Genomic DNA, 256,537 nt, shown 5'->3' on the forward strand with positions numbered 1-256,537 from the left:
CTACTTCCCTTTTAGCTGTTGTTGACCTTAAAATACGTATTTGCTATTTTCATCTGTATTTTACATTTTCATCTGTATCCTACTTTTGGGAGGGTGTGTAATTCCTTGTCATCTGCAGTAAGCCTGTGGTGTCTCATTCTCTGCTGGGACCGAGTCTGCTCCCTCTCGGTGTCCCTGCCAGGCTGTTCCTGCCTGGTCACTGCTATTTCCTCTCCTTTTTTGCCCTGGGGCTGTAGCTGGGCTCACACAGGTTGGTGTCTCACCTGTAGCTTTCACATCCACGTTGACAGGTGAAATCCTGTGTTAAACCAGGACTCTGGAGCTGTGGAGAACCTTGGGTACTTCAAACCCCATTTGGTGTTTCTGCCAGCACAGGCCACCTGCCCCGTGGATCTGGGGGAAGAGAGGCTGAGCCCCACAAGCCCTGCTGGAGCTCTGTGTCCATCCACCTGTCTGCAGTGTTTCCAGAGCACCTGGAGCAGCCCAAGCTCCGGGTCCTGGCTCTGGGCCGAGCCCCTCGCTGGGCTGTGGGTGGCTGGGCCCTGGTGGGCAGGCAAAGTGCTGTCGGAACAAAACTGAATTGAAGTGATTCTTTTCCTCTCCCCTTGGCCTGCGAGGAAATCTTTTTCCATTTACTATAAAACATGGTCCTTAATAGTGCTGAAGTGTTCTACATATTTTAAATAAACATGAGTGGATTTGAGCCCAGGAGGACATGAAAGAATGCAGCATTTGCGGGGTACCGGCCCGGCACACATGTCAGCAATTTGGCTGCCTTGTGTACTTTGGCTTTTAAAAAAGCATTTAAAAGTAAACAAATGAAGGAAAATCTGGCAGCTGGATTTCAAAGTAAATTGCTTTCAGCTGATATACCCTGTTTCCAGCTTGCTTGGGTAGTATCAAGCCATACACATCCAGCAAGAAGAGCGAGCGGCCAAGGAGAAGAGCGGGGGCGGGAGAGAGAACAAAAGCAGGGAAGTTCTGTGGATTTAATTCTTCCATTTCCTTCCTTTGCACCAAACCCTCCCTGCCTGTCAGTGCCCTCTCATCAGCCAGGCAGGTTCATACTTCAGACAGCAAACTGTGCTCCATCTTCCCCTGGGCCCTGTTCTGCCAGGTCCTACCTCCCTTCCACCATGTCTGGAGCAGGAATGGGATGGTGTGGGGTGGGATGGGAGTAGCATCCATAGAATGCTGCTCAGCTGTGACCTGTAGTGCTGCTTGAGCTGCTCTATCGAACCTTGATCCCAGCCACTGCCCCACCAAGCACGGGGTCAGACCAGCAGGATGAATCTGTCCATGAGGGGTTTGGGAAGTGCGGGCTGGGATGCTGCTCCCTTGGGACTGCCAGGCTGGGGGGGCAGCACTGCTCTGACAGTGGAGGGAAGCAGAGGTGGAAGTGACAGAGATAACCAGAGATAACAGAGTCATTAGAGGAGCAGGGCTGTGGGGAGGCCCCGCTCCTGCGGAAGGGCCTCGAGTGTCCCTGAAGGAGGAGATTCAGCAAATGCTGACAGATGACAGTGAGGTCCCGGGCTGGACAAAAGGGGAGGTTGCTGAGGTCACACTTCAGTTCAGCTTTGGGCTCCTTCTGCTTTGACTTGCATTTCCTCAAGTTTATAAAACTTTCCACGGGTTGGTTCAGTGGAAAGGGCAGAGGAAACTGGTGGGTCTGGAATCCCGGTGGTGCGGGGCCAGGGCAGGGCTGCTCCGAACCCTCCGGCAGCCCCTGTATGCACTGCACTCCTTGCTGGGGCTGTGAGCTGGGGCGAGCCCCCAGGTGTCCCCAAGCCGAGCACAGACACTGAGGTGACTGTGGCGCAGGTGTGGTGGCCCCAGGGACAGTGTGGAGGTGGGACCTGCTGTGCCTGCACAAGGAGCTGTGGCATTTGTCCAGTCCCTTGGGGACTGCAGCCATGCCACAGGCGATGCCAGGCTGGCAGGTGATGCCAGGGTCAGGTGATGCCACGCTGGCAGCGTGCCCCTGGTGCTGCAGTCCCCCTGGGGCACCCAGGAGCCTGTATGATGCTCCGTGCAAAGCAGCAATTATTTAGTGTGTGCCCCTCTAATGGCTCTTCTCCTCCCTGGAGCTCAGCACATGGGCTCCCTTTCCCAGTTTAGGACTAACTCCAGGCTCCTGGCAGTGCAGAGGTGCTGCCAGCTGGAACCTGCAGGGCAGAGCCTTGGGGTGGGCAATGTGGGAGCTGGAGGCAGCTGGGGCTCAGCCTCTGTCCTTGGCCTGTGCTGCCAGCAGGGCTGACAGTGCCCATGTTCCAGCATGGCTCCCATTATCCCTTGGCACAGCCTGACCCTGGCACCTCTGCTGGGAGCTGGCAGTGCCCACGTGCACCTGCCAGCACCAACGAGCTCACCGGCGTTTTCTTGTCCCTCATTAACTTGATGGAAAGTCATTTTTTGGGTCCTCTCCCCACTGCCACCCCCTGGATGAGGATGGGCATGGGAATGCCCAATGTGCCCATGACCCTCCCACCCCAGGTGCACAAACTCCCAGCCCACCTCCCACCAGGCCAAGGAGCAGGAGGCCCTTCCCAGCAGCTCGTTTATGGCTGATTCCATAAAGCTGGGAGGGAAAAGGGCCTTCCCCTGTGTGGAGCACGTGGAGCCTCCCTGCCTGCAGCTCTGGTGAGTGCTGTGGGTGCTGGGTTTTGGTGGGGCAGGTTGTGCTGTGGGTGCTGGGTTTTGGTGGGGCAGGTTGTGCTGTGGGTCAGGCTGTGTCACACACCAATGTGACTGTGACAAGTCCTGCCAGGAGCCCTTGTTGGGCATCTCAGGTGCTGTTGGGAAGAGCTTGTGCCTGTGCATGAGCTCTGTCCCTGGGATGTGCCAGGTGGCTGCAGCTGGAGTGGGAAGGTAAAACCCACTGGTGTCCAAGTGCTCATAACCCAGAATTTCCTGGTGACCTGTCGTGTGCCCATCTCCTCCCCTGCGGGATGGGCAAAAGGCTTTAAGGCTCTGTGGAAGAGACAAGTTGCTCCTATGAACCAAGAAATTAAGGAAGGAGGAGAACTGAGCCTGCTGCTGTCCCTGACTGTGGGCAGCACTGCCAGACCCTGCCCTTCTGGGTCCCCAAGCCCCTGGGGCACAGGGACCCCTGGTCCCATAGCCTGTCCCTGCCCATTCCCGGCTCTCTCCACAGGCCGCGGGCTCGGCGTGCGAGGCCAGGCTGTGTCTGCTGTTTCCTTATAATTTAAAAGCCTTCCTCACATTAATCTTTTTATTTTTATTTTGACAAATGTATGTTTCCAGGAAGTTGCTGAGGTCAAAGCAGCATCTGTTGCTCGTTATTTTGGGGGATGCAGAGGGTCTTTGTGAGGGTTTCCAAAGCAACAAGGAATTAAGTGGTTTGTAAAGCGGAGAGGAGGAATGAGGAGCAGGCTGGGGCTTCCCGAAAGGCGGCTGAAGATGCTGATGAAAATCAGATCAACTCGGCTCTATTTTCTTGGAAACTTGATCTATTTTTCTTGTACAACTGTCAGCCTGACTCCTGTATTCCAAGTGCTTGGCCACTGCCAGCTCCACGTTTCAGCGCTGGGATTAGCGTGGCCCCGGTCAGACTCACTTTCCCCGGCTCGTGCCGGGTGCTGTGGGAAGGGAGTGGAGCCTTTGGGAGTGGCAGTGTGTGTCCCCTGGGATGGCCCTGACTGGGGACACAGGCCAGAGACCCCTGGGACGGGCACCAGGCCACTGTCCCCTGCCCCAGGGCTGTCCCTCACCCCCCAAACTCACACCGTGAATAGCCCAGTGCACCCCACAGGGGGCCTGTAGCCAAAAGTGCTTTTTCTTTCAAAACAAGCTGAGGAGAGTCTGGTGCCAAGGCGAGGGCTGCAAGGAGCCCAGGAGATTTATCGCTGAGGAAATACTTTCTCCAGCGAGGACTGACGGCCGCAGCAGGAACAATGGGAGATTCGCAACGTGAACAAAGCTGATTTCGTTCTTCTTTTTATCAATGCTTTTTCCTTGCGGATCCTCCCTTCCTGGAAGTGGGAGATGCAGCTTCCCCCGCGCGCCGGCCGTGTAATCAGCAGGAATGGCCATATCCTGGCTGGGAAGCGAGCTGTGAAACGCTGTCGCCCGCAGTGATTTATGAGCCTGTGGCAGCGGCCAGCGGCAGGGCTGGCCCGGGGACAAGGTGCCAGGGCGCGTGCAATATCCACGTATTCTTTCTGCTCCTCGCCGCGTCCCCGGGGAGCCGCCGGAGGAAGTTAATGGATTAGACACACACGTTCCACTTGATTTTTATTTTTTATTGCCGTGTCTTTCCAAATGCCTTTAGCAGATGTACGAGCACAATGGAGTCGGGCGATGAGCATCCCGGCCGGGCGGGCAGCAGGGCAGCAGCCAGGCTGGAAAGGTCAATGGGGAGAGTGCCTGCGTGGGGACACCGGGACAGCCTGTCCTGCCGGGTACCGTCCTGCCCCAGCAGGGCCGTGTAAGGGACAGCAGCTCCTCCACAGCCAGTGCTGACCAACAGCCCTTTGGCCACAGGGCCATGGCCATGGCAGAGGCAGCCAGAGCCTGGAGCTGGGATGCCCTTCCCTGGGGCTCACGCCTCTGGAAGTGGATCCACCGCCACGCTCACACTTCTGCCACATTATGCAATCTTCACCCGATACTGGGAATATGAAATAATTATTCCAAGTGATCAGATTTTAATTATGCAACACAGAAGATGATTATTGTACACCAAATTGGTGCCGAGTGCTTAGTTATGTATATGCCAAATTTAGTCTATACTATTATACCCAGTGGGTGGCCGTAGACAATCAGGAAGTAATTAGTTTTGCTGGAGGTTGTTCGCCTGCCTGGTTCGCTGTGCTGTCTGGGGAGCGTCTTGCTGCGCTCCGTGAATACCGCGGGCTCCGGGTTCAATACCGTCTTTTTGTGACAAGCTAATAAGCTGTCTGCATGGCGGCCTGTAATTAGCGCTGTCGATATTCATTTGGAAACCGAGACCGCGCTGAGCGGCTCCGCCGACGGCGCTTCCCTTTGTCGTGGCTCTGGGCTGGTCCCCCCGCACCGCCCGGGAGGGGATGGGGATTGGAGACAGGGATGGGGATGGGATGGATGGGGATTGGAGATGGATGGGGATGCAGGCAGGGGCCAGAGGCGCTCACAGCACCCTCGGGTCCCCGCTGAGGAGAGCACCGGCCATGAGGGTGCTGAGCCCCAGAGATCAACACCTGCCCTTCACCCACTCCTGTGTCACCCCAGCCCTCCCATGAGGGAGCTGCCACTGGCCCCAGGTGTGTGATGTCCCCAGGGCTCTGTCCTGGAAGGCTGAGCTGGTGTGGAGTGTCAGGGGGATGGGGACGTGGAGGGGGCTTGGCCACCCTGTCCCCAGAGTCGTGGGCACTCGGGGAGCCCTGAGCATCACTGGGGTGTGCTGAGGTGCTGCATGTTTGCACCTTTCCAGGCAGCCTGGTCCTGTGGGATCTGGGCTCTTCTGCAGAGGTCTCACATGCAGAATTCCTGAAGGGCCTGGGGCTACATGAGCTGGGAGATCACTGGAGCATCACTCCCCTGAGTAGTGTTTGCAGCTGGTCAGTGCTGTGGGGACACGAGGAACCGTCCACTTCTGTTGGAATGGTCTGGATCTGCTGGGTGGGAATTGTCTGAAGTATGGAGCAACTTTTACCTCTGTTACACAAAGGAAACTTTCCTCCTCTTTCTGTCGGAGATGCTCACTCCATTGAGATGATTGGCATACTGGAGAGCTGAGAAACTAAATTGTTTATACACTAATGAATAGAAGCTTGATTGCAAGATCCTGTTTGGAAAATTATAGTGCTGAATTGAAGCCGTACAATTACATCCAAAATGCTGCATATTCATTTCATCTGCTTTGCATAGAGATTAACAAGCGAGCCCTAAAGCAGACTCTGAAATTAAAGCTAACACCAGATTTAGTCACAGGTTACAAACTAAATGGCATTGTTTGATGGATATGAATCTTTACCACCTGCCTGCCTGATGATTGCTAGCAGCTTAGCAGACAGCAAAGGAAAAAGTTTCTTCCCATGAAGGAAGCATAATAAGGCTCTGGGCTGGAAGTGCCCCCTCCCCACGCAGGCAGCCCCCCAGCAGATGTCTGCAGTGGGCCTGGGGAAGGGGCTCCCTGCTCCCCACTCTGCCATGCTGGAGGCTGCACCCACTCCATGGAGGGATGGAGAGTGGCCCTGAGACCCCACAGAGGTGCTGGGTGCCTTCATTTGGGCCTCCTGTCCTGCACGGGGGAACAATCTCATAGATTTGCCCCTTCTGGAGTCTCTGTGTGAACTGCCCCTGGATTTCCTTCCTCACCTTGCAAGGCTCAGGGGTCTCTTGCGCATTCTGGCTGCAGGCAGCCCTTGGGGTCCCAGTGCTCTGGAATGCCACTGGTGCCATCCCATCCAGCTTTGCCATCTGCATTCTACCACCCTCCATCCTCTGTGCTGTGGCCAGCATTTATTTCAGCAGTAGAAATAGGACCAGGAAAGAGCAAAAGGAGTGTGTGGGGAGCAGGGCCCTGCCTGGTGGTGCCCATCCTGGCAGGGGCTGCTCAGGGAGCAGCTCAGGGGCTCAGCAGCTATTTCCAGCAGGAATCTTTCCTCTTTGGGAATACCTGGAAGTTCCCAGTCCACCCCACAGGCTCAGGACCCCCTGTGCACAGGCCCCACGGGGCAGAGACACAGCACTGGCTCTGCAAATCTGTTTATTTTTTTCTTTAAAAGTCCATTACCAAACCGCAGTGTCCTATGGAGGGGCTGGGCTGTCACTACTGCACTACAGGACAGCCCAGCCGAGCTTTACAACCCCCAGCCCGGTCCCAGCCCCGTCCTGGCTCTGTCACTGCCATGGCTGGCTCTGGGTGCATGTCCTGTCACCCCCTCTCCCTGCAGGAGCAGCACCATGCCAGGGACAGGCAGCACGGCTGCTCCAAGTCTCCATTTCTGTTTCACACTTCCCAACTGGACTCTCTGACACTTTCCCAACACCCTCAGACAAACAACCAAGGTGGATGAGTATCACCCCCCTTCTTCCTTAAACCTGAACTCCTCCCAGGACACTCACATTTCTGAGACCAAACCCAACCACACCATTACACCCTACAATCAGCACAAGGAGCAGCCTCCTGCTGCAGCCACCAGCAGCTCAGGGGGCAGGGGAGGGCTCTCTGCCCTGACCCCAAGACATGGGGTGCACCCTTCCTTAGGGGGTCACCCCCTGCTGCAGGCTCCCACGGCCAGCCCTGCACCCATCAGTGGCCTCAGAGTGGGGCCCAGCCTGTGTGGGCAGTGGGTGCTGGGGAGTGGGAAAAGGCACCTATGGAGGCAGTGGTGGCTTCACTGCATGGGGACACAGTGGTGGGGCTGCTGTCCCCAAAGCAGGGCTGGGCACAGCGTGGGGCTGGTGGACACTGGCAGCTCTGGAGAGTCCCAGTGTGGTGGCAGTCTGGGACACACCCTGGGAGCTGGGCAGGAGAGTGACACCGTGGCTGTGCTGTGTGGCCCTGCTCAGGCTGCCACGCGTGGCAACCGATGAACAGAACAGTCTCTTGTCCCACAGCCCTGCCCAGGGCTTCCAGCCTGCAGCTCCCTGGGAATTCTCTGCTGTGAGCATCCCTGGCTGTGAGCAGGGACACGATGGCAGTGTGACAGCAGTGTGAGCTGGTGCCGACTGAGGCAGGGCTGGCCAGTCCCCTCCTGTGGGGTGGCCTCTAGGGACAGGAAAGGGACCTGTCTCGTAGCCTGGGCACAGGGACCCCCAGTCCCACTGCAGGGTTGTGGATGGAGCTGCTGGGACTGCCAGCCACCAGCTACCACCTCCTGTGGCCCCACTAAGAGGGGACTCTGCTGGGCCCCACAGCAGTGTCCAGCTCATCTTCAGAGAAGCTGATGTGCAAGCAGGTGTCATCCGCAGGGGAGAAGGGCAGTGAGCTGTCCGTGGGGCTGCCCAGGGCCAATAACTCCTTGGCCAGGGTCTCGCTGGCTGCTGGGTCATGGATGCTGGCCAAGGGGGACATTGGCCCACTGTCTCCAGTCCTGTCCTTGCCCAGAGAGCGCTGGCAGGTCCCAGCAGGGCCGGGCTCCGTGCTGGAGGCAGCGCTCCGTGCCGGAGTCCTTGCCTCAGGGTCCAAGAGGGTGAGGGAGCTGGCAGTGATGCTGGTGAGGCTGGAGATGCTGGCACTGGGTAGGCTCAGGTGGGCAGTGCTCTCAGGCTTCACCTCCACTTCCAAGCTTGGGGAGGTCTTGCTTGACCTTTTGCGGAGGATGGGTGGTGGTGGGTTCAGCTTGGGAATGGGCGGCTGCCGCCTGCAGGGGGGAAGCAGAGAGAGGAGGTGATGGGTGAGTACATCCCTGCGGCACTCAGGGTGTTCCTGCTGCAGCTGGCAGCAGCCACAGGTGGCAGGGGTGGCACACTCTACCTGTCCTCATCCCCTCTGGCCATGTCCTCCGCCTTCTGCCGGCTGCCCCCGTTGGGCAGAGCGAAGTCTCCGACCTCGGAGCCCTCCACGCGCCGGCTGAGCCCCTCCTGCCCCTCCAGACACTCGTCCCCCTCCTTGCTGCCGCAGCGGTGGCTGCCCCTGTCCAGGCTGACGAGGTTGAGGTAGGAGTCCCTGGGGCCCAGGGAGGGCAGCGAGCCGGGGGCCACCGGGCTGCCCAGGATGCTGGCAGGGGTGGAGGTGGATGGCAGGTGGACATCCAGGCTGTAGTGGTTCTTCAGGTTCAGGGAGAGGGACTGGGCCAGGGACAGGTTATGCAAGGAGTGGTCAGCTGTAAGAGATGGACAAGGGGCATGTGGCATCTCCAAAGCAACTGCTCCCCTGCACTGTGAATGCCCCAGACCCCCAGAGCCTGCTGGGATGGTACTGGGAGCACTCCAGTTGTTTCCTGTCACTGCAAGGAATGCAGTGATTGTCCAGAGGGATGGAGCTGGGGGCATGCCAGCACCCAAACTACCCCAGTGAGTGTGTCACTATCCTCACCCGGCTGCCGATGCTCATCCCGGTGCTCCTCCCGGGCCTCCAGCACTGTGAGCTGCCGCACCAGCAGCGAGACGTGCTGCAGCAGGTCGCGGTTGGTCAGCAGGAGCTGCCGCACCCGGGCCTGCGCCTCGATCCGCGCCGCTGTCTCGGCCGCCAGTTGGTCCTTCAGCAGCTGCACCTGCGAGACGGGACGGGAGATGCGAACGGGGTCGTGATTCGGACGGGACGGTGCGGGGCCGGGCGGTGCGGGACGGCAGGAGCAGCACCGGGAGCGCCCGGGACCGGCGGCGCCACAGCGCCCCCTGCCGGCCCCGCCGCGCCACCCCCGAGCGGGCCCCCCGAGCCGGTCCGGCCGCGGGCGGGGATGCGGCGGCACCCCGGAGGTGTGCGGGGTGTCCCGGTGTCCCCCCTGTCCCGGGGGTGTGCGGGGTGTCCCGCTGTCCCCCCTGTCCCGGGGGTGTGCGGGGTGTCCCGCTGTCCCCCCGGTAACGAGAAACGTGGAAGGGATGTGCCCAGACGGGAGGCACCGGGCTCCCCGGTCTGATGCTGGACTGGGGGTGGGATGGTTTCCAAAAACGGGATGAGATGGGGTGAAACGGGAGCTGGGGGCTCTACCGGGCCCGGCAACACTCCCAGAGCAGCTCGGGGCTGTGTGAGCAGCCAGCTCCGTGGCTGGGGGAGCTCAGCTGTGCTGCAAGCGATGCTGCACGTGGCGCTAAAAGCAATGCTGCGAGCTGGGCTGCAAGCGATGCTGTGAGTGCTGCCGAGAGCTGTGCGACCGGGAACGCTGCCAGCACTGCTGCCGGGGCCCGGCCCGCTCCCACCTGCCCCGCCAGCCTGGCCCAGGGGGAGGAGAAGGGCTGGTGCCACCTGAGGGGAGGGCAGGACGTGTACCTGGGCCACAGCCACCTGCGTCTGCTGCTGCTGCTGGAGGAGCTGCTGCTGGAGCAGCTGGAGGCAGTGCTGGGAGGCCAGCGGGGTGATGGAGGCCGAGGAGCAGGGGCTGCCCGGGCTGAGCAGCTGCTGGGAGCTGGCCAGGTGGAGGGAGCAGTTTTCGGCATCCTGGGCACAAAGAAATGGGCAGGTGAGCGGATTGACTGGCTCAGGCTGGCGTTTGGATTTTGGTTCCCCACAGGGCTGACCCAGCGCAGCAGAGGAGCCCCTGTGCTTGGGGCACCCAGGGGGTGCTGAGGGGCAGCCCTGGGCTGTCGGCTCTGCACATCTGTGGGATCCCCAGTGTTTCAGAGAGGCTCCTTCCTGAGAGCTGGCAGGGCTGCCTTGGCTGTGCCTGGGGAGGGCGGGTCCCCAGGGCTCCCGGGAAGGAGACAGCAGGGAGTGACCCAAACACCCCACACCTTTCCGTGCTGTGGCTGCCCGGGCTGGGCGGTGTCCTGCTGCCTGGAGCATTTGCAGTGCCAGCAGCCACTGCCCTTCCTGCTGCTGCCCTCCCCTGCTCGGGCAGTGCCAGAGGAATGCACAGGAAAGCCCAGCCTTTCCAGGCACGCAGACGAATCCCATGGATTCGGGGAGTGCCTGTCACTGCAGCTGTTTCCAGGCAGCCCTGTGAGCGTTACTGTTGTGTGAGCTGAAGCAATGCCATTCAGGCCTCCGGGAAGGGCTCCCAGAGCTCTGTGGAGCACCCATTCATTAAGGTGGAGCTGCTGCTGGAGCTGAACGTGCCGTGGTGCCTGCGCTGCCAGGGCTGGGCCTCCTGGGGACGTTGCTCCCTGGGCCTGGGGCACGAGGGCAGCCAGGGATCCCTGCCAGGGCAGGCAAACAAGCAACTGCTGCAGAGCAGCACTGAGGGCACAGAAATCCAGCCTGGGTGGGGCAAGAAGCCTGCTCAGCCATGCACTGCAGCCCCCACCCCGGCCCTGGACACGGCCTGGCTGCAGGTGAACTGGGAGCTGAACGGCCTGTCCTGAGCAGGGTGCCAGCAGGGAGGGCTGCAATGGGGTCTCCATGGAAGCACCTCCAAATGAAGCCATGATACAGTGACCCTGAGCAGAGGGCCCTCAGCAGCAGCAGAGCACATGAACCATTCTCCAGCCCACCCCCCATTACCTGGCCGTTCTTTTCCTTTCCAGGTTTCAGCATGCCAAGGTCTCCCCTGGCACCTGGCAGCTCTCTGGGTCCCCTCTCGGACACACAGATGCCCCCAGTATCGATGCCAACCTCGTCCACATCCGTGATCTTGGAGCCCTTTATCTGGTGAACTTCAAACAAGATGGACACGTGAATGTGAGCCTCCCTTCCCTGCCAGGGCCCCACGCAGGGCTGGCAGCTGGGGGGAGCTCAGGGACAAGGGCCAGGACTTGCTCCGAGTCTCAGCATGCTGTGCAGGGGCAGGAGGGAGGGATGGGTTGGCCGAGGAGCTGCAGACCCTCAGCCTGCTGAATGAGGGGGCTCAGCCTGCCCCTCCCCAGTGCTCAGTAGGAGTGGGCAGGCAGGGCAGATTCCCCACGCTCCCCATCCCAAGGGGCCCAAAGCTCTTGCCCATGAAGGAGGTGCCACCTGCGTGTCCCCACCCCAAAGCATCCCCACACCGCTGCCTTAGGGGTGGGCATGCCCAGTCCCTCGGGGCCCTGACTCACCTTCCAGCGTCTGCTCCTCGGCCGATTTGTCGCTGGCACCGTCGGCCTGCCCGTCGGCGTTCTGCAGGGCGTGCTGCAGGCTCAGCTTGTGGCACACCTCGAAGGCCTGTCCCACGGTGCGCACCACGCGCATGGCCTGGCTCTGCGGACAGCCAGAGCCGTGTGCTGGGTGCTGCCACCGCCGCCCCGGGGGAACCGCGAGCATCCCCTGGGTCCCACCCACAGGAACCGCCAGCATCCCCTGCCTCCCACCCGTACTCTCCTCCCAGGCTGGGTGCTCCAGCAGTGCCCCCTGTTCCCCACTCTGGGTCTGGGGGCTCCTGTCCTTGTGTGGAATGCGCCGGTGCCCGGGCTGGGCAGGAGGGGACAAGCACCAGGTACGCTGTTTTGGGGACACCCAGCACCGGCACTGCCTTGGTCACTGGCAGGGCCCTGCACCCTCTGACCCCACAGAGATGTGGGTGCATCCCCTGGAGCATCCTTACTTTCTTCTTGGATTTGAAGACGTTACACCTGAAGGAATTGTTTGCGCCGTCCCGTGCGATGTAACTGAATATTTTCAGGTCTTGCGAGTCATGAGAGACGTAGAAAATTCTGGGTGGGAGAGAGACAAAGGGGATTAATTGAGCACCATGGGGAGTCTCTGCCCTCCAGACCACCTCTGCCCCTGTGTGTCCCCAGGATGGTTTGCAGCCCCTAGGATTGGAGGAACGAGGCAGTGCTGCTTGCAATTTTCAAGGCAGGAGATGATGGATTTAGAGAGAGTTTCAGGCTTGATGGAAAACCTTCTGGTTTCTGAAGTAGGGAAAAGCTTTTTAAAGATCCTGTGGGAAAGTGAAAAAATCTATAGTCTTGGAAAGTGAGTGGCTATTTTTAGTGCCATGAATTAACCCCTGCCCAGGCTGCAGCGAGGCAGAACTGCCTGCAGGGTGGTGGCTGTGCTGCCCCTGGGGACACAGAGGGTCCCTCCTTGGCAGTGGGCAGGTGGCACAGCACAAAGCCTCTCCCAGGGATGCTGAGTGCACTCCAAGGATTCCTCTCTCTGCTGCTCAGGCTGACTCTCCTCCTTGTACTGCAAAACATTTTGAAGATTTTTATATATATTTGATTTAATTAGGTGAAAATGTGACAAGTGAGCTCAGCTCTGAATAGAGAAGAAACCAAAGGGATTCTTGAAATGATTTTTTTTCTTCTGCTCTTTCTGTCACTGGAATTTTTTGGGTGTTGAACTTGCAGTTAGAGCAATTACTGCCAATGTACCACATCTTGTAGTAATCTTTAAAGAAAGCCAGAGGTGAGAAGTGGGCACAGATCAGCACATCCTCTGTTCCTTATCTCCTCACTAAGGGCTCTGATCCCAAAATCCAGTGTTGGGGATCCCAGTTCTCGGGACTGTGGGCTCGGTGCTTCCCACAGCCTGGAGCACCCTGTGCTCTAAACCCATCCTCAGGCCATGCACCACCCCTGGGGTCGCTTCCCATCCCCAGGGGCTCCTGAGGCACCAGGTTTATGTTCAGGGTAAACCTCTGGGTGGGGCTTGTGGCCTCTGGAATAGCTCCATATCCCATGGAAAGTCAGTGTTTTCTTGCCACGTCTCTAAGGGTTAATTCCCAGTGAGCACTTACACCTTAGAGTAAGGCCCTGCTTCAGAGGCACAGGGAGAGCCATGCTCTGAAGGAACACCATGGGCAGCCTGTCTTCAGAGGCAGAATCAGAGAGAAATGCAGGTTGGAGCATCTCCAGGGTCACCCAGTCTAACCCTGCTCAAAGCAGAGCCAGCTTCAAAGGCAGATCAGTCCATCTCCCTCTCCAAAAGGTATGAAAAGGATTCTCCAGCAGCAGTAACTCTGTACCCTTGTTAATTTTAGATGCTCCTTTGGACAGCCTTGGTGGAGGGGTCTCAGCAGGTGGGAGGAGGGCACGGATCCCCCAGGGCTGAGGGGCCCTCCCTGGTTGAATCCCCTGCCATGTACCTGTACACAGGATCGTGCATCACCACCATCTTACTCTCGTCCCAGGTCCACTCCTTTCTCTGTAAGCAGACACAAAATTACAGTAAATCAGGTGAAACTCCAGCAAACTGAGGGGCAGGAAACCCAGGGAACAGTGCTTTTGTCCCAAGCCACAATCCAGGCTGCAGTGTGATTAGATGAGCCATGGCTGTTTCAACAATATCTCAGATAAAAATAGATTTTTTCTTTTTTGATCGTTTATCATATCTGATCACAGCCTTCAGGGCTGAAAATGGTCCCTAAGATTAATTTATAACATCAAATATGCAGAAGAGCTACATGCTTTGGGGAAGAAGGCTTGGAGCTGGGGCTGAGGAGATCTGGATTCAGTGACTTGGTGGAAAGGACAGTGGGGCAAAGAGCCAAGGGGTGCTCAGACCAGGAAAAAGCCTTCTGGTATTAGCAAGAGAAAGAAAAAATGTATCCCATGGGAGATACATTTTTTGGATAGAAAAAAAATCCTCTTCCCCAGGGAATTTCTATTCTCTTTCCAGCAAGGTGTTGTTATTAGTAGGATGGAAACTGGAGTGTTTTCTTGTGCAAAGCCTGGGTGTTTTTTGGGAGAAGGCCAGTTCTGGTGAGCAGTGTGGGTGCCCTGGGCTGGAGCAGGGTGAGATGTGTGGGTGCCCTGGGCTGTTGTTATTAGTAGGATGGAAACTGGAGTGTTTTCTTGTGCAGATCCTGGGTGGTTTTTAGGGGAAGGCCAGTTCTGGTGAGCAGTGTGAGTACCCTGGGCTGGAGCAGCCTCACCTTCTGCTTCTTGCGCAGGATCACCTTCACCCCGTCCACGGACACGATGATGCTCACCTTCTTCTTCTTAATGTTCTTGGCTTTGAATTCGTACTGGGGGAACAGAAACCCGAGTTTGAGAGAGTCCTGGGGGTACCTGGGACAGTGTGTGGTGGTCAGTGTGTGACAGGAAAATGTCAGGTGTTGGTTTCATCCCCGCTGCTGAGGGAGGTGGGAATTTGTTTTATTCTGCTGAGAAAAAACATTTTGGGAAGGACTTGGTGCAGTGGCTGGGATGCCAGGCAGGATCCTGGCTCTGTCAGGAGCATCCCCTGGGAGAGGACAAGTGGAGTTCAATCCTCTGGACACACCCAGGCTGTTAATTTGGATCTGGGAAGAGTTTCCCAACGCATTGGCCATGCCTGGTCCAGCAGGACTCTGCTCCAGAGGGGTGATGGGGACAAAGCCCAAGCAGTGACATCTCCGGTGCCCTTGTGTGTCAGCCCTGCGCTGCACGGGGAATACAGAATCACTCAGGAGCTGCAGGGAGGGCCAGATGGGCGGCAGTAACGCAATTATACCTCAGTCATTTGCATAATCACATTAACCTCTGTGGGATCAGGATCTCTGGAGAAAAACCCTGCAGGTGTCTGCAGCCTGAGCTCACCTCCATTTGTGTTAAAAATTAAACACTGACTTTTAAATGCTGCTTTAGCTGACAGTTAGAAGTATGGCAGAGCCCTTACTCTGGAGACCTTTGTTTACAGCACTCATCCTTCCTGCCCCCATTTTAAGCACCATTTTTAGCTTCCAAACACAGCATTTTGATACTCCATATTTCTTGCAGTCCCTGTTTGAAATCCACCACTTTGTCACGTTGCTTTGGCAAATCAATGCAGATTCTGATTCGTGGATGTGGAGGAAAAGGCAATGCCAAGCAGCCTGAAATCTACCTAGGCCTTGTAATTAGACATTTAATTAGAACTCTGATTTCTTTACACAGCTGGGGACATGCAGGGAGCAAGTGAGATGTTAATGGAGCCCAGGCACCTCTTTTGGGATGCTGGAGCTGGAGGAGTGTGTGTGGCTCTGTCACCCAAGCTCTGCAGAGAAGATAAACATCTCCCCCACTCCTCAGCACCCATTGTGAGCCACGCCAGCCTTACAGACAGAAAATTGGGTGGCTTTCATGTTGATCAGGCTTTTGATGCTGCTCATTGAATTCTTAGCACTCTGCAAGGTTTATGGTATCAGACAGACCCCGGATTAAACCACAGCCTTTTGATCTCCCCATGAATTATTACTTTCAGACAAGCTCTTTAAAAATCTATCTCTGGCGCTCTTGCGTGTGAAGCTGGAACTAAATTAGCTGTACCCGTTTTTTATTTATGGGGAGGAGTGAGAGGAAGGGTGAGGTGCTGAGAGCATCCTGCAGGCTGCTGGGGCCCAGGGGATGCAGCAGGGTCTGGGGTCAGGCAGATGGACCCGCCAGGCTCAGCACCTGAGAGGGCTCCCCACCCTCTGCCCCTCTGCCCAGGCCCCAGCCCAGCTGCTGCCCCTCCCCTGTGCTCACCAAACTGTTTGTCCTTGTCTGCTCCATGAATGTCAATAAACCCGGGATAGACTGTTCTGCCCGCTAAAGAGCTGTTTATCTTTCTTTATACACAAATGGCTGGGAAAATACTAGCTGTGCTTTCCAAGAAAGAGCAATACAGTGTATTTTCCCATTGTAGCAACAGGGGTGCAATTACATTCAAACAAGGCTCTTTACTCAAAGGCTTTAAGCAAAGTCCAAGCCTGGATTTTGCAGAGATGCTTTTTCTTTCTCTCTTGGACAGAAAGGAACAATCGGGAGCAGCAGCAGTGAATCTGTGGGTGCTGCCAGGAGTGATGGCAAGGCTCTGAACCCAGGGAACTCCAGCCAGCTCCCGCCCCAGCCTGGCTCTGTGCAGGGCTCCAGCCCCAGGCAGAGCTGGGCAGCACCACAGGCTGGATGTGGCCTCAGTGAGGAAGGAGTTTGTTATCCCTTCTCTTCTCTCCATGGAGCCCATGGCCACTGCTGCAGCCCTGCTGGAGCTCACAGCCATGGCCGGACCCAGCTTGGCCTGAAAACAGTTACAGCTCATTGGGGCCTCACATCTTATCTAAAGGGTGAAAGCCCTCGAGCAGCACAAGCTGCAGGATGTCCCATGTCCCAGCAGAGGAGGCAGGAGCACAGCTGGGTGAGAGCCCCCAGAGGAGGGCACAGCCCCACGCTCACATTGCACCAGCTCACCTTGGGCTCTCTGCATCTCCCCACAGAAGACGCAGGTGGAACACAGCTTCAGTCATTTAATTGCTTCCTATCAAGCAGGAATCAGTATTTTAATGAACTGATTTATGTAAGGGCAGGAAAGCACATGGGAAAAGGCACTCTGAGGCAGCTGACTTTCTCCTGTAGAATGTTCAGGCATAACCCACCCTTTATCCTGGCACAAGGCTCCAGGCTGACCTGTCACTGCTGTCACAGCACAGACCAGTCACTGATTTTCTTCTTACTATTGAATTGATGGGATTTTCCCCCCAGATTCATCAAGGTTACTGACAAATCCAAACCCACACAGCAACATTTCTCTCTGCTGCCTTCCACAATTCAATCTTTACTCTCCTGTTGTTTGTGCTGTCCTCTGGGGAAAGGCTTTCTGGATGCTAAAGGATCTGGAGTTGCCCCTACAAGTGGCAATACAGCAGCCTGGCAGCTTTCTTAACTATGGAGACCAGATGGGGCATTTTATAAAAAAATGCAGGTCAAACTAGGGTAATTAATTTCAATTATTTTAGCAGCGTCATTAATTCTATATCTGCTGTGTTTGACCTGGAAAACTTTCCACTTCTGCTCTTAAATCCCTGTGTTCAAGACTTTGCCTTTCCTACGGTCCCACACACTGCTGGCATGAAATATTAACTTACCCATGAGCTAAAGACTGTATGACTAGAAATGTTAATGGTGCCGTGTGATGCATATTTCATTGGATAATTCCACCCAAGCAGATATAAATTACACATGCAGTTACCAGCTTCCATCTGCTGATGAAACCTGGGCTAATGCACATTGGAAATCATGTGCAGTTTCCAGCACTAGGAACAACCTGCATGAATACAGTTATTCAAGGAAGCAATTCTTAATGTGATTAATTACTGAAGGTATCAGGGCCTTCATTATGCAAATGAAAACTGTCATAAAATAGAGAGTTTGCAGGTCTTGGAGGCAGTCTTTGCTTCCAAAAAATGCATCTTCTTCATTAAGGAGCAGCAAGGCCAGAACATGCTCCTGGCCATGGTTCAAATGGCGTTTTAAGCTGTATTAAGGGAAATCAAAGCAGAGGCTCTGCAGGTTTTTGAAGCTGGAGAATGTCAATGCCCCCAGTCACAGCTGGGTATGGCCTTATTTGCATGCCCATAGGAAGATGCCACAGGCTTGGAAACCAGTGACTTCTCCCTGTGGCTGTAAATTCCCCAGCCAGCCCTCAGGCTGCTGTCCTGCCCTGGCCTCCCTGGGCCCACCCCGGCCTGGCAGCTGCAGGATCGATGTGTCCATAAACAACCCCAACAATGGCCTGTCCCAGCCCCTTCCCCAGGCTTCCCTTCCCGAGGACACAGGGAGCATGGCAATGAGGAGAGGGAATGAGCTCAGCTCTGCCCCCCGACTGACCGGCTCCAGGCAGGGACCCCAGCCCTGCTCCCTTCCCTTCCCTTCCCTTCCCTTCCCTTCCCTTCCCTTTCCTTCCTTCCTCCTTCCCTTCCCTTCCCTTCCCTTCCCTTCCTCCTTCCCTCTTCTTCCTTCCTTCCCTTCCCTTCCCTTCCCTTCCCTTCCCTTCCCTTCCCTTCCCTTCCCTTCCCCTGGTTCTATACGAGTCCCATTTCAGGATTTGAAGCCATGATGAATCCAAGTATTTCCAGCTGAGGAATGTAATTAATTTCAGACCAGCTGACCCAAACGGGGTGAGGACAGGCTGTTATCTGGGCTGCTGCTTGAACTACCCATGCTTGGAGAGCTGCCCTTGGAGAGCTCCGGATCTCTCCGAGCCATCGGGGCTGCCCTGGGGCTGCCAGACCAGCAGCGTCCGTCCCCTCGGAGCACAGGCTGCTGTCTGTCCGTGCTGATCCCACCCTCCCGAGGTCCCTGCCGGCCCCGGCTGCGCTGCCCTCCCTGGGCTCTGTCTGGGAGCCTTTCCCCGTGTGTCCCTCGGCAATCAGGGCCGGGGAGCGCTGAGCCCCCGTGGCCGGGGCTGCGCTGAATGGGCCGGGCATTGCCCGGGCTGTGCTGCAGTAGCTCGGCAACACGGACACAAAAGCCACGCAGGAAGCAGCGGGGACCAGGAGTGCACCTCCTGCCCAGTGGAAAAATGAGAATTTATGATCCTTGGAAACATAAAACTGCTCACTGGAAAGCAGAAACCGAACAGGGAGTACAATAGGCAAGGAGAATGCTGGCAATGGACTCCAAGTCTTTTTTTCTCATTTAAATGAGCTCCTTCCACCCTCCAGCAAGCTCTCAGTAGATGCTGCAGACTGCTCCCCAAGCTATGATGGGCTGCTGGGTTTCTGGGAGTCCCTGGAAGGGCAGCAAGGAAATGTGGCCCCAGTCCATCCCAAAGGGTCCCTGGCTGACCTGGGGCAGGGGCAGTGAGGATGCTGCTCTGCTGCAGCAGTGCAGGCTGATCACGTCAGGGGCAGAAGGAGAAGAGCTGCATTTTGTCCAGGTCTCCTCTGACACCTGAGGAATCCAGAGCATTCTGATGGACACGGCAATACAGACCTTCCTCTTCATCCCCCTTCTCCTCATTTCCAACAGATCTCATCCTTGGGAGGCCCCAGACTGCTGAAATCTCAGCCAGCCCTTCAGGATAACTCAATCTCTCCACCCCAAGGTGACATGGCAGAGGACCTGGCTGGAGCTGTCTGTGCCAGTCAGAAGGATGTGGAGGAAAAAGCGGAGTTACACCCATGGGGTGAGTGGGGCTCCTGCAGGTGCTGGAGCTGGTGGGAGCCCAGGGCTAGCAGTGGCTCTTTAATTAGTCTGAAAAACCACAGACCGTCCTAGAACAAAGCTTCCTCGCCTGCTCTTAAGAAAGGGTGGGACAAAGGCAGCCCTTTCATGGCCTCTCCCTGTGGAAGAGATAGTGCAATACTGCTGAGCTCCATCCTGAGAGGCACAAGCAGCCTCACAGCCCAGCACAAGGTGACATCATCTGGCCTTTGGTGCCTCTCTGACAAAAGCCCCTTTGTGTGTCTGTCACTTCCAGGAGCTCCCTGCTGTCCCCAGGTTTAATAGGGAGCTTTCCCACACAGTTCTTGTCTTGCCAGGGCAGGCCAAGCCCAGCTCATGGGGAAGCTGGGTTTATTTTCCTCCCTACCTCTATTCACTTTGCAGGAGGAAACAAATTACCTTTTCCATCTGCAGTGCCTTGGATGATTAATTAGCAGCAGTAATGAAGCAGTGTCTTGGGACCCCACCCCAACAGGGGCATGAAAATGTCCCTACCTGAAAAAGCTGCTAGGTTACTGCAGATAAAAAGTGCTAATTTCATTAGAAGCAGGTCAGATTTACCTGAAATAACCCTGAGAAGTGAAACTGCAATTAAACACTGCAATATCTTCAAGTAATTCCATATTCCCCTACAAACATCTGTGTCACCCTGCAGAGAGGGGCCTGGTTTAGTGCACGTTTCATATCCTAGCTGCCCTCCAGTCTGGTATGTAGGACAGGAGGCAAGTTAGGAGATGGGATTGCTTTAAACCTTGTCCATCAAGGTTCACACAACAAAGCCCTGAAGAGCAGGAGCCAGGACTCTGCAGCAAGCTCAGAGCTCCATGAAAAAGCCCCCGACCCCCTGCATGGCTGTGGGAAGGTAACAGAGTATTTTCTCTGTCTGTTCCTCACTCACAAAGCAAGGATATTAATTTTCCACTCCATTCATTCAGTTGTTCTGGTTACAGCCAGCCCTGCCAAGTGACAGCCACCCAGCACCTCGCTGGCAGGGCCAGGCCAGCAGACACTGCTTGTGCAGACAGGAGCAACTGAGGATTTCTGCTGCCTGCTCCAGAATTCCTGCTGCACTTTCAGTCCCTGCCCAGCCCTCTCCATGGGCCTGCAGGCCACGGCAGGGGAGATGCTCCTGGCTCAATTCCTGCTGCTTTGGCTGGGCTGTGCAGAGAGGGAAAAGAGGAGCTGCTGGCCTCAGAGGCAGGAGATGGGGCAGGGGTGGTAGCAGGGCTGCTCTGCTCTGTCTCTGCAAGTTGGTGTTTATTGCTTGTTTGGAGAGAGAAAAAAAGGCCAATTTTGCTCATGTGTGGTTTTTCAGAGGTGTGTTTGTGATGCTGCTCTTCAGGAGAGCAGAGCATTGCTCAGAGCAGTTTGTGGCCAGGCAGGGCCTGCAGGGTGTGGGGCAGGGGCTTCATGAGGGTCCTGGCAGGGACTCACTGGACAGCACAGACATGGGGAGAAAACCTGATCCCACTGCCATGTACAGGCTCTGACTAAGGCAGATACTGGGATTTTGGGCCTCTAAATAATGCAAGACTTAGTGTTTATGTAAGGATGCTATTTTAGTGCAGGTAGTCCAAGGGAAGGGGGATGGCAATCCAGAGGGAAAGGCAGCCAGAGCAGGCTGGGATGAGGGCAGGGATGGGGAGGGAATGTCAGTGCTCCTGAGAGCTGGGGCAGGCAGGGGGGTTCAGAGGAAGAGGCAGAGAGTGCCCCCGTGTTCAGCCTGATAACCAAACCAAGGCAGCCCCAACAGGGCCAGCTGTGACCTGCTGGGGTCTGCATTTCCTGCTCTGCAGCCTCCTCCCAAAAGCCTTGGTGCCTTCAGGGAGCTCAGCATGTGCTCCCAGGGTGGGTACCTATCCAGAGGAGAAGGAGCAATCTGGTTTGCTGTTGAGAATCTGGAGGAGCCACATCTGCATGACCAACACCTGCTGTGTGTGACTGCTGCGGGGAGGGAACATCTCCTGCCTTCCACACTTGCTATCACACCCCATATGCATCCTGGGTGCTGTCCTCCAGCTCTGTGGCTTCCCACTTCTCCTAGGGAAATTAGCATTTCCTTTGCATACCCACAGCGGAGTCAGGAAGCTGGACTTGGCACCTTTATCTTTGAGCAAGCAGAATCCAAGCTAGAAGGAGGACTTGATCTCCATTTGCATTCAGAAGCAGCACTTGAAGACAAACTGGAGCAGAATGACAATGGGGGGATGCTGGGTGCAGACCAGGCCTCAGGGCTCCTCTGCTAGGTGCAATCCATCTTTGTTCTCCTAAGAGCTCTTTGGTAGCTCAAGCCCTGGGTGCAGCTGAACCTTTCTACCCCTCAGTGCCATGAACAGCCTTGCTATGTGCTGCTTTGAGAACCCAGGGACAGAAATAATCTGCTTTATTGCCAGGCAAGGAGACCTTTTCTCTGTAGCTGTTCATACTATCGATCTCCAGCAGTTCCACGTGAGCAAACATTTCTTACAGAAGCCCAGTGACTCAGAGCTGACCTCCAGGTGTGCACTAAAGGAGGAGCAGCACCCACATGTGCAGCCCTGAGCAGAGCCAGGCACAGCTCCCACACTGCTTCTCTCAAGTGGGCCTTGCTTAGAAATTACTGAGTGCTAATAAAACTGCAGCTCCTGAATTTAAGGGGAAGTCTCTGGGTTCTCCTCAAATTGTCCATGAAACTTCACTCCAATTTGGAAACAAGACTGCTACTGTAGAGAAAGAGAATTCAAGTCTAATTGTGTCATTTCCAAAACTCCAGAATATTAAGCAGTTCAAGGACTCTATTAGCCTCAGGGGAGCTACTGAGATTAGTGAATCATGATGAGGGAAAAGCCTGGGTTTAGATATGGAAATTATGGAAAAAGAGGGTTTTATGCTCTCAGTGTTTATTGTCACTGAAGTCTTGTCACCAAAGCTGTACCAGAACATCACAGGCTCCTTTCTCCCTGCAGTGCTGTTCCTGTGTCCCTGGGCTTGCAGTGGGGTCAGCAGGAGGTGTGGAGTGTGGACATCAAAGCATCCTGCCCTGCTCACACAGGTCAGTGATTAACCCAGACAGAGCCCACAGCTCCTGCCACCAGCTGGGATCCCAGGAACTGAGACAAGCAGGAGGCCAGCACTGCCCTGGGGGCAACAACATGAAAATGGGAAACGTGCCTGGGATGGAGGTTTGTGCCCTGAAATCATTAACAGAGCAGCACAGGCTGCAGCAGGACTGAGCAGGTCCATGGAGCTGGGGATCACTGACCCCTGAGTGCTCCGTGAGTGGCTCTGCAGCAGGGCAAGCACACTCAGCAGCAGGCAGGTGGCATTTGAGCCTGAAGGGTACCTGTGTGTGCCTTGCACCCTCCTGAGGCAGCTGTGACTGCCTCATCCTCACCACACTGCACCTGGCCTGGACATATCCCTCTGCTCTTCTTCATCTGACAAAAATCATCTGATTTGTAGGAGGAAAAGCCTGGAGCTCAGAGGGTTTGGTGGGACTCCAGGGAGTGCACTGGCCCTGGCTGTGCAGGAACAGGTGATGTGGGGCCCTGGCCTGGGATGCTCCTTCAGTGCCACATCCTGCCCTCCAGCACAGCCACCCAGGCAGGATCTCTGCAGCAGCAGGGACAGAAGGATGGAGGAAGTGGGAAGTGACTCAGGTGTCCTGAAAGCTGTCAGGCAGCTGCCAATTAGTTCAAATAACCCATCTGGTCCAGGGAAAAGACATTTAAATAATGCCTAATCACTGCTGCAGGAAAGAAAGAAAACCATTCCATAATGCCTTTAAAAAATCCCTGCTCCCTCATCAAAGCATCCTTCCTTCCAGGGAGCCATTCAAGACTTTTATGCTTTAGATTTATCACACTGTTATTTGGTCAAAACATGAAGTAGCTTGTCAAAGTACTGTGTAAAGTAGCACAGATTCTGTCTGTCCTCAGGCCTCATTCATACAGAGCACAAGCAGATTGAAGAAAGCAAGCATAGCACCAAGCCATTGTTAGCAAATGTTATTTTCCTGGGCTGGATTTGCCTTTGTGGTCCCAGTCCCTCGGGGTCCCTCTCCTCAGAGCACTGAGCAGGGGAGTACAAAGGGCCCTGCATGTGACAAAATCAAGGCAGCCCCCACAGGGGCACCACTGCTGTGCCCTGGCTGCCTCCTGTGACCAGCACAGGCTCCCCCTGAGAACAGAGGCTCAGCCAAAGCATCAGGATTACAGGATGACTTTTTTCAGATTTTTCTCTGCACAGAGAGAGACTCAAGGGACAGATTTACATGTTTGTATCTTCATGGGTTATTCTGTTCTGTTCCTGAAACACATCACCCTGCTCTGGTGGAAACCCAGCCCTGCACAGGGAGGGTCTGCTCAGCCCAGGGGCAGCCCCAGCTCTGTGCCCCTGCAGCTGCCACTCACTTTGAGGCAGCTCCTTGTTACCAAGCCAATCCAATGTGCTCTCTGCACTCTGGTTACCTTCTCAATTACATTTTTTTCAGGCACCAACAAAGAAGCAGCTTTGAGTTGTGGCTGAGTGTTCTTCACCAGAATGTAATTTGAAAGCCATTATATTTCATCTCTGTAATACTCTACAACCAGTAACATAATTGGTGAAAAAGTCTCTTTATTTCAAACTAGATAAAAGCTTTGCAGAGATCTCATACGGTGATATTTTAGCTAGGGAAATTAAATGCTTCAGTAATATAATGATAATACTGTTAAAGCCACTTTATTTTACAATTAAAAGGTACCTGCTTCATTGCCAAGATTCAGCATCAGACAAAAAGCTCTGTCTTGTTCTATTTAGCACTAACATTTTAATTTAGCTTTTATCCATTTAAATGCTGCTTTTATTAGCCTTCAACTAAACTCCAATCCACCATGACTCTTATGCAGAACAGAATTAATGTGCCTGACTGGTTCCACCCCCTCGCTGGAGAAGCCAGGGGGTTCTGAGGGCTCTGAGGAAGGCACAAAGGTCACTGTTGCCTGGAGATGACACAATTCACTGCTGATCCCTGCACCCATCTGTCATCAGCCCTGCACTCTGAACAGGGTGGGGGAACTGAAGCATCTCAGTCACCAGCCACTCCTCAAAACTGGGTCATGAAATGTGGCTACCAAAAATGCCCTCAGCTGCCTTCTGGCACAGTGGCCTGTGCTCACAGCTTGACCAGTCCCACTCGTTTCAGCTCACAGGTTAAGTGACAGAAGGTAACTAATTATTCTGTGGCAGGAAGTCCAGAGGTGGTTTAGGGTTGGAGATGGGCAGGGTGGAAATCTGCAGCAGTTTCTAAGTCAGTGGGGCAGCTCCATTGTATGGTGAGACCTCCAAGCAGTGAGCAGAAGGTTGTTGGACTCTTGTGTAATCTCAGAGGTGTTTTTTCCTCTCCTCCCACTCAAGACACACAGAGCATAGTCAGTTCTCCAGCACACCACACAATGCTGCCTAGAAACACTGTGCACCATGCCACTGCAGAAACAGCTCATTAAGAGCTTCTTCCCTTTTTTTTTAACATAATACAAACAGCAGAAAATGGGTAAAACAAGCTTGGGTTTGTCTGAGACAAGGCAGACTCAATTTTTCTAGAAAGCCAGCTTCATTTTAATTACTCTTTTGCGAGGCTAGGAAAGCATGGAGCACACCAGAGCCTGTCCAGGTGACCAGGGAACACCTGGAGAGAGCCCCAAGGAGCTGCACCTGCAGGGCCCACCCTGCCTGGGGCTCATGGCAAGGGAGCTCAGGGAGAGCTTGTCCAGCTGGTGTTGGGGCTACCTGGGGCTGCAGAACTCAGGGCAGGGTGGGAGCAGGGCCTGGGAGGCTGCAGCTCCTGCAGTCACACTGAAGCCACTTGTTTTGCCTGGAGAAATGGATTCCTGCCAGACACTCTGCCAGAGGGCTCAGCTCCTTCAGCCTCCTGTGCTGCATGCAGGTAAGACCCACAATGTGTCTGCCATCCCTCAGGGTAAGGTGGCATCCCTGTCATGCTTTATCTTCCTAAAGAGCAGGACACAGACTGGGAGCCAAACCCGGGGCCATTTGCAGTGTGGAGCAGCAGAATGCTCTGCAGCAGAGCTGTGCAGTGGCTGGGGTGGTTTCAGGGCTGCCTGCCCTGGGCAGGAGCAGGAGGAGCTTCCTGCAAAGGCTCAGGGAGCCTCAGAGCACATGGTGGGACTCCTGGCTCCTGGGAAGCCCAGCCTGATCCCATCCCTGTGCAGGAGACTCTGCTAGAGATGCAACAAACAGGAAAACAAACTAATGAGGCATTAGGGCTAAACTTAGCTGCAATTAACATTTAATTACTATCCTGAAAACACTTGCTGTATTTTGCCAGGGCCTGGAAAGGTAAACCCAATTAGCTTAATCTTGTGTGGTAGGAACCTTAAAGTGGTTGAGATGCTTGGTCTCGTGGATGGGACCCTGAGAGTAACTGGTGTTCCTGGGGCTGAGCAGCCCTGTGGGCTGATCATGTACTGCCTGTGGAAAGCTGCAGAGCCTTTCTCAGACCTCTGCTTTGGAGAGGAGTCAGAGCTGACACCAGACATGCTGCAGAAGGTGCCACAGCAAGTTTGTACATGCTTGTGTGTATTGGTTTGGCTGCCACAGCCCTCTCCTGGAGGCCATGGGCTGTGTCTAACACTCAGCAGGGTAAACAACACTTGCAGGGTTCTCCAGAGAGGCAAGGAAGGGATCCTGCTCCCTTGGAGCACTCTCTGGGGTGAATACAATGTCTTAGTGTGGGGGAGAAGGAGGAAGAGATGCCTGTGTTTCACACCCTAACCTTGTCAGAGCTGTCACTGTTTGTCCTCCTGTCAATGAAAGGGAGGTGCATGGTGTTCTGAGAACTAAAGAAAGGTCCACCCCAGCAGTCTGAGGCTGCTCAAGTATTTTAAGATACTAGGCTTGTGTCTGCCACAGCCCAGGGCTATCATTAGCTGAGCTCTGGATGCTCTTCCAAAGAGGCTGAAAGGGAAAACCCTCCAGGAACTGCAGCAGAACAAACTCCAAACTCCCATCCAAAAACAACAGCTCCTGGCGTGCAGCTACACAGCTCTGTACCCCGGGGCAAGTGCTCAGCAGTTTGCACTTCCATACTTGAGTCTGTGCCTCAGCTACAGCTGACCAAACACCTTCCTTACAGAGGGAGAGGCTGCAGAGACTCACCAAGAAACCCACTGGGAGTTCAGCTTCTCTCTTTTTATAGTTCTGATCACAACTCCAGCTCAGATTAACACGAAGCTGGAAGGAGAACAGCTCTGAGCACAATAACCCAGGAAGGGCTTACAGGCAGGATATGTCAGAGGAATCCATGCAGCAGGTTCTGGGTGAACTTCTGCCTGCCTGAGGGAGCTGTGCTCTAGAACAGTCTCATGGACAGGCCCATGAAACATCTCTATCTCTGAAACCTGTCACACAGTAATAAATTAAACTGAGAGGGCTGAAGGCAATCTTCCTGCCCTCTGCCATCTGTCCACCTGGTTCCCCTCCTTCTGTAGGAAGAGCAGATAAATCCCACCCATATTTGCTCCTGGACTGTTGGAATTTGCAGCCTGGCAGGGCTTTAAGTCAGAGGTGCTGTGTGAGCCAGCCCAGCTCTGGGGCTGGGGGCTCTGCAGTGCACAGGCAGGTTCCCTGCAGCTGTCACTGCTCCCCCTGCTTCACACTCTGTGCAGCAGGACTGTGACTTACTCATCTGATTTAAATTGCTGTCATGTCACACTTCAACACCACCAGTTGATGCCTGGCAGTCAGTCTGACTTAGTGTGGCTGGATTGCACCTCCTCACTCAAGTTCTGTGTGGAGAAACTGCAAAGAGCTGAGGCTCTGCTCAAAGATGGATGCAGCAAGAATGATCAGGATAAGAGGGAGGCTGAAGTGAGAACCCAGTTCTCATTCCAAGGAGAGCTCAGGCATTTCTCATGTATCCTGCACTGAGGTTTATAAATGCTTCTGTTTCTCTGGCACACTGGCCTCTGGGGAAAAAGGCTTCTCAATTAAATTAAGCCCCAGAAATGTGGAGGTAACAGAAGACACATTGCTCTGGATGCCTGCCCGTTTGCTCATCCTGGTGTTTGGATAGGCACAGCACCAGCTGGCTGTTCCCTTATGGAATGATTAAATAATCCAACATCTGGCTCCTTTCTCAGTGTCAATACCTGCACAGGTCCAAGCTAAACCTCCCAACAGAATGGAATTTGTAGGCTCCAGAGATCCTCAAGTGCAGATTCCAGGGAAACTGATTCTGTGCCTTGAAGGTGGACAAACAGAGTGTCTTGGGGAATTGCTGGCAGCAGGCTGGCAGTGGGGGTGACAGCTTTGTCACTCACTCCTGCTGTGTCCTGGTACAGCTCAGCACCCAAAATAGCAGCAGTAGGCCTGCTCAGCTGGCTGTGAAGTGCTGGACTGAAGGTAGAGGTGCTGTGGGAAGGGAAGAGAACAGCTGACCTTCACTTCTGCTCAGTGCTGGCTCTGGGGAATGCATGCAGGACGTGTGGTGATGTTAACCCTGCACCTGAAGCCATCCATTCCCTGGCTAAGATTCTCCAAGCAACCTCAGCAGCTTCAAGGAAGTGTTTTGTGTTTTACAAAACCCATCTTCACATTAGCTACCGCTTGAATTGTGAGGAGGAAAGATCTTGATTTGTACATGAACTCCCTGGAGTGCTGAGAAGGCTGCAATGCCTGCAGAGGAGGAATCCACTGCAGCAGAAGGCAGCTCCTCCAGCACGCTGACAGAGCACAGGAGCTGCCAGACACCCAGAGCGGGACGGCCTGGGGCAGCTGAGGCAGCAGGTGCTGCTCCCTGGGAGGTGGGGAACACCTGCCCGGGGTGTGGGAGCTCTGAGGGGAACGGGAGTCCTGTGCCTGTCAGGGTACAGTGCATTTATCCAAGCTGCAAACTCGTTTCATCACCTCCCCTGCCAGGGCAAGAGCTAGAGGGATTAGCTTGAACTCTGATCATATAATAACAACATGGCAGCTGTAGGCAGCTAATAATCCACTGGGAGGATTAGCAAACTTAAAGTTGTCTAGCTCTGCATAATGGGAAGCTAAGAACAGCAGCTTCCCTGTTCTACCTACTGCATTTGCATTCTCTCCAGTGGAAGCATAGAACATGATGAGACAAGGCTTTCCAGCCTGTTATGAAATGGGATCTAATGTGTGACTAATGGAGTATTGCTGGCAATGCTACAAGCATCCATTCAGCCCAGAGTATGGGTTTAAGCTTTACTAGAGACTGCACCTCAAATACCTACTGCCAAAGAGCAGGTCACGATTTCAGCAGGCTGATGCTAAAATTTGTTATTTGAGGCTGTCTGGGAGTAATGTCCTGAAGTCTGCAGGCACAGAGCTCTGTTTACACAGGGAGAATCCCATTGATCCAGAATCCTGGTATCATTCATGTGTGACTGGCTAAAGAGCCCAGTACAAAGCCCAGAACATCCAAGGAGCAGACTCATCACCTGCTGCTGCTCTCCTCAGGACCCTCTCAGGACATCTGGAGCCCTCAGCAGCTGGAGGCTTTTCCCCCAAGGCAGTTTTGGCACTTGTATCAATTTACTGATGAGTAACCAGAGCAAGCAGCTCTGACACAGCCTGGGAAAGAGAGCTGTGACTCCTCATCCTCTCCCTGCTCACTCTGGAGCAGCACAAGCAGTGAGTACGAGCCCTCCTGAGCCGTGGGCTGGCTCCAGCAGCACCAGGATGGCTCCCACTCCTCCCATGGCACAGGGAATGCTCTGCTGGGGCTTGTACTGCTCAACTCTCCTCTTCTGCTCCAGTGGAGAATTCCAGTGGAACACTGCAGTGCACAAAGGATGAAAGCTTCACCACGGCATGCCCCTGCCAGCACTTGGCAGGGCTGTGGGACCTTACTCACTCTTGCACTGCAGACAGGCACTGGCACTCACAATAACATAGGAACAAAATACTCATTTCCCCCAAGAGCTTCTTCCACTGTTTCCTCCCAGTTGTAACTGGTGCTGCTGAGAGTCCATGGGAAAAAACTCTGGTACAGACAAGGCCTCTGCATGCAAATGAACGCTACATAAATAACCCCCATCTTCCCTCAGTTCCTAGGTTGGGTACTCTGTGCACCAGAATTCTCTTCAAAGACCTCCCAGTTCATTCTTTATGCTCTAATTAAGGATCAGTGCCAATTAACTATCTTCAATAGAGGAGCATCTTCCGCTCAGCAGCCAGGAAGTGTCTGAATAAGATCCTGCTGCACAATGTGCACATGAAAAGGGAAGCCCTCCCTTTTTGGAATGGGCTTCCAAGATTAAAAACTCAGTATAGATTACTGCACGCCTACTTTAAAAGTCCTGTGTGACAAGATTAAGTGACGGCACCCAGGAATGCAGAATGGGTTTTTCACATGTTTCTTGTGGTACTCAAGGATGCTATTGCATGCCAAGGCTCTGAGCTAGGTACACTGTGGCCATAGCAGGTGTGAAAACAGAATGTGACACTTTATTTTGAGTGATATTAAAATACTGTTTGCTTTTTCTTACAAGGGTGTCATAGATCAGCAGAAGTGAAGTGTCAAATCTGATGATAAATATTGATTGAGATGAAAAATTGCCAATAATTATGCCAGCACCTGAACTGCCCTGGTAGTCCTCACCTATTGCTTTTACTTCCTACAGATATTCACCTGTTCCATAAATAACCAGGCAATTTAGACTGCTGCTGAACTGTGTTCTGAGCAAGAGCTGTGCTAATAGTCTGAGCAGGCAAAGGGAGGGGAATGTCATTTCTAAGCTTGGCTGGAGATGAATACATCAGCTCCCCAGCCAGTTACAGGCTAAGTTTAAAAAACACTATTCTAAGGGAAAATTAGATGGTTAAACACTGTGGGGGAAGGGGGGAAATAGGATAATCCCTTCAAAGCTTTAAATGGAAGATTCTCAAACTTGCTTCAGCTGATGTGAGACATATGAACAGCCTCAGAATTAAGACCCCTGCAACATTTCAGCCAGACACAACAGCTGCACTGCCTTTTGGGGGAGATGCACTTGAACTGGTTATACACGAGGCAGATGTAAGCCACCCAACCCTGCTAATCACAGCTAAATCTGGGGACCATTCACAGGCTGCTCTGCAGAGTAAAGGGGCAGAGCAGGAAGAGAGCAGCCTTGGTGATGAGAAACAGGAACTGTAAAACTGTACTGGAGCATGGGGAAAGCAGCAAATTATTCTAGGAGCAGCAGAATCCACAAAGTCTAGTCAGATGGGATTTACATCAATCACACCTGTCAGGGCATTGATATTTCAATATATAACACAATATATTTGGAACTGTCAAGGAACTCAAGTGCTTTGGTGAAGCACATTGTGTCCAGCTTATTTTTCACACACACAGAATTCCAAACAGGCTAAATAAATCTCTTAGGTTCAAGGAGAAGCCCCATGGCTGCTCAGCACAGGAGAGGGGGTTACATTTGAGTTTTGATAACAGATCCCTTTGCAGAGAGCACAGGATGGGCCTATGCTAAGATGCCTTGAGAATTTCTGGAGAAGCTTGTTGCAAACCTGACTGGGCTGAGATTTGAGCTCCAGATAGGAAGGGCTGGAGGGGATGTGGAAGGTAGATTACAACCAAGTCACTGTGGGGAGTGCAAGCTTTAACCCTGCGTGGGCTCAGCTGCCCTGAACTCACCCGGATCCTCCTCATGGCTGCCACGATCTCCACGCGGCTGTTGGGCCTGGGCACGTCCAAGCTCCCGATGTACTGAAAGAGACAGCGAGACATGGCTGGGCTGAAATGCACAGCTTCCTGTGGGGGCTTCCTCAAAACAGACTGCATTCCTCGTCTATTTACTGCCTCCTTGCTCGGGCTCCTTTGAGCCAGGACAGGATGGGAGTATCTGCTGGAGATAATGTTACCAAGTTGGGGATTTCTGAGATTGGGGGATTTCTGAGGCTCTGACCTCATTCAGGTTCTGGATTGCCTTTACCAGTGCTCTGCAGGGTGATGTCTGCTGCTAACTCAGTCATGATCTTGTGTGTCTGAAAATGGGACTGTCTATCCTTTGTTCCTCCTTACTACACCTGCTCAAAGCTGAAAGCACACAAGAGCTGTAAAGCTTCCAGGATGTGCAACAATCACCTTTCCTGGAACAGCCTTGTGATTCTAGCTTAAGTTTTCAGTCTGGACCATGCTAACTCTTGATACTGCTGTCCCTGCTTGGTTGGACCAGCTCAGCTGTCTGCAGAATCCTGGCAAACCCACCCAAATCTGTGTCCTACAACCCTGCTTGGGGGAGCTGCAGCCCTAACCAAACTGTCTGGGGTTGGGTGTCTGCATTCCAGTGTCTGTGCCAGTCCTAGCAGGGTCCCTTACTGGGTCTGGGACATGGCAGAGGGCAGGATCCCATCCCCTCCAGCTCTAGCCCTGCACCACAGCTCAGCTCCTCGAGCTGGCTGCCTGTTCTCCTGACAGGAATGGCACACACAGTCCGTGCTCACAGGGCATCATGGAACACCCAGGGGCAGCTTCCTGCTGCTGCATTTGTCCCTCCTGTGCCAAAGCAGAACCTGCTCCTGCACCCCTTGGCAGGCGGCAGCAGCTGCTGCCCAGTGGCACACGGTGATGGCACATGGTGGTGGTACTGGTGGTGGCACACAGTGATAGCACACGATGGTGGCACATGGTGGTGGCACACATGGCACAGCATGGCTGCACAGGAGTGCCCTGTGCTGCCAAGGGGAGGAGGCACAGAGCTGCCAGCTCAGCCTTGGCAGTGAGGAAATGTGTGGTGTCCTGGACACTCACACTGCGTGGGGAGAGCAAAGGCTGCTGATGCTGTGCAGTGCTGTGGCTCAGCTCTGAGGAAGCCCTGCAGGCCCAGGGCACATTGGGCAGGACAGGGGAATGTCACAGAGTGAGAGGGTGATGACAGCATGGGCTGGGAGCAGCCCTGGCACTGAGGGCAGCTGCTGGATTTGGTGCTGCTGGGGCCCAGAGGGGTCCATCAGCTCCCCCAGGGGAACACAGCCCATCTCTGCTGTCAGTGCTGGGGACTGAGGGCAGTTCACAGAGTTTAGTGACCCTCCCAGGAGCATTGGTTCATGAACTTGTCTGGATTTTAGTGTGTGGTTACAAACTGTTGGTTTTTTGGAAGTTGTTCCCTTGTGGAGAGGAAAAGGAGCAGCTAAAAGGAGGCCCCTGCAAACATTCAGGGTGATATTATATATATGAGCAGGGACAAAATAATTCCCCAGAACAGCCCCATAGGTGTTGCTGTCACTGACAGCTCTGGATTTATTTCTCCACTGTTCTGCTTGCAGATTGCAATGGGTTTTATCTTGTAAAATGTCTGCTTAAAAGGGCTTTCAGAGATGAGCTCTCCTGGCTCAGTCTTTAGTGCTCTTTCTCCTGCTTTGAAATAAACACCACAAGCAATCTGAAAGGTCATCTGGCTTTGCTGCTGCTTCTGTAAATGCCTTTGCAAAATGGCATTTTTAAGAGCAGTTAAGTTCATCTATAGCCTTTGGTAAACCACAGGAGAACCAAGCTCAGAGCAGGAGAGCTGGAGGGCAGCAGGGAGGGGAGCAGCAGAGCCAGGGCTTCCCTGCGGGCTGCTGGGGAGGGCAGAGCTGTGCTCTGTGATCTGTGGCCTCTGTGGTGTGCACATCTCCTTCCCTGCTCTGCTGGCTGTCAGGACAGTCGCTGGGAATCCAGATGAGCTCCTTGCAGCTGGCTGGCCTTTGTCTGCAGTGGGGAACAGCCATGCTCCTAAGGACAAATTCATTGGGGCAGGAGGACAGATGGGATGCTGAGCTGGAGGAGATTCTTTCAAACTCCCTGCTCTGGTCTGGCTGCAGAGTTTGGGTACCTGTGCTCCCACACAGAGCCATGAAACTCATGAAACAGCACACAGAGCTCTGCTCAAACAAGCAGCTCCCAGTACTGACCTCCTGAAGATGACAGGGGGAGGAAGGCAGTTTGGAATGCAGAGATTAGAGAGGGAGTGTGGTCAGTAGGACTGCCTGCTGCCAGACACCTGCAGCCAGCTGCAGCCTTGTCATTGTCAGCGTGGCAGCTGACTGATGTGCCCACAATGAGCAGCATAATTGGAAGAGACAGACTGTAAAGCAGAACTGAGCAAGCATGTTACTAAGGTAATGCAAACCCCATCCCAGACCCACACATCCTAACAGGGTGTTACCCACTCGCCAGCTCTGGATGTCTGGAGCTGTCAATCTGAAAAGCCAGTTTCACTCACTTAAAGGTACAGTTGCTACCCATCTTTTAAAAATCAAATTAAGAATTTTTCTTCTCCTCAGCACAGTCTGCAGCACAGCAAATGCTAATTTAAATAGAGAAATCACAGATTAAATGTTTTCTTCCCTAAGGAAGATAAATTTTTTAAAATACATGATTAGCTGTCTATTCAGATTCATCCTGTATCCTGCTTAAATCTTACAGCTCTTTCAGCAGGAAAACCAAGAGGCACAAAATCCGTATTTCAAAGCTTTATTGGAATGTATATGCCCCTTCTTTCCAGCTCAGGAGACAGCAGGCGTGAATTCCATTTCTAATCTGTGTTAGGCCACCTGCAAAGAGGGGAAGGGAGCCTGTGAGTTGCTCCAGCAAAATGCAATTCTTCTTGTCAGCTGAATTATAAACCCGTTCCCCATGCTGTCTACAGAATGCCAATTCCAATGGAGTCACTTTCTGAGAGTGCTGCTGTGCTGCCAGGCTGTTATTCACGATCAATACAGAATTTCTGATAATATCAGTATTTCTTTCTGATGCCTGAAGGCTGCAGACCTTGTCTGGTCCAGCTTTTCATGCAGGGAAGGGGTCAGGTGTAGTAAGGCGCTATTATGTGAGCAGCCCAGAGCAGCCTGCTGGTTTCCAGGGGAATGGGGAGCTGTGACCCCGCCGCGGCAGGACAGGACAGGCACCGGATCGGGCAGGGATGAGCACCCGGGACAGCATCCACCGTGCTGTCAAGAGGGGTCATTCCAGAGCAGCTCCCAAATGCAGCACCAAGGCAGCGTCTAAGGATTACACAGCTGCAAAAACACCAGGAAAAGAGCAAGAACCTGTTTGATTGTGCTCATTAAACGCAAGGCTTTCATAGCTGATCGCTGTTTTCTTTAGACTCCCTCAGCGTGGCCCAGGGGCACTTGCAGAGCTGAAGAGCAGCCGTGGCAGGGCTGGGGGGGCACGGCTGGGCAGCACCGAGCGCAGCCCGCGGGGACCCGAGCCCGCAGGGACCCGCAGCGCCCTCTCTGCAGCGGCCGGAGCGGGGGCACCTCCGGGCTCGGCTGCCAGGGCCCCGGGGCTGCTCGGGGTGCGGCCGGCGGGGCCCGCGGTGCTCCCCGGCCCGGCGGCTGCGGGGGGAGCGCGCCCGGGGCTCACCTTGGCCTGGAAGTGGATGCCGTGCTGGAAGGCCTCCTCGTTGTGCAGCGGGACGCGGGAGTCGCAGCCATCGTCCACCAGGTTGTACCGGTTCTTCACCGGCATGGCGGCGGGCGGGCGGCCGCCTCAGCCCGCGGCTCCGCCGGGCATCGCGGCCGGCAGCGCCCGCCCCGCCGAGCCCCGGGCGCCGTGCGGGGCTGCGGGCGCCAGAGCCCGGCCGCGTTTTGAATGAGCGTCCGCGGGAGCGAGCGGGGCCCCGGCCCCGGCGCGGCGCCATTGGCCCGAAGTTCCCTCATGTGATGCGGGGGGCGGTGGAGCCGCCCGGCCCTGCCCGGCCGCCCCGCCCCGGCCCCGCCGCCGGCACCGGCTGCAGCGCCCGCGATGCTCCGCCGGACGGACGCGAGGGTGATGAGGGGTCTGCGGCATCTCGGTTACGGGGGAACGCTGCGGGAGCTGGGCCTGGTTAGCCTGGAGAAGACTGAGAGGGGATCCCATCAAATCTCCTTACAAATCTCTCCAAGGGCTGTTCTGAATGAGTGGTGACTTACGTTATGTGTGTCTCATGTCAATATCGCTTACAGCTCTGTTAGAAATGAGCACATGCCCTCTCAGAATCCTGACGCGCAGTCGGTACCCACTGTGTCCCTCAGTATCCTGTGATACCCTCAGGATTTGTGGCGCCCCGTCTGCTCACGGTGTTTTTCCTCGCAGTCTCGGTGATGAGGCACTGCCAGGCCCAGGTGAGCCCTGCGGATGCCACCCTGGGACACCTGGCACCCCTGAGTGTGACATTCCTCAGCGGGCACCAGCACAGGGAAGGGATGAGGTGTGCCCAGCTGTGATGGCAAGGCCCAGGGTTTGTCTTCTGACTCTTAGTACAGGGATGATCAGAAATGTGAATTGTGTAGAATTCAAAGTGTGGAGGGTTACGTGTGCCAGTGGATCTCATCTGTGTTCCCTCAAATTAATTTTTGAGTCTTAAAAGTAACTCCCAGCCAGGTGTTTGAATGCATTTGGACACCACCTTTTATGTGGCTTTTGCATTAGCAAGAAAGAAAAGTTTGACCACAGGCAGACAGTGCACAGTTCCCAGTATCCATCTCAGGGGCATGATCACCCTGAGCTTCTGGGCATTTCTGAGTACTTGTAAGTCAGTGGGAGATGGGCAAGAGCCAAGAATCCAGAAACTTCTAATTAAGAGAGGGAGAAAAACCTCAAGGAATTAATATTGGTTCACAGACTGTGACCCTACATGTTCAAATATTTTGAGGTATTAGCAGCTCTTCCTGGGGAGGGTTCTGTGGTCAGCCTTCTGTCTTTGTGAAGTTTTTCTGTTTCCAGACAGACTTCTTTTCTTCCAATCTATAGCACTGCATTATCTTCTCATTTAAATATTCACAAGTTTATGCTAATCCCACTTTCATACAGCATAACTCAATGTGGGTTTTGTCAGTTGTTTTCTGTCCAAGATGCTCCCCTAGATACACATCTTGCCTGCAGATGCATCGGTTTAGTTCTTTGTTGGGGATTTTTTGTGTGGTCTGTGCTCATGTTTAGTGTGTACTTAGAACATTTCATGGCACTTTTCTTATCTTGTGCATATCTTGATCAAAAACATATTTGTCGACCTGAATGAATAACCTAGGTTTTGTGTGAAAATGACCTTGGACTGATTGAGCAACGTTCAGGTCTTTGGTTCTCCTAAGCCCAAGGAGGAGGAGATGCCACCCAGTCAGGCTGTGCTCATGCTTCCTTTGATGCTAACGCCAGCAAAGCTCAACTCATATGGGGAAAAACCTAACACAGCCACCGGTGAGTGTCTACATTGATTCTGCAATACTGCATTTCAGGCATGCAGGAACCTGCCATCCTGCTGAGCTGCTCAAAGCTTCTCCTCATTACCCTCCCATTGCCACAAGAACATTCCTATATACGTGGGAGCATATGGACTTCACTTGGGATAGTTAAATTTTTAAATCTCATAGAAAGACCAGGATGAAATAACAAGAATGGTCTTTTTAATTCCATTCTGGTGCTCTCCAGTATCCCGCAGATTATAAAATCCTTTTGGTAGAAGGAAAGAAATATCTCATGGGAATCCTGAGAAAAAGAAGGCAACTGTTATTTAATAAAGCTTGCAGTGCCAGTTTCTGTTAGATCACAATTGAATGGAGGTGTTTAATACTCCCTGTTCATGAACTTCTGTGAACTTTTCATAGGGCTTAAATCTCCTGATGTTAATGGTTTGGATCTGTGTTTGAGAATTGAGTTTGAAGGCTGCTAAACTTAAAAAGCCGTTAATTTTCTAGTTTGTTTTTTGGGCAAAGAAAATTCTTTGACTCCACTGGAAGTAAGAAAGCTGTATGCCTTTTCTTCTGGACAATGAAACTGGGCAAATATGTGGAATGAAGCCTTTACACGGGACATCGTCACGGATTTAGTATAAACAAACCCTGAGTAGCACTGAACAGTTGGCCAAACCTCATGGTGGGTGTTTGCATCACATGGAGGTGCTGAGAGAGTTATTCCTTTGATGTGCAAAGCACTCACAGAAAGTCCTGATTCTCTGAACACAGTAGGAGTGAAGCCCCAAGACAGCTTCTTGGCTCGGAGCTGTGTTTGTGCAGGGACCAGGTTTGTATCAGCTTTCTTTCTTGGGCACAGGCTCCCAAGATTTCCTTCCTTCTCTTTCTCTCCCATGGGTGCACATTCCTGCCTGCCCCAGGACTCTGCATGAAGCCCCTCTTCTTACATAGCTTCATCTTTGGAGGAGCCCTTGAACGTGGTGTAAATGGGTGGTGGGTGTTGCATGCAGGGTGTTCTTTAATCAGCCCCTTGGTTGGTTTGTAGGGAAGGGAGCTCTTGCTCCTGTCTGATCATGTCAGATTTTTCCAAAGCCACCTTCACAGATAAAGGATCTGGCCTTGATGCCATGGAATTTTCCTCCTTTCTGCTAACCCTTTTAAGCACTTACTTCTGCACAGCAGAGTTGCAGAGATTTTGAATGACAAATAAGATGTGACATAGGAAGAGCAAACAGACAGACATCCAGTAATGGCAGACAAAACCTCTTTTACAGGAGAGCCCTTCCATATCACACATAAGAGCTATGAGGTCTGTCTGTGGTTACTGTCCTAGGAGATCTGGGTTTGTCATACCACTTTAATATTATAATTAACATTATTAATATGTACTTGTGCTGGTGCAATTTTTACAGCACAGTCTCCAGTGTACTAACACACCAGCAGACTTCCTAGAAAAGCGGCTGTGGGATGAAATGTGGGGGCAAGAACAGATAAACCAGCTGCTGTTGACTAAGTTGTGTGATGTTACCCCCTGATGCATTGGGGATTTCAAGAATACCGAGAAAACTCCCGAACAAAATCTTTGAGTCTGCTGAGCTGCCCCATGAAGGGAACTCAGAGGTGACATGTGGCACTATGGTTTCAGCCCCCTCAGCCAGTGTCCTGGGTGTCTCTGCGAGCACAGGGGCTGCTTGGTGAGATGGTTACAGCGGGTTTGTGTTGCTCAAGAGGCAGCAGAAGCTCCGTGTCGGGGCACAGCACGGCCAGGCAATGTGCCTGTCAGGCTGCAAGCCTCGTTCATGCATGGCCAGCTCCAAAAGGCTGTGCAGCAGGACTTGGCAACCAAAAATGTCATCTACAATTATGCATATTTTCATCATCTTCTATCATGCAAATCCCCCCACCCCAAATATGCAGCAAATGTTTTGTTTGCATATGTAGGTCAACCACAAATCTTCTGTGGTCGAACATAAACATGGGCAGCACAGAGTGATGTATGTGGATTTAAATCCAGGCTGAAGCATAAGCCCACCACGGACCTTTTCCAAGTGGAGTCTGTTTGCTAGATTCATTTTCTTCTGACTTTTCATTTTATAGAACATTGCTTTCTCATGGATTTGTGAAAGAACGACTGACAGGAGATACCATCATTGCAAAAGGAACTATTAACTTAGACACAGATGGATAGTTCTTCATGAGTAAGTTTTTTTTTTTTTAACAATAGCTTAAGGAATGTGTTCTTTTTCAAAAGGGTACATTGAAGTATTTCTGCAAATTTGCATTTGGCAGGAGGCCAGTTTTATATGATATTTTTAAAAAGATGGTATGTTCTTTTTGCAAATTACATGCTACTTTGTTTTTCTTATCTTGGCTGTCTTTAAAAGAGAAAAGTATAGAAAAGAATACAGTTATTGACCTTATGATGCTACATAAAAGCTAAAAATGTTGATCCCAACTTGGAAACAAAAATGCTTACTTAGAAGAAGGGAAATATATTAGTAAAGAAAAATGTTACTTGTTAACCTCATAAGCCTGACATGTTCACATGCCCAACTCAAGAATTCCATATACCACAGGCTGGCAGTGCAGTCCCTCAGTGTGAGCTGCTGGGATCGGCATGGTGGCATGATGGAAAACTGTTCAGGTTGCTGCATCTGTAAAAATGCTTTGTTCCTGGATTCCTCCTGGGACCTGGCACTTACCTGTGCACACACAGACACCAGGTAAGTGATGATTTTGGGTAAATGAGAGTGAAGTTGTTAGTCTGAGAGATGAGTGTCCAATCAAACAGGATCCTTCCCCACTCCCTTTAAATTAGGCCAGCACCTCTGCTGTCTTTGGTATCCTGAATTTAATTAATGAGAGCATAGGGAGATTACAGTTCTCCTGGATGGAATCCACATGCTTGTTCACTTATTATCACAAGATATAACAGTCTGTTCTTATCAACAACTCCCTCTGAGCAAGGGTCTCAGAAACAGCCTTGTGTTTAGGGGCACCCCATAACTAAATTTCCCCTCTCCTCACAGGGGACAGGTGATCTCAAGTTTCCCATTTCTCTCCTGCTGCTAGACCCAGCGTGCTGTATTCAGCAGGATTCTCCTCCTGCCTTACCCTGTGCCTCCTTGCTGCCCACCTTGCTGTCCCTGAGTGCCACGTGCAGCCTGACCCCACGCTGCACACTGCAGCCCGTCCCTGTTTATCCCAACAGGAAATTGAGGTTTTATCCACACCACACAGGCAAACCAGGTATGGGATTTATTACAGCTTCTCTGGTAGAGGAACAGCTAGTCTGTTATTAGCCTGTAAGAAATGTGGATATATGATAATCAGATATAAAAATATTTCCCCTTTGCAATAATTTTGTTTGGTATTTCCCATGCTCCAATGTCTCTTAATGCTTTGGCCCATCTTAACTCTATCCCTGGCTTTCTTTCAGCACTGCTGACATTGGTGAGGATAAATTTCTGTGTTAAAAATATTCATCTGGGAGCCTGGCAGTAAAATAAGAGACAGTCAGAGTCAGGTCACCACTTTAAATCACGCTCTAACATCTCTGAATTGCTTTTCTTACATCGGAATTTTTATGCCAATGTTGAACATAAGCAAAATATTAATTTTTCTTTCCGATTTGTACTTGCCCATGGAAGAGGTTTGGAATGAGATCATCTTTAAGGTTCCTCCCAGCCCAAACCTTTCTGTGATCTGGTGGTGGTGGTGAAACCAAGGATGTGCCTTCAGTGATGGACATGGAAAGGACACCACCCAGCCAGCTCGTCCTGCCAACATTACCAGCCCCTCTGAGCTCCTGCTGGAACATGGAAACGCTCCCAAGTTTTTAATTAAACACTGCCACAGCTATAAAAAAAGAATGTACATCTTTTAATAGCAACATGAGAGCGCCCAAGAGCGAGCTACCTGACCTCAGCCTTCCTGGTCCCTTCGCGTTCAAGACACCACTCTCTTTAATTAATTAATTTGTTTATTCGTTGCCTGCAAGGGTAAATGATGGAAGACTGGTGAGGCACTAAAAAAATAAGCATCTTGACACGACCTTGTTTTTTTATCTCGCAGCTAACTGGCAGTGCCAACTTTTTCTGCATTTATTTAAATTTTGCTGTAGGTTAAATAATTTTTGCTGAGATCCTGTTTCAGTCCTGTTCCAGATCACGACTCTGGTGATCGCTCCTTGACACAGAACCCCGATTATTCCCGTTTTTCCCCCAAACTCGGCTCCGGGCCGGATTTCCCAGGGCGCAGCGCCACCGCCTGCCCGCAGCCCCGCGTTGATGAGCCCGGGTTGTGCTCCTGCAGCCGCCTCACGGACACGTTCTGCATTTCACCGCCTCACGGCCGTACCGTGAGGGTTACTGTGCCACAGAGTCAGTTCTGGACTGCTTTGGGTGGGAAGGGACGTTAAAGTTTATATAGTTCCAACCCCCTGCCCTAGGCAGGGAACCTTCCAGCTTGCTCAGGTTGGTCACGGAGCTGCTGTTAAGGTTATTAATTCCATTGCTGTGATCCAGAAACCGTTTTCCTATTTTCCTGCCGTGCCTAAGAGAGCTCAAACTCCGCAGATGGGCTGTCCCAGCACCGATGCAGCTGCACCTGAAGGGTCCATGGGAACACCCTTTGGGAGAGGCAGCGCTTTGTAACGGCGGCCCGAGCCCCGTCTCACACGAGAAGCTTTCGGGCGCACGGTAAGGATCGGACCAAGTGTCGGAGCCGCCCGGGCGGTTCGGTGGCGATGGGCACGGCGGGCACCGGGCCCGCCCCGCAGCCCGGCCTGAGGCGGCGCTCGCCCGCTTCCAACATGGCGGCACCGCCCGCCCCGGAGGCCATTTCGGGCTGCGCGGGGCGGGGCCTGTGCCCGGTCCCAAAATGGCGGGGGCGGCGTCAGCGCCTCACGGCGGCGGGGCGGGGCCAGCGGGTCACCGGCCGCGCCGCTGCCATGGCAACGGGCGGGGAGCGGGGGCGGGCTGGAACCGGCGGGGATGGAGCCGGCCGGGCTGGGGACGGGGGCAGAGGGGATACAACCGGCGGGGACGGAGACAGGGACGGGAACAGAGGGGAAACAACCGGCGAGGATGGGGACAGAGACAATGGAGCCGGCCGGGCTGGGGACAGGGACAGAGGGGACAGAACTGACGGGGACAGAGGGGATACAACCGGCGGGGATGGGGACGGAGGGGATAGGACAGGCGGGCATGGGGGCAGAGGCAGCAGAGCCGGCCGGGCTGGAACCGGCCGGGCTGCGGACGGCGGGGACGGGGACAGAGGGGATAGAATCGGCGGGGAAGGGGACGGAGGGAATAGAGCTGGCCGGGCTGGAACTGGCCGGGTTGGGGATAGCGGAAATGGAGCCGGCCGGGCTGGAACCGGCGGAGATGGAGCCGGCCCGCGAGGCGGAGGAGCCCCCGGGGTCCCCGGCCCTGCCCGCTGAGGCCCCGCAGGGCGGCCCGCCCGCCGCGGCGCTCTCGGGGGAAGGGGCGCTGCCCGGCCGGGAACGGGAGCGGGAGCGGGGCCGGCGCGGGGCCGGAGCGCCGGGCTCGGCCGGGCGGGCGGCGCGGGGCAGGGCCCGGCGGGCCCCGGGCCGCCGCAGCGGGACCGAGAGCGCCCGGCGGCCCGGGGTCACGGTGGACAGCTCCAAGGCCAAGACCTCCCTGGAGGCGCTGAAAATCAGCCTGCGGCAGCTCCGCTGGAAGGAGGTGAGCGCTCACCCTGCGGGGCCGCGTCCCCATCCCTGCCCTGCTCCGGCCTAGCGCCGGTCCTGCCCACTCTGCCCTCCCTTGTGTCGGGTCTGCCCCCGGCAAAGCCTTCCTCCATTCTCCACCTCCTCCTCCTCCCGTGCCTCCCGAGGGCTGCTGCAGCCGGGGGTCTCCCGGCTGTGCCCCACGACCTTCGGGCTATTTCTGCCCAGATGCCGAGGCCGGAGCTGATTTGGTTCATGATCACGATTGGCACGGCCAGTTATGCAAGCCAGAACAGGGGTAATCGGGTATTGCATTCCGAGGTTAAACTGATCGGGGAAAGGGCAAGAAGGAGCCCCGCTCCCCGGGGAAGCGTTTGACGCGTGTGTGGATTTGCATTTCTTCCCTCCCGCCTCCCTCAGGGCTGGGGCAGCGCGGGAAGCTCCGGCCCGGCACCGCCGCTGCCCCTGTGTCCGAGGCGTGTCGGTCAGCACGGTGTATGAATGCTGATAACACACACATAACGGCTTTAGCCCGCTAATTTACTTTATGTAGAGCAGCTCTAGCTGGTTTTTTTCTCCTGCTGCTCGAGTCATGTGTTTTCTCATTGCTTTGTGAGGATTTCTGTGACTGCCAGTATGTGCTGAACTGGAATCAGGACAGTAGGGGAGCTGGCACAGAACTGATGCTTTGCAACTCCTTATTTAAATCCTGGAGAGATTTCTTAGATGTATCTTACTATAGATGGTGAATTGTTCTCCAGCTGTAAAGATTTTCTTTACCTAACAGCTTTATAAATGGCTTTATTGAAATTGAGATGGCTTCTAGGAGCTTTGTGAGGAACTTGTGTAAGAAAAAGGGTATTTGTAATTCATTTGTAAGAGCGAAGTTGGAGGGAAAAGGAAGAATAAAACCTGAGGATGAGCTGTTTCTCACGTGCAGAGCTAGGACAGAGCTGTGTGATCTCTGACCTGCAGCTACTCCGCTTTACAAAGCTGCCTGTGGGATTCCCACTGACAAGATGATATTTTTGTCCACCTGATGCCTATTTAGCAAAATCCATACAGACTTGGGGTAAACAGTATATTCTGTGCTGTTCCTAACCTCAGAGTTAAATACTGCAAATTTATTTTCTGGAGGACTGAGTGGCAGTAAATGTTTTCCATGTTTATTCCTAATGTCCTGCATACCTAATCCCACAAGGATATGTGTGCTCCGTGTCAGGAGGAGTAGTGCTTTCTCCTCTCTGACTTCATAAAATTCTATTTCAGTATTTTTGTTATTTAAATCCAATGGCAGGATTTCAAAACCGCTTTGCACCAGCGCCCCAGTTCTCAACTCCTGCTTGTACAGCAAAATAGTAACAACATACCAGGGGCCTGAAATTCAAACCTGCTGCATTTACCTCTGGTAGCCCTCAGTGCACCTGTGGGGTGTCTGTCAGCAGCCTTGCTCCATGTTTTATGCAGTGACATGCAGAGCAGGGGCACTTCACGCTTAATTTCTTTGTTTTTAGGGTTGAGTTTTATGTTCTGAGGGCGGGGAGCCATTCCAGCCAGGGTTTCTGGATCACTAATATCAGTTAGCCTTGCAGATTGTGCTGGGAATGAGCCACACTTAGTGGTAATTTTGTCTTTATAGTTTCCTGAGGCTTCACTGTTTTGCATTTGTCTTGCACTTGATAGCCTTTCCTACTAATTGACTTGTTTCACAAGCTCCTGTTCCTCTCATGAATCTCTGTGCTGCATTAATCAGCTTTTTCCTTCCTGCTTTGCATCTCCCAGCAGCAATTGCTGCTGCCTTTACTTCATCTCTCTTTGTTCCCTGTCTCCCTCCATATCCTCTCTCCTCCGTCTCTTCCTTGGGTCAATATTTTTCATTTAGTTTGTTGCTTCCTCCTCTGGCCACTTTGTCTCTTAATAAAGAAGAGGCCTAATATGGAATTTTGTGCTGCTTGACTGCACCATCTGGGTGATAACTCATTCCCAGTAAACAACTCACTGTCGTGTATTGCTGGGTATCTTCAGCTTATAAATAGGTTAATAAGATCTGGGCAAGGATTGAAGAGAAAAATTAACAAAATTGAGAAGATAGGAAGGAAAGATAGGAAGGAAAACTCTTTATTCAAGCCACATGTGATTCTGGAAGCTCTCCCTTTCAGACATTTAGAGAAATAGCAGTAAAATCCTTTTTCAGACCTCAGTCAGGGATGGCCAGAGCCTTGGAGCTGCTTGCACTGTTACAGCAGGACCAGCAGAGGGAACACGGGTGTTGCTTCCAGGATCCCTGAAAATATTGCAAAAAAAAGGTCCTGGAAGTAGTCATGAAATGCATGTATTTTAAACAGTGATGTGTCAGGGACTGCTGTTCTACTGTTACCCTTTGTATAATACTTTTGATCCTTTTTCCTCCCTGTTTTTACATTTTCCTATTCTTGCTTTTGTTTCATTTCTGCTGTTTGCTGCTGGGTGTGTTGGCTGGAATATTTTGTTGGGAGAAGACAATATAATGTGCTTTTTCAAGTAGGCACCTTTTGATCCATAACTTTTTCTGTCTAATGTATAGCATTCTTACAGTGTCACATATCCATGTTTTATTGTTTTATTATCATTAGTGAACTGACACATGGTAAATGTCATTATAAGACACACAAAAAAGGGAAGAATAAACATTGGTGACATATTCTGTGGCATTGATATGTGGGGAAGAGGTGAAGGAGTGCAAGGCAGCAAACTGACTATTGAGATTCTGTTCTCAGAAGCAAAAGACAGAAAAAAAAATCCTTTTTTTTTTTTTTTCCAGCTGAGGGAATTTTGAGTAAATGAAGCCCTGAGGTTTGCTGGGCTGTGTGGGTGGACCTTCCCAGAAGCATTGCAGAGCTCCCCTGTGTGTGCCAGCTCCTGTGCCAGGCTGGACATCTGATGCAGCGTGTCACATCCTTTAAATGAACATGATATGCCAAATGAAATAATGGGCACAAATTGAGCTTGCATGCCGAGTTTATTCATCTCTTAATAAATTATTTCTTCAGCAAGCTTTCAATTACCAGGAAAATGGAAGAAGCAGATGTCCCAGGCATCAAATATCCCAGCGCCGAGCGTTCCATTTGTCTCGCTGTTTGGAGAGTTTCAGGTTTTGTGCTGGGAAAAGCTGAGGGGAAAACGAGTCATTTAACCTGTCATTAAACATGATGGAACAGACTGATGGGACCTGTGAGACAATTTAAATTATTGGCTTCTAATCCAAAGGTAGAAATGACCTGTCAGACAGATTTGACTGGGATGGATTATTAATCACGTCAAACCTGTGGAAACAACTCTCTTCTCTTTATGGCTCCTTGTTTATTCTTTTCTGACAAATGTTGCCCAAATCTGACTAAAAAAGATTTAAAGGATTTTAAAAAAGGATGGCTCCAGCCTCTTCCTTTTTCAGCCTCTGTCCCACAGCAGGAGCTGGGAATGTGCTGCAAAGGCCTCTCCCCCATTATAAGATTAATTAATATCTGGCACTGCCAGAGGCACCAAACAACCAAACTTGGCTCCTCTCCAAACACCACTCTTATGTAAAGTGAGGTGCAGAGGTTACAGAATCCAGCCCAGCTCATTCAGGAGGTGACTTTGATCCCATTGTTGGATAAATCCAGATAATCTTGATTTCTCAGGAGCAGGGCCCTCGCTGTGCTGTCCCAAATTTCCAGCAAGGGGGTGCAGTGCTTCCATCTTCCTGTCCAGAGCTGCTCACTCCTCATCTGTTGTGAAATGATTTCTGTGCAGTGTTTGTAGAGAGCTTTGATATCCTCTGTAGATGAAAGGTGTTATATAAATGCAAATTTTGTTCCTTTCATTTCAATTTCTTTTAATAAATAAATAAATTGTTCAGGTGTTAGTGGGAAGGGCACTCTGAGACCGAATGCTGCATCTGTATTCTGGATATACCTGTGGAGACAGGTTAAGGCCACTGATTGTCTTTCAGAGCCCAACAGAATTAATTTTCACTTGTACAAAAACAGATCTTGCAGGCTGAATAATAATGAAATAAGTGCAGAATCCACTGGTTCTTGTTAAATTGGGTTTCTCATCCCTGCAAGTAAGGAAACAGAAAGGATGCATTGCTCAATTAGCATTTTAAATTAATTTTTCAAGGCTATTTACTGAGGAAACTGAAATTTTAATTAAAGTAGCAAATAAAGTAATGCACTCAAAAGGTTTATGCAATTCTTTTTTCTGTCATGCTCAAAGAAAAATGATCCACTGCGTAGAGAAATATTTTAAAATAAGAAAAATTACATATCAAGTAAAGAACAAGAAGTTTCTGCAAAAGACTGTGGTTCTTTCAATAAGTAAATGGCACTGGGTGCTGAGGGTGGTAGATATTTAATGCAAATGTGTCCTAAAATGCTAAATATAGCAGATTTATTTGAAAAATATGCAGCCTAGTAATAGAAGCTATTCCTGTGACTGTATTCCATATGGTAGTTAAATGGCATCTTCATGGAGCTGCAGATAAAATGGGGATTTTTGGATTGATAAATGGGGCCGTGTCAAAGAGAATGAGCGTGAAAAAGAAGAGCACCTTCTTTACACAAAACTAATTGGGATTTTATAAACCACTTTACTACTATTAGAAACTTGCTCTCAGGAATTGGCAGTGCTGCTTCTGAGCTCTTCAGGCTGCTTAAAAAAGGTGATCTATTTGATAATAGAAAACAAACTGCAGTTTGCCAATTTATGGTGAAATGTTGCCTGAATGGGAAGAGAACCTGGAATATTTAATATTGTTGAAATAATCCCCTTAGTTCTTGATAGTGGGAATATATATGCTCAACAAATGATTAATTGAATTGCAAGCTTTTATTTTAATTACAGGCTATTAGTACCAGAAAGGAATTAATGGTGCAGAAATTAATACTTATAACTGGATATATATGAATGAATAATACACTTAAATATCCTGTTTTGAGTGTCCACTTTGGTTGATCAGAAGCTCAGGGGTTCTCACTGCAGCCATGCCTCAGCCATTTGGGTTTGGTTTTTAAAAACCTCTCTTGGTTTGTTCACTTTAAAGTCTTTGAGCTGATCCAAATGTTCTCAGTTTTGCAACCAACATACAGAGCTTGTTTTCTTTTGGCAGTCAGAAGACAGTTCGTGAGGGGTTTATGCTTAAATGAGAGTTTAAAGCAGACAGGAATGAGGAGAAATTCCCAGATTGCTCAAACCTGGTCTCTGCTCTCTCCTGCAGTTTCCGTTTGGCCGCCGCCTCCCGTGTGACATCTACTGGCACGGGGTGTCATTCCACGACAGCAACATCTTCTCAGGGCAGGTCAACAAGTTCCCAGGTACTCCACTTCTCTTTCTGCTTCAACAAATGCTTTAAACACAGCCTTATGGGACCTAGTTCTGTGTTTTACTGGTTTTTCATGTGAACTATCTGCCTAATCAGCTGACAGTATATTTGGCATATTACTGGGTCTGGTGAGGGGGTGAGAATATCACAGTGGGTGTCTTAAACAATTTCTGAACTGAAATTTGTTTTGGAGAGAAAGTGGTTTTGTTGAGAAGAATGCTTCATACACGTGAAGTTAGGAAAAAGCAGAGTGTTAGGCTATAATTTTAGTGAAGTATGCAATTACTGACTGTTATCAGGCACTGATAACAGGGCTGTATCTTTGGATTTGGTTTTGATTCAAAGTGGAAAGAATCTGTTTTGTTTCATACTCTGCCTTATCTCAGGGAGAAGCTCGAAGCAGAATTCCTTAAATGGATTTTTTAATATTGAAGAGTTCATGTCAGTCCTCATCTTATGATGACTCTTCTATTTTTTTAAGCTCCTTTTTTTCTCATTTAATCCCTGTTGAGATCTCTCTAAATAAGAGCTAAGAGCTTAGGTATTGACTTATCTAAGCCCTTTACTTCAGATTTATGGCTGCTGTTAGTGTGCTGTGAGCATAAGAACCTCAGCTATTGAACTCCAGGCTTTATTTACCCTGACTTTCTCCTGCCTGAGGGAAGTTCCCACTCAGGTGTAGGATGGTGGTGTTGTTTTCTGATGGTTTAAATCCCTGTTAGATGAATGTTACCTGTCTGTGTTTTGGCTTCTACCTGGTGAACAAGTGGCTGCACAGGAATCAAACCAGAGCCCTTCTGAACTAGACCTGATTTTCCAGGAATGTTGTGCTAATTTCATGCAGGATTTTACCAGAAACTTTTCCATAAAAATAGCTTTTTAGCCGTGTTCCCAATGGACATAAGACTTCAGCAAATGTTGGTTTGGCTGTTCACAAAATAACCTGTTTGTGATGCAGATACTTAAATAACTACAAAGTAAACCAAAGTGGTTGATTACGTTTAAGTTACATTTGTACCTATCCCTGGAATGATAGATTAGAAAAATAATTTTGGATTATGGCAAAGGCACTAGTAAGTATTTGACTAAAGCTGTCTTTAATTCTGAGCTATATTTTTGAGAATTATTTTTTTCTAATATTATACAGAAACACATGCAATAGTAACTATGGCAGGGCAATGCCACAATTATTGTGTCAGATTTAAATCTCAAAAGATGTTCAGCTTTATTGACAGCAATGACCAGAGTGCCTTCCCAGCAGGTGAGTAATGACTGACACTGAAATGATTCATTTGTTGGGAGGAGGCTGCAGTGAGGGGTTTTGTAACTCTGTTCCTTTTCCAGGCATGACAGAGACGGTTCGGAAGATCACCCTGAGCCGGGCCATGAGAACCATGCGGGATCTGTTTCCCCTGGAGTACAACTTCTACCCTCGCTCCTGGATCCTGCCCGAGGAGCTGCCTCTCTTTGTGGCTGAGGTACACAACTGACTCAGAATACTGGCACTGGTGGATGTTGTATCCATGGCATTCTTTGGTCTTCTATACTCACCAGATTATTTAAAATCACACCTGGGCACGTGGATGGCATCTTTTCCAGTCATGGTCTGGATGTCTAGATGTTAGCTTTGTTTGTTATGTTCTGGAATAAACTTCAAATCTCTTGCTCTGCTGTGCCAGGAGAGGTATCTGAAAGTTGAACCTTGAAGCATCAGCCCTTTCCCTGTATTTTCTGCTGGCCTAAGGAGGTTCCAGTACAGTGTGGTGCTTCACCAGGTTCATTGTCACTGAAATAATTTTAATCCACTTGGCCTGTTGTACCCAAACCCTTCTGAAGAGCATTTTGCTTTGTTCATTGTTAAATACACTCACACCATCTCATGTCAAACTGCTCTTTTGTTTAAATATTCAGAATGTAATAAAATGCCATTATTTTTCAGCTTTTTTTTTTTTTTTGAAAAAGAGTCATGCTGTGTGTTGCTGTTTGGTTCAGTTTTTACAAATATCTTTAAATATTCTATGTGTTTGTTTAACCCTGTCTGACTTGCCCAGGGTATTCTTGCATCCTAGAGTGTGCTGTGTTTGGAAATAGGAGAGAAAAGAGGTCTGGGATTTAATTTGCTAAACTGGGTGCAACCTTTTGGCTAATTACTATATCCATAATCCAGTTGAATTCATTAACATATTTTAATAGCTACTCTTCAGGTGGGCTGGGTCACTGCTGTGGCACTGCTGTAAGGCCAGGCTGTAAAAGGAGTGCAAACAACCCCAGCAGTTTAGCAAGGGCAGGGAGATGGGTGCACAGGACTGGGAGGCAGAGACTGGGGAGGGTGCAGGGGGGCTGGGATGAGGCAGAGGATGAGGAGGGTGTAGGGGGGCTGGGATGAGCCTTTTGGGAGCTCAGGCAGTGCGGGCCAGGCTGAGCTGCAGGTGACACTGAGCTGCAGGTGACACTGTGCTGCAGGTGACACTGTGCTGCAGGTGACACTGAGCTGCAGGTGACACCGAGCTGCAGGTGACACTGTGCTGCAGGTGACACTGAGCTGCAGGTGACACTGGGCTGCAGGTGACACTGTGCTCCAGGTGACACTGAGCTGCCGGTGACACTGTGCTCCAGGTGACACTGGGCTGTAGGTGACACTGAGCTGCAGGTGACACTGAGCTGCAGGTGACACTGGGCTGCAGGTGACACTGTGCTCCAGGTGACACTGAGCTGCAGGTGACACTGTGCTCCAGGTGACACTGGGCTGCAGGTGACACCGAGCTGCAGGTGACACTGTGCTCCAGGTGACACTGGGCTCCAGGTGACACTGTGCTGCAGGTGACACTGAGCTGCAGGTGACACTGTGCGTGACACTGGCTGCAGGTGGACACGAGCTGCAGGTGACACTGAGCTGTCGGTGACACTGGGCTGCAGGTGACACTGTGCTCCAGGTGACACTGTGCTGCTGGTGACACCGAGCTGCAGGTGACACTGAGCTCAGCTGCCGGTGACACTGTGCTGCTGGTGACACTGTGCTGCTGGTGACACTGTGCTGCCGGTGACACTGAGCTGCAGGTGACACTGTGCTCCAGGTGACACTGTGCTCAGCTGCCGGTGACACTGAGCTGCAGGTGACACTGAGCTGCAGGTGACACTGGGCTCCAGGTGACACTGAGCTGCAGGTGACACTGTGCTGCAGGTGACACCGAGCTGCAGGTGACACCGAGCTGCAGGTGACACCGAGCTGCAGGTGACACCGAGCTGCAGGTGACACTGTGCTGCCGGTGACACTGAGCTGCCGATGACACCGTGCTCAGCTGTGAGCTGGCACCAGGTGGCACTGCGCGTTAACGCTGCTCTGCTCCCGCTCTGCACACGCTGCCGCCTGTGTTCCAAGAGGAACAGATGTCCACTAACACACTCCTAGGAGTTTCCTTTGCATATGTTCTTCCATCTGTGTTGGAGAAAAGCATAGTTCTTGTTATCAAACATTATATTTTATGTTGTAAGAGTTTATGTTCTACTTAACACAAGTTTGGAGTGTAACCCCTCCAGAACAAGAAAAAATACAACCCAAAACATTCCAAACCCCTTGTGAACCATAAAACGTTCAGAGCACTTTCCACTTGCAGTTTGGTGAGTTCTCAGCAGGAGTTCTCCAGTCTTTTCTGTTGTTTATTTGTTCATATGTGGTTTTGTTTGCTTTGCAACCCTAATGCTGCCAAAACCGTCAGCTCCCTGAGCCTGCATTTCAGCTTGTTCACAGCAGGCAGGTGGGGGGAGCTTTGGTGGTGCCTGCATGTCAGACATGTCCCTGAGGAGCTGGAGCACTCTGGAATATGTTAATTATCAAAAGTCAGATTGGGTCAGTGCAGGTGTAGGTCAGACACGAGAAGATGGTTTGGTGCTGTTTGTAGTGCAGGATTTTGTTGCAAAGGGCTGGATGAGAAATGAGCACCTGTGAGATTTTGCCTGTAACAGAAATGATTATTGAAAGAAGAAACTCGATGAGAATTGAAATCTTGCTGCCTCTCCTGATGCACTACAGCATTTCAAAACCATTTATTTTCAAATATCCTTATTGTCCTTCACTTCTGTAGTCATGATAGTGAACTTTTTCATACAAATCTATTAATAATGAAATCAAATGCTGTCAGCTCTCCCCTATACCTAGATTCAGGTAGAAAACACTACAGGTAATCTAATATTAATCTTGTGTGCTTTTGAAAGCCAGTAATTGAGAAAACTGCACTGGAGTTGTGGTGGATGAGCTTCATACTGGAAATACCAACAAAAAGGAGTTCCCTTAGTGTCATTTGTATTGAAATGAGATGGTGATAGGTGTTTTCATCAACCGCTTAAAATTTCATTTTACTAAATAAATATCTATTTAGCTATTCTCAATATTCACCAATTTCTTATTTTCTGAAATGTTTTGTACTAACGTGCCACTGTAACAAAAGATGAATTACAGATAAATCTCTCAGGTGCTGCAGTCATTGCTCCTTCCCCAGCAGGGAAGAATCTGTTGGAATGGGTGTGCTAAGGACTTACTTCTAACATGAAATCCCAATTTCTGAAGAGTAATTAGCTTGGGATTCAAACCAGGACTGTGATTGTTCTCATACTTCCTTCTTTGTGTTGTCTGTGAGGATGATGAATAGGCCAGTGTGATTAATTTTTAATAAGAATCTAATTTGGATGGTCTCATTTCCAGCACAGCATATTTTTGGTGGTTTAATCAGGTTTTCAGCTTTTGGATACCTCTTAGGCATAGGCATGAATATTCCAGTCTTTGTGCTGTCAGATCTTATAGCCCATTATATGCATTTTTTCCAGAATACTATATTCATTCAGCCTGTGTTTCCTTGTGAAAGCCAAACCTGCAGATTTTCACCAACCCTTCTCTTGCTTTTTTAAAGATAATTTCCTTCTGTCAAGCAAAGGACACAGAAATATCTCATTTCATATAAACTCATTTTCCTACATGACTGAATTTTCTAAGTCTGGACAAGCCCCCTCATAATGAGAATTTGAAAGAATATAGTTGAGGGGATTGTGGAGAATTTGAAGACGACTGTTGGGAATTTCCTTGAAGATCAAGAAACCATCTGTTTTCTTCAAGACAGTAAATCTGCTGAAAAACAGACTGAGACTGACTCTGGATTACTACTCCCCCTTTGCCTACCAGCCTCTCTTTATCTGCCATGTGTAGGTTTTGATGGACTAGAAAGCCTGAATAATATCCAGGACTTTTAGTCCATTTTAAAAATGGAATAGAATATGATGGAGAAAATTATTTGCTTGTTATTTTAAGAGAAGAGCGATCTCAGAAACCAGTGATTGTTAGAATGCAATATTTTGAAAGGCAGGTTCTTTTTCATCTTCAGCAATAGTCCCTGGGAGCATCATCTCTTTTGGAAAGCATCATCTCTTTTGGAAAGCATCATCTCTTTTGGAAAGGAGCAGAGCAGACGCAGCCTGAGGGGGGAGCAGCAGATGTGGGACTGGGGGCAGATTCCTCCTCCCGGTGCCACAGAGGTCCTTCACTATTTTCTGCCCTGGGAGGGCACAGTTGGCACTCTGTGTGTTCAGCAGGAGTCCCAGGGGCTGTGTTTGCTCACATTAACCAGGTGTCTCTCCGTGGTGCTGACTTCAACAACAGTGAGCCAGAGAGCTCCTCTGCTCTGCAGGGTAATGTCACATCAGGGGAAGATTATTCTATAGTGCTAAAAAGACTAGGACATAAATCCTGCTTTCCTTCTTTGCTCATCTAGGCCTGCTGATCTACTTGGACCTATTTATCCACATGCCATTTATGTAAGACTGACCTCCACTGAGGCATTTATCCCTCAGAGTGACCTATTTTGCAGAAGGATCTTTCACTGAGTCAGTGTGACACCTGTCCCTGAGAAAAATCCTAGTCTGGATAATGGAGCTTGAATTCCTGCTGCAGCTGGTAGGAAGGCTTTTAGCAGTGTGACTCTGAGTGAAATAAATAACTGGGTGGGGTGGAGCCAGGAGTCCTTGAGGCCTTGGGAATGTCACTGCTGACAGGGCTGGGCCCCTCCTGGGTCAGCACTGATGGTACAGCAGAGGTTGCTGCTCTCACAGTGATCTCACCATGCTCAGCCTTTCCTGTGGGCTGATTTTTTTCCTCTTTCACTCTCCAGGGCAGATGGTGGCAACTGATTTGTTCTTTCTTTGTTAGCTTTTGTCCTCAGGCTTCTCAAATCTCCAGTTGTTGGTGAGCCACAGGGTAGACCCAGATCTGTGGCTGGGCTCAGCACGGGCCTGGCTGCAGGGAGAGCAGCTGCAGGTGGGGCCCTAAAACGTGGGAGTGCAAGAAAGGAGTGGTCAGTGCTGGGACATCCCTCTGCTTTGGGAGGAAGAGGTTTTGAGTGCTTTATTGTCCTGAATCCCACCAGTAGCTGGTATACCTGCTAGCCTGCATCCTGCATTTCTTCAGCTGCTTTCTTTTGTTAGGGCTCCCCTTTCTTTCTCAATTTCATTTCTGATTGAGGCATCCCCATGTGTGCAGTTCTGACTTTTGCTGTACAAGTAATAAATAACCTAGAATTTATTTAGGTAGTGGGAAATACACATGTAACACGAAAGCTCTGATGTTCAGCAGATGTGTCAGTGACATGGTTGTACCTGTGCATGGTTCAGCATTCCCCAGTTTTATTAACAATGAGTATGTGATGGTGGAAAAAGGTATTGTTAGTGACAAATTTTTACTTCAGTTTTCCTTCAGGTAGTATTTGCATTCATACCTCAATACTAAGGCACCTTTCCTGAAGTTAATGATTGTCTTTGTCAGTAGTTGTTCAAAATGCAGCATGAAAGTTTAACTTTGCAGTTTCATATACATTAGTGACTACTAAGATGGATCTCATGAAATATACCCCATTTCCTTCTGTAAATTGGAACAGAACATTAAAAAGAAGTTCCTGAAATGATTTATACAGTGACTTGTTAAATAAAATTACCTTTTTATCTGTACTAGTGATTCCCTACTCGTGCTTTTTTGTTTCTCCTTGTGCTTGTCAGCACTGTTCATCTTCTGCCTTTTCTGCATGCTGTTTACTACTCTGGTGATGTATCCATGCTATTTTTATTTATTTTTGTTGCCTGGCTTTCACAGGCCCAGCCCTTCTTGCCTTGCCCAGTTAGTGCCTCTGACTGCAATGCTTTTCCTTCTAGGTTCGTACGATGAAAGACAGCAATCCATCCTGGAAGCCCACTTTCATTGTAAAGCCTGATGGAGGCTGCCAGGGGGATGGAATCTACCTCATCAAGGACCCAAGTGACATCAGGCTGACAGGGAGCATCCAGAGCAGGCCAGCTGTGGTGCAGGAGTACATCTGCAAACCTCTGCTCGTGGACAAGCTGAAGTTTGATATTCGCCTCTATGTCCTGCTGAAGTCCTTAGAACCCTTAGAGATTTATATAGCCAAAGATGGACTTTCTAGGTTTTGTACAGAGCCCTATCAAGAACCCACTCTCAAAAATTTGCACCAGGTTTTTATGCACTTAACCAACTATTCACTAAATATCCATAGTGGCAATTTCATCCATTCTGCCAGTGCAAACACTGGCAGCAAGAGGACTTTTTCAAGCATTCTCTGCAGACTGTCTTCCAGAGGAGCTGATGTCAAAAAGCTCTGGTCAGATATAATTTCATTGGTGATTAAAACAATTATTGCACTGACACCAGAACTGAAAGTTTACTATCAGTCTGACATACCAGCAGGAAAGCCTGGGCCAACTTGCTTCCAGGTAAGTTGGAATTTCTGCCAGGAATGCAGTTACTTCTGTGCATAGATTAATTTTGTGGGTGGTTAATGCCTTTTCTGTAGGGTTTCTCTAGTTCTGGTGCTGCTCACTGGTGGGAGCTCAGAGCTCCTCACCCAAGTCAAACCTCAATCTCCTGACCTGTGTTACTGCCAGCCCTAAGCAGATACAGAGGATTTTCAATGGCTGTAGTTTGTTAGTGACAGTTGTCACTCCAGATTCCATCTTCTACATGTTAGAAGTGAAGCTTTGCAGGTTCCTAACACAGTTTTGATCCTGGCAATTTCCAGACCCCCTCATCATGGGTGCCAAGATCCATGTTGGCTGATGCAGCATTCAGGGATGGGGTGCTGTGAAAGGAGCCATTGCCATGGGAGCCAAGTGGCTTCTGGAGTTATTCAGCACTGGAGAGTTTCTCAGTTATTTCTTTTCTGCCCCTCAAACGTTTATTCCTCCTCAGTGTTGCCATATGGACAAACACTGCATTCTGCAGAACACCCTGGGTAGAAGTGAAGTGACATATTGCTTGTTATGCACAGATTTTAGGGTTTGACATTCTCCTGATGAAAGACTTGAAGCCTGTGTTACTGGAAGTAAATGCAAACCCCAGCATGAGAATAGAACATGAGCAAGAGGTAAGAGTTCTCAATGGGATACTGGAAGGAAATTGCTTAGGTTGGGTTTTCTGGGCTTTTTTCCTTGTTTGAAAGATGAAAGCTGTCTGCTAATATGAAACCTCCAAGGTTCTCTGTAATTTTCTGCTTTGAAATCATTGCTAATCTTATACATAGGAAATATGACTTATTGGAATTGTGAAAGCCCTCCATCATCTCTGTCATAAATGCATTTATTCATCATCTCCTGCAGTCGTTAATTGTGTTTAGGGGATTGTTAATAATCTTTTTCATGTTTGTATACATAATACAAATGATAACATCAGCAACAATCTTTTTTATAATATTTCAGTTTACTAGAGGAATTTGTTGTAACATCATACTGAAAATGTGCAGGTATTTGTGCATCCTTGAAGAAGTATTTTGTAATCCATCATGGTGTATTTAAAATATAGATGAAGCACATGGAATTTCAGCACATGTGGAATAAATCACCCTTAGTTCTGTAGTGAATAACTGTGTCCCTCTGTGATGTAAAGCTTTCTCCTGGAGTGTTTGAAAATGTCCCAAGCCCTGTTGATGAGAAAGTGAAAGTTGCTGTCATCAGGGACACTCTGCGGCTGGTGGACCCTCAGAAAAAGAAGAGGAAGGATACTCAGTAAGTCTGCTGATTTTCCCTGCTTTTGCATCAGTGCCTTGCAATAAATAGAAAAATGAGATTGTTTTTCCCTGAGAAGGTCCACAAGCTGGTAGTAAATGAGGATATACCATTTTCCCTGGAACATCTTACTCTCAACTGGTGCAAACAGTTTAGAAACTCAGATTTATTTATTTACGCTTCTACTTGAGGCCTCTTTTTTTTATTCAAAATAGTAATTTATGAGACATAAATTTGTGTATTAATTTGCTTGAAAGTCACAAATTACTCTGAATGAGTTGCCCCATTGGAGCTGAAAAGTATGAATATTGTATTTAAAAATTGCTTCCTTAATCTGTGATAATAAACAGAGTTAAATCTATGATCAAGAAATGAGAAGAACTGGCTGCAGCAGCTTGCACAGGAATGCCTGTGGTGGGATCAGGCTGAGAGAAATCATATCTTTTTTTTTATTAAACACTTCATTTTAAGCAGCTCTTGAAGACATGAAAGGGTGATTTTTTTCTCTTATTTTTTTCCCTAGAAATTCTTGCTCATAGGTCTGCCTCCATGCTAAAGTATCCATTTTGCTCTTCTCTTGGCACTTAGTAGTGACTTGAAATGTTATTCACATTCTATAATGATTTTAAGTGCAAATTTGCTGTCCTTTTGTAGACAGAGGCCCATGAACAAGACATGACTGATAATACTAACAGGTTCTGTATTACTGCAATATTATTATGAGATCAAACTCTTCCTTCAAAGGCAGTGCCACACAGAGAAGTTGCTGTGGTCAGTGTACAGAACGTTTTGCAAAGCAGTTTATACTCTGTGTTGCCTGTACTTAACCTCTACCCTTAAAGATTACTTCAGTGCATGGAGCTGAAAAAGATCATTTTTTAACCTGTAATTATGTAACTAGTCATGGTGGTTTTTTCTGCTGAAGTTATGTCAGGCATTCATTAACTTCATATTAGATATGGAAAAAAGGCAAGTGATAATTACAAATAAATTGCTAGAGGACGCCGGTGTGTGGGGAAGGCTCATTCAGCTGAGGATTCTTCTCTGATACATTTAGAGTGCTAAATAATTCCTAACAGGAATTAATTTTTTTTACTGAACTGAGACAGTGTCTGCAACTTCCTGACCAAAACTTGGCCAAGTATTGACAGAAAAAAACCCAGAAAGAATTGCTGTTCTGACAGCTAACCAGCAGCAAGCCTCACAGACTCAAATTTGGATGCTAATTAAGTAAAGGGCATTAATCTCAGTAAGGTTTTAGCAATATATATAACATAGACTTTGAACACACAGGGGAAATACTGCGAAGTCTGAGCTGCATCTCAGGTAAATATTCTGCTGTGGAGAATTTGATTTCCTTCTAATTATCTCCCAGATTAAAATAAATGAGGCATCTAAATGAAAGTGAGTTTTAGAAGTCATCCTGAAGTACTTCATTATCAGGAAGGATTAATAGCTCAGAATTTTTTTTAGTTTAATTTTTCCTCATCTTCATGGTGTTTTGATATTAGTTTCCTCCTTCCTATCATGTGATGTATAATATTGGAAAAAAAAGTTAAGCTGGATAGGATCAGTTTATCATTCCACACATATTTCTTAATTTTTCCAACACAACTCCAATCTTTACATGCAGGGATTGGTAGTAACCATCTTGGCACTGCCAGCAATTAGTGACTGAAAATCTGCATTGATACATGTTCAAATCACAGTAATTAAATATACATGGTGACTTTTCTTCCACAGCAGAAATTACCTTTTCCTAGTTTTAAGTCACTTATGTGGAACTCAAGTTTCTCTCATCATTAAGAAATGAAAATATTTAATAAAATCTCGTGGCAGGCACTGATGTTTGCTCTGTCTGCGTGGCAGTGCTGTCCTCATGGATTTTAAGGCTTGAGCAGATGATGGCAAACATCCAGGCCATTGACATGGAGCTAACCCAGTGATTTGTGTGACTGACACTTGTCTGAGGCTTGTGTGGTAATTATTAAACTTGCTCTGGATTCACTCCTTACACCAGAGGTGCTGCTCACAGCCTGCTGAAGGTGGGAGAAGGCTTCAGCTAAAGGAAATTTGCACAATTAAGTGAATGGTCTAATGACACCGAACAACATGTAAAGTAAATCAACGTTACTTATGTAAACAGCAGTTTAATTAAGATAATCACTGATGCAAATCATTGTGTATGTTGTGCCTCCAACAGAAAATCCATTTCTAAAGGCTTTGCAAACTTCTATTTTTCTGTGCCTAATTTGGAATCTTGATAGTAGTAAAAAGGTTTTAGTTTCACTGTTTGCTTAATTATTAGCAATTTATTCTTCCTCAAATAGCAGTAGATTGGAGGAGCAGAAAGGAGTCTCAGTCTCATGTAAATGCTGTGTATTCTCCACTGGATGTCAGATGTTGGGAGGTATAAAGGCAAGCTGGCAGGATCATTTGGAGCAGGAGTGCTCAGCATGTTGTAGGAGGAACATTTATATCATCCCAAAAGTGCTAATGACCTGCTTTCCTGTCCTGTCAAAAATATTTATGCCCTGGTTTATTAATGCTAATTAATCCAGCAATAAGGGCTCCTTTGTATTTCGGTTGCTGTTGTTTACTCTGTGTCCTAGTGTGATCTCTTGCATTTCCATGCCTGGTTTCTTACATATTTCAAGACAGAAAAGAACCATTTTATTCTTTTGATAAAGAAATCATAGCACTATGGCATATGTGTCATTAGAAATATGAGTTTATTTCTCATGGAATAAAATCTGCTTTTTCTCTGCTAGAGATGATGAAGGTGCAGCCCCTAAGTAATATAATGACTTTTATTCAGCTCTGAAATAGCCATTGACAGAAGAAAGAATTGAAACACTTTGGAAATGAAATGTAATTTAATCTATGGCTGTTACAAAAACAATCAATTCCTTGTGCCCTCCAAATGGAATGCTTTGGTTTATTACCTAGCACGCCCTTGCTGTTTCATTGCTAGTTTATCTTTCCTTGGGTGCTTTCTCTGTACATGCCACTGCAGTGCTTTTTTTCCATTTGAAACCAGCCTTGAAATTTATTTGTGATGTTCTGATTTTTTTTTCTCCCTTCTTTTTAAAAGATGTCAGGTACAATTCTCTTCTCTGGGTCCTGTGGCTCTAGAAAATGTCAAATATGATTAACTAATTTCCTGAGCAGGAAGAAGCCCAATGTGGTTGCTCTCACATTTTTGCAAGATCAGCATGCAAACACTGGCTAATGTCACCCTGTTCTGTGAGCACCCTGTAAATATTAATGTCTGTCAGACTGACTTTTTTATTTTATTCTTTTGGTGTTAGGAAGAAATTCAGTCAAAACAAGGTTTTGTAGAAATTGCTACACAAAAGATCTTCCTCTTTTCTTGCTCAAAACAGGGTGGTTCATTTTTTCCACTGTGTTGATTACACAACTTTAGCTCTTGAAATGATTCCTTTCCATGATAGAGGAAAAAGTGAATAGTTTCTAGGAGGAGAATGGGATCTGTGTTTAATGAAAACATGAATTAATTTCTGGTCATTCTTTTGGATGTTCCAAAGGCGTTTTCCAAATCCTAATGCTGTTTTTAATTTCTTGATGTTTAGGAGCAATTTTGTACTTTCTTAAGGAAAGTCAGGAAATCACCTGTTCAGATGCATTCCATTCATTTTCCAGATATTTTTCTTCAGTTTCATAACCTCCCCTGATGTTAGAGTCATGTTTAATGGAAAAATGAAAATACACTGCAGAGATGTCTCGAGAGTGTGATTAGCCCAGATAGTGTTGGTGATAAAGTCATTCTTGCCGTTTATTACTGTGTTTATCTCACTGTCTGCCTTGTAGGGCTGTGACTGGGTGACAGGGGTGGCTGCAGAGGGTCAGAGGCTCAGAGCACAGACATGTGGAGAGCCTGGGGTGGCTGCAGCTCTCACTGATCAGCAAATAATGGCTGCTCCTCAGGCTGCCTGTACTGCAGCTTCCTCTGCTGCTGTGAGCAGCTGCGTTCTGCTCCTCAGGGATTCATCACTCAGGGCTGTCAGTGCCTTCTGCATTATGTGGGGTGAGTTTAGTGCCTATCAAAATAAGCATGTAATAAACCCAGCTATGGAAATATCACTGTTTGGGTTTCCATTTGCTAATTGACTTTATGGGCTGACTGCCAGAGCTTTGGGTTGATTCCTGCATCCTGCAAGTCTGCTCAGGTTTGCAGCTATTCAGATGCCTCTCAAGCACCACCTCTTCACTCCAGCCTTCTTTCTGCCTGAGACTGTATCAACTCATATGTGTGGCTTTCTTGAGATTGATCTTCCTCCTCTGGTTCATTTTGGAGGCTGACACAATTCTTTTCTCCATCAGTCAAGATGACCCAGCGTTCATACTGAGGCTCATTCTGCCAAAGCCCTTTGGAAGCACATTGAATTAGCCCCTTTCTCTTTCCTACAGGGCTTTCTGGTTCAGTCCTTCATCAGGCAATCTGCCAGCTCCACTATCAATTCGTGTCTGTTACATTAGCCCAGGCAGCTTTTGATGACTTAGACATGTGAGGGAGACTTTTAAATGTGATGTTTGTCAATGTTCCTTCAGTTCAGATTACTGAAATGTTAACTCGGTTTTTCTGTAGTTGAGAGTATTTATTTCTACTGCTATTTCTCATCCTGCTCAAAGAACTTGCCTCAATGACTCTCTTCAGTTTTGTGAAGCAGATGTTGTGCTATCTTGATCCTTGCTCTCTGTTCTTGCTTTTCCAATTATTTATCTGCTACATCCTTAAGAGCATTTAACCTTTCTCCCATTGATTAGGACAGGCCCTATTGGAAATTCTATGAACTACAGTGTGAGATGTCCCTCCATAAAGGGAAGGATCTGCTAGTGCTTGACTGACAGAACAGTTCTACATTGGTTTTAAGAGCCACTTATGTTGTACTACATCAACAAAAAATACACAGTGCAGAACATTGGCAAATAATTTGAATGTGCTGTGGCAGAAGTCCCAGCACAGAAAAGATAATTAAATGTGATGACAGATCTTTTAATTTCTAAGTGGCTATAATCTGAAATATAATCTGAAATGTTTTAATTGACTAAAAATGGGTAATAATGGGTAATAATATTTCTTTTTAAATAGCTAAAACCACCTCCCTTGCATAGATACAGATTAATTTATGATTATTCCTATTTTAGCCTTCACCAGTGCAAAAAGTGCTGTTATTCCCAGTCCAGTGTTGCAAGCAGGGCTGTGTTTGCTCACACACTGAATTCCAAGCACTCACATCCTGACTGGACAGGCTGTACTTTAACTTGCACATAAAGAGGGAATTCGGGCTCATCCTGAATCTCTTGCAATGAGCCCGTGTTGAGGGACAGCTGGAAGTGCTTCCAATGTACTCAGCAAGTGAGAGGATGACAGGCCCAGCTCATTTGGAAATTTTAATGGACAAGAACTGATATGGGCTGCAGGACTTGAAAAGGTTTCATTTTCAGCACTGTGGAATTAATTGGCCCAGGCCTGTGGTGTGCTTTAGCAGTAATTGGTGTGTGCAGTGCCCCTGGCTCTGGGGTGAGCCCAGCTCTGGGGCTGAGCTATCAAATTGGGACTGGAGACTACTTTGGCCAATTAGACTTGAATCACAGTGTTTTGAGATGCAGCTAATCTAATTAGTTTTTTATTGACATCTCCTTTCTTTTTTCTCTCTTGAGAACAGAAGAGGAAGGAATGGAGATAAGCTAAGGAATGTGACCTGTGTCTCCATAAAACCTGAACTTTCCCAACATTTGAATGTATCAAAACATGCTCTAGCAATTACATCTCTTAGATATTCACACCATATTACATTTTGACTTGATCATTAAGGAGGGTTTTTTTTTTTTTGCTTTTTCCTCTCTGCAATGATCCTTACATAAAAAGAAAGCCTTTGTGATAAAGTACAGAGAAAAGGAAAATTATGTCACTTTCCTCAAGTTTTTGTAGTGCAGCCACAGGATTGCTGTAATGTGCAAGGTTTGCCCAAAAAGAAGGAAGGTCAGAGTAAAGGGTGGCTGCTTCATCTCCTTCCACATGGCATCAAAATGAACGTGGAGGCAGCAGGTCTGAATACATCTTTGGGTTCAGTAATTTGATTAGAGATTGTCAGTGAGTCCTGGTGCTAGGGGAGCCTGGTTTGAGGCAGGTTGAGATGCACTTTGTGTCCCTCAGCACTGTCCCAGCAGCTCTGGCTGTCTGAGCCTCCTTCCCAAACTGCCACGTGGATCTTGGAGCTGCTCTGCTGCCTGCTCCTGCTTTGGCTGAATTCTAACAAATGAAGCTGCTTTGGGTTGCTTTGCTTTGTTTTTTAAACCATGAATTCAGCAGGACTGCAGAGCATCCCTGGGAGCTGTGCTGCATGCAATGTTTGCTGTATCCAGGCATTGCTGAGGGGCAGCTTCAGCTGGAACCAGTGAAAATTCAGGTTAAATATGACCAGAGATGTGCTTCAGTTACATTGGGGAGGATATAAAACAAAAGCAATTCTGACTTTATTCATCAACTACTGAAGTGTTTACTGCGGTGTTTGGTGGAGTCAGCCTTCTGCTGGAAGGGACCTTAGAGATCATCCCTATAATTTCCTCTTTAGTTTTCAATACAAGAAAGCTGTTGTAGTTTGAAGTTAAAACCACTTTTTTTCCCCCTCTCTTAAAGCTAAAGGCAACATCTGTGTGTGCCTTCCCTGTCCAGGGGGGTTCACTGAATTTTTGTGTTCACACAGGGAAGGGCATTAATAGGTAGGTTTGAGTACAAAGTGTTTTTTCCTGACACTTCAATATGTTAATCATTTGAGCTGAGTTTCTGCTATCAGCAAAATCATCTTCACCTCTAGGTAGCCTGTAGCTTGCTAACATAATCTAGTTTTTGGGTGGTATTTTTTACAGGAGCAGTGATTCAGCTGCACTCTCGACTGTAGAGTTTTTTCCTGGCTTTTGTATATGCACAATTTCCATTACTAATCTTCAGTTAAATGCTTCTTGAATGAAATTTAATTTTCAGAATATTAGCTTAATTGCTTTGTCTAAAATGAAAGAAATATGTGTATTTAATTTGACATTTTTTCCCTTTTACCTTCTGGAGTGTTTGGGCTGCACAGAAACAACTTTGCCTTTAAATCAATTTTCCCAGTTGCTCTGTAATGTAAACTCCAATAACTTCTAATTTTCTGTAATCTCTCTTATACTGAATTGCTTCCCACCAGATAATTTTCATGGCATAAGTGTACAGGTATATCCCACAAACAGAAATTGTAGTTACACAGTGTGTATTTATGTCTGTATGTACAGCAGGGCTATGTGTGTATGGTATAAAAATGTCTCATTTCTTACCTATCTCCTGGATATCTTTACAATCTCTGTGTTATGTGTAACTAAAACTGCAACCAGCTGTGAGAGTTTTGTATAAAATATCTGGGGGAGCCTTGAATGCCTTGTTCTGGTCTGCAGGTCCTCCTGTGACTCCTGAGTCGTGGCGTGTACTCTGTGTTCTCTCAGCAATGGCACAAGCCATGAACAAATTGATTTCAAAAATCAGATTTCATGCAGCCTGGAAGATGTTAGAACCAATTGATCAGGCAAGGGCAGGCTGAGGTGCATCACCTCACCAGGGAAGGAACAAAGAGGGAGTCCTGGGCCCCAGCACAGGCTCAGAGAGGTAACAGTGAATGGAATAAATGGATGTGCACACACAGATTATAGCCCTGAACACCACTGCAAAGTCCTTACATGCAGTGCCTTGTAAGCATTAGAATTTAAAATAACATGGATACAAATGACAGCTGAAATACCTGTCTTTTTTCCTTTGAAAGTACTGTGATTTCTTAGGAAAAAGTTGAAAATTTTATCTTTTTCTGGCAAGGTGTTTACATTTCAAGACATTTTTCCCTGTTATAATTATGTGATAAATGCAAGCATTTATTTTTGCTAACATTTGGTTTTCAATAGACATGGAAAGAGAAGTGAAGGAAAAATGGAGACTATTTCACAGGTTTTTTTGCAGGAGGTTTATTATTCTCATTCACTTCAGGCCATAAGAAAATTCAGTGTCTCGGGCACTGCACATGATGAGTGAATATTGGATCATAAACATATTTGAGAACTGTTTGCTTATTGCCCTGTTCATACTCAAATAATGGTGAGGGAGTGCAAAGCAGGTTTTTAAGGGACAGCAATATTAAGTGCTTGGATTTTGGTTTGACTTAAGCAGAGGCATTGAGCAGAAAAATAACATTTTCCCTCTTACAGATATCCTTCAGGTGTCAGTTCTGCAGGATCCTGGTTTTATTACATCAATCACAAGCAGCTTAAGGCTTCCAAAAACATAGTCACAGACAGATGTTGAGCCTGTCTGGGGATTAGAAATATCCTCTTCCATTAAGTATAAATTAACTTAATCACCAGGTATGAAAGATAAGCAGCATAAACATCATTCCCTGAAGCTTTCATTAAAATTAAAATTCTATTTAAAACTAGGCTTGTAGTTTCTATGACTTGATCCCCCTTCAAAGAGATTATATCTGCTGTAAATTTTACAGTGACAGAGTGACAGAAATTAATGTATTGGGGGCAGTGATGTTCTCTATAATTTAGCTTCTGCTGCAAGTCATCTTTCAGCAAGAGAGATGATTGGCTTATTTTTAAGTAATAATTGGTCTCTAGTCTCTGAAACACTGAGAAAGCAATAAAACTGCCTAGCACCCAGTGGCCACAAAATGAAAGCATGAAGTCACATGGCTTAATAGCAGTGTAATCATCAGGAGTGTTATTTTGTGTATGAGAATTCACCTGCTTTAATAGGAGGATTAAGGCTGATAAAATGCAATTGCAGTGCTGCTTTCTGCTCCCTTGGCTGGCAGGGTAAAGCTCCTTTTCTGTCCCAGCATAAGCACAACTGCTTTCTAAGAATAATTTCCACATGGGAAGAAATATCCTGGGGTTTTATTTTTTTTTTCTGTTCTAATGTAAGACACTTGGTGGTCTAATTTCAGTGTACTCCCAGGCTTTACAGCTGCTTTGCCTTTGCTCTATCCTGCATTATTATTTCTCAGGCACACTTTTCTAAAGAAACAAAAGAAACTCTGGAGAAATAATGAGGCACATAAGTACCTTGAAAGCAAATAGTGAACACAAATAAATCTACTAGGAATAATAACAGCTACCTCCACAGAAAATAAAGTATTGGGGACTATATTTAATGATCTTTGTTCTGTAATAATTTTTGCTGCAGTGGAACAAAGTCTTTGGGTGCAGGATTTGCATTGCTTATCCATTATTTCATTACAGTAATGCCATATTTTCTGCTGCACTCATAGCTGACAGGTAATAACATAAGCATTCACTGCTTGTGTTACATTAAGAGTAATAAATCTGTAGTGAATACAGAATGATACCACCATTATTCTTAAGAGGAGAAAGTTGGAAGTAAAGAATCTCAATTAATAATTAGGAAATAGCTGGGTTTTTTCAGCACCTGAGACTCCTCAGATGCATTTCTCCTTTAATTATTTAAACTATGAATTAGGGAGGGCTATAGAGATCAAACCACAGCTCTAGACTTCTCTGCATATGAAATGGAAATGTCAGTAATGTTCTCATCCCTGGCTTTGTGTCCCTGGTGCGGAGCAGAGCAGGATCCCTGCCAAGTTTCTACATCTTGGAAACACTCATTAACACTGTGTGAAGGCAGCAAACTTTCCAGTCTTCTGTTTTCTGCCAAAAGCTATTTAATCTTTAATGAGAAGTGTTTATTTTTATAATAAATCCATCAGTCTGAAGAGGCAGTGAACCATCCTTCTCAGAAAGGGGGCTGATGGCTGTGGCAGACAAACAGCACTCCGGGGACAGAGCAGAGAGCCCAGAGCTGCTGGGATGGCTGCTGGCAGCCTGCAGGGGCTTGGCCTTCTCTTTTCCAACAGTCTCATCCATTACTTTGGGTTCCTTACTCCAGTGGCAAAGCTGTGGAGTACATTTTACCCGTGGATTCACCTAAAATGCGTTTGCCAGCTCTCCAAAAGCAGCAGCGTGCTCTGTGCCCTTCACCCTTCTGCAGGGACACCTCTGTCAGGCCTGGGGGCTGCAGGTGAGCTTCAAAATCTGACTGAGGTGATTTACCCAATTTATTTCTGTAAAAAACTGGGGTTTTTTCTCTCAGAGAGAGATGGAAATTGTGCTTTCAGCATTTTCTGCTTCCCAGAGACAGGACAGCTGCTGTGTTTTCAAAATGTATTTGGTGTGATCAGAAGTTCGCTGTGTGCCAACACTGTGGTGATTATCAGTCCTCATGTTTGATTGATTCTGCTCTTTGAAATATGGACTCTTTACTGGGGCTGCTCTGCCTGCCTCAAAGCATTCTCCAAAGTGTTGAATGAACTCTATATAAGAGCCATAATTATTTCACCATAATGTCAAAAATCTCTTACTCTGTGGGTTTAACATTCTTTTAATACTTCTATCTTTGTGCAACTATATTATTATTATTTTGAAAGGTGGAAATTCTTGTGCTATTGATGTTTTTTCACTTTGCCAGAGGGTGAAGAGGGGATGAATATTCATTTTCTACAAATGGCACTCAGAGTGGCCAGAACAAAACAAAAGCTGATTACTCACACAACATGCAGGCAAACCATGAAACTGCTTGCTATGACATCCTGGGAGTGCTGGAAGTCTCTGTTAATAAAATAATGGGATTAGTTCATAAAAGCAAATTCATGAATGGTTGATAATGCAGAGACAGTGCTCTGGCTTGGCCTTAGTTTCCTAAATGATTTATTTCTGTGAATGAGCACACAAATAGATTTCCTTCCTACACGCTCCAGGTACAAACACTTACCTGTTCTGTGGGAGGTCCATATTCTGTGGTGATAAATGGGTGGATGGATACATTTGTCATGCAAAATATCCTCTGCTTTTAACTATGTTAACATAGTCCTTGCTTGGAGAATAGAGGCTCAGCTGAGGGAATAATTATAGCTTCAGAATCCAGAACATAGTATTTTCTTTTATTAGGTAAGCAGTTGTAAGCTGATACCGAAATTGCTTAATTTATACTTCTAGCAATGCCCTAAATGTAAAATACATCAAGTAAGCATTCTTAGAAATATTAATATTGTGATTCTTACCTCATTTTACTCTGAATTTTGACAGCTAAATTTTATATCCAAGTGTACAAAATGCTGCAAATTTTGAAGCCTTTAATTAGTAGTTGCAAATTTGTTTGTCCCTTAGCAACTTGTATTTGCATAAAGATTAAGGCTGGTCAGAAAGAAAGGAATAAAACATAGATGGAGGAAACATTAATAAATTAGTAATCATGTATAAAAGATAAGTAGTCTTAGATATCATTTCCATAAGCTTTATTAAAATTTAAATTTTTTTAAAGCTGCACTACAGTTGATCTTTTCTAAAGAGTGATCTTTCATAAGCTGCAGAATTAGAGAAACGAATGTATTGAGGTCAGACATTAGTATGTAAATGAAGCTTTGCTTTTTTCTGTGTGGCAACAGAAGCATTACCTTATATTTGACCTTTCATTCATTTGCCTGACTCAGCTGTGTCAGTCAAAACAATTAATTCTAATTTAGAGAGTGGGGCTCAGCTCTGTTCTCCTCCCCTGGCCTGTTGGAAATCCCACGGCAGAGGAGCAAACGGAGGGAAGCTGGGCAGGGTTCTCTGGAGATGGGGAATCCCTGGTCCCTTCCCCAGAGCCCCAGTGCAGCCCTCAGTGAGTCCCTGAGGCTGGCACGCCCAGCCCTGGCACAGGCTGAGGTGTCCCTGTGGCAGGGGCAGGGTGGGCTGAGCTCTGAGGTGTCCCCGTGGCAGGGTGGGCTGAGCTCAGGTCCCTCCCAGGCTGAGCTCTGAGCTCCCTCCAGGGTTGAGATGCCCCCATGGCAGGGGCAGGATGGGCTGAGCTCTGAGGTGTCCCTGTAGCAGGGGCAGGATGGGCTGTGCTCAGGTCCCTCTCAGGTTGAGGTGTCCCTGTGGCAGGATGGGCTCTGAGCTCCCTCTCAGGCTGAGGTGTCCCTGTGGCAGGATGGGCTCTGAGCTCCCTCCCAGGCTGAGGTGTCCCTGCGGCAGGATGAGCTCTGAGCTCCCTCTCAGGCTGAGGTGTCCCTGTGGCAGGATGAGCTCTGAGCTCCCTCCCAGGCTGAGGTGTCCCCGTGGCAGGATGGGCTGAGCTCTGAGCTCTGAGCTCCCTCCCAGGCTGAGGTGTCCCTGTAGCAGGATGAGCTCTGAGCTCCCTCTCAGGCTGTGGTGTCCCTGTAGCAGGATGGGCTCTGAGCTCCCTCCCAGGCTGAGGTGTCCCTGTAGCAGGATGAGCTGAGCTCTGAGCTCCTTCCCAGGCTGAGGTGTCCCTGTAGCAGGATGAGCTGAGCTCTGAGCTCCTTCCCAGGCTGAGGTGTCCCTGTAGCAGGATGAGCTGAGCTCTGAGCTCCTTCCCAGGCTGAGGTGTCCCTGTAGCAGGATGGGCTCTGAGCTCCCTCCCAGGCTGAGGTGTCCCCGTGGCAGGATGGGCTGAGCTCTGAGCTCCCTCCCAGGCTGAGGTGTCCCTGTAGCAGGATGAGCTGAGCTCTGAGCTCCTTCCCAGGCTGAGGTGTCCCTGTAGCAGGATGAGCTGAGCTCTGAGCTCCTTCCCAGGCTGAGGTGTCCCCGTGGCAGGATGGGCTGAGCTCTGAGCTCCCTCCCAGGCTGAGGTGTCCCCGTGGCAGGATGGGCTGAGCTCTGAGCTCTGAGCTCCCTCTCAGGCTGAGGTGTCCCCGTGGCAGGATGAGCTCAGCTCCCTCCCATGCTGACCCCTGTGTGTTGTGCAGGTGCCAGAGCCCCGAGCAGGCCCCGGGAGGCAGCGAGGAGCCGCCGGACGCCGCCCCCAGCCCCGAGGCCGCGCTGCCCTCGCTGTGCCTCAAGCAGGTGTTCCCCAAGTACGCCAGGCACTTCAGCTACCTGCGCCTCGTGGACAGGGTGGCCGCGCTGTTCATCCGCTTCCTCGGCGTCAAAGGGACCACCAAGCTGGGCCCAACGGGGTTCCGCACCTTCATAAGGTCAGTGGGGAAGGTGGCCCTGGCAGGGGCACCCTCAGCTTGCAGGCTGGGTGATGCCTTCCAACGTGGAGCCAGTGCCTGCTCCGTTCTCAGATACATTTCATCAGTCCCAGCTCCTGGAATAGCTGACCTATGAGTGTGTGTCTGGGAGGAAGTTGGGTCTTCATTTGACAGCAGATCAGTGATACTTTGGCAGATACAATTTGCCATCTTCATCAGCATGTCACGTTCCCAGTAAATGGTGGAAATATCATTGTGAGGAAGTGACAACTGAAATTGGGTCACTTGATGTGATTCTGTCGGCTGTGGGGGCACTGCTGGCCGCCCCAGGCTGCAGGAAGGATTCCCAAATGCCAGTTCCTGATGCACCGTGCAGGGAGGATTTGCATTGTGAAATTGCACCTTGCAATGTCAAGGAACTCAATTTATTTTTTCACATACTTTTTATTTGGGAGGGTTTTTTCATTGTTTTTTATGGCTATATCTGTTCTAGTCATGGTACAAATGCCTCATTTTCTGTCTTTCATTGACTATGACAAAAGAAATGAGCAGCAGCAGCAGATGTACTCTTAAAGCACAGATCCTGTTTCTATGCAGATGCATTTAGCATTCAGGAATGAATATAAAACAACTTGGTTTATACAAATGATGATATATAGAAAATGTCTGAAGGCATCTGCTCTATCCACAGACCAGCACAGGATTGCATCCAGTTCTGTATTTTTTGTAGTTTTATCCAGCCTTATTTTGGCACTTGTCAGAGGAACACAGAATAAATGCCAACATTTTCTTTCAAGAATATTCAGATAAATTGCCATAGCTCAATGAAACAGCATTTTCAGTTTCTTAATGCATGTTAAATTAAACTTTTTAATACTGGCAGATATTTTTGTTTATTTTCTCCCAGAGCATCTATGCCAGCTTTAAGGCCCTTTTTTGAAGAGCTGTCACTGCTGTTCATTTCAGAAGGGAGGTCAGGTTTCTGTGTGTTGTATCACTTTTCAGGAAAAAAATGGTACATGAGTGGGATTTCGTGTGTGGGCAGGTGCTTGCAAAGACTGTCCACCCAAATTCTGGCTCATCAAAATCTGTTTTCCTTTTATGTTTTATTCATTCTATAGAAGTAGCTAAAAGGGAAATGCTGGCTGTTTCTAGTCCTTGCTTGGATGCTGCCTGAGAGGTTTTGGGCTATCTAGGAAGGCCTTACTCTATTTTAAGGGAGCTCTGTTGAGGTTACTAAAGAGTGAGATTTACTTCAATTGGCCGAGTTTGAGGTGGGTTTTTAAAATTTTTTTTTGTTTCTTTTCTGGCAAGAAATTTTGGCCAGCTCTTTGGCACGGGCAGTGGTGGCAGCCAGGCTGCCAGACATCTGGAAATGCTGGAAATGGGGCTGTTCCAGGGCTGATCAGCACCACACTGCACACTGGGACACACAAAGTGCCAGCCCTGCACCAGAGCTGCACCCAGGGCTGCTCTCCACACAGGTTCCACTCCATGAGGGGAAAATGCTGTCGGTGTTCAGGCATGGAGGAGCAAGGCTGTGCCTGGAAGCTTCCTCCAGCCCTTTCCAAACAGGATCAGGCAAACAAATAAAAGGGTATTTCTCTGTGCAAACCCTGCCTCGTGCAGATAGTCTGTGCAGATTTGTGGTACCAATTAATTCCATCTCTTACAGCCTCAGAGTACTGGCAATACCCTGGGAGAAAGCTCTGTGTAACAGTCAGGTCATATTTTTAATTGAAATATTCTGGGTTTGGGCCTGTTCCATTCAGATAGGAGCATTTAATGAATGCTGGTTTGTTTGCTCTCTGCTGTGTGTGTTTTATTACACTGAGCACGTTACAGTGGCTCTGTACACATGACATGGGTAAACTTTCCTCCTGCAGGTTGCCCTTGCAGAATTTTTCCTAACTTGGGAGTTCAGATGTAATAAAAATCTCATCTTTATTTTGTTTCTTTTTAACAGAAACTGCAAACTGAGTAACAGCAATTTTTCAATGGCTGCTGTAGATATCCTATATATTGATATCACAAGGAGGTGGAACAGCATGGGCATTGACCACAAGGAATCAGGTAGCCCAGGTTTGTATTCAAAAACTATGAAATCTGACTTTTGGGGTTATTTTTTTCAATTTTAGTTGCTCAGGTACACCTCAAACATTGATAGAAATGGGAAGAAGCCATGTACACCTGAGGCATGCACATACACAACCAATTCTCCTGGTTGGTGCTGTGGCAGTTACCCTTCAGGGCAGTATTACTTTAGGTACGTAAGGATCACCTCAATTTCACAGCTATATAAAATCTGAGCATTTGCATTTAGCATTTCAGGGTGGATATAAATCACTTACGTGGTTGGCTGGTAGAATTTCACCAGGAAAAATAACAGATTTGCAACTGAATTTTCAGGCTTTCAAAAACGAAGAGATTTGTGTATGGTGTCAATGAACCAGATGCTTTTTAGGTGTTCAAACTGCCCACCTGTTTCTGTTGGCTTCATGTTCAGCCCACTCCCAGCTGTAACCAAGACAAGCATGATTCTGTTGTTCTAGAACAGCTTCTAACTTTTCCCATAATATGCTTCACACGAGTGTCACTTCTGGGGAGAAAGTGTGTGTGTTACCAGAGGTGCTTTCCCTGCCTGCAGCTCACCGTGACTGATAAAATAATTTACTGAGCTGGCAGCTGCTGCTTTCAGATAACTCAACAATTCCTTTGCAAGCTGCTCTGTAGCCAAGATCGTAAACGACCCCAGCTGCAGCCTTGGTTGAGAGAAATTATACTTCAGAATGTAATTGTCATATTTTGAAAAGGTGCCTTTCCTACAGCATCAATAAGCCAACACAGTTAAAAACCCAAACCTTTCAATATCTCGTCCTAAAATAATCTTCTTAAGTGTATGTTCAAACTGGGAGAGCTTGTGGCATTCTGCACAACCAATTGGGGTCTGGCTTCTTAATTAAGAATTTGGGTAGGTATTACATCAAGGTTTTAAATACAATAATTAGTGTTAATACTCAGCTCCTCTTCCCCTTGGCTCTGGTAATGTGCTATTAGTGAGATGTGATCGAACAGCAGCTGAAGAGTCTCCCCTGCAGTACAGGGGCTTCTGCAGGGGACTGTTGTGTGGGAAGGGGTAGAGCAGTTCTATTATAGCAGGGACATTTTTTGGCACTGCACTCTTCAGCTGTTTGTTTTTCATTCAGCTGAAACAACTATTGTGGAGTTGCTGGGTATGACTTCACCTTCAAAAGGGTTTGTACCTGGTACAGGCTGTGTAGGAGGGACGTAGTGCTTCAAACAAACTCATATCTTGCTAAGGTGATACTTGGTAATGGGGTTACCTTCCTAGTGCTACAGACTGAAATAACACTCTGGTGTGAACTTTTGGGTCAGATCTGTCTCTAAAAGACTCCATTCAGCTGCTGACAAAAACTTGTTTTTCTCTCCAGCTGGATTGTTTTCCTTGATGCTCAGTATGTTACTGTGTGTCTCATTTGGTTTCAACTTAATAATTTTGGCAGCAGAAATCAAGGCTAATATTACATCAGTTTAATGGTGTGATATCCTAAAATGGGTTCTTGCTGTACCACTTTGCCTCTGGATTGCAGGCTGAGGTCTGCAAAGCCAGAATCTGCCTCAGCGATAGGGAATGTCACCCATCTGTAACCCAGCCTGGGGCTTAGCCTGCCCTGAAACACCCAATGAGTGTGACACAAATAAAACCTTGGCTTTTGGTCTTTGAAGGACAATCTCTTTGCTTTCTGAGCATTCCAGATTGCTGCCATTTAAATGAAAAGATGTGAACGAGCAGGATTGTTTGCGTTCACACCCATCGCACACTCACTGGGCCCTGCTGCCACAACAAACCAGAGACAGTATTATCCCTGAGGAATAATAGAAATGCTGCACTCCAGCCTCCCGTGAGCACCTTTTCCTTGCAGGAATGTGTCTGCAAGCCTTTGTGGAAGCTTTCTTCTGCCTGGCCCAGAAGAAGTACAAGGCGCTGCCGCTGCACAAGCAGGTGCTGTCGCTGCTGGAGCTGTGCGAGTGCCGCCTGGCCGCGCTGCACGGGAAGCGCCTGGTGTGGGGCTGCGGGCTGGCCCAGCCCCGCGGGGCGCTGCGGGCGGCGGGCACCGCGCCGGGCCCCGGCCCCGCCCGGCCCCACGGCCCCCCGGTGCTGCGGCTGCAGAAATCATCGCACCAGCTACGGGCGCTCATGTGCCGCGACAGGACCGGCAGTTAATCCCCGGCCAGGCACGGGTACCGCTGGAGGAGAGACTGGCGATGGAATCCCTCCATTTCAGAGTGACGATTATTTATTTTCAGCTGTATTTTTTATTTATGCTTTTCAAAAAGTCTACTGCAACCTCCCGTTTTCAAATAATGACTCTGGCAATGACTATTTCCTCACCTCTCTGTGGGATTTACTGTGCACATCCCGTGACAAACTGCATTCATCCTGAGTGTGGAAAAGGACCAACCCACACGGGATGATAACCAGCATCATGGGATTGCCTGCACTGACTGAGGAATTACATTGCTTTTTGTGCACAGGACATGTCACAGCAACCAAGGAAGGAACTGCAGTCACAAATACCGGACTGGAGAACTGAAATCTGAAACTGCACTTGTGGTCAGACTTCAGGCCTTGACTCTCTTCTTTCCATGGCTTGGACTGTAGGTGTTGGAATAAATACAGATTTGGTCAATATCTATGTACTTATTTTTTAAAGTCAGTCTTAAAGCACTGAAATAATATTTTGGCTTCTACTTCTTTGTACAGGTCTTTGCCATGACAAGTACTGTTAGTTTTTTAAAGAAGAACTAAAACTATTTATCCTTTTGCTTCCACAGAACCAATAAGCTCACACTTATTCACAGAAAGAGATTTACTTTCTTAAGTCAAATTTGGTGAATCAAGTGGTGGTTTTGTCTTCAGGGATTCAGCACTGCTTCTGCAGAAAGCTGTACAGTGTAAAGGCCTAAGAGGTCATCTAAATTCCAGTGGAACCAACCTTGTCACTGACTTTAGCCTAAACTAATTGTATTCTAGGTTTGCTAATTTTTTGTCTTTTGCATGCTTGTTACCCTCTTGGGACCTGCAGTAACATCTAGAGCAGATCTTCTTTGTGTCTTTGCTCATATTCTTAATTTTTTCCTTAAATAACCGTGTGACTCTGTACGAATTAGATCTAAGGATGTTGTGTCAGAACTGCTGGGCTGTACTGCTGGAATTGGACAGAGGGGTTTGATTATCCAGGAAATGAACCATGACTTCCATGATCTCACACTTCTTGTGAGGGCTAAGCAGAACTTGAGACTGGCTGGAAGGACAGGAATAACTTGGAACTTCAGGGGTGTTGAGTGAAATTCTTTATTGCAATAATGAATGGCTACATCTGAGCTTGATTTTCCTCCTTTGTTCTGCTCTTTTAATGTTAATGACTTGGCTTATGTTTTAGTGTCCTCCATGGTATCAGAAGTGGCAAAGCTGTAAGATGGGCACTGAGCTTTGGGTTGGAGAACATTCCCTGAGCTCCATGTCAAAATGTTCCAGTGGCTGGTGCCCCCAAAATATGTCACTGAGGGGGAGTCCACCTGTTTCAAGTCAGGGACTAAATGCACACATGGTGCATCAAGTGAGTTTTCACTTCAGGGAATGTTTGTAGAGCTTTTTCCTGATTTCAGTTTTAAGCAGCATGTGTTTTTCCCAACTGGCAATAGCAGCATGGCAATGCAATGCAGGAGTCAGGCTGAGCCCACACAAAACTAGTCCCCAGCATGTGTTAATCTCAGATGTGGGCATCCCTTCTCCTTACCTTTTTCTGTAACACAAATAAAATAGTAGTAGATGATCTTTTTTAGTTCCACAGCCAGACTTTGAAATTTTATGTATTGTACATAAGAGGACAATTGTAGACTAACTAATGCCACTGCCCTCAGCCTTGTTCAAATGTCATAAAGATTATTGCAGTATGAAGATAAAATGCAGAACTCCAAAGTCTGGCACCTGTCAGAACAAATGAAGCTGAAAGGGTCATTTTTTTCACACTTTCATTGTAATATATTTGAAGACATTCACAGGTTGAAAAATGGTTACTTCTCCTTTTGTGACATCTGACATTTGTCTTGCGATTGGCAGTGTGTTACTGGAAAATAGCTTACAGTTCCTCTCATCTCATGATTGATGTCCTGTAAAGACAGAGTTACAGAGGAGTCGGATTTGAAATGCTATGACTGCGAATGCCTTTCCCTGCACCTTTGAAGTACTACGATGTGTGGCCTGAAATATCCCGGTTTTGCAATTGTAGAGCTCACCCTGATATCAGTGGAATAAATTAACTATTGTATATTGAACACTGATAAGATCTCTCTCTCTATGGGAGACCTTTATACTCTCTGGATCTAATAGAGGTTTTTATAGCTCGTGCATCCACAGGCTGATGCTGCATGCTCTATTCATCTCCCACTTCAAATATGAAAGGTCCCTTGTAGAATAGTCAAAATATTCAATTATCTGCCTCTAGTAATCCACTGTTCATGTATTTATATAATTGGAAAATTGAATGCTATATTATTCTCGGGGGGGGGAAGGGAATAAACCAGGAATGTACTTTAGAGATTTAATGGCAGTCACATTTCTCTTCCCTCCTGTCTAATTCAATTTCCTCTGAATATTATTTAGCATCCAATTGCACAGAGCCTTCAAGTTACCAGTCTGTGCCCATGCAAATGACCAGAGACACTTTATCCAGGATATGAATGCTAATGCACTGATAATCTGTTAATCCTGAGGTACCTCTCTAGCTACAGAAACAATACAGGAAAGGCATTGGATTTTTAACAGCACTTTTGTATATGTTCTCTTCAGAGAATACCACAGCACTGCACTCATGATTCTATTTATGGCATATATGATATGAATATTGTATACCAGTGAAATCTTTCTTGTTATCAGACACACCGGGTCTGATATCCTTGAGTAGAAATCAGAATAAAACAACATCTAACAAAAATTTGAGGCAAGTGAGTCCAGAATTTCAACCCTCTTCCCTGCAGGCTTTTGTGCAGCCTGAATGTGCCCAGACTGGCTCAGTGGTTCCTTGTTGCATTTGTTTTTACTCTGCATCGGGCTGCTGCAGGTAAGGCACCTACAATCTGCTCTGGACACTCCTTGTCCCCTGTCCCGCACCCCGTCCCTGCCGAGCGTTCTGGAGCTGGGCACAGACCCCACACCTGTGGCCCCTTCCTTACAAGGACGGGCGGGGCAGGTGCTCGCTGATTACAGAGTTAATGAGCAGCTGGGAGAGCCCAGCGCAGCTGTACCCGGCGGGTGCCCTCAGCGCGGGCAGGGCCTGCCGGGTACGGGCTGTGCCCTCAGGAGGGCACGGCCCCCGCCCCGGGACGGTGACGGCGTTCGGAGCCCCGGCGATGAGGAGGGGATCTCGTCCCGCTCCAGCCCGAGCCTGGCGGGGTAGGTGCACTCCTCCTTGGGCTGGGTGCTCGGTCAGGCGGGGATTTTGGGGTGACCGGGGCGTGGTTCCTGTGCTACTTTTATGTGGGAGTCCCCGAAGGCTGTGCTGGGGTTGTCGGAAAATGAAGGCCGGCCAGCCCCGCTCTGCTCGGCCCTTCTGCAGGGACGGGATGGGGTCCGGGGCCTGGGTTTCACGGAGCAGAACCGTGGGGTGACTCCTCGGTCAGATCCTCTCGATGGAGCCCCATGGGCTTCCGGGAGAGCCCTGCGCAGGAAAATGCCCCCGGGAGGATCCCGGGCGCGGGCACAGCCCGGCGCTTCCAGAACCTTCCTGGCGGCGGGGCCGTGTGGGAAGGGGCGGCCGGGTCCGTGGAGCCCTGGCGGTTGTCGGTGCACGCCCGGGGTGAAGTGGGGTATTTCCGTAGCAATGTCCAGGGTTTCCCCTCATTGTGCTGGACTGAGGCCTGTCAGTGCCGGTGGTGGTGAGCGTGAAGGAGCTGGTACGTGCTTTGCTTTGTGCTGTGTTCCACCTCCCGTCTCTGTCCTTGCAGAGGTTGATTGGAACCTTCTGGAACAGGGAGCACTACATGGCATAGCTCGGTGTGGGGGAATCTCATCATACTCTGTGCCATGGGCAAGGACACTTTCCCCTATCCCAGGTTTCTCCAAGCCCTGTCCAGCCTGGCCTTGGGCACTACCAGGGATCCAGGGGCAGCCACAGCTTCTCTGGGCACCCGGTGCCAGGGCCTGCCCACCCTGCCAGGGAGGAATTTCCTCTGCTGTCTCAGAGGTTCTGCTGCCTCTGCAGACACCTGGCTGTGCCTCGCAGGGGTCCCACAGCTCCTTGTGGCCACCTGAGCAAGAACAACCTGCTCCAAGCAAAAGCTGAGCACTTGATTGTCGCAGGTACTGACTCTGCTCATGGAGCTGCCCCTCCTTTGGCCACACTGACGGGCACTGCAGCCACCCCTCAGCCTGAGAGAGCACGCTGGCTCTGTCCCTTTGCCTGCTGCAGATGTCCTGGGTGGACGAGAGATGGTGTTTGGGCTCCAAATTCCTGCTGAAATAGCAGTGAGGTGTCTACATCTGCCCAGCTACGCTCCACTTGTCTCGTTCTGCCCTCTGGTTGTTCCTCCATAAGGGGAAATTGATAAAGTATTTATTTCTCTCTGGCTGTTTCCATCTGTACTGCCTGGAGAGCATCCTCCAGCTCGCTTGGTTTGTTCCAGCAGGATGAGTGAGGTCCCGAGCTCCCGCTATCCCTTCCCAACCGCACGCAGCCCAGCTCGTGCTTTTCTCTCTGATTATTTCTGCCTTACTTACCTTCACTTCACCTTAAGCACACACACAAAAAATCATCAGCGCTACCCAGATAAATCCATCTGGTCTCTGTCTCAGCCTCATTTAACCTCCCATTGAAGAGATTGTATCACATGGTATTCAGCTGGAACCTATTACCTTGCATGCCCAAGCATATCACATTGAATTACCCTGGCCCACAGGCCTGCGGTGTTTGCTAATAGCTAATGGCTGCTTTTAACTTAGAGGTGATTTATCGGAGCGCGTTTCCATTCGCGGTGCACCGGGGGGTGTGGCAGTGTGTTAAGCGGAGCTCAGCGAGGAGCGCGGGCGGCTCCGCGGCATGGCCGGGGGCAGCCTGGCCTCGCACCTCCGCCAGCTGCTGACGCCTCCCGGAACTGCCGTTCCTCAGCCTGCCCCAGATGCAGCCGGTGTCAGGGAGCGGGAGTGAGTGCTCCTGGCAGCAAGGGATGCGGGATGGCACGGTGCTCTGCCTGCCTGTTGGCACCAGCCTGAGTGCCAGGGGGCATGTGGCACATCGGTGTGCTCAGGAACGGCCCCCACACCATGTCCCCTGCCCTCTGCCTCAACTGCCTCTGTGGGAGACGATGTTTTTTTGGAGTTCTGATAGCAGAATTAGGTTCACTTGTGTCATTGCTGAGTTTACTGCAGGTGTAGTGTGAAAGTGGTATGAAATTGCAGTAAAAGACAAAATTGAAAGCCTGTTGTGGTGATGTGATGCAATTTTCCCTCTGCCTTTGCCTCATCAGTGGAAATACAAAAGCCCTTCTGCAGGTCAGGTTCAGATCCATTGGTGAACAAAGAGGAAAAAGGGAGAATGAGAGTTTTGGGGGCAAACTAGCTCCCTGGTGTGTGGTTTGCTGAGCCTCATGTTTGTCCTCCCATCAGCCCAGGTCCCCCAGCACACAGCTCTTCTCACTCAGGGGGTGAGGATGGGCTGTGGCTTTCAGGAGGAAGAACAGTTAGTGACTGTAATAAATCAAAGTCAGTCAACTTGGGAGCTCTGTTATTCAGGCTTCACTCCTTGATGATGTAGCACAAAAATCAAATGGTTGAGGTTATTCAATTATGGCTCATGCCACCAATGGGGAAAGCTGATCATGTATGGGGCCTGCATCAATGTCATTTATGTGCTGAGGGGCTGTGCTGGCTGTCAGGTTGCAAATGGCAGAAATCCTACAGGTGTCCAAATCCTCCTCTCTCTTCCTCTCACTTAATAACCAGGTAACACGATCCACTGTCTGACTAAGATCAATAATAGCACAGGGCACATTGTGACAAGCTGGGAAACATTTTTCCTGAGTGTCTCAGGACCCTGCAGGTGCTGCGGTGAGGGTGGGGAAGGAGGTGCTGCCTGGCACGGGACACAAACCATCTCCATCCTGGCTGGCTGTGGGCGGCACTGCCGGCCCTTTCTGCAGGATGTGGACGAGCGTGGGCAGTCAATAGACATGGATAAAATGAAGTTGTGAACAGCAGCAGGAGCTAAAATAGCAACATCAATAGCAGTTTCCAGATAATGATCTAATTAGCACAAACAACAAGTTTCCACTAATGACTCTTGTTCTTCCAGCTCCTTCCTTTCTGCTCTCCTGTCGTTATTGACTCTCCGGCAGGGAGCGGCTGCGCTCCCGTCTCTGGGGCCAAGGCTTTGGAGGTTTGTTTACTGCCTGGCTTTGAATTACTTCTCCAGAGGATGTTTGCTCAGGAGCCTGGGCTGCTGTGTGTGGGATGGCTGCACGCAGAAGGTGGTGGGGGCGGAAGGAAAATCAGCTGTTTGGCTTTGGTAGCTTTTGGGAGGCCTTGGGAAAGTTGTGCTCCTACTGCACGTCCCTGTTGTGAAAATAAGGATGCTGACGTTCACCCACTGCAGTGGAGTGGGAGCTGACTGCTTGTGAAGGGCTTGGGAAGCTGTGAGGGAAAGATGCTTGTCAGGAGCAGAGCAGAGACTGTTACTGGAGGAGCCAACACAAGCTGTTCCTGTCCTTCCCTCACTAGGTACGAGCCTCATCTCTGCACCTCCCTGCCTTCCTCCCACTGACAAAGCAAACAGGCTCTTCTGTGCTCCTGCAGCCCCAGCTTGGCAAGTATTGGCTTAATGCTGGCCCTTCCTCAGCTGTCAGTGGCCACTGCTCTGGCTGTCACTGTCCTCAGTTGTGGTGGGCAGGATTCCTGTGTTTTGAAGATGCCCAGTTCTGACATCTCCCTGCTGCCAGTTGCTGCTGGATTTAGCTGGGACAATGGGGTGGGAGCACCTCAGCCTTGCCGGGGGTGCTGCCAGGGCTGTGCTGGAGGTGCTGCCTGGCACCGGGAGCAGCTCATGGGCCGGTGACTCTCACTGGACTCAGAACAAACCCTGTACTTTAAGGGTGCAATTACTGGAACATCATTATTGCTGATGAGTCTTGTGCTAAAATGACTCTCCAGATTAAAAACCTCAAGCAAACACATCTGCACTCCTCGGCCTCCCAGCCCCGTGCTCCCGCGGCTGCTCTGGCTGCTGATGTGCAGTTCCAGTCTCCCTCTCCCAGCCCTGCCCGTCTGCCGGGGCCCACGGGAGCGGCTGCAGCCGGGCTGTGGAGCCGCAGATGCTGAGAGCTGTCAGGAGCACAGAGACGTTCTGGGTGGTTTTGGCTGAGAATTCAGCTCTGCTCTAATGAAGCCCAACAGCCGCTAAGGAGGTTTTATTCAAGTCAAGGTGGTTTTGACTAATCCCTCCTTGCAGCGTTCTCAGAGGTTCTGTGTGTTTCCAGGGCTGCATTTTTCTTTCTCTCAGCCTTCAAAACCAACTGTGTTGAGGGGGATGGCAGAGCCCTGGGAGAGGATTTTGGCTTCCCTCCCTGGGCAGGGGCCGGTTCCTGACAGGAACAGGAGGAGCCCAGCGCCCAGCCCGGCTCCAGCCCTGTGAGCACAGGAACAGCCACAGGTGCTCTCCACATCCCCACTCATTTCGATGCAGCCAGCCTGACTTCCACCTCTCCCGGAGGAGCTAATTAGGATTATGTTAATGAGGCAGAGGTGCTGATGCTGCCCAGGGTTTTAATGACTTTCCTCCAAGTTTTCTTTTACTGGAGGCAGAAGGGTGGTTTGTAAGGACTGGTGGGGACAGGAGCAGGCCTGGCTGTCACACCCCCCAAGCAAGTGAAGGGAAAGTGGTGGAGTCAGGGCTAAAATTCTACTGGGAGCAAATTTCAGTGATCTCTTTGGGGAGGCAGATAAGACAGGTTTGTGTGTGCATGTGGCATGTGCCAGGATGCTCTAAAAGCTGGAAATGACTGAGTAGAGGTGCTGGAGCACTTATGTAAAATATCTAAATAAATCTTTAATATTTCTAATTGCAAATGTACATAAATTGCACAGCCACATCATTTCTTTGAACACCAACAACTTTCTCTGTACATTATTACATAGTTTAAAAGGAGCTGAAGGAGATTCAGCAAACACTTCCACTTTGCATTTTTGTTTTTTAAACATACTTACAAAAAAAGATTTGTTTTTCTTTATAAGAGGATATAAAACATAGCGACTGCTTATCAGGAACAAGTATCAGCCTAAGCAGATATACAGAGAGAGGTATATCTTAAGACACAGTGATGTATGATAAAGGAATATGTGAACATGGAGGCTGCACTCTGGGGTACTGGAAGCTGATGCAGAGCCACATGGCATTTACAGCAATGTCACAGCTCAGGTGATCTGTGAAAGTCAATGCTTGAATGTGACACCCTTTTCAGAAGCATGGTTGTTTCTGCATGTTGTGCAACGCCCTCAGGATTGGATTTGGTTTGGACAGCCCGTGAGCTGCATGTTGTCATGCTGCTCTTGTCCTCCTGCTCCTCCATGGGTGATTTTCCCCAAGGGAGAAGGAGAAGGCAGCAGTTTGTCTGTGTGGGGTCAGAGCAGGGCAGGTGGCACTGGCTGAGCCTTCTGGCTGAGCAGTCTCCCCTGAAACAGCCCTGAGGCTCAGGGAGAGGCTGGGGATGGCAGGGACTGTCCCTTCCTGTGGCCACTGAAGGGAGCTCCTGGTGGCCCTGAGGCCGTGGCTCTGCCCCACACCAGCTCCCAGTCCTGGCCAGCCTGGACTGCTTTGAACAGAAACCTTTGGGAGGAAGTGACCCCAGCAGCCACTGCAGGTGGGAAGGACGGAGTGTCCACCTAGGAACAGTGGCACAGAACGTGTTCCCTTTGGATTTTGTTTTGTACTGTCCAGGCAGAGCTGTGTGGGGGACAGGGCAGGGACTGTGGGGGAGCTGCTGGACCCACTGGTCACAGGCTGCTGCCAGAAAGGCCTCGGCCCAGGGCTGCTCCCCCTGCCCTGGGAGTGCTGGGTAAATGAGCCCCTTTCAGATCAGACCCCTGGGCCACAGCCTGTGGCTGTCCTGGCTGAGCACATCAATGCATCTGCCATCTGGGACTGGAAATCCTCTCCTTGTCCATCACAGAACAGACCTCAGCACATTTTCTGTTACCTCTGGGTGTGGACATTAGGAACAGGAAAAAGCTTATGAGCTATCTAAGCTTTGGGAATGATTGATTCCTTGCTGATTGCTTTCCTAGGAGAGCCTGTGACACCTCACTGAGGTCCAGCAAGTCCCTTTGCCCTTTAGGAGTATTCATAGTAGCAGAACCTGTGTCCTGCAACCTTGCAGCAACCTCTGGGACTGGCTCCCAGACCAGAGGGTTCCACGTGTTCTCACAGTGCAATCAGTGCTTTACAGCTGCGAAAGCAGAAAACAAAACCAACCAGACTCAAATGACAATGCAAAGTGACACCGGACTCTTTGGATGGCGGCAGGATTTGCTTAAACTGGTGCAGAAGGGGCTGGTGACTACACTGTAGCATTATTAGTTGGCATGGGGAAGGACTGGGGTCCCTCCCATCTTTTGACACTGAAGCCACAATCCCTGTTCCAGATGATGATACTTACAGTCCACAGAGACCTTGGGATACCGCTCAGTCTCCTTCATCCCCCTTCACACAAACCCGCTCATTTTTTCAGGAGCGTTCGCTACAGTTTAACAAAACCCCAAATCAAAACTCTAAAAACAGAATCTTTGAGGTGGGCCCACCACAAATCTGGATCCATGGCTTTGCTCCCTTCCCTCAGATCCCCGAGGGAGGAGGCTGGAATCAGAACATGGGTCTGGATCCGGATTTGGCAGCCCGAGCCCACCTCTCCAACACAGCAGTGAGATACAGCCAAATCCCGACCGAATAAGCAGCACCAGGAGTAAGTTACTATATACAACTGTTAGTGAGATAGATACGGTACAGTAAACACTGAGAACATTTACAAAAAAAATATTAAGACTTGTATTAAGATAAAAATTGGAGTGTTTTTGCTTTGTTTACACTTTGACGAGTTTGCACTAGAACAGCCTCTCACTGTAGAAAGCGCAAGAACCAGGAAGGAAATGGAGCCGCTCACGAAACCTTGGGGACAGTGTGGTTTGCTCTGGTGCTGCAGCACCTCTCGGGATCCAGGTATTGCTATGCCAGGTACCAGCTCCGAGGCCATGGCAGGGAACACGCGGGGCTCCTGCACTCACACACGCACACACACAGAGAAATGTACAGCTTATAAATAACAGAAACACAAACTGAAGGACAGAACTGAGCCTGGGCCTGAACACCTGCCCCCAGACCTTTTTAGGGGAGAGTCATGGTTAGGTCCAGTTGTTGACAGTTGCAGAAAAAGGAAATAGGGAAAAACAGGGGGGAATCTCTACTGTAACGAGACTTCATCCTGATTTAAATTTCTTTTTGTACTGGCTCTGGAAACTAAGCATCAACTCCAGAAAGTGTTGGCACTGGAACTTTTAAGATTTTAATAACTGGCTGTGGAAGGATTTAAGCATTCCTGCTATTTCAGCAGAGCAATGTGTTCAGTAATTTGCAAGTTTGAGGGCAACCAGGAGTTTGTGACAGATCAGGGTGGGGAGGGAGCAGTGCCTTGGCTTGTGGTTGAGGAGAAGATTAAGATGTACTGTGCTTAGCTTCAGCACTAAACAATTGGCTTGTGGGTGTTTCTTTTTCCAGCTCTTACGGAGAGCACTGACTGCATCCCAAAATTACTTCCAAGTATGAATGGAAACGTCGCTGGTGGGGCGCCCGCCCCATGCCCTGTTAGCGTTTCCATTCCTCTATGTCACTTCTGTCTTGAAAAACTCCAGTCTCTCGCAACACAAATACTTAGAATTCAAAACAATCAGCTCTAAACAGGCATCTTAGGGCAAAAGCATTTAAAATAGTCTTTTTTGCAGGGTTCTTATGTATTTGACTCTGAGACAGTGGCAGGTGTGAATCTATGTACCAAACGGTTCACAGTACCCTGTATATTCCTAACCTGTCTGGGTCTTTCTCCAGTTGTAACCTTGTCGGATTTGTGAGGTTCTTCAAAGCCATCTGTGCTAGTCTCCAAAATTCAAAGGTGACTGTACTTGCCATAAGTACTGAGTTATGACATTGCTCTGAGGAGCTCCGTTTGGGGTCTGCTGTGTGCTGCACCCCTCGGCAGGTGCTGGCGGGGTGTGGAGACCTCAGTGCAACACGTTCGCTCCTCCTGGGCTTGGCCCAGGGCTTCCAGGGGCCAGAAAAACGTGTAGGAAAAAGAGCATCTTAAATTTTGCAAACGATTGCATGAGGAAGAATGCTGTTAAGGAGCCTTATGGCTGCGGGGCAGCACGGCAATGCAGAGCTTACTGGCAAAGTGTCCTGCTCAGGCAGCCTGGGAAGTGTGAGGCTGGAGACGGTACCTAAGCAGAGCAGAGCTCAGGGAACGTCCTAGTCCCTTGGGCTGTACATTTACACATGGCAGGAGGAGCTAGGACAGGCGTTGAGCAGTGTGTTAACCTTTAGAGGGAGCATAGGCAGATGTCCTGTACACTGTACACTGTCCGTGTCTCAGAGAAACCTGCGGCTCTCGGTACGAGGGACCTGCTCTGAGAGTGGGACTTGTGAAGGGCTAACTGCAAGAAGCACAAACCCACGAGCACCCCGTGGCGGCAGGTCAGCGGCACAGCCCCCCTGAAGGGGCGCCCAGCTGAGCTCAGCGTGTCTGTGCCGGAGCTGGGAAAGTCTAATCCTGGCTTATGCCTGCACAGTGCTCCTGACAAGGGGCCTTTCGGTGGTGGCTGCTGTTCTTGGTGGTTACTCCCTTATGACCATGTTTTACATTCTTCAAGCCGGTTAATTTCCATGCAGTGCTCATTCCCAATTTAAAGAGGACAGTATTCCAGAAAATGGGATCTTTTTTTTTCTAATGCATACTGTGAAAGAAAAGAAATACAATTACCGATCTTCATGGTTCTTCAGGGCTTTTTCTTGTTTCTTTGTCTGTTTTTCTCCCCAGAAACAGTAAAACTCTCAGCACAGAGCATTCCATCCCCACAATGAACCCTTGATCAAGCAGGAAGCTGCCACTCCACGTAGCCCCCTCGCTCCCCCTCTACCGCAACAGGCACCAGCAAATCCAGCCCCTGTCCCTCAATCACAGCTCAGGGACCAAGCTCAGGCAACATTCACTTTATTCTGTGGCAGGAAGTGTGCGTGGGACAATGCCTGGGGCTATTGCTTACAAAACTCTTCCCCTTTATTTGTGAGAGAGCAGAAGCTGTCCAAAGGAATCGAGTTGCCATTCACCAGGTGCCAGCTCCTCCCTCCACTCCTGTGCCACATCCTTGGCCTTGCTCTGTGCCCCTGGGCTGCCCAGGGACCCCCAGCAGCACCAGTCCTGCCCCCCTGCCACGGGGGCTCCCCACACAGCCCCCCTTTGGCCACCACACCGCCTGACCTTCCATCTGCACTGTGCTCCCTGGATGGGCGGAGTTAATCAAACACTAATTAGCTGCATAAATGCCCTGTGGATGCTGTGAAAGTCAGCAGCCTCACTAGAGCCCCCAGGAAGGATGCTGGGCTCGGCTGGGGTTCACTTTGGGAGGGCTGTGCTCGGGGAGAGTCACAGGAGGAGCGGGCCAGGCCTTGCTGCCGCCCCTCGGACGCTACATCCAGCAGCACACTGGAACTGGACCTACTGGGCCCCTGCCTGCTGCAGGCTCTGCCCAGCTCCCTTTACTTCGCTTACTGCATGACAAGGACGTTACTCCTTGCTGGGAGGGGTGAGGCATATCCTTTGGGCAGTTTAGAAGGAAAAGGTTACTTTTGTTTGAACATTAAACACTGACTCAAATCCACCAGTGACAGCGATTCTCAGATATATGTTATTTCCTTATGCCACTCATCTCACACTCGACATTCCCGTCCCTCAAAGTGCTGGCAGGACATCTCCCAGCAGGGTCAGTCGGCGCCGTCCGCAGTAAGGAGCTGGTGCTCGGGGAGCAGCCGTTCTCTGAAGCCGCGGCTCACGCCTGCTGCGCACGGTCCCTCCGGCCAGGCCTCTCCTGCGGCAGCGCCCTCCGCGCGTTAACAATTACTGCTGTTTCTGAATTCTCCATTCTCTGTAATCTGCAATTTAGTTGGGTTTGTGGGGGAGATCCCATTACGTGTCTGCATGCTGTACCTCTCTTTCAGCTGAGTGAGGGCACTCATTAGCCGTGCGTTGGCAGCATCCAGGGAAGCAATGCGTTTCTCCTGCAAGCAAACGGCAGAGGGCACGGTCAGTGGGAAGGAACGAGCCCTGTCCCTCTGGGATGTCGGCCCAGGACAGTGACCCCGAGGCCTTTTGGACCAGGACCTTTCTCTTTGGCATTCCTGGGGGCGGAGGGGAGGTTTAAGTGCTACACAGCACTTTTTGAAATCTGCAGGGCTACAAATATCCCCTGCCTGTGCAATGTGAGCTACATTTATTTCAGCATCTTGATGAAAATGGAGGTAACGCAGTTGCTCTAATTATTCAGTTATACACTGTACTGTTTGTTCTAACTCAGCTGTTACAAAATATGGTAGGATTCCATTTCTAAACCCAAACTCTCCCAAGATAGTATTCCTGTCAGTATTTAATTAGTATAAATTAATAGTTTAAATGACTTGTAGCCTCCCAGGCTGTCTTTGATGGCAGCTCTCACTGATTACAGCATTGTAAGGATGAGAGCAAGAGCTTCCAAGTTGCAGCCTGATTCTACCCCTCCTGTTCTTTGTGACACTGAACAAATGTCATCTTCCTATGACTGCCACGAGCAGAAGAACAGAACCAGCTCAGGGACACAGCAGTTGCTTGTGTGTAACTCTGAGTGCAGCAATGAACACGTCCAACACATGTACAGCCTGAGGTGACCGAAAGAGAAGAGCAGAGAGCGTGCAGGGGCAGAGCCTCACATGTACCCCACAAGGTGCAGGGGACAGGGGGAGGTCCCAGAGCTGCTGGGAGGCTGCAGGTACCACCACTGGCACCTTAGGGACACCCAGGTTCTGCTCGGTTCTGCTGGAGTGTGGAACAGAACAGGATGGATGATTTAGCAGCTTTGAACAAATTCCTCCCCAGAAAAGCTGGGTTTTTTTTACAAAATTACTACTGTCTTCTTTTTAATTAGCTCTACAGTGAATTAGTCCCAAGCAGCGATCAATAGGGTTGTTAAGTGTAAGGCCAGAATATACTATCACTTCCAAGCCACAAGCTGTAGGGAGGCCTGGTTGGTGAGGACATGGTGTCTCTGTTAGACAACCTAAAAGATTATGGGCTGTATTTTTATATTCTCTTTTCCAAGCACAGTGTTTTGCATCCATCATGTGATGCTCCTCTTCCACTGTTACTGATTGCAGTACCTGAGCTTCCCAATCCTGCAAATCACAATCCAAAGGCTTGGCTGTGGGCAGGCTGTGTGTTCCTTGTGTCCAGGTTCTGATGACCCAGGCATTACTGGGACATGAAGCACCAAGCAATGCTCCAGGGGATGGGATCCTTTCACTAAGTTGTGGGCATGGTCCCTCCCCGGACTGCCACCCCACGCCCTCTGTGCCACGCTCCACGGCTGCACACAGCTGTGACAGCCACCGTGTCCTCAGCAGCCTTTGGCACGGGGCACTCACCTGTGCATCAATGATCTTCTGCTTGGAATCCACAGCAGCCTGCATTTCAGCGTGGTCCTTCTTTAACTCCTCCTCAACCGACATCAGTCTGGGAGCCGAGCACACAAGGAAAAATTACATTGGCTGGGCTCTGCTAAACCCAGGTATTACACTCACACTCTGCCTTCTCTTATCCACAAACCAAGCTTTTTTTCTTGACTCTCACTCTTCCCAGGAGCTCCTTCTAGCAGGGAGCCCCAAAGCTGAAGTGACAGCACAGCAAAGGCTGACCCAGTGGTGAGGGCTGACTGAAAGGACTAAGTGGGCTTGGCTCAGGTAAAGGTGAAACCTGCTGCACTGAAACAGCCCTGGACCAGTGTAAACCACTTCCCACTGGGTGGGAGAAAGGGATTTAGAGTTACAGGTAAGAGATGGTGATGAGAGCCATAGCTATATGAACAGAACAAGCCTGCCAGAGCCTCCAAACTCTCCCCTCCTGAAGTTCTGCCTTTGTGCATCAGGAAAACATCGGGGTTCTCCTTGTCCCAGGTAACACTGAGGGGAAAACCCATATGTGAAACCTGCCTGCACCTCCAAAGAATCCTGACTCTCCTGAGAAGGGGTGAGCTCTAATGCCAGCCAGGCTGCCCTGCCCTACTGCCATCCCCAGCACTCCATCTCCCTGTACCTGCTGATGATGCCCTTCATCTGGATCTCCTTATCCTCCTGCTGCCTCCGGAGCCGCTCCTCGCTCTCCTCCAGCCTGGCCTGGTACTCCAGCACCAGCTTCTGCGTGGTCTCCTCCTGGCATTTGAAGCGAGTCTCATATTCCTCCAGCTTCTTGTTGGAGATGCGGAGCTTGTCCTGCAGCACCACCAGGTCCTGCTGGTACTGAGGGCGCAGGGACAGACACAGGAGGAGAGAACACACGTGGCACGTTACCTCGTAGGGTCTGCCCTGGCCAGGCTTTCCCCCAAGCCCGCTCAGCCCCTGTCCGTGTATCAGACTAGAGCTGCAAACCCGTATCAGACACCCCGCTCGCCGACACCTCCTCTTCCGTCTCGTCCGCGGCGCCGGGGGCGATGCCGGGTCCGCGGGGCGGGCAGCTCGCTGGCAGGTGCACAGAGTGGGCAGTTAGCAGAGTCTGGCATTTCACAGGGGAAATGCAGGTTAGAGCGGGCCTGGCAAAGGCGGCGGCAGCTTCTCACACTGCCAGCGCGGGGCTCGCACAGGCAGGGAGGCTGCAGCGCGGGGTTTGGGGTTCACGCAGGAGCTCTTCAGTCTGCAGCAATAAACGGGGGGGCTTTGGGCTGGGTGCCAGGCACGAGGGGCAGTGACAAATGCAGGACACTGCGGTCTCAGCACCCTTCATCGAGCCGAGGGCACCGTGCTGGCTGAGCAGGGCACAGAGCACTGCTCCCTTCTGGGGCCCAGCATTTAACTCAGACATCAAACCAGGGTTCAGTCCAAGAAGAGCTGCTGCATGAAGCCAAGACCCCACAGTTGTACTGTTCATTTGGGTGAAGCTATAAATCAGCAGCAGAATTACATAAAGCAATTAAAAATATTAAGAGCTTTTGAACTCGGTAAAACTGGGTTCAGCTATTGCGGCAGCACAGCATTCAGTAAACTTGCTTTGCTAAAGGAAAATCCAGTGAGTGTGTGCACAAGAAAACTGCTTTAATTTCAAAAAATTATTTGGACATAGTCTTTTAAAAAAGCATCTCAACTGCAATAACTTTAGAATAATTAACATGCAGCTGATAATGTAGCACGTTGCTTTTAAATCAGATACAGAAAAAAGGCTTCGATCTGAGTCATGAAGGCTGTTAAAGCTCCAATTAATGAACTGAGAGAAGTGCACTCTGTTGTGTCTTGACTTGGCCTTTCCCCTTTGGCCATCATAGCTGGGTAGGCCCTGCAATGATGGGCTGGGTCATGTCCCAGCTCTGAGAGTCCTCCTGGACTGTGGGACTCCAGAGCAGCCCTAGGGAGAGGGGAGGGCAGCCAGGCTGCTGCTGGGGACTGACCAGCACCCCACTCAAAAATAACTGCAAATACTTTTACAGCACTGCACTGCAAAAATAACTGCAGCTCCAGAGGATTGAAAACTTAGCAAGCTGATGGTTTCCTGAACTGCAAAAGTACTGGAGCGAGGTGGTTTTCCTTTAGCAAAGCTCTTACTGCAGCACAGCAACGGCAGGGCTTGCACATGGAACCTGAAGCAATGAGGGAACAAAGCTGCACAGTAGCACTAAAGTCAGACAGCAGGGAGTTGCTTGAACAGGAAAGATTAAATACCTACCCTAGCCTTAAAATAGGAGCAGCGTAAGTGAGCTCAGAGGAGAGCAGGAGAGGCCTCAGAGCCCGAAGGAGTCGCTCCTGTCTCTAGAACACTTGTCTCATTCTCAGTTACCATTCGGGTCTTACAGTGATGGGGAGAGAGGTTATGCTAATGGTGATCTTGAATGTCAGTGACTGATGGGACAGCAGAGTAAGGGAAGATGCTGCATGGCAATGAGACAGCCTGGGGGGGCTCCTGCTGGGCTTGGGGCAGGCACTGGGGATGCTGCAGTGCCATCAGAGTTTGTAACGCCACCACTGTGCCCAGGCAGCATGGGCGGAACCCACAAAACTGCCCTGATCTTCCTGGGGCAGCTGGGAGCTGCTGCCTTGGACCTCCTGGCTCCTACACCACCTGCCCTCAGCATTTTCCTGGGGTTTAAGAGGTGACAGCCCCCAAATGACACAGCACAGCAGAATGAGCACAGGAAGGCTACTGGAACGAAGCCAGAGACACGTCTGTGCTGGGAAACAGAGTAAGGGCTGAGGGAGGGATGATGTCTGCAGTGCTGGTGTGATAGAAGAGAAGCACATTGAGGAAACATCCCAAATGCTCTTGATGCTCAACTGCCACAATCCTGGCAGAGCCAGGCTGCTGAGAAAGAACCCTGCAGAAGCAGCAATTAGCAAAGATGGGATTTTCCCAGATTCTGACTGTTGGATCCTCATTTTTATCCCTCTTTTTCATCCTTGCCAGGCCTACTTTGTCACTTCCCAGCTTTTCCCACCCCAGACTTGCCCAGGAAGGAGGGGAAGGGAGCAGCACCCCTCTGCTTCAGAGGCACAGAGCCTCTGTGTGCCCAGGGGCCAAGACTGAATACTCTGCACGTGGCTTCCTGGCAGACCCCTGGACTGGCCAGGTCCTGATGTGTGTGACACTGCCATAACCTTGTGGAAGTGCCACAAAGTCACCCCAGGCACCAGTGCTGTCTCTGAGACCAAAATTTGGACTTAATTTTAGGTCTGTGAACAGCTTTTTGACATGGAAGCTGCTTCCTGCTCCATGTTCCTGCTGTGAGGCAGGAGGCTGCCTGTGCCTTACTCCATGTCTGTTACAGGTGTGCTAAATCCCTTTTTTAATCTTTCTTCCCAGCAGCTGGGTGACTTGGAATGGGGAGAGTGAGAGGCACTGGCTGGCTGCAGAATTTGTTTTAGGGCAGCATCAGCACTCGATTCCTGGCTCCTGTGTTTCTTACTTGCTTTCATCAGAAGGTGACTCCAGTCACTGAGGGTGTGAAAGCCTCCCAAACGTTCCCCACAAGTTCCCTGGGAGGCCGAGTAGGACAGGGAGCAACCTGGCCCCTCTGCTGCACAGGGACCTGCACACAGCCCACCTTCTCCCCAGGGTGCTCAGGGGATAACATTCAAGGAAATCCTCTCTCTATTCAGAAACTTGTTTCAATCCAATCAGGTTTTACCTTTTCTGCTTGGCTGAGCTCGTCCTTATTCCTGAGCTTATCCCTGTGCTTGGAATCTGGGTCAATGCTTTCATCTTCTAAAAACTGCATGTTCATATTCAAAAGCCAAGCAGCAGTGCGGTCCAGGGCATTGGGGTTCACAGGAGAAGGGGCCTACAATGAAACAATGATACAACCATGACAAAAGAAAAACCTGTAACACAAATGGTCATGAAGCTGGAGAGAGAGTTTCCTTCCAAGCAGACCCTCTCCCATGCTGCTCAGACAGCAACGAGCCAGGCTGAGCTACCAGAGCAGCTGGGGCTGGAGCAGGAACAACTCCTGTTCTGCAGATGGACATTATTTTGGGTCAAGCAGTGGAACCTGCTCCAAGTCATGGCCCCGGTGTCTGAGCAGATCCTGCAGGTGAGCAGAGTGGCTAGATGTGGTATTTTCACTCCATGAGCAAAGTTCTGTCAAATCTTCATCTTGTTATGAGCCATCTTTGCTTCCATGGATTTCATAAAACAAGATCTGAAAACTGAAACTCTCCTTATGACTGTGCAGGTGCCTTCTTGGAGAAGAAAAGTTTCTTTTCAGCCAAGGCTGCACTGAGGATGCTGAAGAGGTCTGAATGCTCAGTATCACTTACTTGTGATGTTCCATGGTCAGTGAGCTACAGCCACGTCTGCTGCTTTCAGTCCTGGCCTGGGCAGGGACTGCCAGTGCCACTGCCTAAATATTTTCCAACCACAACACAAGGAAGTCACTCTTCAGCTATTTTCCTTCCATCCTGCCTTGTTATAAGCTGCAGTAAACAGTGAGATGAACACATGGGATCTGCATGCCTTGGTCATTCAAGTTAATGACTTGAGAATTCAAGTTAACAAATCAGAAATGTCAGAAACCTTCTCCATCGTTCCAGCCTCTGGATCTAGAAACCCAGTCACTGTAGGGCAGCAGAACAGGAGGTTCTGTGTCAGAAGGAGTGGGGAATGGTTTCATTTCCTCATTGGGGTCAGGGGCTTTCCCATGCCATCTTCCAGTCTGGTCTTCTACCTCCAGAATTATGACTGAGAAGCATCAGACTTGGCTCATGAGCATTGGTGGCTACATCTTCATGCTGCCAATATGCAAATAAAACGTGCAGAGTGAGGGTGGGAGAGGCATTCTGAGACTTTCAAGTCTGAAGAAAAGCTTTGTGAAGACCACAGGTGTGGGTGGAGGAATCTTCTGTGAAGAGAACCTGGCCAGAGCCTTCTGATGGCCACCTGGAGAATTCTTGTTTTTCTGGGAGAAACCCTGCTACATCCAGGCCTCTGTTCCTTGCACAGCTCTGTGCCCTCTGTCCCTAATGAGCATTGATTGTGTCACACAGAGGCTGCTGCTGCTAATGCCGGCGCTTACGGATCGATACCGGAATCACAGAGCGGCCCCAGATGGGAGCATGAACAACCTTCCATGGGCAGCACTGACCAGGCTCCACAGCTGCTGTGTGAGAGAGGCACACACAGCAACACTGAGGGCTGGAGAAGGGTCTGAGCTAACTCAGGGTCTGGGTGCAGTGGGCTCTTGCTGCTTGTCCAGTCTCTGTGTTTGCTTTTCTTTAAAAACTCTTCTTTAGGCACAGAGCTCTTACTGTGATTATGTTCTGTAGGGCTGGTTTTGAAATGTAGAGTGAATAAATGAGCACTATAAAAACCATTTGTCCATGGCAGGACATCCACAGGGCCTTAGGCCTGTGACCTACTGCCTTCCATTTTACCTCCACGGACAGTGGGGTGGAATTCTGTGCAGCCCAGCACATGGTCTGGGACTGGGATCCCAGCAGGAACATCGCTCTGGGCTCCTTCCTCCCTGCTCCTACGGGAGGGTCTCACAGAGCAAACAGGAATGTGCAGGAGTGCCCTGGATCCCTGGGATGGGAGCAGCAGCAGGGAGGCTCTCAGGTACAGGAGATCAGGGTCTGTTCCGAGCCTGGGGGATGGCACAGGGTTGGCTATGGCATGGGATGAGAGCCTGGGCATGGACAGGCAAAGCAGTGACAAGATGGTAGCGCAGGACAGCGGCGTGGCTGCCATTGCCCTCGAGCCTCTGCCACCTACCACCATCATGCTCCAGTGTGCCACGAGGCAGAGGGACACCGGGAGTGGACGCTGCTGTGTTCCTGTCCCTGAAGGGCCTCTGTCTCGGCCAGAGGTGCCAGAGCCGAGGTACGTCCCCACATGTGATGCCACTATGGGGTTGGCACTGATGTGGCAGTTCAGAGCCACATCCCCTCCCATGGCAGCAATCTCCATGGGCTAACCCCACCTGGCCCCTTCAGTGCCAGGGCCTGGACAGCCCGAACTCACCTGTTTGTGCATGGTGCGCTGCTTCATCTCGGGGCTGTCACCCTTGGAGGAGGAGGACTGCTGCCGGAGCCGCGCCCCGCTGCCAGGCCAGTCGGGCGATGAGGACATCATGCTGCCGCTGGAAGGTCGCTGGTACTGCACCGTGTTCAGCAGGGAGGGCGGCGTGCGGCCGCGGCTGACGGGCGGCGGCGGCGGGGGCGGCTGGTCGATGCGGCGCTGCGGCCCCGCGCTGTTCTGCCGCGGCATCGTGGGCTGGCCGCCCTTCTCGGTCAGCGACAGCTGCCGCCGCGCCAGCTCCCCCGGCCGGCGCGAGAAGTCCTCGCTGGCGGCGGGGCCGGCGAAGCCGTGCTTGTTGGCCGTCAGCTCCTCGCTGTTGCTGTGGGAGCTGAGCGAGCTGTGGCACTCGGAGCCGGAGTCGCCCAGGCCGCGGGGGGACAGCGGCAGCCCGGCGGCCATCTGGTACACGGGGTTCTGGAAGGACAGCGGCGCCAGCAGCTGCGGCCGGCCGGGCGCGCTCTCGCCGCTCGGCGTGGTGGGGGTCTGGCCCACCCGGCGCACGGTGGCCATGCCCGTCACGCTGTTCTGCTGAGTCCGTGTGCTCCAAACGCCCTGCAACTGCCCCAGGGACGACTGACTGTCATTGAGCGAGTCGGCTGTGCCGGGCGCGTTGGCCCCGCTGTCCAAGAGCCGATTGTCCTGCAAGTCCACCATGGACAAACTCTTGCTGCCATTAGACATCTGCACGTCGGGCTCATTGGCCTCTGAGTAACTGGAGCTTCGGGCAGGCGAGGGCTGGGCCCCAGCAGACCTTGTGACAAAAAACAAGTCCTTGTTTTCAGGGGTTGGAGATGGTAACCGTGTGAAATCTATCAGACTGCGGGGAAGTCAGTGCGTAAGAAGAGGAGAGGAAAACAAAACAAAAAAGAAGAGTTGTGAATGCTGCACCGGAGCAGGAAAACGAAATCACTCAGAAATCAGGGTGGCGCAGCTGTGTGGGACAGGGATGGGGACAGAGACAGGACCCAGCCCTGGCAGGAGCAGGGACAGGGCTGGCTCAGCCAGGGACAGCGTGAGGAGTGGGGAGGGTGCTGTGGAGCCCCGGGCTGGCCTGGGAACGGGCAGGTGAGGGCAGGTGAGTGAGGGCAGTGTGTGCACGCAGGGCACTGCACTGTCATGAGGCTCAGGGACACTCCTGGGGGCTGCTCTGCTCTGGGTCAGTGTGTGGCACCCTTCCTGCTCCCAAAGGAGGCTGTCTCCATGCCAGTTCATGTGCCTGCTCTGTACCTGGGCAGCAAGCTCCTGCGGGCACACTGGCAAGGATCTGGACAGCACAGAACACTGTAGGAGCCAGGTCCACACCAGGCCTCCCAGGTCAGTGAGTGCTCACACAGCAGAGCTAAAGCCTGGCAGCTGAAGGTTATCCCCCCACTCCTGCTGCAATGCACATTCATGCAATATTGATTTCTTGGGGATAGGAAGAAAGAGCTTTGCAGTAGCTTCATGTGAATATTCTGCTGATCAAAGATGGTGCATTGTAAGCAAGTATTGGAGGGGAAGCATATTGTCAGAGATCCTCCATAGCATTGGATTTAAATAATTGCACCTCATGCTGGGAGGCACTAGAGATGAAAGCTCTGATTAGAGCAAGTCCAGTGCCATTGCTGCCTTTCATTCCTAATTAAACTGTTAAATATTATGCAGTTTCCACTTACAAACTATTTTACTAGCACAGGCTTTCCGTTTGTGTGGGCTCCATTTCATTTTCCACAAACAGAAATATTAGAGGTTTGCAAAAGCCTCATCCTCCCCATGAATGAAGCTCCTTACTTAATCAGGCCAGAAAGTATGTGGGTGACTGTGTGTGTGAATCACCGCTGAGCAGTGAACTACATCCAGCACCGCTTCTGCAATGGGAGAGCCTGGTCAGTGGATCAGCTGCACCCTGTCCTGCCTGTCCCGCGTGTCCCTGTGTGTGGCCAGGCCCCGCTGGTCTCTTACCCAGATAAGTCATTCTCTATGACCATTTTCTGCAGCCCTGCAGAGATGCTGTTGCCAGCACTGGGTGTGGAGGCGGCGTGCTCGGCCGTGACCGACACCTGCACGCAGGCCGGGTTACTGAGCGCGGCGTTGACGTCCCGCAGGATCCGGGGCAGAGGCCCCAGTTTGGTGGCAGTGCCCTGGGCAGAAAGAGAGAACAATTACCACCACCATCTTGTGCTTTTTGCTAGAGAGCTATGGGCTTTGCCAGTTGCTGGAGAGTCTCTTCAGAGAATCACATGAACACCATTTTCTCCATCATTTCCCATCCCCAAAGCTGCCCCTGCCATCCCCTGGATACCTGCTCCAGCTGGGAAATGACTTCCCAGAGTAGTGAGTGCAATGTGGACAGTTCCCGGCCCAGGTCAATGTAGCCCTCAAAGCCAGCTGTGTTTGAGATGGTTTCAGGATTGGAAATCTCCAGGAGAAATCTCTGCATGTTAGTCCATTCATGTTCCAGGAACTGATTCATAAAGGACATGTATTCCTCTTTGCTGCCAAACCTATTGAGAGAGCAACACAGATTTCAGCTAAATCAGGAAAAAAACTGCAGTCCTTGGAAAGGGGAGGTACAACACAGCTAAGAACCTTCCTCTGCCACCTCAACCCTTCCAAGCCTTTGGGATCCCTGGGCTGTGAGCAGGCACCTGGGACACCTCACTGACCGTGGAACCAAAATTAACCCCAGCCTGATCCAACTAAGCCCTCATCAGTGTGGGATCTGCACATCAGGAACAAAGGTGAAAGCAGGAGAAACAAAGGAGTTCTTGGTAACCCAGTGTCTGACTGCTGGGTCAGGGCACAGCCTCCAGAAACAGGACCTGTCACTGGAAATCAAGATGCTGTCACAGCAATCACCCTCAGCTGACTGGAGCCCAGTGACAGATGGGGGCAGGAATCCTGCACTCTCCAGCAATGCCAGCACAACTGCTCTGGGATCACCCTGGAGAGCCACCCCTGCAAGCTGGGCCAGCCCCATTGTCCCCTCAGGCTTCTTGCCACCTCCTTCTGCCCTCCAAGCTCTTCACCCTCAGCATTTTGTCTGATTTAGAGCACAACAGGGAGGGCCTCGTGCTTGGACTGTCCTGGCAGCAGCTGGTGCTGTGCCAGCGGTTCCATGGGACAGGCCTGGCCCAGTGCCATGCACAGGACAGCTTGGCTTGATCACTTCAGCTTGACTAATGTCAGCTTAGTTAAAGAGCCTTTCCTGCAAAGTGCTGGAAACATGAAAACCCTTTAGTTAGGGATTGGTCAGGAATACAGAGAATTTCTGTCATCTAGTGTAACACACTTGTACATCTCCTGCCGGTGTCCGCAGGCGCGCCTGTGCGTCGCTGACTGTGAGTGTGAGCACTAAGCCAGTTTCCAGATCTAAGGAGCTTTAGATAGAAACTGTCCATTCATGTTTCAGAAAGCTCATCATTTTGTTATCAGAGCTCAGGATAAGTAGCTCAGAGCTACAGCCAGTGGAAAGATTTTCAGAAATCTCTCGCTTTGTTTCCATCAAACCAATGGGCTTAGTTAGAAATTGATGGTGTCTCTGTTTTCAGCCCTTCCCAGTTCAATCAGCTGCATTTTAATAGCAGGGAAGGTCCCAGAGCTCAAAGGAGGGATGGAACAGTTCCTGAGCCGAGCACATCACTGCTGCTGATCAGGTTCTGGTCCTGCATCTGCAGGATATCATAGGACAAAGTCCCCACTGCCACCCCCGCTGCTTGTCCACGTGGTCAAAACAGCCTGTTTTCCTGCTCATAAAACATGTCCTGTTTTGGAAACTTGAATGATCTCCCTGACCTGACAGCGAGGGAACAAGTCCCAGAGAGATGTGGGGAAAAAGCCAACAGGAAGCAAACAGGCCCTTTCCAGCGAGGAGGAGTGGCCAAGCGTGGGACTCTGTGCTGGCGCCGTGGCTCTGCCCACGCAGCCGGAGTCTGTCCCTCCCCAGCCCTGCCCTGCCCACAGCCTGGCTTACTTGGCAAAGTTGGCGAGGTTCTGGGTGACCTTGGCGATGAGGGTCAGGGTGCGCGCGGTGCGGTCGTCGGGGTACTCCTGGAGCAGGCTGAACAGGGACGGGGACATGATGGCCGGGCACAGGAAGCGCAGGAACAGCGAGGCGCTGATCAGCCGCTCGCTGATGTCGGGCCGGCCTCGGTTGCTGCACTCCTGTCTCCACGAGGCAAAAACTTCTTTGAGCTCTCTTGGGAAGACGCTGAAATGACACAAGGACAGGCAGTGTCTGTCAGGGCTGGAGTGTCAGGAGTCTGAAACCACCTAGGGGAAAAAGCAAAGCTGCTTTGTAAAGTTGTGAGAGAAGCAGCTTCTCTTGGACCTGATGCTGGATGCCAAGATCCCAGAAAACTGGGGAGACTGGGATATGAAACAAACTGTGCACAGAAGCTCTTCAGCACTCAGTGGCTGTGCCATGGGGTACTCTGAGCTGGAGGAAGCTTAGCCAGCAAGGAGAGCATCGCCTGAAGGATCACCAGCAGCACTGGAATCTCTGGCACAGCTGGAGCTTGCAGGGGGGCTGTGTAAACTGTAATACTCCTGTTCAAGCACCTGGATCAAATCCCACTGTGCCTAGTACAAACACAGAGCCCCAGCGGAGTTACTCCAGCCTTGTAGCTGCACAGACCTCAGCCTGCCTTTCCCGGATGCCAGAATTCCCTGGGGGCCAGCAGACGCTCACTGCAGCAGCCCTTATCTCTGGAGAGCTGCTGCCTGTTCCTGCTCGGCCCTCCCCAGCTCCCTGCTCCCACCTCATCCTGTTCCCAGCATGTGTTATTTATTCAGCTGGAGACTCCCACCCACAAGCAGGCTGGCACTGGGCTGGCCACTGGTCCCAGTGTCCCTGGCACACAGATCCCAGTGCCCTGGCCAGGAACCGCCATCCTTGTGTCACACCCAGAGCTGTTCCCTGACAGTGGGGGTACCACAGCAACTGAGGGGGGGTCAGGCTCCATTCCAGGCCATCTGACCTTCTGACACAGCGATGACACTCCATGCAAGTGCCTGGAAAATGCTGCCATCCTGTTCAGCTTCTGCTCTGTGCTGCATTCACACTTTCACCCCCATGAGCTTTTTTACCCTGAGCTCTACAAATAACATTAGCCAGTGTCTTTGGCTGGATTAATTCTATTCTGTCTTTGGCTTGATCCACACAATTGGACAAAACCCTTTCACTTCATGGTATTTGCCCAGAAACAGGAGAATCCTTTAAGCAATTTGAGGCTTGAATGATCAGGACAGGTTGTGCAGTGACTGGAGAGCAACCCCTGAGATGCAGCACCCGCACGTTCCCGTCACAGGCTGAGCCCTGGAAGTTTGATTGTGTCACAGCGGATGGAACCCGGATCGTTGGCTTTATGTGACAAACGGGCCCGTAATTCATTACCCAACTTCCCAGTAACGAGCTTCCACATGCTGAAATTCTGCTTACACTGAAACTTTCCAGATGTCCAAATTATGTCATAATTATAACAATTTTCGGTTATTGTGAACCTCTTTCCTCTCCCTGACTCTCTGCACAGATGAGCACACACTCTCCAGTGCTCTATTTAAAGCGGGATCGTTGGCTCTTGGGATACCTTGGCCAATCCCAACACTCATCAGCCCAATTAATCCCCAGGAACCGCTGAGCTCAAAGGACTCGGGGGGAACCACTCAGAGCAGCAGCTCAGCTGCTCCAGCCCTCCTTGGAAAGGCAGCATGAGAGGAACAAACTTCCTGTGCTCTCCTGACTTTCCCTGGGTCACTTTTCAAGCCTATTTTTAGAGTGACCTTTGAGTGCTGCTTTGGATATCTTTAGGAAGACATTCATTCAAGCCATTATGATCCACTGCTGACTAAAAGTGGTGAATCCCTCCTGGGAGAGCAGGTAAATACCATTCCTCAGTCAGAGTTATTAATTGGCCAAGGATAAGGAATGGGATACCTGCAAAGAACCTGCCCTTTGTGTACCTGTGGTAGATAATGGCAGCCTGAGCAAGCCTCTTGCTCCTTGCTCTCCCCCTGAGCAGGATCAGTTCCCTTCCTGGCTTCCAGGAGAGCACACTCAATATCTTGGGAGATTATTTATAATAAGTTTTCTGACCTCAACACAATGGTTAGGAGAGGAGAGAAAACAAGAAATCCTTGTTATCAAAGACCTCCTTCCTCCAATATTATCCCTTGTTGATGCTTTGCAACAACAGTGTTGCTACTAAATACATTAATAAAAACTAAGCCCAGATTTTAAGCAGAAAGGCTGAAAATCCAGCAGTGAGACAAAAATGCTCCTTCTCTCATGATAAGGACCAAAGACTGGGTATGCTAGCAAAAAGCAGAAATAAATTATTTCATTCTCCAAGTAAAGAAAGTCCCAAGTCCATCTTTTTCCCCTTTGAGGTCACCTCTGCAGGCAGCAGCTGTCACAGACCCAGGCACTCCTGGCTCCCAGCACAGCAGTGCCAAACAGGCACCTCCTCAGGATCCAGTGCCTCTCACCAGCCCACGTGGGAGATTCGGGCCTGTCCCAACCAGTAGCAAGAACCTTCACCCTGAGAACAAACAAGTGGGAAATGCCTCCAGCTGCATACCAGGCCTTGGGCCAAGGAGGCAAAGGGCTCCCATCGCCCAGCAACCGCCCAGGGCTGGCAGAGATGGGTTAACCCAGAGGAATGTGGGGCGCTGAGCCAAGCAGGGAGAACAGCATCCTCCTCCAGCTCCAGCACTGCAACCAGAGAACATCTGCCCCACAAAAGCTGCCTGTGCTGGGGCAGCTCCTCACAGGTGCCACAGCCCCTGCCTGCTGCAGCATTTCCGAGCTTTGCCGGATGCTCCTGGAGGTGAGATCTGTCAGTCTCCTCCAGACTGACTTGGTCCATGGGTGGAAGATCCAGGACATGCATCTCTGCCTTTTATTCCAGAATTTCATACACATTTGGCATCAAGCACCTCTGAATCAATCTCACTTGGTGCTCCTTGCCTCCACTGCCCTGTCCCTGTGCCCCAGTGACCCTGGCACCTCTGAAAAGAAGGGTGCCAGAGAGGCTGGGAGGGTGCCACATGCCCAGAGCAGACAGTCCAGACTCTGGCAGCTCCCCCTGCACAGCTCTGCCAGAGCCACAGAAGGTCCCAGCTCCTGCAGACACAGCCCTCCAGGGGAGGGATACCCACCAGTAGGAGTTGATGATCTTGCAGAAGGCCAGCTCACAGCACATCTTCAGGTTGCCCTGATGTTCGGGGAGGTCCGAAGATGAACATTTGCTGGGATCCACCTCACAATTTTCATCTGATTCATACAGTGCCTTGATGAACTCCCCTGTAAAACAGTTGGTGATGGGTTTGGAGACATGACAAGTGCAGCCTTCAAGCAGCTCCATTCCTAAGCCCCAGTGCCCGAGCAGCCCCTGGCAGCCCATCACACTGGGGGAAGATGAGAGGAACACAAGAGCAGGTGGTGCCCTGCAGCTCCCTGGCTCTCCATGTCTCCCAGAGGGCCCAGGAGAGCCCAGCACAGCTCACCCAGCACATCCCATCCCTGTTCCCAGCTGGCAGAGCTGTGCCTGTGCCTCTGGGGTATTGCATCAGGCTGCACTGCCCAGCACCTGCCTGGCCCCCCAGACACTCCCTGGGGCTAATCCAGGAGGAAGGATGCTGGCAGGCCCTGTAATTATTGGTAGCACAGCCTGCTACTGCAGCCTGTGCCCTGGTGCTGACAAACCACTGTGATTCACAGGAGAAAGAGGTAATTAAAGGAAAGAAACAAATTACTTGGCTTATTTTGAGCTGAACATCACATAAAATGAAATTAAAATATTTCTTTGAGTCTTCCTGTGCTCCTCTTTGCTGCCTGGCTGCTCCTCCTCACCCTTGCAGAGGCTCACACTGAGCTGCTCCATCAGCTTCTGCTCTTGTGCCACCTTTCACCACAGGGTACCTGGGCACAGCCCCTGCACTCAGGGTTGGGGGCTCAGTCCTTCCTCCCAGCAGTGACAGGGATGAGGAGGCAGCATTTAGCTTGGGTGACGTTCTGGGAGAATGGTTTGCTTTGGTTTTCTTCTAATTCCCAACTGTCTTGGATTTTCCCATTCTGTTTTTTCCCCACTCCAATCTGCATTCCTTCCCTATTGCCAAAACAAATTTTAATTACATACTGGAGAGCCTCTCCAGAGTATTTTCAGCTCTGCCAGGGAGCTCTGGAGCGGCTCTGCTCGCCTGCAGGTGATGCCTGCTGTTCCTCCCCGGCCCCATCACCCGCTCCATGGTTCCAAGGACAGTGCCATGCTGCCCTGGGGCACCTTGTGACATGCAGGTCACTCATCTCCCGGGGACAAGGTCACTCAGAACCTGCACCCCACAGGGAGCAGGAACCCCGGGCTCCTCCTGCCCGAGATGGAACTGGCCTGGCAGCACTGAGCCCCCAAAAAGGAATATTTCAAAATTCTCTGATATCATTAATCTCCTGGCTTTTGAGAATTTTTATGAGTAATCTCCTTACAGACTTGCCTTCAACCAGAAAGCATTACAAGGCAGAAATAAGTAATATTTCTTTTGCTATTCTTGTGGGCTCTCTGCCTGAATTTGCTCAACTATTTCCCTTTTCTCAAGATTTTCATTATTATTATTATTCTCTTAATAAAGTATTTATGCTTCTCTGCTCCTTGCTAAAATTATACAAATCCACTAGCAGGAACCCAACATGCTGAAAAATTAACACCTCAATAGAAACTCTGTTCATCCTGCCCTGGGATGTGGATCCAGTGGAAGCTCACAGAGCTTCCAAGGCAGCCTCTCCCCATCCTCGTGCTGTGTTCCCTGCATGCAGCAATTCCTTCCTGACCTGCCCAGAAGCAGAAGCTTCTAATTATTTTCATTTGCATCAAGAGAAGTATTTTTGGAGCCATAAACAGCCAGCACTTGGAAAAAGAAACCACCAGGAGGGTTCCCAGTGCTGGATGCCCTGGGAGGCATCACTGTGGCTGGGGAGATCTCATCTGACTCGGGAGCGCTGCAGGAGCCGGGCACGAATCTGCTGGGGGAGATTCAATCAGCCCCTGAGAGCCAGGGCTGAGACAGGAGCTGGCAGGCAGCAGAGTCCCTTCAGCAGCCACTGCTGATCTGCTCTGAAAGCACATGAAGGTGCCAGCTCTGCAGTCACCTTCACCTGGCACGGGGCGCTGCCCACTGCGGCCACGGCCGTGCCCAGGCTCGGCCCTGCTGCCAGGGAAACCTTCAGCAGGGAAACGCTGAGGGCTCTGATGGCCATCAGGGCTCAGCTGACACCCCCACCATGCACCTGGAGAACCTCTCTGTACGTACCTAAGGCATCTTGTAAGTATTTCTGCCCCACCAGCTTCAGGTATTCTTCAATTGCTTTGGTGGCCAGTGTGTTCTCCCTGAAAATGAGATGCTCATTCTCACCACAGCGATCAACTTCAGACATCATCAGGTCAGTCAAGAAATCCTGGAAAGCAAAGCCCATGGTGGGTCACCACGCACTGACATTGGTTCCACAGAGCTGCAGCTCCCCAGCCCTGACAGGTCCCACCTCTGTGAGCCACCCGAGGGACTGGAGGTGCTGCAGGTGGTCCTGTGTGAACACTCTGCCTCACCACCTGCCCAAACTTCCTCAGAGACGAGGAGAAATGAACCTCTGGAGAGCCTCAACTCTTGCACCCCAACAGTGACTCATCCCAGACCCGCAGCTGCCTCTCCATCGGTGCTGCTCTTTGGCTGTTCTTGTGTCAGCCTCACATTCTGTGGGCAAAACCTCTTCTCCCCTGTTAAACATGGCTGTGTTTGGTGTCCAACTGCACTGGCTGCAAACCAGGGCCATGCTCCAATGTCGTGAGTTGTGCCCAGTTAATGGCTGAGACACAGCCTTAGATATGCACTGAGATACTCAAATTTCCCATTTCCTCCCTATTCATGGAGATAAACAGCATTGGCACTGCCCATTTTGGGCACATTCTTGGTCTGGTGTGCACACAACCAAATCCATGGGATGTGATAATGCCCTGTGCTGCAGAGCAGTGGAAGGGATGAGCAGGAGCAGCCTCTGACAGCTGCCCCTGCATCAGTCTGGCCTCAACTGCAATTGCAGAGGAAAATCAGCATTTCAGAGTGAGCTCCAGATCTGCTTCAGCCACAGCATTCACCGAGCAGGGCTCAGGGGCTCCTGGGCACGCACTGATGTGAGTGTGCTGCAGCCAGGCCTGATCCAGGAGGGATGCCAGGCACCTGCTAATGCTGATCCATGCTCCCTGCACTGCTCATGGACAGAGCAGCTCTGCCTGTGACCACGGACAGAGGCCACTGGCACTGTGCAAATCACCCACGTTAACCCTCTGACTGCCTCCCGTGCAGGAGACAGAGAAATGATCACACACATTCATTCACCTCCACAACCAAGGGCACCTTCTTCAACTCCTTTCCATTAAAACAGCATCACCTGCTCAGTAATAACCTTCCCTAAGAAATTCTTCACTTCCCCTGAGGGTCACAGCCCGTTCCTGGCAGGGGCAGCAGGAGCACCCCAGGCTGCCACAGTGTCCCAGGTCCCGTCCCTGATGTCCCCAGGCACAGCAGAGCTGCCATGGTCCAGCCTGCTCCAACCCACACTGGGGAGAGGGGACATCAGGTCCTACTCCCTGCCAGTGTCTGGATGGGAGCTTTGCACCAGATACAACTTGCTCTGTTTCATTTTTCACATGGACATCTCAGCATTGAAAGTTTAATCAAGGTTCAACAAACAGCTTTCCCTGAATCCAGGAGGCCCAAATAATTTAATCCACAGACCCTCCATCACTGTGCTCCTGTCCCAGGCAAAGGCAAACCCTGGGGCAGGCAGGCACAGCCCTGTGTCAGAGCACAAGGAGGGGATGAGACATCCCTGCAGTTCCCAAGGATCCACTGCTCCCACCTTCCACAACACTCTGACTGGCACCAACACACTGCCCTGACCTTCCCCAAGACCCTCCAAAAAAGCCAGAGGAGGAGCTTTGGGCTAAAAAAAACCCAAACACTTCCATTATTTCTTTAGCCAGAAGATGCCCTTCCTCAAATCCTGCTACGTCTGCAGTGCTCCGGCAGCTGCAGAGGCAAAAATCCCTCCTGGAAGCAAAGCACGTGCCTCCCTCTGCTATTTTCTCTCATTTTGCCCTTTTTATCAGCCAAGCTGGAATGAAACTTTAAACCCTGCTCAAATCCCGTTAGCTGCTATCTGGGTAACTCTATCACCTTTATCTTCCCGGGGCTCTCCCAGGGTACGTTTCAATTCCAAGCCACCGCTCAGGCTGACACAAGGTGCTGATTCTTAATTAGCAGCCGCTGACCTTGGCTTTGCTTGATTCTCTTTCCTGTCACTTTCCCAACATACTAATTATCTCAGGAACACTGAGTTTTACAGCGTCTCTTAGCCAAGTGTTTGCTTTTCCCCTCTTGTCAGCTGAGCACTGCCTGCTGAGTCCTGCAAACCCAGGGCCAAGTGGGAGCCACAGTTAATGTGAATTTGGGTGACTTGGGCTGATCTACACAATTCAGTAGAATATAAAACAAGGCAAGATTCCATGGCAGGACTCATCACAAAGCCAGAAAAGATCTCCTGGAAATCTCTGCTGCTGTTTTTATTCCCTGTGGAGCATCTGCAGCTCAGCAGCTGGGAAAAGGACCCCTTGTCTCCAAAGTGGAAAGGAAAGCTGCTGAAGTCCCAGAGAATTCCATTATGGCACAGCACCCAAAGCTGAGCAGTAACACTGCAGAATGTGGCCTTGCAAGTGAGCAGGGAAGGAGGGGGCAGCCAGGAGAGCCAGCAGCATCCCAGGGGTCAGGATCCTCCCTGTCCCTGCAGCTCTGGGCTGCAGAGCCATCCAGCCAGGCTGCAGGAGCTGCCCTGGCAAGTGTGGGGGTCAGAATTGCCCCAGGCAGCACCCCTGGGTGAGCTCCTCTGCAGGGACAGCTCTGGGCAGTCCATGAGCCCTGGCAAGGGTCCCTTCCCATGGCTGCCACCCCTGGCAGCCACTGGCCACACCTTCACTTCTTCCCTCCACGGAAAAGCCACACCGGCTCTGGATCACACTTCTGCTCTCTCTGCCCTAAGTGCTCCAGCAGCCAGCACTCAGAAGACACAAATGGAATGCAAATACTTGTGGAATCCCTCCGGGGGCCTCACTCACCCACATACAAGGTCCTGAATAAAATGCAATAACTAAAGCCAATAAAACTCCCTGTTTCTGAGCAGCAGAGATCAGCAGGGGGTTGTTTTCAGTTAGGGCCCCTGGCAATGGAAGAAAATAAGATGCTTTATTTCATTACATCAGAGTCGAGAGGGGAAGGAAGAGGTCTACAGTCAAAATTAAGGGCTGTGACAGTGTTCTTCAGGCTTGTTCCCATGTTTATTTTAAGGCTTTTTGCTTCAGACTGGACGGATCTGAACCTGTGCGACCCCAGTCGCTGCACATATGCTGATAGAGAAGAGCAATTCATAAATAAATAAATTCAGAGCATGACAGCACAAGGCTGCACTGGTCTCCACTTTGCACATAAACCACCCTGTGCTATTCCAAGGCAGCTCCTCCCTGGCAGGGCTGTGGTGGGAGCAGGAGCACGGCCAAGGGAGCCAACAAGCAACACAAGTCTTGCAGGACGTGTCCTGTCCAAATGCAGGAAGGATTCTGCACTTTGCCAGCCCAGCTCTCCGGGATGTGTCCAGAGCTGGAGCACACGGGGTGCCAGGGGCTGAGGGGCCCCAGGGCCCTGCACTGCCCGGGGTGCTCACACCCCTGGGATGGAGCTCATCACCCTGCTGTTGGCACTGACTGATGGGCAGATTGACTCGGAAATAATAAGGTTCTCCAAATCACAAGCCTGATTAATAGGATTGACTTAACCTTAAGAGGATTGAATTGATAAAGGTAATAAGATTATTGCTTATTTCAAAGACTAGCTCAGAGTCCAGCTGGGCCCTTATGCAAAGGTGAAAAGCAGCAGCGGCCGTAGGGCTGCAGGTTTCAGGTGCAGGAGCACTGGGACACACCCAGGGGGAGGGAGCTGCGGTGCAGGAGGCTGAGCAGGAGGGAAAGGAGAGCACAGAGGGGCAGCAGCTGCGTCCTGGTCCTGGCCAGATGCTGTGAAACCAAGGAGCCCAGCCCCAAGTTCTCGACTCTTCCATCACACAGCTCCTCTGAGGATCTGCTCCAGACACTTCTCTGCCAGGAAACAGCCCCGGAACTCATCCCATGGCACTTTTGGCCTTTTCTAATTCTCCTTGGGAAAAGGTGAATGGCAACGTGAGGGTTAACTCACAGCAATCCATGTCCATCACCTTGCTCAGGGAAATAAGCAAACCTGAGGGATACAACAGGAACACAAACACACTGAGTGACCTCTCACGTCCCTGTGTGGAGTTCAGGTCCCAGAGCCCTGACCCAGCCCAGAACGTGGGGTTCCAGCAGATGCACACGGGGGGAGCAGCTCCATCTGCTCAGCTGAGGCACATCCTCGCAGCACAAACAAACAGGGACACATGTTTATTCCTCACTCCATTCCCAGCACCATAAATATTTATTTCCAGTGAGCAGCTGGTTAGTTAGAGCTTTGTCTAATGCTGGGTTTGATCTACCAGTGCTCTGGACAAGAGAAGTTTTTTGTATATTTATGGTCATGAACTGAGCTCTGGGAGCTCTAAGACAGCCCTGAAACAAATCTAAGCATGGAAATATTCCGGAAGCATCCGAAGTCCTTTGGGAAGGATGCAGTCACCTACCCACAACCACATCACAGGGGCCACACCAAGCCCTGTAAGGCAGAACTGAGCACTCCTGGTAACTCCAACCCTGGCAGAACTGCTTTATGACTTTTTGTCTGAGAGCTGCAGAACGTGAAAACTGCTGGGCATCTCAACATCTTTACAGGGAACAAACACTGCATCAGTGCTCTCACCAGGAAGGTTTTGAAAACAGGTAACAAGTGAAGGACTGAGCTGAGAGGCCCCATCTCTGCTTCAACCACCAAATATCCTCTTTCAGCCTTTCTTGCCATAAGAGAAAGGGGACATCTGTGTGTGCCAAGAGCTGATGGATGCCTGTCAGATTTTCCAGCGGGCTGGGGCAGCTCCCTCCCCCCTGAGTGGCTGCACTCAGAACCTTATCAGAACCTTATCAAAACCTCTTCCCCTCCCCTCCACCCACTGCCCTGGCAGCTGCTCAGGGCTTTCCAGGCTGCCCCGTGCACACCAACCCGGCACTGCAGGCATGAAGTTCTTCCCTTTCCCACACAGAGATCAAGGGAAGCACGGACTTTGACTCCAGAGGGGACTCTCCTTTCATGCTCCCCTTTTTAAGCTACTGTGATACAGCTACAGCCCAGCAAGAAGCAGAGATTTAGGGAAAAAATTCAGCTACAGCCCTTGTGCCCCTTCCACCTGCAGCCCCGGGTGTTCCTGACCCCTGGCAGGTTTAGCAGCTCCAGGTAACCACACCTGGCGGGCAGGGGTCCCTCGGTGGCCGTGGGTAGGGACAGGGGTGGCTGGAGGGAGCTGGCTGTGGCTGGCACGTGGCACCATCACACCATCACACACCTCGGCCCCATCCCGGCCTCATTAAGGGATTACCCCCTATTTACAGCAAATCGCTGCAGGAAAACAGGGCCCGAAACAGCCCAACAGCAATTAGCTGCTAACGAGTCTCCCAAGATAATCTGCTGGACACTTGTGGCACAGTCTGGCATTGCTGCTTCAGCCAGGACAGCAGCCAGGAGCCACAGAACCCCTGTATCAGAGACACCAACCAGCGGCTGCCGATGGCACGGCCGCGGGCAGGGGTTTGAGGGCTCACTGGGAAGGCTCCTGGTGATGCACAAGGATGAGGAACCACCCCCAGCCCGGGCAATTGCCCAGAGTCACCAGGAGACAGAGGCTGGAGAAGGGGGGTCCCTGCCTGCTGTCCCTCCCTCAGGGGTCAGGGTGCTGGGGCAGCCCCGGGAGCTCTCCTGAGGGGTACTGGGGTGCACTCACATCCCCCAGGCAGGCTGAGGGCGTGCTTTCTTCTCTCATTCATTATTTTTCTACCTTTCTGCTGCTTTTCCCTCTCCCTGCTAGTCCAGCCCAGGCTGCAGCACCTGGTTCCCATGCTCCAGTAACTCCTGTTGCTCTGACAGCTCCCCAAACCCGGCGCTAATGCTGATGGCAGATGACAGGCAGCGAAAGCAGAAGCTCCATTTTAGGGGAAAAGTCATCAAGTCTGTTTACTGTTTGCCGTGTCCCCTGTGTAAAGCCTCTGGGATCTCGAGCACTGATGCAGACACATGTCTGGAAACACACTTGCTCCCTCTGGAGCCTCTCCAGCACTGAGAGGCAGAGGAAAAAGGTTGGAGCAGTGACAGCCACTCTCAGCCATGCCCACACATGATCCATGGTGATTAAGACTGGGATGACACTTGAAGCCTTTTGCAAGAACCGTGTAAACTGTGGACAGGGTCTTGCATGGCAGTGTTAGTCCCACAAAGCTCTGGCATTAGAGCTGCAGGAGCCACAGTGAGGGGCAGCAGAGCTCCTGGTGCCAGCACAAGGCAGGGCTGTGCCCAGGAACCACGGGCTGGCAGCTCCGGAGCCCTGAGCAGAGACACCAAGCTCAGCTCTTGTGCAGCCACAGCCTTGCTCCCCACAGGTCCCTCCCTGCACTCCTGGGATCAGGAGGCTTTAGCAGGGCTATTTTCTCTGCTGCTGCAGCAGCAGGCCCCCAGCTCCCAATCCTCTCAGCGAGCTTTGCCTGCCTTGAACCAGATCAGGAAGCCAAGGCACTTCTCTGTCTGACAGATGGTAACTCAGCCTAATCCACAGGCCCGGCAGCTGCCAAGGAAGCAGAGCCCTGTGACTGCCCCTCAGGTGAGGACTCACCACGGCTCCTCAGCATGAGAAAGCTCTGGACATCCTGCCCTTCCCCAGCTCTCCCCTGCACAGTGCAGGGAGGTGGTCACAGTGATGCTTTAACTCCTGCAGCCCCAACATGGGCACTGCCCCCTGTGGCTGTGCCAGGCCACAGGGATGGAGGATGCCCTGCAGTGGGGTCACTCCCTGCCCCGTGTGCTGGGCATCCCAGCTCTGCCCACCCTGCCTGCTCCCTCACAGCTCACAGCCAGCAGTAACTCCCACTCTCTGCCTGCTTCTTCCCCAGACCTGGCAGAGCACTCCCAGCCAGGAAGGAGCTCAAAGTGATCCACAAAGGCTGAACTTCCACCATGTGCAAGGTGGTGCCATCAACCTCCAATGAGCACTGCTGTGGGAGCACCCCTGGACTCACTTCCAAAAGCAGTAGGGCAGAAGACCAAGAGCAGATGCAGAGACAAACATGCCTGCAGGCACTTTGGCCTGGAATTCTGGAGAGGCTGCTCCCTCCTGTTCAGCTGCACTGTGCAGGGTGCTCAGCACAGAGGGAGCAGAGCATGGAACCCAGAACACCCAGCACACACAGGCTGCACAGCTCAGGCCAGCACTGCTTACATTCCAGCCTGGAAAATTGCCTTCTTGCTTACTTTCACAACTGTGCCTGTTTATACAGAGAGAGCCTGGCCCCTGAGCCTCCAGAAGGAGAAGAGTGAAGCAAAGTGGCTCAGTTGGTGTCTCGTGGTCCCACCAACCTCTCTGCTAATTAAGCAACTCGTGCTGTGTGTGCTACCAACTGGTTTGCAATCAAAAGGAAAACAGAGCCCATTAACGATGGCCCAAAGCCCAACTGAGGAGTTTTCCCAACCCCACCCCAGAGTCTGCTCTGACAGTGCCAGAGGGGACACTGCAGGTGGCAGAAGGGACACCACAGGTGGCAGGGGGTCCTACCTTGGCCTTGCCCGTGCTCTGCAGGATGTGCACCAGCGCTGACGCCATCTCCTCCTTGTTCTTGACGCTCAGCGAGGGCTCCAGCACCGAGCACAGCACCATGTAGTTGTTGGTGATGTACTCAGCAAACTCCTTGTACATCTCCATGGGGAGGATGCTCATGCTCTGGTAGCGGGATTTGATGCGGATCATGGGCCCTGGGGCCTTGCCCTTGCCGGGGTTGGGGCTCACCACTGGGTACCATTTCTCCACAAACTGCCGGCCCGTCACCGAGCTCACAGGGATGTTCACCTGCCCGATGAAGTTGGTCTTGTCCTTCTTCTTCTTCTTGTCAGTCTCTTTGTATAAGTGCACAGTAATGTTTTTGAGCGATGGGAGGTTATTAAATTCAAAGTGCTCCCCCCAAAAGACATTATCAGTTTTCAATTTACAGGTAGTTCGTGCATAAAGAACGTCATCCAGGCATAATTCACACAGGTACTTTTTCTTAGCTGGCAGGTCCTTGGCTTCAATAATCCATAACTTTAACATATTCTCTACCCTTCTGCTGTTGTCCTGAAAAAAAGATGCAAAGAAAAAAAGGTCAATAAAAAACCCCACAAAGCCAACAACAACAAAACTGGAGATATGAATTAATTATTTCGGATGTGCTAAATGAGCGGAGGCTTAATTACACTTTATTTTAAGGAAATACTGGCTCTCAAGAATTTGCATAATAACACTACTTATGTTAATTTTCCAAAATATCATCGTGCTCTCCATGTCTGTTGGTGCCAATTAATATAAGGAACAAGGAAGATAAAACCCCTCCAAATCATAAATGTACCATTTCCCATTCCCTGCCAAGAGGGCCTCTGAAGAATCTGAAAGAACCTCACTGGTCCTGAATGGATTGTGCAAAGCAGAAGCTGTTACAGGTATCTCACAGCCTCCTCTTTTCTCAGTATAGACTGAGTTCATGATATTTCCTGTAACACAGCAACACAAGGGACCTGAATGCACACCCAGGGATCGCCTCATCCACCTGGGAATGCCACCACCAAAGGCAGGGGAAAAGCTGTTTGTAAAACCTCACCGTATTTTAGGGCAGAAGTCCAGAGCACCCAAGTTAAACACTGAGAGGAATCATGGGAGAGGGCATCCCATGGGAGAATCAAGACAATTCAGAGACAGAAATCTGCCTTGGGTATCTTTAAACAGTAACAGAGCCAAGAATACTGTGGATCTTTCAGAGCTCCCTCGTGATGCTGAGCTCATCCTGGAAGAACATCCAGGGGTATTTGCTGCAGGAGTGACTCCAAAGATAAAGCACTGGCAGCTGCAGCACTGCTGGGATTCTGCAAACCCTGGTTAGTTTGGAAACCCCTCACTGAAGCAGCAGCCACGGCTTACTCTGCTCAGCCCAGGAGTCTGGGCAGGAACATTTCTGCTGCAAGTCCACAATGGGGTACTGTAGGTTCAGGAAGTACACACAGGAACTGCACAAGAACACTGAATTCCTGACAGAAATATCAAGCTGGACACTGAGAGTGCATTGTCTGTGAACTCAAACAAAGATGGAAAGTTCAGCCATCAGTTACTGCAGGTTTTGAGCTGATGGAAACACTTCCAAATGGATTTCCACTCCACACTGCACCTTGAAGCCACAGTGACAGCCCAGCCCCAGCTTGCATTCCCAGGAGTTCTCTCATGCTAAGTGTGACCACACAAACCTTACACAGCCCCCTCAGGTCAGGATCACCAGGAAAAGCCCTGGGAAAGTCCTGGAGCAACTGAACTTCCCTAGAGCAACATGCTGCCAGAGGCAGGAGGCCACCTCTCCCCTCCACTGCTCACACTGATGTTACAGGAAATCTTTTATTCTGACATTTGGCACTGTGCTGGGAACAACAAACCCTGAGACTGAGGGCCCTTCAGAACCCAGCAGGCCTGGACTGAATCAGTGTGCACAGCCAGGAGTTCACAGGATCCCATCATTTGTGTTTCTCTGACCAGCAGAAGAAGACTTGGTTGAAATCATCAGCTGTGGAATCCTGCATTAATCCTGACCAATCTTTGCAGCGAACTCCAGCACTTCAGGGAAGAAGCAGCTGTACATTTTATTTTAGGATGTATTTAGTCTTAGGGGGCCATAAAAATGCATATTGGGTATCCCTGTGCTCTAGTGAAGAGAAGGATTTGTTCCTGTAAACCCCAGGAGAAGACTTTGCACCTCAACTGGCTGCAGAAGGGAAAGCTGCATTCCACTGCCACCTCTGCAAATGGACACCTGAGCTCCCCAGCACTGAGGCAGGAGCTGTGCCAGGAGCTGACACGTGAACTCCTCACTCTTCAGCCTGGTGGCTGCTGGCAGCTCCCTGACATCTGTCCCAAGGCTGCTGGGAGGTGACAGCCCCATGGAAGTGGCAAGGACCATCAGTAACAGCAGCACTGAAGATTCATCTGATCTGATCAATTCTTAGCAAGAGCTGAGGCAGCATGTGCTGAGAAGAGAGGGGAAGGAATAACTGGCGCTTGTCTGTAAATATCATTGTGGAAGAAAGCAATATGGAAAAAGGCTGACCCCGAGCTCCACTCACTCACTCCAATGACAATAATCCCCTGCTGCTCCCATGCACTGGGCTATAGAATGCAATAACTGGGAGCTGAAGCAGAGCAGAGGCAGCTCCTGCCAGCCCTACCTTGTTGGGGTGCACGGCGCGCCGCAGGTTCTCCATCCATTTATCTCGCTCCGCCGCCGAACGACACGAGAAGCATTTGCTTCCTGATGAAGTCGTCACCTACAGGGAAAGGAACAGGATTATGTCTTGACCAGCACACTGCAGAGTGTGGCTGGGGAGAGAGGGGGCTTAGGGAAGATCCTACTGGATTTTATTTTTTTTTTTAAGTGAACAGCTTTACCCAAGCATGAAGCAACAGCCCCTAAGGCTGGTGGAAAAACAGGACAACTCTGTGTGTCACAGAAATAATCATAGAAGCAAACTCCAATTACTTCTCCTCTTCCACACCAGAAAACACTAGATAATGGGCCCCATGCATGTGATGCTTTAAACCACCAAGTTCCACAACCGAGGGAGTGCAAATCCTCAGATGAACTAAAGATAAATTGGAACTCTGAGTGGTTCCTTGGCATTCCTCCAGGCTCAGCCCAAAGCCTGTGACAGTAACAACCCATTCCTTGTTCCCAGCAGAACACTGGTTCAAAAAGCCAGCTTTCCCACCTTCCCCCTTGGTGTCCTGAGGCTCCTGGAGCCCTTGCTGTGAAGACCATGGGGACAGGTCTGCAGAGCCCCTCCTGGCCATGGCACAGCCTGTGCCCGCTCATGGCCCAGCTGGGGCACTCCGAGCTCACAGCACCCACCCCAGCTGGGCAGAACCAGGGGGGCTTCCCACCCTGACATGGCTGGAAGTGCTGCTGAGCCCTCCTCTCACCTCTCATGCTTCCAGGTCAAGGGATTTTCTGCAGTATTTTTGTGACTTTCTCTGGCCACTGTGAGTTCATAGCCAGGGTTTGAGAAACACACTCACAGCAGTGACATTTCCAGTGGTGCAAGTGCCCCTCATTCCTCATCACACTCCTGCTGTCCCAGGGAAACTCAATCCTGCCGAGCCCATGGAGGCACCACTGTCTGGCATGGAATGACAGGCACCACATCTCCTTCCTGTGCCCCCATGTCAGACTTCCCTGGCACCAAAGCCAACAGCTCCCTGCAGCTGCTCCTCACACACAGACACTCCCCAAGCTGCCACCTCCTCCCCTCAGGCTGGTCCTGACCACCAGGAACGTGGCTCCAGCCCTCTGCCCTCTGCATTTCCCTTGCCCAGCAATATTCACCATGTACAGCTCTGCTGGGAGGCTGAATGGACCTGGCTGCTACTTTAAATAACTCCCCTCTGAGCTTCATTTCCGCCAGTCTCAACCTGCAGAGTTATTTGTGAGTGCTTTATCATCTCCCAGTGTTTGTGTTTACACACTGTGCACTGGGTTATCAGCTTCTGGGAGACACAATCTCCTTTAATTTCATGTATCTCCCAGAAGCCCAACCTGTTCTTACAGCAGAGCTGGCACTTGCTAAGATTTGTCATTAGCAAACCTCAGTGATAAGTTGAGCACATCCCTTCCTTTGAACACAGACCAGGGCAGAATGAGGAGAGGCTGTTCTGTCTTTACACAAAAACGCAAAGAATCCTCCAAGCCTTGATATTCCAGAGGCTTTCTCCCTCAGAGTGACATTCTCCCAGTCCTTGCACACTTTAATATTCTGCCTGTAAAATACATCCAGCTGAGCACAAGCTCTCCTGGAGCTCCAAGAACAGACTCCATACCAGCAGGCCCAGCAGTGTCATCTTTGCAGCCTCCTTTTACCCTCCAGAGCATTTCCAGCTCCTTCAGAATCTCCCATGACAAACCCCCTGCCTCATCTCCTCTCCACTGCTGCTGATGCTCCTTCAGTCTCCATCCCTGAGCCTTCCCAACAGAGCTCTGCTGGCACACAGGACTGTCACTGCATTTTATTGCCACACTTAGGTAAACACATGCATTACCATGGCCAAATTCCTTATTCTATTTTAAACCAATTATAAATTAATCTTTCAAAACCTAAAAAAACTGTAACTGTCATACTGAAGTGAGAGAAGGGGAAAATTGTGTGTCTTGGTCTGACGGGAGCTGAAGATCACATCTACCATGTGTGACCAAAAATGTAATTTCCCCCAGATTTGTAATCAGATCCCAGCTTTGAGTTCTGACTTAAATATCATATGGCATTAATGATCTTTATGAGATGTTAATTAACTTTATAAAGAGAGTATTCTGGTCTCATCAAGATTTTGGATATGCTGGAATGCTGTTAATGTACAGGACAAACTCAATTAATAAAACTCATTAATTCCTGAAATGTTACTTTTCCTATTCATTATCCCCAGTCCTTGGATGGACAATCTGCCCAGATAAAATCTTGTCTTTTTAAGACAGTGCTGAGGTGCAGGGTGGCTTCCCTTGAGGGGCCATGCATGGAGTGCCAGGGGATGCTGGCGGAGCACTGAGGGTGCCTCACTCCTGGCCAGGGGATTTTCCAGGGCTCTCTGAGGGCTCAGCTGCTCCAGGCATCCCAAGGCCACGCGAGCAATGGCCAACGTTTGCACAGCTGGATCAAATCTACTGCTGCTAAATTTAGCTCCACTAAATTCTCCCTTGCTGAGGCAAGGCCAGGATGAGGCAACAGGCTCAGCTGCATTGGAGCAAGCACAGTTTGTCTTTCCCTCAGCTGTGTCCTGGGACAGCTCAGGAATGACCATGCAAGGGGACAGGGCTTTGATCTGCCAAGACCTAAGAGAGCCCCTCAGCCCTCATGGCCCTGCCTGGCCCAGGAGCCCCAAAATCCAGGGCCAGGAACAGGCTCTGGGAGCCCCTACCCTGCCTGAGATGCCCACTGTATATTTAGCACACGCAGCACGTGCAGTGGCACGGGATGATTTGCTGACTGAGGAGTCTTGCAAGGAGAAAGAAGATGATGCTGAGTAATTTAAAAAAAAAAAAAAAATCAATGAAGGAAACAAGTAAATACCGACTGCCAAGTACTCAGCAAGTGAGAAAAAAGCAAGTTTCACAAAACTAAGTAAGCAGAAAAAGCCAAATGCAGCCTGTGGAAAAGCCCTGCCCTGGTGCTGACTGTGCTCCCTGGCAGAGCTGAGGGGAGCAGGGCTGAGCACGTCTGAATGCAGCGTGGTGGGGACAGAAGGGAGGAACAATTCCCTGCACCTTCATCCACCAGCTGCCTCCCAAGGAGCCACTTGGTTGTTTTCCACTGCAGATGGCTCTGGCACCTCTCGCTTTTGTCTCTGTCTGGGTGTGCTGCCAGTTCCTCTCCAAGCTGCTCTGCTCCATCTGCAGCCATGTCAGCTCCCCCTGGCCCCTGTCAGCCCCCCCTGGCCCGTTCCCTGTGTCAGGTGAGCACTGGTGGCCCCGGGCCAGCTGGGGATGGGAGCAGCTCCGGGCACTGCCCCTGCCCGGCCACCAGAAGGTGAAGGATGAAGGATGGAGCAAGGCTGGCAGTGCCCAGCAGGAGCTTCACTGCCCAGCTGGAGAACCAGCCCTGCCTGCTCCCAGCACAGCTCCCGGGGGAGCAGCTCCACAACAGCCTCACAGGGCAGGGATGAGGCAGCACCAACGGCAGCACCTTCCCCACCCACTGCACAGAAAACACCTCAGAGCCCCCCTCATCCCTGTGATCCCGGCAGGGCCTTCCCACCTGGCATTTCTTGGCCAGGGCTGCTTTTCCAGGAGACCCCCTGAGCTCCTTGGCGTCCCTCAGTGGTACCCCAGTGCTGTGGGCTGCAGGCACAGATTGCAAACCCATTCCAGGGCTGAGCTCAGTCCCAGCTTCCAGAGGCTCTCAGGAGCCACGAGCCCAGGGCATTGACACAAAGTGCCATTTAGCTCTCACCTCGGGCCCTCCTGCTGGAGCTTGTTGGTGAGCAGCCACCAGTGACAAATCAATGTCCCTGTTGTTTCCTGGCATTCTTCCTCTCCTCTGCAGGCTTTGCAGAACAGCAATTAACACGTTCTTTCTTTACAGTGTGACTTCTCTTTATCCAACTCACTTCACCCCAAAATTTTCTTCCTCCTTCCAAGTGCTTGGCTTGTATAACTTCCCTCTCACTCAACTTTCTACAAGTTCTGTTCATATCCCTTCCTCTCCTCTTGTGGGCTGAACAGAATTGGTAAACAACTCTCATATTATGGATGTCACATCTATTTTCCATCCAGCTTCATTTTATCTTTCTTGAGTGGAATGTAATAGAGGACACATAATTTACAAAACTGTTCCCCTCCTGACCCATTGCACTTGCTCAATTCCACAAAGAATGAACAGCAATGCAAAATTTATACTTCAGCCAACTACAGACTTTGTTTGAGGCTATTTTCTGTAAGACTGTTTTCATGTTATATTTTAAGAAATAGATCTTTTAACTCACTCATTTCAAAATGTGCTGATTTCAGTAAAGAAAAATGTCTTTATCTTTCCAGTCTGATTCCTCTGAACACTGGCATGTGTTTTCATCCAGCACTGCCCATCCAAGGACAGCCTGCAGCCCCATCACCCCCACAGCACAATCCAAACACAGCTACACCATTTATCTGTATCCAAGCACAAACAGGTGTTGCCTGCTCTTCACAGAAACACAAATATCCACTGCCTTATTACTGTAAGAAAACCATTTCCCAGTTCTGTACCCAGCCACTGCCATAAGCAATAACACTTTGCCATCCACAATTCAGGACAAATGATTCCCAAGATATCCTGTACTGAATTACCCAGCTACAGCCTGGGCTGTACGTGTCCTCTCCCTCCTGCTAGCACAGACCTTACCACATGCCATAACAGATGTCAAAGGAATCTGAAATGCTCACAGATTTTTCTATTTACCCAAACAAGGGAAGCTTCAGTTTTCTAGACAAAGTCCTCCACACTCCCACTGACAGCAGCAGGCTGGCTCTGTGACCACATGCAATGTCTCTGGGAACACTGAGTGGGGATTAGCACTTCCCAATATCTCTATGCACATAAACTGTAGGGGCATAAACAAATTCATGCTCTGCTGATACACAGCCCTAAGCAGTGCAGCACCTGTGCCAGCAGCTCTGCTTTACAAGGAGCTCATTGCTCTGATTGTGTGGATATGATCCTCCTTGGAAAGATGGGAGCAATTTTCTGCCTCTGAAATGGTCTCTGTGCAGCAATTGTGAGCAGCAATGTTTGGGAAGAGCCAGGCCCCAGATGCCAGCCCACACCTGGCTCCCCAGAACAGCCCCAGCACGGCTCCTTACCTCAAAGCAGAAGTCTTGTCCCAGGATGCTGCTGTGGACTGGCTTGATGACCACCTCCTCCTCCATGCTGAGATCCAGAGCCTCAACAGCACTACTGGGACTGAGCAGGGACTCGTGGGAGCGCGACTCCTTCAGCCTCGGCATTAGATGGGATCTGCAGGAACACAGCACGGTCAGAGGATGCTCCCTTCCCAGAGAAACCTGCCAGCAACATCTGCTACAACAACTGCACAATATTCCTGGGAATGTTCTGCCATCAAATAACCGAGGGCCCTGAAGAACAAGGCTTGCTACACTGTCCCATTTGTAATTTCTACTCTAAAGGTTCTGTAACAGGCAGTATGAGCAGTAAAACAATTTTTTCCAACTCAAATGCAGTCAGGAGTAAATTCTTTAGAGGTTTGCACACTATGGGGTCTCTGAACAACTGAATCAAACTCTAAACAGCCACCACACCTGCTGAGGGAGACTTCCCAGGTGTGGGGTGCTCCTAAACGAGGCATCCCAGGTGTGAGGTGTTCCTAAATGAACCTTCCCAGGTGTGGGGTGCTCCTAAATGAGGCATCCCAGGTGTGGGGTGTTCCTAAATGAGGCATCCCAGGTGTGGGGTGTTCCTAAATGAGGCATCCCAGGTGTGGGGTGTTCCTAAATGAGGCATCCCAGGTGTGGGGTGCTCCTAAATGAGGCTTCCCAGGTGTGGGGTGTTCCTAAACGAGGCATCCCAGGTGGGGTGGAGCAGTGGGGATGCATTGGAGGCCAGCTGGCTGCAGCACCTGCTGCTCCCTCAGCAGCACCACCAGGTCTCCAGCTCAGGTGCTGAGCTCTGGTGGTGCCAGAATGCCAGAACCTCACCACAACAGCCACATCTGGATGTGCACTCTGTCACCAACAGCCCTTGGGCTCTTGAGCTCTCTCTGATTGTCACACACACCCCTGGGATGGGGACAGGGTGGAAAATAAGGCTGTGAGAGCCCTATTGATTGATCTAAATGCTCTGGAGTCCCACTGGCAGCATTTAGCAGCAGGGAGCCCACAGACAGCGAGCAGAGCACCATTTTTGAGACAGCCAATACAATCAATGGTGCTGTAACTCTTAAAGCAAAACCAGAGAGCTCAAGGGGAAGAAAAAAAAAAAAAAGAAAGATAGTTAAGTACTCCCAGGGAAAACACAGCAAACCCATGAAGTGGCAAGGGGAAAAATAACTTGAGTGCAAAGGGAGCCTTCTCTATAGCCTGCACCACATCAGATGTTCCTAGGCCAGAGCTCTGATCCTGGTAACTCTGACCTTTAAAACCTCTGGCAAGCACTTGGGGGCTCCCAAAGAGACCAAATGTCCCTGCCACAAAGGGGCTGTGACGCCTCCTCCAAAGGCACGGAAGGACAGCAATAAGGGGAGTTTGTGATATTCTCAGCATGGTCCTTCAAGAGTCAAACAACAATGCTCCCAGTATGCTCCCAGCCTGCTATGGTGTGTGTGCTGGGTTCTGTTGTTCTCCAGAATGAAGCTGACCAAAACAGAGAGAAATGTCAACAGTGCATGCAAAATTCATCGCTTGCAGTGAATCACACCCCAGGCTGGATCCAGAAAACAGCCCAAGGAGATTCTCAGATGAAGGCAGCAGCAGCAGCAGATAAACAGGTGCCTCTCTAGATGTGCCATTAAGATTCAGGCCACGCACAAGCCCCAGGTGATAACAGAACTGCCTGTGGCTGCTCCATGGACAGCTCTGAGTGCCAGGGCCACCTCCTCCCCAGGGACACCCAGCCTGGGACACCCAGGGTGCTCCCTGCACCCACCACAGGCAGCAGCAGCTGCGGGACACCAGTAAAGCACCTGCACAGCAGCCACCAGCACAGGCTCTCTGGGGGACACCTGCAGCCCCCAGAGCTGAAGGCCCAGCTGGGGCTGGCACAGTCCTGGCTGCACCACAAGCCCCAAGGCTCCCCATGCCATCAGCCATTCTCTCAGCTGCCCACTCACCCCACATCTCTGTGGCGAGTAAATTGATCTTTAGGAACCCAGCACAGTCATTTCCCAGTACTTTGTGGCAATTTTACACTATCTTCAGAGAAAAGGGTCCCTATCCTTTTCCTCTGAATGATACTGTAAATGAACTCTAATACAGGCAGATAGATCAAGTTACCTCTGGATGCTGAGTGCAGAACTAATATCTAGGAGCTCAAGAATTGACAGTACAGACTTCTCACCCAGCCCAGATAAGCCCAGAATCAAGGCATTTCTGGTAAATCTTATTTCCATATTTTACAGATGAAATTAGAAAAGGTAAATAACCAAGTTGAGACTTGCATTCTTGTGTACACAAATATAAATACTGATAAAATAAACCACAACTCAGTACATCACTGAGTTGCATTGCCTCATGCTGGCCTAAGAATTTTTGTAAAAAATGAAAACAAAACAAGTCTACTTTTCATTTAAAACGACTGCAGCTGGATGGCCCCGGGTGGGAGTGCAGATGTGCTATCTGAAGGATTACCAAGGGAGAGTTTCTCAGGACACACTACGCTCCCACCAGATTCAGCAAATGTGTGTTTATATCCCTCCACACTCTGCCAAATGCCTCTGGGAATCCTAAAACGAAGGGGACATGTTCAGGGAGTTATTTGTCAGGCCCTTGCCTCAGCAGGACCTGCTCCCACGGGTCTGTCTGTCCCTCCTGGCCCCTGGGATCCAGCCCAGGTCAGCAGCAGACACGTTTCTCAGCAGATGCTGCTCCGTGCAGGGCAGTGCTGCAGGTCTCAAACCAGCCCTAAAACCCAGCATCTGTCTGTGCACCAAGGGCCAAGTGGGGAGATGGCATTAATTAGAGCTGCTGGAAATGGCAGCAGCAGGGATGAGGATGTCTCTGCCAGAGCAGGGCAGGATGAGCAGAGTCCCCTCCCAGGGCTCTGTCCCATCTCTGTCCCAGCCCTGCCTTCAAAGGGCACACAGTCCTTTCACTTTACTCCCTGTTCCAGGGCAGAGAGCACTCGTGTCCCTCGGGGACATGGCATTGTGGCACGAGCCCATTTACAGGAAAACGTTTGCCAGTCCCCCTTGCTGCTCCCACAGAGTTCCCCTCGTAGCAGCAGTGAGAGAAAGGCCACAAGCTGCTGCACCTGAGAGCAGCACCCACAGCACCAGGGACACCTGAGTGCCTGCAGACCTGTCCTGGCCACCAGCCCCCCAAACAGGCAAACACACCTGAACACCATGTGCTGACAGTGAACACAGGCCTCCAGGGTGCCAGAGGGACCTTGCTCACATCCATCCCCCTGCCATCCCTGTGCCTGTGGGGCTGTCCTATCTCCTGCTCCAGTAACTCATGCTGTACTCCAGGTCCTGTCCTGGTTTACGTCAGCTGATCCAATTCCAATCCTACACCTTTGTTTTAATAGCTGGGAAGGGCCAGCTGCCCAGAGCCATCTCACAACAGGAACCCTCTTTCCAAACAGCACATTCAGTTCTTTTTGCCAAGGGCCTTTTTTAAATCCCTTTTTACTTGCCTAAAGTTCAGTTGAAATGAAGGGGGGAGGAAAAAATCTCATAAAAGACCACATTAGTTCTAAAGAGAAATAACATTACTGCTACCGGCACTGACCTGGCGAGTCCTGCAGAGCAGCACCAGTCTCTGGTTATTAAAGAAAGAGCTCTGCTGCCCGACAGCAATCAGAGAGGATTGTTGTGCTAAATAATAAAAGTCATAAAACATTACCGTGTGAAGGGATGCATCCCCTCTGCCTGTGCCCTCCACAGCCACCTGAGTGTCACCAAATCCAACCAGGACCATGGGGACTGCAGGGAAGTCTTGCAAAAACAAGGATGGAGAGGCAATCCATCCTCTCCTCACCCAACTCCAGGGCTGGGTTTTGAGCAATGGAGGCAGCAAACAGTGCTGCAAAGAGGCAACTCTGTCAGTCCTCATTTCAGAGCCTCACCTGCCTGAAACCACCCGGCCGCTGCTCCTGTGGTTTTATGATGAAAATGCTCCTGATTATTTCTGAGAGACAGAAACAAACAGAGAACCTGGTGGGTGGCTGCACAGGGATGGAGCAGACACAAAACTTAACACTGAAACAAAGTGAGGGGGAAATGAAGAACCTTTCTTCAATCTCCTACTGCTCTGCTCTGAGAACATGAGCAGATTGGGGATTGGGAAGGAAGTCCAGGCCCTCAGCTGAAGAAGCCCCATTGGCACCAGCTGCAGAGCTGGCAGCACATGCCTCCCCAGTGTCAGAAGGATTTGATCTCCCAAATTACATTTGACTCTGTGGCACTTCTCCTGGCCAGCAAAGATTCCCTGAGTGCAGCTTTTTGAGCTGCCAGTTCTTTTGTGTGCCCAGCTGGGTGCAGGTTCTCTAGGGCAGCCCTGGCCCCCTCCCCTGCACTCACCCACTGCAGGGGTCTCTGTGCCCAAGCACAGCAGAACAGCCAGGCAGATCCACACCCAGCACAGACAGAAGCTAAATCTGTCTCCAGCCCGGGGATTAGGGGTTTGTTATGACTGAGAACAAAGTGCACAACTCCAGTAAATTGATTTGCAACATCAGATGGGAGAAGGATTTTAGCAGTCACAGATGGGGGTAAATCACCCGCCATGCCCTGCCTGTGCCACTGCCCCTCCTGAGCCTCTCTCTGCCGGCTCACTGTGGCACTGTGCCCTGCAGGGCCCACCCTGCTCTGGTTCGGCTCCCCCTGTCCTGCACAGCAGCTCTGCCCTCCCCAGGGCCCAGCAGCGCTTTGTGACCCCCCCGCCGGGGCAGCTTCCCACTGACCTCCCAGCGCTGCTGCGAGTTCCCATCCCTTCCTCCCCCGTGCCTCATCCTGCTTCAATGTAACAAACAAATATGAAAGCGATGTTATGGGAATAACCACCACCAACAGCACACAAGAGAACTCGCAGGCTTCCAGAAGATGAAGAATGTTTTTTTTCCTGCAGAAGAGGACGTGGGGATGGAGTCTCAGCATGCAGCAGCACACCCTTCTCCATGTTCTGCTGTCCTGAACTTTCTCCTGCCGTTCCCAGAACCCCAGCTGCTGATCCCTGCCTGGGAAACTCTGCTCAGCATACTCAGGATGGGAACCTGGCGTTACAGGTTGCCCTCACTAATGCAACACCTTCCCTGAGCAACACAAAGGACATGTAATTAAACTTATTAATGCCTGCCCTTGTTTTCAGACTGTTCTCAGTTTCAACTGGCAGCAGGATTAATTACATTCAGAAGGACTCTGTCAGCTCGTACCAGATTCCAAACGTTGTTTTTGGCAGAGCAAACCTGAAGGATGATTTTAACCTGTGACATTCACCTGAGCATGGGTATTTGTTTAACAATGTGCCACTGCAAAGTTTGTCAGGGCAGCCTGCAAGCCCAGCACAGGACACTGATGGCATTTGTGACGTGCAAAAGGGAAAAGGGCATCAGGAGCAGGATGCAAAAGGTGACCTGAATTTCAATAATCAAAAATATTTCCAAGAAGCCTCTTTCCCATAAGAAGAATGATATCAACATGACACAGTCAACAGAAATCAACACTTATATTAAAAGACACTTTTATCACATCAGCCTAAACCAGCCTAAATAGTGCCAGATCTGGGGACATCATACGCAAACATCAGTGACAGATCCGCCGCTCCAATCTGGAGCCCGAGTCACAGCACAGCCCTGGCACAAGTCATCCCCACAGCCTCCGGAGCCAGCAGGGACCGCAGGGCCCCAACAAACACCTGGGGCACGTCCATGGCAGCAGAAGCAAAACCGGGACCAGGGACCGAGCCGGAGCCCCCTGCTCCCTGCAGCACCCACGGCAGAACGCCGGGGTGCTCCCAGCTGCACCCCACGATCACCACCTTCCACGGGGGGAGCAGGGCGGGGATGAGGGGTTTGATTTTTATCACCTAAATTTTGCGTAACATCAGTCCGGAGGCGGAATCTGGACAAGGCGGCAAAGGCGAGGCAGGATGTGTCCTCCTGGACCAAGCAGACGGAAATGGAGCCGCAAGGCCCATCTCCAGAGCGCGGCTGCCGAGCCCGGGCGCGGATGATGAAACGCCGCCCAGGATGGAAACAAACCGCGAACGGCCGGAACGAGGGACGGAGCGCGGCCGCACATCCCCGGGCCGGGCCGGGCGCGGCTGTCAGCGCCGGTCCCTCCAGCGCGGCGGCCTCCGCGCCCCGGCCCCGCTGCGCGCCCGCCGCCCCCGGCCCGCCCCGGCCCCGGCCCCGGCCCGCCCGGCCCCGCCGCGGCCGCTGCGCTCGGGGCGCGGTGCGGGAGCCGCCGGTCGGGGCGCGGGGCCGGGCGCGGAGTTGGCGCTGCCCGCGCAGCCCGGGCACGGCCGCCAGCCCCGCACTCACCCGCAGGGCCCGCGCCCCGCCGCGCCGCCGCTGCGCCGCCGCCCCGCTCGGGCTGGGCCATGCCGCGCTCCCGCCGCCGCCACCGCGGGCGGGGACCCCCGGCCCCGCCGCCCCCGGCCCCCGCCCCGGGCCGGCCCCGCCGCCGCTCCGCCCCGCCGCGGCCCATTGGCTGCGCTGTAGCTGGGCAGAGCGCCCCGGGCCCGCCGCCCCCGGAGCGCGGGCTCGCCGTGGGGGGCACTGGGTGCGTTTCGCTCCCCGCCGCGGCCGGGAGCACCGGGCACCCCCTCGGCTCCCGCCGCCGCCCAGCAGCGCCCGTGCCCCGCGGTCCCCGAGCCGCTCACCCCTCGCCTCATGCCGCCTCTCTCGCCCGTCGCCCTCATTCTGTTGCGATAAACCGGGGTACGGCGCAGCTCTCCGGGAGCCCGAGTCGAGCGGCGGCTGCCGCCCGCCCCGCCGCGTTCCCCGGGCCGGCACCGGGAGGGGAGGGACGGCGCCGCCCGCCCGCCTGTCCCTGCCCTCGGCCGCGCAGCGCATTCCTTTCCCGTTTGGGAGAGCCGAGTCACTGACCTTTGCAGCAGCGCGATCCACAGCAGGGAGTAGCGCCTGCAGCAGCAGCCGGCGGCCCCTGCGTGAGCCATGGTCCGCACCCCGCACGGAGCGCGCCCGCATCGGCGCCGAGTTCACCGGGGCGCTCCGGGCCGGGCTCCCCGGCGGGGGCCGGGGCCGCGGGGCTCAGGCCCGGGCGGCCTCACGGAACGCGGGGCCCGGGGCAGCAGGTGAGCGGCAAGGGAGATGTGAGGCAGCGGAGAGGAGACGGAAAGGCTGCGCGGCATGGTCCCACTGTCCCGACTGCCACCATCCTCAGCCAGCCCACGCCGACACGTTCCCAGAGCCAGACTGCTGCTGTCATCCTGGCGTATTCAAATGCCTCCATTACTCATCAAGAACAAAGTAGGACTATCTAGTAAATGAAAAACCACCACATGGCACTGTCCCCTGCCTCTTACTAATGGCTGCTTCCTCTTCCACTTTTCAAAGGCTACTGTCCATGTTTGCAGCGAAGCACAAATCCTGCAGCTTATGCGAGGCAGCTCCGGCTCAGCGCAGAAAGCCGACACCTGGGCTGCAAACGCTCGTCAGCTTTGGAGGGGCAAACGCCAACAGCGACAAACATCCCCAGGTGACAGGAATACTCGAGGTTCCTCCAGAGCACAGGAGAAGGAAGCAGGTCTCAGGGTAGGAGGTCACAGGAGCAGGTCCTGCCCGAGGCAGCAGGCACAAGTCTCGCCTCCTCCCGGGACTCACAAGCCGGATTCCCAGACAGACCATTCCTCCAGCCAGCGCCACCGTGCACGGCACTGACAAACCAGTCAAAATTTGCAGGTTCTCTGCCCAGTTCCAACACTAACACTCTGCACAGCCTCCCCTAAGTGCCTCTCCTCCTCAGCCAGAGAGGTGGCCATGACCCTCTCACCGCCAAAGGATCCAGAAAACACGAAGCAGGATTATTACTGGGCTTGGCTAGCAAGGAGCGCGGTCACCTAAGGCCGGTGGGGTCCCTTCTTCCTTCCAGAGCAAACTGGTCCCCAGTGTGCGCCAGGGACAGTGGCGCCAGCTCATCAGCCACGCTGGCAGCACAACGCCCCAGTCTCTGCCTGTCCCACCTTCCCTCCTTAGTGGAGGACATGCAGACCCCCTTTCCCTTGAAGTCTGCAAACAGTGCTCTGGATTTAGCACATTTTGCCTCATTTTTGCCTCCCCCATTCCCCCCACCAGCAGTTTGAAGTTTTCTCACCGTTTGCTGGCAGATGCCATGCAGAGAGACAAGCTCGCTGTCCTTGATCTGCTTTTCAGGGCTTCTATAAAGTAGGGCACCAGCATCAACCCAGCCTCAGGTTTTTGATACATTGCTGGAGTAGCCAAAAATAATAACAGGAAGCTTCAGTCAATCTTCTCCTTCTCAAACCTGCAGCAGCAGCAGCACGGGGGTCCTCTGTGTGGCAGAGCAGAACTACAGTGCCCAGCAGGCTCAGATGCCAGTCAGCAATGCAGGGCCATGCCCCCCTGCCAGCCAGGCTGCCCCCAGTCCTGCTCGGGGGTCTCACACGGAGCTCCTGCCTTGTGGGGTCCCCTTCCCCAGAGCCATCCGCGTTTTGCTGTCTGTATTTCCTTCAGCAGCTTATCTGTGTGGCTGCTGTGAAATGCTAAGGTCAAGTTACACTTTTACCAACCCTTTTATCTTCTGGCAAGGCACGAGAACGCAGAACCTGAACTTTGGAACGAGCCTTCGCACCTGCGCTGGGTGGAGAGCGGAGCAGACCCGAGGCAGAGGGAGAATTCAGGTTCCCTCTGCAGCCCAGCACTGGGACAGTCTGGAAGGAGGTATTGAACCCACCAAGCCTGCACTGGCTCTGCTGGGAACTGTGGCAGCTCCAGCTGACTTAAGGACCCAGCACAGCTCTGCTACAGCTTCCACATTGACAGCAAAGAGCAGCAGAGAGCTCTGTCTGCTGGGAACTGCCCAGTTGAATTCCCCCTGTCCCAAACCTGAAATTCCAGATGGTTGGTCTGTGCAGCACTGGGAAGTGAGCCAGGCATCAGGGGATGAGGTAACGTTTGACCTTGTAGCCTGTGTGCTGCACATTGATTCTCCACACTCACCTCAGCAAATGCCAACTGTGTTTTCCCAAAGTGACGTGGGCAGTGTCACTGTGCCCCTGTCCCACTGATCACTCTGAGGCTGGGCTGGTGTCTTAAACACACAAACCTGTTGGGACACAGATCTGTATAGGCCATTCCTTGCCCTCTCCCTCTCTGTGGTCTCTGGACACTTGTGTGGCTCAGGAGATACAGAAAGAAACTAAAACTCTGCAGACTGGGGCCTTGGGGACTGCTCTGTCCCCGTCCCCAGGGAGTGGCAGGCAGTGAGGGAGCCACATTCCACTGACTCAGTGTTCAAATACTGCTGCAGGGAGCATTTACTGCCACCAAGAAGAACTTGTACATCGACATCTCAGCTCATTTTGTCCAAGCCAGGGTTTCTGCAGCTTCCTTGCAGCGAGCTCGTAGCTCACTCCTCGTGTGCACAAGGTGCCGTTTCCCTGCAGACAGCTGTTCCTCTGTGCAGCAGGTGACACAGAGGTGCATGGCACAGCCGGAGCTGTGGCTGCCCCACAGTGCTGGCACAGTCCCCAGGCTCTGTGTGTGACCTCCACCCCACCCCTTCTTCACATTTACACTCCTGTTCCTGACAGGATCCCAGCACCACCCACCCTGCTCACTGCTCAACAAATGGCATTTGTGAAATGAAAGCCACCGTGCCCAGTCAGGGCAAGTTAAAGTATTTTTCCATGGGTTATTAGAGGAAGTTTTCCATTCCCAGTTATTATTTGTATTATTTTTAGTCCCCTTCTCTTGGGTCATGTTTTCTCCTCTGGTCCCAGCCAGGCCTGGCTGACTCTGTTTCCTTGGCTGGGCAGAGGAGGATGAGGATGGTCACAGCTTTGCCTCCAGCAGCCTTTCCACACTCCAGCCATGTTTGCATTTCAGAGCTATTAATCCTAGCTATCTCTCACTTTTTATTGACTGTGAAGCCAGTGCTTTGTGCTTTATGACCACACTGTCTATCACTGGGAAACAAACAATTTCCTAATAACCTTAAGGAGTCAGCAGTGGAAGGGACTGTGATTATCCACATCTACTCCAAATTTACACTTAAACTCAAATAGCCTTTGATGTCATAAATGCACTTGTTTTATAAAGTTGGAACAATCCCATATTCCAGCACAATTAACAGTATGATACATGGCTTTGCACAGCTGTTACTGATTGCTGCCTCTCCACCTGCTGCACTGACCCCAAAGCTGAGCTGCAGTGATGGGGCAGAGTTGGCTCAAGCACCCCTGAAAAATGGGGCACTGTTTCCATAGTGTTTATACTGAAAGAATATTTCCCTCTGCCTCCATCCCCTTTCTCAGCACCCAGACAGTGCATCGGACTGGCCAATTTCTCTTTCTGCTTATAATTAGCTTCACTTTTCTGCTCTCCTGGATAAGCATTAGACTTTCCTCTAGGAATGTAATCCCAATCCACAGGAAACCTGTCTTTACTGAGATGCCACTCATCTTTTCTGCAGGTTTTATTTAAAACAGAACATTGTTATTAGCAGCAGATTTTTCTAAACCTTTTTGTGAGGTCCCATTCCTGCAAACATCCAATATCATTCTGTGTGATTAGTCTCGCTTCAGAGACACCACTTAACATTCAACCACAATTTGAGCCAAGGCATTTGCAGGAGTCAAGTTTTGAATTTCAAATCAAAACTACAGAGGGGTACCAGTGGCGAATGACTTTGAGCCTGACAAACACAAATAGGTGTTTTAGCATCTAAACTACATTTTCCTGTGATTTGTCCTTCTGTCTAACCACACTGGCCTGTATAATGGCTTCAGTTTAATAGGGAAGAGCTGACTTTGGAGGCTGAATGATGTTCAACAAAATGCTGTTCTTAAAAAGCAATATCCAAAGAATGCAAAATTTATAATCAGAATAAAGTTGGGGAAATATTCTTTTGCTGCTGGTTAACTTCCCTTAAAGAAAAAAAGAAGAAAAGCTCAAAGCATTTTAAAGTTTGTTTGTGGTTTTTTATCCATAGCTGGCACCAGGATATAAAGCTAATTTCTTCCAATTGCTCTCTACCTTTTAGCCAGATAGGTTTTAGTGTCTTCTAGGGATGGATATAAAGCACATCACTCTCACAGGAGCCTTCTTTTCAGATGGGATGAGAGGTTCTTCTTCCATGGCCTTTTCTGGGAATGGCCCCTTTGTTTCCCCCAGAGCAGAGTGAGGCACAGCTCTGCACCAAAGCCAGGCCAGCCCCAGGGACCTCGCTGCACCATCCTGACTCTCCTGGACCATTCCAGACTCCTCGAGCAGGGATTAAACTTGGCAGAACTGGGGTGCACTGCATCACTTCTCCAGCTCATTTTTTTAAGTGCAAGTATCATTACTGCATTCTCCATGCAATGCCAAGGGCTGCTACTTCCAGAGCTGATGTAAAAATTGTTATTAAAACTTACAAACTGTGAAAAACTCTTAAAAAAGTCCAAATCCTGGCACTGGCCTAAATTAAATTACAGCCAGGAGCTGCCAGGGGTACGTGGATAAGCACAGAGCCAGGCGTGCGTGCAGTCCTTATCCACAGCCCACACCTGCTGCTCCCTCCTGCAAGCTGCACTAATGAACACAGTGTACAGCCCAGAGCATTTCAGATAAGGGAAAGGTCAGGGTGAAGACTCAGGAGTGAAGAACAGATTGAGCGGGGTTCATAAATGAAAACCCCATTTTAAATCTAAAATTAATTTTTTCAATAAATTAGGGCAAGTGAGCTTTCCTCCAGCTCAGACAATGCAGCTTTTCCTGGATATGGACCACTGGCAGGAGGAGGAAGCACATGTGCTCAGGAATCAATGCTAATACCCTCAAAAATTAATCTCTGAAAATTGCTTCAATGGAATAGAAACGATTTCAAATAAATCTCTGTATAGCAAGAGCTGACAGAATATCACAGTGATACCTGGAGTAGGTACAGACTGAAAAAAGCAGGCTTTGTGTTTTCTCACATAAGGTTGGTGTGGTTGCTGTGCCTTTGTGTGCCTCAGTTTCCCCACTGCAGACACAGGCAGGGGTATCAGGGAGTCTGTGAGGCTGCTGGGGCCTGCTAAGAGCCAGCTGGGTTACCCAGGGTGGACGTGGCTTCCCCAGGATGGAAACACTGCCCACCCCACTGGAGATGAGTCGTGGCTTGGCTTCCAGCACCCAGCCAGGACTGCTCTCCCCAGGGAAGGGAGGCCATGGGAGCCTGGCAATGCCAATGGCTGTGCCCTCTGTGCCCTCTGCTACCTGCAGGACCAAGCCATGGTGACAAGAAGCTCTGCAGATCTACACCAGCCCTCAGAAGAGCAGAGTCTCTCAGCCTGGCTGAGTAATGCATTAATTAACAGATGACAATGAGCAGAGTGTCAGCTTTGCTGCTGACAATTCACCCTGGGAGCTGAGCCCCCCCTTGGCTCCACCTGAGCCCTGCTGAGCTTCCAGGGGCTCCTGCTGCTCCTGCCCCGAGCACCCAGCCACAGCTCAGCACAAATCCTGGGCAAGGGACCCAGGGCCTGGCTGCCAGCAAAAGGGGAAGGAGCTGCAGAGCCATTCCTGTAAATGCCAGGCAGTCAGAGCCAGTAAATCATCCTCGCCTGAAACATTTTTTATGTTTTTCATGTCTTCTGGAGGGGATGTGGAGATTCCTGAATGAGTTCTCCCCATGAATGTCTCACCCTCATCTTCTAAACAAAGGAGCCAGAGGGGAGCTTGACCTAAAGCTTCACTGTGGAAGGGAATGGAGGCAGGAGCAGGGGCAGGTGTGAGCCCCAGTTCAGGAGCTGTACAGTAGAAGCAACTTTCTTTTCTAGCCAAGCTATTTTAAATCAATCTAGTTAGGCACATGCAAAGCACTGACAGAGATGCACTGAAACTGGTTTGATCCTTGCCTGAACAGGATTAACTTGCCTCAGTTATTAACCAAATTAAAGCCAGCTCATCATCATTGCAAAAATGACTTTATTTTACACTCACGGTTGTGCAGAATTTTTGTAGACAGAACCTGGAAGCATTTTCCTTTGTGAAAGGTGTTCAGGGTCACACAGAGCTCCCCACAGCCCAGCCAGTCTCAGTTAACTCCCTCAGGTAACCTGTGCCTGTCTCACCTACAATTTTTCTCTATTCTTAATGTCTAAACCTACATTTTAGGCCATTAGCCTGCACTGATGACAGGAAGAGTTAAAACTACTCAGACACACTAAGAGCCTGACTTGATGTAAATAGATTGAGTTAAAATAAACAGAGTTGCACAGACACCTTCCTTTCTGCTGGGGTTCACTCCTTGCTCCCAGTCCAGGCTCCATTTCCACTCACCACCACTGGTGAGAACTTTGCAGTTAAATCTGCAGGCAGAGCCCAAAAATTCTTATTTTACTTTCTTCTGAGAAAATGCAAAATGTTTGGATCTGGTTTAGATTTTGTTCTTGTATTTAATTTCTCAAAACACCGATTTCCACAAATATTTTCTCTTCCTCTGATGGAATATAAAACCATCATCCAACAACCCCCTCTGCCCTGCTGCCCATCCACTGAACTGCTGCTGTGCCACTGCACTGAAGCACTTGTTCTTATGCTGACAGATGCTAAGCTTAGGTCAAATCCCTGGGAATGCACGGGGCCAGCGTATGCTCCCAGAAACAAAACTGCAATCTGCTGCTGAGCTGATGAGCTGCCCTGGATTTACACCGTGCCTGGAGCCCGTGCTGGAGCTGCACAGAGCTCCCAGGGGCTGTGGCACAGAGGGGAGCTGGCCTGGGGGGCACAGCCCAGGGATGTCCCATCCCAGAGTGGGGATGAGCTTGGCTCCCCTCCCTCCAGTGACAGGGCTGCTCCTCCTGCCCCTGCCTGGCTGCCTTCATCCTCCATGCCAGTGCACCAAAACTGAAAGCACCAGGTGAGCTCCAAAAGAGCAACTGTGCTCTGAATACAGGGCAAAAGCAAAGCCCATCCTGGCCCGAGCAGCCCCAGCTGGCACTGGGTCACTGCACAAGCTCTCTCCTGTCTCACTCCCAGGGCACGAGGGCCACAGCTCACACTGCTGGGCCCACAGGTGGCACAGGGACAGGGACAGGCTGGCACAGGGCATGCTGCAGAGAGATTCAAACAACTGCCAAGTGAGAAAAATGTTCCGTGATTTCTTCACTTCTTTGGACACTCGAGAGAAGCACAAGTGATGAGGATCTGGCTGGCTGATGTGAGGACAGAGCAGGAATCTTCCCTGGGATGAGGGATGGGTTAAATGCTCTGTGCTCTCCAACCTACAGCTCTTGCAAAACCCAGATGCACCAGCAGCTGCCACACAGAATACAGAGAATTTGGGAAAAGCTGCCAAGTGCCTTGTCTGTTAAGTGCCTACAACACTCACATCCATGTTACAAATGATGGGATAATAACTCAAGATTTTTTGCTTATGGATATTTTTTTTCCTTAGCTTTGTTTTTTTTTTAAAGTGATTAGAGCTGAGGGAATGTGTTAGCCCAGTCCCTGGGCAAAAATCAGTTTCAGTTCTGGGAGCTGCAAGGATGCAGCAAAGGACTGAATATTATACCCAGTCTGAACACTGTGGTTTGGGAGAAGGCAATAAAACCCTCCCTGCATTAGGCTGATGTGCAATTCCTGAGTACAGCCTTGGCCTGCCTGCCTTTGACATGTGGCTTCCCTTATTCCATCCCTTAAACACTTTATTACTTTATACACTTCAAGAAACAAAACAACTTTTTAATTCCTTTGCCTGTAGAAGTGTGAAAGCAACTTCTTCCTAAATGCAGTGAGATCCCAAGTGGAGCCAGGAAGCCACTTGAGTTGTGCACCATAAACACTTCCACAATGTGAATTAATAAGTCTCTCTGAGGATTGGGAAGTGTGCCACATGCAGCATTTCTGAGTCCACAGCCCTTTTATCTAAGTTGTTTTTTCCTTTATCCTTGTCTCCCTCCATGACAGTTTGGAGATTTTTGGCATCCAAACTGCAGCCTGGCTTGTCAAGCTAAACATCAACTGAGCCTTTATATGTACGTGAGAAATGAGAATAGAGACAAAAATAGTTATTAACTGTGCTTTTAGAATACTGAACAAGCAGAATGGCTGTGTGCCAGTAAAGTCAGGCTTGGAGCAGTTCTGATCCACAGCTGTGACAGTGGCCAGCACTGCAGGCTCCAGTGAAGCCACTCCTGGGGCTGGATGGGGGAATTGTCCCCTCTGCAGGCTCTGTCACCCTGAGGATGCCATGCTGGGGCAGTGACCACATCAGCAGGTGGCAAGGGGCAATTTTCCATTGCAGACTTGGTGCTGCTGCCCTGTCTGCACCGTGGGAGGAGAGGAGGCTGCTCCTGGAGCACTCCAGGCGCTGGGATGGCTCCGTGGTGCAGACCCAAGCGTGGCACACAGGGACAGTGGGGACAGTCCCCTCCCAATCCACACTGTGACACTGGCAGGGCTCCTCCCGGAGCCCTCAGCATTCCAAGGAGGAGCCAAGTCCATCCCTTGGCTCTCAGAGCTCAGTGACGTTCCTTCCCTCAGTCACATCCACACAAACTGTTTCTCAGGGATGATCCCAGCTTGCTGCAAACACTAAAACAAGTTTGGAAACACTGGGAACACTGGACTCCATTAAAAAGAAGTGCTCCATGCCAAGGCTGAGAGAACAGGAATGTGACCCAGCGGGACAGCCTTGGCTTGCTCATGGCTCGTGGACAAAGCTCGCTCTCTCCCTTGCTTTTCACCACTGCCAAGCTGTGCCTCGCTCCCTTTATTCTGGCAAGTGCCTTTGGTAAAATGTACAAGAATTTCTCTCCATGGAGGGAATTTTAGAGGAGAAATGGAAAACGGTGCTGGGTGACCAGCTGGAGTTCAGCAAGGTGCTGGAACAAAGTCCTGCAAGGCTGTTATGGATGGCAGAACACCCAGCCCAGGACTGCAGGATGCTGCAATACCTGTGCCACACTTTGAATGGAATTTTAATTATAAATAGGAACAACAGACGTGGCCCAGATCCTCACTCACTGCCCGGTGTCCTCCCCACGCTTTGAAAAAAAGCCACTAAAACCAGAGATGTTCAGCTCCCCATTACAAGACTGCTAAAAACTCCAGCTCCTTTAGTAATTACTATAAAATACTTTCAGACAGTTTTTAAAAGCATTAGTGAGATAAAATGAAGAAAAGAAATACTGCTGTTAAAGGTATGTTAACCATTCCCCTTATCATCCAGCCACTTTATTTTAATGAGGTTTGTTTTACTTCTGCTATTTGCTTTGTCACACGGTGCAAGTCTCTGAGCATTTCTGGGTGAGATAAATGACTTTGGAGCAGGTGGGGCTGGCAGAGCTGAGGGCTGGTGGATGCCAGCCAGGCTGGGCACGCTGGAAAGGCACTTGTCACTCATGGCCTGTGTCACAGTGGGCAGGCAAAGCCTCTGCTTCCATCCCAGCTCAGCTCTGGGGGCTGCAGATCAGAGGGCTCGGAGAGAGCCTCACGCCGATCCCACGAGTGGAACACGGCTACAGGAGCTTTATTTATGGTGATATTAAATATGCAACAATCATTCCCCAACATCAGAGTAATAAACATCACTGCTCCATCTGATCTGGAATCAGCAAGCATGCTTCTCACATTCACAGGGAGAGACAAAATGCTGAATTATTTATGCTTTGACTATGAACAAATATAGAGAAAATAAGTGAGTTTGGTACAATGCAGCAGAGCAGATTCAGGGCAGATTATTGTACATCTTTCAATCAAAATAGACTCTCTCATTACTCTAAACAATTGTTTCTCCTCCAAAAGAAGTGACTTAAGGAAGTGTAATTAAGGGATACAGCACCAGCCACAGCAGTTCCATAGGAAGGCAGGGGCTGACTGACTTCCCAGGACATGGCAAGATCCATTCCGCTGGTAGGAGCAAATGTATTCCCAGCTATGTTCTACAAACTCCTTCTAAACCAAAAGAATCCCATGTGGTCACCAAGTACCAAAGCAGCAAACACAAAATTGGGCCATTCTGCCTCATATTTACACTTCTCATCGTGAACCAAACTGTGCCAGGCTTCTGTGGGCAGCAGAGGAGCTCTCTGAACGTGGAGTGTGTGGCTGTGCTGAGCCTCAGCCCTGCCACAGACGGATTTTAAATGTCCCAGGAAGCTCTGTCATTAAATGAATGAAAGGAGGATACTCCAGAGCTGCACAGACACCTTCCTACTTTCCATATAAATGCAGGATCGCTGTTACACCTTCCACTGCCCTGAGACCTGCAGCCAGAATTAGCTGATGTTTGCCATGCCCCGCTGACATTTCAAGCTTGGCAGGAATAAAAATCCAGCAAAAGTGGTGCAAGTGCAGGAGGAATGACAAGAATTCTGGGACAGGAATGCCCTCAGAGCCTGATTTTCAGCAGCCACATCAAGCCCTTTGCTACCCACATGTGTGTGCATGTGATAGGGAAGGGGATGAGATGGGAAAGAGGGGATGAGAGCTGTCCTTCAATTTCTCAACAGTTTCTTAACTTAAATCCTTCATTCTGAGCATAAGTACTAAATCAGGCTCAAGGAAGGAAAAACTTAATTAATCAGAGGTAGCCAAGTTCAAAGTGCGCCTGGGGTCGGCTTTATTACTCTCCTTCACTTTGGAGGTACAGGGTTTATGGATAATCCCTGTCTGCTGCAGAATGACAGCTATGGGCTGCTGAGTATTATTTCCTGGCAGTAACTAAATTTGAAGGTCTCCTTTCCTTCCACTCATCTTTTTAAAGTTTAATATTGTCACTGAAATATAACCAAGGGCCATATATAGCACAGGGGTTTAAAATGCTGTGCCCAGCCTGGTGACACCTGGTTCAGCTCCACTCGTGCCTTGCAGACTCCCCTCACCAAGGCTTTTGATCCCAGTGAAACTGGGAATAGCTGGAGATGAAAAAGGGCTGCTGGTGCCCTGAGCTAACAGGCCAAGCAAGCCCTCCATTATCTGCTTGCTGAGTACCTGCACATCCAGAACTCTGCTGCTCAGTCCAGGGAACTGTATCATCAGAAAAACCACTTGATTATCTCCATAACAAACACTTGATTTTCTCCATGCATGGAATCACTCCGGAATTTAACCAACACCAACAGCCATCCATTACCTGATTAAACAGCAGCAGTGACAGCACCACCAACAGCAGAATCAGGAGCTTGTGGAGCACCCCCTTGGCAGAACCAGTCTGCAGAGCTGCCCACACGCTCTGCACAGCCCAGGGGCTCAGGGATCTGATCCCTGCCCTGGACTGGGTGTTCCCTGCCCCAGGGCTGCAGTGAGCAGCCAGACATTGGAATGAACAGCCCCAGTTCCTGTCAGTGGGGCAGGGGCACAGGGCTCTGTGCCCAGCAGCCCATTCAGGAAAGGAGGATTCTCCCACAGCACACTCAGAACTGGCTTCTGCCTTATTCCCAAGCAGCTGGCAGCAGGCTGGGGGAGTCCTGCAGACCTGGCCATGGTTATGGATCATCCTGCTCACTCTGGACACAGAGCCCTGTTCCAACACCCCACCAGCAGCAGAGGATGCAAGGAGCTGCCTGGGCCCCGGCCAGGGCTGGGCAGGTGCAGGAGCTCCCCAAGGGCTCCCTCAGTCGCTGAGGTGGGATCTGTGCCACAGACCAGCAACTTCCAGGGATGCAGTTGTTGAGCCTGGGATGGGCAGTTCTACCCCATGCCTAAATAGTAAAGCCAGCATTTAGTTCCTTCATCTCCACACGAAGTATCTCATTTCAATTTAATTTCACAGTTGTAATGGATTTTTCAAAAATATTCAAGAACATATTTACTTTCCAACATCTTATTTCCTTTCACATTTGAAAAAACTTTCTATCTAATCCCTCAAGTCATCCTACAGTCTGAATAATTTCAGGTTTTTAATCAATAGCTGTCAGACTTGTCAAATTACTTTAGGGACCACAAAGCAATTTTTAAACATTCATAAACCCTCGTAGAACAGTTAAGTGCACTGAATTTTAAAAGAAAGAGGAACTGAATAACACTGATCAAACAGGATTATATTCTGGCAAATTATAAATTAGTTTTTTTATGAATCTTCTCACAGCTACTTATCTAGTGTCAGGATTCTTCTGCTGCAGGAAGAAGTGACTGTTCACCTCTAGAGAAAGAAGCCTTTTCTCTCCTGTCTCCAAGGCTCCTTAGCAGGAGCAGGGTGCAACGCCTTTTTTGTTGTCTTTTTAAAAAGCAACATCATTACCCAGCCAGCTGCCCGGGGGTTCTCTCCATCACCCAGAGATGGCCAAGCTGCTGCTCCAGAGCTCTGCAAAAGCATCTTGGCTCCTGGCACCCTTCCCAACACAGACTTTGCTTCCCAGTGTGCTTCTGGCATGTGCATCTGTCTGACACGTCAGTCTAGAAATGAGGGTCGCCAAAAGTTCTCAATTTATTGGACATCTGCACCAAACCACAGCTTGAACCTTTTATGGGGCTGATTTTGCACATTGCATAAAGTCAAACTCTGAGGTGACTGTGGGAGCCTGTGCTGCTGTTGCCTGTTCTGTGTTTGCTCTGGGAGGAGAGATCAGGAACATGTGAAGAAGTCAAACATGTTCCTCCAGAAATGACTTTACACACCACAGCCCCACGTCACCACTGCAGCGTCTCTCCTAAATTTGAGGGATGTGGCCTGAATAGGGAGGAAGAAAGGGAGCTTCATAGCTGCACTGGGAATGCTGGAAGTCTTCCAGGAAAAAGTGCAGTTCAGATCAAAGAGGAGCTGAAGGATGGTGAGAAGAAAGGAACGTTTGCTGAGAAGAAAGGAACGCTTGGCTGGCCACGTTTGGCTGGCCACATGCAAACAAACCAACCCCAACCCTCCATCCTCCTCCTTCCAGCTGAAGTGGCTCCTCTGCTGCCTCAGAGCCTCCCCAGACACACCTGCCCTGCTCCTGTCCCCATGGAGGCTGTGTCCCTCCCTGGCAGCAGCCCTGCTCGATGGGAAGAGCTGGAGGCTCAGAGCTCAGAGCCGTCTGTGGCTCTGGATCCACCAGGACAGCAGGGACATCCCTGTGCCCTGGCTGCTGAGCCCAGGATGGGCAGGACAGGGCTTTCCTGGGAGGGATCAGTGCTCGGGCAGGGCAGGGAGCAGGACACAGGCAGCACATGGGGGTGCTGAGGTGCTGGGATTGCACCTCTGCTGCTGCTTCACATCCAGTGGGGACAGAGCCACGAGCCAGGGCCCAGGCCCCTCTGGAATGCTTCACCTTTCCGCCTGGTTCAGCCCTTGTCTTGCTTTCCATGCTCACCCAGTTGTCACCTTGTCTCTGCCTTTCCATGCTCTCCACACGTTTGTCAGCCCTGCCTGCCTTCCCATGCCCACACACAGGTTTGTGGCTGCTCAGCTCTGTCAGCCCTGCTCCCACCCCGGCATTAAACACACACCCAGCTCCCTGCATCTGCTGGAGATGTCCTTTGCCAGAGATGGGCAATTTTGTCTGCAAAGCCCCTTCATACCAAACAATGGCTGCCTTTAACCTCTGCACTGGTTTCTGGTTTCCAGAAGGACTCTTGCTGTTGCCATCCCCATCAGCTCACACTGACAGCAGCAGGGGAGCCCCATCCTTCCATGGTGCAGCTGCTGCTGCCCAGGCACAGCTGCCCTGGAGCTGAGCTGAGCACACACAGATCTGTGATATCCAGCTGACCTAGTTCTGACAGCAGTTCCATGCACAGAGCATTGCTGTGGGAGCTGATCCTGCCCCAGCTTTGGGAAGGATTCCTGCAGCCCAGGTGTCCAACATCTGCCCCAGCTGCTGCTCAGCCTCCAGCCAGGCCTGGGGCCCATCAGCACCCCGGGCTCGAGGAGCTGGGGAAGGGCCCTGCAGGAACTGCTCGTGAGCTCAATCCAGCCACAAATGTGGGATGTCTGCCTGATTCACAGTTGCTCTTTTTTGTAGTTCGTGTTGAAGACACAACATTTTTTCTCAATGAGAAAATCTCGGCAAGTTCTGAGGTTTTTGAGGCTTGCTTTGCTTTTCTTAGCGAGGTGCTTAGTGGGTCTGTCAAGCTTGACATCACAGACATCAAAAATGTGATATTCTCATTCAGTTTTCTCTATATTTAGCTTGTTTTCCTGTATTTAGCTGATTGCTGTTTGCCCAGTGAAGCAGAAACCCAAACCTCAGAGCATTGTGATCAACAATTTGATCTCAAGACCTAAAAAACCAGTAAATAATAATAAATCTAAATAAACAGGAGCAGGACACTGAGCAGATGAGTTCAGTAAATGACAAAGCAAACTTTTCCTTTCAACTGAAATGACTAATCCCCCTGAATTACACTTGATAAGGATTCAGGCATGTCATTACTTTGTATTAGTAATAATAACAATAATAAAATCCAAGTACCTTTTGTTGTGAGATACCCTGATCAGGGATTTGTTAAAGAACATTTTATTTCAGAGCTATTTCATTAAATGTAAAAATTAAACTGGAGACAAGAGGCTGTGATTTGTGGGGGGAAAAGTAACTGGAATAAAGAGGCACTTGGAGGATCTAAAAAGTGATAAACACCCTAAAAGAAGCACTGAAGAGCAAATTGTCATGTTCAGAGAGAGAAACCTGCCCGGAACCCCCCAGGACAAAAAACAGAGAAGCCAACTGAATAAAATACAAGCAGAGAAGGGGGGAAAGCTCCAGAAATGGAGTAAGAAAGTTGAAACAATTACTCCAAAGATGAATTTTAAGTTGTGGTCAGTGTCCTCAATCTGTTTCCCCATCCTCTGGGTGCGTTCCCTTCCCCAGAGGGCAATGCAGAGGCAGCAGGGAGGGAGGCAGGAGCTGGCCTTGCCACCACGCTGGTGTCCCTGTTCCCTGCCCTCCTGGCTCTGCCCTCCTGCCCCCTCACTGCAGCTCCTGCAGAACGTTTGTTTGTCCTTATCTGCATTTGTGAAGCATTTCACAAACTCCAGCAGTGCCCCAGGGAGCTGTGCCTTGGTCTGCATGGCCTGGGAGCTGGGAATGGCTCAGGAACTGGCTGGAATGGTTCGGATCCTGCATGTGGAGGGGTGGGAGCTGATCCAAGGTGGGTGGGAAGAGGAAGATGATCAAAGGGAAAAGCTTGGATCTCTCTGAATACATCGGGTTTCTCTTAAGCCAGGCTGTATCTTCCCTTTCCAGAACATCTCCCTCACACCTGCCAATGTGGTTTTTAACTTTTAAAATAGTTGGTGCCGCTTCCAAAATGTGTCTGCAACATTTCCAGAAGTGATAGTTTCCCTAATAAGAAAAATGAAGCCCTTCCTGACTGAATGCTGTCATTAGTAACCCCTCAGTGCCGTGCTGGCCCCCTGCTATCCCAGAGCCATTCAGCGTGTACCTGCTGGCTGGAGGTGCCCTCGGAGCCCGGCTGTGGCACTGGCACTGAATGGATCCCACCCAGCTGGGCTGCTGTGGCACTGGTGCTAATGGACAGGAACAGCCCCAGCTTTCAGAGCCCTGAGTGCTTTTCACAGCTGAGTGACTGAGGCACAGCCAGGCCGCAGCTGGGGGAGAGCTCTCGTGCTGTCAGTGTCACAGCCAGCTCTGAACTGCCAACACAGACAAACTCATGCCCATCTGAAACCCCACTGAAACGCTCAGTGCTGCAGGAAGATTTCTAGGCAGAAAAGTGGAGGAAATGCCACATGAAGGGGTAAACCTGTGGACAGTCCTGCCAAGGAGAGCATTCTGGCACAGCCTGTGAGTGGTACTTGGGCTTGGAACCCCAACACCAGGGGAGTTATCCTGTGTTACACCTCATTCCTCTCATCAAAACAATAAACCTGGCTCAGGAATGCAGGTCCATAGAAATACTGGCAGATCTGGCCTTAATACACAAGTTTCTAACTAACACCAACTTTAGTGTCTGTGTGAGCAAAGAGTCTCTGGGGTCTGTGATCAGGGAACAATTCTGTTTCAGGCCTGGATTGATGGTGTGGTGCAGCTGTGCACAGGGGGCTCAGGGATCCACGAGTTTGGTTCCAAAGCACTTTTAGGAGATCTTCCCACAGCACAGAGGGCACTCACAGGGCTCCTGGTGATCCATGAGGCTGCCAGGACAGGGTAGGGACTGGAACATCTTTGCCAAGCAGCTCCTGACAAAGCAGGAGGAAGAAGCAGAGATGGAAAATACCCTGAGGTTATAAGATATTTAAAAAAAAAAAAAAAGTCCAATTGAGAAATTATTCCTGGGATTTGATTTGTTGCCATTCCCATTGGCATTTCTGGGAAATTTTCTTTTTATAAATAAAATATATTTTAAAGTAAAATGTCTTGCTTCTAGGTTTTCTGGTGCAACCCAGTGAAGAAGACTGCATAATATCTTTGTAGAAAATAAAGCTCAATTATCTTATAGGCCTTGGATCTGTGCTGCAATTGTAGCAATGGGATGGGTGCCCCGAGCAACAGGAACTGTGCAAATATAGAAAGTGAACAAAGCCACAGAGATTCACCATTTCAAACAAAAACTGCTGCAGTCATCCAGTCATTCATGGAAGGAATATGGTCTGCAGCTGCTGCCTGCTGGAGAGCCTAGAATCAGACAGTCCACAATGGTTTGGCTTGGAAGGGCCGTTAAAACTCAATCCATTCCACCCCTGCCAGGGGCAGGGACACCTTCCACTATCCCAGGTTGCTCCAGCCTGGCCTTGGGCACTGCCAGGGATCCAGGGGCAGTCACAGCTGCTCTGGGCACCTGTGCCAGGGCCTGCCCACCCTCCCAGGGAGAAATTTCTGTGCTGCTGTGTTTCTGCTTTCACTTTGAGCCAATTACTCCTTATCCTCTGACCACACTTCCTGATAAAGAGTCACTCTTTGACGCTAGGAGGACTTATACAAGAGTAATTAGAAAATATTATCTATATATGTTAGATGTTACTGTTCCAAGAGCCCTTTCCTGTAAGCTGCTGGGAGGCCTGGCTGGCTTTGTGGCCTTTGGCAGGATTCTTCTCTGTCCTTTCACTCCTGTTCCCAGCTCAGTATCCCAGAACAAGCTCCATCTAACATGGGATCCTGCCTCCAGCAGGAAGGCAATCTTGTTAACAGAGAGAGAACACAGCTCCTGGCCCTTGAAGGCAGGCAGGCAGAGCCCTGAAACTTTGGATTTATTCTTCTTGCTGATGTTGGTTGCTTAGCTACAAATATTCTCAATGCTCATAAAAGCCTCTCTCCATTAGTCCTCACCACAAGGTTTTAAGTCCAGCCACAGTTTATTTTTCTTGAAACCTAGGTGATGAAATTTCTGCATGTGAGCTGGAGAATGCCCTGTTCCCTGTGCAGAGCCTGACAAGTGCTGTGAGCACGAGCAGGAGCACAGGAGATGTCACCCTCCAGCACCCAAGATGGGCAACAGAGCCCGGCTCTGATGTAAGAGCACGCTTAAAAAAGGAAACAGAAAGGGAAGAAAAAAGTAAGAGCCAAGACTGATGAACCAAAGTGAGCCTGCAGCTGAAGCAGAGCTGCTGGCAGCTCGTCCTGTGGAGCTCTTTGAGGCAATGCCTGCAAAGTGACAGCTCTGCTCAGCATCTGCTCCCAGGCTAACGCAGCCGTGGGCAAACCAGGCCGGATGGGATCAGCTGGTACAGGTCTGGCACAGCATCCCCAGCACACGATGCTGTCCCACAGAGCTCCTCTCCCAGCCCTGCCGTGTGTCCCTCGCTGCATGTGGCTGCTGCAAGGTGGGAGAACTCCTTAACCTGGGGAGAGCCAGCTCCTTCCCACCCTGCTCTGCCGCTGTGTGAGGGACAGGAAAAGGCCAGCAACAGGTGACATGAGTCACTGGGAAATGATGGCCTGGTCTCAGGCAGGGAGAAATAAAATGACTGGAAACAATCATCTTGTGGAGCTGCCCGGCAGAGAACAAAGGGAGTTGGTCTGGGTAGGAACCCAGGGACAATGGTGGCACCAGCTGTGGGGACAGGGCAGCCAACAGAAATCCAAAGTGGGCTTTTTCCTGCCTGCTGAAATTAGAGAACAATGAGCAAAACCTCTGTGGTAGGAAAGGGAAGCAGCTCAGCAGGAACACACAGCTCTGGCACCCAAGTGCTTCCAGCAGCACCCAGCTCCTCCCAGCCCAAACTGGAATTCTGTAATCCCAGAATTACTGGATAGGAAGGAACAGACATGCACACAGAACTGTGAGTGCTGTCACATTCTGATGACTAAAAGCTGGAACACTTGAACAGTGAAAAGCACCTTTTGGGCTCACAGTGCCTCGTGTTTGGTGAGCAGGTAGCAGAGGAACACACTGGGAGTCAAGGGTCTCTTTATCAAACTAATTTCTTAACAAACAACCTTGCAATGATGCCAAGAGAGAGCAGAAAGCTCCCAGTCAGCACTGCTCTGCAATCAGCGATTAATTTGTTGCCCGATGCTTTGCTTGCTGCCCATGACAGAGCTCATAAATCCTCATTTTTATTGATGTCCTGGCCGAAGGGCCATGCTGGAAAGGGCTGCCTTGTGCTGCAGGTGTGCTGGGCAATCACCTTGCAGGATATGACAAACTGCTTAGAGGCTTTTGTAAAGCCTTTTAATCATTTTATCCGTCTAATTCTTGTTTTTATTGTCTTTGCTGTAAATCCATGGCAGCAGCTCAATTTGCATCCTGCTCTTTCTGGGCAATGGAGTGTGAGACCCTCCCATGGCAGCAGGGCAGGGGCTGTCCCCCTCAGTGCCACAGCACCACACAGAGCATCTGCAGTGCCACCAGCAAGGTCCCAGTCAGGCCCAGTGGAACTGGGGCCCTTCTCCCCCAGTCCTGGCTGCTGCTGTTACCACAGTGCAGGGGATGGCATGAAGAAAAATGGCGCCTGTTTAAAAGAGACAGAAAATTCCTCTATGGTGAAGAGGTGGAAGAAGGAACCAGTGCTGGGGGAAGGGAGAGTCTATTGGAAAAAGTTTCCATCAATGTCTACTGGCCAAGTCTTTAGAAGTATTGAAGTCTGGGTCTTAACAAGTGTTAAAATCTGGGTCTCCAGCACCTAAAACTGTGACTGAACAGAGCAGTGCCTTTACATGTTGGTATCCCAGGTGATACAACTCCAAGTTCTGTGAATGTCTCCTCTCAACACAAGTGACAATTGTATCTTATTAAATCTGTCATCAAATTGCAGCTCTCTGAAACAGTGCAAGTCAAAGAGAAGCAAAGCAGGGGGGTGTTTCTGTACAATACCCAGTGGAGCTGAGGGAGCCCTTTACATAAGAAAGGTGTTATTTCTGCCACTTGGAGCTGAAGGAAACTCAGGGAATTACTGAGAGCTTTCTCATCCCACTCACGATCTTCCCAGCTCCCCCAGGGCACTCCAGGACAGCCTGGGAGTGGCTGGGACAGCAGCAGGCACGGGGCTGTGCCTCAGGGAGCTGCAGCTCCATGCTCAGGGGTCACTGGAGGGAACAGAGACCTCCTGAGGAACTGGGGCTCCCCTTTGTCTCCAGTTCTGCTGTTCCAGTCGCTCCACTCCCATCTCCCTGTGCCAATATTGGCACTAACAAGGCCACAGGAGGCGGCTCAGCCTCACCAGAGGCTCTGTTATCTCCTCAAGCCCCACAGCAGCTCCAGTCCTGCCCAGAGACACTTCCCACTAATTGCTGTGCAGTGGGAAGGAGGATTGGGCCAGGAGGTGCAAACAGCCTGCAAGGTCACGCGTGCCTGGCTGGGCCTCTCCAAAGATCATCCACACCCAACCCTGCTTCATCACCGCTGCTCAGGTCCTGAAGCCATGGCTGGGAATCAAGAGGAAGCAAGGAGAGTCCTATCAGCTTACCTCTGAGCATTAACACAACCATTAATTACCACTTGCTCATCAAGCTACAGCTTAATGAGGACCAATAGAGATGGGGCCACGACCTTTCCTCCCTCCCTTCACACTCCTTTCCCTACACCCACGCTCTGAGCCGTGATCCCTGGTCCTGCCTAGGGTAGATGCTCAGTGTCACTGCTGGGACAACTCACCAGCTGTACCAGCTCACAAATCTGAATGAGGCTCAAAGCAAGCATTCCCTGCTTTCATTGTATTTACATGTTCCTAGTGTAGGTATCACAGAATCCCAGAACAGTTTGGGATTAAAGTTCACGTTGTTCTAAACCCTTGTCACGGGCAGGGAACCTTTCACCAGACCAGGCTGCTCATATTATTATAAATATGCTTTGTTTTTAAGCTTTGCTGGGATTATTATTTGCTGCATTTATTGGCCAGTGCATGGCTATGAGGGCTAAGAGGGATTCTGCTGCTGTTACTGCAGGTGATACTGGCCACCCTGCAACTTTTGGGGAAAAGGAGATGGGAGGGAAGAAATCTGAAGCCTATTGAGGACACAAGCACTTGGCAGATTTTAATTTGAAATACTTTTTTTCCTTTTCAATCATATCCTTTTCCGCTGGGCTCTGCAAAGAGCAGAGCTGGACAATCGTACGGGAAGCTGGGGGAGCCTAACAATAGAGGAGGAGTGGAGAGGGGAGTGGAAGCAGCCTGTCTCCTTGTACTCAAAATGAAACATGATAAAGAAACAAATTGCATAAAGGATGACTAACAAAGACAGCTTTAAAAATCGTTTCAGGGTTAGCCTTCTCAGGTTGACAGCAGGGACAGCAGGAAAGGACATTCGGTTTCACACATTACGTAAGTTTTAGTCCATCTCCCTTTCAAGTTCTCTGTCTGCTCCTACCACTGATCCAGCCACCCACACTGGCTGCAGACCCCCAGGCACGGCCACTTCTTTCTTTACAATCACACAAATCTTTTACAACGGCTTTGGAAAATCTGTGAATTCTGCATGGTCCCTCCTCTCTGCTCCCCATGGATGTGAGGGAATTCTTGCCTGGTGTCCGTGCTCCCAATCCACCGAATCCCTCCTGCAGGAGCATCAGGGCCCAGAGCAAGCCCCTTCCCAGCAAACCCTGTCACCACTTGACTCCTGCAGGCTCCTGTGTCCCGCGGTGCTGGAGGGAGCGCCGGGAGCTGTGTTGGTGATGGAATCCAGAGGGTGGCTCCAGGCACAGCTGCCCCGACCCCCACAGGAAACAGCACAAACATCGGCACCCCCGAACTGCCGGCCAGAGCTCGGCAGAGCCCTGCTCCAGCACTCCAGCCTTGGGAAACACGGCTCACTGCAAGCTGCCGCAGCCCCAGCACTCCCCACCAGCTGAAATAATGTGCTGGAAAGTCTGTTTGCTCCAGATCTGCTCCCTGTCCCTTTTGAAAATGCTGTGTATCAATTCAAAGGATTGTAAAGGTCCAGCTTTTCAATCATCGACTTCCAGAGCAAGCTCCCAGAGGTGCAGGGAACACTTTGTCATTGCAGTGCCATTGCACTTCGGCAGATCCTGGTGAACCACAGAAGGGAAAGGTAAGTGGAAAACTACCAGGCACTTACCCAAGCCTCCACGGGACAGGGAAATAAGATCAGGACAGAAGAGTAAGATCAGGAGAGAAAAGCAATGCTGAGGTCCCCAGGAAAGTCAGCTGCTCCGGGAGCAGAGCGAGTCCATCCCCGCTCCCTCCCCCGGCCGGCGCTGCCCGCTTTGGGTCCGGACTGCGAGACTTCCTCTGCAGCTGATAGCGGGCTTCTGCAAGTAAACTGACTGCTGCCCTTTGTGAGGGGAGGAGGGGGCTGGGAAGCTCAGCCCCTTCCCTTGCTTTGTAATTCAAACCCTTCCTCGAGGCTCAGTGTTTTGGAGGAGAGGCATCTGCTCCAGCCCCGTCCCCGCTGCCGCGGAGCTCACACCGGTGCTGGCGGCCGGCCAGGCTTGCAGAATGGAGTTTACATGACAAAGCAGCTCCTTCCTAATTAAACTTCATCCAGCACTTTTCTGTCTCATACATAATTAGCGCAGAACAACAAACATAGAGGTAGGAAGGGAGAGTTTGAGCGCGGGTTGCTCTGTCTGCACCTCTGATTAATTTTCAGATTTCCTCTTTATTTATGCAGTAACTATCTCCCATCACTTCCAAAACATTCCGTATCCACCATCCCTGCTGGGGGCACTTGGCCTGATGCCACTGCCAAAGACTGGGCAGGGCTGGGAGGAGGGATGGGGGGATGGATTCAAACAGGGATGGAGGAGGGATGGAGCAGGGAAGGAGCAGGGATGGAGCAGGGAGGGGGAGCAGGATGGAGGATGGGAGGGATGGAGCAGAGGGAGGATGGAACAGGGATGGAGAGGGGATGGAGAGAGGATGGAGCAGGGATGGAGAGGATGGAGCAGGATGGAGAGGGATGGATGGGATGGAGCAGGGATGGAGCAGGGATGGAGGAGGGATGGAGCAGGGATGGAGAGGGATGGAGCAGGGATGGAGCAGGGATGGAGGAGGGATGGAGCAGGGATGGAGCAGGGATGGAGCAGGGATGGAGCAGGGATGGAGGAGGGATGGAGGAGGGATGGAGGAGGGATGAAGGATGGATGCTGGTTGTGTCAGAGCAGAGCACATTCCCAAACCCTCCCGGACACGGTGCTGCTCCCAAAGCCTGTCAGTGCAGTGTCAACATCTTTCCATAGGCAGCTGCAGCAGGATGGGGCAGCTCTGATCTTTATTACCTCCTGAAGGCAGTTAATCTTTAAAGCTCAAACCACAACTGCTGTCAGCTTAGCTCGCAGCCTCCTTCTATTGGTATTTACAAGTTACATTTTAAATTGTAAAGAAGTCCAGGCACATGGGAGTTTGTCCACAAACCAGACAGAGGGAAACTAAAGCACATTCTCCTCAAATCTGCCTGAAATCTAAACTTTTATTATTAGCCATCCCCAGTGTGATAATAAACTCTAGTCCCTGACAGCAACATATGGATCTCATCTCCACTGAAGTCCAATATTACAATAATCCACAGTGACCTGGTAAACAGGCTCAATCCAACAGATTTTACTTCACCCTGTCAATGAGAAAGTTCTGGTATATGACAGAAATAAAAGAAAAAAACCTGGAATATTTTGTTTCATTTCCTACAACCCCCTACGACTCCCACATGTGTGTGTCTGTATTGTTCTAAGACATAAGGAGCTTGCTTTTCTTCTAATTACACTGGTTTGAAGTAATTATTCTCATTTATTCTCCGTGTACATGAGCACATCAAAATAGGAATTGACCCAGTATCAAATATTCCCTGTTTTAGGAATTATTCCAGCTGCTTGTAACACTGAAGGTCCATGAGAGCCTGGGAGAATGTATCCACATGCAGGCTTATCTCTTCATTTCAGACCATTCATCATTCCTTGCCTGGAAGCAACAGTTAATTTCCAACAACTCAATGTCAAGATGGCAGTTTAAATCCTCTTGAGGATTGCCCCAGGAGAAGATTTTGTCCCAGTTCTTTTGCAGCCTCTTTTGATGTCACTCAGCTTTAGAGTGCGATAGAAATAAAGGAAGAGTGAAGATCTGCTGGTGACCATCCCCACCCAAGGAAGGATCATCTCTCCAGAGCCTTCTCTTGTGATTTCAATAGGGACAGAAATGAAGAGTCAGAATGGTTTGGGTTGGAAGGGACCTAAAAGATCACCCATCTCCATCCCTCCTGCCATGCTCAGAGACACCTCCCACTATTCAGAAAGGAGAAATACAGCCTGCCAGAAAATGCTGCATGTCATGGAGAGGCTTTCCCAGGGTTACCATTTTCTCTGGATATAGATTAGCACAACTCTTGCACAAAGGAGGAGAAACTTCCAACTCAGAGTGGAGGAGAAGGACCTGAGCCAACTCCAACAGACTGGACCTTTCTGAAAAGGCCACATCACAACCAGACCTGTCCCCCAGACCTCCCAAACAGCAACCCTGATAAAACCCCAGGAAGAACCCGCAGAGCAGAGCAGAGTCCTGACATGCCCTTCTCCCCTTTACTGTCTCTTACATTTATTTGGATTCAGCTTTATCTCTTCATTTTAAGGACTCTCTCAGCACATTTTATTGGTATCAGTGGCCCTTTTACCAAGGACAATCTGCATTGAACATTTTGGGAAGCAATGATTTAGGAAGCTGCAGGTAGCATGGCAGAGTGGCTGTCGAGCCATCTCTGGAAATCAGAAGGTGTCTAAAGAGGGTGTTTACAAGCAGAATGCTGCTAAAAGTCTGCCTTGGTTGCAGATAACAAGGCTGAGACAATGACAGATTTCCTTCCCCTGGCAGCCAAGAGCAGCTCCCCGTGATTGCCTTGCCGTGTTTATCCAGGATGCTGGGAGAGAGCAGGCACCAAATCTGCAATTAATTGGCAGTTTGCAAGAGCATATTGCCTAAAGATAAACAGAGTGGGTGATCGTGTCGTATGGAAAACGGCTGAGTGCTGCAGATGTAGTGTTGACCCAGTTTAAAAAAAAAAGAAGTTTTTTTTGTTCTCTTGGAAAATAAATGTACTGAAATGAATACTTTTTTTCTTTTTGCATGGTCCCTCTGGCCTTTGAATATTTTGTGTACGTAAGCCATTCCAGGTTCTTTCTTAATCTGGAAGGACATAGTAAATTATGAATTAGCTGAAAAGTTTTCCTGCTGACATCAGAGGAGCAGGAGGTACACTGTGACACAGAGTTAATGGCTTCACTCTTCACAGAGGGGCTTTGTGAGCAGGAGAAGACACGACTGGATCGAAGTGGGAATCAGGTGATGTGGACAGGAACAGAGCTGCCCATTCCCAGCTCCAGTGGATGTGGAGATCAGGTCCAGAGGGGAGAATGGTTTTTCACAGAATCACAGAAGGGTTTGGGGTGGAAGGGACACCTCCCACTATCCCAGGTTGCTCCAAGCCCCTGTCCAGCCTGGCCTTGGACACTTCCAAGTCTGGGGCAGCCACAGCTTCAGGGAGGATCTGCACCAGGATCAGGGGCCTGGCAAATGGAGAGTGCTGTGAGTGGGAGGGACAGGCTCTGGTTTCCAAATACAGACATTGTCAGACAAAAAGGCACAAAGATGACATGAAACCCAGAGTCAGGGAAGGGAGAAGATACAGGAGAAGACTGCTGAGGAGCTCAGGATAGGATACACACTGTGGAAAATGTGCTGAGGCTGGAAAGGGAAGGGGAAAAGCAAGCTGAACGTGATGCTGGGGGAGCTGGGAAGCTGGAGAGCCACAAGAAGGGATATCTGTGACACCATCAGGGCAGCAGCACAAAAGCTGTGGATCAAGTGCGAGGCACAAATGCTAAAGAGAGAAGCTCTCACTTTCAGGAGATGGAATTCATTAGGAGCAAAGTCCTCCATGCAGAATTTCAGCCAGAATGCTCTGCAGCTCCATGCACAGCAGCAGCAGGCAATGAAAATCAGTGCCCTCACAGGACAAAAGGACACTGTCCCCTCTCCTTTTTTATATTCAGTGCTATAAAACTCAAGCTCAAAGCATGTGACAGATCTCTCACTTCATTTTACTGCAACCACACTGACCTTACAGCACTGGTCAGATCCAACAGGAAAACAAGTCTCAACCTGGCAACTTCTATGCAGGAATAATGCACCGAGATTGTATCTGGCCTGGCCAACGTGATGACACCAAAATGCCTTTACAGGAATTCCTGATCCCATAGGAGATTGCTACAGCAGGCTTGGACTTGTTGTGTTGCTGGATCCTCTCCCTGTGCCAGGCTCTGAACAGAGTGGATGGGGTGCACTGCACACTCCACAGCTGAGAACCTTCCTTCTTCTACAGTGAGGTGATTCCAGGTGAATTCTTCATGCAGAACTCAATCCAGATTTTCTTTACATTCCCCCAAAGGCCAGGCCTCAAGGAGGAACTGGAACACCAACACAGGAGCTTGGTGTTTCAGAAGCATGGCAAAAATTCAGCAGCTTTTTAAAAAATCTTTTTCTTTTAGATCAAAGTTTCTGTATTTGGGTACCTAAAATTAGCTAGCAAAATAAGTGACATTTTATTCAGAGATGCAAAATTTCCATTGATTTTAATGGATTCAGCATCCCAGAAAACTAGGCCACTTATTTATGTACCTACATAAGCATTTGAATCCCTAACTTGAAGGAGCCAAGTTTGTAAATGATGACCTTATGTTTTAAAAATCATGAGACAACTCTGCGTGCATCAGTCTGTTATTCCCTTTATTTCTGTCAGCAAGGCTCATTCAGAGGTAGATTTAAGCTGTAAAATGTGCCTTTAAAGTTTCCTGCAATAAGGTCTCCTCTATTTAGCAAAACACTTAGGCACAGCTTAATGTCTTCCTGAAGAGAAGCACTTGAGTGAATCAAGGCTAACAGCTTCCTCACAGCCCTCCTTGAGATGAGGAACCAATCTCTGTCTCCCCACAGAAAATTGCTGATCCTGATGGGAATGGCTCAGCAGCCTTGAAGACTCTTTCTGCCTCATCACTTTGCCCTAGGAACAGCCTAACATTGCACAGTACTCGGGTCTGCAGAGCACAGCAAGGTAACAACACCAAAAACCCTCCACAGGTGTTCCAGGCCAGGCTGGATGGGGCTTGGAGCATCCTGGGAGCATGGAAGGTTCCCTGTCCAGGCAGGGGCTGGTTGAGCTTTAGGATTCCTTCCAGCCCAAAGCATTCTGTGGTTCCAGGACTGTGCAGGATGGGTGGAGGGAGGGAAGGGGCAGCCAGAAGCAGCCAAACCCCAGGCAGGAGGTGTCCCTGGGGAGGGCAGGTGTAAAGCAGTGAGGCACCAATCCCTTTGCTGATGCAAAACCTCAACCTGTTCCTTACCCTGTGACTTTCTGTGTTAATCCAGTGCCACTGTGCCCCTCAGAAAACTGCCATGTGGCTGCTTAAGGAAAGAGCTGTATAATTTACCTCTGATTGTTTCAAACACTTGGCAGGCAACAATAGATAAAAACTGACAGGACCTTCACAGTTAACAATGCAACCTAATGAAGTGAAATACTGCTCAGAGAAATATTGTGACAGGTATCCATGGACTGAAATAAAGGAAAAGATGTGGTGGGGTAGATTGGGCTCTGCAGTCCTTCAGCCCTGACTGTGAAGAGAAATCACCAGATCTTCCTTCCCTCTGCCTCAATTGTGTCAGGCTGGTTTGGTTACACAGCACTGAATGCAAGCTTGTGAAAGCACAGAAGTTAAAGAATTTCCCAGAGAGGAGCTAAAATGAGTTGAGCTCCATTCTGCCACATTTTCACATTCCTGCAGCTGTTTCCAGCAGGAGTTCACCACTGGAATGACACGGTCCATGGGAGGGAAGCAATGGGGGAAAACCCAGAACGTGGGCAAAGGCAGGACAGGAGCGAGCAGGCAGCAGGAGCCTTTGTGTGCAGGTGCTCACAGGGACAGCGCTGCAGAGCTGGGCTGGGGGCTCTGCCAGGACATGGAACCCCGGCAGGAAGAGTTACTGCCCCTGCACACAGCCACAGGCACTTCCTATTTCCCTTTATCTTACAAATTGCAGCTCAGAGCCTGAATTATTCAGAGCAGACTCCAGTGACAGCTCCTTGGAGCAGGGGGACACAGATGGCGGCTGCGGTTCCCCTGCGCAGGCGTATCCAGGGCTCTGCCTGGACAATTAGCACCGTTTGTTAATCGGGCAGGAGGCAGCCAGGTGCAGCACACCGTGCTGGGAACCAGCCCCTCTCCTCACTGCAGAGGGTGCTGGGGTGAGCTGCACCCCTGTCCTGGCAGGGGACAGAGCCCAGGCTGGACTGGGCTGGTTATCTGTGGTGTCACCCACTGCCTGGGCTAAAATGACATTAGAGACTCCAAGGTTAATGAGCAAAAGCTCTGTCAGGGAGCTGCTCCCTGCTGTGATTTCCAGTAGGCAGGTATGATTGTGTCAGTGTGCTGTGAGGAGGCTCTGTGCACAGAGCAGGATCAATAACCTGATGATAAATCCATCTATATCTATATCTACACACTGCTGACTGTGACACAGCCCTGGCCACAACAATGTTTCTGCTGCTTGGTCTCCCTCCATGCTGCCAGCCTCCGTCTGCCTTGGCCACAATGGAGAGAGACATGAGGCTGCAGCCTTCCCAAAAAATCACAGGCAAACAGAGCATCTGGACTTTGAGGCAAGTTAAACACTGGGAACTAATTTGGTTTCCATGGTGAAGGACTGTGAAGTTTCACTTACCCCAGGAAGAACGGGAGGTTTCCATTTGCTGGCCTCAGGTAAAAGTATAAAGAAAATTACATCTGGATGGGAGTGGAGACAACTGACTGGGAGAAAACTACAGGAGAAAATGAGGGGGGGAAATGGTGCAGCTCCAGCAGCACTGCCTGAGTAACACCAGTGATGCATCCTGGCCAAATTTTTGTTATTACCTGTCCAACTCTTTTACACAACTCAATAAAGGACACCCTGACCTATGGTGGGAATGTGCTCCAGCAGCTCTGAGGAAACAAACAGGCAAATCCCTGGAAAGGCAGAGGAATGGGAATGGTGGTGTGTGGAGCCACACAGGCCCAGGCAGGGCTCAGAATCCCAGGGACAGATTCTCTGCTTCCATCAGGGACAGATTCTCCGCTTCCACGGCCACACTCTCCCTCTGCACACAGTGAGTTTATCTGCTCTGGACAAACCCAGAGAGGGAACATTTTAAAAAGCATCTGGTCTGCTCTCAGCATTCCCTCCCAGCACCAGGATGCAGCATTCCCCAAAAATTTAAGCTAAAGCTGTTCAAGGGAATGTGAGACGTGCCAGGCTCTGTATTTCTAATGGGAGCTGACACTGCCAGCACTGGAAATCAGATGGGAAGAAGTCCTCAGACAAGGAGACTGATTAAAAAACATAACTGACAATGGCAAATAGCTTAAAGGATTTAAACCCCACAAAATTAAATCCATCCTCAACCCAAAAATAAAACACACAGAAAATCTTTACTTTTGTGCAAGTCAAAGTCAATTTAAAGGCAAGGCAATACTGTAAAGGTCACATGGATCTTTCGTGTATCCATATACCTGATAGTCACAGCTCTGTTTTCAAACTACACTTGAAATTAATTTTAAATTTACTGATGTTTCTGAACTCATTAAACTAGAACTTCACAGGAGCAGGCAAATAGAGACAACTGGATCAGATCACACACCATTTTCTGGGGGGCAAGAGGGAAGAATCCTCCTGCCTGGAGCACTGAAAAGACACCAGGAAGCCTTTGGAGCATCTGCCCCCTGCCCTGCCCCAGGGACCTGCACCCAGGCACCAAAGGCTCGGATGTGTCTCCAGTGCCAGGTCCAGCCCCCACTGCCCCCAATTCCCTGCATGGCACAAACCTTCCCACCAGGAATGGCACCAGTTTTGCCTTTCAGCGTGTTGTTCTCTCTGGGTTAAGCAGAACTTATGTTCCATTCACAGAAGAAAATCACTGTCTGTGTGAGAAAACACACGGCAGGCTCGAGTGTGACACTGCTGTTACCACACCCCAGCAAAGATGAAAGAAACAATAATAATAGTAACCAAAAATTTAAAAACATCTCTGTGCATATTTCACTACGACAGAGATTTGCATGTTCATCTCCAAAACTGGGTGAAAAGAGTCTTAAAATATTGTTTTTGCTATTTTAACTGTAAATACAGGAAGCTTTTTCTGTCTCTACCTACTCAATGACACCATTTCCAGACTTTTTTTCTACATTTTTGCTACACAGAAAGGGGAAAAATAGAAGTAAGAAAAGAAATAAAGTCCTGGCTTTTAAGTAGTGAAAACTCAAAGTAGTCAAAGTTATATAATAATCCTATGAAAGTGGGGGAAGTTATTAGCATGGAGTGAATCAGAGGAGGTTCTGGAAAAGCTGCACAGGGCAGGTGCCCCGAGCTGGAGCCAGGGACAGCACTGAGAGGGAATCTCTCTGAACCAACGTGTTTGAAGGCTGCAAACAACCTGGACGTTCAGTTTGGTGACTCACAGCTTGTGGCAGCCCAGAAAGACCTTAGTGTGATTGATCTCTCAGATCCAGCCCCAAAATCCAAGTTTCAAAGGCCCCTGGGGAATGAATGCCCCCAGCTGCCCCTGGTGTCACCAGGGCACCCCCAGGAGGGGCAGGGGCTGCTCCAGGCAGGGCTGGGAGGGATCAGGGCTCTGGATCAGCCCCTGCCCTGCAGTTTGCTGCAGCCACCACAACACAACCCACCAGTCCTCCGGATGTCGTTAATAAATACTAAATGTCGTTAATAAATACTAAATGAAACCACTTGGAAAGAGGGAGAAAAATCCCATCTCCAATGTTTTGGAGCACATCAAGAAACCAATAGCAGCTGCAGGCCTGAAAGGAAAGTCTGGGGGGCTGAGCTCTGGGGAACAGCAGCTTTGCAGTGTCACACAGAGGGGTTTGCTGGCACTCCTGCTTCACTAACAGGCCTTGTTTCACTGGGATGAGGGTGGAAGAAATCTGCTTCCCATCAGTTTTCCTGTGTTTGGGCTGTGGGAAGTGTTATTTCTTAGAGGATGAGGCAGTTTATTGGCCAGGGATATTTCCAGTGCATTTATTTTGTTGTTGTTGTGAATTTGGATTAGAGGCATCTCAGTCCTCCCCGCAATTGCTGGCAGCATGCTGTAAAGATATGATTAATTAAAGTGTGACTATGAATCCACTCAGAGGCTTAGAGTTTTCCTCCTCCTAAGACTAAATAGAGAAAGGGCCACTTAACAAAGTTCAGACCTTGAAGCAGATTTCAAAGTACACTCAGTTTAGCTCAGCAGTTTAGCTCAGCACAATGAGAAGGTTCAACCTTCAATATTTAAAAGCTATGAGCCCTCAGAGAGAAGAGACTTCTGCTTCTGGTCCAATCCCAAACACAGAAAGAAATAAATAAGAGATAAATAACCAAGCCCTGCTCAGAAAGGCCTCAGGCAGCACAGCAGAAATTCCCTGCTCACCTGGGGGACTCCTCCTTAGCCTGGGTGACATTTTTACCTTTGCAGGCAGCTCAGCCATGGAACACAGGCAGTCCTGAGGTTTGAGATTAAAACAACACATTCTGGCTCTTGCTCTGCAAGAAGCCACTGGAAATCCTGGAAGACCTTCAAAACTGAGCAGTGTAGTACTTGAAAAGGAGACACAGCTTGACTAAATTGAAAAAATCTGAATTTCCTAACATGGACTTAAAAGGTGCTACTGAATCTTTAATGACTGCAAGACAGAGCTGGCTCAGTCTGAGCAGGGCTCAAGGTCTCCTTTTGAAGAAGTCAAACTTAAAAAAAAATAAAATAAGAAAAATATCTGCTACATTCTAAGGTCACAAAGGGTTCCGTGAAACTCTGCATCTCTCCCAACTCTGAGTTCCTAAATGACAGTCACTGGTGAATCAGGAGCACCCACTTCAACCGAGCATAATTAGCTGGGGAAGGAAAACACAGCAGCCTGAAAGAGTCCTTCTCTAACAAGAGCTTGTGAGGGGCAGTGTGCTGCAGAAACAGATGGAAAATGGGGCTATTTATTTATTTCAAGAGCACAGAATTCCTATTCATTAAATGTTACTTTTGAGCAGTTTGGCACCCACAGTTTCTGACCGATGGATGGCTCAGAGGGACAGCCCAAGGGGGGGAGCACAGGTTTTGTTGCTTTCTGGTACCCACAGGGTCATTCCCAGCCCCTTTTCCAAGCTCTCACAATAATTTCCCACCACCAGTATTACCTACAACCCCCACAGTCAGTTCCTCTGCATCACTAATTCTGTTTCAGACAAGAACTCTGGTCTTCTGTTTTAGACAAGACAAGGCTACAGTGAAGCACCTCAACAGCTGAGCTGCTAGGCAGAGCTGTAAATTTAGATAGTGCAAAACCAAAACTATAAATTTAAAATTAAATATTTAAAGTTTGGATGAGGGCAAAAAATAAACTCTATGAAAGAATAGCCATTATTAGAGATTATAAATCTGCATGCTAATTTATGTGGTTACTATTGACATTTTCTTTCTAATTCAGCTTTTAGCCCTTTTCTTGCATGCAGATTCTAGTTAAGAGCATTGTGATGTGCAGAAGGCTTAATCCAACAGAAACCCCCTAATATGCAATTTAAGGATCTCAGGTTCATTGATAGTCCTAGGAGCAGCTTGTTTAACAGATTATTTCATGGGGCTGAGTCCATCTGAGACACTGGGGACAGGAACTGCCTTCCCACAGGCACCCTTTGGAATGTCCAGGCTCCTGTGGGGATGGAGCTCCTTTCAAGGGTGTTCTCCATCCTCAGTCCATTTACTGGACAGGTAAAAACTGCAGAATCCTGGAGAGGTCTGTTTCCCTGAGATCCCAGCAGGATCTGTCCTCTCTGCAGGCATTTTGATAAGAAAATGAAATGAATACCCAAACACTCTGCTCCTCATCAGCCATCGATTCACCTACTGGCAGTTTCAGTAATAAATTAGATCAATGTAATTATTGTGTGTGCACACAGATGTCAAATCACAATCACTATGATCAGATCAGCTGGGTGTTTCCTAGAAAAACAGTATTTATCCATATTTGGGAGAGCAGAGAAGGTTCATCTGCCCATCCAGAACCCGAAAGAGACAAACTTCCCAATGAGGTTTTGACACTGTGTTTCATGGACTAAATCCTGAAAACAATTTACTCTGGGAAACAAACACATTATTTTTCTAGTTCTGTGCTCTATCCAACCACTTCCTCTTCAACAGATCCAACTATGAGAAAGGCCAAAAATCCCCCAAACTCTGCAGCTTTCAATGTCCTGGAAGAAATCAATATTTTGCAGGCACAATGCCCATCTCTGGTGTTGACAGGCAGCAGCTGAGCTGACACAGACACCCCAAAGGAAAGCACCAAGAGCCCCAGAGAACAAACCCTGTCCCCATGCCAGGACACCCCCAGGCACCCTCCCCTGCTCTCAGCCCCCCCTGGGAAGCAGAAGGGACCTGTTGGCTGCTTGGCTCCTCCAGCACATCCTGCAGCGGGGCAGAGCAGGGCAGGGCAGGGCTGGGCAGCTCTCCCTGCCTCTCCAGGCAGCCTGCTCCAACTGACACTGGGGGCCTGGGTGCTGCATCTCCCCACCTTGTCTCCTGTTTACCTCTCAATTATCCACCTTAAATTCTTCCCCCTCCCCGTGCTGACACCTCGGAAGCGCAGGTTATGAAATGCAGCTCTGTTATCTGTCAGCGCCCCAGATAAGAGCCCTGCCTGCGCTCCCTGCTCCTGCAGCAGCTCAGGAACTCATCCTCACCCAGGCAGAGCTGCTCCCTGGGCTGTGCCTGTGCTGTGCTCAGATCACACACCGGGGCCTCGTCACAGCAGCAGCCACCAGGGCCCGAGCCTACTTTGCTGCCTCCAATTGAGCTTGTTAACCATTCCCAAAAATGAGTATATTTTAATTACTGTTTTCTGAGAATTGGGATTATTTTCCTTCTAAATATATTCGTCTGATTATCTCCAGGATGAAATTCATTTGGTTAATTACCATCTTTTTAATTTGTTTAAGACTGTGTTTCAGTTTCCTGTGCTGTAACACCTCCCTGCCAGCTCTGCCTGCATTTATTCAGTGTCTGACAGATTCCCATCTCAGGGAGCAAACAGAAGGTTTCCATAAAAAACATGCAGAGCCCCCAGCCTTGCAGGCAGCCTGTGATCCCACCTGAAATCCAGGGGAAGGAGCAGCAGAATTCAAACGTGGGACCCTCTCAGCCTCCAGTTCCATTTCCAATCCCTGCACTCACTCCAAGCCCTCCTGGCAGACACCCCCCCATGTAACATCTCATTCATCAGCCAAACCACAGCAGTTTGTACCTGGATCATTCTATTGTCATCTTATTACTACCCCAAAACAGCAACAGACAAATTCCAATTTCATTACCAAGATCTTGATTCCAGTCACTGATGCATTTACTGGAAGAACCCAAACATAATTTTATTTCCAGTTTCCTAGACTGTCCCAATAACAAAAAATAAAACCTTCCATGGGTAATGCAAACGAGACCAATGGAGACATAGGAGAAATTTCAGATATTCTTAAGCCAATAGAAACCCCAGCCAAAGGGAAAGGTCATGGCACCCAGTTAAATTACAGACATGGCCTTGAAGAGCAGGAACACCAGGAGAGCATCCAAAAGCCTGGGAAAAGATGTTTACATGGGGAACAGTGACAGTCCCAGCTGTGGACATGGCCCTCGCTCTCCCCACGCTGATCCCACCCCAGGGATTTTGCACAGCAGCTCAGAGGCTCTCCCAGGGCTCTGAGCCCCTGCTGCCCCAGCCTCAGCTGCACCCACGTTTCTGTTCCATGCCAACACATTTCCATCCTGCTCAGAAAGCTGTTTGTCCCTTAATAGGGCACATTTTCCAACCAGCTTTGTTGTTCTGCAAATTATGGGCTTTAAAGAATTAATGGCGGAATATAAATCAATTTAGTTCACTGAGAGTGTGTGTGTTTTATGTGGTAGAGGTTTTCAAAGAAAAGTAATTAGTTGATTTGGCATTTTAATCTTCAGAAAAATAAAGAAGCTATTTTTCTCCTAAGAGGATGTGTTTGAACACATAAACATATGCTGCATTTTCTGAAACTATATTAAGAAATATTATTTATTGGTTAGATGTGGCTGATAAGTGTTTCTATTGTCTCAGGAAGATTCTTTGTGATAAAGATTTCACTACAAGGACTGCATTTCACTTTCCAAAATGCCTGACCAGAGGTTTAAAAAAAAAAAACAAAACAGAGAGGTCCAGTTTGTTTCTCTGCCAGCTCTGTCCCTTTCCCAGGGATGCTCTTTTCTCCAGGTGGCCCCTCCTGTGTTCTGTGGAGATCCCATGGCCACAGGGCTGACCTCTCCCAGCAGCTGAGCCCTGCACAGCTGTACCGGGCACATCTGGCCCCGGCCAGAGCAGCAGGCAGGAGCAGGGAGGCTCGGGCGCTGCTCTGGAGCCTGTGTGTGTGTGAGGAGCAGCTCGGGCAGAGCTGGGCTGATGGAGAGCAGCAGCCCCCTCCTGGGGACGGTTGCATAAGATCCTCTGCTTTGCATTTTCTTCTCTCCCTGGCTGCAGCCCGGCTGTCTGAAGCCAAAGGGCTGTTTGTGCTCTGTGAGAGAATGAGCCTGTCCCACTGCTGAGTGGCATTTGCCCCGTTGGTGTGTGTGCCACACAAAGAAAGGGTTCCACCTTCCTCCCTTTGCTGAATGTCCCACATTCACACCCTGGGTGTGTTCAGCAGAGCCAAAGCAAAGGCAGCCAGCCACGCATCTGAGTTTGCTTCCCCTGCTCCCCCAGAACAACTCATTTAACAGCAGCACAGCAATTAGAAAATCGATATTCCATTCAGACATGACTGTTTGGGCTGCAGCATTGCTGAAGGAACTTCTCTGGCAGCCTCATCTTTGCCTGGACAAAGGATAAGGCAGGAAGGACACTGTGCTGTTGGGAGATCTGATTGATTTAGGATGATTTCTCTTAGAGCCCACACGGTATTTGCAGACTGTTTCAGGTACAGGCAGTGTGGAGATGACATTCTCTTAATAAGCAGCTCTGTGCCAGGAGTGTGCATATAAATACAGCTGCAGAGAAATGCAAGCTTGCTTTCTTGTTTAATATCACACCACCCACCTGAATAAAACAGAACCTGACACATGTCATAAGGAATTACTGGAAGAATGCAAGGCCCTTAGGCACCAGAGCCCCATTTGTATTCCAGTCGTATTAACCAAAAATAAAATAAATAAGTAACAATCACATCTTTGCCATGAAAGGATTTTCCAGCCATTCAAGCACTTACTACGAGGCTGCTACACATTCCCGTGCTGGAAGTGCAAGGGCAGCAAAGGGGAGGGAAACAGAGACAAAGCAAAGAGCAGAAATCACAGTGGAGAAATTAGTGAGATTTGCTGCTTTGGAGTTGATGCTGGAAGGCTCAGCCTGGCCCAGATCAGCCCAGCTCAGCCCAGCCTGGCCCAGCCCTGCTGTCTTCCCTGAATTCTATAATTAGTATCCGTGATTATTCCAGCAGGATTCAGAACCCTGCCCATCTGCAGAGTGCAGGGTGGGAGCAGCCTGCTTTGTGTTCATGTTATTTAAAATAAGAACAGTAATTGCCAATTGTTGTGGTGGAAAACCACTCCCTTACGGAGTCAGGCACGATGGAGAGCTCTGTGTGGGCTCCACCTTTCCCAGCCACTAGGGAGAGTGGGAAAGCAAAAATTCCCCAAACTCTGAGCAAACCCACCCACCTTCCCCAGAAAAGTGAAAATCAGATCCATGGTTACTAAATTAAGGAGCAGGAACTCCTTCTGCAGGGAACACGAGCGCTGAAAGCCGTCCAACACAGGCTCCATCCCACATAGCAGTCCCTGGTTTGTTTGCCTGTGTGTGCTGTTGTGTAAGCCATAATTATGCAATCTCACAGTTTAGCACTGAGGACATTCCCAGCTTGTTCCAGCTCGGCAGCAGCAGCTCATGGCCATAAATGAAAAGCCAGACTTTTCCCACAAATCTACTGACATGGAATAATGTGACCTCTGGTAGCACGGAAAAGGGCAAGGCAAAGATGAGCTCTGGGAAAAGGGAGCACTGCTGGCCAAAATTACCAGCACTGGACTTCAGTTAATGCAGAATGAAGCCAGCCATGGCAGGGACGTGTGGAACCTTTACACTGGTTCTGATGAGGTTTCTCTGAACTGGATGCCCTGACACAGCAAAGTGGGAGATCTGTGACCTCAGGAGCAGCACAACAAACAGCACAACACAGAGAGACACTGCTCTGAGAGAAAACATTTCCTGATGGAAATGGTAGATAAAATCCCTGGACAAAACAGCCCATCCTCAGTCATCAGCACAAACTGCTGCATTTTCATGACTTTTTCTGGGTCATTAGTCACCCAAGTAATTTTTTCAACAAAAAATGAAGACTTCTCAGTTGACTTTTTCAGGCAAAATGAGTCTGATTTTGAAGATTCACAAATAGCTGTAAATAATGGTCAGATGCCAGGAACAGCTGTAATCACTGTTTCAAACTATTTTATCTCCAGAGGCATCCAATGGGTTTTGAAGATCCTTTTGTGTTATCTCAATTTTAGAGCTGAACACAGTTAGGAGGAGTCACTTCCTCCAACGTATGGCATTGACACCCGAGTGTTGTTCTTTATGTCCCAAACACCAGGAGCACAAATCAAACTGAATCCTGTGCTCTTTATGCACTGACATTTACAGAAAGAAAAACGTGTCAGAGGAATAAAGTGTCCACAGAAGCACTGAGGGCTGAGTGATGCCTTCACAGCTCATCAGGGACAGCGTGGTGGTTTCACCACATCACAGGCAGGAAATCCAAGTGCCAAGATGCAGGTGATGGAGCACAGGAGCTCTGGGAGCTCTGACACTGCTCCAGCCCGGGGCTCACTGCAGCACTGACAATGCCCAAGGAGGGCAATGGGCTGGGAGGCATCGGGGGCTGTGGAATTATCGCAGAATCCCAGGCTGGGTTGGGCTGGGAGGGACCTGAAAGCCCATCCAGTGCCACCCCTGCCATGGCAGGGACACCTCACACTGTGCCAGGCTGCTCCAAGCCCCTCCAGCCTGGCCCTGGGCACTGCCAGGGATCCAGGGCACCCTGTGCTGGGATATCCCCACTCTTACACCTCCCAATATCCCATCTAACCCTGTGCTCTGTCAGCCATCCCCTCTTGTTCCATCACTTGTAAAAATCTCTCTCTTAAATGTTTAAGGGAACTTGATATTTCCAAAACCTTCAGACTTACAATTGGACTGGTGGAATTATTTAGGTCAAGTCATGCTTTGCATGTTAATTTGAAAAAATAATCAAATCTAACGTGAGTTTCAGAACACCAATGCCAAGACAGCCAGCCCAGAAAATTATTGATGAGCTTTCAGAGAGGACTGAAGCAATTAAGAGTCACTTCTGGTTGCCTGAAAGCAGCTTGGTGACCTGGGTCCAGCTGTGAGGCAGAGAGAGGAGATCCCTGAGCTGTCCTTCAGGGCCACATTCACACACAGGATGTTTTTTTTCCCATTTCCAGAAGCTGTTATTGGAAAATGTCACCATTCACTGCTGAGGTTCCCAGGATGCAGCAGCTCTCATTACACCTAAGCCCTCTCAGCACAAAGTAGCCACAGATAACCTGGATGTCTTTGCTGCAGCTGCTGTTCCAGAGGCTGCACTCCCATCCCGTGGGGGGATTCCCATCATTATTAACTCTGTTATTTTATATCTCGTTGCTCTGTGTAATGCTGACTCCAGATCCCTTCATTTGAACAAAAGGATGAGTTCCTTTGACACCAGCAGGGATGAGGAGTCTCGGGGATGGGAAGGGATGCTGGAGGAAAGGCAGCAGCTCATGATGGGCCTGGCTGAGGCCATGGAGCCCTGGAGCCTCTGTTCCTGTTGCTTACACATCCCCAGAACACACCTGCCAGTGCTTTCAAGGCGTGGAAAAGATGTTTTTTTCCAAAAAGATGTTTTTTCCAACAACATAATACTGTACACGAGCAAACACACAGACCAGGGAATGGCTCAAAGTGATAAAAACCGTGGAAAACAATTTAAGTTTAGCTGGAAAAGGCAAGTAGACACAAATGACACATGGTAAAATCAGGAATTAATTGCCTGCTTCTATTTACTGTCTTTTCTAAAATGGCCAAGGAATAGGTAAGAAAGATGAAAGATAATGGACTTTATTAGATTAAAAACTCTCAGTGCTGTAAATTATGTATCAGACAGTGTCTGTCTGTGGCACTCATTGATATGAGATGTAATTGAGACCAAAAACTTCACACCACTCAAACAGGATTATTGTTATTTTTTAAGACAATGGAACTTTTTCTGCTGTTCAGAAGAGAGAACAAAGCTCCCAAGGCAGGGAATAACAGGGAGCTGGCCCTGGCTCCTGGGCCACCCCTTGGACACGCTGGAATCTCTGTGTTCCTCCCTCCCTGCTGTCAGTGTGTACCTGAGGGTGTGTGCAGGCCCTGCTGCTGTGAGAGGTTGGGGCTGTGATTAACAAAGTGAGGGAGAGCCTCAACATGAGTGACTTTATCTAACGAGGGTGAGACACCCCGTGCACAGAGAGCTGCAGCTAGAAAGGCATCAAGGCAAACTTCTCTCAAGTGTGTGTCAGAGCAGGTACAAGAGGGCCGTGATAATAAATAAAAGACAAATAATTCTCTGCCCTTTTCTTGCAGGCTTCACTCAAGGACTGGAATTGCTCTGTGAATACATATCACAGGGCTGCCAGCAGACTTGGGAGGCAGCAGTGTTATACAAAGATCATAAGCCACGCTTAAGAGATGAGAGTTAAAAAAGAATCCAATGCTGCAGTCAGCTGATGATTTTTCCTATCTTATATCTTCTGTTAGAACATGTTTAAACAGAATCAAAATTATTACCTGCTCTGTAGGGCTCAAATGCCCGTGTAAATGAAGCTGGGAGTAACTAGGTAAAGGAAGAAGGATTGAGGAGATTAATGTGAGCTACACTCACTTCCCTAGATGGCTCAGAGAGCTTATAACAGAACTGGGATGCTGGAAAGCAATTAAAAGAACTAACTTAAATAAATCTCTAGTGCTGAAGGTTTGCCAGCATATACCTCTAAATTCTCCTCTGATGCAACCAGGCCCCTTCCTCCAGGGATGTTCTAACAAGCTCTCAGACATCAGGATAATTATTGCAAAGTGTGACCCAGACTGTGGTTACTGGTATAATCAAAAAAACCCTCGAGGTTTCTAAATTAGACACAGTCTCCTGGTGGAGCAGAGCTCCCAACTCTTGGTAACTCTTGTAATGACAAAACTTCCACTGCCACTGGCTGGGAGTGGGACAGCCCTGCCGGGCTGGGGTGACCTTGGGGCTGCTCACCCGTCAGGGTTTCCCTTCTCCCAGAGAGGATTCCTGGCAAGGAGCACACTCCAGCAGTGGCAAGGGGAGAGAGAAGGGCTCACAGAATGTCCTGAGCTGCAGGGGACCCACAAGGATCATCCAGGCCAACCCTGGCCCTGCACAGACACCCCAACAATCCCACCCTGTGTGTGAGAGCAGCGTCCAAACCCTCCTGGAGCTCTGGCAGCCCTGGGGCTGTGCCCATTCCCTGGGGAGCCTGTCCAGTGCCCCACCACCCTCTGGAAAAGAACCTTTCCTGAAATCCAGCCTGAATCTTCACTGGCAGAGCTTTGTGCCTCAGCATGGAGAGAGACAACCTCTAAATGCTGCTGTTTGAGGGGAGGATATGTCTGTGACCAGGCACTGCTGTTCCCTCTCACCATTTCCTAAGCAAAACATGTTCCCCTGATATTTCAACTTCTCAAACTGAGTATTTCATCCCTTGGGGAAGCTTAAGGACTGCAGTGGATTTGCTGGTTTCTGGTGCACGGGGAACTTCCACTGCTGGGATGTAAATCCTTGCTTGGTGCTAACACACAGTCTCCAATTTAGCAAACAGGGAGCGAGGGAAGGAATGAAACACTAATTGCAATCCAAATTGCTCCATCTTCCATCCACCCCCTGCCAGCCCTGCTCCCTATCCATAAGGTCTGAGTGATGATCAGTGAATAATTAATCCAGAGGAGCTGGAGAGGTTCCTGCAGAGCCTCTGAGGATGAAGATCCTGTCCAGGGACAGCACTGGGAGCCTCAGGGTGCCCTGCAAGGCCCCCCTGCCCGTGGCCCTGTGTCACTCACTGATGCACCTCCTTGGCCAAGCCCTGGCTCACCCACAGGGCCCTGCACACACAGCTCCCACTGCCACCCTCCCTGGGAGCACTGGGCAAGGCAGGAGATGCCACAATCCAGGGCGATCACAGACACTGCCACGTCATGAGAGAAACCATTCACATCCTGGCGGCACCTGGCCCTGCTGGGTGCCCAGGCACAGGATAAACACCAGACTAAAGATGAGCAACAACAGCCCTGGGCCTTTCATTCCAATCCTCAGAGCCAGGCACTGGTAAAAACTCTGCTCTCACCAAAAGAATTTAACATACAAATCCTTCTCTCTCTCTCTCTCTCTCCCTGGGTTCCCATCATCTAAAGTGCTACTATATAGCAACAAACACATCCCTAATGGAACAAATCTCCCCACACAGCCAGGACAGCAAAATATTAATAATTCAAGGTACATAGAGCTGAGTTATGGAAATCATTTGGGATCTGCTGCAGGCCTGCTCTGCACAGGGATTCCTGCAGAGAGGAGCACTGGGGGCTGGGATGGGCACGTGGGAAATGCCCCTGGACTGGGGCAGCTCCATCCCAGAGACATCTGTAAATGTGAGCAAAGGGCACAGCCTGATGGAACAGCTCTGGCTCTCTGATTCCTACTGCATTTCCATCCTTTGGAATGAGGGAATGCCACCCCCCTGCACATTATCAATCACACACAAGGCATGCCACAGCCCTTTCTCATATAATTACTTATGTAACGCACGTGGATTAAAGCTAAATTCATATTTCTGGCTTTAGTTCAAATCAGTTCAGTATTTTAAAACAAATTACATTTTAATTCCAGCTAAAATGCATTGGTTTAATTCAATTAAAATCAGGTTTTTTTCTTTTATTTTTCATCACACAGGATCTGAACTGTGTGGAAGAGAGCCTAAGTGAGACATTCTGTAGTTGTACTGGAGATTTGGATTGTAAACACTGCCAACCAGATAAGCATCATGATATCACTAGCATAAGATACCCATAGGTGAACTCCTTGAAATCTCACTAATAACCATTTCAGAGGCACTATAGCCTAAGGTTTTATTAAAGAACATGGTAAGGAGGAAGCATATTTTTTCCTCAATCTGGTTTTTCCTTCCCTCTGAGCTGATGGATGAACCTGACAGAGTTATTTGGTATTCACAAGTCCTGAGCATCATTACAGGCAGTGCTCTGTACAAGTCAGAGCCAGCAGTGATCCCCAGCTGCTGCCTCCAGCTACAATCAGTGATTTCAGGGCCTGAGCACTGCAATAGGAGCTGGGATAACAAGGAACACACATCAGACATTGGCATCTCCCAGCTCTGAACAAAGGCTTGGACCCTTCCCCACCTCACTTCCATGCTCACTTGCAACTCTTCATCCCCCACACAGATTTTCCAGTCGAGGTCTTGCAAGGTTTCAATAAAGAACAGAGCGGAAGTTGGTTTGAGAAGGTTTTTAAAAACATTCCTTCCTTCCTTCCAAGAGAGAAAACCATTTATTGCTAAAACTAATTGCCACTAGAAATGACAGAGTAGAGGACAGCAAAGTGAGAGCCAACATGCAATGGATCTCTCCTAGGAGATGGGAAATTCCAAGGAAGATGGAAATTGGAGACAGATGCCAACTGGACATCCTTCCCCAGGCCCACACAGCACCAGGGGCAGAAACTGAGAGTTCAGTTACATCCCATTAATCACAGCTGCACGTGCCAGAAACAGGGAAAGTCCCTGCTCTGCCAGCTTCCCACGTCTCTGCAGATTCAGTGCCCCAACCAAACAAAAAATCACTCCTTAAATAATCATTTCCCATTAAATCCACTTGCTGGGAAGAGGGACATGTGGGGAGGGGACAAGGGGCTGGGGAGAGCAGGACTGCTCCTCTCAGTGCAAGGGTGATGGTTTCATCAGGAACAGTTTTCACTGCATGCCAGAATCACAGAACCCCAGACTGGTTTGGGTTGGAAGGGACCCTAAAGCTCATCCCTTCCACAGACCAGGCTGCTCAGGGCTGTGGGAGGTGTCCCTGCCCATGGCAGGGGGATGTTTTAAGCCTGGGATAGAAGTATCTCAGTATCTATTGTAAACAATGATAATTAGAAAAGCAGAGAAGAGTCTAGAAGGAATAGAAAGCATCCTCTGGTAGAAAAGCTGCAGTGATGGCATTTTCTTTCTTTTTTTTTCCTTTGAGGTTATTGACATGAAGAGTAATGCTAATGTAATTGCACTGAAATTCATGCACATGAAAACCTCACCAGGGCAAAGTCAGAATAAATGGTCTGTTTGGAAACAAAATGTTGCTGCAATGGAGTAGCAGTATCTGCCTTCCACCTGAAGAGTATCACACCACCACGGGCCACAGCTCAGTGCAACTGTCACCCTGGCTCAGTCTGTGCTCCAGGGACGCGAGCACAGCTCTCTGCTCGTACCCCTGAGGTGTGCACTGCTGCAGCAGCACATCCCAGCTGCCAGGCAGTGGCCACACGAGTCAATAAAGTGCATTCAGGCTGGGAGAGCAGCAAAATGAAAGCGAGCATCCTTGTATCCATTAATCAACCTGATCCTCGGCCGCGCAGACAATGGCTCGCGATTGTCGGCGTTCCCCAAACATCCCTCATGTGCTAACCATCTGCAGCTGGAATACAATGCTTTGATTACAAATGTCAAAAAGATAGAGCAGAAAATTAACTTCTCCTTATTTAGTAGGTTTGCAGAAATGTGGCTTCACGCTACACTAATTCAGTGCCCTCGGTATGAAAACTCCCCATTACGATGTCTCGTCAAATTAGAGCCGACGATCCAACGATGTCATCTCCCTCCTCACACAAGGCTCTATTTTGTAATTAAGCAGGACAGGGAAACAATGGCCTTGCGTATAGAGAAAAGGTCAGGGATGCAAAACATATTTTTGCAAGCTAATTGTAAGATGCATGAAGCCAATTATCCCAGCAGTGCTGCATATGCCCGAGCAGGAAGGATTTTCTAATTCTGCTCCGTGGCTCCGAGTCGAGTCAAGGCGCCGGCTGCACCCCGTGGGGCACGGGGCTGGCAGGAAGCAGAACTGGGGAAAAGCCTGTGAAAATTCTGCCATGATTCTATGAAAATCATTCCAGCCTCTTAGCCCTTCCCCTGACGTTTGTTATGACTTGAAGAATTACCAGGAGCTGATGCAGCCTTTACTGAAAGCTTTAGGCATGACCCCCTGTTCAATCAGGAAGCTGGTTTGGATGTGTAGGATAAGGGAAAGTGTTTCTGTATCCCTTGAGAATGGGAATGCATCTACCTCAGGCAGCCTCTGATACAAGTTCACAGGTATCTGCAAAAGTCAAATTTACAGGAGGAACAGCTGGGACCTTGCTGCTGCCTTGGGAGAAGCTGAAAGGCCCCACATTGCTGTCTCCCTTGGAGTTATTATGATTCTTTCAATGCCTTCCTTTCAAAATGCCCTCTTTCCATTAACAACATTCTCCTTTTTAAAATGTCTAAACTTCCTGATATCATGAGAAGAAGATGAGGAACATCACAGTTTATGGAGAGAAATGGTAATTTCTTCCTGCATCTCCCCTTCAAAGCAGCTCTCTCTGATTTTACTCCAGCCTCTTAACACAGCCACTAATTAGAGATCAGTAATTAACTTTCTGGTTCAAGAAATATTTTGCAAAGGAACCCCATTAAAAGGCTGATTTGCTTATTCCAGGACAAAGCAGCCTTGGTATAAAAGCAGGTACTGCATGAGGCCAGTCTGAATTCTGAGACTCCCCTTGAATCTTGATTTTTCTGCTGAAACCTGTTCCTGATGTGGGGGGAGTGGGGACAGGCACCACCCCTGGCATGAATGACATGGAGTGTCACACGAGGCACTGCTGGATGTGCCTGGCTGTGCAAGAGGTTTTATTCTGCATTTCAGTCACTGCTGGTGGGGCTGGATGGTTCCCCCACACAAACTGCACAGTGCTCCCTCAATGCCTTCATTACACCAAAGCCAGAGCCTGGCTGTCTGCAGTGAGGTGTCAGTGCCACCCTGCTGAGGTTCCCTCTGCTGTGGTTTCCCTGCTCAGCCAGTTTCCCTGGATAACACCATTGAGGCAGCAGCTCTCCAGCATTGCTCACACAGATCTGAAAGCCCTCCGTGGTTCTGGGGTCTGCCAGTGCCCTACTTCTGCAGGGTGAGTCATTCCTCTTTCCAGTTCCAGAGGAAACAGAGCAACTTCATCCTTCACCATGCAGCACTCACCAGATTCTCAGCAAACTTAACCGATTTCATCCTGCTTAAAAATGTTTGGCATATCAGGTTTGTTGGGAATAAACAAATTAGATCTCCAAGTACTCCCAAACTAAGTTTGCTGCAGGAGCAGCATCAGCTGCTGGTGCACCAAAATAAGCTTTGTGCACATGGAAAGCTCCTACAACAGCCAGCATGGGCATGAGATAGAAACTAAATGTGTTGCAGTATGACTTGTATAATTCCTCTTCTCTCTGGGGGTTAGAAGTCAAAATTTTGGATGGGCTAAAGACAAAAAGGAGTTTAAAGAGGAAGTCTCAGTAGTGCAAGTTGCTGCTGTTATTAATGCAGGGCTGTACCCCTTCCAAGGCTGAGGCTCATTTAACAATCAACCATATGCTCAGGCTTTTGTAGTGCCAATAAAAGCTTAAATAGAATGTTATCTCCTGGAATTATAAAAAACAAAAACAAAAACCTTGCAAAATAATCACAAATGTTGGTACTCCAGAGTAGCATTAAATGGATTCTAGGTGCACTGAGGAAAGGTGTCTCCAGCAATGATCAGTTCAGGATTCCATCAGAACACAGAGTTACCCAGAGTACCCATTTTTCACCAAATCAAGGCAATCTGAATGCACTTGTCCACACAGTGTTACTGTGGCCCTGCCCTCTCAGTGCTGGTATAAAATCACCTTTGCCACTACCAGAAAATCACCAGCAATACATCCCCACCAATAATGAACAACTGCAGCACAACAACCTTCTCTCCCTTCTCTGGCTCTATGCCCTGTGCTCCATGGCCAACCCAGAAATTTTCTCCATCACAAATTTTGTAGGAGAAATGTGGGTCCAATTAAGAAAAATCCATCTGCCAAATGCTTGATTTGTGGCTGATTCCAGAGGCCACTACAAAGCCAAGCATTCAGAGCTCTACGATAAAAACTTAGTGAGCTGCTGCAATAAATCAGGAGGCAGGAGACATTGTTAGCAAAAAGCCACTTCTTGGAATCCTTTTTAGCTCTAACAAGCAATATAACCAGCCAGCAAATTGAAAGAACACTCATTCCACAATCCTCCTTTAGATCCCATATTTACATATTCTGATTGTACAATATTAATGCACCCCTCATACAGAAGGTGAGTTACACTTGCTGTGATTTTGCTTCTTTTACTATCAGTAATGGTATTATTGTTACTGTAACAGGAAAAAAAACAGTGTGGCAAAATGTGGCCAAATGCATCCCTCTGAACCCCACAGTAATTTAGTGAAATACATTTGTTTACATTCTCTGCCCCACACACAAACCACATCCGTGTCATTATCTGCCTGAACATGCATGTGCACAGTTCATGTATTTCAAATATTCATCTGCAGGAGAAACAAGACATGCAAGGAAGGGGAAAAAAAGGAGCTAAGAGGCAGGAACAGTCCCAATTTAGATACAAAGAAGCCAAGTAACAGAAACATTTAGGATCTACTGTAGCTTAATATTTCAACCTGGAGTGTTTTGACTGAATTTACTGCACTATTCATTTTGCTGTGGCATTCCCACAGAAATTGGCCCACGCTCCAGAACAGAGCACTGTTATAATGGTGACTTCCAGAGCTGAGGAGTGGTTCCTGAACAATCAGCTTCCATACAAGATGGAGTCAAGAATCAAATATTTAAGAGGCAAATATTCCAATACCAAATGCTTCTCTGAAACAGTTCTTGGATTACAAGCAAGAAAAGCACAGCAGCAAATGCATGAGAATGATCTGAGAGACCCGAGCTCTTTCATATACATTGTGCACATACAATGGGATGGGAATGTTCAGAAAGATAAAATTATCTTCTGTAACCAAAGCCTCGCTGCGTGACTGAGAGGCCCAGCTGCTGCTTTGCTTTCACCTCTCTGAGAGCAACAGTCCCTAAGGCCAAGCTCTCCTGCAGAGGACTCCTGCTCACCTGACAGGTCTGACACTGCCATGGCAGCGAGGGACTCAGAGCCTGCTGTCAGAAGCTCTGAGTCCCAGTGTCCTGCAGCTCAGGGATTCTGTGAATCACAGAGGAAGTGCATTTCTGAGAGATGCCTGCCTAACAGAAGGTCTCGGGCATGAGAGGCATAATTCATTTTCAGTTTCTCATACTCATATAAGCAAATCCTTGGTTATTCGAGGCTGCCAAGTGCCATCTCTGCTCTAATCCACCCTTTAAGCTCTACACTGCAAATTCACTTCAGGATTCCCGAGCCTCTTTAAGGACAACGTGCAGTACATCTGGGTCTCGGGAAGCCCAGCCAGCCCCCGGGCTGCTGTGCTGGGAGGGCAGGGAAATTACAAGGCTTAATTTGGGAAATGACTCTGGCTGCAGGGCTGGCCAGAACAGTTAATTCCCGTGTCCTATCCTGCCAAGTCACAAACGGAACAGAACTCACCCAGGTAGAAGGGAAGCCTTGCCTAATCTGCCTTTTCTTGGAGCAGCACCGTGGGCACATTCCCGGCACCCGGCTCCGCTCGCTTCCCTCTGGAACACAGTGCCCTACTTCGAGCGTTTGGGAAAACTGCAGCACAGGAATCACACAACTCTGTCTGCCCAGCCAGTAATCCCTGAAATCTTACTCGGCACTAACCAGCACAATCATTTCACCTGCAGAATCCAGAAGGGAAAAGCTTAGGAGGCTGCAATAGGTCAGGTAAGGAAAAATCCAGATTGACAATTGTTGTTTGGGAGCTTCAAAAGCTCATGGCCCCTGCAATGAATAAGTACAGCTACAACAAAGTAAGTTGTCATTGCTTTTCAAAGTGAAGCATTTACTCAATGGGTTCTCAAGTACCATCCTGGTGTATTGAACTGCTCTGCTCTGAACTGGTTACATCAGGGTATGTCCAGCCTGAAGGAATTTTTAGACAGACTTTTCCTAGCGCTTCAGTATTTCTGTCAGTCCCCAGAATGATTTGTGTAAGGTTGAAAGATCTTCCTTTTGGAAGCAAACCACTGGTTTGTGGTTTGTAAAGGAATCTGTCTTCCCCAACCATGACCTTGATCTGCATGTGAATTTACACACGAATTTACCTTGAACGGTGCGTGTCTCACACTAACATTATCTACACAGACATAAATACACACAAATCCACTAAAGAAAGAGCTGTTCTACTTTCTAACCAGCTGAAGAATCTCAAAGATCTCATTTCTCTTCTATTTTACTCGCAATTTGCTCCAATACTGCCCATCCCACGTGAAATGCCTTATCAGATCCATCTGCACATTCCCTGCAACACATTCCTCCTGGGCTGAGCTCCTGTCATGGCTCGGGCAGGAGCAGCAGCTCCGGCCACAGCCGAGGCTCCATCTCGGTGTAATGACGGCAGCCAAGGCGGGATGGAGACGGATGTGTGTGAGGGGAGACGGGGATTTGGGGAGATTATGGTTGTTATTGTTCCACGGTATTGTTCCTACCGTGTGTAACCCAGTTGTGATCGGCGCAGTCCAGTGCGGGAGCATCCCTCCCCTCCCTCCCTCACCTGCATCAGTCGGCTCTGGCTGCTGCATCTCGGTGCTATTTATACGCTGGTGCCTCAATTCAGGATTTATATTGGGGAAAAGAAAGCAGAGCTGTCAGGCTTCTCTGCACCTGGAATTTACCCTGAAAAGGGAGGGCTTGCACCGTACCCTCAACAACAAATTAAAACTACCCCTCTTGCAATTAACCGAGTCTACTTCTATCGAGACGCAGCCCTCGCTCTGAATAAGATAAGGAAGATCTTAACAAGAGCTGGAAAAATCAATATTCTCCTCTCTCCCACACCCTCCGCGAAACGCGCCCTTACCTTTCATGGTCCACGCTCCTGAAGCCAGGTAAAATGTGCCGGAAGCTGCTGTTCCTATCGAGCTTCGGTTGGCTCTTTGTCCTTTTGATGGAGCCTTTGAGCCGACGGCTGAGGAACCCCTGTGGGGTGAGACAAGAATACTAAATTACAAGGCAAGGGGAGCGGGAGCGGAGCCGCCCGAGCAGCGGGCACAGCGTCCTGGGCAGCTCCCGCATGAGCGGCGCTGGCAGCGCCTGGCGTCAGCCAACATCTGCTGCCGGCGCTGCCGGCCGGGCTGCGGCGCGCCAGACTCCCCGAAGCCTCCGTTGCCCTGGCAACCATCAGCTCCCATAAACCCGTCTGAAAGACGAGCCCGGCACACGGCGGCTCCGGCGGCAGCGGGGGCTGCCCGCGGCCCCGGCCCAGGCGCCACCCACGGCGGGCACACGGGCAGGGCGGGCTCCGCTACCTGCTCCGAGCCCCCCGGGCCCGCGGCCATGGCCGGCACGGCCGGGCTCAGCTGCGGCGCTGACACCGATGGAGCTCCATAGAGCCCGTCCGAACCGCGCCCGTGGGCTCGGGGTACCGGCACCGCCGTCCAGGACAGACCCCGGCTCGCTCCTTCCTCTCCTCCCTCACGGAACACCAGTCACGGCTCCTGGAGAGCTCCGCGGCAGAGCCAGCGCCAAACGTTTTAATAGCAAAGCTTCTAATGTGTTATTTGCTTATTGTTAGGAGTTAATGTTCTACATAATCTGAACATTACATTTAATCTCTCCGCTAAATAAGGCAATAAAAGCGTTGTACTACTGTGCTGGCCGGCACCTACAGTGTATGAGAATGGTGCGAGAGGGTCAAGCACTTTGGCCAGGGAAAGTGGGGGGACATTTTAAAGAGAAACCAGGATTTTGGGGCAAAGCCTGAAGGCGTATTCCTTCCCTGGACCATCACACTAAAGAAACAGATCAGCTTCACACGAACAGCTCAGCAAATCCCCGCAGAACTGAGGTTGTGCACACACCACTTCCCTTCCCCAGCCCAAGCCCAGCTCCCGACACGTGTGAGTACCAGAGCAGCATCCCAGCCGTGCCCACAGCGCACCCCCTGCTCCAGGCAGGAGCCTCGGGAGTTTCTCCACTCAGCACACAGGAATGGATCCTTAGCAGCTCACTTTTACAAATGAATACCTTTAATACGTCTTGCAGGGCGATAATCACAGTCTAACTTCTATGGAGCCTGTCATTTGTTCATGCCATTTAAACACTCCTTCCCCACCTCGGGTATTCACGGCTCACATTATGTCTTTCTCAAGCTGCAAAATCTCCCTGGGCACTCTGTGTGGCTCTTATTATGGAAGTGACTTCCCTGTTCGTAAGTGCACCAAGAATTTCAAACATCTAGATAACCAAAGGTGTTTCACATTTATCAAGTGCCACTTTACTTACAAACGAGCTATGTAACATGCATCTGTGTGGACTGAATATTTCTCCCGGAGCTATTTGCATGACTGAAATAGCAGGAGGTATAACACACGGGCCATCACATCGCACACTCTGTCACACTGCACAAAGCCAACGTGGGAGATAACAAAGGCCTTTTCAAAAGGCTTCTGTCCCTGAGAAACACCTGTAGAGAATTTTATAGTACAGAGAAACATGGCTGTGAGAAGCAAATTTGAGGATTTGCATTATCTAGAGCATTGTTAAGATATTTCCCTCAGTACTCAGACCTTAGCCAGCCTCCTACTCACGGTATCAGCGTGGTATCAGCCCCACACTCACGGTATCAGTGCAGTATCAGCCCCACACTGTTTGTATCAGCGTGGTATCAGCCCCACACTCACCCTATCAACTCCCCAAGCTCTTGTTCCTCTGACTGGACCAGGCCCTGGCTGCCTGCTATGGACACTGGCCAATATTTGCTGTGAAGGGAAAATCCAACGTACACGACTGGCCAAACACCTGATACTGCCCTAAACTCTGCTGCTGAGAAGGTTCTGGCCCAGGAATGAGAGATTGGGGTTCCTTCACCACTGCCAGCCCACCCACAAATATGTCCTCATTTTATCAAGCCCTTCTTCCATCCAGGGATAGCTCTGAGCTCTGGGCAGGGCATTGATAAGGAAAAACCCAAATGCCTTCCACAACCAATGGTGACATTTTCCCCTCAATTGTGTATTCCACATCTCCACAACTGTTCCATGATTCATGCATGATTTGGAAATTAGAATTTAGGGTTATAGCGAGACATTACTTCTGTTTGCCATTGTTTTTACATTTGTTGCCACCAGAAGGAGATCACACGGAGCCATTTTCCATTTTCTGTGCCAGCTTCCTTGGGAGAATGAGATGTCAGAGATTTTAATGCTGATAAATTATGCTGCTATAGTGATACTTTGCACCTCCATAGTGCACACCAGAGATCAGAAAGCCTAATGTGTGAATGAATACCTTCTGTAATTTTTAGGTGGGGTAAGAAAAAAAGACAGAAGTTTGTCTGTGAAAATACAAGAGAGAGATTCTGACCTGGGGTGTGACCGCCGAGCTTTCCTAGTGAGATCATAAGGACATGATCCATTTCTTCTTCATTTAAGACTTTAAACAACATTTGATTCTGATCTCCAGACAAACAAGGCTAATCCCACCCTCTGAGCATTGCCTGCTCCTCTAGCTGAGCTGCATTCTTGGCAGTTCCAGCAATTAAAGTGCTGCCCTTTGCATGCATGTTCTTTATACACTTTTAAGTTTATATTGAGAGCTGTCTAGGGCAGAATTGTGTCTTCCTGTGTGTGGGCAGCATTCACCACCAGAAAAAATATCATAGCAAAGATTAAACTAGTAACTGAGAAAGGTTTCATTCAGAAGTTAATAGTCTCTATGAAATGACAAAAAATAGAAATCTGCAGAGCCCAAGAATCCCTTCAGCTAGAATAAATCTTGAAATATCTATTACAATGGAAGCAGAGGTACCAGCTATATAAATTCATCCCTGCACAGCCTAAAGTCTGAGCAAGAGGAGATCTTTTAGGCTCTTTAGAGACAATCATTGTGGGCAGAAGTATGGCCCCGTGCAATCCCTGCAAGCCCACAGAGCAATGTGGCACAGAACTCATCAGGCCTGGCAAGAAAAAGGTGTGAACCATGGAATCACAGAGTGGTTTGGCTTGGGAGGACCTTCAAGAGCACCCAGTGCCACCCCTGCCATGGCCGGGACAGCTCCCACTGCCCCGGGGCGCTCCCAGCCCTGCCCTGGGGGTGTCCCTGGGACGCTGCCATGGATCCTGGGGCAGCTCAGCTCCTCTGGAGCACACAGAGCTCCCAGCGAGCACTGATTTCACTTGGCAAGGGCAAGGGCGTTGCTTTTCTTGCTTTGTTTCTGCTGTTTTGCCTCTGACATCTCCCAGCCCGGAGTACAATCGCTCTAATCACAAGAGCTGACTGAAGTCATAATAAGACACAAAGAACGAAGGCAGAAGAAAACAAAACAAATCCTTTTGAGGAATGGCTTAATCACAATCACAGCAACTTCAGCTAAAACAGGATGGCACAATTCAAAACAGCACAATTAAATCTGCTCTGATTTGGACTCTTTTCTTACATATTTGACAAACCCAAAATCCAATGCCATCCTCTCACTGCAGACTGAGGAAGGTGGGACTCTCATTTAAATTTTTCTTCCTTATCAAATTTGGCATTTTCAATTACTCTAGAACCTGGAAATAATCCTATATTCTATTATAATGTTTGAATATTTTTGGTATTATAATACTTTTAAAGCATATGTGCAAACCCATCAGCACCATATGCCTTTGAGATGCAGGAACTGTAGAATTCCACACGCCCTGGGGCAACATGAAAAAAAACCTAGAAAGGAGAGAGAAAAAGGGAGGGGGACAAAACTGAGCAGAGTGTTAATGACAGCAAAATCTGGAGCTCCTGTTTTATTAAACATAAAGTAATGATGCAAGTCTTGTGTCTGGAGCTGACTCCCACACCAATAATGTTCGCTCGCAGAGAACCCACAGGATAAAGTTATAAAGGTAAAAATTCAGCACCATGGAAACACAATAGAGATGAAATTTTAAAAATGATATATCAATAAATCAGGCTGGATGCCTCACGAGCAGCTTTCTTTGGAAGAGCCCTGGCAGCTCCCCATGTTCTCTAAGCCAGGAAAACAGGGGGAGGCTGGGGCAGAGTGAGGGTCTGGCCTGGGGCTCTGGGAGGGCACTGGGAGGGCACTGGGAGGGCACTGGGAGGGCACTGGGATGGTCAGGCAGGAGCACAGACACAGACCTGGCTTCTGCTCTCACCCCAAACCCACACAGAACAGCCCCCACAAAGGCACATCACAGGAACTGCTGAACAGATGGGGTTATTTTTCTCGTTCTTCCACCTCTTTTGTTTTAGTTCAAGCAAATTTCAACTCTGGGAGACATGAGAGGACATCAGGAATTTTTTCACTACTCATCATTAGGAAACTGCTATAAATAAGTGTTTGCTGAGAGTACAAGTGTGCAAGGCAGCCTTTCATCCCAGGTCTCATACCTTATGTCAGGGATAAGGTATAAAACTGGGAGTAAATCTTTCCCACCAGATCCATCCTCATTCTGGGTTTTACAATTTTTATTTTTTATATTAAACTTAATTTAATTCTGGAATTACTTTGGGGTTTTTTCTGTTCCTCCACAGCACATGGAAATACCCTCTTATTGAGGCTCCACTGAATGGATAATTAATATTTGTATTTGGGAAACAAGTGAGCTGTGCCAACACTAAGCATCCTTTTATAGCCATAAATGTTCCAAACAAGTGAGTTTACCCATTTCTACAATTACCAATGTTAGTCCCAGCTTTCAAAATAAAAGAGAAACGTTTTTTGGGGAACATTTGATGCCATTTTTTATGAGGTAAAGACATCTAAGTGCTCATTTTTACCCTTCTCTCCGTAGAACAGGACTGCATTGAGGAATGCAGAGCCCAAAACAACCCTGAGGCTGAGTTTAGGCACCATTTGTGCCCAAGAATAGAAATAATCCCCTGAGTGGTCCCTGGACTGAAGCAGGGCAGGAAGGGAATTTCTGCACAGCACTGACCTTTATGGATCAAATATTTTTCATTTGTTCAGTGTTAGAGGCACAGGGCTGGAAGTGTCTGCAGCCCCTCAAACACTTCATATATCATTTATTTCTGCCAGCTCTTTTTGATTTGAACTTTGGTGCTGCTTTGCCATCCTGCAGCTCTGCTCCTGCCAGGGCTGATGGAGTGCAGGTGACCATGGTTCCTGTGGGATTCCCTTCCCCAAAAATGGCATTTCCAGGATACCTGAGGGCTGCAGGGGGCTGGTTTGAACTTGGCACATGGGAGACAAGAGAGTGCCAACCTTGGGGCTGAAGACACCCCCAAACTTATGAGAAACCTGCAAAAACCTTAGGAAATGAAACTTTTGCAAGTTTAGCAACCAACACCTCCACATTCTGTTTACATGGCAAACCCCTGGGCAGCAGTTTCAGCACTGGACAATCCTTTCCATGAAGAAATTTCTCCTAATATCTCAACTAAACCTCCCCTGATGTCTCACTAGGAGCAGGAACCACCACTTGCTCTGACTGATGTCACCCTAATCCTAGAGGGAAAGGAAAGCCCCTCTGAGGCAGAAGTGTCTTGGAATTAGGTTAAACCCCAAAGGAATGACAAAACAGCTGCAAACTCGCTGCATGGCCAGAGGCAACTGGCAATAACAACTCCAATCCTGCTGCTCCACTGTCTGTGGTCAGACCCAGAGGATGAACATGGAGATCCAGCAGGCAGGACCATGAGGGGCTGTGAGGAGCCAGCCCATGCAGCAGCCCCAGAGTGGGAGAAGCAGCTCAGGTTGGAAATGCTGCTTAGCAACACTGCCCTGCCACGGCCAGAGATGAATCAGATCTGCAGTGTCATTGCAAACACCCAGCTGGAAAATCAGATGAAGATGCACTGATGGCCCCCAGGTCACCCAGGGGACAGTGTGGGTCCAGCCAGGTCAGGAAAGCTGGAATTACATCAAATGAGAGGCACTGGGGGTTAATTATGAATGTGGCAAATCTCACACATGTGAGTATCAGCAAATCACAGAGAAGCAGCAGTAGCAGCACACATTAACACACAACATCTCATCCCTTTCCCACCTCTGGTCAATAAAGGGTTGCTGCTTGAGCTCCATTTTCATAAAGATTTTTACCTATCTTGTTGAAATTGCCTTGGTCAGGGGGTCTTCTCCCTCTGCCCTCAGTTCTGGACATTCTCCCTGATATTTTCAGCTAACTGCTTCTTTGCAGAATTTCACTTCCTTCTCTGTTCTGGGAAGATTCCCTTCCCAGCCTTTGGTAAAGTAACAGGAACCTTGGGAAGTCTGGCTCTGGATTCTCCCATCAGCACTGATGACTTCCATGGAACATGGACAGGGAACAGGTGGGACATGAATAAAGGATGAAGGATTTCAAGAGTCAGGAAGAGCCCAGATGACAACCACACTTCAACAGTTGTTGTTATTCAGGGATCACTTGGTTCTTCAATTTGGATTCTTTTGTTCTCCTACTAAAACAAACCCACACTACTCTGGATTATTTGTTCCCAGCTCTGTAATTATCACACTGTCAACATTTCACATCCCAACAAGACAGATAAACATTCCTTGGGAAGGTAGGAGAAGGGTAATTGAGCAATCAGGGATGAAAGATGCAGAAACAGAGACACAGGGAGAATGCAAGTAGCCTTGAAGAGCAAACCCAGTGATGCCCCCAGAGACAGCAGGGCTGGGGACAGCCTGGCCCAGGGACACCAAGCCAGGCTGGCACCTGCAGGAGGATTCAGGGGCAGGGAGCAGTTTCCTTGTTTAACAGGCACAAGGGAGTCCCCAGAGGCCAGGCTGTGTATCCAAAACTCTGAAACATCCTGAGCCAGGTCCCTTGGGGTTTTGCCAAACCAAGGAGCCCAGGAGCTTTCAAGAGCTGCACTTTGGAGCTGCTTCTGTGGGGCAGCTCCAGTGGGTCACTGGGCTCAGGACAATCACACCAGGCACAAAACCTGTCTAGGAATAGTTGGCATCAACCATTGTGCCCTTCTATTTCAGGAAAAAGGTCCTTTTTCACATAAAGGAAATTAATTTAATTCTTTCCAATCTCAGAATGAGAATATGCCTTTTAAAAGCCAGTCCCCAGGCAGATCCATGCCTCAGGGTTACTGTCCAAGGAGGGAGAAAGGAGGGCAGGCTGGTGAGGTGGGAGGGCAGCTGTCCCAGTGATTTGCTGCACTGACTGTGCCCAGAGAAACTGCAAAGCCAGGATTGCTGCCCAAGGGCTCACTCCTATGCCAGCCCTCCAGTCCTGGTCAAACAGGTATCAGAGCTCACCAGCATGAGCAATAAACACACAGGGGAGAGGGGAAACCATCTCCATAAATCTCTTTGCATTACTGCTCCCTTTTAGAGTCCACCTTTGGGTGTGATGCAGAGCAAGCTGGTTCATGAGTGTGTTTTAGCCCTGCTTTCCCTACTGAGATGTGTGGCCTTGGAGCTGCCATGGATGTCCTGCTGTGCCAGGCACCTCCCTGCTCACCAACACCTGAAGGTCCTGGAAGGGAGAAGCCCATTCCCCACAACGTTGATGGCCAGCTCTGAGTCTGCAGGAACCCCAACACCAACTGCCTCATTTGCACTGACAAACCTTGTGTGCTTTTAGAAACACATTTCCTACAAAACCAGCTGCCAAGCCAATAAATTTTAAAAAGCAGTTGGTAGATGATGTGTTTAGAGTAAAAAAAATATTATTATCTTTTGAATGTAGGGATTCATTGTGTAATTTTGCAGTAAAAGTTACTCATTCAAATATGAAACTCATGTTCCAGGCAGATGCTCTTGGCTTCAAAGACTTTCCCCACATTTCTGCAGCTTAAATTGGAACATTTGTATTCAGCAATAATTACAGCTGCAATCAAACAAAAATGCTCACTTTTGTGAAGGTGTGGGGAATACCAACTGGAATTCAGATGATACATCAGCCCTGCATTCCCCTATCTACCTCCCTAGACAACTCACTTCCCAGACATTGTGCAAATACTGAAGATGAAGTTCATTTATCCTCATCTCAGAATTTATGAAAACGATTATTTCAGTTTGATTCAGCTCCTACTTACAGCTTTGGAAAAAGGGAGAAAAATTACAATGGGAGGATAAATATAACACACATATGATATTTCCAGGAGTACCAGCCTGGCTTTCATGCATTCTCCATCCTTCAGAACACACAGATCAGAGAGCTTTTTGATTAAGAAAGCTCAGAGAGAAATGAAAACCAAGGCAAGACTACTCCCTGCTCTTTTTCTCCACCTTTACTCCTTTTCTTTCCCTCCTCAGCTCGTACTTTGTGTCTGATTTTGGGCTGAGGTGCTGAGGAAGGTGATGTGAGGCAGCACAACTGACAATTCTCTTAAAACACTCACATTGAAAGATAGAAACCAAAAAGAATATCCTTCAGGAACTGGAGGCAAAAATTAAGTTCACTGCTGGTTTATCCCTCAAAATAATAAGACAGACATTGCAAGTGACAGATCCTATTTTTGGGTCTTAGCAGTCACTATTTCTTGCCTAATTATTAGCAGTGGATTTACTATCTTTAAAGCAGAATTTTGTCACCCTGCAGGAAATTTCAATTCTATCAGGGCAGATTTAAGTGTCATTCACTTCTTCCTCAACTATTTCTGACCTGGTTGCTAATTATCAAGGAAGGTTTCACTCCTGGAGGGCCCGAGGGCAGGGCCAGCCCCTGTCCCTCAGTGCCAGCCAGTGCCACACCAGCAGGGCACTCCCTTGTTTCTCAGGAAGGAAATGAAGGTCTCCTCCTACACCCCCTAACAACAGCAAAAACTTTTTTGTTCTTGTGTCTAAATGGCCTCTGTCCAGGAGCAACGGGTACCCAGCACTCCTCACCTTTTCCATGGGATCCTTGGGTCACTCCTCACCTTTTCCATGGGATCCTTGGGTCACTCCTCACCTTTTCCATGGGATCCTTGGGTCACTCCTCACCTTTTCCATGGGATCCTTGGGAAATGCAAAGTAAATTCCTGTACTCAGCCAGGCCAGGCTGTGCCATCATGGGAATGCCATGGAGATGACCTGGCAAGAGGCAGGAATGAAGGGAGGGACAGGGACAGGTTCCACTGCTCAGGGTGAATCCCATTCTGCTGAGCCATGTAGGGAACTGCACGGAGCCACTCAGGAAATAAAGACATGATTAGTTCTGGAGCTAATTTCCTTGGTGCTTTGAAAAATGTTGCAGGGAAGATATGATCCACTGTAATTATGGAGGAAGATAAAGACAAGAAAGTTTCTGGCAGAGTTCCAGGTCTGGGAACACCTGAACACCTGAGGAAAAGCAGCAGAGCTTTCCCACTCTCTCTGAAATTATCCTTGATGCCTGAGCCATGAATATCACTGGGAAAAAGAGAGTGGGGAGGACAAACACAGCCTATTGCTTATCAGAGTGCAGCGCTGAGGAAAAGTGACAGCATGGAGGAGAAAGGGAATCTCGTTTCCATGGCAACTAAAGTTTGAAAAAAAGTATCTAGAAATCATTGTCATCTTCCCAAGTGTGCTCCACCCAGAGCCACGGATCTGCAGCCGCAGTCCTGGGCCCGGGCAGCCACCAGGGGAGCAGGGAGCAGACCCAGCTCTCGGGGTTTGGAACAACAGTGGCACCACCTGGACAAACTGCCTCACTCGAGGCTGCAACGCAGGGAAAGAAACCTCCAAACAATTTCCTAACAACCCAAAGGCCATGAGCTCCTCCGTGTCTGTCAGAGCTCAGCCATTTCCACGGGTGACAACACCAACAAGATCACTGCTGGTTTGGGGCATCTCTCCCATGGCTTCCTGTCACAGCACCCTCATTATTACCCAAGTCCACAGGTGCCATGTGAACCAACTGCAGTGAAAGAACAAGGAATTATAGCTCAAAATATATTCAGGCAATTAAGGAGAAGTGTCTACTCTAAACTAGAGAAAAAATCTGTCTCAGAAACAAAACTTGGGAGAAATGTATTGAAAACTGTTCAGGGTGACTGTGGCAATGACACACATTTCTATGAATTCAGCATTTAAGCAAATATTGAATATCCCTGAGCTAAAGCAATACAAATCCCCAATGGAAGTTCAGAGATGAAGGTCCTGATGCAATGGGCACTCATCTTCCAGTCTCCAGGAGATTCAGATAATGCCTTCCACTCTGGCTTGTTTTCTGAAAGCACAATGGCAGTGCTACTGAAAGGGAGAATGGAATGTGTTTATTATCCTACCTTTCATATCTGCAGGACAATTCTTTATCTGTGACCCAGAAACAAATTAAAGGGACACTGTCATGTTGGATATTCTAATGGCCCTCTTTTCTCTGTGCTACCAGCAATGTGAGAGCTTTCAGTGCCCAGAGGTTTAAACAAATTGAAGCTTTTGTTTGTTTACCTTCTGCCTCTCATTCACTCCACAGAAATGAAACCAGTCAGGTCCATTTGCCTCCCTACAGCCTATCAATTAGTCCAGGCTGTTTGCACTTGGGCTTCCTGGGAAGAGACTGAAACAATATCAAATGTTTTCCTGTAGTTGCTTTGAAAAGAACATTTCTGTTCAAATCATCCTTAGGAGATGTCTCTAAAGAATGGAGATGGATCCAAGTATGTTGCTGAAAAATGCAGGGAGAATCTGAGATGCTTTCTCTGTCTTTGTGAGGGGAATTCAAACAAAAATACACCAGAGCACCCAAGTGTATACCGAATTGTTAAATTACCACAAAAAATGCCAAACAAACATGTTTTAGAGAGTAAAGGGCAGTCACCTGGCTGGTTTAAACCACTTTCCCCATTTATAGTGATGCCTTGAGTTGGTTTTGTTTCTTATGAGACGACCAGCAGCAGAACTACACAGCCCCAGCTGCTTCACACAGATTTTGAATGATGTGGAAAGTGGTGTCATCCTCCCAGGCCTCAGTTTCCCATTTATTTTGAGGCATTATGGAAAACTGCAACCCCCCAGTGCCTGCAAGCCTGAATTCATTCAGATTGGCAGAACACTTTAACAGCTCCAGATGAAAGGTGCTACAGAAGTGCCAAGTACTATCACTGTAATTATCATTCAATATACACTCATCAAAAGAATGAAATGTGAATTAGCATTTCCTATTAGCCCTACTTACTGCCTAAATGTTAAATATTCTTCCCATGGGCTCTCTCCATGAAAACACAGAGGAGCTGTTGGTGTTTCTCATCTGGCTACACCACTGCTTCCCCAGGAGTGGAGGAATGGAGGGACCTGAGGAGAGCCATGAAATCAGGAGAACAACACAGGTTTATCCTACAAAAACTTGCTCAGGCTTTCTGGGGAGTTTGGAGCAGCTTTCTCACTCTCACTCCTTCCCTTCTCATTCCTGGCACAAGGAATCTGTCCCACTCCAAGGATTTGCTGCTGTTCCCCTGGGACCCTGAGCCCTGCTGGAGTCATGGGTTCCACACAGCCCACAGGGATCAGTGCAGAGTCCTCAGAGGCTGAGAAAGTGTAAACATCTGGAGGAGCTGAACAAAACCAATGGAATTGTGCCCACCTGGACCCTCTGCAGAGCCAGGCAGCTTCCTGAAACATTTGTTTTCCCCTTTCCCACTCAGGATTTGACTTTATCTTCCCCAGAAACACAAATTTCCTTGTTTATCCACTGCCCAAGCTTCACATGGGAAGCAACAACGTGAGCTCCTGCCCTAGCCCAGAACACATTTCAGTGGTGCTGGGGCACAGGAATTGGGTGATTTGTGCATTTCCCTCTCAGTGGAAGCTGCAGGTTAACCCAGGGCTCTGCCTGGGCCCTGTGAGGATCCTCACAAGGCTCCAGGTCATGGCCCATCCCCTGCTCAGTGCCCACAGCACAGCCAGCCCTGCCCTGGGTACCCTCTGCTGTCCCAGCCCCCCAGTGTGACAGCAATCAAAAGCACAACCCCACAAAAACTGCAGCAGGATCACTCACAAATCTGTAGAGAAATGGCCCCAGAGTGTGAATTAAGCTGTTGATGAGCCCTGTGCTCTTCTTTTCTCTAAAACTGTCCTTCAGACAGCTGCAGGCTCTGACAGAGACCTCCCTGGAACATACTCAGTTCAAAAAGGGAAAAAATCCATACCCTGCCTTGCTGAGCCCCTTCCAGTGAAGCAGGTCATAGCACCATGTCTTTTATCCTGTCATTCTTGTCTCCTGCTTGATGCACATCATAAATCCTCAGTGGTTTGGGCTGCAGCTCTGTGCTAAAATCTGACAGTCCCTCCTATCTCTGACCATGCTGCTTTCCAGTACTCCCCAAGTGGAAATTCCAAGTTTACTTAAAAAAAAAAAAATTCAAGATACAAGGTCAGACTCAAAGAATTAAAAATATCTTTACAGTCAGTTCACTTTCCAACCCCTGTGCTAGGGAGCACTGAGTAGGGAAAAAGATTCCCTTTTTCAAAATGAAATTTATCCTTCATACCTTAACTAGAATTTATCTCATGTCTCATAAAGGACAGCAAAAATTAAAGATCAAAAATACTCACAGATTTACGTTAATAAGATGACTTAGAAAAATAAGGCAGAAGGCTCTAATTTAAATAACAAGCAATTAGAAATTTGACAACATGAGGTGCTGGCAGAGATAGTAAGAAAATCAAGGCATTTCTGCCCTAGGAACGAGGACTTGGGAGTCCAGGAACCCATTTACTCATTTTCACATTACAGCATCAATTTGGAGAATATTTAATTCTCTTGAAACTGAGGAGGATTCCAGAGAGGTAATTAGGAATAGCTTAGCTAGTGCTTAACACCAGGATTGGGAATTAGAAAGGAAGAAATTCAGCTCAGGATGTATTTTTGAGCTTTGGAGAATGATCAAATTGAAGTTAGCTAAGTTTTCCCTCCCTCAGTTTTCCCAGCAGGAAGATGAGGGTGGTAAGGACCAACCTGGAATCCCTCCCCAAGGATGCTCAGGTGCAGGGTTTGGTGCTGGGTACCTGACAAACCCTCTGAGGGCCAGATGGGCCCTCCTGATTCCTGCCAAGGGACTGCAAACAACTGCACAGGCTGGAAATGACCTCATTTTGCTTCCAATCCCTGAAATGCTCACAGCCCCAAAGCTTCCAAGCATGTCCTGTTGCAGAAGTGGTGACTGAACTGACAAATACATTCTCCCAAGTAATTTCCATATTTCTTGCTGCCACTAGCACTGGTTACCCAAAGTCAGTTGCAGCTGACAGTTTAATGATAATGGCTTTATGTTTATATATCATCTGTGATAATGTTCCTATTCTCCTAGAATTCAATCCCTGCAAAAGGGGCACTTTAATGTATGCAGCCACAGACCAAAATGACAGTAATTTTCCCTTTGAGCTGCAATGGTTTAGTAAACAATTACATTTCAATTAAAGAGGGGTGATCACGCTGAGGGAAGTGCCATTCTACTCTCCACATAATACAGGAACATAAATTCTCCAAAGAATCTCTCAAATCATTATAATATATACTACATGATTGCTGTAAAAAAAAAGGAGAATACAGTGTATTATGCACAGGCAAAAACTTGGGGAAAAAAATCCTTCAATATCTTGTCCACAGCAGCTTGAACTGGGCTCCCATTATTTAGGATTATGTTCAGTGAAGAGGAATGGCAGAAGGGCTCTTCACTTTCATCTCTCCAGGAGTTTCCATTTACTGCCATTAGTATTTAATACTTCATTTATCAAGGATTAAAACCAGGATAGATGGAGGAATGCTGTAAGAGTAGCTTATGATGGATCACTGCAAATTCAGCTGTGTACTGAGCCCAACCAGGCAGGAAAACTGCAGGAAAACAAGTTCATGTTACAGGGAGAAGAAAAACTGTTTTGCTGTGGTTTTGGGGGATTTTTGAGGCCAATGTGGCTTCAACCAGAAGAAGCACTGAAATGGTTTTGGTGCTCCTGGAAAGCAAATTATTAATGCTAGAACTGAGGATTAAAGGACTGGAGAAAGAAATCCTAAATTCTATCTAGTAAAAGAGAGAATACAGATGCCTCCTCAAGTTTTTTGGCAATTTGGGCTTTGCTGGCCTGGGATATTCTCCCAGCAAGTGAAGGAAATTGGGCTCTAACAGAAGGAGTCAATAGATGGCAGTGCTCGATGGGATGGCAGTGAGTGCTCCCAGCGAGCCTCAGCCAATCCTCCCCTGCAGCACTGCCCTGCAAGGGGGCACAGGAGGGGTTTCACTGGCACTCGCAGACCTGCCCAGCCTCTGGCCCCTGAGTCTGACAGAATACCCCACACACTTCAGCTTTAACCCCTCGCACACCTGGAGCTATTGGGATTCAATGCAGAGAGGCAAAATGCTTCTCTGCCTTCTCCTGCAAGCAGGGCTTTAACCAGGGCATGGGGAAGGGACACTTTGGTGTCCCCAGCCCTGCAGCATCAGCAGCTGCTGCCACTGCCCACTGCAAGTGGAGACTGGAATCTGAACATGGCTCTGAGAGCAGGATCAGGACAAGGAGCTCAGCCCAGGTCCAGCCTCACTGGGGCTGGAGCCTCCAATTTCTCATTCTGCATCAGCTCATACAGAGCTCTGAGAGCATGGAAGTAAAGGGAGGGATTTACATGGAAAATAATTCCTGTACAGCATGAGATAACCAGGACTAGAAGAGATTTTCCCAAGTTTAAGAAGCTTCATTAAAAATTTCTTTCAGGAGAAGGGGTAAGGACAGGACTTGATTTTCAAGGTTTATATTCTATAATTCAAAAACTACAGGAGCTCTTGTTTTCAAAAACCACAATGCCCAATTATCTGTAACCTGCCTGGCAGACTTCTGCATGGGAAGGGAAGTTCCCAAATTTCCACCCTAGTTTGCTCTAGTTTTGAAATGAAAGAAAGCATCTGGGAATGCAACACTGCCAAAATAGCAGAAACCAATGGCTCCTGAGCTTCACAGGCCCTTGGAGACTCAACAGCAGAAGGATGGAGATGTCAGGGAAGAACAATCAGCTGTAAAATATGAAAAGCTCACAATTTCCAAACCTACAACAGCAGGCTCAAAAGTAATAATCCCATTACCACTAAACTAAGGCACTAATTACTATTCCCAGTGGCTGGAGTGGACTGACTGCTAATGTTCCTCTGGTTAATGAAGGAAGGTGAGGGAGAATATATTTCTAAAGTCAGACATCTGCTGAAGGCTGGGCAGCAGCACCAACTGTACCTAATGAAGCCATTCATATTAATGCAGTGACACTCGGAGGGGGCGCAGGGGAGAAATGAGATGAGGCTGGATTTGAACTCAGAGAAGACAAATGTCATGTATTACCCCTGTGATGGCTGCCCTTATTTAATCCACACTGAGTAACAGAGCTGCTTAAAGCAAAGAACGGCATCCCACATCAGCTGTTCCACCACCAGCTGCTCAAAGCTGGAACAGCTTCTCTAAAAACCCAAAAAGAAGGATATATGCCATTGGAAAGGAATAAACTGCTTTTTCTTTTCTTTGACTACAAATATTCCCAAGTCCTCTGTCCTGTGAAGAATCCAGATTTTCCCACCATGTTTTGCTGTTTTCACCAACCAGCAGTAGTTGTTTAGAGTTCAAGGATACTCATTCACTGAGATCAATAGGTTCTGATGGCTGGAAGAACAATTTCTAGAACTAAAATAAACTACTTGTCCAAACTGCTAATCATGACTCATTCACCAATGCAAATGTTCCCAGGTGAACTGGGTGTGCTCACATTATTCTTTTTTCAGATTGCACCATTGTCTTTGCTTTGAAATTCTGGTTCTGCCTCCCTGAGTTTGGTAAGCAGTAGCTGAGTCTGTAAAGAAGGTGTGGCCTGCAGAGAAAACCTGCAAGGAGCAAACCTGCTGCAGGACCATTTGTGTCTTCTCTGAATAAAAATAAAAATATCTGTGTGTGCTGAGAGCCAGCCCAGACACTGCTGTGAGCAGGCCTGGGGAGGGGACTCTGTGCTCACTCCTGGCTGTGCTGACACCAGGCAGTGCCAGCCAGGGCTCAGCACTGACAGATCCCATTTTGGGGTCCCTGACACAGCACTGCACTTCCCATGGAGCACCAAGAGCTCTGGCAGTCATGGTGCAGAACAACCAGGGACACCTCAAAGCACAGGGATTGAAGCCATGGAAAAAGTGGATGGCTGCTCCAGGCTCCTGCTGGGACAAGATCCCAGGCTCTGGGCAATCCCAGCTTGGCAGGTGTCCTGTGAGTAATGACAGGTTCCTCCAGAGGAGATTTTCCCTCTGTAGGAGTGTGAGCACACACTGTACAGCTGCAGACAGGTAAATGCACCCAGGAATACACTGCACCAGGACTCACCAAGGAAACCTCTCCAGGAAAGTTTCCCAGGTGAAGCTCCAGATCCATTCAAGCCCTGCTGCTCTACCAGGACACATCTGGCAGCTGCTGGCTGCTCCCAGTGTCTGACAGCAGCCATCCCAGTCTCACACACAGCAGTGTCACACACATCATCACATCCCAGGGTGAGCAGGCTCCTTTCCCCCCGGCCGTTCCTCAGGACCCCAGGGGCAGGGGCAGGGGCAGGCACTGACCGTGACGCGGAAGGGCGTGGTGGCCGCGGGCTCCATGCCGGGGTTCTTCTCGGCGATGCCGCTGGGCATGCTGCGCCTCTGCCCGCAGCGCTCCGGGGGCGACTCTGGGGACAGAGCACAGGCACAGTCACCAACCCAGCACAGGGACAGCCCAGCACTGCCAGCACCCCCGGCACCGTGCGCTGTCTCCCTCCCAATGAGGCAGCGCGACCACCCCACCCCAGGCATTTCCCCTGCCTGGAGCAACATTCCACCAGCAGGACTTTCACCTTCAACAATTAGCATTTTTATACAACTGTAAGCTTCAGATAATGCCTGACAGGTTGGCATTATCATTATTTCCAGTCTGCAGATGAGTAAACAGAAACTGCATTGAGATGAGTGAGAATTATATGCAAAGTACAAACCCGTGCACTTGTGGATTTGATCCTCCTCGGGGAAACTGCTAATGGGGTTAGAGGCACAGGATGCTGAAGTTACCTCTCTAATTCCTCTAGCAATTTGTTTTGGAATCAGGAAAAAAATAATGAAATCCTGCTCTTGATAAAGTATAAAATGAGGATAGGAATACTTACCTCCTTCCCTGCTGGCAAGGGAGGGGGCTGAAAAGGTAAAATTAACAACTATGCTCAACACTGAAGAGATTTAGAAAGATGCTAGGACAGGTCAGCTGCAGCATCGTAAGGTGTTTCCTCACTTCACAAACCCTCTCTGAAAGCACCATAGAACTCAGAGAAACAGAATTATTTCCAAGCTGCCATTCAGTGATGCTCAGACCTTGAAATAAGTTTCCCTTCCCAAAACCATTCCAGAGTCCTCCTTAGCCAAGCATTTCCATGGCCATTGTCTCCTCAGCAAGGTTCTGCCCTTGCCAAAGCCTGACTGTAAGAAACAACTATCACCAGCAATTCCACCCCACCATTCCTGAGATGTGTCTTAACCCACTCCAAAAGAGCAGATTGAGATTCCAGCCATGGATGGGCTGAGGTGCTGGCTCGGTGACATCTTCCTTGGTTGCCACGTAACCTGTGTGAAACTCAGCCAGCAGCAGCTCTGCCTTCCCAGCTTCCAGCCTGCCTTCCAATGGCTGGGGCACTTTGTCTGCAGAAAGCTGCACTTTGAATCTCAAGCAGTAAAATCCTTTGGTGTCATCTCCTCTCAGAAGATTCAGGCTCCCGCTCCATTCCTTTGAACCTTCTTTTGTTTTTGGACTGTCATAAAGAAACTACTTGATTCCAGCATTTTGAAAGTGAGCTCGAGATGACAACTGAAGAAGCTGCTTTGCATTTTCTTAATGACCGGAAAAATGAACCTTGTTTAAAGCATTTCTGACACACCTGGCTGGAAAACAGGAACCATGGCATTATGTGAAAGGCAGCTACAAGAAATTACTTTCACCATGTGCTCCCCAGCCCCAAACACTGCTCAGCACCGAGGGAAAGCATCTCTCTGGGGCTAACAGCCCCCCAACTTAGCTTCTTATTTCATCATTAAAATACACCTCAAGCAGAACCAGCAAACACATCACTGTGACCCCAGACCAAACACAGAGCTGGCTTAGCACCTAAACCCTCCTATAATTATTAAACTTATGGTTCATGAAATGTTTGCAGTCAAATCTTCATTTTAGCTCTGTGTAAGCACTGTGGGTTTCACTGCAGGAGAGATGTTACAAAACCCTCTGTAAGAAACCAGAAATAACCAGAAGGAGGGGTGGGTGTGGGTGTTGGAGGGGATGGGGGGGAGCTGTTTGTTTTAAAGGTTAATAAAAATAGCTTACAGGTAAATTAGTAACTCCAGGAATGTACAGCATTCACTTGGTGAGCAGTATGAATTTATAAAGGTTTAAGTGCCCTTTTTACTTCTTCAAGGCTGGAGGCACCATCTCAGGCTGGGTCACTCTGCCCAGGCCGGGCATCAGCCACGCTGCCATGGCAAGCCCAGGGCCATGGAAAAGGGCACTGTAAGCAGTAATGAAAACTCTCCACAGTCACCAGAGGCTGAGAAAGAAATGTCTTCATTTGCAGCAGAAGATATTTGGGTTAGGCCCTGGGAACAGTCCCATCCTGCCATGGACAGAGCTCTCCCTGCAGAGAGGTTCAGGGACAATGGGCTGCCTTTCCTCCACTCTCCTGGGGCTCACAGATACCACACACCTCCTGAAATCCCTTCCAGCCTCATTTTCTGTCATTTCTGTCACATTTGCCCACTTGTGCATAAAATAAGCAAGCTTCAAGGGATCGGATTCAGTGTCTGATTTTGGCCTTTTCTTCCCAAGCTCTCCTGAACTTCCAACTCTGTCTGGACAGACATGGGGGCAATTCTGTGTCACCTCTCAAAAGCACAGAGGGCCCAGGGCTCATCCACGTTATACAACACAGGAGAGAGAGAAATAAACAACAGGGCCTCCTGCTTTTCCAAATATTTACAGAAGACTGCAATGTTTTTGGTCTCCCCCTGTGCAGAGTAAGATCTTCAAAGAGAAACTTCCTTGAAATTATCAAGCCCCTGAAAGCTCTCCCAGGTTATCCCCCAGCTGGGCCAGCACGTTGTTGGCTGTGGAGGGCACCAGGAGGTTTTTAAGTTGAACACATCCCACTGCTAAGAGGACACACAGCACTGCAAACACTGCACAATAATTTAGGACCTCGGGCTTATGAGTATTTCTGAAACTCTTTCTGTACAGTAATAAACACATTTGGTTTGTTAACTTATTCAAGGCACTGGAACTGACAGAATAATTAATCCTCACTCCACTCTTCCATGCCTGTTTTTCACGCTGTGGAATGGTTATGGAGCAGCACAGCAATCTCCCCAGGGCTCCAGGGCAGCAGCAGAACAGGCTGTGAGCAGCTCCCGGCACCCAAACTCTTCTTTAACCCACCCAACATCACTGCCTCCTATGACTCCACTTCCCAGACACTGCTCCAAGCGGGTTGTTATGTGTAACAAACACACAAACAGCTGTTACTACTGTTTACTTTTCACTTAGCAAGTGAGGTGTTCTTCCATTTGCATTACCTGCTCCTGAGAATCCCAACTAGTCCAAGAGATCATCAGGATTACGCTCTCATTATGGAGAATAAAATACTTTAACTCCTGTTTGTTCATCTCTCCTCACACTCCCCCCTCGCACAATTCCAGGGATCAGCCAGTGGAAGAGACAGCGGGAACAAAAGCAACGCGAGGCTGCGGGATGGAATAACAACAAGCAGGAACTTCCCAGCAAGTTGATCTCCTGATAAGAACCTGCTCCAGACAACAAAGGGAGGTCCGACCTGAGCGCTGGGAGAGAAGTCAGCAAGGAGAAATGTTCTCCCCGAACTCACCAGAAGGAAGCCGTGCTGGTGAGCAGCGCTCATGCCATGGCACTCGGAAGGAGCCGGGAAGGAGAGAAGGAGAGGTGATGACTTCATCAGAGGCAGCGAGAGAGGGAGGAATGCCTGGAATGCCAGAGCAGGCAGCAGCACCGGGACACGCAGGAGCGCAGGTTCCTGCTCCTATCCCGGGATGGGCTATGGAAGGGACACTTTGAGCACAACAAAACTGCACCAGCTCCTCTGCAGGTGATGCAGGAACTCCGAGTTGCCCAGAGCCCAGGGGCGGTGCGGAGGTGCCGCGGGCAGCCCTGCCGAGGTCAGGCCGTTCTTGAGCTGGGCACGGGGCTGAGCTCCGACCGGCCCCGCCCCAGCGGGCACCGCCCGGCCCTGTCCCAGCGGGCACCGCCCGGCCCCGCCCCAGCGGGCACTGCCCAGCCCTGCCCCAGCGGGCACCGCCGCTGCCCCAGCGGGCACTGCCCGGCACCGCCCGGCCCTGCCCCAGCGGGCACTGCCCGGCCCTGCCCGGCACCGCCGCTGCCCCAGCGCTGCCAGGGCGGAGCCCCTGTGAAACCGGAACGAACAGGAATTACCGGTCTCCTGCTCGCACAATTACAGGCCGTGAATTAATTTTATTGCTTAATGAATTTAGGTGTTATTCCTCTAATTTCTGCATTATCTAATAAGTCCTTATTACAAACCCGAGAGAGGAGAGGAGGAAGAACGGTGACAGTGATTTAACGTGGCTCATGGTAGCATTGATGAATTAAGAAAGTCTCTGGAGAACAGGTATCTGTAGTGTCTGTGTGACTCCACATACTCAGTAGAGGCTGCAGAAAAATCTACATTTCAGACAGCTCTGGGTGGCCACAGGAGCCCAGGAGAAAAGATGGATCTTTAGTCTGAATCCAAATGGGGATTTAGAAGGGAATAGAGGCACTTTAAAAAGCGGAATAGACAGCGACAGAAAATAATAAACACTGAGCTGAGCCAACTTTCCTCTTCACAAGGCGTGAAGAACTTTGAGTGGGAAGCAGAGATGCCACAATGTCTGATTTCCAGTGACACAGAGGCTGAGAGGTTATGAAAGCCCTTCCTGCTCCCATCAGCTGGCCCAGGAATGCAGCTCAGGGCCTCCTTTGGGGTTCAGGTACCTGCAGCATTTATTGGAATGGATCACCCACAGCCCTGCTGACCCTGTGAATTGCAGCTGATCCCTTACAGCAGTGTCAGAACCACACAAAATTAATTAAAAACCAAACCTCTATTAGGCAATAAAATAGACTTTTAAATGAAAATGGCCATGTGGCAGAAGTTGAGGGCAGGTGCTGGTGCCCTCTGAACAAGCAGACTCCTCTGAAAGCAAAGCTAATGAACACAGAGAGGGTGTTCTCCAGCCTAGGGGAAGCCATGCCACTCCTGCTTCTTATCTTAGAATAAAATTATTTCTTTTTGCATCTTAGAATCTCTGGCTTAAACATTCATAAGCTTCCATAAAGCCCAGCAATCCCCCTGGCTGTACCCACAACTCTTCCACATCAGAATCGCTGATTTACTCCCCAGTCATTTCATGCTCCAAGCAGAAATAGTTTCACATTTTCTCATGCTCTCATGACCTTTCCAGACAATTAAGGACACTGTTTACAGAACTACAGCTGGTAAAACCCCCTCTCCCTTATCTAACTGTTTACATACAGAACAAAAAAATAAATTGGGATCATTACTTGCCTTCTGGGCTACACTCTGGCACCAAATACTTGGAATTAAACAACTGAGTCTATGCCCACAGTTACTGCTCCCCACAGCAATGACACCAAACTGAGCCAGCCTCTTACCAGTGCCTTTGTTTCCCCCTCAGGTGACTGCAGTGGTACAAAAGCACCACATTCAGTGTGTCTCTGATGACAGTGCCCCTGCCTAAAAGCAGCAAAGCACACCTGAAGCACCACTTAGAGGCACACAATTCTCTGCAGCTCCAAGAACGGTGGCTGGGGCAGTTGTGTGAACTGAAGAGCCTTGTTAGAAGGAATACAGAAAACAAATCCCAGAAAACATCAGAACACACTGATGGTTTCACATCAGTGGAAACTGGTCCCCTCAGCTAAAACCTGTTACCTTATCTGTTATCTTCTCTCAAAGTGGGACTAAGAACTCCTGAAAGAAGAGCTTTTTCTTTGTTAAATAATGATTTGGAGTGACACTGACCTCTGCCACGGCACACTGTGCACTTTAATGGCTCTCCCCTCATCTCTGTGGCAGGTTCCTGGATATCATGGATTTAATATCCCTCATCCTGCTCCTGAGCCAGTGCTATTAATGGCTCTTGAATCTAGTGCTGAAAAAAGCTCTGCTATTTTTCTGAGTACTTGATATGTATCTATTCCTTAATTTTCTCTATTACCCAGTAAGAGAACTCCTCTCCCAGCATCTGCCTCGGTGCTTTCTGATGTGTGCAAGCAGCAAAGGCTCCTCTCTTGCCTTTCTGCGGGCTCTGGCTGCCGGGTGCCGGTGCCCCTCTCTCCGGGAAAGCTGGGCTGGGATTTCCATGCCCAGCCCGGGAGGAGCCGCGGTGCCCGGCCCAGCAATGGGCTGTGGGGCTGCGTGTGCCAGCCGCGGCCCCGGTGCCTCACTAGATGGAGCTGGAGGCCCTTGGCTGGCCCAGCGGCAGCGCGGGGAATCCTCCGGCTGCGCTGCGGCTGCGGGGCACTGATGGGCAGCGGAGCTCAGGGCGCTTTCCCTGCTCCTTCCCTGCGCTTTCCCTGCGCTTTCCCTGCTCTTTCCGTGCGCTTTCCCTGCGCTTTCCCTGCGCTTTCCCTGCGCTTTCCCTGCGCTTTCCCTGCGCTTTCCCTGCGCTTTCCGTGCGCTTTCCGTGCGCTTTCCCTGCGCTTTCCGTGCGCTTTCCCTGCGCTTTCCCTGCGCTTTCCGTGCGCTTTCCGTGCGCTTTCCCTGCGCTTTCCCTGCGCTTTCCGTGCGCTTTCCCTGCGCTTTCCCTGCGCTTTCCCCGCGCTTTCCCTGCGCTTTCCCTGCGCTTTCCCTGCGCTTTCCGTGCGCTTTCCGTGCGCTTTCCCTGCGCTTTCCCTGCGCTTTCCCTGCGCTTTCCTTGCGCTTTCCCTGCGCTTTCCCTGCTCCTTCCCTGCTCTTTCCCTGCTCTTTCCCTGCTCTGGAGCCATCCCAGCACAGCCAGGCACTCTGACAGAGACCCAGGGCAAGTCCTGCCCTCCAGAAATCCAGGTGAACACATCCTGAGGAGACAGATTAAACCCACTTGTCAAAGGAAAATCCCTCTCCAAGGGAAAAAGGGAAAGGAAAGAATAGCACTAATGGGAAAGGAAAGCTGAGGTAATTCTCATTGTGAGAGGTCTGAAAATTCAGCAGCTCTTGGGTGCTACAAGCCTGGAGACCAGATCAGATCCAGGTGCATGAGGTACAGCTACAGTCCCAGACCTGTGCCAGGGACAGAACAGAAGGCATCCAGAAAATGACCCTCCCTTTCTGAAGATAAACAGCAAATCATGCTGATTGAGCAGCCTGCAGCACAAACTCTGTTTTACTGCCTGGTATTTTTTAACTAGATATGTGTATATATAGCTGGTATTTTTATTCTTTCATTATTAGTCTCTAAAATAAAATATGTATGATATTTATCTTCCTCTGCTATGATATCCACAGAACAAATTCCTCCTCTGCTAACGGCATATCATTAGGAGCCTTTTCTCCAGGGCGAAATTGAAATCAAGCTCAGACTTAAAAAATACATCAGAAAAAGCTGAAATTCTATCCTGGTTGGGGGCCAGACTGTGGTGACTGCCAATACCCTGGTTAAAGTGGAAAGGATGATAAAGTGAAGTGGAACATCAGCTTCCTCCCATGTGATGATAAAGACAAGCAACACGGAGTGTGGAGAACAAGGAGTCAGCTCTGGGGAGATTTAAATTAGGCTCATCCATCATGCTGAACCTTCCTGCAAAGATTCTGCTCTGTCACCACGAGCTTTCCTGCAGCACTTTATCCACAGAGGCAATCTGAGGGCAAGGAGAAAGTTCCATGCTCTGCAGTTCCTGTCCCTGTCTCGGGAGGTGTCACCTGGACGCAGCACCCAGGGCAGGGTGGCTCTGTCCCCGTCAGGGGCTCTCCCCAGGAGCGCCCTGGACAGCTGAGCTGAGCAGGCCACAACAGCTCCCTTCACATGAGGCACCCTCAGGAGAAATGGAAACTTCCCACAGCTCATTCCCAGGCCATTCTTCCAGCCCTGCACAGTGGCTGCTGGAACAGGTCTGTACTGGTAAAATGCAAATTAAATAAATAAATACTTAATTTATAAGCATGATTCATCAGAGGTTTCATCTTCTACAGCAAAGAAACAGATGTTCTATTGATGGCACTTCATTAGAGAGATAAATGGGGTCACACACGTATCTCTGTTCACATCCATCTGCATAATAGACCAAACATTAAGGTTTGAATTTCGCATGGTGCATGTGGCTCTCAGAGCAGTCCCAATGCCCAGAGCCTGCTCACCCACCTCAGATTGTCTCAACAGCCAAGGAACTTTAACTCTGCTCAGAAAAGCAGGAGGCTGGGATCTAACACTGGATATTTAGGAGACAGTTTCACTGGGAACACAGAAGAATACTGGATTTTAAATAATGGATGGCAGTGATTTTTTGTGACCACCAAAATACAGCATCTGTCATGAGGAAGCAACTCAAAGCAGCAGTGACAGCCAAGTCTGGAACCCCTGTTGTTCCTCCAGTTCACGTCAGGGAGGGTTAGGATGGGGGACAGGGTTAGGGAGAGCTGAGAGGGATTTTCTGGTTTTCCATTCATTAATGCAGGAGGCCTCAGAGCTCCCCTGGCTAACAGAAACAAGTCTCCTGCACTTCACAGGCATTAATAGAAGATAAAATGAGTGGTATCCTTTGCACAGATGTGCCTCTGCTGTGTGTGGATGTGAGTGTGTGCACAGCTGTGTTGGCACAGCAGCTCTGCACACCTGGGCAATGCCCCCTGTGCCAAGGCACTGCTGAGATCCCATCCCTGCTCACTGCTGTTCCCCATCCATCTCTCCTCTGGCTGCTCAGACTCTCTCAGCAATTGTTTCACTATTAGAAATTGTGGAATGTAAATCCTAATTTATTGTGACTGATCCTTTTATTTCCTCTGGGGGTGGGTGGGTATTTCTGCTCCTCTCCCACAAACCTGCTCTGCAAACACTCGCAGGTGGCAGCTGCACACTCACTCTGCAGTTTTCAAGCAAACAACACCAGTGCCAAGGAGAGACAAGGAACATTAAAAACCAGTCGTGTTTTCACTTCCCAACCTATTTTTGAAACAGGAGGGAGCAGGAGAATGTTCTTACCTACACCAACACTGACATTTGCATTTTCCATCCTAAAAAATATGCAAGATCTGTGTTGGGATTTCTCCCTCCAGAACTGCCCTGCAGTCACTCTGAGGAGCAAATGGGCACTTGAACAGCAACACTGCAACCCTGCAGAGCAATTCAGCAATTTAGTGACCAACATTCACCCTCCTGGGGGGTTCATGCACCCCACCCCACTCTCTGAAATTTCCTTTCGGTGTTCACCAGACTTTGAGCTGATCCTAGAAGCAGAGTTATGTAAATGAACACCAAATGTTCTCACTTCAAACACACCAGCCCCATCAAAATGTGTTCTAGTCTAAGGGTATAAAGGTAATAATTGGTAACCTTTGACTGCTAAAAATGTAAAGGGAAAAGATCTTTCATTTAAAACTTGCTCGTTTGGTTACCATGGACACTGCTTAATCATGAAGGATGACTATTACTTGTTCCTATAGAAACCAAGAAGCTCAAGAAGCATCCTGTAATTTAACTCCAGACGCCAAATTTTACACCAGTCCCCCTATTAGCACATTTGGGTACTTCAGAACAAGCCCAAGCTTGATCTCTGACTCTAAAAGAAATTCAGTGATGCAGAAATGCTGTAAGAAACCAAAAATATGACCATGTAAAGTACAAAAGAAACTTGCACTTCACATAAATTGGTTTCTTCAAAAGGAAACATTAAGTGCTCAGCATCTGAGGATTCCTCTTTCAGTGCAAATGTTAACGAAGCAAAACTTTGGTTGTCTTTATTGCTGTCAGTGTTCTCCAAGTCCATACAATTGCAGGGCATGTTTTTCATCCAACTGAATGCTTCAATGCTCAACTTAAGATGAACTTCTGGAGCAGTGTGAGAGCCTGGGATTCCTAATGAGCCTCTGGGAGCTGCTCGTGGTCCCAGCCTGGCTCTCCAAACCAGACCTACAATAAGAACATGCCCCTCATGCAAGGAAAAAACCAATGGGCAGCACAAACCTGCAAAATTCAGGCCATGTGTTGCTCTAACAAGTCTTTTAGAGTTTATGTTATTAGTAAAACCACAACACTTGTCTGGCATTGCTCATCACCTCAAAGCTTTACCTTCAGCACCAAGAAACATTAGTCAGAATCTCTCTCTTGTGTAGGTCTGGGCGAAAAAAGCTTGCAGAAATTGCCTGTGGCTGACACTGAATGGGGAATGGTTCACAGTTCTCAAAAAACCATCCATTTTTCCATTCTCTGATTCCCAAAGGGGCCTGAGGAACTCAGTGTAAAAGCCTGACCCCGGGGCTGCACAAACCAGTGACAGGAGTCAGGAGTTCTGTGCACCTTCTTCCACAAGCATGTACACAAACACACAAACAATTTGGGTCTGACTCTAAAATACTCTCTGGAGTGTTGCAAAGGAAAGCAAACCACGCTCAGAAGTGTCTGAGCTGAAAAAAGCAAAACTGATAAAGCCCAAATGAGAACGTTCCCTGACCCAGCTCGTTCCCATCTCTATTGAGAGCAGAGTGAATTAAAGGATTAGAGAGTGCCTTCAGTGCAATAACTTAGGGGATTAGTGGCACACTAGAAGACCTTCAAGGGAAATACAGGTTTAAAAGCTTTAAAAGGCAGCTCTGTGTCTAAATTGTTTGGACTGCCACAGCTGTAAGGAGACAAACTTACTCTAATACATGAGTGATCATGAAAAGTCTGCTGAAACCCCTCGAAGCATGTTTTTGGAAGCAATTCTAGTTTGGACTCAGACCAGGGTTTTTAACCTCTTTCTCATTTAGTACCCACAGCTTGTAGATAAAAACTCATTGTGCATTACTCGAGAGCAAATCTGCTCCTTCACTCCTTGCAGGGCAGTCAGCCCCTCTCAGGAACTCAGTCAGGGAAAAGGGGAAAAGGATGGGACTGCCAGGGGAGAGGGCTGCAAACAGAGATAGAGGAAGAGATGAGCAAAAAGCGACAGTGCTCCTGAGAGAGTCCCACCGGGCTTTCCCAGGGGAACTGTTACAACTGGATTCATTTTAGATCTCGTAGGAATTTCTCAGAGAACATCACTGAGTGTGGATGTTCCTGCATTGCTGGAGGAGGTGGGGCAGGTCAGGCTTTGCTGTAGGAGCAAAGGGAGTCAAGGCACTGCTGCCACCTCCTTCCTGCTGAAGGGTCAGCCCAATAAATTTGCCTGCAATAAATTCACTCTAAATTTTTGCTTATTAAAGGGATTCTGAGATTTAAGCGTTGTTTAATATCAAAACAATTCCAGAATTCCTCCACACACCACTTCCCAAGTCATTAAATTTAGTCTCGATTTTTACTAGACAATGAAGCATTGAACAAACACAGCAAAGTCTCAGCTGGAGCACTGGTGCTAAAAATAGCACAGCTGTCAGTGAATATTTCCTATAAACAGCACAGCTTTAAACATTTTGCATATCTTTTCTATGGGCATCTGTCAGCCATGCTGTTAAAATTTCAATGAAAGGCTGCAAGACTTCTGTGGTGAAACAGAAAATGCCACAAAAGAGACTTGAAAAACAAAGCAATGATCATTAAAAAGTGCAAAGCAGGAAGGTCTCCTTTTCCTGGCATTTAAAAGACACCACCCTTGTAAAAAAAAACAAACCCAAGCCTATTGCTAATATTTATTACTGGGCTCCTCACTTGCCTGCTCCCAGCCCTTAAAAGAAAAACAAAGTCCTGCAGAGGTGGAGAGGGAGAAATTCCAGCTGGCATTCCTTGTCCAGCATCACTTTTAGTTAATGTGCTGCAGAACAGATTTTCAGCTAGGGAAGATTAGTGGGAGGTGAGTGCAATATCAGTCGGCTTTAAATATAATAAAACCTCCTTAGTTGTTATGTCACTCTGGGACATGCTGGGACAATTTTCCAATCTCTGCTTCCCTTGTCCCAAGGGAGTGCCTGAACCTCCAAGGTATTGATTATTTGGGTATAAGCTGATCTCTCATTTATCACTTAAAAGCTTTTGATTTCATCAAACAGAGAGACAAAGACTAAATTCCAGCTGTTTTCAACAGATGTGTATCTGAATAGCCTGTGCTGAGAAAAAAACCCAGCCTGACCTTGGCCTCCCAGCTCAGTGTTCAGTGCACTGAAATTCTGGGTTTTGCTGAAGATCAGTCAGTTTTCTCTTCACAGCTGCCATCAAAGGAAAGGAAGAAGAAAGTCTGTTTAATAAAAATCCTTTTCATAAAACACCTTGAAAAGCATCTGTGATAAACAGAACACAGAGCAAGACATTTATGTCTGAGGCTGACAGAGGCAGAAGGATCAGGAACACTAAACCTTCAAGATCAGGAACTCCAATGTTCTCAAATTCTCAGGCCTTTGATGCCAGCTGATTTCCTGCTGAGTTTTACACAAGAAGGCCCTGAAGCCAAAGCTGCATTTGGCTCAGAGATGGGACTGGGAATGCAGCACCGTGAGCGGTTTCTGTCAGCAAAGGGAATTTTCAGAACCCTTCCCACTGACCCCCATCCCTCCATGGTGTCCATGGGTAAGGAGCAGCAGGGAGGGATCCTGAAGAAAGCCACGGACCCAAGTGCAGCCACAAGCAGGTGCTGCTGTCACTGCAAATTCTCCTTCTCCCCGCTCTGCCTCCCAAGTACCTTCCACTGCATCAGATGGGTCACCTGGGAGTAATTATAATTACTGCCATGATTCCTCCTGCAGTCCCACACATCTCTGAGCTGAACAGATGCTCCAGGCGTTCTGCAGGTAGATTTTTATCTAACTGATGTTGACCTGCAGCACGTCCTGACTCTCTGTGAGAGCAGAGCTGGGGGTTTCAGGCACTGTCCTCCTTCCAGCAGAGATTTGCAGTGCAGTGAAGCCTGTCTGCTTTACCCACTCCCAAACAGGCACAGTTTAAACGTGCTGGAGGCAGGATCTCATCAGCCTCTCAGAGCAGCCTTCCCCTCCTGCCTGGCTTTGCCCTCCCCAGCAGTGCCACTGGTCAGATATTGCAGCCTGGGCCCCCAGAGGGACAGAGTGACAGACACACGGACACGTGATGGATGTGTCAGAGGCACCAGGGCTGACCAGAGAGCTCCACAACAGAGGGTGCCATCACACGAGCCACTGAACAAGCTGCTGTCACTGCCAACAGCTCTGAGTCCTGGACATTTTTCTGCACACTGAAGCAGGCTGGCTCCATCTGGAGTCCCAACACAAAGCTCTTCCTCCCTCCCTCAGATCCTTGCACACAAAATGCAAACTCTGCTCACTTTGCCCAGCTGGAAGCACCAGAGCAGCTCTTTCCTGAGGGAGTGGCTCTCTCTGTACCTCAGGAAGCAAAATCCATTTCCCAGACTGGGTCTCAGCCCTCCCAGAGCTGTGCAACCCCAGCCTGACTTTTCCTGCTGCTCCTGGAGCCCCCAGACCCCCACAGTTCATCCTTCTTCCAGTGGGAACAAAACTGTTAAGGAAAGTATTCCTGCTGCATTATTGCAGCACTTCCATCACCCTGCCCAGCCTGGACAAGCTCCCTCTGACCTGCTGTGTGACACCACCCCTGCACAACAGAAACAGATCAAAACAAAGAGAAAATTCTCATCCAGCTTTGCAAATCCCTTTCAGATGTACAGATAAGAGGAGCTCAGCCACTGCTGAGAGGCAGGGATCCCACAGACAACACAAAATACTCCAGGAGAGATCAACAGCAACAAGATTTCAGCTGGTTCAAATCCAATTTCTTACAAACTTTCGGGCTGATTCCCATTTCCATCAAATCTGCCTGAATATTCCTCGTGTTCCTGACAAATGATGCCATTAAGTTCACTTTGGGTTACCTAAACGAAACTGAACACATTTAGTTTGTCACAGTAACTGAAATGACAGTAAAATATTTTGGTTTTGCACAGCACACAAATAAAGAGGGAAAGGGAACTGGGACGTGTTTGGGAGTTTACAAACACTCCTCCCTGACAGGCAAAACAACAAAAAAATCATGCAAAGAAAACCACGGTCTGAAGGAAAAGCTGAAGCTCAGGGACTCATTTAGCTTCCCATTGTTTTCTCAGCAATGATTCAAAATCCTTAAAATCGTCCTGAGTGCCAGGAAAAGAGGAAAGAGGACATTGCACCGAGCTAAATCTTACAGTACTAGAGAAAAGTTTAAAATCTGCTCCATAAATCAGAATTAACTGCATTGAGACAAGTCCAAGCCTGGATTTGCACAGACACCTGATGTAAAGTTGCAGTTGTGCTTTTTATTCACACAATAACAAGAAAAGGGGAAATCTTTTCAGTTAATGGCTTTGATTAGGCTCACAGCATGATAAATACACCAGGACTGCCAGACTGCAGGGCAAACACAACCCTCTCCCCTCCTCTGAAAAAATTCAATAGGAAAACACTCACATACTCCCACTTTTTGGCTGCTTTAACGACAGGGAAAAGAACCAATAAACAGTTATTTCACAGCAGAAGAAAGAGAAAGGCAGAATAGCTGGTTTTAAAAATGCAACTGGGTCAGTTGCTGCCTCCAGTAGAAGGAATGGGCTGCCTGTGCCCTACAGAAACATCCCTCTGTGGACCTCCCTCCTGCTGCTGAGGACAAATAAGCTCTTTTAGAGCAGGATTTTTTAAAGTGCAAAGTGATTTGGGGCTTCAGGTCCCACAGGTTTCTGCAATGCCTCAGGAGCACAATCTTTAGGCTCTTTGGAAAATCCTACCCCTAAACAGTTCTCAGCTTTGTCATCTCCAGCCCCTGGTGACCCTCGGCTCACGAAGAACAAGAATCCAGGCACACATCTCTGCTGAGAGAGCCCATCTCCTCAGCACGGCTTTCCAAAGCTCTGCAAGCATCAGTGAGGCCTCCAAACCCTGGGAGAGGCAGCTCCCTCAATGGCAGAGCGCAGAGCTGAGCCTGGTTAGCTGGAAAGCCGGCTTAGAGCAGCACACGGGGTTAGAGCAGCCACGCTGGCCCCAGTCCCTCGCACACTGACCTTGTGCAGAGCCCGGGCCGCTCCCGGGCTGGGGGGCCCGCGCCCCTCCTCATCCTCACCCTCATCCTCATCCTCATCCTCACCCTCATCCTCACCCTCACCCTCACCCTCATCCTCATCCTCATCCCCTCACTCACCCTCATCCTTCTATCCTCATCCTCACTCCTCACATCTCATCCACCTCATCCTCATCCTCATCCTACCATCTCACCTCACCCCCCATCTCATCCTCATCCTCACCTCATCCTCACCCTCATCTTCATCCTCATCCTCATCCTCACCCTCATCCTCATCCTCATCCTCACCCTCATCCTCATCCTCACCTCACCCTCTCCTCACTTCTCCTCATCCTCATCTCATCCTCATCTCATCCTCATCCTCATCCTCATCCTCATCCTCACCCTCACCCTCATCCTCATCCTCATCCTCATCCTCACCCTCATCCTCATCCTCATCCTCATCCTCATCCTCATCCTCACCCTCACCCTCATCCTCATCCTCACCCTCATCCTCATCCTCACCCTCATCCTCACCCTCATCCTCACCCTCACCCTCATCCTCATCCTCATCCTCACCCTCACCCTCATCCTCATCCTCACCCTCATCCTCACCCTCACCCTCACCCTCACCCTCACCCTCACCCTCACCCTCATCCTCATCCTCATCCTCATCCTCATCCTCATCCTCATCCTCATCCTCACCCTCATCCTCATCCTCATCCTCATCCTCATCCTCATCCTCACCTCATCCTCATCCTTATCCTCACCCTCACCCTCATCCTCATCCTCACCCTCATCCTCACCCTCACCCTCATCCTCACCTCATCTTCATCCTCACCCTCATCCTCACCCTCATCCTCATCCTCACCCCCATCCTCATCCTCACCTCACCCTCATCCTCATCTTCACCCTCACCCTCATCCTCGTCCTCATCCTCACCCTCATCCTCATCCTCATCCTCATCCTCATCCTCACCCTCATCCTCATCCTCATCCTCATCCTCATCCTCATCCTCACCCTCATCCTCATCCTCATCCTCACCCTCACCCTCATCCTCATCCTCACCCTCATCCTCACCCTCACCCTCATCCTCATCCTCATCCTCATCCTCACCCTCATCCTCATCCTCATCCTCATCCTCATCCTCATCCTCATCCTCATCCTCACCCTCACCCTCATCCTCATCTCACCCTCATCCTCACCCTCATCCTCATCCTCATCCTCACCCTCACCCTCATCCTCACCTACCTACGGCAGCGGGCAGAGCACGGCAAGGAAAGAGCTCGCAATTACCCCTGCTAAGCCTGTTCCGGCTGCGGGATCGGCTGCGCTGTCTCTGCAGTCGGGACCTCCGGAGCAGTCGGTAGTAGTAGGACGGTCTCCCAGAACTTTTCCTGCTGTTCATGGACATTTTTGGATCTATTTTACACACCCAGACATGCAGGCACGGGTTCGCTCTCCGCTCTGGTACAGGAGCAAAACAGTCCCAGCGTTTTAATGAACTGGAGGGTGGTTCTTTGGAGGGGAAAGGGAGAGGGGGGAAGAGGAACTCTTCACTTGACACATTTAAAAAGAAAAACAACAAGAAGAAAACATAAGAGGGAGAGAGAGAGGGAAAAAAAAGCAGGAGGCACCGGAGTGCATGTCTCAGCCGAGGGAGGACTCCAAGCGAGCAAGATAAACTGTGCTAACAACTCCTGCCCCCAAAAAGATAAGGCTGCTGGAGTAGGAATAGGAAGCCAGAGCTGGCCTGGGCTCCTGAAACGTGAAGCATAGGCTGGGGGAAATCCTGGACTGGATCCTGTCCGCCAGACATCTGATCAGAGTGTCCTGGAAGGATTCCCGGCTCCCGGCCCGGCCCCGGCCGCTCTGCCTGCCCCGAGCCCGCTCATCTGTGGGGAGGGATCGGAGAGGGGATAATGATTTCCTGGCCATGGCACACATGGTAATAATCATCATGGAGCAAAAGCCCCGGAAAATAAAGTGAAATTTGAGAGGGGAAAACTTTAATTAGAAGTTGAATGAACAGAGCTCCAGACTCCCCTGGAGGCCCATTTCCTTTCAACATTCAAACTGAGTTATAGCACATCCCACAAATTAGAGAAAGGGCCTATTTACCATTTGGGTCCTGATGGCATCGAAGATTCTGCCTCCGGCTCATATTGCTCCATAAAATTACATTTCAATGGGCAGAATTAACACTTTAAGCCATGGAAGAAAATAAAACTACATATATATATTAAACAGATAAAACATTTCACTCCACCTTTACTGCTTCAAAAGGTCAAAAGTGAATTGTCCAGAATTCTGCACCTAAGCTCCTTCCCTTGATGGCACAAAAATGACTCTGCAGGAAGTGACAGAAAACATTTCAGAGACCCAGAATGGTGGCCAAGAACTGAATGCGTGGCTGCTGCTTCTCCCAGGCTGGCAGGTAACAGAGAAACCTCATCCGAGTGGGATGAGCTGCAAAACAACATCTGCACAATAACTCTGTGTTGTGTCCTCAGTTGTCATTTTTCCCAGACTTCTGTGCAAATTTATCTTTGTGGTGTCTCATGACCAGCCACGGGCTTGGCTGTGGATGAGCCCCGTTCCCCCGGAGCAGGAGCTTCAGCAGGAGCTGGAAAACTTCCCTGGATTATCCTGTCTTGTACCTCCAGTAACAAGAGGCAGAAACTGCACCGGGACAGGAGTCCCTTCCCCAGCACCAGCCATCCTCCCCGATTTGAGGGTTTCACACATTTCCACAGCCATGGAAAACATCAGCGCTGTGTGTCGGCCGAGAAAGGCCCGTCCAGGAGGAAGCCCAAGGCTCGCTCTTGCCTGAAGTCCATGCCTGGTTTTGAGGCCACACGTGAGGAATTCGGCGCCAGCTTTCAGGCAGTGCAGGAATGAGCACTGGGGAGGGCAGCGCCAAGTTCAGGTCAAGGAGGCAGATCCCAGCTGGACAGCGGGGGCTCCCGGCCCGGCAGGGGGACATCGCCTGCACACCCTGCACATCCCCACCAAGGCAAAGCCCCCACGTGCTGCTCATCTGCTCCTCCTCCTAGCCAGAATCGCCTTCTTCTGCATATTGGGTACATAAAAAAATAAAAATACAGGGACAACTCCAACTGTTTTCCAGATGAGCAGAGACTCGTCCTGTGCAGCTGATTCAACTCCCAAAAGGAGCTGAGAACATCCAGAAAACAGCGATGGGAAAGGCTGAAAATACTGAGGGGTTTGGTTAAAGATTTGCTGTAGACGAGAACTCAAATATTCAGGTGTCTCTCTGCAATTCTGTGTCATAATAACTGGGATGAAAGCTCTGAAGAGAGTCTTTCACAATTATGCTTTTATCACTAGAAATATCTTTAAAACGGCCTATCCAATTTACTTTTGTCATTCCCAATAGGAAAAAAAAAGCACTGATGGAAATGAAAGTTTAAAGAAAACCATTTTAAAAGCTCACCCAAATTTAGATGATCTGAAAGGGGAAGGTTTGATTTTGTTTAAGTGGAGCGAGGTGACTCATGCTCAGAGCCCTGGGGATGCGGCAGGGGCGGCTGCTGGGGATCTCCCCAAGCTCTGAGGGAATGGGAGGTGGGAACACTCAGAGATTTTTATTTTTAATCAGCCAGGTACCTTCAGAAACACTCATACAGGTGACCACGAAGCAGGAGAGGTTAATGAGGGACTGTGAACTGTATGACAAGAGAAAGCAGCCCTATATAAAAGTATAAAGAAATGGTTGGGAGTTGTGTTTCAGTTTCCCCAGCTTGGCTCTGTCTCTCTCACTTAACAATGTTTCTGAAGGATTTAACTTCAGATGCTACAGGATGAAGAAGTATTAAACATAATTATCTTTTTTTCCTACAGTATCTTTTGTCCACCAGAGCACAGACACGTCTGCATATTTGCTTCTGCAAATACTTGCTCAGTTGAATGTACTTAAAACACATGAACTTCCTCTTTTTCATTCAGGTAAAAAAAAAAAAAAATCCAAGGAATGTGCCCAATATCAAGTGGGGAAGTCAGTTATTTGCTTCTAATAAATAATGTCCTGACTTTTTTTAAGAAAGAGCCATAATGTATTTTTAAAATGTGAATAAAAGAATTTCTCAGATATCCCTATCTGAAAAGGAAGTAAGGGAATGACACCTCCAATTCCCAACAAGGAGAGTTTTAGATAAGGTTTAAATTTCTGCATCTCCTCGGCGGTGGGAATTCACAGCAGGCTGGCTCTGAGGAGGCCAAAGCTGTGTGTGTGTGTTACAGGGGGGCACAGGGGAAGGGTCTGAGAGCCTGGAGACGTTTCCTGCACCCACCGTGAACTCGGGACGGGGCAGAACCACCGAGCTGACTCAGAGCACGGCACATTTCACATTTCCTGCCCGCTTCCCAGCAGAACAATGGAGCTAAAGAACATCAGCTTCTCCCAGCAGCTGGGGGAGACCACAACAAAATCACTTCACTTGCTCTGCTGACACACGACACTCCTCCCAGGTACACTGGTTTATGACCTGACTGCTAATGATGCTAATAAAATTTACAAAGCCAAAATCCATCTAAAGACTTGTGCTAAATTTCCACAGACCTAACGAAGCAATTAAAACACATGGAGTCCAATGCAATGGAAGAAGAAACTTCTACCAGAATCAAACATCCAATGCCTCAGAGCAGCCTGCTCCTTTCAACAACAGGAAAAAACCAGGAGTGTGAAGTCTCCACTGTACAGCAAAAATTCCAAACTAAAAACAAAAACCTTGTACAAATCCCTAAATCAAACAAAGGCCCTCAGACGTAACTGGGAGCTGCACAACACTTCCCAGCACTGTGTCTTCCACGCTGAGCTGCTGGCAGGAAATATTTGTTTAAGCAGGACTATTCTTCCCAAATACCCCTCATTACTAAAATAAAATGCTAGCAGTGATTCATTGAGTGATTAACAGAGTAACTTCAGCTCTGGCTTTCCCAGGATCCCCCATTTCCTTCTCCAAGACAAAACTGTGGCAGTTCTCTGCTGTGATCCTGGAGGGGATCACAAAAAAGCGACCTCAAAATCTCACCTGGTCCAACCTTCAGTGGGAAGAGAGCCCAAATGATCATCTTTACCTTCACATCTGCACAGTTAAATAAAACCCACATCACCTCTAGGTTAGGAATCCAATTATTAGATGTAATAACAAATACTGTAATAAACTACAAAATCCGCATTGACCTTAATCAAAATATTCATATAACAAAAGAAATTAACTCCTAAAAATATTTTTACTTTGTATTTCAGCAGTAAACTTGCTGTTGTGTTGCTGCAGGGAAGGAGTTGATAAAAGTCTGGCATCAGTGCCTTTCTGTGCCAGATTTATGGGTTATTATTAGCAGAAGGCTCAGCTATTTATGCTGAGTTCTGTTACAGTGGCTTTGCAGGGCGGTGTGCTAAAGGCCAGGGAAGGAACCACGAACCCTCCAGCAGCTCCTGCAGGGCATCACCGTCCTTGCCTGCCTGGAAGCTGAGTCTGCTCTCAGGCAGAGGGGGAGAAGAGGCTTTGCAGGAACTGCTGAGCACACAGAGAACTTCTCCCCGTGTCAGGAGTGCGAGGGCTCAGGGAAGGAGCTGCCTCCCCTCCCTTCCCTTCCTGATGCCATCTGGACACCTGAGGCTCCCCCTCAGCAAGATTCAGCTCTCGGGGTGTTTAATCTCATGACAACATCCACTGACAGCAGCATCTCTGCTGGCAAGTGAAATGAGAGATTAACTTGATTGCACATGCTATGTAAAACTTATTTCCTGATTAATTAATAGATTAGGCACTTCCAATTCATGTTTAAATGCCTGATAATGATCTCACACTCATATAACAAATCACTGATTTATATACACACAATCTAAACTTCATTTTTCATGTGACAGATTATTTTCTTCCTTTCCTTGCCACATAATTTGCAAACTCCACTGCAAATATAGTTGCTCGTTTCACTTGCTTTTTGGCATCAGATGACTCATCCAAGGAATATTTTGGCAAGAATGATCTTTAGCCATCTTCCTTATCAGGCTGACATGACAGAGTAGCACAGAAAACACCCTCTGTTTTAAAAGAGTTCCCTGTTAACAAGTTAAAAAATGAAAATGTAGCTATTGTTTTTAAAGAGGGCTTTACAAAAGCGACTGGAAATCCTGCAATCAGTTTTTAAATACCATTGTGAGGGTGGTTTATTTAAATTTACGTTTTTCCTTCTGGCACAACAACACAGGGCTGCCCTGAGAGATGTTATTGTCCAAGAGCAGCTGATTGCAAAATGTGGAGAGCCTCCTTCAAACAACAGAAATATGAAAAACACTCCAGGAGCAAAGCAAGGGCTGGGATGTTTTGAAATGTGGAAGTTCAGGGCACCAACACCTCCAGTGCCTGAGCTCTCGTGAGCCAGGATCCAACACTGGGAATTCTCACCCTGCTGGGTCCTCACCAGCCCTGAGCAGGGAACTGGCTGATGATCTGATAAAGGACACTCCAAATAAAAATAGCAGAAAATATCTAGCAAGGCACACAGTGACCAGTAGTGCTCCTCTATTGCAGCATCAGCCCAAATTGTTTTTTTCTGCTTCTCTTCCTACTTTTTTGTACAGATCTTCCACTCACAAGTGTATGGAGTCTGTATGTTCCCATTCCACTAATACCCCTGTTACATTTTAGAGAGAAAAGCTACTAAAACCCCCTCTTCCTACTGAATTTAGATACTCTGTTCTTCTAATATACTCATTTTCCCTGGATTACCAAGTCTAACATCACATCCACAGGGCAGCACCTTGGATGAACTGGCTTGGAGGGTTTGTACAATTCATTGGTCAAATGCCATACTGATGCAAAGAAGGCAAAGTTTGTTTGTTTGGTGTTGTATCTAAGGCAGCTGGGTGGCCTCAAAGCGATTTTGGGAGGAGACACAAAGAGCAGCTTCTTATTGATACAGCTCATGCTTGGAGATGAATGGCAGTGCAGGAATCATCCTCCCATGTCCTTCTCCTCCCCCCTAAACCAGACCTTGGTGCTGACCCCTTTGCTGACCCTGCCAATGGGGACATGTGAGGTGAACCCAGTGAGAAGAGCAGAGCAGAGCCCTCCCAGCACTGCCATGGGGCACCACAAGCACTGTGCAGACACCCCTGGGGTTTTCATTGGGGAAGAAAATGCAAACACCTGCTGCAACTTCGAATGCAGGATTTCCAAACAAACGCTGGAAAGAATGAGGAGTTCAGTGGGACTTTGATATAGAACACCAATGAGTGTGCAGCCCCTAAGCAATGCACAGATATCCATACATAGATCTAGATCTATTTCTAGAGCTATTTATCTCAGGGCAGCAACGGCCCCTCTGCACTGCACAGCTCCCACCAGGATGCAGCCTCACAGCTCAAACTACACAGTCAGTCTTTGCTAATCTTGGCCTAACTCAAAACTCTACTTATCTTTTCCTTTCTAAATCATCCCCAGGACAAGACTAGAATCTCTTTTGAAATGTAAAGGTTCTATAATAAAATTTAGAAAGCACATATGGTACAAATATCAAGCGTGAACATCTCTTCCCATCTTGTACGTTTCAAAGCCTGTGCAAACAGCACTTTTCCCTGGTTTTGATCATGCAGCCAAAATGAGTCATCTGTGAACAATTATGGCTCTGGCAGGGGCCTGACTGTTGGAGAATGAAAGGAAACACTTTATTATTGAAATGATCAGTATGCCAAGCTGAGAGGCGACTGCAGAGAATGTTAAGAGTCCTTTATGCTCCTTCAGCCAGCAAAATGGAAAGCAGAGGATGCAGCGCTGCGCTCTCGGACACCTGAGAACACCCGAGTTGAGAATGGGCAATGCAAAGCACGAGAAAGCAGGAGCTGTGGAGATGAGCAAGGGAATATAAGGCAGGAAAAGAAACACAACCTTAAAGCAGGAGGCCTGGCTTTAAAAAGTGTTGATTTTTCCTGGCTTAGTTCTCCCAGGGGAGTTGTGAACGTATTAAAGGAACACACAGTCAGAGGCCTCTGTGCTGAAATCCAAAACTATTAAAGGACATTTGTTGGGAGTTCGGGACTGGCTGAGTTTTACAGGCTCTTCTGAAAGGGGATGAATGGAATTCCCCTCGAGGAGAAAAAATAGCAACCAAACCATTTAGTAAGAACACGGATCTCCCTATGTGCAGCCCATTTCAGCAGTGATGCTGCTGTGTCTGGGTTTGCTGCCAGCAGGGCCTGGGCAGGATCCCCCTGGGATTCCAAGGGGAATTGGGGATCTAAGCTGCTCACTGAGGGCTCGGCAGGGCAGGGAGCTGGGCAGGATATTGCTCTGATGGACTTGGCAAATGAGACAAGCAGGAGATGATTTTAAAATTGGACTATGAACAAGCAGTGTATGAGAGAGTAATTCCTGTCCTCTTTTCCAGGAGCAGCTTGCAGAGGGAGGGGGAACAATGTGGTGATCACCACCCAGAGCCTACAGACTATTTAAAGACCATGAGGGTTGACAGGATGACAAGGGAGACTCACGTACACAGAACTGCTAATGGAAGGTGTAGGGGGGAGAACAGGGAACAATCTGGGAAAAGCACATTTTGCACTCTGAAATTCAGGTCCAACTCCCAACAGAAGAGACGCTGGAGGAATTTGAGATCAATATTCTGACAGCAGGATCTCTCAGGTCTGAACATTAGCTGACAAATTCTTCTTGCTATTTCTGAAACCCTGATGTCTGACAACCTTTGGAACAGATTATCCCTCCATCACCACAGTTTGGGCAGCCTGGATCCAAAACAAAGCGCCCTGGGAAGCCTGGAGCCCAGACTGAGCTCACCAGTACAGGGGATTCGTGCAGGTCAGGGCTAAAATGTAACTTCCTGTGATCCTGAGCAGGGCAGGGAATGTTCACAGGTGTGGTGTTTGTCTTTGCAGGAATCAGCCTTGGAAAAGGTCAGTTCTGACTTCTTCAGTCCCACAGGGACCAGGAACCCCACACTTACTGTGTCAGGGCAAACACAAGAGACTGCACATTCCTGTTTCGGAGGGTTTGGGTTTTGGAGGGTCCTGTTCAGCTCTTTATACAAAGGCACTGTTGCTTCTAACAGAACTCATCAAGGCAGGGCTGCAAACTCCCTCCAGATCTGCCCCAAACAAGCCTGGCAAGCAGGGACACACTCTAAGCACAACCCTAACCCTGGGCAGAGCAGTGAAAGCAGCCTTGGGTGATGTTTGTTTCCAAGTGAGGAGGTAAAACACTTAGCAACAACGCTGAAAACAGACACCAGGAATTGGAATTTCCCAAAATGCTCATTCTTTGCAACTCCAGGAAGTAGCCCATGGTTATCTTCACACAGTAAGTGGCAATCCTACATGGAAGGCATCTTGTTTCTGTCAGGAGCAGCCTGGAATGTCATCTTGGCAGCAACTGGAGTGTTCTTTTTGTTTGGGTCATGTCACTCATAAACTTCCTTCCATAACACACTGAGCTGGGTATAAACCCACATAATACAGGGTATTGTGGAGCTTCTCCCAGCTGTGGCCAGGCTGTGCTTTGCACACACACACTGTACACCTCCCTGCAATTTGGTTTGACTTTTCTGAGCATTCCTAGGTCACAAACAGCTCCTCAGTGTCCATCACTGCGTTACTATTGCAACAGAAACGAGATCGTTTCAATTTAAACCATAGAAAACAGATACAATGTCAGTGGTCTCAGAAAACATTTGTTAAAGGCACTGAACATGGAGGAAGCCGGGAGAAGGGAGAGAGCTTTTCCAGCTGAAAACGCCAGAAACGCCAGTGCTGTGTCAGCACGTGAAAGCCAAGGAAAATTGCTCTGTTCTGGACACGGCCCTGCTGCAAATCCAGCTGCTCGCCGGGAATTCCCTCTCAAGGCAGCACCGGGGAAGTGCCCAAGGTGCGAACTCTGCTGTAGCCAGCGCTGGCTCTGGGGTTCCCTCATTTCAGCACCGGCCTGGGCTGTTCTACGGCAGCGCTGTCCCTGTCCCGGGCAGGGCTGTTCCCCAGCGCTGTCCCTGTCCCTGTCCCAGGCAGGGTTGTTCCCCAGCGCTGTCCCTGTCCCTGTCCCTGTCCCTGTCCCGGGCAGGGCAGTTCCCCCAGCGCTGTCCCTGTCCCGGGCAGGGCTGTTCCCCAGCGCTGTCCCTGTCCCTGTCCCTGTCCCTGTCCCTGTCCCGGGCAGGGCAGTTCCCCAGCGCTGTCCCTGTCCCTGTCCCTGTCCCTGTCCCTGTCCCTGTCCCTGTCCCTGTCCCTGTCCCGGGCAGGGCTGTTCCCCAGCGCTGTCCCTGTCCCGGGCAGGGCTGTCCCCAGCGCTGTCCCTGTCCCGGGGCAGGCGGGGACGCTCCCGCTCCGCTCCGCTCCGCTCCGCACGGCTCTGCTGCCGCCCGCAGGCCGGAGGGCGCCGGCTCCGCCTGGGATCGCTGCCACATCCCCGGGACGGGATCACCGCTCCCTCCCAAGAGCGGGCTTCCTTTTAGAATTCCCTTTCTACGGGGATTAGAAAATATGGTCCTTGCTTTTTCCCCTGCCCAAATGCTAAAAAACATTTAAAAATTAACATCCCTTTTAGTGAAGTTTGTTACTCTAAGCTTCATTACTTCCAGCCTAAAAAACCCCAAACAATCACAAATCTTTGTGTTTTGAAATAATAATCAAATAAGGAATAGTCCAGGTGAGACGATGACAAGTCAGCTGAGGAGTGAAGTCAGTGGCAATGCAGCAGAGTTAAACGTGTGTAGGTTTTATTTCTGGTGACACACTGAGGTGCTGTATCCCAGGTAAGTTCACCCAGAATTCACATACAAAGAGGTCAAGTGGGTTTTTTGGACTTGCACTGCATTTTCTATTTTGTTAATGAAAAAGGAGTCAAGTATATAAGATGCTGACCAGTCTGAGGGCAAATTAGCAAAACTCCTACACCCGTGCTGAATTCCAAGAATATGACTGAAGGAAATCTGGAGAGCCCAGGTTTCATTGCTTCCATCTGTAACAGCACTCAGGCTGGGTATGCTCCCAAGCTTTCACCCAAATCACTTCCTGGCCATCACAAAGGTTTTACAGCCCTGCCTGGGAACCTGCCCAGCTTTCCCAACCTGCTTTTTTCCATGTCATACTAAAAAGCATATGTGGATTTAATAATTACTAATCCAATGACTGCATTACTTACTGCGTACAACTGAGCTAAACGTGCCAGCATCAAATGATCCCAGAGCCCTGGACAAAACTGCACATCTGGAATGGGCCCCTGCTTTCAGAAACACGGGGGATGCAGCCAACAACCACCATGGAACACAGCCTGTGCCCAGGAGAACTCCGACAAGGAATGTGACTCCCAGGTGGGAGCTGTGGGTCACAGGGCTGAGGAATGGTGCCCAGCCAGTGTGAGGCACAGCAGCACCTGCAGCAACTTTAGGGGATCTTTTCCCAATGTACAGGGATCACTGAAGAACAGGAGTTATTGCTGCAGTGCACTCCCTGACCTTGGTTTGGACACAAGAATCAAGGGCTTGCCTGGTGATTTGTGACCATCAGATGAAGCAGCTCCCCTCTCTCTCCAGCCCTCAGTGTGAAGTGAGGACCATTCCCAGTGAATTTCCCCTCTCCCATGGAGGAGGCCCAAGGCTGAAGCTCACAGAGGCTTTGGTGCAGCTGCCTCAGCCCAGGCAGTGCTGTCACCGCTGTCCCTGGGAGGGGCTCTGACCCACGGCCCAGCTCTGCTCTCCAAATGCCCAGAGCACCTCCAGCCCGTGGGAGGATGATGAAGAACATCCCACCAGGAGCACAGGAGAGGAGGTGGAGGCAGCTCCTGGCTATCTGCCAAGCCTCACCACTCTGCTTTTTCATTTTTAGTTTCTGCTCTTTGCTGCAAAGTTTCTACTTATGCTCCGGTTTCCACGGCAACTGCATTTCTTGCCTTTCTTCTCTAGCATTAAATTTTTTATTTGATTTCCCTTCTTCCCAAGACATGACTCTCTTTTCCTTTTGTAAAAAGGAATTAAGTGTTGTCTTCTCTTTGGTTGTTGATATTTTTAAAGGAGGTAGGAGACACTTTCACTCAGGCAGAATCTGCCTAGAACAGCAGCAGAGATTTAATCTCCCAAGGAAGAATGTCAGGGGATTCCCTTGCAGAAAAGCCATCTACTGTAATTATCTTAACAAGGTTATGACATGCAAGAGTTCCAGGTACTGTGGAACCCAGCGTTTTTTTAAAATTGCATGCTCATTTGAGACCAGACCTGGCCATTTTTTCTCTACAACTAAACATTTTAATTTCTTTTTAAAGCATTACTTGTGACTCTTGAGCAGTCTCAGGAGAGTAGTTTAATATTGGAAGTGCACTAGAAATGTGGTCTTCAGTTCCAGACTGTAGGAGAATTCAAACTTTTCACTGGCAGTGTGGCTGGGAGAGAGGAGTTGGGGTGAAGCTGAAGGACCCCTCTTCCCCTGCCATGGGCAGCCACCCACAGCAGTGCCTGCACACCCTCACACAAAGCACCCAGAGACAAACCCTTCACAACCCATGGAGATTAAGCTAATTAATTTGTCTTGCCCTTGTCATGTTGGGACTGAATAATCTGACATCCTGAATTCATTTGAGAAGGAAAAAATTCATCAGAATAGCAAATCTGGATTAGATCTGTTTGGTTTTTCCAAGCTTTAGCTTCATCGTAAACACAATTTACATGCTGCAAAGCCCTGAAATAATACAGGTTTTCATGTCAGCTCACTATGAAAGAGTCTCTCCACATCTAAATTCTCCAGCACATTCAGGCCATAAACTGACCCTCCTGTACAGTTGTAGATTACCAGGTTTCCAGTCTTTATCTCTGCCTGGTGGGATTTCACAGTAAATTCTTTCAGGACTGAATAAATAAAAGAAGCAAAACCACAGCATTTGGCTCATAAGGCAACACAAACAAATCCGTCCATGGGTGCTATCTTGTTTGCAGCACATGTGCACAGATTTACATGTAGGATTGAGGCTTAGTGCTCTGTTTGTTTAGATTTTCATTATTCTGTACCCCAAGCATAAGGTAAATTGTATAAAGACTGAACTTGGAACAACTTTAAGAGTAAGCTGATCTTCTTAAATCATTTTATTAACCCAATTTTGCAGTTTTTAAAGATACTCAGAAGAAATAAGGGAAATGGGTCAGGAGTGAGGAGCCCAGTCTACTATACTGGGTTCATGTCTCTCTCCTGCTCGTGAATTCCCTCCTCCAAGGAATATCTAGGTCAGGAATTCACAGGATCTTATAGAAATCTGGCAATGTTCAGTGTGTTTGCCAGCCAAGCTATTTGAATTGTCAGATATTAAATATATGTACTAGCATCTGTACTGTAAAATCCCATTACAACTTACACTGTACATCAACTCCCCATGGATTGCTTCACTGCAGGCCAGGTCCCCCAGTTTGAGTCAGGGTCAGGAGGAAAGTTTTAGACATGTGAGCACAGCCTCCCTGCTTTCCTCCCTCAGAGATGCCAGGATTAGGGATTCAAAGAGCTGCTCTAGGCGTAGTCCCCTAAATCGCAGCCATAATGCAGCTTTTATGTGGCCACGGACAGGCTTCACGTCTGCACTGTTTCAATTCCCAGAGTGGGGATTGATTCAGGCAGACAGCAGCTTACTCAGCTCTCAGCTGCTGTGCTGAGGCGAGAACATCCAGCAGCCCCTTGCTCATCCTCGCTTGATTTAATGATTTGCTGGCCAGACTACAGAGAGCGGCTCAGGAACTCCTACCCAGCGTGCCGTGATTTGTGGGTTGCTGTTGCTCATCTGTAATTGCAAGGAGAAATGCTCATCAATCACTCCAGCTCTCCAGCAGAACGTTGGGAGATACAGCAATGGAGAGCTTTCAACCTGGCCTATCTTTCAGAAAACATTCTAATCCTGCAAATAAAGATCTGGACTCTGTCCCGGTGCCAGGACGAGAGCAGCTCCTTCCTGATCCCAAGGGGCACAGCCATCCCTCAGTGAAATGAACCAATATTCCTCCTCTTGAGAGCAGGGACAAGGCTGGGAATAAAACCTGCTGATCTTCATTGCTGCACTCATGAACTCTCAAGTCACAGCATCAAAACATTTTTCTTCAGCTCTCTTGGAGCCCCTTAAGGCACTGGAAGGGGCTCTAAGATCTCCCTGGAGCCTTCTGTCCAGGCTGAAGAGCCCCAACCCTGCCAGCCTGTCTCCAGAGCAGAGGTTCATCCTTCAGTATTGACCAGAACTACAGTGTGACATGAGTGCCCCTCTCCCATTCCCTGTGCCTGAGCCACCTGAGCACCATTGCAAATGTTTCCTCTCCTCTGTGAAGCACAAGCTGAAAATCATCATCACCCAGTGGGACAAGAGAATCCCTGTAGGTAAACCCAAGACTGAGTGGGGATTCCTGGGAAGCTGCACTCCAGATCTCTACAATCCTTATCATCCTCATTATTGCTCAGTCAGATTTGAAAACTCTTTTTCCAGCAGCCCTGTGAGCAGCACACCTTCCCAACAACGTCCAGATCCGAACCGCTCACACTCATTTCCTGCAGTCTAATAGAACACAATCTTAACACGATTTATTGAGACAATTAAAATTCAGAAAACAAGCTTCTCCTTGCTCCATAAAGCACAGCAAATTTATTTGCTGCAGTCAGTAAAAGTCTGCTGCCTAAAGCTGTGCAGTAACTCAGCAGGGCCTGCCCAGGGACTGCGGGACCCTCAGAGCTGGGCTGGGATAATCAATTGGAGCTGGGTCTGCACCAGGGACCCCGCAGCTCCCCAGCCCCTCCACACCTGGAGAAGCAGAAAAAAGGTTCAGGAAGGAAAAGCTTTGGAGGGTCTGTGGTTGCTCTGTGCTCAGCTGCCGTGCCATCCAGTCCTACCAACAATTCTGACCAGTTTTGAAGCTGCACATTTGTACTACCCAGTATTTCAAGTTCCCTTAACCAAAGACAAAATAGAACGGATTTTTCATCTACCAAACAAAAAAACCTCCCTAATTTGGAATTATTGGAATCATTACAAATGTGTAAGAAGGCTGCAAGCATTTGGATACACCACACTCAAGCCCCAGTACATACATTTATGCAATGAAATCCCTTAATTTGAAACAGATCACCAAAAAGCCAGCTTGCATTTAGGCTGCCTCAAAGAAGAGATGTCATGCTAGAGATTTTCCCAGTTACTTATAAAAGAATCACTTCTTTAAAGTTTTCTGGTTTGAGAGGTAATTATTAAGTGAATTTAGAATATAATTGCTCTGAACAATGACAAACTTGTATTATACCCTGAGTAAGCAGTACAGGCAGGTGATAAATTGCAGAAGTAATGCTACATCAGTTTAACTTCCCGCCGAGTCACCCTGAACTGCTCCAGCCTTGCACAAAATAGCCCTTGCTTTCATTACTAATAAAACACAGAATTAATTACTCAAAATAAAAGAGGCCTTGAAAATGTGCCCAGACACTGAAGCATGCTGGCTTTTGCATTCTTTTTCCCTTTCTTTTTTCTCCTATAAATGAACCTCAAACCCATGATTCCTATGATTTCTTCAAAGCCAGCTGCACCACACGAGGTTGTGTTCAGGTCTCTTCCATTTCCAAGTGGATGCTCAGGACCTGCACACACAGCAGACTCTCCAGTCACCACACTCCTCTCAAAATACTTCAGCTGATGGCTGACTGTACCACAAATTTCATTTCTCTGTCTGGATTATGATAAAAAAAGCTCAGTTTGGAAATCCGCTCAAGCAGTGGAAATATTTTAGACCGGGATCCAAATCTTTCAAATGTCTAGTGCTGGACTGGAATTCTCCAGGGACTTCCAGGCAATTCTGCTCCAGCTTGAACAAGAAGAATCCCTGGCTTGTTATTATTAACAGCTGGGAATCTTTATTTCCCTACTCTCCTGTAAGAAGCATTCCAGCTTCTCCCAGAATCTCATCATTATAAAACATGCAGGTTTAGAGCTGTGCCTGTTTTCATCTCAGCAGTTCTCCAGGAATTTGCTTCAAGATGAAACATCACCCAAAGTTTCCAGGAGATTTCAGCTCCTGTCCCCTTTGTGTCACCCCCCACACGCTGACAGGGGGCTCTGGCAGTGGGTGACCTGCATCCTCCTCCCTCAAAGCGACCTTGTCACGAGCAGCACCAGGAAAAAGCCATAAAACTTCTTTAGAGAAACACAAACACAAGGTTCCCACCAATTCCTAACCAGAGCATTTAAAAGCTCTTGGGCAGCCGTCCAGCCCTTCTGGCAGCTCTGTGTTCATGGAGGAAGAGAACGTGGGAGAAAGAATCCAATGGCACAAGGAGCCTGAGCAGCCAAACAGCTGCACGAGGAGCCGAGCTCAGGCTCTGTGGAGCTCATTCCTTAACCCAGGCTCTGAGACAGGGCTCATCCTGGAACCCAGGCTCTGCAGGGCTCATCCTGGAACCCAGGCTCTGTGGAAGCTCCAGCTCATCTGTAACCCAGGCTCTGCAGGGCTCAGTTCACTTAACCCAGGCTCTGGTGCTCATTCTAACCGGGCCTGAGCTCATCCTGGAACCCAGGCTCTGCAGGCTCATCTAACCAGGCTCTGTGGAGCTCTCCTTAACCGGGCTCTACCGCTCATCCTTACAGGCTCTGCAGGGCTCATTCTGGAACCCAGGCTCTGCAGGGCTCATCCTGTAACCCAGGCTCTGCAGGGCTCATTCTGTAACCCAGGCTCTGCAGGGCTCATTCTGGAACCCAGGCTCTGTAACCCAGCTCATTCTGGAACCCAGGCTCTGCAGGGCTCATTCTGGAACCCAGGCTCTGTAACCCAGCTCATTCTGGAACCCAGGCTCTGCAGGTCATCTGAACCCAGGCTCTGAGACAGTCATCTGTAACCAGCTCTGTGACTCATTCTGTAACCCAGGCTCTGCAGGGCTCATTCTGTAACCCAGGCTCTGCAGGGCTCATTCTGTAACCCAGGCTCTGCAGGGCTCATTCTGTAACCCAGGCTCTGTGGAGCTCATTCTGGAACCCAGGCTCTGCAGGGCTCATCCTGTAACCCAGGCTCTGTGGAGCTCATTCTGGAACCCAGGCTCTGCAGGGCTCATTCTGTAACCCAGGCTCTGCAGGGCTCATTCTGGAACCCAGGCTCTGTAACCCAGCTCATTCTGTAACCCAGGCTCTGCAGGGCTCATTGTGCAGCCCAGCACAAGGCTGAGCACAGCCTGGGGTCTCCCTGTCAGTGCCAATGTCCCTGCTCAGCCCTGGGCAGCTCCTCTCACCCGGCTGACCCTGAGTTCCAGCTTTGCCTGCAGACACAAAGCTCTTCCTCCCTTCCCAGAGCGCCCAGCCGGGGCTGGAGCCTCCACAGGAGAGGCCTTGGAGGTTTCTGATTGGCACAGCCAGTGTGGAAGGGCCTTCATGGGCCTCCCAGGGCTCCCCTGCAACACCTCCAGGGGTAACAACATCCCTGCTGAGCCACTGCAAAGTCACTTTTCCAGTTCTCTGAGGCAAAGAGTGACACACAAGGAAGGCAGGATTTAGAGCGTGGGCTGAGTCTCATGTGAGAAGATTCTGACTGCAGAGGTAAAGTATTGGCTAAATTTTATAATGATGGAGTTAATTTTGTTGCTAAGAAAAGCAAAGGCATGATGAGGACTGGCTCCAGAGATTACACAGTGTGTGGTCTCTGCACTTGAAGAGCTCTGCACAGCACTGATTCATGTTACATCAATTACTTTAACAAAGTCAGATTCAGAATAATATTTATAAAGCTGAGATCCACAGACCTTTTTGCAATCACCTGGGTACAATCACCTTATTCACAAAACTGGCTATAAATTATGCTAATCAGTGAAACACTCAGAAGATGAAAAGAGATTTCTTGTGTAATTTTAAATGGATTCCTATAAAAAAATTGGAATATATGAAATTACAGAGTTTCAGTGCGCATTTCTATTTGAATCTTGGGTGTCAGCAATATAAAGGTTAAAGCACTATGATCAGGAAATTCAAAATATATCACTTTTATTGTGGGGCCCCTTCTATGTCTCCACAATGGTTAAATATAATACTGGAAGGTTTTGGTGACATCTTAAACACCAATCCTGACCACTCCAGTGAAGCCTAAATGAAATGGTAATTTTTCTCTCAAGGCAGTCCTATCTCTGACTCAGTCCCTCTTGTATTTTATCATTACTTTAATAATAAACCCTTTCCTTTGTGGTTTTCATAACATAAAAAGTTAAACAACACAGTGAGATACAGCTTTCTCTTCACGTCCTTTGGGGGAGTAATTTAAAAAACCATTTAACTTTAGCCTACTCTAATGTATATTTCAATGAAGGGCACATTCCTGTGCACTGTTCAGGTGAGACAGCACCTGCAGAGCAGTGGCACTCCCTGAAGGTCAGCAGCACAGTGACCTTAGTGAAGTGTGTGCTGCTTCTGTAAGGCCGGGCTGTGGGAGCACAGGGGCTGACACTGCCCAGGGAGGCCCTGCCAGGAGCAGGAGCGTTCCCTGGCCATGCAGGGCTGCCAGAGCTGCATCTCCACCTGCCCAACCCCACGGGACCTCCTCTGGCTCCTGAGCAGCCCAGGGAGCTGGGGAGCACAGCCTGGGAGGTCACTGCCTGGCAAGTGATTCCCATCTTGCAGCTCAGGCACAAGGAAGGGAATACTGCACATGGTTTTAAACAAATCCCAGGATTTGAGGTGAAGCACAGGAAATCCTGTATGAGGTGTGACATCTGGCAGCCCTTCCTCAGGGCTGGATGCTGGGAAGTGAGGAGGATAAATGGCTCCCTAAAGCCAGGACTGGGCTGTGGGCACGGGCTGCCCCGTTAGCTGGGCCACTGCTCCTCTCCAGCTGCCTCTGCCTTTTCCAGGATCCCAGCCCTGGATCCCAGCCCTGGATCCCAGCCCTGGATCCCAGGCCTGTGTCCATGCTGCCTGCCTGTTCACAGAGCACAACTTCTCCACACTTTTTGCCCAGGTTTTTCTATATTCAAGTGAGATTTTCCCCCTTTCCCTGCTCTGCTCTCTCGTTACTGCTCACAGCTCATCACCAGGCACAGACACGGGTGACTCTTCACCTGACTTTGTCTGATGATGTCTCAAGTTCAGATTCCATGGGATTAAAATCCCCAATCAGAGGTTACAACTTACAGAAGTTATAACTCAAACAAACAGGTCCTTTTGTAGGACTCAAACCCTTTGCAGCGCACTCCTGACCCTGCAATGCAGCCCTAGGGACTGGAAACCATTGAGGAATGTCCTTGTGTGTGGATTCTTCCTCCTTTCCACGAGGTTGTTTGCAGACACATTAAACAGTGCTGCTACTTGGGACACAGAATCCATTAAAAGGAGTGATGTGCTAAAATTAACCACGTATTTGTTTTCTCTTCAGTTTCTATAGAACACGAGGAGAGATGCAGATGGTTAACAGCACTGAGATTATAGTGATAGCTGTAAAATTTGATGACTGTTATCAAAAGCATCGTATGGCTTATGAGAGCAAGTAGCAATTAAAAAAAAAAAAACCAACAAAAAAACCAACTTCCAAGCTTACCCTGGACAGGGAACAGGAATAGCAAAGGGGGATTAAAGCCAGTTTCATGCTAAAGGATTTATTAGAAATAAGAAGATCACTACTTCAAACCTTGACAGACACAGGTAATCCTGAGCAGTTTGGATATGAATGAAATAGAGGTGCTGGGTATGAGCCTCAATCACTGACAAAGAGAAATTTAAATCTGGGGTGGAGATTTTACTGCTCGGGAAAGCAAGGCAGGGATCAGCTGCACAGACCTGAGACAAAGGCCAAGCAACTGCTCCAGCATCTCCAAGTGGCACTCCAGACACAGCACTCCTTCTCCATGGCTACAAAAATGCTGTGCTGCACCTTCTCACAGGCAGGGAGATGCCTGACAAAATAAGCTGAATCACTCACTTCCTCCACTTTCAACCAGAACAAGACTTTGTTCCACCTCTCTGGATGAAATATTAATCCAGCCTGTAAGAGAATGATTCCCCCAGCCTTCCATCAGAGACCTCTCTGTTCAGACTCCTCTGTGGAGAATTACCTTTGCTCTTTCCCAGCTGCAAAAGCTCTTGTATTCCTGTTCCCCCTCCCTCTTCTGAGCTGCCATGACTGGAACTCCAGACTTTCCAAAGTTCCAATGATTTATTGAAACCAGTTCTGCTTAGTGAGAGCTCTGGCAAGCAGAAGCTGTGCTAATGCACCCAGCAATCCACAGAGCGAGATCAAATCTCCCAAGAACATTTTCAAGTGGTAAAAGAAGAAACAACAAGGAAAGGGTTGGAAGTTTCCAATGTTCCCTGAAACATGGAAGATCATGAACAGAGACATGAGTATCTTTTCTCTTAAGGTGTGTGTCTGCCCATTCACTGGAGGGAAATCAGGGACTGACTCATTAGAAATCAGGACAGACAAAAGGACAGGACACACTGTTCCTTGGCTTGGCCTCTAGAGAACACATCCAAAGCATCTGTGAGAGCCATCTCTTAACCCTTAAACATTCCAGTGCTCTCAAAATATCCATGTTACATCTACTGGGACACAAGTTCTTTACAGTGGGAGAAAGTTTCTCACAATCCATTGGGGAATATGTTTCTCTGTGTTGGTTTTTAATTTATATTTAATCTCTACCCAACACCAAAATATGTACATACATAATTAGCTTAAAATATTCAAGAACATTTCTTGATGAGGGATCCCTTTGCAAGGAAAATGATAGTAAGAACCAGAACTGAACGGATTTACTGACAAAGCACTAACATTCACAAAACAGCACTTTAAAAAAATCCACCAAGCTGCTCTTAGATGGCTCAAATGCCTGAGATGAAGAAGTCAGGCAGCACTTTCCAAAGGCACATAAAACAACAGCAATCTCAAAAGGTCTTTAGTATTTTTTTAACCAAAAATACTAAAAAAAGACTCCAATTCTCAAACCTTGACTTTACTCCAGAGGTTCAGTTCTTCCACACTGTCCTTAAGCCATTTAATTTCAGCACTGTTAGATGGGGCTGCAGCTGGAAGTTCAGTACAAGCCTCATCCCAACTGGCATTATTCTTTGCCTTCAGTTCTCTGCTCCTAAATGAAAAATTACTATCTCAGAACAAGGGAGTAGGAAAGCAGGGTTTGAGCATTCAAAAGTCCCTCACAAAATTGCCATGAAGCTCTGGCTACCTTTTTCCAAGACTAAACTCCCAAGATTTGTTGGAGTCCCTGCTCCAGTCACTCTGTACCGTTCCCAGAATGACATTCTGGGTCAGGGATGTAAGGACAGGCCAAGCCCAGGGCAGGCTGTTGGCAGCTTCCTGTGACAAAAGAGAAGATGTGGGCTGAAATTCCTTGAGAGAAAGAAAGACTTCCAAAATTTCCATGAGGCAATTCTAAACCAACCCTCCTTTTGCTGATTTTCACTTCCACAGCTGCTCTGCAAAATGGTTTCACATAGTCTGAACCAGAAACCAGGAACTCTCTGGTCTCCTGTGCTTGCCACTGGATTGTCCCAGTTTTTCTGAAATCCTTCTCTCCCCATCAATGCTCCTCTTCTGTTAAAAATTTGGTTTCTGTGCTTCATCTGACCTACATGGAGGCAAAATACCAGGTTTTAATCTTGATTTTCTTATCTTGATTTTGAAAATGTTGATAGTCTACTGGCAAGCACCAGGAGCGGTGACATCATAACAGGAGGCGGCATCTATTCCAAGGAGCTCAGAGCCAGCAAAAATACTCCCAAAATCACAAAAATAGTTCCTATTACATTTTACTCCTTGGCAAAGGACTATTAGATTATATAAAAGGCAAGGCTAGCACAGATACAGGCAGAGAACTTCATGGTAATGGCAGAGCCTCATCACTCTGGGTCTGGAAACCTCAATTCTAGGTAGGTCAGACTTATCTTAAGCTGAAGTTCACCAGAAATGTCCTGATTTAGACTCCAGGCACTGAGTATGGCAGAAGGAGCCACATTCTTTGTGAATTAAGTGAGACTGAACTCCCAGAGAAAGTCTGGCAACCAAGTCAGACAAGAGAGTTGTGGTGGAGGAGAAGAGGAAAGGAATCTGTGTGGATTTCTGAAATTAGTCTGTAAATATACAATGATGTTGCATTGCCAGAGTTGCCACTTTAGCAAAATAAAGTAATTTCTTGTTGTGAAAATGAGAATTCTTCATCTTCAAGGAAACAAAAATCCTGGCCTGCTGAATAACCTGTGCTGAGATTTTCCAGACTCCCAAGACATGCCAGGTGGATTGTGCTCTCCACAGCAAAATGACAAATGTCCTCCAGCAATTTATAATTGGGAAGAAGAGCAAAGAAAGGGAGATAGGCAAGGAGGAAGACTGTGGAGCAAGAAGAATGGCAGAGGACTAATGGGGAACACAGGAGATGCTGTGCCACTGCAATGCCATGAGAAAATCTCCCTGTGTGTGACCCTGGACAAGGCAGTTCTAACTCAGCCCCCCTTCAGAAGAAGAGGATAAAAGCAGCACATTTAAGCTGGCATGAAGTTATCTGGATTAGAGGGAAGAACACTGGAGCATTGCAGTGCTGATGATGAGAGCAGCACATCAGCCACAGGCAGGCAAACAAAAAGTGCTTTGCAGCTACACAGGATGCCATTAAAAGGAAATATTGACCAGTGCTAAGTTGTGGAGGGGTTTGGGAGGGATCCAGCAGGAACCCTCTGCAGAAGGGTTACAACCAGGAAACTCTACCCTTACAAAAATATTTATCACAGTCAGGCCAGTGAACCAAGGAACTGCTGTCGGATGAAGCATGAAAAGCAAAAAATAAACACATTTTTCCAACCAGCTGGTGTTTGATCTGAGCATGCATATGGACATCCCACGGAACTGCAGAGCTCTGATTCCACATCCCACATTCTATTGGTCACCCCTGCCAGTGGCTGAGGAACCTTCTGGAGCCAGGTGTGGAATGGAAGAGATCCTGTGGAGTTCAGAGGTCAGGATCCATTCCTCATTATAATCATCACCCAACAGCCCAGTGACAGGCTGGGAAATCTCTCACTGACAATACAATTCCAGCAAAACAGAACTAAGCCAGCATTTATTGTTATTGTTGTTGTTGTTATTATTATCAATGAATAACAAATAGCTTTTCTGTCCCCAGGATGAGTTATTACTGCAAACCCCACTGGGACTGGTGCACACCAGACCTTTCAAAGGTTTTTGGGCATCCATACCAGGAGTGGCACTGTGAGACCTCAGCCCACATGTCCCCAGCAAGCCCAGTGCCCTCCTGGGACTGTGCTGGTGCTGAGCTTGGTGTGATCCAGGCATTCCTTCACAGAACCATGGAATATCCTGGGCTGGAAGGGACCCACAGGGATCATCAAAGCCCAGCTCCTAATTCCTTCCGTGACTTGCCACACTTTTCCTAATTACAGCAAAGCAAGTTTTTTCTTCATTAAAGGAGCTGCTTTTGATGATCTGGCAGTGGGCCAGGAAAATGACTAAGTGAAAAGATGCCTCCCTGTCAGTGCAACAGCTCCTTGCTGTACTCTGGAACATTTGCTCCACGCTGGTGCCTGGGTGCAAGGAAGCACAGCAGGAGCACGACCCTCTCCTGTTTACCTGAACTCCACTGGATATGGAAAGCTCAGGTCAGATCAAGCATCAGTTACATAAATCTGCTGCTCCCGTGATTACAGGTACTGAACATTCACCTTGTAGTACATATCAGTAAACAAGTCACACATTTGCTGCACAGTTAACATTAACCCACCGACACAAAAAAAGCTAAAAATCAGGTGTTTGTCAAAAATAAATTTCAATGAGTCTTCAGCAAAGTCTCAGAACTATATTTTGCAGAGTTCCCCCTTGAACAGACCACAGAAAAATGAATAATGTGGCTCACTGGAAGGAGGGACAGGATTTTACAAACCATTAATATTTCTTGCTAACTTTGTTTTGTGTGGATAGAAGAGTCTGACTGGAACACAACCTGCAGAAAAAGAATCCATACCCATATTTTAGAGGTCACATGCAAGAGTTCAGGATGTGCTAACAGGGGGACAGTGGTGGCCCCAGCTCTGCTGTCCCGAGGTGAAGGAATGGCCCCAGCTCTCTCAGCAGGTCATTAGTGGGCAGGATTTAACAGGCTCACAAACTGCATCTTGTCCTCTGCTAGAGGAAATACAGACTGCTGCAAACTAACTGTGCTTGGTCTGAGACAACAGAAAGAGAGATTCCATAAGCAGGAAAACGAGACTTGAGAGTTCTCTGCATAAAGATACAAACCCAAAAATGAGCTGCTGTTCTGAATTACAATTACACTCACACTGCAGAAAGTTTGGGTTAAGACTTATTGTAAAACAATTGCTACACAAAAGAGAAAGAGACAATCATTGTTCCAACTCTGCTCATTAAAGAAATTCAGAGACAAACCCAGTCTTTGATCCCAGGCATTGCTAGGAGGCAACTGTACACTGCAAATGATTCACATTCATTCCTAAAAAAACAACCCCCCTTGCAAGTAGAAAGTCAGTCCCGAAATTCCAAAGTCTTTCCCTGCTTACCTTTTTACAAGCAGGTCAAATTTTTGGAAGTAGTTTCTCAGAGCAACTCAGACATTCCACGTTAACTCTCGTGCTGCAATAAACAGCTGCAAAACTCCCTGATTTACTTCCCGGCTTGGTGTGCATGCTGAACCCCAGAAGGAATCCCACACAAGGCAAAAAATAAAGGAAAAAACACCTCCAAAACCCACAGGAGAAGCAACTCAGCCTTCGGGCAAAGCACAATAAAAGTTCCACAGGGAAGCAGAAAGGAAATCCAGTGCCGAGCAGAAGTTTGGGTAAGAAAGAGGGAAGGCAGGCGGGCTCCCCGCGCCCGCAGTCCTGGCTGAAGGTGCCGCTCCTGCAGAATCCACGGAGGCTCCGGCTCCTCGGAGCAGATGGTATTCACACATTATTCCCCAACAGCAGCATTCCCCAGCCCAATCAGGAGGCAGCACTCAAAAGCCAAGTGCTTCCCAGACTCTGTTACAGTTTTCAATAGCTATAGCACAAGATGAATGACTCAGAAAATGAATAAGCAGGGAAAATAAAACCTGCCTCTCTCCTCGGCAGAGCACAGGCAGGCGGGTCAGAGCCCTCAGTGTGCTCGGCACTGGGTTCAACTTGAATGCACCTGCTTTTCTCCCGAAATCCTAAATGCTGATCACTTTTTCTGTGCCTTGAGTTCGTGTGATCAGCTCCATCTTGGGTTTCAAGACACAACAGTTAAACCTTTTTTTTTTTCTAGTCTTAAAAACAACAATCATTTGTAAGAGTCAAAACAAAGGATGAACTGTGCCTGTGCTCTTGCAGGCAACTCAGACAAACCCCTCATGCCATCTCCTGCTGAATACATCAATATACATTTCTAAGATTAAGGCCTGACTTTACAGACCCTGTTGCAAATGACATGAAATAGATTAATACATCCTCTGGTTTTGCCTGAAGTTTACCAGGAAACTTTAAATGACAATAAAACAAATATCTCTAAGAATATATGAAAAAAAAAAATTACTACCAGCTTTCAGGGAAAGTAAAACCATTATCAAAGAACTGGCCAAACTGAACTGGAAACTACTTCCAACTGCTCTGTGCAGCTTCCAAAGCATCCCATCCAGAGGGCACTTCTAAATACAACTCCCAGCTCACTGCCTGCTTTTTCTGACAGCTGCAACCCAATAATAAAGAGTGACCAGCTGAACAAAGCCAGTTCCTCATGGAAACAGGCACAGCACCCAGGCTCTCCCTGGAACACCGTGGTGCTCTCCTGAGCTCTCCTCAACACGCTGGAATTCTCTCCAGCTCTGTACAGAAGTGATTGTGGGGAGGTTGTGCTGTGCTTGGTGCTCCTGCCCCAGCCCTGCTGCAGCACAGACTCTGCTTTTAAACACTGCTGCTGCTCAGGGCTGGACCCCGGGCAAACGGGAACACTTCCATCACTGAAACTGTCTGGGGTGAGAAACATTCCCCCAGGTCCCCCCGGACATTTTCAGATCTTTGTCTCTGGCTGTAAATTGATCCTTTGCATTCCTGTCTGACACATGGACTGTGAAAAACTCTTCAGGGATATTCTCCCTGCCAGGAGAAAGGCTCTAACAGCACTTCTGCAAACACAGGGCCAGTCAGAGAGACAATAAAATTTTGTGAACTCTGGACTAACTTCTACTATTATTATTTTGTCTTTTTTTTTTTTCTTTTTCTTCATTCTGGAGCAAATAAGAGAATGCTATTTGCATTTGACTTTCCTATTTTCCAAACACCAAGTATCAGGGTTTCTCCCCAGGACTCGGAGCAGGACCCACATGCAGAGGCATCGCTTTGCTCCATCAGCCAGGCCCTGCCCACCCAACGCTAAGCAAACAAACCCACACAAGCAGCTCCAGCACAAAGAACAAGGGCTGGTGTTGTAACATCTGCCACAGCTGCCCACCAACCTCCAGCTGCAGCTAGAGAAGTGTTCAAAGGTGGAAAACAAAACTAGAGGCATATCTAGATCTGCTAGAAAACAAACATTTTCTGCAGCCTCATTTTGGCAGGTATTTTCTGATCCCTGCACTAAGCTCCATAGCAGCCAAAATCATGTTGACAACTGACTCACTGAGCGAGGCATATGCTGGGCCTCTGAGCCTCTACCAGCAGGAGGAATGCTCTGCAATTACAGCTTTTCCATGTGCTGGTTCCTTGGAGATGCTCAGAGAGGAAGCACATCTAAATCCAAACAGGATCCCCACAATGCTCCAAGTGCTGGGATAACCCCGTGTATGCCTGAGGAACCTCCTGGGCAAATGTCCCATTTGGATGTCACAAAGAACACTGGCTCAGGGTAAGCAGCTCTTCATTCTGTACATCCAGCCCTAGGGTGGATTTGTTGGCCAGGGATGGGAGGCAGCAGCACCCATCCATCTCTCTGGGCAGCACCAAAGTGGAGGCTCTTGGCCAACAGCTGAGCTTCATCCACGGCATCCCAACAACCCTTGGCTGGAGGGTTCAGAAACTCCACTGGGTCAAAATGTGGAGCTCAGATCTCATTAACAAGGGACACTTCCTTCAGCTGCCAGCAGAGTCTCATTAATGGAAAAACTTCTCACCTATAAACACCTCAATACATCAAATGTATGCTTGGAGCTCCTCCTCATCTCTGCTCCCAGCAAATCCCTTCCTGTGCACTCTTCCATCCCATCCAGTTATGCTGAATTCACCTTCCAGCTATGGCTGATGTAGAAAGTTCTGAGGGAGACTGGCAGTGCTGTGTGGAGGAGATGGATCTGGGAGGACCCCACACAATGCTCTCAAGTTCCTCTCTTTTAGGAGAAATATAAAGAGGCCTGACTAGGAAAAGACCCTTTTCTTTAGTTCCAAAGAACAAAGAGATGACTGTGACTGTTTCCAGCACCTCCAAGTATGGATGGTTGCATTCCAATCCTGATGTTCCTTCAAATTCCATCTGTTAAATGCCCATAATCCAGTGAGATGCTCATTTATTGACTGCTCTGCCCCCTTCTCCTGATTTCAGCAGGGACTGAGAGGAAGCCACTGCATGCAATGGTTGTCCCCAACTCAATTTCCAAGCTGGAAATTGCAGAATGCATCTACAAATCATTATGCAGTATCTGCTGAATCCTTGAGCTCCCATTCCTCTGGAGCTTTCCCACTCAACTCTGCTACCACACATAACCTACAAAAAATCCCGCGTTCCCAGCCCTTGCTTCAGCTTTTCTCTCTACCAGGTGTGATTTCTAATGCAGGCCAAGGTGCCATTGAGGCCAGGATGTCATTACTGCCCTCGAACAGTGCCTGAAGAATCTCAATTACCAACAGCAAAGTTCAAGCCTGGCTGCCATCCAAGTAATTCACCTGGCTCAATGTGTACGTCAAAGACTGGAAAAAATATGCTGTAATTATTGTGTTATTAAAGCACAATGGTTTAATTTTATTTCTTTGTGGCACAAAATCTGCATCTGTGATTCACACCTATTGTGCAGGGAATATGATTCCACCAAAACCAGTAGCTGGGATCTGGTCTACAAGGTTGTTCAAAAAGTCTAATAAAAATCTTGTGCTCTTTAAGAATTAACAACTGAATCACAAAGAAATATTGTCAGGACACAGAAAAGAATAAACTCAGAGGTGGTTCCAGTGCTGACAAGAGCTGTACAAACTGAGATCTGAGCAATTAGAAGACACAAAGAATACATAATTCATAGATATTTTGTACTCAAGAGTTTGCACACAAATAAAACATCTTATAAATCTTGAGCAGCTTGCAGAAAGCTGCTGAGCTGTCTTTTATTTGTGGAGCAGCAAGTGGCTATAGTACAAAAGAGAAATCCATAGCTCTGATATGTCATCCCTCCAAAATGGGTAATTTAGGGTTATGGTTTCAGAATCAGCACATTCTTCAGCAAGTTTCTTCCAAGAATTTTTTTTTGGTGAAAAGAAGTAAATCCATGTCACTACATTAAAAAGAACACTTCAAAAACTCAGAGCTGTGAGCCACCACAAAATGACAATAATGTTTCTCTACATGCCTGCATTCCAGAGAATGGAAAGAAAATAATGGGTGGGGGAGAAGTAGAAAATAATGTGGGGGTTGCTTTAATGATTTTTAGAAGCCGTATGAGAACCTGTAAGTTTCTGTGAGCCTTCATCCCATGTGGAGGAGAAAAGTTACAGAACTCCCTGCACAAATCTCCAAATGAAGAGCAGCCTGTCAGGCTGTGTTCCAGGCAGTCAAGCACTGCAGCTCCCTGGAGAATCACAGAGAAAAATCCAGTAAGCACTGCACCCACAGGTGATGCAAAACCCACAGGGTTTATTCCAGGGGCTGTTACGTCAACGCAACCAACACAGCATAAATCATGTCAGGCCCCCACATAAATGAGCAGTGATTCCCTGCTCCAGCTACAAGCAATAATAAATCTATGAGGCATCTCCATGAAAAGTTGGCAACTTAATTTGATTAGGAAAAAAACCTCCTGTGCTAAGAAATGAGACAGAGCTTCTCAATCTTGAATATTCCACCACCGTCCTGTGAGCTGAATTCATGCAGGTCAGTAAGCAAATGGAAGGGCTGCAGGAGGCACAAAAAGCAACTCTCAATACATTATTGCCACAAATTCTTCAGAACAGCTTTTTCTGTCATTAATCATCTCTTGATTGTGCTGGGAATAAGCAACACAGAAGGAACCGAGGCTGAATTTTAAGGTAGATGGTTAACCCACAGGTAGAGCAAAAATTAAAGAATGGATTTCATTTGGCTGGCAGAAAAGGGGATTTGATTTGGCATTCTTGAAGGTAAAAAGGCACTTTTCCAGCAAGCACAGGAGTTTTCAGTCATGGTCACTCCCCAAGGCATTAAGACTTGTCACATGAGCAGCCCACTTGGATAAACACAACAGTTCCCAGCATGTCCAGAGCTGCTGGATATCCAAGGGACCCAGGAGCAGCTTCCAGAACAAGGGAACGTTCTCAAGGGGCAAATCTTCCTGAACAGCACTCTGCTGGCTGATTTCTCAGAACTTTCTGTTTACTGAATTCATGCAAAGCAATGCCTGGGATCTCAGAGCAGCAGCTGAGTCCCTCAGTCCTGCAGCTCCTGCAGCAGCACAGGGAAGGAACTGACCTTGTGATCAATAAATGGTTCAACCCATTTGTTTACACTGAGATAGTTCAAATCAAAGTAATTTAAACACAACTAAAAGAAGATGGGGATTTACATAGGAAGGGGAAGCAATGAAGTTTTTTTCCCAGATCCTTGGTACCAGCAGTGCTTGCTTATCTCTCATTTCCCAGCCTATGAACCTTCCCAGTGTTTGCCGACTTATTCAAATATTTTGTAGGAAAACAAAGTTTCTACACAGTGTGACAGAATATACTTTAAATGTCTGTAAGAAAAGAATGAGAACCTATGTATCTTAAATTATGCATTCTAAATTTAATGAGAAATTTAACATATTAGAGAAAATAAAGTTAAACTTGTATTTCCCTCAGCACCCAGACACTCTCTGTGACTCCTAAATGCCAGATTCTAACACTGGGATGGGCAAGAACACCTGCTTACATGTTTGTTAATATCAGCTCAACTCTGCATGCACTTCTCTGAAAATCCTAAAACTTCCTGCGGGAAAGAAAATGAGATTTAATTCTGTGTCTCAGTGGTCTAACAGGAGGTATGAGACATGAGAGGTAGATGCTGTTCTTCTAGAGAGGAATTAATATAACTACACATGAAATAGAATAGAAAAGAGAAATAAGAAGTGTGAGACTCTCCTCTTAATATTTTCATGCAAATATCATCATTTGAAACACCACTGAAATCTGTCCTTGATTATTTTAAGTTCTATTGCAGCAGGGCACAGAGCCCCAAGTAAAGCAGTGCTGCCTACTTATATGTGCCCAGTCAACTGTTCACATAGTTTAAATGTTACTTCATTCCCTTAACCACATTCTTTCCACACAGTTTTAGGTCTCTGTGATATTAAAACTGCAGTTGTGTCAGACTTGAAGCTCTGTTTACCAGCAGAGAATATGCTGTGGGAAATCCATAACTACTTCCTGAACAATATTTATGTGGGAAGTGGAATATTTAGTGGATTTCAAGCTGTATTCAGAATATACTGAATGCATATTAAACAGTTGAGAATCAATTTATTCCAAAAATCACCATCTGAAATTGTTTTCATAAACATGAATACTTTGTTGTCCTCAATGCAGCCAATTCTCTTCACTAACAGAGAAATGAGACTTGCAAACAACTTTTCCCCTCAATTTATGCTTTTTTGTGTGCTTTCCAATAGACTGGATAGCAGAACATCAGCATGTGGAATGCTATAAATCCATGGAATAGCTGCATTTTTAACCATGGACTTTAATTCCAGGGCGAATTTATGTGGTCCTTGGCTAAATATATCCTCCTAAGTAAATTACTCATGCATCTGCCTGTAGGAAAGCTTTCTGCAGATAAAGAATCTGTTCCCAAATGCTACATCTGACAGCACATACGGCACAAAGTTCCATTCTCTCCTCAGTGGCAAAAAGCCCCCCAAGCTGAATAAGGTGGAATGCACAGGTCCCTGTTCCCTCTGCACAGACTGCTCAGGAGACAGCTTAATGCTGCCTGCTGCCTGCTCCTTCCAGCAGAATAAATATCCCAGTGTATCAGTCTACTACATGTTTGTCTCCAGCCCCTGTAAACAGAGGGATTTCTAAGCTCTTGTGAAGCACATTCCCACATTCATTTCCACTTATCCATGCAGAAGACAGTACAAACACATGCCTACCCCTGTGCCTTTAGCAGGATGGGGAACTCAGACACTCTCATTATCCTTTTTTTCCCCTCTCTCTTCTATGTTTCCTACTTCTTACCATTGGAGTTGTCCTGGTCCAAAGGATTATCTGGTTCCATTACTTCAAATAAAAGCATCCAACATGCAGTTCTCCATGCAGCAGAGGCATAAAAACACAGCAGTTGCCTAAGCTGATTCACCTGATTTATGAATTAGTGCAGCATCCATAAGAGGCTGTGTTTCTTCTTTTGTATTACATCTGGCTCCTTTTCCAACTCGATGGCTGGGTATTACAGCATGCAGGCCTTTTTCCAGCATCCTCTTAATGCATTATATTTAAAGTAGCAGCAACCTTTTTCTCCCATCCCCCAGACTAAGTTACAGCAGTAACTAGGCTGAGCTGGCAGCAAGCGCAGCTCATTCAGAACAGGACCTGCAAGCGTTCTCCGAGTCGTGGTGCTGCATAAAGAGGATGATTGATACAATAAAAAGTAAGTGGGCTTTGACACAGCACGGGATGCACTGCACAAAATCCCACCAAAACCAGGCAGAGGTCCTGAGGGTTTGGGGAATGCCTCGCTGAAACCAACAGTCTGCACCCCCTCACGCACAAACACAAATTATGTCCTGTTCCCTCCTCCTCCCCCTCCCCGCTCCAATCTTTTATAACCCTGGATCTCCTCCAGCAATAGTCTGTTCCTCCACTCAGTTTATAATAAACTCTGCCATTGCCGTGTCCCTCGGGCTGGCATGGGGAGGAAGGAGGCTGTTTGCACAATGAACAGCCCAGCCCGCGCCTGACGGGGAGGCAGCTCCGGGACTCTGTGCCGGGCACCGGGACCTTGCTGCAGCAGCGGCCTTTGGCTGGGGACCTCGTCCTGCATTTCCCTGCTCTGCCAAGCCAGGGCTGCTGCTGGGCTGCCGTTGGAAAAGCTCCTGCAAAGGAGCTGAAGGACGAGCCCCAGCTTGGCTGGACTCGGATGGTCAATGACACCAGAGCCTCTCCACAGAGCCCCTATCAGGTGACAGCCAGATCGCAGCACTGCAAGGGAGGTCACCTTCACTCTGCTCCTGGGGTCTGCCACTGCCTCCTCGAGACCTGTCCTAGCTCACAACTGCTCCCCGTGCCTCAACCTTCTGTGACAGGGACACTGCAATGTATCTTAGCTCACAGCAAAGGAGCTGAGACCTCCCAGCTTTGCATGTTTTGAACTTCTTGGATAAATGATACAGTGCAAGGGCTGAGGAAGAAGACTCCACCACCTGGCTGAGAAATAAAAATTTCATTTTCTCTGAAGACAAGTCCACAAAATAACAGAAAAATATATCAAAGTGCAACTCTAAACCAAGCTGTGCCTCCGAAAGGTAAATTCATATTGCTGTTACAACAGTCCTGAAATAATTCCTCAAATCTAGCTTTCAGGATCAATTTGACCTCGAACCCACAATTCAAACTCTTCCCTCCACACTCCAGCGAAGGCATTAACACATACCTTGTTTCAACAGAATGTTTTTCACAGAATCCAAGGCAAGAATCGCCCTAAGCACCCAGAGCAGCCCGAGTGCATTTTGGGGTTGCCGTGGCTGGTGCCAGAGCCCCGAGGCAGGCAGGGGCTGCTATTTCGGGCCCTGGGCAAGGCTCTGCCTCAGCAGCTCCCCCTTCCCTGCGCCAGGGAAGCGGCTCCGGCGCTGCCGCTGCCGCCGGGGGCTCCGCGCTGTGGGCGGACAAATGAATGGCTGGCTGAAGGCAGCAAAACACCGAGCTCTGCCTGGAGGAATTAACAGCAGCCTGACAGGGCTCTGCGGTAATTGTGCCTTGCAAACCCATTTTAGCACTGTTCCTGAGGGCTAGGCCATATTAATAGAAGAAAGACTCATTTCCATCTATTTGTTTTAAGTATTGCACAGTCTATAGCCTGTTAAATACTGTTCCGAGATCTCTGCCCTGGAGGAAATTACAGTGCTGCAAACCCTCTATTCTCCCCCCTCCACCCTACGCTCCCGATGTTCTTTACAACTTCAATACTTCTCCCACTCGCTGACAAAACAAAAAAACCTCCCTCTTTCCACCTTCCCCACAAAAACACCTACTCGGGACTGCAGGCACACGGCACAGCCTGTCAGCAGGGCTCCACCTGCTCTGGGCCATGTCCACGGGCCACGAGCAGCGCCTGATGGAAAATGGTGTCTGAACTTCTGACTGACACAATGAATCCCTCCAGGATGTCAAAAATGGGTATGGAAGGGGTTTGGAGACCTTTGGGGGTGAGGAGGCCTGAGCAGGTATCATGTGGCTGTTCTGTACCCCAGGATGTGGGGATACACAAACAGGCTGTGACTCACTGACTCCTCGATCACAAGGGACTAAAAATGCCTGGAGAATCAGGACTGTCGACGTAAAGGAACCCATAGTTCTGCAAGGAACATCTGAGTCAAGACAAATTATATACAGAGAAACAATTTGTATTCTGCCATGAAACAGATGCTGCATATACATAATAGAGACAATTTTGAGGCAGAAAAGAATAAACACCTGTGAAGTCTTTCCTTGTGGAGAGTCAGAAATAATCCAGGGATACTACAGAATAGCTAAGATCAAGAAATCAAGATAGCAAAGTGAAAAGCAATGGTTGTTTAGACCTCCATGATTTTTTGTGACAACCAATTTGATTTTAATGACATCCAAATGATTTGCTAATCTCTAGTTACAGACCTAGTAAAAATTAATTCTTAATGTGTAAGTCAGAATGATGTCAATATTTTGGCTAAGACTCTTCACAATTCCTAACAATTGAGCAATTGTCATACCTTCTTTGTTTGAGCTCAGCTCATGCAGAGAGGCAAAGGAGCTCATGCCATGATTGTGAAAAACAAGGGACAGTTGGAAGACCAGGGCTTTGATCACTCGGGATTTTAATTGCTCAGGCACTGAAAGGAAAACTGCAGAAGTGAAGAGGGAAATGATTTTCAGACAAATGCCTGGATGGTCAGAGGCTGTGCAAGACCCAATCCTAGGACATGAGCCAAGCTCACTGAACTAATGAGCGTGGAAAGAGAAGTCCAGCGAGCACGTTCTTTGCAATACCCACGAGGTTAAGTGGAACACAAAATGGAGAGTTATGGAAAGCTGACTCTTCAAGGAAGGAATTTAGAAATTGTTGGATGGAAAGGGAAATTAAATGTCTTCTGTTACTGTCTAATCAGAGCATCTCTACATTCTCCTCAATAGCTGGTTTGGAGACAGAAAAAGAACTTCTATCTAATTGCCTAATGGCTGCATGATGTTTGCTTCAGCATCTTTTATGTCCCAGGCTCCAGTCGTGCTCAATATGTCAGACTACACTGGAGGAATTGGGAGCTGCTACTTCCTAACTCCTATGTCTTTTGCTAACAGATGGAATCATCACTCACATTGGCATTTATTTTACACCATAACATGAAATTGTAAACAAGAAAGATGACCCTTGCTTCTGGTTTGCTGTAAAGCTTGGGGCAAATCACCTCATCTCTCTTTTATCAGCCGCACAGATCAGCACTGAATCTTTATCATGAAGTAATTGTTTATTTCCACATTAAGCAATAGCCTAAGTTTGCAGTGTAATCTGGTGATATAACTGGTCTTGAATTTATTTCAGGGGAAAGGGTTTCCTTTGTAGGTCGGTTTGGACCAGGTTTCCCCACTTCATGTATAGCAGCAATAGAACACAGCCAGCAGAGTCTATAAAAAGCCTGTTTTCTGTTCTACCAGGTGCCTAAATATCTATAGGAAAAAGTAAGCGGAAATATTGTATAAACAAGTGCAGCTAAGAGACATTGTGAAAACAACACTCCATTCTTCAAAATAATATTCCATTCATCCAGAAGAGAACTCATCATCCTCAGTAGTGTCCCACTGTGGGAGAAACCCAAGTTGGACTTGCTGATCTTGAAGGTCTTTACCACCCTCAGTGACTCCAGAACTCTGTGACTCTCCAAGGAGCCACGAGGGCCCTGGGGCTGCAGGAAGGAGCGAGGGCAGTGCCAGAACTCTGTGATTCTCCAAGGAGCCACGAGGGCCCTGGGGCTGCAGGAAGGAGCGAGGGCAGTGCCAGAACTCTGTGATTCCAGAACTCTGTGACTCTCCAAGGAGCCACGAGGGCCCTGAGGCTGCAGGAAGGAGCGAGGGCAGTGCCAGCGGCTTTCCCGGGAGCAGAGCTGCGGCTGGAGGCGGCGTTGGGAGCGGAGCAAAGGCGCAGCGTGGTGCCCCGGCTGCTGCCACCACCCGGCCCCTCCCGGAACACAAATTCCCATGTAGGAGGGAGCAATCAATGCCTGCGGGTTGAAAAGCCAGCGAGGCACAGACCTGCTTAACAAAACCCTTTGCCAAGGTTACCGGGGGTGTTGTCAAAGCCTCCTCTTTTGTGAGGGCTGAATAACAATTTATACCCAGTAACCGGCTTCGGTTTCTTTGGCTTTACCTGGCACATTTTCAAAGTCACTGCTCATGGCTGGGGCTGTTCCCATTGAGATTCAGCTTATCTTGCCCTGGACAGCAAGTGCAGGGATCATCCGACTCCAGAAGTTCATGCCAAAGCCCTTTTGTGCTGCTTTGCTGCTTGAGCTGAACTACAGCTCTTAGAAATGTGCTTGAATATGTCACAGGCACAAATGGAAATGATGCAGCCTTGGTTACTTCATACTGGGGGGGAAGAATTTCATTTAGAGAAGTTAAATATTGCTGGGATCTTCAGGAGGCCCCAGCTGCAGAGCAGCCCCAGCTATGAAGATTCTATCTGTGCAAATGCTCCTGCTATTAAGTCAGCAGGCTTTTATCTTAATTTTCAGAAGAAGGTGATGCTCTAATCACACATCTGAGGTGGTAACTTTTCATCCAGAACTCAGCAAAGCTCCACCACAGAGAAAAAACATGTGCAAAAAAAGGTGTAATGATTAAACAGAGTGTGAAAAGCTCCAAGATCAGTGCTGGAGACAGAGGCAATGTGAAAGACATTCCCCAGGAAATCAGTGCAAGGACTGGCTCCTGTCACACCTTCCCTCAGTGCTCTCTGTGTGTGAAGCATTAGGAGTTTGGTGTATCAGCATGGTCTCTGGTGGAAGAGCAGTTCTGTGTCTGGTACATGCCCAAAGCTCAGCACTTCCTGAACCCCCTTTGCCTTCAGAAGCCATTTGCTGAACAGACTGAGCCTTTTATCTCTATTTAAATCTCTGCCACAAGCTACTAAATCTTGTAATCATTAACAAACAAAATTCTAAAGAAAAGAAAACAACAAAATGCTTCAGAGTAACAGGCTCCATAGTAATTATAGAAAATATAACTATTGCCATGAAAGGAGCACACATTAAAAATTCTACTGTGAAAAATACCAACAATCAAATGTAGTCAATATTTTAAGACCCCAAAAATTGATAATAACATCAGGACATTGTTTCAGGGTCACTAGAACATATCATCATCTCCTGCTACTGTAAACCTCAGACTGAGGAAAATGTCTCTGGGCTTCTTTAGCAAAACCCTACTGGCAGTCTAATGGAGGAAAATCAAACTAAACTGACTCCTGGGCAGAAATAACAAAAGGTCTGCAACACCCAGACTTCTGTGCCCAATTTACCGAGCTGTCTGCTGAGATTCCATCTGAGCTGACTCTACAGATTCCTCACTATGTTCCTGCAGTTGTCTCCTAGAAACAGGAACAAGAAGCATTTGCTGTTTTCTCAGCTCTTTTGTAAAACTCTGCAAAGCTTTGCTCACGTTCCGGATGCCCTGGGATCAGTGTGTGGATGGACAGCCTGGGACAGAGCATTTCTCTTCACTGCTGTGCTATGGAAATGAGGCCCAGCAGCAACAGTGTAACATCAATGTGTCATTAATAAAAACTCCCATGAAATACCCCCAGAATGTGCAATTCAGAGAAATACTCATAGAAACATTTGGATACTTAACCAGGATCCTGAGGATACCCAAACATTGGCTCAGTAGCTTACAAGTGTAGACTACATTGAAATTTACTCACCCTTCCTTCTTGCACCAAGCTGAATTCATGGTGGCTGGAGCTCTGAAGGGATCTTACTGCACAGCAACACGGGGGAATCACATGCAGACTCTTGAAACAGGGGCAGAAATTCTATCTGATGTTTCTGTGAAGATTCTGTGAGGCTAAAAGAAATAAAATACAAATAAACTATTAAATCCTCAATAATGTCTGCTGGAAAAGTAGCCCTGGTGTAGCATTTATACATCTTTTTGCATATTGAATATCATCTCTTCTTCCCTATTCCTGGTATGGCCAGTGCCATACTCAATGTAAATGAGGGAAAAAATTGACACCCAGATTCTCTGCAACCTTGATGTCCACAGAGCAGTAGATTATTCCCACACATCCATAGTTACAGTATAGAAATGCTGGACTCCTTTCCATTTGCAAGTTCTCTCCAGAAATATATGGAACTTAGAAAGAAGAAGAAATTCCAGACAGTGTTTAGGCATGTGAACAAAGCTGCTGCATTAAAATGTAGTGTGAGCCCTCGAGGGCTGTCAGTCTGTCTGCTCTGAGCCTGCTCCTTCTTTGCCTTCATTTATTGTTTCTTGTCTTTCCCTCCTTCTCTCCCTTTCAGTTTAGAGATTCAGCCAATTGTTGTCCTTCCAGATCAAGCAGCTCCTTCATTTCATGGCTTTTTGGGGCTAAATTACTCCATATGGGTTCCTGCATTATGTGAAGCTCCTATAACAAAATGCAAAGGTTCGAGATAACTTTTGTTTGTTGCTGTCACTTGGAAAGTGAAACCCAAGATAAATGATGGCTTATTCTTTCTTTGGGTTTCTAATCTGTTTCTGGTTAAAAAAAAAAGCTTATAATGTTTCTTTTTGGGATATTACTGTCAGTCTTCCTTTTTGTTGTCCAGTAACTTCTGGTTTCGCATTCACTTTTCAATATTCTCCCTAGCTTTAGGCAGAATAAAAGTATGAGAACACAGTCTCTGTTCTTACTCAATTAGACTGCCTGAGCCAGGCCCTCAGAAACAGATCGAAATACCTGACAGAGAAACCAGTTTTAACCCAGTTTCCATAGAATTATTGAGATATTGGTGTGGGTGTAAAGTACTTCCAGCAAATCTCATTTCAGACTTGGCTAGAAAATGCGAAACTTCACTGAAATCAACAGGAAGAGGAAACATAAGGTGAAAAGACAGAAAATAAATGTTCATCCTTGGGAGGTTCAGACCTGCTATTCATTATGCTGATGAACAAAAAATCCTGACCAATCAATCATTTACCCTGCACTTCCTTTCCTGACTCCTGTGATACTTCTCCAGTTAGTCCATGTGAAGCTCATCCTTTGTCTTTCCTATAGAGTATTTTGGGAATCCAAAACAGTTCTTTGGGAATTCCACCCTCTTGATTCATGCTTCCACCACAGGTCAGCCCTCAGGTGGGGGACGCTTCACCCATTTACCCTGAAATACTTCTTAGCTCAGCACAGATGAAGGTCAAATCAAATTAACATTTACTTACAGCATTTTAGGGAATACAGCTACAAAGACAAGAAATGAAAGAAAATAATTTTAGTCTACTTAAACCCAAATTAAATATACAAGTTCCTCTTTCTGTGTATGTGGGTGACTGATACAGTTGGATTTCCACATCGAGGCGTTCTGTCTCTGCTTGCTTCACCCACTCATTCTAGACCCCCTTTCCTGGTGGAACAGGCTGGGTTTTGTAACTGATCTTCCTGTGTATCTCATCTCCTCTGGAAACTCCAGTAAGGTGTTTCAGCTACCTCATCTTTTCATTAACTTCATTTTCTGTATCAAGTCTGACTTGGGGCAGTGTGGAACTGCTTTAGACTCAGCTCTGATGCTGTTTGTTCAGATGTGTGTGTCCACCTCTCCCTAGGCAATATCAGCATCTCCAGACTCTCCAATCTTCCAGCTTTGTTCTAACTCAAATTATTAGAATGATTGGAAGAATTAAAAGTACTTTTTTTCCTCCTTCTTTTTGGCAGCCTACTTTTATCTGATTTAGCTCTGTCCTCGTTTGCCTTCTTATTCTGACAAGGAGATACAACAAATTTCTATAATCAGTTCCCATCACTTGATAGAATAATTTTAGTGTCAGATGAAACTGGCTTTGCCTGATGCTCAGAAATGCCTTTCAGGCTGCACAGACTATGAGATCCCCTCTTGGGCTTCTCTTCTGCTGCAGGTTTTTATCATCAGCACAAAACCCTCCCCATGTCCAATTCTGCAGCCACAAGGGGCATGTCAGTAAAACACATCTGTCCCAGGATCCTACTGAGCCCTCCTCAGCCACTGGAGCCAGGGCTTCAAAGCTCTTTGAGTTCCTGCACCAAGCACCAATTTCATTTCCCTTTCTTCATCAATTCTTCATTCTCTCGTGATGTCTTGGCAACATTTTGTTCCAGTTCAACATTCATCATTAGCTTCTCTTTTTCTCTTACTTCCTTTTATATTCCTTTCCCTCCCATCTGCTAATTTAAAAGGAAATTGCCTGGTATTCAGCATTATCAGCCAATCTGTTTACTGTGCTCTCGTTCCAGTGAAGACCATTTCTCACACACTGAGCTGCTCTGTCTCACCCCCTACCCACTGTTATTATCCTCAAAGCCTTTATTTTCTTCCATATGCCACCTGGAGAGCTAAGTACCCCTCCAGAGGTGTTCAGCTCCCCAAAATTCACTCTCTTTTTTTAGAATTAGGATGTGGAAATGAAGATCCATGTGGAAGAAGAGAGTGTCCCAGGCACAGGCCTTGCCTCCCTGCCAGGCAGTCCCAGCACAGTGGCACCCACAGAAAGGAGAGTCCTGGCACCATTGTGGCTGCTGGGGGAGCAGCATTCCCACCCACACATCCCACACCCAGCCACGGAGACCACTCCATGGCAATCAAGCTCTTTCTTGTGAAACAGCTTCCCAAATCCTCCCCTCCCTCCACATCAGCCCAGCTGTTCCCAGCAGTCCCTCCTGGAAGCACCTAAATCATTTCTGTTCCACACTGTTGGTTTTGCTGATCCTGCCCTGCTCAATATTGCACAGTTTGTGATTTCATTACTGACAATAACTCTGATTTTGACCTCATGCTCCAAGCCTTTAAGATAAAAGATGAATAATACAAAGTCTCCTTTGATCCCTATCACAGTGGCTAATGCTGAGAGCAAAATGTTGAAACAGTCCTTGATAGCAGCAACATGAGAGTTTTGCTTACCCAGGGCCAGCAAGTGGAACTGGGGCTAATGGCTGCTGAAACAACTCCCAGCAAAGGCTTCATTAAACCTCCAAATGCCACAATTCTCCTCTCAGGGTCTACTGAAATACTTCAGAGAGACCCCTTCAAAGGAGGTTCACATTGTGAGTGATGGTCCTATTGAATTATTTAAAATATCAATATAAACAAAAATATGCAGCTGTTTCTCTAGAGATGAGATCAGCTGACAAAAATGATCTCCATCTATGAAATGTCAGATGTGAATTTACAAAGTGATCAGATCTTTTCAAATTCATCATTACCTTGGCTTTAAACAGAGGAGTTTGGAATACATGAGAGAAGTGAGAGTCCACCTTATCCAATACTGTAGTCTGTGTTCAGGTAGGTGTTATGAAATATCTGTGTTGATCTGAACAGAGATTTGATATCTTCTCTCTGCTCTCAAGCTGGCCCATTCTGAGTGAGGTATTCCAGCAAATCTGTAATTTTAAGCAGGTAAGCAAACAAACCTGCTTCAAAGCTGAAGCATTTTACTTAACTGGTACTTTGATAAAAGCAAATCTTGACAAAGTCAGTGAAAGCCACACAACCTCAAAATAGCTAAAACCACCTTCTCTGGGGGAAATTAGGAAAAAATATTTATATATGTATATTTTTAACTCTTTTAAAAAACCCACAAAAATGTTTAACTTTTGTATGATTTTGTTACTAATTATACAAATCTTTATGTGCTGAAATGAGTGAATTCTTGTGTAACAGAAAAGTAGATCAGAATAATTTTACAGAATATTGGAGCTTGACTCCTTACCAACTGCAGAAGGTATCATGCTGCTGTATTGTATGTTGCTTAGCAATATAATGTGAGAAGCAGCACCACAGTCCTTGACAGCACCATTGTCCATTGAAATGCTTGTGAAATATTACCTGGGTTATATAAAGGTAGCACACAGTCACAGAAAATAGCATGAAGTTTCCAAAAGCACAAAGAAGGCTGGGAAGAAAAGGCATTGCTATTCCAATGGCAAAAAGGTCTCCCTGGATGATCTTTCACTATCTGAATCCAGGCAGCATAAATTAAATATGGAGAAATCATATCTGTGCAGTGTCCCTGCAGCTGTGCTGTGCAGCAACTCCTCCCTCCCCAGGATGTGCCAGGGCCTCTGCACTGCTGCCCCAGACACCTCCTGCTTCTTGCTCCTTGTCCTGCTCTGGAGGAAAAGGCTGGGCAGAATACGGGCAAGGGAGAAGCAGCAAGCCAAGATGGATTTGTTCCACAAACAGACGACATGACAGAGCCTTATCAGTTAGATAAATGTCAATATTCACCTCTGGAGGCCTCCCAGCACCCCAGGGTCCCAGGCACACCCCTGGCCCTGTAGCTCTGTGCCATCCTGAAATGCCACATGGCCGAGCTGGGCTGGCAGTGCCATGGATAACTCCAAGGGCAATGGATTGCTCTGAGCTGCTGCAGCAGGAGGTCACAACCCCACAGCCACACACAGAACTGTGTCACCAGCAGACTGAAGCTGAACTCAGGGCCCTGCAGCTCACAACACCATCCCTGGATTCACCCAGTGCTGTCAGCTGAGCGAGCATCAGGCTCGTATTCTTACTTGGTCACACAGAACAAACCTCACATTATGGTGGTTCAGAAAGACACAGGAGCATATCTGCATCTTAGTGAAAAAATATTGAATGGACATGACAGATCCTAGGGGCCTTTCCAAGGAACAATTCAATATTCCCTTTTATAGTATTTGGCACACCACAGAGTTTATTCAGCTTGAATTAACTAATGGATTTGAGCATTCTCTTTAACAAAGAGAAAAGATGTTGAGTTCACTGAGTGCAGAGTTACAGAATGCTTTAGACAAATCTCACTGAAACTGATTTACCACTGTAAAAATCTGTGCTGGCTTTTCTCTAAACTCACAGGAACTTATGCCTCATATTTTAAAATGAGAATTTATAAAATGCATTTAGAATATTTATTTTTGTTGATAGATATATTACAAATAAACATGGGAAGTTATTTGCCTTTATAAAAAAGAGAGGATTGACAAAGTAAAAGATGCTGTGCTGTTGAATGAAACCAAAGAAGAGAAACAAAGGTTTCAGGTGGGACAGTCCCTTCCAACATGCCCACAAACCCCACTGCATGAACACACAGAGCACGGATTTAGGGGAGGATCCAATTCCTTCCCACAGACCAAAACCTCATATTAATACAATAGCAACAGTGAGACTTAACCAGTAATAAACCTCACTCATTTTCACCCAAGAGAAATCTGATTTTTGATCTCAAGGATTGAGATGGCACTCAAGGAGTATCATTTGCACTTGATATGTAAGACCCATTCTCCTAAATCAACATGAAGTGAGTAGTTTAAGCAGGAAGGGCACTTCAGCTGAAAGAAATTATGTTTGTCTCCATATAAAACCAGAAGTGTTTGTTCCAGAGACCCTCCTGAGCTCACAGCTACTCCTTGTAGCAAACTGTGCAGCCTGCTCAGGGTGTTAAGGACACAAATCCCCCTCGTGGTGCAGGAGCTCCAGAGAGGAGCTGGAGAAAGGCCCTGAGAAAGAGCAGCTCCCCATAGGTGTCCATGAAGGCACCATTTTCTCCCAGGAAAAGAACGCAGGGGAACTTTTACAGGTCCCAGCTGATCACTGGGTGGTGTTCCCAAAACTTTGATCATTTGAATAGGGACTGCAGAACAATGTATGGGTCATCAGAAATATTGTATTTCCATTACAGCCTTTCTTAGGCCTTTGAATAATTTCATACTTCTTTGAATTCCTTAATTTGGTTCCTTTAACTTGGCTTTTTTTGAACTTCTGCCACGTATTGTTGGCGTTTCAGCCTTGGTTTCCTTTCACCCAATCTGAAATGAAGATCTATTCTGTGCCTCTAATGGATTTTCTGGTTAAACATAAGTGAATGTATCATTCAGCCAGAAGGTTTTTCATAAGAGTGCAGCCTTACAATAGATTAAAAGCAGTTAGCTTTTACCAATACAGGCCCCTTTTCAGATCTGGTGCTTCAGAGAAGATCTGCAGAGACAGACTTCTGCCTTTATTCCTTATTTTCATCCTGAGAAGAGGTTTTTCAAATTCACTTAAACTGAAGTTGCTCTGGGTTTTTTACTTTAATTTGCAGTTGAGAACCAGCGAAGGTGGCTGGCATGATACAACTGCGCTCTGTCTCACTCTCTGCACAAATAATTTTAGCAGGAGAATAAATAACAACCCTGTTTTCATAGTCAATTGCTCAGAATAACTTTCAGAGTCTGCCCTTACGTTTCTGACCTTCCTGAGCACACTGGAAGCACCCAGAAGTGGGGAACAGTTTCAGTTAAAGGGTGAAGAGCAAACCCATTGCTGGCTTCCTCTCAGCTGAGCCTTTCAGGATCAATCAGCATCATTTACTTGGCTTGTCACTTCAAGGCCACAGACCCAGCTGGTATTGATCCTGTGTCTCCCTCTGACTCTGCTGAGCCTTGGGGCTGATTCCCCCTGGCCAGAGGGTGTTAAACACACCTGGCCAACAGCTGGGGGCTGCATCTGCCCCAGGGGGAAAGTCCAGCAGTGCCGTGCTGGGTGAGGCCCTCAGCCCTGCACACCCCAGAGGTGTGCCAAAAGGAGCCTTTCCTCCAACCCCGTGCTCCCTCCAAGGGCTGCAAGCCTGGTGTCCGGTTTTCAGCTGTTTGAAGGGCCTGGAAAGGCCCGGGGTGGCCTTGGGGCAGCCCGCGTATCAAAGGACGAGAAGAGGCTTCAGTTCTTCTTTCGATCTCTATGTTTATTAATTGTTTATCTAAAAGATTTTCTTTCAGCCCGACAGAGGTCTGCTCAGCAGCCAGCCATGAGCACACTGTGCTGCCCTCCGGACAGTCACCTATCTTTATACCCATTGTTACGTGTACAATATTTATCATTTTTCCCCAATACCTTTTATTCTTATTGCACGGTGCACTTTCAGTAATGACCAATCCCAAAGTGCCACCATCACCACAGAAGATGGAGGAGAAGAAGAAGAAGAAGAAGGACAGGACACGCCCCAATTCCTCCATCTTACTTCTCTAAACCCCCCTGTACAGAAATCCTAAACCCTGTGTCTCACCCTCTAATTAACCAATCCCTTCACCATTCACCCCGGTGAAACCCTCCTATCCTCATACAGGTGTCGTCTCCTGTGTAGGATCAAAGTCCAGCCACCAGACACTTCTGGCAACATTCCAGGACTCCCGAGCCCCCCAAGGGTGGTCTCGGTGACACCTCAGTCCTGAGGTGCTGAGATCCCACAGCCTGGGATGGCAGAGAGGCACCCGCGTGTGCTCCAAAGGCTCCTGGGCTGCACAGCAGGAGGAGCCATCACCTCTGTGCACAGCTGAGCGACAACAGGAACAGCCCAGTGACAACAGCCCCCACAGCACCGGCCATGGGGACACACGGAGCCAGCTCCTCCTACAAACCCCTCAGCTGAAGTACAGCAATGATGGGGACAACCCTGCCGGCCTGGCCTGGGACTTGGGGCAATGGCTATGGGTGCATTGAGCCCTTTTAAATGGGATTATCTGAAGAAAGCAGTTTGGGCACCAGTGCTCTTCGCATTCTGGTGCTGCCTGTGTTCCCCCATAGCAAAGTCTGAAACTCCCTCTTGTGGGGGATTCGGGAGGATCCCTTCTGGAACAGAAACACCACAGTGAGAAATGAATGGCATCTAAATCTTCATTTCCCCATACTCTGTCCCCAGCCATTCCGAAACGGGGTGATCTCAATACCAGACAAGACAGAGCCTTGAGGAACCTGATTTGACCTCAGAGCTGACCCTGTCTGAACAGGAAGCAGGAAAAGAAGCAGGGAAGCACATTAGGAACTCCCTACTACTCTATTTCATTAGTTCCAAACATAGTTCCTACACATCATGTGTAGGAGATTTTAAGCAAATGACTTCAGGAAACATGGAAATGTACTTCACTGCCCCAATTCCCAAGAGGAAGAGAGGCTAAGGATGAGACAAACCAAATATACAGGATTGGGTTGAAGTATCTTCAGAGCCTCTTCTGTTTGTACCCCAAAGGAAGCACAGACTGCAGCCCCAGGTACTGCTAAATCACCATTCTGATTCACTACAGCCTAATTCTAAAAATACCAATGTGGTTCTGGGCATCAATATTTACAAACCAGATAAACAATACATCTGCACAGTGTTTTACATGCACAAGTCTCAAAGCACTTTGCAAACTCAGAGAAGCACCACAGATCCTCAGAGGTTACAACTGCTTGCTGAGAGTTATGAGCTCAGGCAAGTGCCTGATCTTGGGCTTTGCTGTGGAGCTCAAATCATCCCGTGAAAGTTCAGCTCAGTCACTTTGGGCTCAACATAATGAACATTTTATGAGATGGCAGAGATGGAGACAGAAGATACAAAGGCAAAATAGAATTTACCACTCAGGAAATGTTCCCATTCCAAACCTGTGTATAAGAATAAGCTCAAGGAAAAAAAAGGAGTATTTGAGTAATTTCTTACACTGAATCTTTATAACATCATGAACAAGGTATCAAGGCCATGGCAGCCCAAATGCTGTCCCAGTACAGCTGTACCCCTTTGCTGCTTGTATTTTTAACTGAAGTCAACTGCTTGTCCTTGAATTTATTTTTAACAAGCAGCAGTCACTTCAGCTGAGGGTACAGGGCACTGTGCACTTACATATTCAGCGTGAGTGACTGAAGGAAGAAGACATCCAAATCCTTCCAGATTGTACCCCATTCATAAATGAAATGCAGACCTCATCCTCAGAAGTTATGTAATACAAATGGGGATGGTAATTATGTTGAGTGTTTCCTCTGGCAGAGCCAGGTTCTGCAGCTCCCTCACCTTGCTCTACTCTGCAGTTTCTGAATCGTGCCCTGACCTTTTGTTCCACTGCATTGCCACTGACAAACCTTCCACAGCCACTGAGTCACCCAGTCCTGCTCCAGTGCAAATATTCTGCACTTCCATCCTTGCATCCTCCTCCTAAAACCGTCTGTTTGTCCTTCCAACCACGTCAGGTACTGCATTATGCCTGCCCTGGGCTCCCTTCACTGATGCATCTTCTCACTCCCCACAGGAACAGCAGATTTGTCCTGCTGTTTAGGGATTTCTCTCTTTTACTTCCAATATCCAACAGAAGATCACTGCCTCTTCTGAGTTTGTACAATAATTGGAATACTGATTTTCATAGGAGTATTTGAATTCATTCAGTTTCTTCAATGGAATTTCTGTCCATGTTTTCCATAATGTAGAGACTGGGAGGTTTCCCCCTACAGAGTTCTGATAATCCCAAACCCTTAGGGGTATTTACACAGGCTGCAGAAGTCCCCTCTTCTTCAAACTCTAATTCTTGTAAGTGCACACTTAAATGACACTAGAACTTTAGGGCAGCTTTAACCTATGCACTGACATAGATCTCATTTCTATTCTTCTTTAATTGCAAGCAAGAAAATAATTTCTCATTACCAAAAAGTTATGATTGCACCCAAGAGCAGCAGAAATGGGAAGAAATCTCCAAAATGACAAATTATATCTAAAATCAACATGGAAATCCAGAGATGGGGAGTATCATGCACAGGGCAAATTCTTTGCTCAGCAGAGCCAAAATCTTTTTTACTGCAGAGGTTGTTACACTATAATAGAGAACATTTGGCTTGAAGCTGATTGAAAAGGTGGGTTTACAATTTGGTATTAAAGGACAATCTGTGACTGGAGAACACAATGAGCAAGACAGCGCCTGATATGAAATGCTGCTTGTCAAGCTTGACATTTTATGTCTCTATTTATATCAGTCTCAAGGAGATGGAGTTTGCTGGCAGTAAATCCCAGCCATTAAAGCAGGATAGAACCTGCTGGAAAAGTTTGTGCCTCAGTTTAATTGGGCTATATTTATCATTAGCACTATAGTCTTTAACATCTAACCTACTGACATTATTTTTCTCCTTCAAGCCTTTGTACCTCCTTTAGTGCCATAAAGTCTTGTAAAGGTTTTTTGTTGTTGTAAATTAAGGGGGAAAAAAATGAAACATTCGGTCATGCCCTATAGCTACCTAGGCCTAGGTAGAATTTTTAATCTGTGCATAACAGCAATAGTTTCTCATTTTTATGTTTCCCTGAAATCACAGTAGAAGCAAATGCTAAGCCTAATGTCCCCAGCAGCAGTGAGGCTCATTAGGTACAAGTTGCACCATTTCACTAGGAAAAATAATACATTTCTCTGTGATTTATGAAAGCCAAAACTCAACCAAGTGCTCAGGTCTCTCCCCAGTTGTGTTACGGCTCAAAAAATTTGCAAAGGGACATTTAAAACACATTTCAAAACAATTTGTCTGAGTGTACATCTTGTTTACAAGAACAAACTATTGAAACCGAGTAATAAAACTTGGAGAAATGCATTTTATAGTGGAAACACTGGCACGAGTTTAATTACTTCAGTGTAACTGGCATCTCTGTGGACAGACTGTTCAGGCACTTCCATTGTGTTTTAAACCTACATGAAAAAGTCAAAGGACAAATCCATAGAGCAAGAAATAGAAACATAAATCCCTTCCAAATGTGAGATGACTTCAGCTGAGAAAGTTTGCAAGCCATGAAACAGTTCTGTGGATGAAAGGAGAGGCAAGCAGTGGGACCCCCCCATTGTCCGTGCTGATTCCAGCCTAACCAGAGTCACAGAGAGCTCTACAACAACTTAATAAGGAACGAGACCTCAAGTCTATCACAAATTGAGCAAAAATAGAAACTCAGGAAATCGATTGCAGGCTTTGAAAGAAATGCATCTTCAGCTGCTGTGTGAGGAGAGCCATTCACAGCACTGCCCACTCCCTGGAGACAGCAGCAAAACACAACAGAAACAGGTGGAGAATCAGTGAGGACCAAACAAGCAGCAAATGAAAGGATTTGTGCTGGGAGCACGGAGCACTGAGAGGGTCACACACCACATCCACCACACTGCTAATCACAGCACCACTCCTGCAGGGAGAAGCACATGAAAGAGAAATGCAGCATGGTGCAGTAACACAGTGCCAGCCCGAGAATTCAGCAGCACTTTGCAGGTTTAATGCACTCTGTGAGCTCCAGGGGAACACTTCCATTGGCCACCGGGGCACACTGCAGCAGCTGCTGCTGCTTTCTGATACAAGGCAGGCGCCTGGTTCTGAGGAAGCGGCACAGCCACCCGCTCTTCAGAGTCGCTTGGGCCTAAGAAACAGCAGACACCAATGTGGTGGACGGTCAAAGGCCTTTATTATCTCTTCTCGTGGGGTTTTATAATCTAGGGTTTCTCTACGTCATAGGGGGTCTGTTTTTTACTATCTATGGTTAGTAAGGGGTGGAAATTTACTGGGTAGGAATGGAACATTACTGGCAGCTGGTTTAGGGGGCTGCATTCTTAAGTTAATTTTCTTGTCTAAGGGAACAGGGGCCCTGTCTTCCTGTAACATCGTGAGATCTTCTGAACACCTGACCCTATCTACCACAAGCTGCTGGGCCAGAGGAACCATCCCTGAGGGCTGTGAGGCTCAGCTGACCTGCAGGGCTCCAGGGGCTCTCTGGCCCTCTCAGGCACAGCCGTGTCCTGCTCTCACCGTGGGCACTCCTGACACACAGCAGGGACATTCACCAGCCCAGGGAAGCTCTCCGTGAGCAGAACCCAGACAAGGCCAAGGCCAAAGAGATCTCACAGGATCTCATGGAGCAGAGGATGTCAGGGATTGTTTTATGCCACACTTGGAATGTTTTAACCTCTGTATTGACTGCCAGTAAACTCTTACCATCACTGAAATTTCAGCACAATTCCCTCCTGGCTTGGGGTGTTCTGTAGAGATTTCTTCCTAAAATCAGGCCCTGTCCAATGTTTGGAAACTGATTTGAGTTAAATGCAAGGAAAGAGACCTTATACAAGAAAACCCCACACTTTTCAGGAATATCCACATTATTTACACACAAAATAATTGCTTCTAATTCACCTAGTTCAACCAAAATAGCACTGAAGTCAGACTATGATGTTTTATGTATACACCAACCTTCTTTCATGTTGGAAATAAAAATAGCATGTTATTACTTTAAGGAAAATAATTAACAGTAATAATCCTAAAAAAGGCCTTCTACTAAATAAGTTTCAGAAAATAGCAAAAATCAGCCCAGTGGGGAGTCATAAAGCAATATATCTGTCACAGGAGTTTTTAAAGAATCTATATAGCTTTGTGGGGCTCCCTCGAGCTACTTTAGCTCTGACTAATAAGAACAGATGCACCCAATATGAAATTGTCCTGCTGAAGCAGTAGAAATAAAAATAAAATATTTCTTTCACAAAGCACACCAGAAACTGTTCTATGATCAGATAATCAGCTGCTCAACAAACACTGCATAGAGACAAGCAATAAAAGTCACTGACTAAAGAGTGTCTTGACAGCTCTAAAGGAAGCTTGAGTAAAAGCTTCTAAAGCAGTGCTTTATTAGAGGGATTTACTAAATATAGCAATATCCTCTTGAAAAGTTTATCATCCTATCTTGTAATTTAAACATAGTCATCAAATTTATCAAACCTTCTAACCAAACAGATCTTGTCAACCAAGTGAGAAAGAGAGTCAGAGGCCATAATGGTTTAATCATTTCTGTTTTCTTTTCAAATAATGCTACTGCTGGCCCTGGGGGACAAACAGTTTGCTGTAACTCCCCTGTTCTACTGCAGAATATTGCACATGATGGATTTGGAGTGACTGCAGCAACTCCAGCTCAGCCAGCACTTGTAGTTACCCATACTGATAGTGTGGCCATAATTCCCAAACTACACAGAGTAAGCACAGGAGATCTGGATGCTAAGGAAGTGTCCTTTTGTCACAAGACGGAGTCTGAGCTGCTCACAATGAAGTCTGGGTGCTAAGATCAGTGATTCTGTTCAGCACAGCCTTGTCAGCACTCTGTAGAACGTGTCTGAAATCTGTGTGAATTCCTCTGCAGAACAGGCAGGGTAAAGCTGACCTCTCTGGGATTGGGGATTTCACTTGGAGCAGCAACTGCTGGACTCTGCAACCACATTACAAATCAAGGAAGGAAAAAA

General features: G+C 48.8%; 3 protein-coding genes across 20 annotated transcripts; 1 reads left to right on the forward strand and 2 right to left on the reverse strand.

The window, feature by feature from the left end:
* Positions 1–5,055: 5,055 nt before the first annotated feature.
* LOC135455066 (carboxyl-terminal PDZ ligand of neuronal nitric oxide synthase protein-like) lies at positions 5,056–34,954 on the reverse strand. 3 transcript variants are annotated; one of them, XM_064727905.1, is made up of 11 exons: positions 34,700–34,954; positions 30,986–31,057; positions 14,343–14,435; positions 13,554–13,612; positions 12,066–12,174; positions 11,581–11,722; positions 11,051–11,202; positions 9,881–10,048; positions 8,987–9,164; positions 8,426–8,774; positions 5,056–8,312 (listed from the first exon to the last, which is right to left on the reverse strand). In XM_064727905.1, the coding sequence occupies exons 1-11, from the start codon at positions 34,802–34,804 to the stop codon at positions 7,838–7,840; spliced, it is 1,902 nt and encodes a 633-aa protein (XP_064583975.1). In that variant the 5' UTR covers positions 34,805–34,954; the 3' UTR covers positions 5,056–7,837. The 3 variants fall into 3 exon arrangements, with proteins under 3 accessions (XP_064583975.1, XP_064583978.1, XP_064583979.1); XM_064727908.1 differs by lacking the exon at positions 30,986–31,057; XM_064727909.1 differs by lacking the exon at positions 9,881–10,048.
* TTLL11 (tubulin tyrosine ligase like 11) lies at positions 25,165–76,650 on the forward strand. 6 transcript variants are annotated; one of them, XM_064727902.1, is made up of 13 exons: positions 25,165–25,255; positions 38,602–38,702; positions 39,081–39,227; positions 39,534–39,753; positions 39,944–41,204; positions 47,433–47,529; positions 48,882–49,015; positions 54,726–55,301; positions 55,856–55,951; positions 56,470–56,588; positions 69,404–69,631; positions 71,598–71,713; positions 73,576–76,650. In XM_064727902.1, exons 7-13 carry the CDS (start codon positions 48,884–48,886, stop codon positions 73,875–73,877), a joined length of 1,569 nt encoding a protein of 522 aa, XP_064583972.1. In that variant the 5' UTR covers positions 25,165–25,255; positions 38,602–38,702; positions 39,081–39,227; positions 39,534–39,753; positions 39,944–41,204; positions 47,433–47,529; positions 48,882–48,883; the 3' UTR covers positions 73,878–76,650. The 6 variants fall into 6 exon arrangements, with proteins under 6 accessions (XP_064583972.1, XP_064583971.1, XP_064583973.1 ...); XM_064727901.1 differs by lacking the exon at positions 25,165–25,255 and adding an exon at positions 36,301–36,511; XM_064727903.1 differs by lacking the exons at positions 25,165–25,255; positions 39,534–39,753 and adding an exon at positions 36,301–36,511 and having other exon boundaries at positions 40,155–41,204.
* A 9,288-nt stretch (positions 76,651–85,938) lies between these two features.
* Positions 85,939–237,603, reverse strand: DAB2IP (DAB2 interacting protein). 11 transcript variants are annotated; one of them, XM_064728037.1, is made up of 16 exons: positions 237,422–237,603; positions 191,303–191,406; positions 174,708–174,826; positions 119,167–119,320; positions 114,017–114,115; positions 111,336–111,890; positions 103,826–103,970; positions 101,681–101,825; positions 98,496–98,732; positions 96,825–97,026; positions 96,485–96,663; positions 94,487–95,360; positions 92,154–92,306; positions 89,081–89,283; positions 88,414–88,501; positions 85,939–87,018 (listed from the first exon to the last, which is right to left on the reverse strand). In XM_064728037.1, the coding sequence occupies exons 1-16, from the start codon at positions 237,537–237,539 to the stop codon at positions 86,851–86,853; spliced, it is 3,543 nt and encodes a 1,180-aa protein (XP_064584107.1). In that variant the 5' UTR covers positions 237,540–237,603; the 3' UTR covers positions 85,939–86,850. The 11 variants fall into 11 exon arrangements, with proteins under 11 accessions (XP_064584107.1, XP_064584109.1, XP_064584111.1 ...); XM_064728039.1 differs by lacking the exon at positions 237,422–237,603 and adding an exon at positions 237,301–237,419; XM_064728041.1 differs by lacking the exon at positions 237,422–237,603 and adding an exon at positions 230,458–230,788.
* Positions 237,604–256,537: the final 18,934 nt, after the last annotated feature.

Source organism: Zonotrichia leucophrys, chromosome 17 (assembly GCF_028769735.1).
Source record: "Zonotrichia leucophrys gambelii isolate GWCS_2022_RI chromosome 17, RI_Zleu_2.0, whole genome shotgun sequence".
Taxonomy (NCBI): domain Eukaryota; kingdom Metazoa; phylum Chordata; class Aves; order Passeriformes; family Passerellidae; genus Zonotrichia; species Zonotrichia leucophrys.

Bases quoted from the DNA above. Each gene is read 5' to 3' on its own strand.
- DAB2IP (XM_064728035.1), bottom strand. From the start codon at position 207,335: ATGTCCATGAACAGCAGGAAAAGTTCTGGGAGACCGTCCTACTACTAC. The intron at 174,827-191,302 runs GTCAGTGCCTGC...CTCACCCCACAG, and splicing joins CCACGCCCTTCCGCGTCACG to GGGTTCCTCAGCCGTCGGCT. The intron at 89,284-92,153 runs GTAAAACCTGAT...CTGCGCCCTCAG, and splicing joins AGCTCAGCCAAGCAGAAAAG to TACCAGCAGGACCTGGTGGT.
- LOC135455066 (XM_064727905.1), bottom strand. From the start codon at position 34,804: ATGCCGGTGAAGAACCGGTACAACCTGGTGGACGATGGCTGCGACTCC. The intron at 14,436-30,985 runs GTGAGTTCAGGG...CTGTTCCCCCAG, and splicing joins CAGCCATGAGGAGGATCCGG to TACGAATTCAAAGCCAAGAA. The intron at 12,175-13,553 runs GTACATGGCAGG...TCTCCCACCCAG, and splicing joins ATGCACGATCCTGTGTACAG to AATTTTCTACGTCTCTCATG.
- TTLL11 (XM_064727899.1), top strand. From the start codon at position 41,499: ATGGAGCCGGCCGGGCTGGGGACGGGGGCAGAGGGGATACAACCGGCG. The intron at 47,530-48,881 runs GTACTCCACTTC...TTCCTTTTCCAG, and splicing joins GCAGGTCAACAAGTTCCCAG to GCATGACAGAGACGGTTCGG. The intron at 49,016-54,725 runs GTACACAACTGA...TTTTCCTTCTAG, and splicing joins TGCCTCTCTTTGTGGCTGAG to GTTCGTACGATGAAAGACAG.